At 51.1% G+C, this 216309-nt stretch overlaps 9 protein-coding genes, 1 long non-coding RNA gene and 3 other non-coding genes across 22 annotated transcripts in view; 5 read left to right on the top strand and 8 right to left on the bottom strand.

The window, feature by feature from the left end:
- Positions 1–10998: 10998 nt before the first annotated feature.
- On the bottom strand, positions 10999–22073 carry FBXO22 (F-box protein 22). 2 transcript variants are annotated; one of them, XM_045825046.1, is made up of 7 exons: positions 21557–22056; positions 21300–21438; positions 18450–18537; positions 17622–17717; positions 16002–16166; positions 14076–14241; positions 10999–12011 (listed from the first exon to the last, which is right to left on the bottom strand). In XM_045825046.1, exons 1-7 carry the CDS (start codon positions 21697–21699, stop codon positions 11594–11596), a joined length of 1215 nt encoding a protein of 404 aa, XP_045681002.1. In that variant the 5' UTR covers positions 21700–22056; the 3' UTR covers positions 10999–11593. The 2 variants fall into 2 exon arrangements, with proteins under 2 accessions (XP_045681002.1, XP_045681003.1); XM_045825047.1 differs by lacking the exon at positions 17622–17717 and having other exon boundaries at positions 21557–22073.
- A 1302-nt stretch (positions 22074–23375) lies between these two features.
- Positions 23376–57853, bottom strand: UBE2Q2 (ubiquitin conjugating enzyme E2 Q2). 2 transcript variants are annotated; one of them, XM_045825013.1, is made up of 13 exons: positions 57505–57853; positions 50567–50668; positions 45738–45842; positions 41937–41993; positions 40363–40503; positions 38038–38122; positions 35942–36002; positions 34590–34680; positions 32156–32214; positions 30761–30809; positions 30210–30305; positions 27449–27515; positions 23376–24965 (listed from the first exon to the last, which is right to left on the bottom strand). In XM_045825013.1, exons 1-13 carry the CDS (start codon positions 57676–57678, stop codon positions 24934–24936), a joined length of 1119 nt encoding a protein of 372 aa, XP_045680969.1. In that variant the 5' UTR covers positions 57679–57853; the 3' UTR covers positions 23376–24933. The 2 variants fall into 2 exon arrangements, with proteins under 2 accessions (XP_045680969.1, XP_045680971.1); XM_045825015.1 differs by lacking the exon at positions 27449–27515.
- Positions 57854–64525: 6672 nt separating this feature from the next.
- Positions 64526–68383, bottom strand: LOC123809574. The gene is made up of 3 exons (XR_006784026.1): positions 68202–68383; positions 66079–66163; positions 64526–64730 (listed from the first exon to the last, which is right to left on the bottom strand). It is a non-coding gene; the product is annotated as an uncharacterized LOC123809574 (long non-coding RNA).
- A 5340-nt stretch (positions 68384–73723) lies between these two features.
- LOC123809826 lies at positions 73724–73854 on the top strand. The gene has a single exon (XR_006784115.1). It is a non-coding gene; the product is annotated as a small nucleolar RNA SNORA51 (small nucleolar RNA).
- Positions 73855–86665: 12811 nt separating this feature from the next.
- On the top strand, positions 86666–96110 carry CHRNB4 (cholinergic receptor nicotinic beta 4 subunit). The gene is made up of 6 exons (XM_045824981.1): positions 86666–86818; positions 89837–89985; positions 92155–92199; positions 92301–92410; positions 93109–94099; positions 95326–96110. Exons 1-6 carry the CDS (start codon positions 86764–86766, stop codon positions 95464–95466), a joined length of 1491 nt encoding a protein of 496 aa, XP_045680937.1. The 5' UTR covers positions 86666–86763; the 3' UTR covers positions 95467–96110.
- A 1208-nt stretch (positions 96111–97318) lies between these two features.
- CHRNA3 (cholinergic receptor nicotinic alpha 3 subunit) lies at positions 97319–106783 on the top strand. The gene is made up of 6 exons (XM_045825055.1): positions 97319–97447; positions 98865–99004; positions 99117–99161; positions 100302–100411; positions 102866–103877; positions 105987–106783. The coding sequence occupies exons 1-6, from the start codon at positions 97390–97392 to the stop codon at positions 106113–106115; spliced, it is 1494 nt and encodes a 497-aa protein (XP_045681011.1). The 5' UTR covers positions 97319–97389; the 3' UTR covers positions 106116–106783.
- Positions 106784–107651: 868 nt separating this feature from the next.
- Positions 107652–121138, bottom strand: CHRNA5 (cholinergic receptor nicotinic alpha 5 subunit). Of its 5 annotated transcripts, none has more exons than XM_045825056.1 (6): positions 120907–121138; positions 114938–115089; positions 114075–114119; positions 112783–112892; positions 110391–111222; positions 107652–109262 (listed from the first exon to the last, which is right to left on the bottom strand). In XM_045825056.1, the coding sequence occupies exons 1-6, from the start codon at positions 120998–121000 to the stop codon at positions 109101–109103; spliced, it is 1395 nt and encodes a 464-aa protein (XP_045681012.1). In that variant the 5' UTR covers positions 121001–121138; the 3' UTR covers positions 107652–109100. The 5 variants fall into 5 exon arrangements, with proteins under 5 accessions (XP_045681012.1, XP_045681014.1, XP_045681016.1 ...); XM_045825060.1 differs by having other exon boundaries at positions 109107–109262; positions 111178–111222; XM_045825058.1 differs by lacking the exon at positions 120907–121138 and having other exon boundaries at positions 110391–111217; positions 114938–115032.
- LOC123809853 lies at positions 118905–119051 on the top strand. Its single transcript, XR_006784140.1, has one exon. It is a non-coding gene; the product is annotated as a U4 spliceosomal RNA (small nuclear RNA).
- A 1659-nt stretch (positions 121139–122797) lies between the features above and the next one.
- On the top strand, positions 122798–122903 carry LOC123809858. The gene has a single exon (XR_006784144.1). It is a non-coding gene; the product is annotated as a U6 spliceosomal RNA (small nuclear RNA).
- A 7024-nt stretch (positions 122904–129927) lies between these two features.
- On the bottom strand, positions 129928–136251 carry PSMA4 (proteasome 20S subunit alpha 4). Its single transcript, XM_045824951.1, has 9 exons — positions 136133–136251; positions 134921–134944; positions 134643–134685; positions 134208–134370; positions 133033–133110; positions 132633–132721; positions 132034–132164; positions 131409–131532; positions 129928–130326 (listed from the first exon to the last, which is right to left on the bottom strand). Exons 2-9 carry the CDS (start codon positions 134921–134923, stop codon positions 130172–130174), a joined length of 786 nt encoding a protein of 261 aa, XP_045680907.1. The 5' UTR covers positions 134924–134944; positions 136133–136251; the 3' UTR covers positions 129928–130171.
- A 1506-nt stretch (positions 136252–137757) lies between these two features.
- Positions 137758–145096, bottom strand: HYKK (hydroxylysine kinase). Of its 4 annotated transcripts, none has more exons than XM_045824984.1 (5): positions 144960–145096; positions 142357–142721; positions 140734–140873; positions 139620–139803; positions 137758–138408 (listed from the first exon to the last, which is right to left on the bottom strand). In XM_045824984.1, the coding sequence occupies exons 2-5, from the start codon at positions 142700–142702 to the stop codon at positions 137948–137950; spliced, it is 1131 nt and encodes a 376-aa protein (XP_045680940.1). In that variant the 5' UTR covers positions 142703–142721; positions 144960–145096; the 3' UTR covers positions 137758–137947. The 4 variants fall into 4 exon arrangements, with proteins under 4 accessions (XP_045680940.1, XP_045680942.1, XP_045680939.1 ...); XM_045824986.1 differs by having other exon boundaries at positions 144974–145085; XM_045824983.1 differs by having other exon boundaries at positions 144938–145084.
- A 2986-nt stretch (positions 145097–148082) lies between these two features.
- On the bottom strand, positions 148083–182092 carry IREB2 (iron responsive element binding protein 2). Its single transcript, XM_045824922.1, has 22 exons — positions 181953–182092; positions 180731–180820; positions 172285–172450; positions 170947–171084; positions 169900–170118; positions 167655–167724; positions 167111–167294; positions 166212–166351; positions 164207–164378; positions 162835–162935; positions 162013–162129; positions 160778–160937; positions 159990–160125; positions 158750–158834; positions 158249–158405; positions 157816–157940; positions 154937–155041; positions 154698–154840; positions 153453–153600; positions 153245–153367; positions 151201–151386; positions 148083–150538 (listed from the first exon to the last, which is right to left on the bottom strand). The coding sequence occupies exons 1-22, from the start codon at positions 181969–181971 to the stop codon at positions 150428–150430; spliced, it is 2895 nt and encodes a 964-aa protein (XP_045680878.1). The 5' UTR covers positions 181972–182092; the 3' UTR covers positions 148083–150427.
- A 29863-nt stretch (positions 182093–211955) lies between these two features.
- CRABP1 (cellular retinoic acid binding protein 1) overlaps positions 211956–216309 on the bottom strand; it is a 5968-nt gene continuing 1614 nt past the window's right edge. Inside the window, exons 3-4 of the mRNA XM_045825042.1 lie at positions 215313–215426; positions 211956–212231 (exon numbers count right to left, since the gene is read on the bottom strand). Coding sequence (XP_045680998.1) covers positions 212181–212231; positions 215313–215426 — 165 coding nt within the window. The 3' untranslated portion in view covers positions 211956–212180. The remainder of the gene's footprint in view (positions 212232–215312; positions 215427–216309) is intronic.

Genomic DNA, 216309 nt, shown 5'->3' with positions numbered 1-216309 from the left:
AGGAATTTTCTTCTACGTTTTCTACAAGGAAGAAATGTGAACTGGAGAAAGTGGGGCGAGCCCAAGAAAACTTGGGAGGTAGGATGGCGTTGGGGGAGGGGGGTAGTTTTCGGACAGGTGGTGGCAATATTTCAACTTCACTTGAAAAAGTGTGAGGAGAAAAAAAACAACAACAAAACCCCCTTGGCATCACTTGCCCAAACTGCCACCCCATTTCCCCCCATCTAATAGGACTCTAAAGATTTTATTGAAACCATTGAAAGCTCCCAGTTGCAATGCCAGTTAAACGAGTGGGAACCTTGCAAATAGAGGACTTGTAACACCACTTTGGAACACCTGGGATCTTTGTAGTCTAGTACAATTTTTTGATTCAGGTGCGATGCTACTAAAGGAACTTTTTTTCTCTAATAGCTGTCTATAAAGGTCCTCTACAGAGAAGAGTGTGGAAATTACATGCTAACATCTTTTATATGTGTATTTTAAGTGCTTAAAAAAATCTGACTTCATCAGAAACGTAGGTGCAACCATTTTCTGTGGTAACGGTGAAATAAAAAATCCCCAACCCTGCAGGTCAGCTCGGTGCTGCCCCCTGGCCGTGTCCTAGTTCACCGCCGTATCCCAACTAAACTCTTCCCCCTCTTTGACCACTCCTTGAGAGTGTGGGAAACCCAAGATGACAAGACACCGTCCTACTTTCTCCCAGCTGGTCCTGCTCCTGTTTTCAAATACCCTAAAGCCTATAACATCCAGATGAGGATTAATTAGCCCTCGAGGCAGATCAGTGTTGTAGTGGTGCCCAACCTTTTGGCTTCTCTGGGCCACACACTATATACATTGTGACACGTTATCACAGAAAAAGAATCTCATAATGTTTTAAGTAAATTTACAAGTTTGTGTTGGGCCGCACTCATAGCCATCCTGGGCTGCATGTGGCCCGAGGGCTGCAGGTTGGACGCCCTTGATAGAGGAACTCTGAAGATCTGGGGCCAGCCTCTTGCTCGTTTTGAAAGAATTACTTGGAGACACCTGTGAAAATCAGGTTCTGGAGCCTCACCTTCAGCCATGAAAATCTTATCTACAGGAGCGTCCTGCCATTTTTATTTTTAACTGTGCCAGGTGATTCGTATCAATAGCGAGAAATACCGGAGGTGTAAGTAGAACAGGCTGTGGGTGACTAATGAGAGGGCATTTTGTAGGACACAGGAGCTATAAAGCGGGAGTGGAAGAAATTAACTGTGGGTTTAAGTTTTGTGTTATTTTCTTGCCAGATACACCTGCTTCTGATGTGTCTGCAATTAGCATATCCCACACCAAAATGCCTTTTGAGGTAAGTCCAATTTTCTTTTAGTTTAAAAAACCTGTGTTTTGCCCTGGCGGCTGTGGCTCAGTGGATTGAGTGCCGGCCGGCGAACCCAAGGGTCGCCGGTTCATATTCCCAGTCAGGACACATGCCTGGGTTGTGCGCCAGGTCCCCAGTAGGGGGCGCGCGACAGGCAGTTGATCAATGTATCTCTCTCACACATGGATGTTTCTCTCCTTTCGCCCTCCTTTCCCCTCTCTAAAAGTAAATAAAATCTTTAAATGTTTGGCATATTCTAGATAATTACATGATGAAGAATCTTATACTGCACTGACACAATATTCTAGTTTTAGTCAATATTTTGAAATTATTTATTTTTAAAACTCAGCTTTCCTTAATGCATATATTATAGCTTTGCCAGTTTGCAGGTAGCTATAACGCCATCAACATTAGTCATGTTCAGTGATTATATTCATTTCAAATTCATCTTGGTGTTCTACTGTAACTATTACCTTCTTACAGTTTTATAAGTCCTTCAAATCATTATTTACATAAATGCTATATGGTTTGTCAGAAGTCCTTTTTTTAAGAAATCCTGTGGAACACTCGTCTATTAGCTCCGTGTTAACATTTATTTTTTCCACAAAGTTACACAACACTTTTGAATTAATCAGACATGCAAAGGGAAATAAAGTCTAAAAATGCGATCTATTTCATAAATTTTAAAATTGGATAGTAAAGTGAGAGGACAGCTTAGTACACTTCCTTTTCTAGATAAAACTCAGCTCTATTTGCAACTCTGAACATGTGGACTGAACGGGGCGGGTCCCTTGGCTGGTCCTGACCTCTTTGCACACCTCAGTCTTCGTCTCAGCCTCGCCCACACTGCACACTGTGGCCCAATAAGTCAGATTTTTGACCTGTTGTAAAAGGCAAGGCAGTATTCAAAACCTTTGAAATGATGCCTATGCCCCCCAAAATGTTGTTTGTATAAATGTAAGTTCTCATTGAGGTAAGACCTGTTTGGGAAAAGAAACTCATACAAGGAGCCAATGATTGATTATTCTCTCCCTCCCACCCCCATCCCATCCTGTCCCCCTCCTCCCCGTTACTTGTCTGCATAAGCAATTGCCTTTGGGAGAAGACCTTGATATTACACCTGTGTTAATAGGATGTTGATGTTTCCATTAGTCTTATCTGCCTCAGTTAGGAGTTAAGGTCCCTTTATGAAGAAATTAAGAGTTTGTAATCATAATGTAAGTATAGATCCTTCTTTAAATATGTTTAACTTCGGTAGTGCAGGGAAGAGGGGAGGGTTGGGTGGGTGGGCTGGAATGGGAGTAAGTGGGAGAAAACTGTACTTGAACAATGATTAAAATAAAATAAAAAAAATATGTTTAACTTCTTGGCTTCTGTTATAGCTGGTACCTTTGCACATAAGCATGCCTTACTGTCTACTTTGCTTTGCCAGATGCCAGACATTTTTGAAACAAAGATTAGTAAATGTAATGTACAATCTACAGTAAACTTTAAAGTACCAGTACTTTTATAATAGTGCTATAGAAATGCTAACCTTTCAAGTGCTATGAAATATTTTTTCTATAGCATGTTTTTTGCCATGTTCAATAACCTGAAAAGCTGCAAATTATTGATTCTATTTAAAAATCAGATTAGAAATAGGCTTTATGAAAAAATAAAATCAATTCAGGTCATTTGAATTCATTTACTGACATAGCTTTCATATGTAATTTCACATATACTATTATATTAACAATATTTATTAAAGGTACAACTTAGTTTTCTCCAGAGATTTAAGGTTATGTTACATTGTTTAGACAATGATTTCTATTTAGTGCATTTGTACTGTTTAATGTTGATCTTTTACTTTTATCTGTTCAAGTTTACTGATATGTAAAAAGTATTTAAAAAATACTCTAAGCAAAGAAATTTGTCACTAGCATATGTCTTAGTTTCATTATTTAAAAGAATACTGCTATTAGAATATTTGACATTTTATAATGCCTTCAAAAGAAGATAATTTTCCCTAAATTATTCATTTTAGGTGCTGTTTTTCAAAACCTAAACTTTTGGCCAAGAATGCAACTATTTAAAAGTTAATATGCCAACAGGCAATTTCTTGTAACCTTATGTTTTTGTCAGTATGTCACATAGTAATAGAAAAAAATAATTTTTATTAACACAGCTATATTTCCCCACCTATAATTGTTTTAAAGATCTGATATATTTTTTATTTTAAAAGTAAAAGACTTTCTTTATAACATGAACTTTATTTTAGACATATATTTTATTGCTTTTTATAAACTAACACAGTCTAACTGGTATCAACTTTTCAAATAAGTAAATGAAACCAGAATAAAAATAGATTCAGAGGTAATGATTCAGGGTGTTGATAATATACCAAGTGTTGAGACATGACTGATTATAATCCAGTTAAAATCAAGGAAGTTAATTTCAGCTACAGGAAATTATACTCTAGCCTCGATGGAAGCGCCTAATGATTCTCAGGATTCGATGTAACATTAATTGAGATTTTACTTTTTGGCCAAATTATTCCTGAAAAACTGTAAGCACTGTTTTATGACAAGTTGTTTGATTGTACAGAAGCATGACAGCATGTGAAACAGAAAATATATAAAAGAATTTTGGTGTGGTTTCTTTTTTTCCACTTAAATTCTTTGTGGTTCTGTTTTTCTCTTCACAGTTTTATACTTCGAGTTATAATCTGATGATATCTACTTTAGGTGGAAGGAAAGTTTTAAAATTTTAAATTCTTATGGCAGAGACATCTGGCTCAATAATGATTACATCTTAATAGCTTTTTGATATCTTAGTGGCAAAGAAATGATAATTTTTTAAAAAATTAGCATGCTCTTTTTAAGTGCCTAATTGGAGTAATGCCAAATTCTTTTATGAGATTAGAGGTCATCATCTAGGCAGACACAGGAACCAACGATGTGTAAGTTTAAAGCAGTGCAATCCCCCCTTCAAGGACAAAAAATAAAGTATTCAGCCACTTGCTCTTCTAATCATGAATAGCAGTATAACGGCTCAATGAATTCTACTGTGGCTGCTTCTAAATTTTCTCTATAATGATTTTGGTGACCAGGAAGAAAGGATAGGGGTTTAAAAAAAAGAAAAGTGTAGACAGATGAAGGCAGTAAGGTAGGAGGAGGTACCAAGGACAACAGGAAAAGCAGAGATAAAGGAAGAGAAGGGAAAGGTCAAAAATAGAGAAGGAAGCAGGCTAGAGATAGAGGGGGCAGAGAAAAGCAGTGAGAAATACAGGTTTATTTTAATATTCTGAAAGTTTTGGCTGTATATCAAGCAATAATTTGGGTTTTTAATTTGACATTAGCACTTCAGACATGTCTTTAGTTACTAGCTATTACCTAAAATCCCCCTGCAAGTCAAAACCATTTAGGTTTATTTTATGTTAAAATTGGGAAATATAGGCAAATTCAAAGATAATTTTGGAAATCAGAATTCATTTCAATTTTCTAAGTCTTTTTTCCAATGCAATTTCTGACTGTAATATATTTGAGGCCTAAGAGAAAAGAATGTAAATACACCCTCCATATAGAGAGAGGCGCTCTTCGCCATGCTGCAGGATCTCGGGAAATGAGAAGGGCCACTGTTGATTTTAAAATCCTAATTGACTCGTTTTAATCTGATAGATCTACCATTCCTGAAACGTAGCTTTTAAATCTGTTATAATGAATGGCCATATTCTCAGGACCGATCAATTTTTCCCTCAAAAAGATAGAAGTCTGTACTTACTCCTTATTTGATAAGATTAAGTCCCTCATTTTGAGAAACAATTCTAATTTTTAGGATTGCTGCTTCGGATAAGACACTGCTCCTTTTCCTTGTTTTATTAGAACATTAACCTGTCTCCCTGTATTTCACCTCCATCCATGTTTCAGATCACGAAGAGCCCCGCGGCCCCGGTCACAGGTCCTTCTGCCTGAACCAGGTTGGGGGGGTCTGTTACGTGGTACCTGCGGTGCCCAGCCTGCTTTGTGGGTGAGTGAAAGGGACTGGCAGGACACGGAGATTTTTTTTTCTTATCTGATAAATATTGAACAAAAAAATGTGAGACGAAAAAGTGTGAGAAAACTCTTAATACTTTTATAGAACAAAATTAAGCTCTTAAAACAGTGGCCAATCACAGTCTCACTCAAAGTGTTTATTTTGAAAATTCGTATGGTAGTTTCAAGCCTAGTCAGAATTTAAATAATTCATTTTAGTGAACTCTATGATTTTAGTGGTTTACACAAGACACTCTAAGCGTTTAATCTTACTAGCAAAACAGCTAGAGAATTCACTATTGCAAAAAAAAAAAAAAAAAAGCCCAACATAAGGTCCTTTGCTTTGAGTTTAGACTAGTAAATACAAAACTGTGCTGGTACCAAAATTTACATTTGCTATGTTGAAAGGAAAATGAAGAATTAAGTCTTTCTAATGGTGGCAGCAATATTTCATTGGCAAATAAAAAGTTTTAAAAATTCTAGATTCAATTAGAAATGCTGTTACTTAAACAAATTTAACACGTTAAACAGTAGGAAGAGGAATGATTATTTAATAACCAGGGCTGGAATAACCACTTAGCAATATGGAGAAAAAGTACATTTAGACCCACATCTACACCAGACTTCACAAAATAAATTTCAGAACAATTTAAGTGTGGATATTTACATAACTGTAAACCTGGAACGTTAGAGGAATAGTCTGTAATTTTCTATGGATTTTTGAAGCAAGGAGAAAACTTGAAAAGATGGCAAGGATCAGACCGCACCTGCTCGTTTGTTTTACTGTGACTGGAGCTCCATGAGCATCGTGGAACGTGCCTACGTTCGCAATCTGAAAATTAGTCCTTTTTCTTGATGCCAGTAGGATACCATCTGCGTTCTGTATTAGTTAATGGAACAAAGAATGCCGTTCTTTATCCAAAATTTCCTTCTATAGTTGCATGGACAATTATACGGGAGCTCGTTGTGAGGAGGTTTTCCTCCCAAGCACCAGCACCCAAACGAAACCTGGCCCGCTTGCAGCTTGTGTGGCTCTGGCGGTTCTTCTAGGAACTCTTATCGCTGGAGCCCTCTACTGCCTCTGCAGGTAAGCAACAGAGAGATGTGCTTCTGAAGAGGAAAAAGTAACACATAAAGTAGTTGTTCTACTAAATAATTATATGCCCTTTAGCTCGGGATACTCTTCTGGACAGTGTTTTCAGTTTAGGGTTCTCTCTCTAACAGTTGTGAAATCCGTAAGTCACAGGATCTTAAGCAGTCTCTGCTTGTTGGGACTGTCGTTATTTAGCCTGACTCCTCTAAACTAGCAAACACACATTCACTAAAGCAAATACGCTGCAAACACCTAAATATTTAGGCTAGGTCTATGCAAAGTAAATGTGGAATGTTAAAGAAAAGTAACAACTTATCCAACACTGTAAATAAAATATAACGTGATCAATATCTAGGGTCAACTATCGTTTACTGCGTGCTAGGCATTGTGCTGACCCTAGGGAATAGTGAACAAGACAGACATGTTCCCTGGCTCCATAGGGATTTAAATCAGTTTGCACAGACAAACCAGCAGGCCATTACTATGAGGAGACTAGTAACTCACGAGACAAAAGTAAAAAAGAGTCACGTGAAATAATGCTGCACACTGAAGACTACTTTCATTCATTAGTTCTGGTCCTCAGTTTTTTTTTCTGAAATTCTGTGAAAGTGAATGCAGGATTTATGAGGTTTAGGAGGTGCCTGGTACCATAACTCTCACCACTAATCATCAAACGCACACTAGGCTATCTCAGAGACTTGTGAACGTGGAATCCTGGAGTGAACAGGACAGTTGACTAAAACTCGACCCAAGTCACGTAAGGGCTCCAAATAATGAAAACTGACCTCTTTAGCAACAGCACGAACACATTACACAAAACCATAGCATCTCCGCCGTCTTCAAAGAGAAGACTAAGTGGCATCGCAAGCATGTGAAGTCCCCAGAGGTGCCCTGTTTGCCCGGCAGATTGGTTAACTGATGGGCCGCGTTGTGGGGTAGCCCTGGCTGTGTCAGGCGGTTGTGGAGAAGAAAACCTCCACATGGTCAAGTCGAAAATTTCTCTCCGCTTTTGCACTTACCTAATTTCTGTCCTTTTTACTGTCAGGAAGGGCCACCTCCAGAGGGCCAGTGCTGTCCAACAATAAGTCAGCTGGCAGAGACAAGCTGCCTCTCACCTGGACCAGCTTGTCTCACCCCAGCGTCTCCCTCTGAGCTTTACATATTATACATTTTATGTCTCCACCCATAACCTCTTGCCCCAGGTCTGTGAGTTTGTAGTGACCTTCCAGCTTTTACAAGCGGTGCCCACCCCCTTTTTCCAAGATATGCAAAACAAAGATGAACACTTAGGTCAGTCCTTTAGGTACCCCCTAGATTAGGAAAGACATAAACACTCATTTGCAAATAAAGTCTGCCACTTTAAGAATAAGACCACCGCTGCACTGGGGCAAGGGTCAGTGAAAAGTCACAAAACTTTCCTATGCCCTTAAAACTGGTTTTTCTTCTCGGGTGCCGTAAACCTCTTTTCCAGAGCTCTGCAGAGTTGGTTCCCACTGCGGCCCGCTGGGGTCTGTGTTCCGGAGCGTCCTAGTCCACCGTTTGGCTGGTGTCACTAAGGTATCTGTCATTCTCACATCACGATGAGGCCTCGGAGAGAGTGTTTCAGGCACATGTGTGATGACTGAATTTTGGTTAGTCAGACTGGGCACTGTGTAAATGTTAAGAAAATGGTCTGAAAATACTCATTCTGATCATCTGCACTTAAAATCAATGAACAGATTTCTTTCCAGTTTCCTATAATTATGAATCCTGCCTTGTTTGCAGGCTGTGATGAGTCAACAGAGAACAATAACTTTTACACAACCTGTTTATGAAATGAAAATGTTCCGTGCACTCTTAGAACCAAAATCTTAGATAAGGTTTATTGGCTCCTGCCAACGTTTTCTATTTCCTGGTAGCATATATTCCTATTACCTGCCCCTCAGGTATACTGTAGGGCACAATGGATGTATATAAGACAAAAATAGCATGTCTTGCAATTGCCAATATGAAAAACAACTCAAGGAACACATTCTTTACATAGGGTTTAGTTTTGTTCATTAAACAAGGATCTTATCACTGATGCTTGTTCTGTTCGGTTATTGCAGGGTTTTTATTAAGCAGACCCATGCCCAGTCTCTACAAATGAAATCAAGTCAGTCATCTCAAAATTTCATCTACAAAGTTCCAATCAAGACGATTCAGAGCAGGGGTGTCCAACCTTTTGGCATCTCTGGACCACATGGGAAGAAGAGTTGTCTTTGGCTACATATTAAATACACTGTGATACATAATTACAAAAACATTTCCTAATGTTTTAAGTAAATTTACGATCTTGTGTTGGGCCATGTTCACAGCCATCCTGGGCCACGTGGTTGGACACCCCTGATTTACATACCGTCTTCTCTTTCTATTAAAATGCAACTTACGGTGCTGCCAATGTAAGCTATAGAGTGTGCATGAAGTGATAAAAGTTGAGTTTTGTCAAAAACTTTTATATAGATTTGTAAAAGTTTATTTTACATTCTTTACATGTTCGTTGTGTTAAATTTTCAATGTTAATAAATGACAACACTTGCTATCTGGTCTCTCTTATTAGGTTCGGAAGTTGGTATGTTTGCCATTTGAGGGGACTACAGTGGTAACCTGCTCTGCAGGACCCTCTGCATTAGAGCGGCACACAGACGGTGATTAGTTATTACATCACTGTGCAGAGTGTCCATTCCCGGGTTTGAATCTCAAAGCCTACCTTTCCTTCACTTCCTTGAGTTGCTGCTCACTGATAAGGAGTTTAGTTCTACTTGGATAAAGGGAATGGAAATATATTCCTTTTATAAACAAACTGTAGCTGCAGAAAAATTTTGCTTTGAAAGTGTATCAAGGAAATTAATGTATATACATTTATATATTTTTTTATCCTCACCTGAGGGCATTTTTTATCATTGCTTTTAGAGAGGAAGGGAGAGAGAGAAACATTGACTGACTGCTTCTCGTATGTGCATGGACCGGGGGTCATCCGCGCCCTAACCAGGAACCTAACCCACAAGCTAACGTGTGAAACAAAAGAAAAATCCTCCTGGTTCACTGGTTGGGAGCTGCTACCTTTAACGGCCCTCACTCGGTCTGCAGCTCACCTTCTAGTCCGAGTGGGACAAGGGGTGGACATGACACTACTGAAGTGAGCACACTAATCAAGACAACGCTCCAACCAACATCTTGATTAAATAAGCCATCCTGTCAACCTGATCACCACTCAGGCGGCGGCCACTCAGTGCGCGAAGACACCAGCGGTGCATCTTCTCATTTTGTGCTCTTGTCCATTTTTCTTGTGACCATTTTTCCAAATGGCTACAAATGGCTACATCAGTTGCCACTTCTAGGAATGCACTTGTGTTTCCAGTGGAAACAGTAACTATTCCTTTAATGAACGCTTTTATTTAAGACAAGCCTTCCAAAATTGTAATAGATTATTTCATTGTAACATTGGTTAAATTATGACTTCCCTTCCTGGGCTACCTTTGTTCTCAGCAGGGCAATGGGCCCTCAAGCAACACTGTAGCATTTACTGTCATCCTGTTACAACCCTATGAGCTGCTGCAGGAACTTAACTCCATATCAAGTAGCCTGAAGTGGTGAAATTGGGTTCATCACTTGTCATTTCACCACGGTTCTAAGAACCTATTGACACCGTTAAGTGAGGACTTCCTGTACTGCTCTGATTTCTCCTGGGTCAAGTTCTCCTCCTATTCTGCACCAAGGTCACAGCCTGGTGGCATAATGAATTTGCTATTCCTAACAAGCCCCCCGCAAGGCTTGACTACCAAATAGGATCCCTCTGTTAACCTCAAATGTTATATGAAATGACCCTGCAGAGCCACTTCATGTAAGTGACAAAACACTGTAATCCACGTCATCCCCTGGCTCATATATTTTAAAATTTTCATTTTTAAAATTCACTTTTCTTCTACAATTTAACCAACTTTGGTTAACATCACAGAACCAAAATAATTTACAACGTGTTTTCCTTCTGTGCTATGTAAGCACAGCCAAGGACTCAAATTCTGAGGCATCATCTACTTGACAACGGGTACCAGTGTTACATAATAAAAAGTTAATAGCAACATAGAAATGCCTGCATACTACTGTGCACAGACTAAACATTCTGTGACCATCGGACTATTTTTGGACTTTCTTCAGGAACTAAGATGGAGGGGAACTATAAGACAAAGGAAACTTTGAAGTATTTTTATCATGTGCATAAACAGGAAGAGAAAAATCTTTCCAGGCAAAAATAGGGAGAAGAGTGCTTAAAAATAGAAAAGCAGGAATGTCAGCACATTTGATGTCACTTACCTTACAAGTTTTCTACCTTCCTGTGAGAACCACCGAGAACTACACCGGAGGTGTCTTGCAGTAGCTGCATCGCACCGGGCTAGGGAGCAAATGCTAGCACCGGTTGTCCTGCGACTAAGGCCCAGGCGAAAGTGGCTTAGACAAGACCGGTGTTCATTCCTGTCTCATAACACGGTTGGAGGGAAAAGGAAAATTGTTTTCCTTATAGAAGAATAAAACACTGCTTATTAGTCTTGGCCATTTATTTCACTAAGCAACTGTAGAGAACCAAAACAAAAATAGGTCTTCAATATTTATCAAATAAGTAAAAAGTCAGTAATAATTTCATTACAGCTTGTGAAAAAATTGGTAACATTGTAAAGCGGAGAAAGATTTCTCGAGCCATCTGAATATTTTCCTCCTTTATTAAGGGAGGAAAGTGTCTTCATGATTCTGCTAAAAGATCACCTAACAATGCTGAGGTAGTCACGGAATGCCTGCAGTCGCCATCCTTCTACGAACCCTCCGTCCGCCCTCCTCTGCGGGAGGCGGGTTAAAATCACACGCACAGCAGCTGCGGAACCTGGTGCGACAGCCATGATCGGTTTGCTCGCGCCTCCTGCGAAAGCTCCCAGCCCTCGTTCTGTATGAAGTCACACACGTGGTTGTCCTTCTATTATATTAAAACTACCCCAAAGAAATCTTTAGAGCATCAAAGCTACAAAACAAATACGTGTAAAGCTATTTTTGTTTGAAATACATACATCCCAAGTCTCCGCGCTTCCTGGAAAGGCAGAACCCCAGAGTCCTGTGCTGTGAAAGCCCCTTCCCCGGGCAGCTTTACTTCGGCGACCCGAGGTGAATCAGCGCCATTACTGTTGTGTAGCTGTGAAACAAGTCATCGTCCTTTACCTCGTTACACTTCTTCAAGACAAAGTTCCCAGTGACGATGCGATCGCATCCAATTTCTCCGTTTCCAAAGAAGCCAAACAAAGGAACCCCCGGGAAGAACTTCCTGAACGCGTCAGCCTCCACGTTCCCCTTGGCTCTGTAGTACTGGAAGCCCCTGCCCACGCAGGCGAACATGAAGCCCACGGTGTTGCGCTCGGGGATGCCGGCCGCTTTGAGGCGCTGCATGGCCGCCTCGGCCGTCTTCTCGTCGCTGACGTCCTCGTTGAGGAGCACAGTGGCGCTCTGGATCCGCGGGCCGCTGAACGACAGCCCGACCACCCCGGTGGCGTCGATGTCGAGAGGGTGCCTGGAACAGTCAAGTAGAACAGCGCCGATTTATCATGAAGCCAAAAAAAAAAATTAAATTTTAACAGGTAACACAAAAGGAAAATCCTCCTGATTCACTGGCTGGGAGCTGCTGCCGTTAGCGGCCCTCCCTCGGTCTGCGGCTCACCTTCCAGTGCGAGTGGGACGAGGGGTGGACACGACACTACGGAAAGGAACGCAGAAGGCACGTCGCGTCCATGGGCAAGTAAACCCCTAGTCTTTCAGTCGCAGATACAGGGGGGCAAATGCAGCTCCACGGAGATTTCCAAAACCAATCCTGAGTTCGGAGGGGTACTCCTACCTTGCTCGCTTCCTTAAAAGTAACGTTACAACTTCCCTGGCGTACACAGTGATGTCGGGCACATGAGGCTTGTTGGGGCTGTGTCCCTCTTTCGTGCTTCCCCCCACCGCGGCTATTCAGTCATGGAAGGTGTTCCTAGCTTTATGTTGTTGGCTCCGTAAAGAAATACGATTACATTGCTGCGTCTTGTTTATTGCTTTCAGCCTAAAATTCAGCTTAATCTGAAGGTTAAAACACATTTCCTTTTTTGTTTGTATTTGCCTGATACTTTTCAATGAAATATTTCATTCTTAATAAAAAAAAAAAGCAGTCTCAATACAATGACAAAGCATAATACAGTGAACACCCACAGGGGGAAAACAAGGACCTTACATTTCTGTCATGTTTACCAACATCAGAGGCTATGAATCAGGCAGGAGTCACTGGACTGACAAGAAACTACGACTCAAAAAGCTTAAATGACTAATAGAGTAAGGCCAGCCAGTGGCAAAGCCAGTTCTGAGGGGGAGAAGCCACCTTCCCGAGGCTCCTGTGGCTCCTCTGACTTCACCCCAGTTCCTCTCCGGCACACGACTGCCTGTGTGTTGTGAATCTCTTGTCTTGGAGAATCACTGACCTACCTTTTTGGGGGGGTGGGAGCAGGTACATATCTGAACACCCTTAGGTCGCTGCACTGACTTATGCAAACGGCTTCTCGTGCACGCTGACCCAGGACGAAGACCACACTGACGTGTCCTGTGAGGGACACTCCCCGCGGCAGCTGCTCGAGGCAGAGCACTGCCTGGAGCTCAGTGCACTTGGCCTCCCTCCCTTCCTCCCCGACGACGGTCCAGGGACCCGACTTAGCTCTCTGCTTTCCCTGACCCAACAGTGGAGGCCAAGGGCAGGTAGGGTGCAACGTCACACCTGGGGCGACTGACACGGCCCTGAGAGAGGCTGCGCTCCAACCACACTCCACGTCGCTAACTCTAGAGGCGAAACACTAACTCGAACAGTGAGAAATGAGCACAGGGGTCTGCAGGGCACATCGGGGGGTAGGAGTGTCACCTTCCTGCTTTTGGAGACAGTTGATATTTCTGTTCGTGTAAGTAGCTCAAACTCAAAACACTACATACGTGCATTCAAAATGGGAAGGGAGTTATGACAGAAGAGCAAATATTTTTTTTATCTTTGAAAGCAGAGCCTGAAGTAAACAATTATTGTGTTTGACAAAGCCGTTCAAAAGATCTAGTACAGAATTCCAAATGCACGTGCCCAGTGGCACAGGTGGGCCTGCAGAGGCTCCACAGAAACAAAAGTTTTATGGCCAAACCGGTTTGAGGATGGCCACGGGTAATGTTACTGCCCCTCTAGAAGATTCCAGAAGCACTAAGCACATCAGAGGCTCTGAAAAGCTTGACCCTGAGATCTGCTCTTAGACAGAACTGGAGAGGAAGTGACACGCAGGTCACACAGAGGCAGAGCGGGGCCTTAGTAGACAAGGTTGAGCATTACTTCCGAGAGCGCATGAGTCCCACCGAGAGGAAGTTCTTCAAGGACGACGTGTGTGCATTTTGCTCTCCAGCTGTGAGCAGAATGGTGGTCAGGGAGCCCCTCACCCAGGACCCACCACGACATGGAGTGAACGGTTAGGTTAACCAGTCTGCAAATTTGTTTTTAAGGTTAACCAGTCTGCAAATTTGTTTTTAAAAAGAACCACAGTGACAAAACCCCGAGGATGCGCCCCTCCGCGCACAGACGTACTTTTCGGAGGTCAGCGAGGCCAGGTTGTCCACCTGGCCGCCAGCCACGATGACGTTCATGTCGCTGAAAGTGCCGATGACTCGCTGCAGGTAGTCGCTGGCCCCCACCCGGCAGCAGTTGTAGCCGAACACCAGGACCACTCGGAGCTCGGGGTTGTCTAGGAGGCCTGCAGGGCAACGAGGAGCAGCAAGGAGTCACGGCCTCAAAACGGGAACTTTAAATTTACCCGATTAAAACGTTACCTTCTACATTTTGAAAGTAAAATGTTACTGTTAAAACCTGTACTTTCAGTTCTGTGCAACTTAGTGCTTAAGCTGTCAAATTTTCCCTTTTCTACAAACTTGAACGCAACTCAAAATCTTTGCTACAGCTTTTCCCCAGTAAAAAAAAACTAAACAGCTGTTTGAAAACAGCACAGTCAACACCCCACACACATAAGGAAGAAGCCAGTCACTGAGCAGCACCCGGGGGCCAGGCCACGTCCTCCCAGGGCCTGCCTGGGACTAAAGTGACTCTGCTTCACACAGAAAAGTGAGCGGCAGCGGGAACCCGAGACCCAGGGAAATGGAGAAAAAAGGCACTAATCCGGAGTGGGCTGAATGGTGGTTCCCCCCAAAATACATCCTCATCGAATTCCTGGACTGGGACCTGCTTTGGAAGAGGGGTCCCGGAAGTTATAATCACGGATCTTGATGGGAGATCACGGAATGAAATTAACTGAGAATTTCTGTATCATGAACCCACTGAACGCGGCCACCCTCTTGTCGGCATCAACCTGCCTCTCTTCTTCGTTGCTGCGCTGACTTTGCGGCCGAAACCCCCGCTGCAGCCCTGCACTGCGCTGCCCTGTGCGGGCTCACGCAGCCCTCAGCGGCAGCCGACACAAACGGACGCCACAAACGGACGCCGGGCAGTGTGCCGAGGGCTCCAACCACGTGTCTGGCCTCCACCTCAGACCAACGGTTTCCTAACCACGTAACCGATTCTAAAGCGAGCTGGTCTGCTGAACGTTGTCGGCTCCATCCAGCCAGTCTCCCAACGCCAAGTCTCAGGAGGACACGACAAAGCTGCCCTGGCTTGGCTACCCAGCCACACTCGCGCCTGAAACCCTAGTTGCCGCTACACGTGACACCGGGTTGCTTGGAAAGGCACAGTCGGAGGTTCTCCTGAGAGGAGTTTGCCCCCCGAGGCTGTGAGGGCTTGCACAACCCAGCTACTGCGGATCTTGTGTCTGCACTGCGTGCTCTAAGATACTCAGCTCTCTACTCCCTTTGGACTCTGAGTCCTCATCCACAGGACAGCCCAATAAATTCCACCAGCAACGCTGTCGTGAGGACCAGAAGCAGCCTGTGGTGTGGCGCCCGGCTTAGGCCTCGGGAAATGCTGGCCATTCACAAACGTTCCTTTTGTGGCCACGGGTTTTGATTCTCGCTGGCTTCATGGCCATTTCAAACAACGGGGCCTTATCTCTGCAGGCGAGTTGACCTATGCGTAGACAAAGGGGTCACCACTGCGGATTTTTTATGCCAACCGTGATTTTCAACGAGTTAACGCCAACCATTTCATGTGCAGATTGTGGACAAAAGGCCGTAACACTGCCTTGCTCGCTCGAGTAGCCAGTTCGCGGCTACCGTGTGAGATGAAGCTTCGTCATCACAGCTTAGACACGGAGCCGGTCCTTTCATGCTTCCAAACGACCCCTCATGACCTGCCTGCTTCAGCCACGCTTCCCGAGTGACATGTCCTCATAAACCCTTGCTCGACAGAGTCTGCCTTCGCCTACACCTTCTCTCAAACCTGAAATGCACTGCACTCGCCTTTCACTGCTCGTCTGAACGACTCACAGCTCCAGTTCCGTGAACCTCCTCTGGACTCGGACGCAATCCATCAACAGGGTGGGGATTACGGGAAAGAGCAGGAGCTTACCTGCTTCGGTGAGGCGATGTCTTTCTAGTGTTAAGTTCTTTGGATCCTTAATGAAATGAAAGGGCTGTATTTTTATTCCTTCAATCTGAGGGAAGAGGAGAGCAAAGCCAGATTCTCCAATTTCTATTTCCTGAGGCCGACTGCTACCTGATCCCATTGGTGTCACTAGGAGAAAAGTGAAGCAGTTTGGTGAACAGATGCCACAAAAAATGACGGTTCAAACAACAAAACCGAAGGTTCCTGTCACAGAGCACATGCCACCTCCCGCCTCCCCAGCCAGCCAGCCAGCGTGCTCACAGGCTGCCACCCGAGATTTCAGCTTCCAGGTTTGGGGCAGTACAGTCATGAGGCTCTGCAATGACTCAGAAAGAAATGTATCTATAAACGAAGACCCAACAAGCAAATGGGGCAACATTTTTTAAAACAGTGAATCTTTTAAAAAGGGTATGAGATGAAGGGTATGTGGGTGTTTAATGTACTATTATTCTTTCAACTTTTCTATAGGTTTAAAAGTTCTCTAAATAAAAAGTTGGTGGGGTGGTAAATACTTCTTCTCAGCAGTCCCACTTTAAAAAATTTATCTTGAACATACATATACACACACAACTCACACACACACAAATACTTTTAGCAGAAAAATTTTAGTGACAAATAAAAAGAAATGTCAAAATGTCCTACACTGATATTTAGATTAAAAGTTACATTTATACAATCCAATGTAGCCATTAAGAATGATGTATTTATTGACATGGAAATATATGTGTAATATGTTGTGAATGTTAAAGGAAGGTATCAGAATCAAAATTGTATCTCCCCCAAAATGTACATGAAGTCCTAACCCCCAATGTGGAGAGCTGATGGAAGCACAGAGTCCGATCAAATACCCTTATTCATTTGTAAATACCTGAACTCCTTGGTGCTTCACTGGACAAGACTGAAGTTGAGGTTAAAAGTCTTCCAATGAGGATCAGAAATGACCACTAGGGATTACTACTGAGTGGAACAAAGATAATACCTAACATTTACTCATTGCTGACTGCACACCTGTGTTCTAAGTACCTTCCGTGTGTTAAGTCATTGTACCTCCTGAGGATGGTACTACCGCCCCCATTGCCCAGGTGGGGACCTGGCACCCCTCAGGGGCTGGTCCTGTGCGGTCACACAGACAGCATCGGTGCAGCCAGATCCCAGACCAGGTGGCTGAACCACTGCCCTGTCACTGCCTCAACAGGGCGTCTCTCTCCCCTTAGCTAGAGAAAACAATCAAAACCATAAAAACCAGCAAAAATTCAGAGCAACAAACTGGGAAAATGGCACTATGTATGCGACCAACTTCAGAAGTGGCAGCCAAGCAGAGAAACAGCAGTTCCTGGGGTGGCCCCTGCCCTCACCCAGCAGCAGCAGTGACCGTGAGCATGCTCACTGGCGCTGGTTGGCAGAAGGGCAGAAGACAACCGCTCCCCCCTCGTGAAGGGCTTCTGGGAAGACATGCGGTACAGCTGGTGTGTACAGACAGCCCAGAGATGTGGCACAGTGATCACGGGGATCAACGCCAATGTGTTTTGCACGGCCAAAAATACAAAGGCGAGGCGGGAAATCACGTCGGGGCCTCGCTCTCACCTATAATCCCCGGGGTCACGATCCCCAGGATGTGGCACTGCTCCGGGAACAGCCGCTCCAGGGCCAGCGCCGTGTCCATGGTCGTTCTCTTCCTCGCTGTAAGGACACAGCGCGACAGTGTCAGCTGTCACCCGGGCAAGCGCACAGCTGAGGGTGCGGCGGGAAAGGCAGGCACTGAACAAAGTGTACGTCACTTTACACCGGAACGCTCCATACGGCGGAAGTTTAAAAACTTTGAGGAAAACAACTGGGCTCCTGTTTTCGGCCTGTTTTACATTTTAATCCTAAACTTGACCTGGTAGCACCACCAGCTGGCCTTTCTGCTTTCTTCACATACAGCCTTTGCTCCAGGGATGTCAAACTCTGCTACAGCAGCGAAATTTTAGACTTGCTATCGTGCCTCTCTGGTCAGCTGTGATTAAAGCCGCAAACACAGCCCCCTGGGGTCCAGTTGGAGGATTACCCACTGCCTCAGTCCAATGACTGCAGTGAGCAGGTCCCCATCATCCTCCGCCAAGAAAGGCGAGAATAGCCAGAGATACACATCCTGTTTTAATAATAAAAAGAAGGGCCTGGAGGAGGAAAGTATTTCAAAGTGAGAAAAATACCTTTCTAAAGAAACCGTTTCAATTGTGCTGCAAGGTTCAGGAGCCAACCCCTGAAGAAAAAGGAGCTCTTCAAGCTTCAGAGACAACGCAGCCCTGCGTTCTGCAGAGGGGAGGCCCAGGGCCTCAGAGAGTCACCCTCAGGACGGGGACCGTATTTAACGTCAAACGGATGGTACAGAAGGAAACAAAAACACCCAAAACTTTTTCTTTTGATACTTGCCTCTCTTGTGGCCTCGACACTCTTCCAGGCTAATGAAGGTGTCAGAATCAGCCATGTAAAGAACCGTCTGTGGTAAGATGTGAACATTCTGCAAAGAGAAGAGTAGCTGGAATTAGATCACAGGAATCCACGAGTGCATCTGCGGTCCCTGGGAGTCTGAGGTCCCTGGGAGTCTCTCAGGGTCCACCCAGCGGCTGCCCCGCCCTCCTTCAGGTCAAGGCCAGCCTATTCTGAGTCCCTCCACTTCTCAATGTCTCACTCCCACTCTTTCCTTTTCAGTTCATTTATTTGTTAAACATCTATTCTTTCTTCAAGCCAAACTCATTCCAGACTCACTAAAGAAGTTTATTTTCATAATAATGTAAGCTCTTAAGCAAATAAGTACCAGAAAAAAAAGCCCCTGACTTTACCTGAACAGGCATTGCAGTAACAGAAACAGATCTGGCAACACAGGGAAGGTGCCAATGTTCACAGTACTCATCGCCTTGCCCATCAAATTAAATATTCCTTCACTCCAGCCATGTTCCTACAGGGGACTTTTGCTTATGATCGCTCTCTCTCTCACTCACACACACACACACACACACACACACACACACAATCTGCTGTATATATATTCTCCTGTAGCTCTTTTCCTTTCCCACTTGATTTAATATTCTGTCCCCCAAGACACAGCTTACGTGCCTCCTCTTCCACTAAGCCCTTTCCTTGGCCCCCCAGCACTGGACCTCCTGAGCCGTATGCTTACATCCCAGCAATGCGCCACTGAGGAGCTGGGTGTGTTCAAGCTCATGCTTCCCACTAAACCTCACAGACAGCGGCAAAGCGAAAAAGCGGCTGAATTAAATGAAAAGGGTGAATATATGTTTCCTTCTGAGCTGGTTATTTTCAAAGACATTTGACTATCACGATGGAAATGAGGTAGTTACCATATAACTAAGTCTCGATGTTAATTGCACGGAAAATGCTGATCCATTATATTTTGAGGGTGCATGAAGATGCCTCGTATTAGATTCCATTGAGACAAACTCATGAAAGACACTGTGACACAGTGATGCTGCTGTGGTGGCCTCAGGGCGGGGTAAGACACAGGGATACAGTGTCCCTGGTACACAAGGCATCTTCCCAGAATGCAACGTCGTTGCCAACATTTCAACTTCCACAACACATTCACATGACATGTGGAGTTCCAGACTCTTCTGAAGAACTGGACGTTCTGGCCACAGACCCTGTGCATTCCCCTTGACCGGGGCTGCACAGAGGCAAGCTCCCTCCACTGTCACACGGAGACACCTGGCTGACCAGAGACACCTGCCTAACTTTGGAGCCATTTGAGTTTGTAGTGCCTGCTGCAGACAGGAAAGGAGAGAAATTTTAAAAGATTTAGGCATTCATGCTGACTGCCATAAACCCACACAATGACCCTGGAAAGTGTTCAGGACTTAGGCTCCCTATTCTTAAAGGCTGGAGGTCTGGTGCTGAGGTTTTATAATTCTCTCTTTTCTGGTACCCGCTAAAGAGCAGTTGAATTGCCCTTCCCAGTTCTCACCAGAAGCCTCGGCAATGACAATCCTCTCCAAGAGATGTTCTCATAGCACAGAGGGAAGACAACTAGAACCCGGTTCCATTATTCAGAAAAGTTCCAAATGGCAAGATGTTCCATAAAAATTTTAGTGGACATTTAGAATATTTTTAAATAAAAAAGTTAATAAGAGACTAAGAGGCTACACAGAAGTAAATAAATGAATACAATGAAAAAGGATACTAACATAGTTTCAAAGTATCTCCCCACCAAATATTTACTACAGTAGAAAAGAGTAATTTTACAGCAGCGACACCTGGCTGACACCATATTAGGAAAAAAATCAAAGGTACTATCACCAGAGATGGGCCCAATGGAAACCATATGATGGCTAGTAGGCTGCGACAACAACAGCATTGCTTGGAATATTATGGCCAGAGGTACGTAATCCAAACCTAAAATACATCATACGCTTTACAAACTAACTGGCCTGTGTCAAAGTTGTGGAAGTCAAGGAAAGCTGGAGAAACAGTTCCAGATCAAAGACTTAAGAAATAGGACAAATAAATGCAACATAAAATTGTAAACTGAGTCCTTTTGCTTTGAAGGACGTCACTGGGAAGACTGGCAAAATGTGCATGGAATAGGAGGCTCAGACAGTAGGAAGGCACCAGTGGTAACTCCCCGACTTTACTGTTGGAGTCAGGTGGTGGCCATGCTACCTCCGTGTTTGTGGGTAATTCAAGCTCAAGTCTAGGGAAATGAAAGAGCTCGGGGTTGGCAAATCCCTCTCCAGTGGCTCCTCCCACTGCCCAGTGAGATACCACAGCCTCACTGTCACCTGTGCTAAGGAGGCTGCCTCTCTGACCCCTCAGTTCAAGTTTTCACCTGCCCAGGTGATGCCCATCTTTCAAAAGTGGGGCCCAGAGATACACCACAAAAGAGAACAGCATTAGGGTTTGAAATATTTGGGTTCAAGATTAGTTCTTGGCCTTTTTACGTGACACTAAGCTAAAGAGACCTAGTTGCCTTTCCTGCAAAGCAGTGACAATAAAAGCTTTGACGGAAGCAGGTAAAGGAAAGGTTCTGCATAGTACCTCTTATCACAATAGTAAAAATCTGGATCCATAAAGTGCCCAACATTAGAGGACTGATCAAATACAATCATGGCACATCCTTACAATACACAGGCGTGAAACCTGACATTTCCAGTCTTTCCGGGACATGAGAAAGTGCTCCCTAATCTATACAAATAAAGCCCATGCACGAAACTGGGATCAAAGCAGACCGACCTCTCCAAGGCTGACCCACCCACCCGTCTCACTTGCCTCGAGCTCCCGGGCTGCCACGCGGACCAGGCAGTGCTCCTGCGGGTGGCCGCTGTCCGCCGGGCCCGCCGCGATCCAGGCCACCCCGCGCTGGGCCCGCAGCACCCTGCGCGCGCTCTCCCTCCACAGGCGGCTCACGCTGGGGGCGCGACCACAAAGGGCTGTGAGCGGGAGTCCTTCCCTCCCGGCCACCGCCCGACCCCGCCCACGCTCGCACCCTGCGGGGCAAACCCCGGCCAGCCCGCGCCTCTCCTCACCCGGCCACCCGCAGCAGCGCCTTGGCAGGCAGGAAGGTGAGCACTCGCTCCACCACTTCCGCCAGGTTACTCAGCACGAAGGCGCTCCGTGGGTCTGCTGAGGCGCCGCGATCGGCGCCGCCGCCGCCGTCCACCCGCTCCATTCCTCCCCGCCTGTCCGGGCAGCAGGACCACCGCCCCGGGGGCTTGGGAAGCCGCACCAGCTCCCAGCCAGCGCACTCTGCGCAGGCGCGCACGCCACTTCCGGTGCCTGGGGCTTCTGGCAGCAGACTTCCGGCGTGGGCCCTCGGGTCGTAGCCCTCCCGGAAGCTGTCAGATCCGCAGCCGGTCCCGCACGCTGGGCCTCCCGCGCGCAGCCGCCGCCTCTTTCTCTAGCTCACGAGTCTCTGAAGGCAGCGATAATAGGTGCCCTCCCACGCCTGTTAGTACCGCGCGAGCCCAGCGCTCCAACGGGCGGTGTCTGCGCGCACCCGTCCGCGCGTGGCCCGGCTGGACAACCAACCGCACGCAGTCCCCGCGCCGCCGCAGCGGGGCGTCTGGCGTTCTCCACCCCAGGACTGCGGCGCTCAGCGCTCCGCGCTCCGCGGGCCGCCCCCCACCCCCCCCCCCCGCCCCGCCCCGCCAGAGTCCGAGGCAGACTCAGGCTGGAAACCACGGGCGGGTGCGGGAAAACTAGCACAGCAGACGCGCCTGGCCCCGACCTCCACCGCCGCTGTTCCCCTGCTGGCGAAGCCCTGGCTCCATCCCCAATAACTGGTCTACACGAGTGGGTCTCAAACATTCTGGCCTCAGAACTCCTTACATATTGACGACCCCAAAGACCTTGTTTATGTGGGTTATGTCTGCTAATATGTTCCATAGTAAAAGATTTTAATATTAGGTAATAAATCCATTGCACATTAATAACGTCATAAAAAAATAACTCCCCCAACCCCCCCCAATAGTGAATAGTGCCATGTTTACATTTTGCAAACCTCTAATTTCTGGCTTAATAGAAGGCAGCTGATCGGCTTCCGAGTAGTCTGTGGCAATGTCACGTCACGGGGCCTCTGGAAAACTCCACTGTACGCTTGCGAGAAAATGAGACTGAAAGTGCCAAATAATGTTTTTAGTCTCAGCAAAAGAATTTTGACCTTCAAAATCTCCTAAAAGGGTCTCACGGGGTCCCCAGGGTTCCCCAAATCACATGTTGAGAGCCACTAGTCCCAAATAATCTCGACACTTTCATGCTTTTCACCAGACATTAAGGGTGGCACCAGTGCCACGAACGGAAAAATGAGGGGCAGCACGCTGGGGGGGGGGGGGCAGGGCAAATCAGGGGCTTCTAAAGATTCCCCACGGCCTAAGGAGACACTGGAAGGCAGCACCATTATGTACCTCTGGATGTAGTAGCGTGGCTGCACGTCCAGACGTAACTTCCAATTCAAGAGTGAAACCTACACAGAAAAATCTCAGAGACGCAGTGCCTGGAGCTTTCCCACCTCTGGACTTCTTGTGAGGTAAGTTGACAACTGTGTGAAGGAGGCTACGGGTCCAGAGGGAGCAGAATATTGTACTGGGGGACCTAGGGACAGCCACGAAGAATTTCTATTACAGAATGAGTGTGGGAGAGGGAAAAGGTTGAGGAAGACCTGAGTATGCAATGTCCGTACACACCATTTCTGGGGTCTCTAGCTTTCTCTGGTTTAATCAACCTGCTCTCCTCCCCTCAAGTCTCTCCTCACCCCACCGCACCATATAGAATCCTATTCTAGAAACTCAATAGAACCTACAGACACCTGAAGCTAACAGTATTTCTCATGAGGGGAAAATGACAGAGTTATTTTTTAAATGATTCTTTATTCATAAACTTGATGCAAGTTTACAAAATTTACTGTACATTGCCAAATAAATCTGCAATGAAAAATAAACTCCAAAAAAAAAAAACAAAACCCAAAGCATGCCAAATGTGCAGCTGTCAATCTGTTAGCCATCCGGATATTAAAGAATTCCATAATGTATTCAAGATTTAGCCTTAGGTTTAAGGAACTGTAATGCTTTAAAGAATCCTGCCTTGTCACTTGTCTGAGCAACTGTCAATCAGAACTGTAACCACGTGAACAAGAACTCCAGGAACTCTCTTTCTGCTGTCCTCTCAACCACACCATGCAGAAGTGCCAAGTCTCTCCAATGTGGTTTACAAAGTTAAAAACTGCATCTCAAAGCAAATGCATAAGAAACACTTTTCAACTTTGTAACTGGTTTGTGCAGAAAAGTGTGCTTCTAAATTTCATTTTAAAAGTGCTTAATAACTAGAAGTTACTTTTAAATCAAATGTGGGTATACAAAAATCGATTACCAATCAAAGAGGACTGATTCAGGTAAGGCAATAAAATGGAGGGTATACTGATTTGAGTCAGGTTTTATAAAAAGAACTAACATGTGTAGAGTTCCTATTAGTCTTTAAGTAAAAGCCATTGTTATGATTATAGCAAAAATTTTAAGTCTCCAAATTAGGTGTCTTTTTGTACTTCAGTGTGCAGCTTTTGTTCAAGAAGTCTGTGTGCCAATCACTTTAAAAATTTATTAGTTTACAAATGATTGCAACATCCCGTTAATAAAATGGAAATGTAAAATGACTTAGTATTTTAAATAACTTCAAGATCTATACTGCAGATCTTCAGAAGACATACTGAACCAATAAACAGATTCAGCCCAGCAAGACAGCGGTGCCCCAGTGGAAGTCACTGCTGCAGGCCTTACTTGCTTACTTGGCCCAGCCCTGCTTCACTTTGCCTGAGAAGTACAGTGCAACTCAGGTAAGAGCATATCTTCGGGAAACAGCTCATATCTTCACGTGGCCATAAAAACATTTAACAATTTATTGAGTAGGTTTCCTATCATTATTTTGGCAATATTATAAAGTGGTTTTAATCTGAAAAGGCTACTATGATGTAGAAGACCTTAAATTTTCTAAACCAATATTAAACAGCAAATAGACCTTTATTGGCTCTGAATGGAACAACATACTGCAAGTCCTAGTAACACAGGCGCTCATTATGGAAAAGTTACCCTAAAGTCACAGCTTCAGTTACCTGATGCTGGCTGCCTGCTTAACAGATTTCATTGTTTAAGAAAAAGAGATGATCAGGAGTAGCCAGTGTGTGTATTTATCAGGAAAAATACAGTGAAGCCCCACTGCTCAGTCCAAGAGAATAAAATGAGCAAAATGAGAAGGCTATAACTTATATAGGATGTCAGTTGACAGATTATCCACTAAAATATCTATGAGCTAACGTCTTCAGTACGGCTGTTATGGGGGCACCCAAAGCTTGTCTGCTCGTTGGAAAGATTTTCTTTAAAGCAACATTGGTCCAAACACACGGCAGTCAGTACACTTAGCCATCTTCCTTCGGGGGGGTGTACCAGCCTGAAATAGAATGGAAAAGAAATTAAAATACTTAATTCTTAAACTAACTAGGAGTCAAGGCATTTTGTTAAGGTTAGCTACTTTACCTACTGATAATTTTCATGTTTAAACCTACTGTAAAAATTAAACTCACACTGGTGTTGGTAACACAGCATTTGATGCATTTACAATACAGATGCTCTGGACTGACGGGGGTGGGGAGGGTGGGGCGAGTGGGGGGGTGCTGTCGGGAGCACACCAGCCTACAGGGGGCGGAAGTATTTCAAGCAGTGAGGGCACACTGGGGCACTGGTGGTGCCCTGCCGTCATCCCTGCCTGGGTGGCTGCCGTGCAGCATCACGAAGGAGTTTCGCACCACATACCGCTCGCCCAGGAAAGATTAGGATTCAAATCCAAAATACAGTTTCTATAAATGTGTATAACTTCCACAGCATCATAAAGTAAAAAAACCATAAGTCTAAAAATTGTAAGTGGGAGACTGTCTAAAGTTATTTTCTATGAATAAACTATACTTGAGTTTTCCACACAAGATCTCTATATTAAGAGCATCTCTGGCTGAAGATGAGTGTGGAACATTAGACTACAAGCTGGGTTTCATATTCCATTTAGATTCTGAATTTAAAAGAAAACCTCAGTGAAAACAACCTGTGCCCAAACAAAATCCTGGCATTTCGAGAGAACTCAGAATGCCCTCAGTGCCACACTGGCACCTCGCCAGTGAGGAGGCCACCGCAGCAGGTGCACTGGTGACTGTGCCCAAGACCCGTCAGCAGCAGAAGCCAAACTACAGTCCATCCCTGATTCTGAATCTTTCACATAGCTGACTACACTCACCCACACTTTCCCAAATACAGCACAGTCTGTAACCATTTTTGAATGCTTACTACAGTGTTGCTTTGGAAATCAATCAATCAATTTTTAAAAATAAGAAAAAAGTATGATTCTGCCTTTGCTGGTGTGGTGCAGTGGATTGAGTGCCAGCCTGTGAACTGAAAGGTCGCCAGTTCAGTTTCCGGCCAGGGCACGTGCCTGGGTTTCAGGCCAAGTCCTCGCTGGGGGCGTGCAAGAGGCAATCGATTGATGTATCTCTCACACATTAGTGTTTTTCTATCCTCTGTTTCTCACTTCCTTCTCTTTCTCTAAAAATAAAATCTTTTTAAATTTTAAAAAGAAAAAATATGCTTGTTCCCAGACTCAACCATAATCTAAGCTCTGGGCAACGGCCCTGCAACAGCGCAGGTACATCGTGGTCTGCGGTGCAGCCACATGGCTATGCAGCAGGTCACGGGCATTCTGCCTCTACTGAGTCAGGGGACTGGAGGAGATTGTTGTGAAAATCCAGTCTGAGCCTCAGGTTTGCTCACTCCCCTCTTCAGAAACCTGAGCACTGTTTGGAATGCAGGCATATCCCAGTGTGCTATGCTTCACAGCAAAAAGAGTCCAGAACCAGACCCCAAACGCCCCCAGCTCCGCCTGTGCGGTTCCTTCAGAAGTGAGCGCTCACTGGAAAAGCAACAAGTTTCCTTTGCCGTGAAAATACAAGTGAGCACAAAGCACTGCTGTTAGGTCATAAGCTACTCCATTTCTAGCAAAGTAAAGAATAGTTACAGTCCTGTAAATGCTCCCTTAAAGAAAACTTCTCTGTATTTCCATTAATTTGTTTACTCTGCACCCAAGAAGCCTCACTGTCACCAGCACGACTGCGATCAGGATCTTCCCAGCACTATGCTACGACGTGCTGTGCGTGCTTTTCTCCCCTCACAAGTTTGGCAAGACAGACATCGTGCCCGTTTGAGAGAGGGGAACCTGAGGTGGAGGGGTAACAGGACTTGCTCAGGGCCCCAGAGCTAGTGAGTGACACAAACGTCACTGAAAATAGGTCTGCTGATTCCAAGTCGCCTTTTATCACGTCGCTGTTAGAGACAAAAACTCAAAGCGAGCGTTGTGAACACAAGCAAAATGTGGGGAAGGCTGATGAACCTTATGGAAGATATTTCAGCATTTTTTAAAAAATATGCAAGTCACACACTCCTAAGTGGACACAGAAATCAAAACTTAACTTCAATGGGTAAATATGTACAGCTGTCAAAACCTTTCCATCGTCTATCGTCTGAAGGTGTTTCGGAAACAGCGGGCTCAGGACCCGGGACGGCACGCCCTCAGCATGAACAAGAACGCCCCTTGCAGAGCTGCCTCAACAAGCTAACTGCTCAGTCCCTGTGCTAACACCACACATTTCAAGTGGATAAGCGATTCTTTCACCAATCTGCTCAAAAATCTTCATTCTCACTCAGGGGTCTCAAGCCAAGTGTTGAGGACCCCAAGACTTTGAATGAAGCACAGTGTGCGTATCCTCAAGCTAAATTTTTTGACTGTGGTAACTGTACTGTATAAGAAATTAAAGCAAAAACAAAATAAAACAGGATAAATATCAACAGTAAAACTTCATAAATGGCAATAAATACGTATTGAATTAAACATACCATTTTTCTCGTGTATCTGTACAATGGAATTATAAGATTGTTGGGCTCTTGCTAGATTATATTGATTCTGAAAGAGAATTATACATTTTAAATCAAAACTCTAAGTAGATGAAAATCATGAAAAATAATTTATGGATGTGTTACCACTGTGCTTAAAAGAACACAGGACAGAATTTTATTCCATTTCAAAAAGATTTTTCACTGAATACCCTCATTTCTCATTTGCATTATGCTCTCCCCTTTTAGAAGCACAACAAAACCCCCACTGCACTCCAATGAAAACCCACAGCTTCTCGTTCCGTCGGTGTAAGCCCTGCCCCCCACACAGCGCAGAAAGACGCTTGTCGACCCAGTGTCTGTCCACGTGCGTGCAGTGAGTTACAGGATGCTGCTGGGACCTAAGTGGGACTCAGACTCTTCCTTCTAACGTGTATCCAAAAATCAAGCCCGATAAAATATTACCTTCAGACCAGAAAACATTCAGCTTTTTTACAAGCTAAATTTCGTGTTGACTGAACAGAAAACCAACCTGGCCAGCTGCGTCCTGCCTGTGGCATGCCCTCGGCTCCTGTGAGCTGAGCCCAGGAGCCAACGCCCAGACTGCAGTCTTGCCTGCACAGAGCTGCAAAGCCTCAGCTCCAACAGCCGGACGCTGTCTCCAAATTTCAGGTGTGCTGATGGACAACTTTTCTGTTTTCCAGTACTTAAGTATATTTATATAATTTTAGTAATATTTTGGGGGGACAAACTCTTTCATTTACTTTCAGCCAATAGAGGATAGTAGCTTTTAAAATATTTTAAATACTTTTGAAGTAATAGTAACATGGCAAGAAGAAATTCAAAGAGTACATGTGATTTATAGTAAATAAAGCCTCCCATCTCTCGCCCACTTCACCCCCCAGTATTTCAGTATGCCCTCCGTCAGAAACAAGAGTTCTCAGCACTTCGCTGAGAGCCCTTCCAGAGATGCTCTGACTTTCAAAAGCACGTCTGTGCGAGCCTGCAGCCTCGTCTCTGTCTCTCTCTCACACACACAAATGGTAGCATATTTCTAAACACATTTGGCACCTTACATTTTGAGAGTATTTTAAAAGTTAACACTCAGATTATTCCCTGCTAACTTAAGAATCCTGGAAGGTTAAACTCATATCAAGCAAAGTGTCCATATTCTTAACTGATGAATATTTCTTAATAAAAAAAAGAAAGAGTAAAGTTTAATCAAAACAATTCATTCAAAGAAATTTACCTGCTGAGACAATGCATATTTACATTGTCTTACTTGCATATTTGTTTAATATGTAAACAGTTTTTAGCTGCTTGATAACATTCTGTGCAAAATGGTCATATTTATTTGCTAAGAAAACTACAAATCATGGAAATGTAGAAGGTTAAAGCAATTATTTGGCATTGACTGATTCCAGGAGGACTTATAAGCAAAGGCAGAGTACTGGTACAGAATTATAAAACTGGAAGAGAATTAACATATCCAGACCAGCTGTATTTCAGGTCAAAATACAAAAGCCCAGAGAGGTCAGTTTACACAGCAAGTTATTGGTAAAATGTTCTCTCAATCACTCAAAATGATCACTGTTTTAAACCTTTTCTATTTTCTCTTTCAGGAAAACAATACTGTGAATTTTTTTAAAAAACATGATTAAATTTAACATCAAGTGTTACTTATAAATAAATGCCAGGAAGAAAATGTTAAAGACTAGAAGCATAGCAAAATATCAACAGTATTTCTAGATAGTCAACTTACAGATGACTTAAGATTTTTGTATGTTTTCTACTTTAGAAACTGTACAGTGAGCATAGGAAAATAAAATTTGGTGCCATATTACATAAGCATCCTGTTGTCACATTTAAATCATCTAAGACATACTAGTTAAAAGTAGTTAAGCAATCATAATTCACTAGTGTTCAATAAATAACAGATTTTATACAAAATGGCATTTTGTTCCAGTGTAAAGAAAGGGCTGTTGAAAGAGCTGAAAGTAAAAATCAGTTATTTTATTATTTTATCCCAAATAAATGATTTTTAAAAACAGCCTTTTTAAATTTTTGCTTCCTCTGTGCGTTGGGAGTCTAGTGGACCCATGGTCTGACGTACAACATGGTTGTATACATATTTAGATTTATCATTTTTTGAATTGACATGGAACAAAATATTCGCATAGAACTTTAGAAACAGCCAATTTTTTTTCATGTTAGGTCTGAATGATTTCCATCCCACAAACATTTTTCTGAAACACGGTGACTTCAGAGCCCATCCTTGGCCCACTCGCGTGTCTGCAAGTGACGACAGTGAAACACGGGAAGGTGCTTCCAGCGTGCACCAGACGTGGGGGGCGGGCTCAGCGGTTAAAAGCAGACACTGCCGTGGGGCTGTCTGTCACCAGAGGTGAGGTACCTGAGCCCTGTGGGCTTCCATGTCCTCATCTACACTGTGAGGAGAGAAAGAGTACACCTACTTTTGGGTTATTAAGAGGATTGAAAGAGTTAATACAAGTAAAAAGTTTGGATGAGAGCATAGCACATAAATGCTCACTGGGAATTAACTATTGTAACATGATCTCAATTGGGGGAAACTTCAAAGTGCATATAATGTTTTACTTATTAGTATATACATACCAATAACAATTAAAATTATACGTATATTTATCTGTAGTAAAAATAACAAAGACTAAAAGAACAGGAAAAAGCCTCATGCGATAACAGGAAGTAGATCTTACAGATGGCATGACATTCTTAACAAAAGTACCTTATTTGCTCCAAACTGCACTCTGGCTTTGCCTTTGACTAGGGTGGCGTTGATCTGCATGATGACTGACTCTATCGAGTAGGCACTGCTCCAGCCCTGAGGGAAGACAAAAACCTTCTCTAACACACAGCAGCTCCCGCAGCAGCTTCCTGCCTCCCGCTTGGGAAAGCTTCACAAAGTGGCATAAAACAACTCAACAACAGCAAATGAGTATGAAGACGTTTGTAGTCAAGAAGTAAAAGAAAAATCGAATGATTTCCAAAATCTCACAGTCAAAAAAACCCTACATTTTAAATGCAAACATGAGCAAACTATAACCTTAAATATTACTTACTTCCTATCCTAGGGATAACAAAACCAAGTACAATGTCATTTTATTGCCCTACCCGACATAGCTTTCTCATTAGTAAATGCGGCTGCTATTAAAAGAAAACTTAAAAAAATTTTAAAGTAAGTGCTGTTGCAACAGGGCTTTTCCACTCAGAATCTACTTTACACAAACAAAACACCATGGAGGCTGGAAGCCACGAGAACCACATGAAGAGACTCACCTGTTTTGTGAGAAGCTCCATACATAACGCACCGCCACCCAACACGTACCTTAAAAGAAAACAGGAATCACACAGAATTCTCTAGGTTTCAGCATCCCTTCTTAATGTTCGAAGTACCATTAGTAAGAACACACACATACATGGGAAGACCAGAAGAAAACAGACAAACAGAAACTGCCGTCAGGGCGGCAGGACTGTGTGAGGAACCTGAGCATCCCCGCAGTTCAGGGCCCGCGGGCGCCCCGGAGCCACCCCCGTGGTGCCGGAGGGACGGCCACCTTCCTGCCTCTGTGTGTGTGTCTCCACAACCAGGCGGTAAACTGTGTAAGAACATAAATTCTTAATCGTTTTCTCCTTTCTCACAAGAAAAATGTGAAAAGTCTATGCTGGCCAAGTTTGTATCAGATTTCAAAATGATCTGATAAAAGCATGTCTATACATTTATCCTGAAGTTACACAATTTTTCCAAATCCTTGCCTTAATCATTTGTAGCCACTCTTATTTTTTAATAGTTTGTTTTTACTGTATTTTTCCCATTACCATTTATCCTCCTTACACCCTCTTCCACCTCCAGCTCCCTCCCCATTTTTGTTTCCTTAATTTTTTTATTCATTGATTTTAGGGAAGGGTAAACACCAGTTGGGTGTCCCACGCACTGACCCACTCACCGGCTGACTGCTGTGTGAGCCGGGGGACCGACCCTCAAGCCTGGCATACGGGGACGGTGCTCTGACCGACTGAGCTACTGGCCAGGGTGCCACCCTCATTTTTTAATCTCAGTAAAACCATATCAGCCATAAAGGCGATCAAAGGAAAGAGCGAATATTTTTGGACTTTACTCATAAATGGATTATCTCCCAAAATGGAGCTGGTCAGCTGAGTGCCCCAGAACTCCCCAAGTAGCTCAGTCGCTCCTACTCTGAGGGTCCACAGGACACTTCACAACCAGCCTCGGACAAAGTCCGGTCTTTCCCAGGGTTCAGGGAAAATGCACACGGCCACCATTCAATTCCGCCAGACCGTTACCACCGCCTTTAGAAGGAAGTCGGCAGCCAGCCCACAGGCCTGTGAGGTTGCCTGCAATTTCTCCTAGAGTCTCCTCCAGTCCTAACTGTCTCTGAAGAGTCATTACAATGTATATTTTACATGCGTTTGGTTTCTAATGATGAAATATATACAAACAGGCACCACTAAAAACTGTACCTGGACATAATGAACATAACGGTTCATCCCACTTGTTCTGAAATTGCGGTCCCAGATTAGCAACATCAGCTTCACCTCAGAGCTACTTGGTCAGAAACGCCAGGAAAGCCGAACGCTCCAGGCACCCTGGCACTTAACTAGCCCCCCAAAGACCCTGTAGCTCACTGTCACGGAAAAGTCACGGCAACTCACCCTCCGGAGAGAACGGGTAACACCACTCGAACAAATGGAGGGTCAAACGGAAAGTTATCCTGAAAAGCAGATGAGCATGTTTAATTAATTTTAAGAACATCCTCAATACTATGTTATTTAGAAGATTTTAGTCTATAAAGAACATGTATATTTGTTGTCTGATGATGAGTGAGGGTCATAAGAGTAAAAATAGTACCAAAAATAAAATGGCATGAAAACAAAAGCAAATACAAATGAAGCTAGGATCACGCCCAAACAGAGCAGTGTTTTAGTAAACTTAGGAAATGTACACAAAGGGCCCCTGCCAGCACGGCCGCGCGGAGGAGCAACGAGGTATGTTGGATCAGTCCCCTGGCTGGGAACTAGAAAAGGTGGACAAAGGGTCAATCACTGCAGAGCTAAGATCAAGAAGAAAAAGGAACTCCAGACAGCAGGACCCTTTTTTACCCCTTGGGTTTTCTTTCCGTTACTGGAGAGGAAGGGAACAGGTTGACACGCTGAATGGGGTTCTCAGACTCACTGGGAAGGCGGTAAAACTGGGAGCTCAGGGCCCACCGAGGACAGGCCTCGCCCGGCCCCCACACGGTGGCAGGGCCCCTGGCGGACCGAGAATGAGGCCCCGCTTTACAACATCTCAACCCGCAACCACCTCAGCGACCCTAGGCTGCTGGTGCCCAAGCCCCTGACGGGGCAGATGTGCATCCTCTCTGGGGCGGCGTGTCATCCAAGGCCTCAGCTCAGCTCTCCAGTCTTTTGTATGCAATGCTCACCACTAAACGTGGTCAAAGCAAGAAACAGACACGAAAGCACCAAGGGCCAAGATAACAGAGTTATCAGACATAGATTCTAAAATAACTAATGCTCTGTATGTGCAAGCAAAAAAAACAAAACAAAACAAAACAAAACTGAAAATCCTGGCAGAGAAATACAATTATAAAAATAAACTATACACAAATTCTGGAACTTGGGAATACAGTAACTAAAATTAATAACTTAATGGATGAGTCTAAGCAGAGTGGAGACTCAGCAGGAGAGAAATTCGGTGTACTGAAAAACAGGACAAAAAACATCCAGAATAATGCCCAGAGAGATAAAAAAGGCAGAAAACAAGACACAGAGGAATGTACTGAAAAGGCTTCTCGTATGCAGAACCCAGAAGAGAAGATTGTGTAAGTACCACGCTAGCAGAGCTGGGAAACTGGAGTAATAAAAAAAATACCCAAGAGAATGAGAAAAAGAGCAAGGAGTGAGAAGGACACAGAACGCGTCTGTGAGATGGTGGGTTTCAGCACAGGGATCAGAACACTGACTGCAAACAGACCGAGTGCTCCAATTAAACGGCAAAGATCACCTGACTTGATACAAATATAGGAAGAGAAGATGAGGGACAAGAAAACGCAGCTAATTCCCAGGCTACCAAACACAAGTCTTGAGTCCTGGAAACAGAAGAACAAGAAGTTTTTCTAGTAATGAACCGAAGCACAGGTGGCAGCCGAGGAGGCCGAGGGTCAGAGGTCAGTCTCCCGCCACTTGCCAACAGACGTGGGGCAGGCAGACAGCACATCCCCTCTGTGAAAGGTGTGTCTACAAGTCTAAGAAATTAACCCCAATTTCTATGTTCAAATAAAAGGGGATAAGGAAACAACTAACGCATTTTAAAGAAGCAACTGGAGGGAAAGGGAGCTAGCTAAGCAAGCATTAGTTTCACCCAGTTACTCCCAAAAAACACAACAACAGTTTCAACTGAGGGAAGCAGCAGCATAATTCCAGCAACTTACTTTCACTCCCTAACTCTGACCACCCTTAAATCAGATTCTGCGGAACCTACAAACTGAAAATTCAACCCTGACAGGAGAGGAAAATAGAAAGCACGTTTCCGACGGCTCAAGTCAGCGGGAGGACAATCGTTGCACACGTTTTTCCTCCATCTAAAACAGCAGGTCAGAAAGAAGCTCCACATAATTCAAACACAACTCCTTAGAAACACTTCCTAGGTTTTTTTAAAAACAACAGATTTAAAACCCCCATGGCAATATCTATGATTATTTCACTCAAAGGGCCAATTTTCACCCCATCCCAGGGGGTGATAATGTGTCCACTGAGAATGCCCGCCCTAAACAATGTAATTTAGTTTGACCTGTTTTTGAGCTCCATATACATGACATTGCACAAAATGTGCTTCTGTTGCTCAGCATTGTATTTCTGAGTGGTCTACCTGGTGGCCCGTAGCTCTATTCAGCTTCAGGAAGACCACAGCTCCCCTCCCTGCTGGGGGCTGCTGTGCCCCGGGGCACTCCTAACTACAGGGCGAGCACCTAGAGACTTGGGAGCCACAGGGGCTACACCAAGTGATACCAGATTGTTTGCCAAAGCAACTGCACAAAAATATACATTCCCACTAGAAGCATATGGCATCCCATCACAATTTTCTTACCTTAAAAGAGAAGTTAAGCAAAATATATTCTATGCCTTCTTTTTCTTTTAAGATCTGAAGATCACTGTGCAAAGGACTATCGGGATCAACCCTGAGGATTAAAACAAGAGCCTTAGACAAGGTCTAAAGCTGTTCTATGGAAAAACAAAGTACTGTAGCCTCCAACTCCTTGGGATTAAATGTTCAAACAAAGATCACAGTACTCTAAATCTGGTCTCCTAAGGGGACTCAAAGTTAGCAGTCATTCTAGAGGAAATGATCATATGTACAGAATTTTCTCAGGGATTCAACAAAAGGTTTAATCTCTTTCTCTAACACTGCATTATTAGGAAAGGGGTTCAGGAGATAAATTCACCATGGCCCAGACCAGAAAAGTGAAATCTCTAACAAATGTTCCATATATTGGGTTGGCCAAAAAGTTTGTTGTTGTTATTGTGGTTGTTTTTGGTAAGATGGCTCCAGTAGTGCTTAGTTGTCTTTAACTTCTTTCCAAAAAATTGTGTTACATTGTATTGTTGTCTTCAACCTCATTGGAAACAATTTTTTGTTCCAATAGAAACAATTTTGTTAATATCAGCTTGTATTTAAAAAAAACGTATCAAAATTGGTGAATTTTTGTACAGCCATTTTAATACTGAAGATGGAAAAAAATAAGTAACATATTTAGCATATTATGCTTTATTATTTCAAGAAAGTATGAAAATGCAACTGAAACGTGAGAAAAGATCTGTGCAGTGTATGGAGAAGGTGCTGTGACTGATCAAATGTGTCAGGAGTGGTTTGTGAAGTTTCGTGTTGGAGGTGTCTCCCTGGATAATGCTGCACGGCTGGTCAGGTAGACCAGCTAAAGGTGAGAGCAACCAGACTGAGTCAGTAATCGAGAACAATCGACATTACAGCATGCAGAACATAGCCAGCGTACTCAAAATATTGAAATCAATAAAGTTACTGGTGGAAATGGAAACTGTATCCTTTATTTTATGGAGAAAGCCACACAGACTTTTTGGCCACCCCACGTGTGGAGACTGCAAACAGCTGACCATCACAGGCAGGCTCCCCAGGTCCCTAACCACGCGTCAGTGTCCCAGTCCCCGCCTGTCCCACTGACTCCATGAACACACTTCATCCCACAGCTGGTCCTCCTTTCCTCCTCCCTTTCTCACTGTATGTACCATAAAGCCTAAGAAACAGCTCATTTTGACACCCTGAACTCTATCCAGAAACAGGGTCTAATGTCCTGAGGAACAGCTATGGTGATAAAGGTATCAACTTCAGAAGGAAAATCCCCACAGTGAGAGTCTACCGTTACCACCACTACAAAGGGCGGCTCGACAGAAAAAAATGCCACTTACTTCTGCAGTTTCACGTGCCAGTCATACAAACTGTCGTTGATGAGTTCCACGGAGTAAATCCCTGCAAAGACAGGAGCTGTGTTAGCTACTCTTCCTTTGCTCTTGCACCGATTGCTCTGGTGTAAATGATACACTAAATAGTCCCTCCCCGCCCCCCAAACCTAAAAATACTGCTGTTGCAACACAGAACTAAGCTACATTGTGAGTGTCATAAATATTTTGGGAGGGTGCTGAGTATCTCATGCCCCTCACAGGTAATTAAAGCCATTAATGAAGAAGCTTAATTATCGATTGAGAAACTATTTACCATTAACTGTGAGGGGAAGAAAAAATTATGCGAAATCATGAGCACTTAAGACTTTTTGTTGACAACAGTGTGGTGATTGCTAGGGGGAGAGGGGCCTAAATGTAATGGAAAAATATATTATAAAGATTAAATATAAAAAAAAGACTTTTTGTCTGTGCACATGCAAACATTTCTATAAAAATGGAATCCCTCTACATACACAGTTTTAGCATCTTTCGTCAACTTCTGGGACATATATTTCCAACTTAATATATATAAATCTATTGTCCATTTTCTTACTAATTCTATAGTAATTTATTTTATGGACATAACAAAATTTAACCAATTCTACCCTGTATCTGATTATTTATTTCATACTTTTTGCAACTACAAACAATGCTGTAAAGACAAGTGATTATTTAACTTTTAAAAATAAGCCATTATTCAAATATTTAACTATATGCTATTAGGTTTTTACAGATAAACTTTCAGACTTCTTGTAAGGAAAAGTATTAGTGTACATCAAACCTTCTAATAACTCAGAGACAAGTTTGACTTATCTTGTACTTTATAAAGCAGAGGGGGTTTTTTGCTTGTTTTTTGTTTTTCTTTTAAGTAAGGTCTAACAATGTACATTTAATTACTCTGAGAATTTCTGAATGGATCATAATGCTACATTTCAAACAAATTAAAGTTTGGCTCTTTCCCTTATTTAATACTGTTTAGAATCTCTGTAACAATTTTACTTCAGTTATAGAGATTCCACAATATTAAGTCTTTTTTAAAAAATTTATTGGGGTTACATTGGTTAAAAAAATTATATAGGTGCAAGTTGTACAATTCTATAACATGTAAGCCTTCCTGTCTGGGTAAGAGAGAGCACTCTTAAGTCACACTACGAAATGAGAAAACACACACACAGCTCATTTCAAAGTAGTACCATTAACTATCTCTACAATAAGGGTTGATTGTGTTGTTCTGAAGAAACCATAATAAATAAAAAATCAACTAGGTAATAGATTTTGGTTCAAACAAAATATTTTCATCTTATTTAGTTTTTCAAAGCAGTAAGACCTTCACTTTTTCACGTAAGAGTTAATCTCCATCAGCAAGAAGATATGGTATATCCATAAAAACAATGTTTAAAGATCCAAAAAGCGAGGACAGTGTCCCCCTTATCTACAGGACATGCATTCCGAGGCCCCAGTGGGTGCCTGAGCACGGACGGCACCGAACCCTACATGTGCTGATTCTTCCTGTGTGTACCTACCTGTGATAAAGTTTAATTTATAAGCTAGGCACAGAAACAAAACCCAAGAAGTAAAAATAACACAGAACAATTACAGCACTATGCTGCAACAAGAGTTACATGGGTGCTCCATCTGTCCGTCTCGTCACTCATCTGACAACCAGGACGGCCCCAGGGGAGCAGAGGGCCGGACGCGTGCCTGGCGTGGGCATGCGGGACGAAGGGATGCTACAGGCCCAGGGCTGGACGGAGGGCCGGTACGAGGTTTCATCGCACTGCTCAGATCAGTGTGTACAATTTAAAACTTCCGAATTACTCCTGGAATTTTCCATTGAATACTTTCAGACCACAGGTGGGGGCTACTAGAAGCTCACCCTGTTTTACCCATCAGAAGTCACAGCTTCTGATGACTCTGATCACAGGTGTGTTTCCCGCCCCTCGACTGACGTTCGTAGGTACCTCTGGTTTTGCCCAGTTTTTAGCGTGAGGAATGAAGCTTACTACCGGGAAACCGAAGTGCGCTCGAGGACGACCGAGGCGGCGACACGCAGAGGCGCTCACCTGCTTTGTAGCTCTGCGACCGGTATATGTCCCTGAGCTCCTTCATGAGCCTGTCGGAGGCTTGCACAGACCCGGACACGGCGCCCTGAAACACAGAGCGCGCTCTTTACCTGGCCGCGGAGGCCGGGGGCTCGGGATTTCTGGTACAGGAACCCGAAATAAACGTTACAATGAGACTCTTTACATGGATCACCACTTCACATTTTAACAAGCCAAAAAAGCTAATTAAATTAAATAGAAGATTACGAAATTTCGACAGGACAATAGAATTGGTTCATTTACTATTCTTAGCACCTGGGAAAAAAAAAGCCAAACCTATATGTCTACATTGCCATGGCCTTTGCAATAGCCTAGCACTCTCTATGTGTCTACTTCAAATTCCGCCACTTTTTACTTTAATTTAAGAATCCATTTTTTAGAGCAGTTTCAGCTTCACAGCAAAACTGAGAGGAAGACAGAGGCTTCCCACAGAACCGCCCCGCGGCGCACTGCCTGCCTCGTCCGAGGGCACGCTGCTCACAGCTGGTGCGGCTGCACTGACACACAGCTTTTACCTCGGGGGGCCCTTCTGGCGCTGGGTACCCTCTGGGCCTGAACAAATGGGTGCTGACATGCACCCGCCATCCAGTGCACAGAGTAGTCCCACGGCCCTAAAAATCCTCTGTGCTCCCCCTATTCGTCCTTCCCCCGCCCCAAAAACCCTGTGCCCACTGATCGTGTTACTCTCCCCACAGTTTCGCCTCTGCCAGACCACCACAGAGCCGGGATCCTACAGAAGAAGGTTTTTCACAGTCGGCTTCTTTCCCCGGCAGTAAGCTTCCTCTCTGTCTCCTTACGTCTTGACAGCTCATTTCTCTTCAGAACTGCACAACATTCACGGGCCAACTAAATGATACCTCGGGTGCTCCCAAGTTTTGGGAATTATGAATAAAATTGTTATAAACATCTGCATGTAGGTTTTTGTGCAGACGTAAGTTTTCAGTTCTTTTGGGTAAATACGAAGGAGCACAGCTACTGGATCGTTTGCAAAGACTATGTTCGGTTTTGTAGGAATCTGCCACACGGTGTTCCCAGGAGCCTGCACCCCGCTGTGCCCCCAGCAGCAGGCACCGTCAGTGGCCGGATCTTGGTCTTTCTGGAGGGTGGGAGCGCAGTGCCCCTCACCTGAGTCCCACTCATCACACCATGAGCAGGAACATCACACTGCAGGTCTACTTTGCAAGGTAAGAAACTGAGAAACAGCTTCAGCTCCTCGCAACTGGCTTCAGCTCTTTTCAGTGTTGGAATGTCTCTAAAATGAAGACGCACCGATATCTTGTCCTAAGACTGAGCATGAATGGAACCATTCCTCACAAGAAAAAACATGTAGAATGCCTTTTGATTCAAAAAAATATTCAGATAAAATGCTAAATGTCAGTGGCTGCGCAACTCGTTGTTCGGGGTTACAAAGCCACTGCTTTCTAGATGGGTGACCCCGAATCCTTTACTGAACTGGCTTCACCCCGGGGCCACGTCTGCAGACCAGCAAGGACTCTGCACGCAGTGGCGGCAGGTTCTGCGGGGACGTCTCGGCAGGCTCTGCCAGGCGCAGCTGCGCGGTGACTCGCAGTGGTTTGGACTAACGTACAGACTGGAGCAATGGAGGAAGGGTCCTTGGGTTTCATGGGGTCAATAAATAAGTCTAATTAATACCGGGCACTAAGTAAACAGGAGGTGTTCATACAGACAGCTGGACCCTCACTGGTGTTTGCCTACTCTGAGCATTTTAAAGACACGATCTCATTTCCTCTTCAGAGCGACCATCCAAAGGTTCGCATGGTCCACATTTTAGAGTTGAGGACACCGAAGCCATGCAGGGGTGTCTGCTGCCAAAGTGTTCATTTCACTCCCCATGCTGCTTCGTATCAGAGATATTATGTTAAAAGAAAAAATTACTTTTGGTTCGGCCAGGACAGAGCGGACGGGCAGGGCCACAGAGAGCAGAGACTCACTGAAATACACAGACCCCGTGCGGGGAGGGGAAGCGAGGCAGCACCATAAACAGCTGGAAAGGGGCAGAGGCAGGAGGGGATTCCAGGCTGCAGAAAGCGGAGGAAGAGGGTGGACAGTGGCTATCAACAGGTGACCAACGCACGTACGTACATAAACAAATCAATAAATAAACAACGACACAAGGGCAACCAAACCCACGGCCGAGTCGCCGACAGGGCCAGGAGGCGGAAGGGCGGCCGAGGCTGGCACCCCGGCGGACGTCCCGCACTCGCACCACCGCCCGGGGTTACTTTACTGCGCACGCAAGTCCGGGGTCTGGATGGTCACACATACGTTCAGGTGGTCTTGCCTTTGAGTCTTCCTAATTTTCTCTAGTATTGCCAAGTTTTCTTTTTCGATTCCTTCATCCTCTGACTTCTTCCCACTAATAGGCTCCTCTTCCTTCATCTCATAGTGATCCAAGTCTTCTATATCCTGTGAAAACCAGAAACACAGCAGCTCATTCAAACTTGTGCCAAAAGTTAAATCATCCCTGACTCGAGGGAACAGAAAGGAGTGAACACATGTGTTGGTTGGGAGGTCTTCACATTCCATTTATAACGTTCTGTTTGTATCTTACATTTTGTCTTAAAACTACATTAGAATCTGAGTAAAGCACATTTAATAGCTCTTAGCAAATAAGCCGCCTTTTACATCTGCTATGAAGAGGGGATTTGAAACAGTTTAGCACCAACATATCAAGAACCGTAACTGTTCAGACCGTGTTCTGGGAACTGCACTTGCCGCCTCCGTGTTTTCCGGCAGACCGACTCACTGCGGGGTCTGGACTGGGTCAGTGACCACTGGGACCCAGACCCACCGCTCTTCCCCCTGGGCCTCCACCCCCTCGCCCCCCACTGTGTTCTGTCCTCACCCAGACCCTCCCCTGGTCTGGCCCTCTCCGCCCGTTCTGCCATCGGACGCTCGTCTTCAGAGCTCCCACAGAGGCCCGGAGCCTGAATCTGCTCCTCCTGCCCTCGACCCCCAGCCACATTCCTACCCACTGACCCTCTGCACCTGAGTGTTAACCAGCTCACAACAAAACTCATCATGACCATCTTTTTAAAACAATATTCTCAGCCCACTATTCTCCACGTAAAGCCTTCCTATTAACAATCATACCAAATAGACAAAAGTTTGTCTTAAATTCAACACTTCTGGCCATCTGCCTTTTCTAGCCAACCGACCTTGCTTCCCCTTGACTCCAACACATTGACCCATCTTTCCTCCCGGAAGGACAGCGTCCAGTGCCCCAAACGCACCGATGCCCGGGGCAGTTCTGGGCCCTTTTAACCACATCATATTAGTTGCCTACAAAGTCTTCTTTTCATCCACCCTAAGCTGACTCCTCTGAAGCCTTAAGCACGAGCTTCGAGCCGGAAAACCCCAAAGATCCCGTCAGTGACAAGCAAGGACGCGAGCCTAAGCTCCATGCCTTTGGAATCTGCTCACAAAATTATGTGATGATTTTCCAACCTGGGATAGTTCCATCATTTCTAGTGAGTGGTTCCTGAATGTTTTCTAAGTCTTTTATTCAAACACAGAACTTCTGACACTTAGTAGTTCTTCTCCTTAAAAATAACCAAATATAGTTAAGTAGTGATTACTATGAAATGTAAATATAATTCTAGTGCTAAATGTTAACAGCTCTTATTTTCCAGAAAGTCAAATTTATGACATCAGATAAGCAATTTGCTCAAAAGCATATATTAAAGGTAAGACCAGATTTTAGAAATTATATCAATTCCAAGTACTCTGTGGTTTTCATTATTCCACACTAACGCTGGTTTATAAGAGATTAGAGAAATTAGTAAAGTTTTAAAAAATGAAGATATTTATAAAATGTTGTTCTTATATAAAATACCTACTTCACCCATCTCTTCCTCTTCCTCCTCTTCTGATGTCACTTCTTCTGTTGTCCCATTCTGAAAAGGAAGGAGAATTTGCAGGGTGACACTGAGCCGACAGCACACCCCAAGGTCCTCGGGCACCCGTCGCTGCAGCCCCACTCACCAAGAACTGACTACAACACAAACATTGACTTTTAAATCCAGCTTTGATTTGACAAATATTTATCAGCTTTTTAAAAAGAAACATTTTTGAACAATTCAACTTAATAGATGTATTAGGAATAACAAAGGCAATTAGTCAAATATAAAGTAACTTGAAAAAAATTTAAAGACATTCTAATTTAAAATGAAAAGAACGTTTTACACATACAGCCATGTATATAAGGTCAATGGCTTCTTTCATTGGAAATAAATACCCTAAACCACGATTCCTTAAAATATCTGCCTTTTCAACTTTGAAAAGCCGGAATCATTCCATAAATTCAACTGCCTTACGTTTTAAAAGGTTAAATGTGTCAAAACAAAACAGACACTGCCCCAAACTAAAAACTGTAAAATGACCATTTCACTAGAGAACCGTTTTCACTTTTGACAACATGCTATCTACCAAAGAACACTTCTTTACGGACACAGCTGCCCACTCGTTCACAGTGGGTCTGAGAGGCTTTAGGAAGGGCCCACGTACAGGAAGAGGCCAAGTTCAAAAGTGCAAGTTCCGGGACCAGAGTGTACTTCTCCGGGACACTATACGTAAAGTTAGTAGGATTACCCCCCAGAATTTTCTTGCTGTATTTGTTCCAACTACTGCTGGTCAGGATCACTCTCCTGCACAGGAGGCCTACTCTGGTGGCGTCTTGTGTGGGTGCCAGAATCAGAGAGAAGACAGAAGTTTTAAATGTAACTCAACACAGCAGCAAGATCTTGGAACAGACTCGTCTCTGCCAGCAGCTCCCCGCCCCCCCGCCACAGGCAGGGCACAGGAGCGCCAACCAGGAGAACAGAGTGACGGCTGCTGAGGACATGTGTCAATGACTGACACTGACCAATGGTATGCCGCATCTGCAAATGAGCAAATCGCCAGTATGGCCAGGTATCTGAAGAAAACTAGCAGTCTGAAAGAAAGGCACCAAGTGGAACAAGCAGAACAACTGATGTGAAGCATCATTAATGAAGGCACTAAAATTGAAAGATCTAATTGGAATATTTAGTAGTGATTGAGAAAATGTCTCATCCAAAAGCTATAAAAAGATTACTATGCAAAGAACAAGAGAGTTCTGAGAAATCAAAGACTCCACCCCACCCTCCAAAAAATAAAACTCCATAGAACAGCCAAGAAGCACAATAGACCTGAATGAACAGAACATTCCCCACATATCCTCAGAGGGGAGGAAAAGGAGATGGGGCAGGGGGAGAGACACGGGCATAAGAGTGAAGGGAAAAGATTGGAATAGAGATCGAATACCCATCCAGAAGACAAAGGGAAAGGAGTAAGAGAGACAGATGTTGCCCTGCTACAGAAAGACTTCTGAATGTTCCACAGGAATATCAGAAAGTAAAACCCTGTACTTCAGTTACAGAAAAATCTGTACCAACTTCCAGAGAGAAAAAATAAAATAGAGAGGAAGCCTAAGAATCTGGCAGGCATCAGAGTTTTCATCTGTGACAACAGGTGCTGGAAGGTAAAAGTGTAAAGCGTGCAGGAGGGACTCAGGTGTGAACTTACATGGAAGCCGTGTCTGGGTGTGTTCTCGTGGGCCCCCAGCCCTGGCAGAGAACTGCGCAGAGTCAGATGGATGACAAAAACAGACCCTGAGGATTCGAGGCACACTCTCCATCCACAGCCCACAAACCCCTGTACCATGTGCACAGTGTGACTTAATGTGAAGCTCCAAGCAGGCAACCCCAAACCACACTGTTCAGGGAGGCGTATACGGGCGACAAAACCCAAGACGGTGGGTCAGGGGGCCCCACACACGGGAAGGAGTGGCATGAGGCTTCTGCTTCTTCACCTCAGTGGCAGCCACAGGTGTCGCTATTTGTTACATCAAACTTATGTTCATGTTTTCAGTGCACATGGCTAAAAACTGTCCCCTGTGAAATATAACAAATATACAAGCAGAAGATGGAATCCAACTGCTTAGGAAACGCATCTGTGTGGACGATCAGCGCCCTGACACGAGAAGCCCATGCGATGGGCCCCAGCAGCGCGAGAGGACGGTGCACACCCACACGTTGGCTGAAAGGCGAGTAAAGCACAGCGATCTGAGCTGCTGGACGAGGGAATCACGAAGACCGGAGCAAACCGTGAGAAAGACAGAAACGGGTTAGATTAAAAAACAAAAGGGCTGATTCTTTAAAAAAATAATAAAATAAGCCAATATAATAAAACAGACAAGCCTCTGCAATCCAGATGAGGGAAGCCACTTTAGAAATGAAAAGGGGATTGTCACCATTATAACCACAGAGGAAGGTGCAGAAGTGAATACACATCTTTACAACAGCTTCAAAGCACGGCGGAAGCGATCATCTTCTCCAAATCTAAAATCACTAAAACAGACTGAAGAAATGGAAAATTCAAACTCATACACAGAAGAGCAAAACAGATCTGGCTCAGGTATTTATTTAAACCAGGGTTTCTCAACCTTGGAACTATGTGGGGCCACACAGTTCTTTGCTGTGCGGGCTATCCTGAGATTGCAGGATGTTTAGTAACATCCCCTCTGTCCACAAAATGCCACGAGCACCCCACTCAGCCAACTGTGACAACTACAAATACCTCCAGACGTGTCCATATGTCCCCTGGGAGGCAAACTTGCTCCCACAGTTGATCTAAACTCTCCCAGAGCTTAGACACAAACAAAAAGCTCCTTAGGTCATTTTGTGAGACTGTGTAACCCTGACAGTGAGATGAAACAAGAGCGTAAAAGGAAACCAAAAGACAAAACGGTGTTACAGCCTCACTTGAAGCAGAGAATCCCAAAACCAGAATGTATCCACAGTGTGCGCCCCCCTCACCCGCAAATATGCAGGTGTGGAGGGTTCGTTACGGGAATGCAAGGATGGTTCACAATCAGGAAACTTCCTCCCGTAAGCCACGAGCTCTGCTATATCCCCACATGGAATTCCACGCACTGTCACAGAAGTCACACTGATGGTGGTTTGGCCACAGTTTTTTAGACTCTAGAACTCAGAAAACATACGACCCTGTCACGCTTTCTCGGGCTTTTACTTGCAGATGTAACCAGGGTGAAATGTGAAAGGTGAGCCAAGAAAGATGGCGTAAGGTCAGAAAACAGCAGATCAGAGGGGACAAGAAAAATTTCAAGATGACAGCTGTGCAGCCAGCTCGGGGAGCAGCGCCCCAAGACTGCTGCGGCGCAACCCAAGGCCTCGCGAGAGAGGGCAAGCTCACAGAAGTGGGAGAGGATGTACAGGATCACCACGAGGAAGGCATTCTTACAACCCCGATAACTGCTTAATACCGCACCTCCTGCGTGGAGGAGGTCACGTTCGGGTGAAGCTGCCTTACAAAGCACAGCCGGTGCTGAGGAGGCAGCACAGGTACGGAGCCAGGAGCATTAGCAACAGGAGGAGGGGGTGGGAGGGGGCAATTTTGTCTCTGTCATAGTACATACCAGCAGCTGCAAGAAATGAAAAGGTTATTTTTAGTACCTACAACAAAACCAAAAGAATTCAACAGCAAAAACTAACTTCTAAATAAGTTGTATAATAAATGAAAGAAAAAAAAGCATCCTAGGTGTTACTTTTGCTTGAGACAATTCATTTTAGCTCTTGATCATCAGAGAAATTTTACTTTACCTGACCCGTGGGGAGGGGTTGATCTAGCATCTCAACATCCAGGTGCTTAGGAAGGTTATATAATCTGCAGAGTTCACATATCAACCACTTCAATTGCTGACGAAGCTACAAAACACATTTCGGTAAATAAGCATTATGTCAAAGAGCCCTTCGGAAACAATAATAACACTACAACTACTGTAACCAGTCCAGTAGGAAATGGGAAAAGTTTCTTACTGCTCAATTACAGCCTACAGATAAACTAGCAGTGTTTAAAGAGGCAGGGTTAGGAGCTGCAAGTGCACGAAAGTCACTATGGCTTCAGTGCGGCCCTACAGCTGACTCCCTGCAAAACAACACCAGCAAAAAGGCAGAAGAAGGGGAGGCAGCACAGGTAACCGGGAGGCAACCAGACGCTGTCCAGTTTTCAGTTGCTAACTTTGTGTCATGGAAACTGGTCACTTCAGGCAAGTACATTGATATGTTACTGAGCCTACAAAACACAGAGGCGTTCTGGCTGCACGTGGGTTGTAACATTATAGACTCCACAGTCGTCGTGTACGGGCACAGAGGCAGTGCGGCCTGGCAGCAGAGCCGTGGCATCGAGGTGGCCTGGGGCACAGAACCTGACTGCCTCGGTCTGAGTCCCCCATTTGTAAAAGCAGAAAATCAAACCACCTCATCACAGTAAAGATTAAGTGAAATCTGTGAAAACGCTTGGAACTTAGTAGCCTCTTAAGTGTCCACCTAAAACTGCAAAAAATCACTGTTCAAGTGTCCATTTTTATATCCATATTATTTTGTGAGCATATTTACTTTAAGCAAGGTAACTTATGTGCATTGTTTTTCATTCATTGTTTAAAAAACATTTTCAAAGTATAAGTTTAGCAGCTACGGGTTAAGAAGAGTGGTCCACACTCACTAGATCTGACCAGTAGCTAGTCAGGCACAACTTACTCCCCTTGATCAGGAGGATCCCCTTGATGTGTCTGACCAAGAAAAGAGATGGAGAAAAAGAAGCAGCTTTATGAAGGACTAAGAAAATAGACACAAGATTAGAAAGGGTTAAACAAAGCAAAGAATAAGTCTTTCCAAAGTGGACAATGGAACAAGTGGGATTGAGAAAAGCTGAGCTAAAAATGAGGATAAAAAGTATCCCCAAGCTTGAAAGGCCACAAAGCCCCACAGTGGATCTGTCGCCCACCCGGTGCACTCCGGTTTGCACTAAGTGCACAGTAAGGATGTGGCCTGGACACCAACATACCACCAGGCCCGGGGGCAGGAAGAGCTGCAGGAGCGTCCTGGGGCAGGCAGCCTGGGGTAGAGTCACACTCAATGGGAAAAACAGGTACTTCTACCAGTAATTTGCACTTTATGCTTCCCACCAAAGTGCCTGAGGGGTGTGTCAGAAACTAAGATCGTGGGGAAAAACTGAAGAAACAATCAGAAGGTAGCCAGACAGGTCTCAGAAACTTCCTAGTTAGCTGGGGCAGGGGCGGGGTGGAGGCAAGAAACACTGGGATAAAAAGGACTCTCAGCTCATTCCCAGGCCCCAGGTTCCAGCACACAGACCAGTGTCCTTATCTCCTCCTGTCCTACTCCCAGTCCCAAAGAGAACGCTGAGGGGAGTATGACCGCGTGGTGGTCTGCAGGGGCAGGCGAGGTTACAGGCAGCTGGGATCACGCTGAGCAGCAGCCATGGCACAGCCCAGAGAGGGTCGCTGAGTCTACGTGATACCAGACACATGAGGGTTGGACGCTCAGGAGAAAGACTTTAGCCGGAGGCACGGATTTAGGAATGCCAGGAACGCAGGTGATGGTTTCAGTGCCAGGAGTTTGAGAGATGACGCAAAGAAGCACAGAGTGAGAGAAGGCCAGACCAAGGCAGGTAGAAGGAGGTACAGACAGGAGACCTGACCCTTTGGTTATCAGGTCCCGAAGGACAGAATGTGACTTGAATTTTCTACCCACACTGATCATAGAGCCTGGCACAGAAACCAGCTGATTAAAAAAAATTCCCGTGTTCTACTGCTAGCATTCATTTCCCATACTCACCTGGGGGAAAAGGTGCGTCTAAAGCAGCACAGACACAGATTTTCCTCAATATTGAATACGAAAGCAGCCAGATTACAGACACTCTCCTACACCTCGCTTTTCCACTTAGAGTATCTTGGAAGGTTGTATGTGCTCTTGTGAAAAGGCTGGCTGCAGTATTTTTAACTATAACATAATATTCTACTGTAAAACTACACGTGGTAGCTTTCGTTTAACCAGCTCTTTATCGGGGGGCATCAAGTCAGACGTGCTGGATGGAGGAATGTTTCAACAAGGGAACGAGCACCAGCACCCATCGCTACAGACAGGCCGGCATTAGGGCTGCAAACAGAGCCACTGGATTTAGCAGCTACAGCTAAACACTTTTAGTGCAACAATGAAGGCAGAATCCAGAAGCTAATGAATTAAGTGAAGTGAGGGTGAGGACAGAGTATTCTGTCAGTAAACTAGGTGATGAGACAACTGGAGGAGACGTAAGAAAGAATGGAGGGCAAGTTTTGGTGGGGGGTGGGTGGGGTAGGGGGAGGCAGTTCTTTTAAGTAAATATTTACTTTTTTTTATAAAATTAGGCCCAATTTTATACCCTGTGTCATTTCATTTTATGGGTATTTTTTAAATAGATTTTATTTGCTTTGGCTGGTGTGGCTCAATGGATTGAGCACCAGCCTGCGAACCAAAGGGTCACTGGTTCAATTCCCAGTCAGGGCACATGCCTGGGTTTTGGGCCAGGTCCCCAGTAGGAGGTGTGTGAGGCAACCACACATTGATGTTTCTCTCCCTCTCTTGCTCCTTCCCTTCCCCTCTCTAAAAACAAATTTTAAAAATTTGTTTATCTATTTTTAGAGAGGGGAAGGGAAGGTAAAAGAGAAGGACAGAAACATCGATGGGTTACTTCTTGTAGGTGCTCCAGCTGAGGACCACAAGGCAGGCATGTGCCCCAAATGGGAACTGAACCAGCGACCTTTAGCTTTGCAGGATGACACCCAGCCATCTGAGCCACATTGGCCAGGGCTGTGAGCATTTTTTTGATGGGATATTTCAGACACTGGAAAACAACCCCACTCATTTATACCATCACAAAACTTATACTTTAGATCTTTAGAAAAGGAGGCAGCCGGGAGGGCGCCGTCGTTCCTTCCCTGTCCTGTCACCCTCTGCTGGAGATGAACACACTTCCTCTGACTTCACATTTTTACCTCTAACCTTCGTCACTCTCAGACTAGCCTTTCCTTTGAAAATGCTCTTTAAACTGGTGTTCTTCTGTTCTCAATTTTAGGAACAAGTATGTTTAAAACACTTATAACATATTTTGACAGAAATCTGAGATAAGACTCTGACCTCCCCAAATGGTCAATTCTCCCAGTACAATTAACAGAATAATCCGTCCTCTCCTTCTTTAGCACTTTACCTCCACTGAACTTACACTAAGTTCTCAATCGCACGGCTCTTTCTAAACCCCCACCACCTTTGCCCACACCATCCAGCGCCAGCACTGGGTGCTGCATCTCCTATCTAGTTGAACAAATCTCCCTCCATTGCTTTTTCCCAACTTCATTATTATTTTTTATTATTTACTCTTCAAAACAAATGTTAGATTCATTTTCTCAAGTTTCAAAATTATGACTGTTTGATTTTTCTACTGGAATTGCATTCAATTTATAAATTAACATGGAGCTCTGGAGAGAATTAACGGATTTAAAATACGAAGTCTGCCCACCTAGGACCACACTGAGTCATTCACTTGGCACATCTCTGTGATGTTCTTGATACACTTAAGTTTATTCCTAGTATTTCATTTTTTAAATTTAATTGTAATGGTCAACAAAATATTTTTCTACTGTATTTTCTAGTTGAGTATAGCTGATTTGGGGGGAAATACTGATTTATATATAATAGCACTTTTAACCAGTCATCTTAAAAATTGTTTTTCAGTTGATTCCTTTGAATTTTTTAAGGTAAATAATCACATCACCTGCAAATAATGACTAATATTTTTCTATAAGGACTTTATGACATCATGGGAAAATGCAATGATAATGTTAACTTTAAAAAATGATAAAAGTATGTAAAACATGATCTCTATTCTTTAAACACATATATAAAAGTATGTGTATTTTACTAGCAAAGAAAAAATACTGAAAGAAAAAATACATCATGTCAACAACAGTTACAGCAAGCTGACATATTATGGAAGATTGTTCTTTTCTCATTTTTAAAATTTTACTAGTTCTCTCACAGAGGTTACTGATTAGTTTTATAATCAAAGAAAATTATTTTTAAATGGAAAGTTACATTCTCTTATACATGTGTATGGGTGTTACATAATTTATAAGCGTGAAAACTTCCTGTGCATACTTTTGGCTCTCTCTGCAGTTCCAACTCCCGAGAGAAACAGTGATTCCCTAATGGACGCGTGGACGTCATGTTGCCATTATCGGCCCTCATGTCTACCTTTCGCCCTTTTCCCTTTTCCCACTCCCCTCCCTGGCCAGTGGTCCCTACCAAAAATGCTTGCTTGATTAATGGCTAGAATTCATGGAGAAAGAGAACACCTAATTCCTGATGCAAATTAAGACTATTCCTCATGGGGAATAAAAAAAGAGAAACCAGGAAGTAAGCAGTAGATTGTGAAGTACTAAAACAAAAACAAATTAAAAAACCTGGTCTCTAATTGCTCTAAGATTATCAAATAATCATTAATCAGGCTTTTTACATCATATTACCTCTTAACATTTAAGTTCTATCATGCAACATTCATGAGGGAAACCAGAAAGGAGAATGGCTTATTTTCTCACCGAACTGTTGTTCTTAGTATCTTCCAGACGTTCCAGAACTGAGGTCAGATTTGGGTCATCAGAGTCCACAAACCATATCGGTGAAGACGATGGGTAAGATTCCTGTTACAGAGACACCTAGTTAAACACCCTTGAAACAGATGAACCTGCTATGCAATTAAACCACACTGCGCAACGGTAAGACAACCACGGATTCAAGTACAATATGCCAGGGGGAAGAAGGGCAACATACTAAAATCCACATATGGAAAAACAAATTTCCTCTTATGGATTTCTTTTAAAGACTTTATTTATTTTTAGAGAAGGGAAGGGAGAGAGAAAAAGGCCCCTATCTGGGGACCTGGCCCACAACTCAGGCAGGTGCCCTGACCAGGAATTGATCTGGCAACCCTTTGCTTCACAGTCTGGCACTCAATCCACTGAGCCACACCAGCCAGGGCTGGATTTAAAACAAAACAAAACAAAACACAGTTTAATGGAATCTTGCCTGCTCCATGTTATATAACATATAAGTCTAAAAACAAACAAAAAAATGATTTTACCCAGTAAGCAGTATGATTTAAAACAAACAGAAGATAACACACTGCAAGAGTTATGTTTTACCAAAAGCAGAAGAAAATGGAATTCGAGCACCAAGAAAGATGGGCCGCCTTCTGTCATGGCCTGAATTCTCAGCTATAACGTTTTTAAAGGATTTAAAATCTGGAATCATAATAAATCTTTTAAAAAGCAAAAACAAATTTTGAAAAACAACCTTGAAATACAATCTATAGATTCAAGCTTTACTACATTTGCCTTTTTTAATATAAAAAGCTACATTTCTAAACTGTGTAGATGACATCTATGATTTTTTTTAAAAAATCAAGCAAAGGACCATATGTCTAAACCCATGAATTCAAATTCTTACAAATGCTAAAAATGACGTTAAAAAGTCTATTCACTATCCTCATTGCTTTCTGAGTAGCGTAAATACAGCAGTTACTTAAGATTTACTTCAGATTTTTCTCCATTACAAAATTGGCCCTAAAATCAATCCTTTAAATTATTTTTTTCTAGTAATTTTCCACCCCTTCTTAGATTCTAGGGAGGAATGTAGTTTCTAAAGGAACAGACTTCTTAAGTGAGGTTAAGATTACTTCTTTTTTTTATTTTTTATTTTTTTAAAAGATTTTATTTATTTATTTTTAGACTGAGTGGAAGGGAGAGAGAAAGAGAGGGAGAGAAACATCAATGCGTGGTTGTCTCTCACACGCCTCGTTCTAGGGACCTGGCCAGCAACCCAGGCATGTTCCCTGACTGGGAATCCAACTAGTGACCCTTTGGTTCGTAGGTCGGCACTCAATCCACTTAGCCACACCAACCAGGGCAGATTACTTCTTTTTAAAAATATATTATTTATTTTTTTAAAGAGAAGGGGAAGGTGGGAGAAAGGGAGAGAAACATCACTATCACATTGCCCAGTTGCACAGCCCCCAACTACGGGCCTGGGTCCATAACCCAGGCATGTGCCTTGACTGGGAATCAAACCAGTGACCTTTGGGTTTGCAGGACAACACCCAATGCACTGAGCTACACCAGTCTGGGCAAGATTACTTCTAAAATATATCTGGTGTTAGAAAGCAGAAGGAACAGTGACATGGCTCACCGTATGGCTCCTTTTAGCTTTCACTTGTCGTAGCGGTGGGGTTTGAGACAGGCAGTCTCCTTGAACAGCCACTGCCTGTGTGCCACAGCTCAGAGGCCAGTGGTGTACCTGAACACTGTGTGGACCGCCTCTAAAATGCTCCCAATGGCCTTGCCTGGGTAGCTCAGCTGGTCAGAGCATATTCCGGATTTCCCAAGGCTGTGAGCTTCATCCCCATCAGGGCACATTACAAGAGTCAACCAATGAATGCATATAAGCAGAATAAGTGAATTCAATGAATTCAATAAGTAGAACAAAACAAATCAATGTGTCTGTCTCTGTCTCTCCCCCTTTCCTCTCTCTTTGTCTAAAATCACTACTATAGAAAATTAAAATATGAAATAAAAGCTTGAAGGGTGAGTTGTCTGTGACCACCATCAGAAAAGCTACCATAAGTGGGCAAATTTCAACAAGTTCACCACCACTACCATTTGGAACCACAGAATGGTGTGTTGTCCTAATGCGAGGTGTCGCAACTCAAGGCCAATCGAACAAATGTCTTTGCCTGCCAGTGCTTAGGAAAAGGAGTTTCTGTCTCGTTCAAAAATCCACCATGTGACCAGTGTGTGGCTCTACACTCTGTAAGGCAGCCGCCAGCCAACTGCCCACCAGAATGCCCAGTTTTTGGTACTTTCCCAAATGACTGAACACGGCCATCTCTGAGGATTTCATCACTTTTTGAAAATTTGTGTACATACTTCTTGTTATAAGAAGGATTATAACAGTTATAATTTCTTCTGGAGGCCAATTAAGGGACACATTCCTTTCACAATTTGCTGTTCAATAAATGTGGAGTGGAAAATGAAATAAACTCACGGAATTACCATCCAGTACCTTAATAAAATTCTAACCTTCTGATAACATTAAAAGAAAGTTACAAAAAGTCAGAAAAAAGGAAATTGCTCCCTGATAATTAACCACTTTACAAGTAAACAACTAAGTATCTAACATGACCAAAGCCCACAGAAGCAGAATGGGAACCCTAACATGAGGGAAAAAAAATTTAAAAAAAACAAAATGCACACATACCCCTGAGATCAGAAAAATGCTTAAGCATTCCGAGCAGCAAATTACAGCTAATCAGAACATTCCACATGCCCTGACCGGTGTGGCTCAGTGGGCTGGGTGTCATCATGCAAAGGAAAAGGTCACCAGTTCCATTCCCGGGCAGGGTACATACCTGGTGTGGCCAGGTCTCTGCTTGGGGGTATGTGAGAGGCAACAGACTGATGTTTCTCTTACACGTGGACATTTCTCTCCCTTTCCTTCTTTCTCCCTTGCCCTCTCTCTAAAAATAAATAAAATTTAAAAAAAAACAAAAACCTTCTATGTGAAGGAGGCAAAAGACAATGGCTAAAGAGGATTCCAATCACCTAATGTTCAGGGACCAGTGGGTGGTCCCTGAACATTAGGTGATTGGTTCAGAGTCTACTATCTTCCAGAATGATCTTTTAGAAGGCAGCAGAGAACACAGTTTACAAGGGCCTTGACAAAAGGGGCTCCTGCTTTACCACTCTGGCTCTCAAGTAATGCTTTACATTCAGCAGTGACTGTCTCAATTCAACTGCCCACCCCTCAGCTAGCTGACATTTATCTAACACTATCCTTTTCCAGGTCTAAGGAAGTTTAACAAAACAAAAAATCAAGTTACTATGGGACACACCATTCATAACCTGGAAACCTAAGTCTCCTCTTCATATGTCTGTTCCTTTCAAGGAAGGGCACAGAGAAGGGGATGAGGGAGGATAGATAACAACTTGGAATTTGACTCTATATTATGAATTGGTCAGATGAATGAAAACAATGACTCCTCTGGCTTGAAAGTACCACTTAGGTGCTTACTGTGACAGTTCTGATATTTCCAAGTGATTGTCTCAGAATTTAATTTGGAAAGGCAATCTGTCCCAGGAGGACAGACCAAAGAAAAGGTCTTGGGCTCTTTAGTCAAGTTTCATTCATTATTTCCTTTGCATAACCTCAGCTAGGCACCTTTTCATCAGTGTCAAGACCAGAAACACAGAAAATTAAGAAATTGACAGCACTGATTTATTTCCCATGAAAAGCTACCTGTGTCTTGACCAAGAATCAAACCAGCACTCATCACTTTTACATTTACAGAGAACATTACCATTGGTACAGAGCTTTCTTATATATGCTTTCACATGAGGCAAAAAGATTATCTATTACATAGAAAAACAGAATTGGTTTGCTTAAAGTCTCAACTACTTTGGTTAAGGTCCCTGCTACTAAGTAAAGAATAAATATTTTTCTCTCCCATAAACTCAGAGCTCTAACATTTTTTAATTTAGTATCTTCCTGCTGGGAGGGAGGGGGGCTTTTGGCCAATGATGAATAGAAATTTAATTAAACAAAAAAGTTCCACTACAAGTAGCCTGGCAAATAGCCACATATGCAGAAAGAGTAAGGATTTATGATACACAAATAATAAAGTATGAGGGTTTATTAGTTTACTAGCTAATTTACTTCTTGGTGGGGGGGGTTCACTGTAACACAGCAATTTCCTACCAAAAAGTCCATAAAAGGAGTAACGAAGTTGCCAAATGTTTCAAAAGGCCTAAAATGTTATGTTAAATGTTTCAAAAGGCCTAAAAGAAAACCGTGCATGAGCTCCCAATAAGGCCGCACAGGTTATTAAAACAAGCTGTTTTGCCTGCAGGTTCGCTCACAACAACAGGACGCGAGCACTGACTGGCAACCAGAGCTCTTCACTGAACATGGAAAACCAGTACCTAGGTTTTCATGACAATCTTTCTATCACAAGTTCATTTTTTCATTACTAAAAAGACTCCTTGAAGTTGCAAATAGCACTCTTGGCCCTTCATATTTAAGACTAGGACAAATTTATTTTTTAAAAAATGTAGCTCAATTCCTTTAGCCTAGAGAGCAAAACATCAACGTTTTGTTTTTCACTTCTTAAAACTGTCTTTTGTATGAACTTGAAGTCAAATTACAGATTTCCTATCAAGCCCTCAGTGACCCCTTAAATACTTCTGCACTGTCCACAACACTATCTTGATGTTGTTTGTACACACTTTGGACAAACTTCTGACAGTTAACTTACACGATAGTCACGACTTTTGTTCAATAGAATACAGCTAGAACAGTTGAGTTCTACTCAACTCAATAGAACAAATATTTACTGAGCATTTACTGAGTGAAAGATGAAACGCATAATTTATAGGATATTCTCTCCTGCCATCATAAAAAAAGATGAAAGACAAACATCCAAAACAATAACAACAGAACATACGGAAACATAAGCAAAGCAGTAAATAGTAAGGACGATAAAAGGGGAGGAGGGGAGACAAACACAGCGTGAACTGAATATGACCAGAGGCCCTGGAGTGATGGTCAGACGGGCGAAGACGACTGGGGTGGAGTGTACGGGCACCTTCCCACAGCACAAACTGCTGGTGCGGAAGCCTGAAAGAAGAAGGGGCACAGCACCTTTGGATGATTATCTGGAAAGCACGGCACACAGGTGTGTAAGGAACAGCCAGTGAGGTACCATTCACTCCAACATGACAGAAACTGCGAGAGGATGCTCCTTGGTAAGACAGAGCCTAGCATCGCAATCCGAGCAGTGTCTCCTGGTGGCACCGCTATGCTGGTGCCCGCCAAATCCCCTCGTCACTGGGTGTCTAACTCACTTCCCGCTGCGCTTCCTAATCCAGGTCATCATCGCTCAGCATCTCTGTGCGCGGCAGCCTCCCTCCAGCCTGGTTGTCAATGGGGCCCTGCTGGCACTAGAGGTGGGATGAGTCTTTGTCGTGGCAGACTGCCTGAAAATTACACGTCATCTGGCATCCCTGTACCCGCGGCACTAACTGCCAGCCCCGCAGCACCGCCACCGGGATGGCCAAACCACGCACACCTTCCCGAAGGCACCCGGTGCGGAGCCCCACTCCTCGTCCTGGATGGCAGACACAGTCCCCTGAGTTGTGGGCGTGTCGAGCGGCCGGCTCCCCACGGCCGCCGAGTCCACTCTCCCACCGTGCTGCGCACCAGCCCCGCCGTTTCCTGGCCGTGCCCCAGATTCCACCGTCCGAGAATAATCACCGCGGAGGTCGGGCTCCTGGCTCTCGCCCACTGCCTGTGCTCACTCCTGCTTCCTGCTTCCCATTGTTGGAAAATTTTCCCCTCCGCGCTGGGCTTCTCACGTCTCCATCCCGACGTCTCTCCACTTCTGAGCAACCCACCCCGTCTCGAGCGTCGGTGTCTTCCTCCGCCGAGTTTCCTCTGCGCGCAGTGCTCTCCGGCTCCCTTCGAAATTCTACTGCACTCACCTGTGACAGCGCGGCCACTGCCCGGCTCGCCGCCTCTGCAGCGCCCCCAGCCCAGCGCAGCCCACAGTGAGCGCCCCCTGGGGCTTCCCTGGCACGGCAGAACGGGGTCACACCTCGCTGCAGAAACCGGAGCCCCAGGAAGACGGAGCTCTGAGAGAGCGGGGACTGCGCTGCCCCGATCCTGCATGGCTATAGTACCCACGGCACTTAGATGCTCAATAAACCACTCCGTCCTCCGCCAGCAGAGCGCTTGCCCGAACTGGTTTTTCCGGAAATACACAGCTGCTCCTCCGGAGAGCACTCAGAAACCCATTTTCATGGCAATCGTGGCCGCTTCCAGGCCTCGGCCAACTCCCGAGCGGCCGCGGACTTCCTCACGCAGGAACGCGGAGCGGCCGCGGGGCCTGGGTCAGGGCCGCGGTCCGAGGGGCACGTCCGCCCCACGGGTGGTCCCCCGGCCCGGGGCTCCCAGGAGCCTCCCACGTCCCTGAGAGGCAGCGGGAGGGTCCCTGCGGCCCCGTGACAGGAAGTGGACGGTCCCCACTCAGGGCACCTGCGCGGCCGGCTGCACGGCGCCCGATCTCCCTCAGACGCCCCGGGTTCGGGTCAGCTCCTCCCGACACGCGGACGTGAAGAGGCGCCGGCGGGTGCGCGGCCTGACACCCTGAGTCGGACAACTCCGGGGCCTCTCCCGGTCCCCGGTCCTCACCGCCCGTCCCCGCCACCCGCACAGCCGAGCACGGCCATGGCGACCCCGGCGCGCCGCCGCCGTCCCCTCAACTCCCCGCACCCCCCTCACCCCGCGGCGACCCGGCTGCGAAGGAGCAGCGGCCCAGCTCCGGGGCGCCCAGCCTCGCGTGGCGGCGGCCGGCCCCGGCCGGGCGTCTTTGTCCGGGCCACCCCGTCCCAGGTCCCCCGGCCCGGCCCGGCCCGGCCCGGCGCCGCACCGTGATGTTGCAGTGCAGCGTGAGCGCCGCCGAGGCCGCGCCGCTCGGGGGCCGCACCAGGAACTGGCAGTGCAGCTCGTCCAGCTTCCAGCTGACGATGCGGAACCGCTCGTGGTTCTTGTCGAAGATGGACGCCAGGAACTTCAGCTCAGCCTTGAGCCCCGAAACCGACATCCTCCCCTCATCTCCGGCCGGGAGCCAGGCCCGCGCCGCCGTCACGGCCGGAAGAAGCTGAGGGCGGCCGGCCGGGCAGCGGCCCTTTGTAACCGACGCGGCCGGCAGGAGGCGGCAGCCCGAGGCCGAAGTGGGCTACACGACACCGCCCCGCCACCGGCAGAGGCCGCCCGCCCCGCCCTCCGCCCCGCCCTTGGCCCCGCCCCTGCCGCAAAGCCTCGCCCCGCAAGGCCCGCCCCCGCCGCAAGCCACGCCTCCGCTGCCAGCGCCCCCACGGGGTCCTGCCTCGCGCTCTACCCTGGGCGACGGCTGGTTGGTGTCGGGTCACGCTCCGCTCATCCGGGGCCCCGGCTCGCTCCGCATTCACTCTCTCCCTCCTATGGAGCCTTTGCCCTGGATCGCACGCCGGCAATAGCGCTCTCACCTCCGTGCGGCCGCCGCGCTGACCGTGCCCTTTAAAGTACCATGCGGCCACCCTGAACCACATCGGCACCTATCGCTATCTGACCTTTTTCCCCCGCTCATTTGTTCATTGTCTCTGCCCAACACCAAGGTCTTATTCAGAGCCGCAACCCCAAGACCTAGAACAAGGCCTTTACTATGTCGGCACCCAACGTGACTGAATGGACGCTCCTGTCTGGAATCCCAGCACCGACGCCGCCCCTGGCACATGCTAGGGCCTCTGCAAATGGATTGGTGCAAGGGAAGGGCCTCTTGCTGGGTTTAATGCTCTGCGGTGCCATTTTGAAATTCTCAACGATTTTTCAACAGGGGACCCTGCGCTTTCCCTTCACACTGGTCCTGACTAGAGTTACCTAGCCGTCCCTGCCCCTAAACATCTCTGATTCAGGATCTCCCTCCCAGTGGTCTCTAGTCTACTGGTCCCTTAGCTGACAAAACACAGAACACAGGAGATACGAAGTCCACTGATTGAGGAACATTTCAAATGCATTTATTTGTTTTTACCTCTCAGATATCGCCTTCTAGTGCTTCTTAGCCTTTCAGGGAGTCACGGACCCCTTTGAGAATCTAATAAAAGCTATGATCTGTCTTCCCTGGGTAAATACTTCCCCATGCAATGTGTATTTATGGGGGTTCATGGGCCTGGTACTGGAGATACCACCTCGAACTGGGACTGAGAGGAGAGGGGGTTCCAGCCCCAAGCTCTCAGAAATAACTGGGATACTGCATTGGCATTATGGCGGAGGCAGGCACAGGAGAGGCTGGCTGCTTTTGCCTTCACTCCCACTTTGGGACCCTAAGAGGCATGGAAGTCACAGACAAGGATCGGAAACAAAGGGGAACAACCTGTTCAAAATTTGGTGTGATTGACAAATAAAATGCCTTGAACCAGTTATTTGATCTAAGCCTTCTTTTATCTCTAAATTACTAGGAAAAAATCAAGAGCTTTATAAATTACAAATGCTTTTACTAGTTATATCTCAGAAATAAATAAATAAATAAATAAATATTTCACAATCATTTTTTAGTATCTGCTGTGAGTCAAGCCCTAAGAGGGCCAGAAAAATAAATAGAGTCCTTGAATTTAAGAAATTTAAAGTCAAGGAACTTCTGGCCAAGATGGAGGCGTAGGTAGACACACTGTGCCTCCTCGCACAACCAAAATAAGGGCAACAACAATTTAGAAACAAAAAACAACCAATACCGACAGAAAATTGAACTGTATGGAAGTCCGACAACCAAGGAGTTAAAGAAGACATATTCATCCAGACCAGTAGGAGGGGCAGAGTTGGGCAGCCGGGCGGAGAGGGGTCATAGCAAAGCGGTGACTGGTAGACCCTGGGCATTCAAGGCGGCGGCTGGCAGACCCAGCGAAGCGGCAGATTGTGGAGGGGTGCGGCACACAAGGCAGCTGGCGGACTGGATGGTCTCACATTCTCGCGCAAATGAACCACGCGAAACTGGGGAGCGAGGCAGGCCACGCAACCCAGGGTCCCAGCATGAGGAAATAAAGCCTCAAAACACCAATTGAAAACACCTGTGGGGGTTGAGGTGCCGAGAGGAACTCCCAGCCTCACAGGAGAGTTCCTTGGAGACACCCACGGGGTCCTAGAATGTACACAAACCCACCCATACAGGAGTCAGCACCAGAAGGGCCCTATTTGCTTGGGGAAAGCAGGGGGAGTGACTGAAATCCAGCAGAGAGCAGAGCAAGCGCCATTATTCCCTCTCTGTCCGTTGCCCCACATACAGCATCATAACCCAGCGACTGGGTTGCCCCGCCCAGGTGACACCTAAGGCTCCACCCCTCAGTACGTAATAGGAGCGCATCAAGACAAAGAAAATGACCCAAACGAAAGAATAGGTCAAAGCTCCGGAAAAAATACAACTAAGCGACAAAGAGATAGCCATCCTATCAGATGCACAGTTCAAAACATTGGTGATCAGGATGCTCACAGAATTGGTTGAATTTGGTCGCAAATTAGATGAAAAAATGAAGGCTATGCTAAGTGAAATAAAGGAAAATATACAGGGAACCAATAGTGATGGGAAGGAAACTATGACTCAAATCAATGGAATGGACCAGAAGGAAGAAAGAAACATCCAATCAGGAAAGAATGAAGAAACGAGAATTCAAAAAAATGAGGAGAGGCTTAGGAACCTCCAGGACATCTTTAAATGTTCCAACATCTGAATTATAGGAGTACCAGAGGAGAAGAGGAAGAGCACCAAGTGGAAAAGGTATTTGAACAAATAATAAAGGAGAACGTCCCCAATCTGGCAAAGGAAATAGACTTCCAGGAAGTCCAGGAAGCTCAGAGAGTCCCAAAGAAGCTAGACCCAAGGAGGAACACACCAAGGCACATGATAGTTACATTACCCAAGATTAAAGATAAGGAGAGAATCTTGAAAGCAGCAAGACAAAAGAAGAGAGTTACCTACAAAGGAGTTCCCATCAGACTGTCAGCTGATTTCTCAAAAGAGACCTTTCAGGCAAGAAAGGGCTGGAAAGAAGTATTCCAAGTCATGAAAGGCAAGAACCTACATCCAAGATTGCTCTATCCAGCAAAGCTTTCATTTAGAATGGAAGGGCAGATAAAGTGCTTCTCAGATAAGGTCAGCTTAAAGGAGTTCATCATCACCAAGCCCTTATTTTATGAAATGTTAAAGGGACTTATCTAAGAAAAAGAAGGTAAAAAACATGTACAGTAAAATGACAGCAAACGCACAATTATGAACAACCACACCTAAAACAAAAACAAACTAAGCAAACAAGTAGAACAGGAACAGAACCACAGAAATGGAGATCACATGGAGGGTTAGCACCAGGAGAGTGGGAGGAGGAGAGAGGGGTAAAGGTACAGAGAATAAGTAGCATAGATGGTAGGTAGAAAATAGAAAGGGGGAGGGTAAGAATAGTATGACAAATGTAGAAGCTAAAGAACTTATAAGTATGACACATGGACATGAACTAAAGGAGGGGGGAATGTGGGTGGGAGCGGGTATGCAGGGTGGAGGGGAGTGAAGGGGGGGAAATGGGACAAGTGTAATAGCATAATCAATAAAATACACTTTTTAAAAGAGAAGCTTAAAGTCTAGCATTGGAAACAAAATACTGTTTCCTGGTTCTTTAGGCTGCAAATAACAGAACATAGCTTAGAAGATAAGGAAGTGTATTACTTCTCATCCCAGAAAGCCCACACAGGGAAGGCTCCAGGACTGGCCGACTAGAGAGCTTCAATAAAGTCCTCCAGAATCTTCCCATCTCCTTTGTTAGGAGGAGCGCTGTTAGCCACGGCTGCTCCTGTGGGTCACATCCAAACATGGCTGTATTGACAATCAAAAGGACTATTTCTTCCATGTCTCCTTCCAAGACACGAGGACCTGTCCAAAAATCCCCCCAACAGACTTCCCTTCCATGTAATTGTCCAGAAAAGTCTCACATGCCCACCCCTCAACCCATCACACATCAATGGACAGGACCCGTCATCCGGGAAAGAAGAGGCATCGGGAAGTCAACCACAGTGTCTGCTACGGACACATCAGATAACGTGTGACAAGGTGCTTAAAGGACTGACCTACTACCTAGCACAGGAGGAAGAAATCAATTCCAGAAATTACCCGCACAAAAGTACGGCCCTGTTCAGAGGCCGTCCAAGATCCTGGCTGGTTACACAGTCCAGCAGGGGCCATGAAGAAGACACAACTGAGGTGTTACTGGGGACCTGATGCTGGAGCCCTGAGACACCATGCCCGGGGCTATAGTTTCATTCAGTGGGAGTGACCACTTCTAAGAAGATTAATCTGGCACTAGTGCACAAAATGGATTACAGTGGGTTTAAAACTGTTAAGTCACCACCAAAAAGAGGCAGGAAATCCAGATTCTAGGTTGAGCCTGCTATTAATTCAAGGGGCCAAGTCGCATGAAGCTTGAATAGTGAGACATACTGGTGTGGGAGAAGTGGCCATGGGTGTGGAAAGGACTGTACCGGTTCTAGGGATATATCCGACATGTAACTGCTAGATCTTAGAGCTGATGCAGGGACGGACAGAGACAGAGACAGATAAACAGAGACAGAGAGAGACCTCATACTGAGTGAATGACCTTGACTTCAGCCAGACCAGGTTGGCGAGGGGCAAGACAGATAAATTCAGAAAGCAAGGGAGCACTGGTGAAAACTGGCCGAAAACTTTGACCTTGGAGTCCGGCCAGGTCACGCGTGAATGACCATGAGAATAACACAGGTGAGAGTCTACAAGCCTGCATGAAGAGAGAGCAACTTCAGCATGAAAGAAGGAGTGGAAGAAATCACAACTGGCGTGAACATAGAATTTTGAACTTCAGGAACTTGAATGTAGACTAATTGCGAAGGAGAGAATATTTCACACTATCCCGCTCCAACATCTCCTGGAAGGCTGCTCTCAAAGGTCATCTCTTTCACGAAGACTTCCCTCTTGAATGGAACCTCTCCTTTCCTCCAGCTGCCCGGTACCTCACCTGTTCCAGCACTTATTTCCTTGGTTTTGCCTTGGTTATGACTAGGTGATTTCCTACTTATCTCCTCTTCTACATTACAAACTCCTTGTCTCAGTTGCATTCCTGTCTATAGCAGGAAGCCCACCCTTAGGACACAGACAGCACCAGTGACCACTGAGTGAACACCACGTACCAGTGTGAGCGCCCTCCCTGTTAAAGGGACCGCAAGGAAATTGTGAGAGGGCTGAGACAGTCTCGCCAAAACCTCAGAAAAGCCGAGAGGACCGCTCCCTGTCTGAGGTGTGTCCACGTGGGCATGGGGCCACCTACGCCCAGATGACCACAGGGCTCCCCACGAGGCACAGGAAGTGGAGCCCATCCTGCTGAAGCCACCAAGTGACTCATTATTCTGCTGCAGCCAACTCAGCCAGAAACTGTCCTAAGGTGAAATTTTCACAAGTTTGGACCCTGGCTTATAATCAACCCCCTATCCTTGATTTTCGTTTCAGTGACCAGCTAAATCATTTCTCTGTTGCCTTGGTATCGGACTTCCAGACCAAGGTGTGAACACCTGGAAATCATATGAATTTGTGGTCAAAAGGCTCAGAAGCCAATTCCGGCTTCCCTGGTCACTCTCCATGGAACACGTGGCCAGTCGCACCCCTGAGTCTTGATTTCTCTGCGCGTTACACAATGTTCATACTTCCATCATTCAAACACTTACTTGGTTTCAACTACGTGCCAGGCGGTTTGCTAGCTCCAAAAGGAATAAAGTGTCGAGGGACGTGGAGGTGCGAAGGCAATGTGAACACCACAAAGACCAGAAAGCGTGGAAGTAGGAAGGCAAGCCGCACTTTTATTTTGGAATGGGAGGGTGGAATGGGGGAGGGAGGAATACTTTGTCTCCATTGAGAGGAAAGTGTTGGCATTTGGGGGTCGTGGTGGTGCGAGAGAGGGACTTGTTCTTTTCTTGTTCTGGCTTCCTGCTCCTGACAGCGTCCTGGTGGCAGCAGCAATTTCATGTGCAGTATTCAATCCCCCTGAGGCCCAGCCTCGCAGCGCACCCTGAGAGGTCAGCCCAGCTGCCCCAAATGCCGGTACCCTTTCCTCCTTCCCACCAGCCTGTCTCCCTCACGCAGCCCCTACCACCCTGCAGGCCGAAGGGAACTATGGTCTGTGGCCCCAGCACCCAAAGCAGAGTATAGGAGGGTAAGTTTGAAACTGAGAAACAACAGCCTAAGAACCAGCACAGAATTTGAAAATAAAGGTGTTCTGTGTTCTCAGGTGCCTGTGACGGAATAGACGCTGTGGTTATTCCCTTTGTATCTTCTCTCAGACTCTTTTCTTTTCCTAGGTGACCTCCTCCAGGCTTCAAGCACAGTCTCTGTGATATTACCCCACCTTTCTGTTTGCAAGGCACACCGGCCTTCTGCACGGCAGGCCTGTACACCCAACTATAACTTCTCCCCTTGTGTCCCAGGCCTGTTGCATTTAACGTGTCCAAACTCACTCTTTCCCCAGAGCCAGCTCCTCCTCCACCTCCCCTGGTTCCACAAATGCTCCACGACCCTCTCCCTCACTTTTTACTCCCATTTCATACCACGTTCTGTGGGCCTGCCTCATAGGTGTCCTTGGGTCTGCCTCACTTCTGTCCACACCACTCTGCCCGCCCTGGTCCGAGACGCTGCCTCCTCCCCGCTGAGCCATTGCAACAGCCTCCAAAGCAGGGCCATCCAAACTTTAGGTGTCTCGGCCACACTGGAAGAAGAGGGGTTGTCTTGGGCCACACACGGAATACATTGTGACACGTAATCACAAAAACATCTCATAATGTTTTCAGTAAATTTATGATTTTGTGTTGAGCCACATTCATCGCCATCCTGAGCCACCTGTGGTCTGGGGGCTACAGGCTGGACATTCCCACTCCAATTCCTTGCATCCGCTTTTGCTCCTTTCCAGTGCTGTCTTCTCTGTGATCTTTTAAAATATGATCATAACATTTGTATGTTTAAAACCCTTCACTGGGTTCCCAGGGCTCCAAGGATCACATCTAACATCGAGGCTGTGGCTTACAGGGCTCTGAGTGATCCTTCTCCTTTCTGATCATGGAAACCTAGTGAGAAGACGAGATCGGGCATGTTCAGGGTGATATGTCTGTAGACACAGCAAGTGATAAGAAAGTCACTTTAGCCCTGGCTGGCATATCTCAGTGGATTGAGCGTGGGCTGCAAACCAAAGCATTGCAGGTTTGATTCCCAGTCAGGGCACATGCCTGGGTTGCAGGCCACGGCCCCCAGCAACTCCACATTGATCTCTCTCTCTCTCTTTCTCCCTCCCTTCCCTCTCTAAAAACAAATAAATAAAATCTTTTTAAAGAAGTGACTTTAAGAGGCCGCACAGCAGAGCTGAAAATCACATTGGGCTAACAGCCACCAGCTGGGGTTCTAACACGGATTTCATCATTTCCAAAATAGTGCCTGTCACGGAGCTTCAGTGTCTTGCTCCTTAGCACAGGGAGACAATGTCCAACATGTCCTCAGTGTCCAAGTACAGGGAGTCCTACCGTCGGCGCTGACTCCTGTTCTAGCAGAAAGAGCAACGCCTGCCCCAGGCTCCCGGACTCGCCCTGCCCGCATCCTGCCAGCCTCCCCACCTCTGGTGCGATTGCAGAGTAAACACCCTGTCGTCACCGCCAAACCAGCAGCTGACAGGTCTGCTCGGGAGGTTAAGAAATACGAGAAGTGAAGATGTGCTACGCTTCTAGCGCAGACAGGAGCCGGGTCCTCCGGAAGCTCCTTCCCTTCCGGGCCTTCGGAATCAGGGAGTCAATGCCATGCAAGCGCCCAAAGCCGTGGACACCACAGGACGGGGCTGTGCGTGGACGGGGGCTGCTAGCCCTTGGCCCATCCCCCACGGGGGGGGATGGGTCTGGGCCCAATCCGATGTGGGTATGTCAGGGATTCTGGGAATTCTCGTCAAGCAAAATCACTTCTCTACAACAGGAAGGCCTGAATCGCACACACAGACCAGCTCTCTGGTTTCCCCACCCTGCTCCCGGACCCCAAGCCTTCCCTTCTCCCCACTGCACGCCAGGGGCCAGTGCTTCCCCTGCAGGAGGAGTGCCCTCTCCGACCAGAAAGGCCCAGCTGCGCCCCGCCCCGGGCTGCCCTCACTGGCAAGCCCTGCCGCGTGGGGTCTGCTGGGCTTCTGGGGGCAGCACAAGGACACCCAGAACTGAGAGACGTTTGTCCCTAGGGATGCTGCAGCCCCATTGGGTCGTTATACTGCCCGTGGGCATCATGCCAGCAAGGACTCTCCTCCCACACGTAGGAAGCTGAGGAGGAAATGTGTGAAAAAGATCACCCTGCAAACAAAAATATCGCATTTCCACAAAACCTGAGCTATAATAGGCATCCTCAGAGAGTCATGCTTAGTTGGTCAAACCTCCAGTACTGACTGACCTGCCAGCTCGCTCAGCCTGGGGTAGACCATTAACACTGTGCACTTTGGTTCCGGCTGGTGTAGCTCAGTGGATTGAGCGCTGGCCTGCAAACAAAAGGGTCACAGGTTCAAGTCCCAGTGAAGGCGCATGTGTGGGTTGCGGGCCAGGTCCCCGGTGGGGGGCATACGAGAGGCAACCACATATTGATGTTTCTCTCCCTCTGTTTCCTCCCCTTCCCCTCTCTCTAAAAATAAACAAATAAAATCTAAAAAAAAAGAAGACTGTGTGCTTTGTTTAAGCAAAGAGCTAGTCCACATCCAGGGCTTCAAGCACTGGATGTGGTTTGGGGGCTTTGGGGGCTGTTTCCTTCCAGAGTCGTTGCCTTTTCCGAACTCACACAAAGGCCCTGTGCAAGCTAGTGCTGGCTCTAGCGTCACAGGCCAGATCCGGAGAGGAGTGGCCGTCTCAGGAAGAGACACAGTTCGTGTTGTGCCTTTGGCCTTCTCCTTTTCTGAACGCCCTGCAAAACGTTGTCTTATTCATCCAGCACAGTATTTGCTCGTTTACTTAGTACAGATGTATCGCCCATTGTTTCTGTGCTGGGCAAAGTGCTACCTCGGGTTGTAACAGAAAACATTTCCCAGGAGATAACACTATCATTAGGACAGTGAAAGGAGGAGGCTTCTTAAGAAAGTAATAATTCATAAAGGTGCCATGATGGAGAAGCATAGGAATGGCGAAGTGACCCAGAGCAGCCAGGCTGATACCACTCCTGGGCCTGAAGAGAAGAGGGAGGGCAAGATCGCTGGGATGTGGAGTGAGAGGGAATGACGTGGACGAGTTACTCAAAGTGCGAGGTCCCTCTCTCTGCAGGTCTGCCACCGTTACCATCTGGGAGGAGATGCGGGTGGTACTTGGAAGATTTTATAGCAATTTGACGTGACCGTCACATCAAGGGGTGTGGTTAGTGTCTGCAAATGAAGTTGGAAGTTTAGGTTTTGAATGGAAGTAGGTCCTGTTGAAGCAGTGGGAATGACAGGAAAACATCTGGGGAACTAATTCAGGTTAAGAAGCTCTCGCACCAAATTGTACGTCAACCTGCTTCTTGCTTCACTGAGAAAGTCATGCTCTCTTCCTCCTACTGAGGAAGGAAGGAAGGAAGGAAGGAAGGAAGGAAGGAAGGAAGGAAGGAAGGAAGAGGGGGGGAGGGAGGGGAGAAAGTCAGCCAGCTAAACTTTCATACGCTATGTGACAAGTAAAAAGTATGAATTCCTTAAAGGCTAGTGATGTATTCAATTGAGATTATTTTTCTCTCTTCTGAGAGAATACAGAAGCTGATCATAAACAAGTAGAATGATACACTGAAGCATGATGGTTGTCATCTACGGGGAAAGTTCTATCGGGAATGTTTGAACTACAGCATGAAGTCTCAGTGTTTCTGCAAAATAAGACAGCAGTCTGGGCTCTGGCTGGGTAGGTCAGCTGGTTAGAGCATCATCCTGACACACAAAGGTTGTGGGTTCGATCCCCGGTCAGGGCACATACAAGAATCAACCAATGAAAGCATCAATAAGTGGAACAACGAATCGATGTTTCTCTCTCTCTTTCTCTCTCTCAAATCAATAAAGAAAAATAATTTAAAAACAAAAAGCAGAAGACAGTAAGCACTGAGGAGGATGTGGAGGAACTGGAACCCTTCTATACTGCTGGTGGGAAAGCAAACTGGTACACAGAGGATCTCAGCGCCACAGCCCGGGCTAAGGTCTCAGGCTGTGTGAACTCCTTCCTGGATGAGGAAACTGAGGCACGGAGGTTGGGGAGTACCTGGAGCTCACAGCACTAATAAGTAGAACGAGCTGGGGCTTGGACCCAACAGTCTGGCTCCAGCATCTGTGCTCAGAAGCACGGTTCCAGGCCCCAGCAAGCCAGAGGAGGGACCCTGGGGGGCTGGGGGGACAGCCAGCCCCTGCCTTCCCACTGCTCCCTCTCCAGAGAGACCAGGCATCAGGAAACCGTGGTCACTCCCCTCTTCAAACTGGCTAGTCCTCAAGCCTTGCCTGTCCTTGCCCACACTCCTAAGATGCCCAAACCAATCATTGTGTTGGGTGACCCTCCTCACGTCCAGTTTGCATCTTGGCTTACCATGTGGTGGCAAGATCACGAGAGCTGGCAGACCCAGGGTCAAGTCCAAGCCTGATCCTGCTAGTGACCTTTGGATTTTTGCACAATCCGATACCCCTGTGTTGCCTTTGCCACCTCGTTGCCTCCATCCTGGACATCGCGACGGTTGATAACTGTGGGATGTTCGTGCTGCTCCCTGACTGAGGCCCTTTGCTTTCCTAGCCCATCACTGCTGCCCATGGGGCCTTCCTCGTCTGCAGACCCAGGCTGGTTCTCAGTGCCTGTCCGTGGTGTGTGTGCACACGCGCACGCACACCTCCCAAGGGAACGGGGCCCTGCAGAGTTCAGGCTGATTATTAGCTCATGGCCTGTCAGCAAAATATGTTAACAAAAGAAAGCAATTTGCTGTTATGTGTCTTGCGGTGACGTCACGGTGCTCATGTTTTCCAGAGTTCATTAGTTTTTATGTGTCCTCAGTTAATATCTAGCTCAATGGCTTTTGTGAGTGGAATGCCCCCAAACAGAAAGTCACCCTCTTAAAATATAATTGAACATGTGTGCCCGTTAATTTTGTGTTGCTGACACTGGATGTTACAATGGCTCAGGGCCAGGACCCTGGAGCTGGACTGCCTGGGTGGAAGTCCTGACTCTGCCACTTTGCTAGCCGTAAAATACTTAACAGCTTTAAGCCTCGGTTTCTTTTCTCTCCTTTCTTTTTTTTTAATCCTCACCCAAGGGTATGTTTATTGATTTTAGAGACGGAGGAAGGGACAGGGAGAGAGAGACAGAAACAGAGAGAGAGACATCAATCAGTTGCCTCCCATATGCGCCCCCACCAGGGATCGAACCTGCGACCTTCTGGTGTGCGGGATGACGCACCAACAAACTCAGCCACTCGGCCACGGCAAGCCTTAGTTTCTGGATCTGAAAAGTAGAAATCACTAGGTGAGGTGGTCTGTGTGAAAACTTACTGCGCTGCCTCGCTCAGGGCGCGCCCTCGGTCATTATTAGCCACGGTAACTATAGTGCCGTGTGCTTGTGCACTGAGGGTGCGGGGGAGCGCCTAAGCCCTGCTCCGGAGCACCCTCGGGGCGAGTGTGTGCACCCTGGGGCTCAGCTCAGGGCCCTCAGTCTGGTGAGGCCCTCGACCCCAGCGGCCCAGGCAGCATCAGTGGAGCCGTCACTTCTGCTGAGCTACGACAGTGACGTTCTGCCCTGAGTTTGGGCCACCACCAGCTGCCTAGAGCTGTCTGCGTCAAGAAGACCAGCAGCTTCCACTGGCTGGCCCGAGCGATCCAGTTTGGAGGAGAATGAGAAATGGCGGTGAGAGAAAAGGATAATACGCAGCCAGGGTAGGGGGTCACCGAAAATCAGGAAGAGGAAAGAGGAGCCAGGGTCCTGTTAGGACAAAGCCACTCACCCTCTGCCTGCACACAGCTCTGGGGAAGGGAAACTAGGCCGGGCCCCAGGCCGCAGATCTGAAGGCGGAGAATGTGGAAGAGAGTGGAGCAGCGCCCACCAGGCTGGGAGAAGGGGCTGGGGGACATGGCTGCCATCCCCTGCTCCCTGAGACTGGGGAGGAGATTATGCCCAGATCAGGAGGCCACAGGTCAGGACTCTGCCCACCCACTCCCCTTCTCCCCAGGGCCCTTTTGATCGCCAACAATAGATCAGCTCTTCGGAAAGGCAGGCAGACTCACAACGGTGTGGCCAGGGCAGGCCTCACTGCCCTTGACCATGACTGAGGGCGATGCCTGGCCCTGAAGCGCGCCCCCTTAGGCACAGCTTGTTTGGGGAGGCGCCCCAGCAGCTGCTTTATGAGCATGTGGAAAGAAAGTGAGTTCCTGACAGCTTTACTAACTTCCTTCCCCTCTAAAACGAAGGGGCTGTGAGTTCTGCTCGCTCCATGAAAGGTGGACCTCTGCTTGAGTTGTGAGAACATCGGGAGGAAGACTTGTGGGGAGGAAAGCTGGCCAAAGCCTGCAGAGACCTCCCTCTTCCTGGAGCCACAGCTTTGGGGTCTGGGCTGAGCTGCTCTCCAGCCACGGGGCTGCCAGGAAGCTGCCGGAGGAGGCAAAGGCGGGGCTTCCTCGCCTGGGAATGGGGGGGTTCACGTGAGTCACCAACCACGAGGCACGCTGACCGGTGAGGGTCAGAGGTAAATACCACTGACATGCTTAGTACGGTATGAGGCACAGGGTAGGTGGATGCCAGCCCAATGAACTTCAGAGTGTTATAGGGGATGGTCCAGCCCAAGGACAGAAGCATTTGATAAGACGCCTATGCTGCTATGTCTTAGAGGTCGAACCTTCTCCTTCTGCACCCCAAACCCTTTTTGGGGGCCCTTCAACCTCCTCACTCATGTCTGGAGTGGGAGGGGTCGCCCTGGGGCTGAGCGGCTCCAGGCACCTGACACTGCAGCAGCCCTGGTTGCTGCAAGAACCCACTGTTCCTTGTGCGGGCCACACAGAGGCCGCTGGCCTCACATGACTCCAGGAAGCCAGAAAGAACGGAAACCATTCCCATTGCACAACACTCTATCCCTCTGCCGTCCAGCCCGTGGGCAGCAGGCTCTGCTGCTGGGTGCAGGGCTGTTAGGAACCCTCCTGGACACAGCCCCCATTTCCATGGGCAGGAACTCCTCTTGGGTGTCAGCAGAGGGTTGCAAGGCATGTGAATACTCAGCCGTGTCAGGCAGAGCCAAACTCCCCCAAAGGGCCATCCCCACCTGCAGTCCTGGCGAGTGCAGCACAGACACCTCAGGAATCGGCACCCTCCCCCGTGGTCACACGGCAGACAAAAGAATGAACTCCAGCCACAAACCAGATTCCATCGCAACTGAAAAAAGCCAATCTCAGAAGTGCATATACTTTATATAACTTGGAAAACAGCTACGAAGGAAATATGTATGTAAACTCTAGATTGACATAAGGGTAAAACAAAACTATATCAAAAACGACTCAAAGGGGGTCCCCGCCAGGTTGCTTGGTTGGTTAGGGCATCATCCCAATACACCAAGGTTTCGGGTTCAATCCCCCCTGGTCAGGGCACATACAAGAAGCAACTAATGAATGTGTCAATAAGGGGGACAAATCAATGTTTCTCTCTCTCTGTGTGTCTCTCTGTCTCTCTCTTTGTCTCTCTCTCAAAGTCAGTAAATAATTTTTTTTTAAAGATGTTACTTACTTATCTTCAGAGAGAGGGGAAGGGAGGGGGAAAGACAAGGAGAGAAACATCAATGTGAGAAACATCAGTTGGTTGCCTCTTGCATGTCCCCTACTGAGGACCTGGCCTGCAACCCAGGCATGTGCCCTGACTGGGAATCGAACCAGAGACCTTTGGGTTCACAGGCCAGCACTCCATCCACTGAGCCACACCAGCCAGGGCTAAAAATGGGGCAGATATTTGCGTACCAATGCTCAGCATTATTCACAAGAGCCAAAAGGCGGAAGCCCCCCAACTGCCTATCGGTGGGTAGATGGATAACAAGGTGTGGTCTTCACAGACGACAGACCTTATTCAGCCTTAAAAAGGAACGAAATCGGACACAGGCTACAACAGGGACAAACCTCGAGGACGTGATGCTAACCAAACAGGCCGGCCGTGAGAAGACCAATACCGTAGGACAATCCCGCCTGTGGACAGGGCCTCGAGTGGTGGAGATCCCAGAGACACACAGCAGAGGGGCGGCGGCCAGGGGCTGGTGGAGGCAGAGCAGGGCGTTAGCGTTCGATGGGGACAGAGTTTCCATTTTGCAAGAGACAAAAAGAGCTCTGGACGCTGGTTGAGCAACAGCGTGAATACACTTCATACGACCAAGCTCTCCACCTAGAAGTGGCTGAGAAGGTGAGGTTCACGCTGCGTGCATTTCACCCCCATTAAACAAACAGGCAGAAAGGAAGTCCTCAAGGGAACCAGGGAGAGGGGAGTGTGGACGGGCGGGGGTGGGGGGGCTACCTGGGGTGGGGGAAGTGACGGTTTCCCGCCTCCACTGCCCGGGACCCACAGGCCCCCGTGAGCTGACAGAGCCTGTTGCTCAAACAGCCTGCACAAATAGCAAGCTGCACCCGTGTTCCTGGGAGACAGCCCGTGTTGTGTAGAGTGAGAGAGTCGCTGAGACACTCCCACCCAAAGGAAAGACGCTCGCCGCTTGTGCCTGCCACGCAGCCTTCTTCCGGGGCCGTATTGGATTCCCACGGGGAGCGCTGTGTGCTCTGCAAACACTGCTCAAGTCAGAGACCCCAGAACAAGACCCTCGGGTTCAAACGGCAGCTGAGGGCCCACGAGCCAGTCACAGGCCCACTCCGCTCCTGTATCACTTACTTCTCAACCCATTTATGAGGCTGGAGATAAGGTACATAAAGTGCCTACTCTGTGCCTGGTGCATAGTAGGAGCTTAGTAAGTTTACGCTCCCTTCCTTCCCCACTTTCCAACTGGATTTGGTCACCATGGGGGAAAATAGGCATGGGGGTGATGATACCAGGAAGGCTCCAGCCACATGCTCCACAATCCTACCCATTCAAGTCTGAATTGGGCCTCAGTTTCCGGTTTACTAAGCAAGGCAAGACTGAGGTGGGCAGGAAGAGAGGAGCTTGGTTTTGTTGGCCTTGGCTGGGTCCACGTGGCTCCGTAACTCGGGCTTCACTACCTGGTTACAGCCCACCCCCCACCTCCAGAACATCCAGCTTCAGGTACTCTGTAGGTCTTTGGCCAAGTTCAAGGCTGTCAGGAAAAGGGAGAGGCATTTCCCCAGATCGCCTGTAGGTGGCACCAGAGCCACGTGGAGCTGAGCTCGCTTTTCCTGGTCCCAGCTCAGCCTGGCAGGGCGCCTATCCAAGCCTGTGGGGAGGGTCCTCTGGCTGATGTCTTCTCTTTGGTGGGATAATCATGTGACTTTTCAGTCAAATCCAGACCCTTCCAGATGCTCTCCAGAGAGTGACGGGGCACTGTTAATACTCACGCCAGGACAACATGCACAAACTCACCTGTCCCTGGTACACCAGAACCAATTGTCACCTTACCCTCAGGTCATTTTTCTTCATCATTTCCATCCTTCCCTTTAATGTTTTTAGAACACATACACTGTTCTCTGTCCTCGAGCACTGCTGTCTTTGAAGCTGACACGGTAATGGGATGTTTTAGACCTCGTGACTTCTCCTTCACTGAAGCCTGGACCAAGTCTGTGAGCTCCCACTGCGGCGTCGGGGGTCAGCTGGGGGACGCCATCCCGTGACGAAAGAGTTCAAGATGCCAGGTGTAGAACAGCAACCTGATCTCAACTCTGTGCCCCTCAGAGCCAGCTTTACTAACCCTACCCCTGGAACCTGGCTCTGAGTGCTCTTGTGCTGTGTCTCTTTGAACTGAAGCCCAAACCAAACCAGCCAGGTCTCCTCCTCGCACCTCCTTCAGCCCGCCTTCTCCCTGTGGCACTTTTCCCTCACAATGCTGATGGAAAATGGAGGGACCTTGAAACTCTTCCTTACGTCATCAGCTTAGGGATGCTTGCCACTTGGACAACATAGTAGGATAGTTGTAATGTTGAGATCTCCCGGTGCTTACCATGGGCTGTGTTCTTACGCCGCCTCCACAGGAAGCAGAGGCAGAGTAAACCACCCCATACACACCTCAGCCCAGGCCCGTTGCCTGGTATGGACTGTAAATGGCAGGACATGAAGGGGGGAAAAAAGGAAAAAAAGGAAAAGAAAAAAAATAAAATGTTGAAATAACAAGAGTAACCCCTAATAGAGCAGTTGCTATTGTTCAAAGTGCTTTATATATTATTGAATCCTTAAAACAACCCTGAGGTATAGATACTACTATTGTCACCCCACTTCTCAGATGGGGAAATTGAGGCGCAGACGGGACAAATAGCTGGCCCAAGGTGGTGGAGGCAGGACTTGACCCGGACTGCTTCCTGTCACCTCAGTTCTCACCACACCACCCAGGACAGCGTGACACTGTGTGGCATTGAAGTATCTCCTTCTATCGGCTCGGTGGCCTTTCCTGAATAATTTAAATCTTATAAATTTGCCTCAAAGAGTACAACTAAACTAAAGCAGAAGATCAGATATAGAATGGGTGGCATTCATGAATAAATTATAAGACTCTCTGGCTTTAAATAATAATTATTTGCTTATCTTGTGACTCTTGCCGGGCTATAATGTGCCGGGGAGATGGGCTCAGTGACAGGCACAATGTGTCATCCAACCTCATCACGCTTTCCGTCATCGTGTGGGAGGCCGGACACAAGCGCGAGGAGTCTTAATGGGCTGAGACAGAGTCAGACGCCCCTCCCAGCACAGTGGGTTCCAGACGGGTGGGTTTTCCCCTCAGTTCTGCTGCACAGGGTCCTGTGAGCTTTCACCATGAGCAAAGGGAGGTGCTCAACGGTTTTCTCATAAAAATTGCCAGGGTTATAGATTAAATTAAGTGCCAGTTTGCAGCCCTGGCCAGGTAGCTCAGTTGATTAGAGCATCGTCGAAATACACCAAGGTTGTAGGTTCAATCCCCAGTGAGGGTACGTAGAAGAAATAACCAATGAATGCATCAGGAAGTGGAACAACAAACTGATGTTCCTCTCTTTGTCCTCTCTTTCTTTTTCTCTCTCTCTAAAAATCAATCAATCAATCAATCAATCAAATCTTCAAGAGATGGGTGGGCTGACTCTTCCACTGGGACCTGCCCCGGGGGGTGGGGAGGGGTCCTTGCAGCCTCTGACTCCTGCCCCACTGCGCTCCACACTGCAACTCCGGGACTGGGGTGGAGGGGGGGCGGTCACAGCCCCTGTGAACACCTGCCTGCACTCTGGGCCCTCCCCAGCCATCGCTGACACCAGATCCACCCCCAAATGTCCCTCTGTCACAGAACCCTCACCTCCCAAGAAACGTCTCCAACTCCAGTGCCTGCTGCCAGAGCTCATAGATCGGCTTCCTAGGGAAGGGCCTGGCACGTGGGAAACACTACATACCTGTTAACTGGACAGATGGACGGACAGATGAAGCAGGGCCTTCCTAGGGTGGAGCCAGGGCACGCATCTGGCTGCTGAGGACCAGAGGGCCTGGGCCAAACCCTCCTCGTCACTCAGAAGGTCCCGGGGGCCGGGGGTGAGGGAGCAGGAGACAGAGAATTGAGGGGAGGCCATCCGGACCTGGGGGGTCTGAGGGCCTTGGCTGGCAGTGGGCAGGAGGGAGAAGAGAGTTAAAAGCAGGAACCAGCCCTGGGCTGAATGAGTCATCACAACACTGAATCGCAGGAGCTGGAGTTACATGGCCCAGTGGAAAGAGTGGGAATAGTCTTGGTTGTTAAGAAGTGCTTTAGCCACGAAGACATTGGGAGACAAATAAATGTGAATGCCTAGTCCAGCTTCGCTCCCCCCCCCCAAAAAAAGGGCCCCATGCTCCAGCTGTGGATGTTGTAGGGGGCTTCTCCCCACCCCACCCCCAGACCCGGCCCCAGAGGACCCCCACCCAGAAGAGGCAAGGTGCCAGGTGCCCCAGGAGCAGTTCTGCTGTTTAACTCGTTATGCTGGCCTATCCTCCCCACCTCACCTCTTCTCACAAGGGCCCTGGGCTCACCCCCTCTCACTGCAAACCTGCACTCAGCCAGCACCAGCTGTGGGGCCGAAAGCACTGGCCAGACCCACGGACAGCTGAGCAACGAGGGCAACTGAATGGACCCCCTCAGAGTGAAATGAGGACAGTGACACGTGTCTGTCCCTTGCTGGCCCTCAGAGAATCCAGTAAACAGCGAAATGGAAGCGCACGGCTCTGTGGGAGACGGAGGTCAGCCCTTCCCTTTCGCATCCTGAGTTTGGCGTCTAAAGGCTGGGGGGAAGCTTCTCGAGCAGCCCAGGAGCTACCAGCCCCTCCTGCCCAGCAGATCGAGGTTTACATCTGACCGCGTCCCCAGCATCGCCAGCCGGCGTGGAAAACAAGCCAAGGAAAGCGCAGCTGTGCTTCCCAACTCCTGGAGGCGTGAAGCCGTCCAGCATGGCGCCAGAGACGGGGCCGTAGCAGCCCAGTGGGGTCACCTGCCGGTCAGGCCCCTTGAGCTGTCTCTCCTCTGGGAGAGGAGAGGATAATAGTTCCTTCGGTCCAAATGTCAAGTTGGGATTAATTTATATAAGTGGCAAGTCTGCTCTGTAAGCAGAAAGGAGGGTGTTCATCACCATCGCAGAGAAGCTGTCTGCGTGCCAAGGTGCTGACCTCGTCCACAAAGCTCAAAATCCACTTTCCCTTGCAGAGCCCCGAGGGGCCCCTGCCTCCACAGACCTGGCCAGCGGCAGTTCCAGTTCGGCCAGGGGGCGCCGCACCTCCCGAAGCCTTCCCCACACTCTGCCTGCGAGCATCGGAGGCTGCAGCTCGCGGCCTGTCCTCCTGATGCCCGCTTCCCCTTTGCGTTCCGTCAACACGTCCGGGAAGTGTGACCCAGTCTGTAGTTCCAAAAACATAACCAGAAAAACGGTCCCAGAAGGATCCCAAAGAGAGAAGAACATGAGGATGTTGCCCCAGAGCCAACTTAGCAGTTGACCTTGATTTGCAGAAAAGACTCTAAAGGCCAGTTTCATGGTTGGAACTCCGACTTCCTCAGCTACTAACAGGGTGGCCTCAGGAAGTCACTTCATCGCTGTCTTCAGCATTTTCATCTGCCAAATGGGGCTGCCAGTCTCTGCCTAGTCATGTGACTGACAGGCAGGCACATAACTGATGCCTGCCCCTGTCAGTTAGAACCATTTGGTCCCCGGATTGGTTTAAACAGGAGAAATGTGAAAGCTCACAAAATGGCAAAATTTGGCACCCTGCAGGCTTCAGACAGAGTTTGATCAGGGCGCTGGCTCTGTCTCTGTATAACTGCCTCCTTTCTACCCAATTTCCTTCATGGTTACAAAATGATTGCAGCCGTTCCAGGCCTCACACCTACCCTCTGCAGCATCCAGAGGAAGAAAAGTCCTTTTTCTTTGACCATGCAACAAAAGCACTCAGTCCCCACGGATTATGACGCTTCAGGCCACATCCCCACTTCTGAACCTGTGACTGTGGCTGGGCTGTGCCCTCACTGGCTGAGGCCCAGGTGGCCAAGGGTTGAGGTGACACACTCAGTACCTGAGCTCCTCCCACGGTGGAGACTCACCATGGAGGATCCTGCTTCTTTGTATTTGTGTCCCCGAAGCTGATACAATGTGCGACATACCAGGAGATGCTCAGGAAGAGCTTGTGGAATGGATGACCACCGAACGAGGTTTATGAAATCTGAGCGGGGGCTGGGGGGGGGGCGGAGATTGTGTGGTTAGAACATCCACCCTTCTCTGAACCAGCTGCCCAGTTGGTGGTAATTCCCCAGATTTCTCACCAGTGAATCCCCAAATGACAAAGGCTGGCCTTCACCTTTCCCCAGAGACGCTGGCGAAGCCTGAATGACCCCCTGCCGGGACCTGAGGGGGCATCTGTACACAGCGCCCTCTAGCAGGGAGCAGGCACATCAAAAATCCAGTTCCATTTTCAATCCTTGGACGCAATAAAGAATATTTGATTTATCTGTGAAATAGTTTTCGTTGGTTTAATGGGAATGAGGAGGAAATTGAGGGAAGGGCTTTCTAAAATCTGAGGGGGTGGAGGAGGGACATTCTCTGTAGCTGCAGCGGCCCCTGGTGGGGTCCCTCCTGAACAGCAGGGCCCCACCATGCAGGGACGACCCCCTGCAGTCCTGGGCCAGGGTGAGCGCCCAGCACCAAGGCTAGGGAATGGAGCTGAGCCAGGTCACATGGCAAGACAGGGGGATGGGAGCCCGCTCAACAGTGCCCTGAGCTCTGTCGGGGTCCCTCAAACCCACCACATCCAAAATATGCACTCAGCACCTTGCTGCTCCCCGGTTCCCCATGCCCAGTCAGTTACAGCTCCTCCGGCCCCCCAGTCCTATCTGCCAAGGTCGCCAACACCTACTGGCTCCACCTTCGCTGCAGTTCAACCTCCCCTCCTCTCATTCCTCAGCCCTCGGCCCTGAACCGCTCCCTGGGGTTCCCGTCTCAGGTCCCACCTCCGTGGGCACAGACCAGACCCTGCTCTCCGCCGCCTCAAACGTCTTCAGCAGCTCCCCGCTGCACAGAGTGAAGTCCCCCACACTTGACAGGACACCCAAGGAAGGCCCTGGCCTGTCAGTCTGCTCTCACTGGCCGAGAGCAGCGAGCCTCACTCCCTGGAGAACCACGGGGGGGCGCTCAGGCTCACTCCCAGGTGGGCTTCAGTGCTGCCGCCTGGTGGGAGGCGTGGGGAGTGTCTCCTGCTGCTGCCGCCGCCGCCGCCGGGCAGGGAGGGGACGCAGCCGCCAGCACGCACCGAGCACTTACATCCGCTTTGCACCAGGCCCCGGTTCTTCGGGAATTCACAGGAAGGATCTCATTTAATCGTCACAGCTCAGAGAGGCGGCGTTAGCCCCGCTGCACAGCCAAGACCCACAAGAGCTGGTCCATCCATCCTGCACTCGCCAGCTCCGAGTCCAGCGCACTTTCTGCTGCACTTTCCTCGGCCAGGGGCACCCCCCACCCCCACCACGAACCCTCGGGAAACACACTTCTGCTCTATGTAAAAGGCCCTTGAGTCCAGAGCCCTGGCACAGAACACTCCGCCGGCGATCACCAGTGCAGGCCGGTCCTCACAGCCACGGCTGACCCTCCCCGCGCCTGGCGCCCCTGCTAAATCAGGACCCCCAGGCCCAGCGGCAAGCAGGTCTTCGTGATTTCCTGAATGTCACGGAACACATCTGTCACCCCCCACAGCACCCCCTGAGCTTCCCACACCCCGCCCTGGGTGCGCCCAGGGAGGCGCTGCGCCATATGGCCAGGGAGCCCGTTGTGAAGGCCCATTTCAGCTAACTGGCTTCCAAGATGAAAAGCGATTAGGCAGAGGCCCCAGCGAGTCGCAGCCCTGGAAGTACACCCTGCAGACAGCTCCCTCGTCTCTCCACACCCCCCGGAACTCGGCTCTTTGTAAAGGCCTCCCCCCCCCCCGCCCCCGCCTCCACAGCCCAGGCCACTGCGTCTGCAGGCAGAAGGACAGCTCAGTGACACATTTACATCCAGACACAGATGACTGGCAGGAGCAAGATTGGAGACACGGACTCCTGTTTTTCTCTCCTCCCTGTCCTTCCCCAATATAAGGGCGTCCTCCCTGAGCTCTCCGAGCTGCTCCGGCAAAGTAAGCGAACCAAGGAGGGACTGTGGGGGCCTTCGATTTGTGGCCCTGTCAGACGCAGGTGCTGGGTGACCTGGGGACCTATGACTTGTGATTGGCACCTGGGGTGGGCACAGCCTGAACCTGGGGATCTGACGCTGTGCCCAGGTAGAAAGAGTCAGAGATGAGCTGAGGTGCAGGACACTCGGCTGGTGTCTCAGATGCTGGGAGAAACCCCCACACCTTTGGTGAACATGGGGAGCACCCTCTGTGAAGATGAAGGAGACACATGGGGGGAAAGGACAGGAGGGGGGACGCCTGAGTTTCCCCCTCACACCTCTGAGGGGTCCCCACTGCCCCAGGCCCTCTGCTTTCTGCCCCTCAGTCCAGGCTCCACCCCAGGGGTCACAGGGTCCTTGCTGTGTCTTTCCCTCCTGTTTCTCCTGCGGTCCCCTGTCATTGGATTTAGGGGCCACCCAGATAACCTATGAGAGTCTTAGTCACAGATACCAAGACCCCTCCCTTTTCCAAACAAGGTCACATTTGAAGATTTTAGGGGCGAAAAATGGACACACGTTTCTGGAAGGCACCATTCACCCCCCACCCCCACACACACATCTGTCACTGGGTGGCCCGCCCCCAGACTACCAGCCAGGCCCTGGTACCTGTTCACTCTTTGTGGCAATAAGAGCAGCGTCAGGGGACACTTACTGAGGACCAAGCACCAAGGACCGTGATGTGCCCTTAGCATTTGGTACCCCATGTCACTGTCACCCAGCCCGGTGAGGTTGGTGCTGTTGTCTCCACAGGACAGAGGAGGCAACTGAGGGTCAGAAAGATGCTCTTTCTCTGTATCTCAGTCTCTGTTTTTCCTACTAGTTGACGACAGCCAGAGAAAGAAGAATGTGTGTGTGCGTGTGAGAGAGAGAGAGAGAGAGAGCACATCAAATCCACTGCTAGAGAAGCTGACACCTGTACAGGAACCAGAGCCCTGGACCCTGGATGCCCTGACACTAAGCTGCATCCACCACAGTGGTCAGCGTTCTCAGTGCCCAGATGGCTGGCCGGAGCCAGAGCCAGGCCCAGGACTCGCTGGGGCGGGCCGTGCGAGGCCCAAGCCCCACACAGGACCCGCCCTCTCCAGGGCCCCGGCTCAGGCCTTCCACGCCTTGTTTCTGGGAAGCCAGATTGAATTAGCCGCTGCGCCCATCTGCCCAGTCCTGGGCCTAATACCATCTGGCAGCTCATGGACTCATGGCCAGAAATCCAATTTGCCACAGCTTAATTGAGCCCTGGACTCCCGGGGGCACTGGCCCTCGGGCCCTCCTGCCCAGCCAGCAGCAGATTTTCCGGTGATTAGGAGAAGGAGGAAGAAACAGCGGGAGCCAAGTTAATTTCAATTACCCTCATTCTCTCCGCAGCGCAGCACACACCCCTCGCTGAGAGCCCCTGTGCGTCAGCTGCAGTGGACACTGATAGGCATTAATATCTGGAGCACTCAGGGTGCGCCCGGCACCCTGCATTTACCTGCCCGCTCTGTTCAGAGAGCAGACTGCCCCCCCCACCCGTTGGCCCTCTGCATTCAGGAGCCCTGCCAGACAGGCTGTCCGTGCCCACGCTGCCTCAGACCTGCGTCTCCCTCTGTGGGAGCAAAGCCTGGGCGGCTGCAAGGCTCCTCACTCTGATGGAAACCACCCCTGTGGTCCCCACTCCACCCAATGCCCCTGGGAGCTGGGCCACAGATCACAGAGTGCATCCTGCTGGCTCTAAAGGTCAGCTGGGGAGTTCAAGCAGGGAAGCACCACGCTCAGATCTGTGTGCTTGGAAGGTCACTCTGGCTGTGCAGGGACGGGTGGGGGGCTGGAGGCAGCAGGGCCATGGTGAACGGGGCACAGACGGAGTCCCATGTGAGGGGCAGGTGACAGAGGAAGGGATCGCATCAGAGTGGAAAGAACCTTGGAGAAGCTTCTAGCCAGAGAGCTGTGGCCTGCGTGTGCGTCCCTGTGTGTATGTGGAGGGTGGGGTGGGAGAACAGACTCCATGAGGCTTTGAGGGCCCACGAGCAATAAGAAGTAGACATGAAAGGGCGTCCCTAGGGAGATGGGAGATGCTTTCCATTCCTTCTGGACACCAGGACCAAGAAACACGGCCCAAGTTAAAGCTCACCGGCTACCTGCTCCCGCTCTGAATCCGGCCCCACTGTGCGTGCCGCCAGGGGGCGCTGTGAGCCCTCACTCCCAACCCCCAGAAACGGCTGGGGACCAGCCCTGGAGAGGGATGCACCGGCCTCCGGTCCTGGGAGCCTGGGTGCGGGCCTGGGAGACAACGCAGCAGGAGACGCCGAGAGAGGTGTTCACACTTGGCTCCAGGTGGACGCAGGCAGTTTCTTTCGCCGGCACAACCGCCGCTGCGACGCATGCAGTTCAGTGCTCTCGGTATGCAGGTCGGATTCGGCCTGCAGGACCAGTTTTTGGAATTCCTGGTGCAAACACAGGGGAACTGTTTAGGCGTTTTCCCTACTAAGCAGCTGTACTAATTTACAGCCCAGCAGCAGCAGCACGTGAGGGTCTGTGCATCCAAACTCACGTCTGTCCGCTGTCATTTTTAAAATATTCCTCTGGTCCTGGCCAGGTGGCTCAGTAGGTTGCAGCATCCTCCCGATAGGCCAAACGTTTGTGGTTCGTCCCCAGTCAGGGTGCCTGCGGTGGTGGCTAGACAGGGCAACCGATCGATATTTCTCTTTCTGTCCCTCTCAAATCAATGAAAATAGCCTTCGGTGCAGATTTAAAAAAATAATAAAAATATCCTTCTGATCTGTGCTGGTTCAGCAAAAACGGGCTTCGGTTTCATTTCTTTTATTACTGTCATTGTTACCCATGGTTTCAAATGTTTCCTGCTTGTTTGTCCTTATTTTTAAACCACTTGTCTGTGAGCCCATCGTTGCCGTACCGATGTCTTTCTCCCGTTGATTTGTAACGACGGTGATCCTTCCTCAGACACATACTGAACTCTCCTAATTTATCACCTGCTCTTCAATTGTGTTTATAGTGTTTTCATGTGCGAACCTCTGTGCTGCCCCATCTTCAACCAGGGTGTCTGCGCTGGTATTAAGCTTAGAGAGACCTCCTCCTTGTGAACAGGGCATCCACATTTTGCTCTGGTTCATCATCTCTTTGCATTATTTATTACATTTTAACTCTGACCTCATTTGGAATTTATGTGCGTATGTGGTTTGGGAAAGATGAAATCCTTCCTTTTCTCAGCCCCATTTATTCATTTCCTGTCTGCTTTGAAAGGCCATGTTTGTCAAATTCTCAACACCGGTGCACCGGGGATTTCTGCGTTTTCCACCACGCCACTTGCTGCGCCTTTGATGAGGATCAGCCCTCCATGTCATTCTTTCCTTTCTTTCGGGACTTGGCTGTTCTCTGCCACTCACTGATGATGCTTACAATGAATTTATCAAGTACACTGTCACTTTCCTCCCCCAAAACAATTCCTTTGGGGTTTTGATGGGAACTTACGAATTCACTCGAGGACATTATAAATTCATCCCTGGCTGAGGGGCACAGTGCTCCCTGACTCCGATGCCCACCTAGAGGGTGTTCACAATGCACCGAAGGCAAAGGCCGCCAGTCCGAGGGTTCCTGGCCTCGCTGCTAGGCCCAGCCTCTCCCTCCCCTGCCCACCGGCCTTGAAAGGCCCATTAGGAAGAGGCCATCCCTCTGACTTCATTCCCCCTGTGCCCTGTGGGCCAGGCCAGAAGGTGTAGGAGGTAGAAGGAGCCACTCCTCAGCTGTCCCCGCAGGTTGGCCACCAGCTTGCAGAACCTCCAGTCCCTGGTCCTCCCATGCTAGCATGGGGCTGTGGGGGGCTGGAGGGAGCATGTCTGCCAGCACCCAGGGGTCCTGATAAGGACAGGACAGGATAAGGGTGCAGATGTCCTGATGCTCGGCTAACTCTCCATACACTGCTGATGGGACAGAGAGATTCCGAGAGGCTTCCAGAGACAATTCACGAGAGCAGAAGAGAAAGACAAGGACAGGCTGGAATAAACTGGGGGATGGGCTGCTTTCCCCCCAAAAGAAGGCACACACACCACAGCCACCCAGGCTCAATGCCCCCCACCATGTCTATCCTCTCTGCCCCCACCACCCATTCCCACCCCCATGGCGCTGCCAAGTGTGTCAGGGAACCAGCAGAATCCACATCAGAAAGTAGAAGCTGGGGCCCACTCGGCCCTGATGTCACACTCTGATTTCCTCAGAGTACCCAGTGATTTGAGACTACGTATGAGACCCGGGACACCTGACCTCAGGGTCACCAGGGGTCAAAACTGAAAAACAGAAGATGCAGAGAGCACTGTGGAACCCTGAGTCGGTTACAAGGGGCTCAGCAAGGTAAGTGAGGCAGACGCAGGTACTGTGTGAGATCGCTGATGTGAGCACCTAAAGAAGCGACACCTGCAACAGAGAGGGCAAATGCTGGTTACGGGCCGGGGGTCAGGGGGTGGGCAGGAATGACTGTGGAAGAAAAGCCCAGCAGGGGCAGAACTTGGCAGAAGGACACCCAGCAGTGGCCTGCCCTGCCACCCCACCCCCAGTGCCGCTGGAGAAATAGGCTTCAGAGGAACCTGACTCAGCCTTCCCACCAGAACCACAGCCTTTGCCCAGATGCCAAAGGTCACCAGAGGGGCCAGGCAGAGCCAGATACAAAAAAAAAAAAAATCACATACTGACTAAGGAAATCTTTCAAGAGCTGAGACCATAAAGACTGGAGAAGTCAGGATGGGCTTCCTGGAGGAGATGCTGGAGCTGAGCTCTGAATGCCCAGTGAGCTCTGACAAGCCGAAAGGTTGGAGGGGCTGCTCAGGACAGAATGGGGCAGACACTCTGGAGTTAAACCAGGAGGTAGAAAAGCCTCATTTGCTGCCTGCCTCAGAACCTAAGACACAAACCGATACCCTTAGTCATGACACTGATGATTGAAGAAGGAAAAATCAGGATTACCCTGTGGAAGGATCCTATTAAGCCTATACCTCTCTGCTATAGAGGCAACAGGAGAAAAAAGAGGGGAGGGCAATGTCCCATCTACTGTCTTTTTACTTGTGAGAAATCCACAGCTCAGGAAGGTGGGTAGCTTACCCTCCACAGACACTATATGGCCGAAGTAGGATTTGAACCCAAGTTGATAAAACAAAGACTCTTGCACCTCCCCCTGCCCACTCCCCAAGCCACAGCCACTCCTGAGCACCCGGCTGCCCACACAGCCTCATTCGTGGTCAGGGCAGCTCCACAGTGAGGAAAAGGAGAAAGGAGCTTCTCCAAAGTCACCTCGCCCCAAGGGACAGGGGCGGAGCCCATGTCTGTCAGCCCCACTGCCTTAACTGCCGCTTACACTCTGAGAGACACAGAGCCCAAGGATGGAGGGACCACGGAGAAAACCCCTTCCCACCTGCCGTGTAGCAGAAGACGACTCTTTGAGCAAGGTGACGTGCTGGCAGCAGCCACCAAGCAGCACCAACCTGGCAGGCGAGGCCTCAGACAGGCCTGGGTGGGGCCCACCACAGTGGAGGGGGCCCCTGCCGTCCGTTGTCTGAAACCCCTCAGGTCTGCACTCGTAAGGTCTCTGGTCTGAGTCAGCCCTGACCCAGGTTCCCGAGCCCCAGCTGCAGAGCCACCAGCACTGCCAGCTCCGAGGCCTCAGCTGCTGTGTGCCCCGACACTGATGAGCACTTGGGGAGCCGGCTGCGCCCGCAGCAGAGGGAGCAGGTGCAGGAGAGGGAGCGGAGAGTGGTGGGGTCAGGGAGCAAGGGCCACGGGGACCCAACAGAGGCCAGACAGGGATGGAACTGGCAGCTCTACCTCCCTCCTCCCCCCTTCAGTTTTCACTCCTATAAAATGGGGGCCATAAAGTCTGGGGAGGACAAACTGGGAATTAGTTGTGAAGTAGGTACTGTAGCACCTAGTAGGGCCGGCACACTGTGGCTTCCTCCCCACCTGCCAGCGACATGAGGATCAAGAGCCCACCCTGACCTGGAGCCCTTTCAGGCTGCTGTGGGGCAGACCGACTGTTGTAACGAACAGTTCTGCCAAGAGAGACGTCTCACGGAAGCTGCGGAAGAAGAGGGAAGGCTTCCTGGAGGAGGAGGGAGCCCCCTGGAAGGAGCTCAGGGAAGCACCCAGCAAAGGGGGCTCCTCCCAGCCTCACAGCCTTCTCTTGCCCCCTCCTTCAGCTCCCCTAGGTCACCGCCCCACCCCCCCAGCCCAGCCAGGCCTGCCCACTCCACCTCCAAGCCCACAGCCTCCAGTGACATATTTCAAACGTGCAAAGATGAGCTAAATTATTCAATCACCCCCAGATCTCCTGCGGCTCCCCACTGTGTCAGAGCCCAGCAGCTTATCCCAGCTGACCGTGCCTCCTCCACGGTGGACTTCAGCCTCCACCTCTCAGCACTGCCCACTTGGGGTTCCTTCACTGTGTCTTTGTCTCCAAGCCAGTCCCCCACCCTCGCCAGCCTGGCCCCCACCCTCCACTAAGCTTAACAATTGCAGCCTTTTTCTCAAGACTCAGCTCGGGGATCACGGTCTCTCTCTCTCTCTCTCTCTCTTCTGCGCTTTTCTCGCAGGCAGCCTCACATCACAGCAAGATCTCCACCCGACAGAGAGGGTCTCGGAGCCGGGAACCACTTGCTTAAAATAATAGAAACAATGTTTTGTTGTTTAGGTGGAGTTGAAATTCACACAGCATAACATCGAGCGTCTTAAAGTGCACGCCCGCCGCCGCCGTCCAGTCGCCAACCACGTCCCCACGCCCGAGGAGCCGCTCACTCGCTCGCTCCGTGAGCAGCAAGTCCCCACCAACAAAACACTGTAACGCAGAGATGAAACACCGGAGACATAAAATATGTTTATGACCTTTTTATTTAGCACAACGGCGTTATTCCCCCCTAAATCTCGACTCCCCTGCATTTCCAAGGAGCTCCAGAATGGCATTTTTAAAGGGACTGATTTGCATTTTCAGCCCCAACTCTCTTCCCCTTGAATTGCACCCTCCCAGGCGCCACCCTTGTCCTAACCTCCCGACCCTGTGTCCACAGACTCGGGCCTCAGTCTCCCCAACTGCACGGAAGACACAGGTACTGTCCTGCCACCTGGGGAGTAGGTTCGCAGGTACCATGGCCACCACTGGGCCGGTGACCCAGCCTCCCGGCGGGTCTAGAAGCACAAGCCCCGCCCCCAGCCCTGACTGGGCGGAGCCACAGCCCAGCGTGTGCAGCTGGACGGGCTCCCGCGGGGTCCTGGCGCCCGCCGCGCCGACACCCGCCCTGGCCACACCTGCTCTGTCACGGACTGGCAGCCACCTGCGCCCAGCGGTCCGCCACCAGCCCGCGTGCCGCCTCCCGGGCCCGCCCGCCATGAGGGGCGCGCACCCCCTGGTCCTTTTCTCCCTGGCTGCCCTTTGCGGGCGCGGTGAGTTCTGCGGGGAAGGAGGGAGGGCGCCGGGTCCAGAGCCCAGACCAGCCACAGGTGGGAGGGGTGTGGCCGAGAGTGTCCTGGCCGCGTGGCCTGTGTCCTGGGGCGACAGGTCAGGGCTCTCCAAGAAGGGCTGTGGACACCTACGGACATGGGCTCCTCGGCTCTGGGTGTCCCAGGTTCGTCCCTGCGCGCGTGGACTCCCGGAGCAAGCCCGCAGCTCGGCCATGCTGGGAGGGGGCTGGCCCAGCCTGCCAGCCCGGGCATGTGTGCAGTTTGGGGGCATCTCCTCGGAAACACCACCGTCCCTGGTCACCCACCCCGGGCGGGACTGGACAGCCAGCTTGGCTGAGGGCCACGCGGGAACCTGCAGGTCCTGACACCCACTCAGCCTTCCCAGGCAGAGTCCCGAGTTTCCAGGCCTCAGGTTCCTCGCCTGAGCGCCAGGGACGCTTTCGGCTCCTGCTCTGTGGCCCAGGATTGTCCTCTGAGCCCCGGTCAGCCCGGAGCCCCAGGCTCCCGTCTTCCCCATCAGGGGGCGTTGCAGGAGCGACAGAGAAGCACGGGGGGCACTCGGTGTGTCCTGGCTCCTGCGCCACTTGCTGGCGACCCCGTGCCATTGGGTTCCCCTGGGCCTCAGGTTCCCAGTCTGTTCCGTGGGGTCATAACTCCAGCGACAGATGTGGCCGCGCTGAGGTGTCAGTCAGCCGCAGTGTGTGTGAAACGTGGTGGTGGGGGGGGGGGCGGGCGACTGTGGGCAACAGAATCCCCCAGCGCAGGGTCCTGGCTTCCAGAGCTGACTGTATAGACACGCAGCCTGGGGTCTGCATTTACCTGGCATCCAGGTGATTCTCACACGATAGGAGAGACTGCTGATCATAAAGGTGAGCTTTTCGTAACCGGTAAAACCCTCCAACTTTTAAAAAAAAATCTGTACCTGCCTTTTAACAGATGCAGGTCTCCTGCTGTCAGCCTCAGTTCAGGACACTCCCCGCCCACGGCAGCCCCTGCCTTTGCACCGCTCCCTTGCCAAGAAGATTCTGTGGCCACTCCCTTCTGTAATGTGGTTTCAAGTTAGGGCTTCTCTCCCCACTTTCCCAACACAGATTTTCAGACCACCGATGATGCCCTTTGGCACTGAACGCACGCTCACACTGGTTCGCACTCCAGCTGCGGTCCTGGAGTCTTAACCCTCTTCCCAGGGGAGGCCCACCCTGGACGAGGCAGAGGGTCCACTCCCCACCAGACAACGGGGAGTGACTGACCCCTGGTGGCCGGCTCTAGGTTTCACAGTGTCAGCCCCAGGCTGAGATGCGAGAGTGCGCCCCAGAAGCTTCTGCCCACCGCTGCGGGTTCTGGGCCACCCTGTCATCTTAGGGTGAGGGGCCTGTCCTCCGTCTCTTGGAACTGGCAGTTGTCACAGTGCACAAAACTGCAGATTGGAAAGTCTAAACATATGTTGTCCTGAGCTCTCTTCTGGGGGTGGGAGCACATTCCAGCCCCCAGCAGCCCCCACACTCACATGCAAGTCCAGACACAGGTGCCTGAGCACACACTCTGCTCTGAACACCACAGGCCCCTGCAGGCGCAGCCTCCTTCCAGGGAATTAGCAGGGCAGGAGAGAAGGCCCAGGGTCCATGGGGGGACCTGAGTCCGAAAGAGGCTCCTGGAGCTGGCTCCGCCTCTGCCTTGGTCTGTGCCTCCCCACTATGGTCTTTTTCTCCAGCTGAGAAACAGAGTTGGGGTGAATGATCTAAGGCTTTTGGAGCCTGTAATTCAGGAGCCCACAACTGGTCCTCATGATGGGGAAGGCTCCCTTGGGGCCAGCTGAACGCCTGACAGGCAGGACAGGCCCAGCAATGGACAACCCGTGCACCCCGGGAGGGCTCAGCCAGAGGCCTGCAGAGCAGCCCTGGCCTCTCAGGAACTGGGGTGGAGACGCCTCCGGGGCTGCAGAGATGTGGGATCCACCCTTCCCCAGGACTGCAGGGCTGGGGCCAGGAGCTGAAGGTTCAGACCCCAGAGGTATCCCAGATGTGCCAGATGGGCGTGGGCAGGTCATAGCCCTCTTTCTGAAATGACCGGTCAGCTGATACATATATATCCTGAAGAGGGGCACTGGGAGGGACCCAGCTGTAGGCTGGGGCCGCAGACCGGCTTCCAGGGCATTCAAGCAGCTGCCATCTGAGAGGGGTTCGGGGTACTGAGAGGCAGGCCTCAGAATCTAGGCCAAGCAACAGCCAACAGTCTGGACAGCCTGAGGCAGTGTGGGGGAGGGACGGAAGAGCAGGTGCGCTGGGAGCATCTTCCGCAGGGCGCTAAATGTGGTGTGTGCTCTACATAGGCAGCAATTTGGAAAGTGCATGGAGCAGGCAGGGTGGCCTGAGGTCCACCCAGCACCCACCCAGAATCTGCCTCACACACGCTCCTGCTGTGAGCCCCCTGGCCCCAACCAGACACAGGAGTTGGGTGCGACCAGTGAGCTGGCCCTTCCGTCCCAGGCCTGGTGAGCTGGCCGCCCCCTCCCGGCACCCCCACCTCCTCAGCCTCCCTCATTCCCTACGCTCTGCCACCTGCTCTCTGACCCCCACATCACTTTCTCTGCACACTCTTGTCTCTTTCCCTACTCCTGGACTGTCCTGCTCAGGGGTCCTTGACCTTCCTCTGAGTGTCCCTCTTTCCAAAGTGCCACCCCACCCACAACACATTCTCTCCCTGAAGAGTCCAGACAGGGCAGGCGGTGAGGGAGGACCAGAGCTGGAGGACAGACGGAGAGACTCGGAAGGTGGTGTAGATGGAACGAGGCGGCCAGTAGAAGCCTAGAGTGTGGGGAGCCACTCACTGCGAGAGGAACAGGAGGAGGGCGAGTTGGGATGCGGGAGGACAGCTGGGCCCTGTCCTGGATGTTGAATTGGGAGTCCCCGAGGACCCCGTGCAGCTGGCCCTTGGAGCACGTGCCTCCACGCAGCAGGCGTCCCTGGAACGGGGCCAGCAGTTCTGACTGTGTGTCCCCAGGGGACTGCCGAGTGGCCAACACCGAGGAGAAGCTCATGGATGACCTTCTGAACAAGACCCGCTATAGCAACCTGATCCGCCCGGCCACCAACTCCTCGCAGCTCATCTCCATCCAGCTGCAGCTCTCGCTGGCACAGCTCATCAGCGTGGTGAGTGCAGGGAGGAGGGCCCGGGCTCTCGGTGCCCTGGTCACGTCTTGGGGAAAGGGGTGGCCATTCAGTGTACAGGGCCAGGAGTCAGGGGGGCTGGGCTTTCCCTCTGACATTGCCTGGACTTGTGGATGGGGTCCCTCGCTCTCCACCTGACCTTGTCCCTGTGCATACATTGACAGTGAAGGGGAGTGAGAGATGGCACTGAGGCGCACAAGAACTTTCTGGGTGACAGAAATGTTCTACATCTTGGAAGGAACCTTGTTATGTGGGTAACACCCTTGTTAAAACTGATAAAACTACATGGAAGATCTCTGCATTTCACTGAATGGCAATGATACCTCAAATTTAAAATATTATTAAAAAGGTTTATTTCTTTATTTTTAAAGAAACTGGAAGAGAGGAAGAGAAACATCAATATGTAGTTGCCTCTCATGTGCCTCCTACTGGGGACCTGGCCCACAACCCAGGCACATGCCCTGTCTAGGAATTGAACTGGTGACCTTTTGATTTGCCAGCTGGCACTCAATCTACTGAGCCACAGCAGCCAGGGCTTAAAATATTTTTTTAAAGACAAATGAAGGTTTTCCACTCTCAGTGTTGGCAGAGTAGCTTGTTGCAGACTAACCTTTCCATAAGAACAGTTAGGAAAGCTGCCCCCTCCTCTGAAAAAAACTTTGTTTGAAGGTCTTGGAGGGCTTGGCCAGGACCTGGGGGACCAGCTCCAGGAGCTGACCCTGGGCTGTCTGGTGCTCTTCCCCATGTTTGGTGATTGGTGAATGGGAACAGGGCTAAGGGCTGAGCAGGAAGTGCTGCCTAAGAGGCCATGAGGCCCAGCGAATGCTCGGCACCCCCACGGGACTGGGGGCACACTGGCGTCTGAGCTTCTCTACGGAGAAAGGGCTTTGAAAGGACCTTGAAAGGACCACCCCTAACAGTGAAACAGAAATAGACCAGCCCTCACAAACATTGAGCCTGCTTTTTCAACCAGCTCAGCCACTAGACTAAAGTGACAACGACCCTTCCTCGAACTGCCTGCCATAAAGCCGAAGTCAGCACTCCACAGAGACAGACACAGCCACGCACCGAGTGACAATGTCTCACTCATTTACACACCACATATATGAAAGTGGCCCCACAAGGTCAAAAGGGAGCTGAAAAATTCCAACAGCGTGGTACATCGTAGCTGTCAAAATGCCATATTGCTACGCATCACAGTTGCCTGCAGTATTCGGTACAGTACTGTGCTCTGCAGGGGGCAGCCCAGGAGCAGTAGGCTCGACTGCACAGCCCAGGCGTGTAGCCACCTGTGCCAGCCAGGTGTGTGGGGGCAACTCTGTGATGTTCGCACAACGATGACATCACCTAATGACGCATTTCCCTGAGTGTATCCCTACTGGTAAATGACGCCTGACTATAAAGTCAAATAAAAATTTGCTAGGCACCCCAATAACACAATACAAAATAAGGAAAGACCAAAAGAAGAAAAAAAAACATGATGAAACAAACAAACATTAAAAGACAACCAGATGATGTAGTCAGACAAACTTTTTGAAAAACTACCATTAAGGTGGTCAGCTTTATGTTATGTACATTTTACCACTATTAAAAATAGATTAAAAATACATAAATTTTCTGAAAAAATAGCTATTGATAACTGTTCCTGAAAATGACAGTGATGGAGAATCAAAAGCCCATTGTGAGATGGATTTGATAACAGACTGGTCACAGCAGAAGAGAAGGTGAAGGGCCAGGAAGGGAAGCTAGTGCAAAATATCTAGACAAATGACAGAAAAATGATGGAGAATAAAGAAGACAAACCTTTGAGCCGTCCCACAGAGGTGGGGTTGATAGTTAGCCCCTGGGCTCTGGAGCTCAGAGTCTTTTTTGTTTTCCTTAGAGAGAGGGGAAGGGAAGGAGAAAGACAAGGAGAGAAACAACAATATGTGGTTGCCTCTTGCATACCCGCTACTGGGAACCTGGCCTGTAACCCAGGCATGTGCCCTGACTGGGATTTGAACCAGCGACCCTTTGGCTCTCAGGCCAGTGCTCAAAGTACTGAGTCACACCAGCCAGGGCTCAGGGCCTTCTCCGTGATGACATGATAACGTGGTTCTGCATGGGAAGGCTCCTCCCACCCCGTGAACTCATACCCCTCTCCCTCCCCAGAATGAGAGAGAGCAGATCATGACCACCAACGTCTGGCTGAAGCAGGTAAGCTTCCCGAGAGTCCCCAGCCCAGGAGGCCTTTCCTGCAGGGCTGCCTGTCGGTGGCTCTGGGACTACACGTGACAGGGCCCTGCCTGCCCGCTCAGGAATGGACCGACAACCGCCTGGCCTGGAACAGCTCCCGCTACGAGGGCGTGAACATCCTGCGGATCCCTGCGAAGCGCATCTGGCTGCCTGACATCGTGCTGTACAACAAGTGAGTGGTGGCGGGGCAGGGGTGGAACGGGCCAGGCTGGGCCAGGTCCTGCCTCTAGGGTCCTCCAGTCCTAAGTCCAGCCCTGGGCTTCCTGTGTGCCTCACCCCGATGATCTGGCCGTGATGCTGGAGAGGGAGTTAGAGATGAGCAGAGCCAGTGTGCTCAGCTGCGGATAGGGAACAGGAGGCCCGGAGATGCACTCAGGCACTGGTGGGTGCAGGACCAGCACCCTAACCCGAAGACTTGTACTCTGTCTGGGCTCTGTTATGTGTAAACACCTTCAGCAGCAGAGGGAGCTAAAGAGACTCTCTGGGGTTGTAGTTACACCAGCAGAAGCATGAATGAGTATGAGCGTGGGGTCTAGGGACAGAGACCCAAGCTCAAATCTCAGTTGTCCGGCTGACTGGCTTCCTGACCTGGAAGAAGTCACTTAACGTCTCTGACCCTCAGTTTTCCCAGGCGCACAATGGGATAATAACAAAACCTCCCTCCCTGGATTGCTGTGCAGACTTAGTGAGCTGGTTTGGGTGAAGCTTTCCTTTAGTTGCCAGTGACGCAGGCTTCCCAGGGAGGGCACGGCGTGGGGCAGGGGGCGCCTAGTGAGAGTCATCCTGCAGGGTCTTTGGTGAGTCCTAGTGACAGGCCTGGCCTCGTCTGGGGATTTCACGCTGTTCCCCCCGGGCCCTGCTGCGCTCCAGTGCTGACGGGACCTACGAGGTGTCTCTCTACACCAACGTGGTGGTCCGCTCCAACGGCAGCATCATGTGGCTGCCCCCGGCCATCTGCAAGAGCGCCTGCAAGATCGAGGTGAAGCACTTCCCCTTCGACCAGCAGAACTGCAGCCTCAAGTTCCGCTCCTGGACCTACGACCACACGGAGATCGACATGGTGCTGAAGTCGCCCACGGCCAGCATGGACGACTTTACCCCCAGCGGCGAGTGGGACATAGTGGCCCTCCCGGGGCGGAGAACGGTGAACCCGCAGGACCCCAGCTATGTGGACGTGACGTACGACTTCATCATCAGGCGCAAGCCGCTCTTCTACACCATCAACGTCATCATCCCCTGTGTGCTCATCACCTCCCTGTCCATCCTCGTCTTCTACCTGCCCTCCGACTGCGGCGAGAAGATGACGCTGTGCATCTCCGTGCTGCTGGCACTCACCGTCTTCCTGCTGCTCATCTCCAAGATCGTGCCGCCCACCTCCCTGGACGTGCCGCTCATCGGCAAGTACCTCATGTTCACCATGGTGCTGGTCACCTTCTCCATTGTCACCAGCGTGTGCGTGCTCAACGTGCACCACCGTTCGCCCAGCACCCACACCATGGCACCCTGGGTCAGGCGCTGCTTCCTGCACCAGCTGCCCACCTTCCTCTTCATGAAGCGCCCTGACAGCAAACCTCTAAGGTCCCCCCAGCCCAGTCAGTCTCACCTGCCCCAGTCTGAGGTCACTGCCGCCGCCACCTCAGCCACGGGCCCTGCCAGCTCCTCCAACTTCTACGGGAGCTCCATGTACTTTGTGAGTCCTTCCTCTGCAGCTCCCAAGTCCCCATCCGGCTCCGACTTGCTGAGGACCCCCAGGGATTTCCGCCTGAGGCCTACTGGGAGGTTCCAGCAGGACGTGCAGGAAGCATTGGAAGGTGTCAGCTTCATCGCCCAGCACATGAAGAGTGATGATCAGGACCAGAGTGTAAGTTGCCAGCCCAGCCATGTCCGCTGCCCAGTGGGTGGAGCTCGGGTGCCCGTGTCCCCGTTTCCACAGTTAATTCCTGTGGGCCAAGGGCTTGCAAGCTCTTTGTTGGAATAAGGAATCCAACGTGGAAATGAGTTCTAGGACAGCTCCACACATCGGGGGACAGGAAGGAAGGGCCAGTGCTCCTCTTCATTTGTTCTGGGCTCCCCAGAGGCAGAGGGGGGTTACATGAGAAGGGGGTCTCAGCACAGTGAGGAAGGAGGGACAGTGACATGAGCAAGGACAGGAAAGCAACCTGGGTGTCGGTGGGCAGGACACTGCCAGGGCCTCCTGAGGGTGCATGGGAAGGAAGTGCAGAGGCATCCCTCGGAGTGGGGTTGGCATCAGCCCCCCAGCTCCCACCCCTGTGGTTATAGCAGCTGGCTGTGCAGCAGGCACCCTGGGTGCTAGAGGAGCCCCGGCAGGGAAGACAGAGATGCAGGTGCCTGAAGTGGGAGGCATCAGTGGGCTGGAAATGACATCTGTAGCTTTTAGGGACACCGGTGGCCAGGGCACTGACGGCATCTGCTCCCACCTTCGTCAGGCATGCCAAGGGGCCATACAAACACTATGGCTTCCAGGAGTATAGACATCAATGAAAACAGTATTGCCTCCATGGTAACAAATCAGCCGGTAGGGTCACTCCAAATGCAGATGTTTAAAAGGAGGTCATGTTCACATTTAGAGGACAGAGCGATGGGTGCCAGAGTGTAGCTGTCTCACTTGAAAGGACAAGTCTGTCACTGAACGTCAAATGTGATGGTCACAGTAAGATGTGTCCACACACACACACGTCCACCCCAGGCAGCACGGTGTCTCAGTCTTGTGAACGTTCTCATCTCAACACTATTGGAGCCAGGCCTCCGAGCAGGTGTTTCCCCCTCAGCTCACAGCTGCGTGGGGAAAAGAGGGCATCTGCTCCTCCTTACCTTTCTGCGGTTTCTCTCTGAGGCCCCATCCTCAAGGGAAGCCCTGGAGTCCATTAGGTAGCACTCGAGGAAGAGCAGGCTGGAAATGCTCCAGAATTACACTGTGGAGAAGAAAAAAGAGAACTGGTAACAAACAGAATATAGGACACAAGCTCTTCTTCTGAGTGCAGCCCTGGCAAGATAGTGAGGGCCCAACTTGGGGAGCAGCGGGGAACCCGGCCCTCGACTGTATGACCCGCCTCTGTCTGCCCACAGGTCGTGGAGGACTGGAAATACGTGGCTGTGGTGGTGGACCGGCTGTTCCTGTGGGTGTTCGTGGTTGTGTGCGTGCTGGGCACTGTGGGCCTTTTCCTGCCTCCCTTCTTCCAGACCCACACACCATCTGGGGGACCCTAGGCTGCCTGCAGGTCCCGGTTGTGGGGTGAGATGATGTGAGCAGCGGAGTGGGCAGTTTGCCGTTTCCTTCCGGGTCACAGCTGCTGAGAGCTTACATGGATACGACACCATCACCCGTCAACCCATCCAACTGCCACGGCCTGGGAAGGACAAGGATTGGGGCCTGGACTGGCCTCCTCAAAGGCCTCGCAGGAAGCCAGGAAACTGCAGCTGGAGGGGCTTTGGGCAGACTAATTCTGGCCAGTCCCTCTTCTTTCCCCGCATCCGGATAAGGACAGGCTTCACAGCAGCACCTACTACGTGCCAGTCATCTTACCTCACACTCTGTCTCCCTCCACTCCCTCTGGTCCCCCAGGCTCACTGGCCTTCAATCTCTCACACATTCCAGCATCCTCCCAGCTCTAAGCCTGTGCATTTACAGCACCTTCTACCTGACACCTCCCTGCCCCCATGGGCACGGAACCTGCCACCTTCCTCAAGGGCTCCTCAGTTCCTCAGTTTCTGATCTGCTGGCATGTTTATGGTCCACATCTACCCACTAGGGTGAGAGCTCTGTGAGAGCAGGGACCTGGTCCTTCCTGTTCGCTGCAGCGCCCCCAGGGCCCAGGACACAACTCGGCACAATAAACGTATGTTGGATGAGTGAAGGGCTTCTGTTCCTCCTTCAAGCCATCCCCGGTTCTCCACACAGAAGCGATGGCCCCGTCCTCCTCCTCCTCCCTCACAGCCCAGGTCCCATCTGTTTTGCCTCATCCCTGGGTCAGGTGTGCCTCCCTCACAGCTTCTCTGACTGGCCGTATTTTGCTGTGTATAATGCATAATATTTTGCCCAAATCTTTGAGGGAAAAATAAGGATGTGCATTATACATGGCAAAATACAGTGCTATCTTTTGTCCAGTGCCTGATGCACAATATGCACTCAAAATACTTATGGATTGGAGGACAACTTTTTAAAAATTATACAGTTTTATACAAAAATTCTCCTCTTGGCCAGAAAAATACATTTTAGTCAGAACATACGAAATCCACACCCAAATAACTCCCTCGTGCTGCTCCCCATGGTCCTGGCTCCCTCCACACCCGGCCCCTGGCACCCTCTCATCCTTCTCTGTCACTGTAGTTGAGTCTATTCAAGAGCCATTTAAAGCCCCAGCCAGGTAGCTGGTCGGTTAGAGCGTGGTCCCCACAGACCAAGGTTGTGGATTCCAATCTGGTCAGGGCACATGCAAGAAGCGACCAATGAATGCATAAATAAGCAGAACAGCACATTGATGTTTGTCTCTCCCCTTCTCTTTCTCTAAAAATTAATTTTTTAAAAAAACCTATTTCCTCACGGAACCGCAACAATTACCAGTTCCTGATGGATATTGCCTGAGCTGGCTCCAATTTCCTCCTCCCCCACTCTCAAAAAGCAAATACCATGATCGCGCCTACAATATTTAACAATTACTTCATCGCGTCCAAATCATGAGGTCTCGTCCTGAAGTGTGTTAGAGGCTCTCAGGTGGACCAGCGACCAGAGGCGGGAACACACGCGGGACGCGCCAGAACAGACTCCGAGGTGGCGCCGCCCTCCGGCGCCCCCGGCAGCCCTCAGGACTCGCGGGGCGGAGCCGTGCCCTGGCCCCACCCCCCACCTCCCACCCGTCCCGCCCCTTACACGCAGCCCTCCTCTGATTGGGCGGCGCGGGCACACCCTGACACTAGACCCAGCACAGTGCCCCCCACCCCAGAGCCCGCGCGGACGCCCGAGCGCACTGGGTGCTCGGTCCACGGGAGGCCAGGAAGAACCCCAACCCCGCCCTACCCACCCTGTTTGGCTCAAGTAGCCGCTGAACGGGGAGCCCACCGGCCGAGTCTGCCTCCATCACCCCGTGTCCGCTCCCCATCTCTCGGAGACTCCGAGAAGCCCACCTAACGGCCATGGGCACACCCTCACACCGGGTGCACCCACTTCTGGGGCTGCTGCTGCTGATACCAGGTATGCGCAAGGGGGGAGACCGAGAGGCTGAGTCCCGAGAGGGGACGCGGGGTCCGAGGGGCCAGAGCGCGACCCCTCCGCGCACCGCCTCCTGAGGCCTCTGCTCCGAGGACAGTCCGTAGACGCACGCCTGGGGCGTCGGCTCCATTGTCTGCCTCCCAAGTGGGGAAACTGATGCCAGAGAGGTAAAGACTTGAAGACCCCCTGGGAAAAGAGGGCAATCGTTTTGGGCTGCGGGGCCAAGCGTGTGCGCCAGCCTGCCCTACAGTTGTCTCTCCACGCTCCACAACGGGCGAGCCGCCCCCTCCTCGGCCGGGTTAGGGAGAAGGGGCTCTGACCTGTCATCAGGAGTCACTGCCCTGGGAGGGCTGGTTGTGTCAAGCGGTGAGGGTTTGGCAGGGTTACAGGGGGACCTGCTGGGAGAAGCCACGTGGCTGTGCGCTTTGATCTGCCTCCTGGGTGCTGACACCCCCACTACTGAGAGAGCCTTGCATTCCCTGCAGCTCCTGCCTGTGGCCCCTTTTTTTATTTTGGGGAGCGGGAAGGGAGCAAGCACATCCCATTTTAAGACCTGAGGAAGTTGGGACTTCACCAGAGACTCCCCTCACCCCCTCCCAAGATTGCAAGTGGGAATCAGCAGATAGCTGACTCAAGATGCCTGGGGTGGAAAGGGGTCTCCACCCCAGAGAGATTAGGGCGCCTGATAAGGATCTGAAGAGCATCAGGAGGAACCCCGGGTCACACTCTGAGATTGATGGAGCCGGGTAGGCACCCAGCTTCCAAGAGGGTGGGCAGCCACACCCTGGCAGGGTCCTGGGTGGGATGAAGGAAAGCCCCAGGCCTGGTTGCAGTCTCCTATTTGGAGACTGGGAGGCAAAACACCTGTCCTGGGGGTGGCCCTGGGTGGCCCTGGGTGGCCCCGCCCCTGGAGTGGATTGGTCATCTGCATCATGGAGGCAGCGAATGGCTGTGCCTGTGTAGGCTACATGCCTGCCCACTGTAACAGTGAAGACAGGAGAGTTCCTCAGTCCGCACCTTATGCTAGCATGGGGCTGAGCCCTCGCTCATGACATCCCTGGGATGTGGGCACGTTTATAGTCATTGTTTTTACAGATAAAGAAGCTGAATTTCAAAGAGGCTAAGACACTTGCCTAGCTAAGCTCACACGGGATTTGCACCAGATCGCTCCAAATGCCGAGCCAGGCTTGTCCCCAGTGTGCTTCTCACTGAGTGTGTGTGACCTGATGGGATCCCTGTCCCGCCTGGGCCTCAGTCTCCCAGGCTGTAACTGGAAGGAGCGAAACCAATCGGAAAGTCTAGAGTTCCACGGAGCTCCCAGAGGGTGGAGAGGAAGCTGTATGTAGCGAGTGGGTGTCCCTGGGGAGGGGACAGGGTCTGACCAGGCTACTCTCCCCAGTGGCCAGCAGCTCCGAGGCCGAGCACCGTCTGTTTGAGCGGCTGTTTGAAGATTACAACGAGATCATCCGGCCTGTGGCCAACGTGTCTGACCCTGTCATCATCCAGTTTGAAGTGTCCATGTCTCAGCTGGTGAAAGTGGTAAGTGCCAGGGCCACAAACTGTGGCTATGGGGAATGGGGCTTCTGGAAGAGGCTTTCCTAGAGTTCAGTTTTTTTGTACTTTATGCATTTACTTCAATCTACCTCCCCAGGATGAAGTAAACCAGATCATGGAGACCAACCTGTGGCTCAAGCAAGTAAGTAACTAGGGCCTGAGCCCTGCTGCCCCCTGGTGGTGACTGCTCTATTTGCTGCCGGGAATCAAGAAGGACCCAAAGCCCAAGCTGGAGACTTCATTTCTGTGGACCCAGACTGGGGTCCACTGACCCGCTTGGGCTTGGGTCCCAAGGTTCCCCCTGGAAGGACTGCAGGGCCCAGTCCCTCTAGTCACAGAGGACAGACTGCAGCTTGGAGGGAGAAACCTTCTCCACCGTCACACAATAAAATGGGACAGACCTGAGCCTGGAGCCCTGGCCCTCAACTCTAGGGTGGGGTGTGAGACCACCTCCTCCCCTTTCTCTTACCGAAGACTCATCCTTAAGTCAGAATCAGACGCTGGAGTCATCGTTGCTAGGGTGGGGTCAGGGGCTCTGGATTTTCCTGTTCAGATTGAGGCCAAAGAAATAGTTTTCCACGTGTCCTCCCCAGGGAGTCCCTCCAAGGCCTGGACAAATGAATTACCGGCCTGATGGTGACCCTGCACCAGCTCAGCCAACTGAGTGCTCAGCTCACAAGCCTTCTTCCAGGAGGCTGGAAAGCCAGGTGGGCACAGAGCCCGCTTGGTACTGCACAGCACACAATCCCCCAGGCTGCAGCTTCATCTCTCCCCTCAGAGACTTAGGATGCAGGTCTCCCAGCCTCTGCACCCAAACCCTACTTGTGTCCCGATGAGATCATGGCTCCTTTCCCAAAACCCTTCAGAGGTCAACCCAGTCAATCTGGAGGTAGAAGAGGGCTCTGTGATTAGCACCCTGTTTGGGGGCTTGATAGGAAACATGTCTGGGGAAGCTCCTGGAGAAACGTTTCAGAGATATAAACTGCATGAGCTTCAGGCACAAACCTGGACCTGGCACTACAGGTGGCCAGACTGGTTCTCATGGGACTGATGTGGGGGCTGCCTTGCCCACAGTCACGCAGCAGTGGCCCCAGGAAAGCCAGGACTCGGGCTGCACACAGCCCTGTGCCTCCCCAACTCGCACCCACACAAGACTCCAGGCCTGTGGGGTCTGCAGCACAGAGACAGCTCCGTGGCATGCAGCAAGGGTGGGAATTCACCAAGATGGGTGGTGTCAAGAGAACAAAGCCACACTGGTTTTTCTGCTGCCTCCTCCCCCCAGATCTGGAATGACTACAAGCTGAAGTGGAACCCCGCTGACTACGACGGGGCGGAGTTTCTGCGTGTCCCCGCACAGAAGATCTGGAAGCCTGACATCGTGCTCTACAACAAGTAAGGGCGGCAGCTTCACCCTTGTGGGCGTCCCGGCCTCCTTTGGACTTTTTCCCACAGGGCTTCACTCAGTGGTTCATACCACAGGCATTTATGGAGCACCAACTGCACGCCAGCTGCTGGAGATGCAGTGGTGCACAGAACAGACACAACCCCTGGCTCCAGGGAAGACAGGCCTGAGTTATAATATCCACATGTGCAAGTGCAGACCAGAGCAACGGCCACAAGGAAGGGAAACACATGGCAGGGCGGGAGGGGAACCCTGCCCTGTGGCCCTTCCTAGGACTGACCTTCCCTGTACATCAGGTCCCAGTGGGCCCCATGAGGTGAGACCTCAGGAAGGTGGTGTTCTTCTGCGCACCTGGTGATTCTGCCCCTCCCTGCATGACCCTCTCCACCACCTCCCCACCCACTCCAGGAGCCTCTGAGGTTCCTCTTCAGCCATCTGAACCTGCACACCACGGTGCCTCTCTGTTTTACAAAGTTGACACTCCCCACACTTAGCTCTGTTATTAGGCAACATAAATTTTAACTGATATTTTATAGTATGTGCTAGTCCTTGGGTATTAGAAAACATTTTTTCACCTGTGCTTTATCTCTAGTTATAAAGTTTTAGCCATTAAGCATTTTTCAGTATAAAACTTCATATAGATTTAGTCTAATCTGATTTTAATGAAGAAAAGCATTCTGTGATTAGGTTTTTATGCTCTATTAGTACAATTAGTATTAGGAATGCAGAATCTATGTTTTTAGCTGAATCCCACTTCTGGTCACTGGCTAAATGAAGGGGGATCTTTAACCACCTCAGAGATGGTCCATATTTTATTTACTGTTTTCCAAAAAAAACAGCTTTCATGAATATGATTCTTTCATGTGATTTGTATTTGTCAGTTGGTCCCTGGAGAGTGGGGACACGAGAAACTTGGCTAGTTTGCAGAGTGTGAGCTTTCCCATCCAAAGGCCCTAAGGTAGTAGGCAGGGTGTGACAAAGTTTTGCTGACCTCAGTTAACAACATGGGCAACATTTTTAATCTCATGACTTAAGTATTACAACTGTTTTCTTCCTGGAAATCTTGGGTGAACTGCAAACTTCAGGAACTATGTTTGTAACAATACTGAGAGACACGGTGAGGTGCTTGAAATTGAACTTGGGAGAAGCAGATATCATAAGGAATTTCCTTAGAATCTGAAACTGAAAATTATAGTGAGAGAAATTCATCCAACCCCTCTCTGATAGTCAGAATTTCAGGGTTGGTCCTCTGTTGATCATTTCTCTTCATTTCAACCCTAGAAACACCTTTGACCTTCTTATGCCAAAGTTTCTCCTATGAACTTTGATTTTTCTAAAATTCAATCTCTAACAGAATCCTCAGAAAATGCTCACAATTTACCCTAAGTCCCCACAATTTCTTAACTCATTGCAGCCTTTTTAGATAATACTTTTAGGTGACTTACCTGGATAGAACATCCTTGGCTTGTTTTTCCTCCCATGAAAATCATGAAAATGCTGTTATGTCCTGGTACAAAGTGTCACTGTCAAAATCTGATGCCAGTCTAATGTTCTTGTTTTTGTAAAATTGGGTGAGTTTTGGGAAAGGGGACACTGTTAGTAAGTGTTCAGGGGCCCCAGATGCAAACCAGGACTGCTCTAGACAAACTGGGATGTACAGTCAGCTTACTTGTAAGTGGGCTGTTCTTTCCGCTTGTCTAACCAAGAGATACCTTCCCTTTGTTTTACTCTACCATGCACTTAAGAAGCCTTCTTTTATTCTAGAAGGAACAAGAAACATGGGGAGACAGTGGGGCAAGGTAGGGAAACAGAAGGTGTGAAGGAACCTCTTACACTGAGTTTGAAAGATGGATCAGCTTACATGGTTATTTTAAAGCAGCGCTAGGAGAAGTGGGGAGTGTGGTGAGTGGTAGAGATGGGGTCTGGGAACAAACCCACCTGACAGGGTTCAGTTCAAGGGGCTCCCAAGTGGTGTCACACACATGGTATGCACACGTGGGGTGCCCGATGGAGACTGAATGAGGAGGCACTGATGAGGTCCAAACCACAGGAGTAGAAGGTGGCAAATATTCCCAAAGGTCACCTGCCTTTAGGATGACAACTTTCATCCTGTTTCTTTACTTACAGGGAAAATTTTCTGGCATTTGGGGTGTCTCAATAAAAAGTATTGTATGTGGTGGGATGAACCAGCAACATCCTCAGGTGATGAGTGTGTCAGATTATGTGTGTGTGCGTGTGTGTGTGCGTGTGTGTGTAGGGGGGCAGGTCCTGGGCCTCAGTGTTTGCATTGGTACGTGGGGTGGTGAAACAGGTGACTTTTCACCACACTCAGAGCCCTCACATTCCAGTGTATGCATTGTTGCTTAGCATTTACCTGCTGGCGCGTGACAGCTGGACCAGAAACCACATTGCAATGACCATGTGCCTCCTCATTGTCTCTGCAGTGCAGTTGGGGATTTCCAGGTGGACGACAAGACCAAAGCTCTGCTCAAGTACACAGGGGAAGTGACTTGGATACCTCCAGCCATCTTCAAGAGCTCATGCAAAATCGATGTGACCTACTTCCCATTTGATTACCAGAACTGCACCATGAAGTTCGGGTCCTGGTCCTATGACAAGGCGAAAATCGACCTGGTCCTCATCGGCTCCTCCATGAACCTCAAGGACTACTGGGAGAGCGGCGAATGGGCCATCATCCGAGCCCCAGGCTACAAGCATGACATCAAGTACAACTGCTGTGAGGAGATCTACCCGGACATCACGTACTCGCTGTACATCCGGCGCCTGCCACTCTTCTACACCATCAACCTCATCATCCCCTGCCTGCTCATCTCCTTCCTCACCGTGCTCGTCTTCTACCTGCCCTCTGACTGTGGCGAGAAGGTGACTCTCTGCATCTCGGTCCTCCTTTCCTTGACCGTCTTCCTCCTGGTGATCACTGAGACCATCCCCTCCACCTCACTGGTCATCCCCCTGATTGGCGAGTATCTTCTGTTCACCATGATCTTTGTCACCTTGTCCATCGTCATCACCGTCTTCGTGCTCAATGTGCACTACAGGACCCCCACCACACACACGATGCCCACATGGGTGAAGACCATATTCTTGACCTTGCTTCCCAGGGTCATGTTCATGACCAGGCCAGCAGGCAATGAGGGTGACACACCGAGGCCAAGACCAGTCCACAGCGCTGAGCTCTCCAGCCTGAACTGCTTCAGCCGCACAGGGTCCAAGGGCTGCAAGGAAGGCCAGCCCTGCCCGGACGGTCTGTGTGGGTACTGCCACCACCGCAAGACAAAGATCTCCAACTTCACCGCCAACCTCACGAGAAGCTCCAGCACCGAATCTGTCGACGCTGTGCTCTCACTTTCTGCTCTGTCACCAGAAATCAAAGAAGCCATCCAAAGTGTCAAGTACATTGCTGAAAATATGAAAGCACAAAATGAAGCCAAAGAGGTAAGATATCACATCAGTCATTCATTCACTCAACAAGGCCACGGCATGGGGCTGGCGTAGGGAATTAGACTCTGGAGTCAACAGCCTGTGCCCAGACCAGCTCCTCCGTGACCAGTTCCATGTTGTCTCCGCTCTCTGAGTCTGTCTTCTTATCTGTCAGATGGGATGACAAAGCTCATGAGTGTATGGTGCCCTGAATTAGCCACTGGGCTGCCAGCACTCTGGGCCAGGAGAGGGAGTCAGGAGCTTATGCTAGCTTACCATTTTGCCTAAATTCATGTACCTGTTATTCATCGTTAGTTCCAAAGTTTCCAGAGAATGGCCACTGTCATTGCACCTTAAAGACTGTGACAGTTAAATGCAACAGTAGTTGTGACCCAGGTTTTTGCAGCATTGCTTGTATTCATGTGGGAGACCCAAGTGCCATCTGTCTTTACCAGACTAAACCCTGTACTTGCTGTCAGAGGGAGATTTTCCCTCGCATAATGAACATTGTTAAATACGCATTATCGTAAACTGATATTACTCATTAAGAATCCTATGTCAGGCACATCTGTTCATTTAATCCTTATAACATCCCTATGTGGTAGGTACCATTCTTGTGCCCATTTTATAGATGAGGAAACTGAGGCTAAGAAAGGTCACATAACTTACCCAGAACTCATGACTAACAAGGAGTGGAGCTGGGATTGTGATCAGTCTGTCTCCAATCCTCTGCTTCCCCATCCCCTCTCCCAGGCCTGAAGATGTTCACCCAGCAAAGACTGGGAGGAAATCGCAGGGCCTACTGTGTACTGGAAGCACTTACAAACCAGAATCTGAGGAATTCAAATATATTACCTTGTGGCAAATACAGTGTCATTCCAATTTTACTTGTGACTTCTTAGTATCATCAAGGGGACATGTTTATCCCAGCTCATCATGGTGAAACCCATCCTGTCTCCCAGCCCCATTTTGGTCACTTAATTAAATTACTGCATCCATGGTACCTCTTTGTCATGCAATTATTTCTTTCAAATCAGTTGATTCATGGGTTCTCTCTTCTCAATTCAATTACGGTTCCACTGCTGTCCAAGTTGTCTGGGAGGACAATGAATGTATAGTCCCCTTCTCATTTCCAGCATCAGTCGAAGACTTATTGTACACAATAAGCCCTGCTCTTTCTTCTGTCTTTTACTTTGCTATCAGCAACTATTCCTCATTTTCAGCCTGTTCTATAACCTTACAGAACCCCATAATATGGACTGGTAGCCTGGTTATTTTGGGCATTGCCAGGGTAGGGGGGGCAGAGGGACAGAGGGAGAATAATTATGGAATTGCCCTGATACACTGATCTCATTTTTGGCTGTTGAAAGGAAATTATATCTAAAACTGGGTAAGAACTCATACTTTGAAACAATGGTAAATGATGCTGGATAGTATTCGCTATTCCAACAAAGGTCCAGGATCCTCCACAGAGGTGGAAGGCAACTAACTGACTTTACTAACTATAAATTGGAATTCAGCCCTGATGGGTGTAGCTCAATCGATTGAGCACCAGCTTGTAAAGTGAAAGGTCTCCGGTTCGATTCCCAGCCAGGGCACATACCTAGGTTGTGGGCCAGGTCCCCAGTTGGGGGCATGGTTGGGGGCATGGTTGGGGGCATGCGAGAGGCAACCAACCTATGTTTCTATTACACATTGATGTTTCTCTCCCTCTCTTTCTCCCTTCCTTCACGTCTCTCTAAAAATAAATAAATAAAATAATTTTAAAAAATTGGAATTCTAGTTAGAAAAAATAGGTTCCATACATATTAAGAAATTTCTGATTTAAAGCAACACAAGGAGGAAGAGGGTTGAAGGGGACTAAATGGTAATGGAAAAATACAATAAATATTTAATTAAAAAATAAAGCTACATGACAAGTAGTTTTATTTCTCTAGTGCCTAAAGAGAGATGGGAATGGCACATTTCCTCAGACTACATTGATGGGAAGAACAGTTCCTTGCATTTCAGTGGGAACAGCTGCAATGTATTTATTAAACATTCAGGAGTGAAAATGCATTCACGCTGTCTTCTCCTTCCTGCTTTGTTTTTTCCTCTTTCGTGATTTTTGTTCTCATTTTTCAGATTCAAGACGACTGGAAATATGTAGCCATGGTGATCGACCGTATTTTCCTGTGGGTGTTCATCCTGGTCTGCATTTTAGGGACAGCCGGGCTGTTTCTACAGCCCTTGATGGCCAGGGACGACGCCTAAGCACTGACCCTGGGGCACACTGGGTGGGAGCTCTTTGTCTTTAAATTGCAGTGAAACACACTTAACCTGAAATTTACCATCTGAGGCATTTTTACTTTCACAGTTCAGTGACATTTTCATTACTGTGCAACCATCATCGCTACCCATTCCCATAACTCTTTGCATCTTGTAAAACTGAAACTATATACCCATTAAACAATAACTCCTTATTTCCCCTCCCCCAGCCTCTGGAAACCACCATTCTACTTTCTGTCTCTGAGTTTGACTAATAGATATTTCATACATGTGGAATCATATAGTATTTTTCTTCTTGTGACTGGCTTGTTTCACTTAGCATAATATCCTTAGGGTGCATCCACGTTGTAGCATAATGCAGGATTTCCTTCCTTTTTAAGACTTAATTGTATTCCATTGTCTGTAGAGACACATTTTTCTATTCGTTTATCTACCGATGGATACTTGAGTTGTTCCCCTCCTATTGTGGATAATCTGCTGTGAACATGGGTGTACAAATATCTCTTTAAGATCCTGCTTTCACTTCTTCTGGGTGTATGATGATGCTATCTTTAACTTCTCGAGGATACTATTTCCACCATGGCTGTAGCATTTCACATTCCCACCAACAGTGCACAACAGTTCCATTTTCTTCACATCCTTGCAAACACTTTTCTGGGTTTTTTTGATAGTAGCCATCCTGATGGGGGTGAGGTGGTATCTCATTGTACTTTTAATTTGTATTCCCCTAACTAGTAATGTTGAGCATCTTTTCATGTGCTTATTGGCAATTCATAGATCTTCTTTGGAGAAATGTCTGTTTTAGTCCTTTGCTCATTTTTTAATCAGGTTGTTTGTTTGTTTGTTTGTTTGTTTTTTCTGTTGTTACATTTGAGGTCCATATATATTCTATATATTAATCCCTTATTAGATATGTGATTTGCAAGTGTTTTCTTCCATTCTGTGGGTTACCTCCTTACTCTGTTGATAAGATTCATCTCTGGTTATGATCATCTTGAAAAAATCTGGCTCATTGGTAGCAGTTTGAATCAAGACACTAGTAATTGCAGCATGAGGGTCCTTCTGCTCTGGTAGCAGAAGCTGCAGAATAAATTTGCCACGATACGTTTCATGCCAAGATCCTGCATCTAAATCTCGGACACACTAGTTCTTAGAATCCCCAGGTCAGCTTCTGGTTCTCACACTGTCAGTCGCCAATCTCTGTCAATTGCAAGCCTGTACACATTCAACATTCTCAGGTGTTCTGCTTGTTGCAGGCCTTCCAGAACGTGAACCACTTTCAACAGATTCATGACCATCTTTGAAGCATTTGTGCCACAGTTTTATTTGTGCTACACTCATTGCATCCTCCCTGGAAGCCTCCTGAATCATCCAAATAGTTCCCACGGAGGAACGTTCAAGCTTAACACAAAATCTGATGCAGATTCATTGCTCTATTTGCTCAGTCATTTTGAATGCAACAGCCACATAGTATACATGTTTATTCAATGGCATCTACTATCCCCACTGACTAGTATAGTGAAGTTGTCATTGTTCACACATGCACATTCCAGTCCACTCTCTCTTTGCTTACCAGGTTACATCAATGTAGCGCAAACGTTCTTGATGGCTGGACTATTCCTAGACAGGCCTGGTGGGACTTTTTCTGGACAGACGTCATACATGCTGAATAGCTAACAGGCAATGTAAATGAATGAATGAAACCTGACTTTCACTTATTAAATGGAATTAAATGCCTACCTACAAGAAAAGACAGATTCAAGCATTCACTTGAACTCAGGTGGATAACATACTATAAACAAATAAGGCATTTGTCCTCTCAAGAGCTAAAAGTTCTAGACCAAGTACAAAAGTTCCATTGGTGTATTCTTCTTGGTCATAGCTAATTCAGAAACATTTAGAGATGAAATTTAACTTGCTTACCTGTGATCCATGATACTATACTGCATAAGTAGCAACAGGCTAAGACTACACTACTGTTAACAGTCCTTGCAACTCTCAGATTCTACTATTGTAAATGTTGGAATTAAAGAGATAAAATGGAAACTTCACAGGTATGTAAAATGTTAGATGTGCTCATACTGAATTAGACTACCATCTTTAATTTTAGAAGATAATTTTCTCACGGAACAATTTAGCAGTATCCATTAACATGTTTTTAAAATGGGATTCACTTAATTACTATGGACTCTTCTAAGATGAAGGATGAAGAGATGTTACCACAATTTGTATAGAAGATGGTTCTACTAATTGTGGAAAATGTGGACAGAGGATTGAAATTAACGTTAAAGATATGCCACTGCATGTCCACGGGAGCAGTCTGCTGTATGATTTCACAACAAAGTGAGCTGTGAAAATAACATAAAAATTATTCAGTTTAAGCATCTGAAGAATAAAGTAGGACTTAAAGGAGTTCCCAATTGCCATTTTTTACTTTTTTTTAATTCTGGTTATAGAAATCAGCATCATAGTCAATCATTATCCTACTAAGTAGTCAGCTTATCTAATATAGCAATATAACATTGTACTACAGACTGAATGTTCCCCAGTAGATGTGGGACAGAAGGAATTTAGAAATGTGTACCTTTACCAAACGCAGGAAAAGTTTTGAAGTCCATCTTCAAAAACAACAGGCATTTTCCAGTGCATTAAAATATGAACTTCGCTGTTGATTACAAATATTACAAATTACAAAGTATTATTAGCCAGGATAAAAACATTAGAGCTTTACTAGTATAGGTCAGATAATATTTTCCTGCTATTTTTAGAAGACCAAATGGTACTCAGTTAGTTGTTACTTTACTCATGCAGATGGGCCATCTATTAAGATAAACTGATATGAGCAACTGTTATTCTGTTAAAGCTTGCATGAAATTTGAAACACAATTGACATTTTCAGAAGTCTACAGGTGCCATAAGGTGTATATGCCTTTTGGTATCTGAATTCCTACCACAACCCCTAGGGAAGCATCACTTAATTGCATTTCCAATTTGAACAGGAATTGTTATATTTGCCCATTTATAAATCACAGGAACAAAAAGCCCAAGAGAGCCAACAACTGAAACCAGAAGAAAAGTCCACAGAAATAGCCGATCCAGAACCTGGGCTATGAACTTCCAATCTTCAACAACCTGTTGCAAAAACAAAAAACAAACAAACAAAAAAACACATTAACCACATAATTTAACACTGTGTAATTATTGTAAGATATAACACACTGAATTAAGGCCAAATCAGTTTGTGACGCCCACTGCTGCCTGGAAACTGGAAGTGACCCTGAGCTTGGAGCTCAGGGACAAATCCCACCCTCACCATTAGAACAGGGCCCCTGCGAGCTCTCCCAGGCTCACCACAGTGTCATTTACACATCAGTGTGTAATATTTTACAAGTGGCTATTTTGATAACTTTTAATAAAACTTTGAATATTATATTACTTGATTACTTTGTCATAAACAAAATAATCTCTTCTGTTCTTAATACATGCAGTTATTTCTGTTCCTGATTCTTACCCAGCTGTTTTACTTATTTTAATTTTTAAAGGAAACCCAGCCTGATGTTAACTTCATGCCAAATTAAAAGTCGACTCAGAATAATACCTCCTCAATTTAATCTTCCCCACCCCTCACTTGCTTGGTTTAGTTTCAGATTTCCTAGGGCCATTTTAGTCCAAGGTCACAAGAACAAGATCTGCTGCCGGGCAGCTCACACCGTCCCCGTTTTTACAGCCTAAACAGGCAGCTGGCTCAGCAGGTGTGAGTGGCCGAGGAAGAGCAGACGAGACCAGCCTCAAAGCATGTGACAGGATTATCATTCCTTAGAATATTAGAACAGTCAGCACAACACTAAGTTTTCTTTTAAAAATATTTTATTTATTTTTAGAGAGGGGGAGGAGGGAGAAAAAGAGGTAGAGAAACATCAATGTGTGGTTGCCTCTTGCACGCCCCCTACTGGGGACCTGGCCTGAAACCCAGGCATGTGTCCTGAGTGGGAATCAAACAGGCAACCTTTTGGTTCACAGGCCTGAACTCAATCCACTGAGCCACACCAGCCAGGGCTAAATTTTCTTTTAAATCATCCGAGATGCCCCATGGGATCTGAGAAATGGGATGTGTACAGGTGCCCCATTCTGTGGATATTTTAACTGGCACAGATTGTAGTAAGGGTCTCTTATAGAATGTATGCCAACATTTCTGGTCCTCGATCTATGCTTAGTCTAGAAGGGTCATGACCTGCATTTGTAATACCACATATCACAGACCTCATGGACATCGTTCTCCTTCATGACATGTCGTGTAATATATCGAATAGAATCAAGTGCAGCTTCCAATGTGTTTCTGGAAGATTTTGGTCCAATACTCCTCTCAGTCTCCTCCTTCTGGGTGAAGTACCTATCTACATGACTTCTCATGCAGAGCAGTTTTGGAAGCTTGTGGAGAAATATCTTGCGGACCCACGGAGCCATAGCAGTGTGTGTTGAGGGAGAACGATGATGAATATTGATGGCAAAGACCGTCACCATAATTGACAGAGTCACAAAAATCATGGTAAACACCAGATACTCCCCAATCAGAGGTATTACTTTTGAAGAGGAGGGTATGATCTCTTCAATAACCAGAAGGAAGACAGTCAGAGAGACAAGTACTGAAGTGCAGAGGCAAATCTTCTCACCTTCGTTTGAAGGAAGATAGAAGACAAGTACAGTTAAAAACGAGAGCCCAATACAGGGGATAATGAGGAACAAGGTATAAAAGAGAGGCAGACGCTTAATCACAAACGAGTAAGTGACATACGGGTACCAGCAACAGCTGTCGGTTCTGTTCCCTTTGCTTCCCGTTGCACTTACAATCTCCCACTCTCCATTATCAAAAAAATCCCTCTTGTCTACTTCTTGGTCTTCTAGAATTATGTCCACCTGTGACCCATCATAAGTCCAAGAACCAAACTTCATGGAACAGTTCTGGAGATCGAATGGGAAAAATGTGACATCTATGGTACAGGAACTTTTGTAGTTCGCTGGTGGGGTCCAGGTAACAGTGCCATCGTACCTGACAACGGTTTTCGTGCTGGCCCCTTCAAAACGCCCATCTGCACTGAAACACACACACAAGATAACAATGTGGGAACTAAACAACACAAGCGCATATCTTACCAGCCTAATATAAAAGACAGCCTGTATTGCAGTATGAAATACTCCTTAAATTGTTACACTGGAGATATGCATGCTTGTGCAGGGACTCTGCTTTAAGAACATCTTAAACATCTATGCCAGGACTGACAGACAGATCTACAACTCACAGAATCCCACCATTTTCATGGTTGAAAAGATTTCACTTTACACACAAAATAGAATCAGGCTATTTAAACAACGGACATGCCCGGAGCCAGAACCTGAATGCTGGACTCCCAGCACAGCGCCCTTCCATCCAGGACAAACGCCGGAAGCTGGCATGTTGATGGTAAAGCACAGGAGCACCAAGCTGGCCACAACGCTGACAAACAGCGATGCCTCCCGTGCTGGGCTGCGCAATTCATATTCTGGAAAAAGTAGCAGGAAACTGCCCACCAACATAAGATTTCTTTGAAATATTCTGTATCTTAAAATTCATGTGACTTTTACAAAGCACTCTGTAATATATCTATGTTTAATGTGAAAATGTTTGCAATTACTTAAAGTAAAAGGGTGCTCCAGGAAGCTGAACCATGCTACCTTACACTTGGTTTGCTCTTTACATATTGAGAAGTGTGGAAGTAAAAGTTTTAAAAAACTAAAGATATTTTTGCACAGCATGTACTTTGTCTTTGTGCCAAATGCCTTCTTGCAAATAATACAAAGTACTTGAGGATAAGCACAAATTCCCAGGTGTGCCCTGGAGTGGTCCTAGAAAAAAATGAGACTGGCACCCAGAGGTACCCTCTCCGCAAGTTAAAAACTGTCCTCAAACACATCGAGGGAGGGTGCCTGTGAAACTGTGTTAACATTCCTCACCATGGGATAATTACAATCACTATTTAAGCAAAACTAAAAGGATGCACATTTAAACGTAAAGTATGACCTGGACTATTAGAAAAACATATGAAAAGAGCTGGGAGGCAGTCTGCCAGTCTGCCAGAGCCTGGTACATAAGAGGGTAAGCGGGGCTGTCAGACCTCCTTCGTGAGAACTCGCCCTGCCACCCTCAGCCTGTGTGATCTCGGACAAGGTATGACCATCCTTGGCATCTGTTTCCTCACCTGTCAAATAGATGTAATGGCAGCTTGGGAAGGTCCTGACACACTTGCACAAGCTGCACACACAGCGCTGAGCTCGCCACCAGGCACAGTGAGCTCAGTGCACTTGTGATTCCAGGAAGCGCTAGAAGACAGGACCAATTACCGCCTCTCCTCCTGCCTCCTTACACTGTTCTAGACTCCCCTGACGTTCTACAGATTTTAGAAATCAGAGCACACTTTTATGATCAGAAAAGAACGGACACATACAGAGAAAAGAGAAGACCCACAGAACCTATCTGAAACTAAAGAATTGAAGTAAAATCAAGTCATTTGACTTTATAGCTAAATGATTTTCAAAAGGAAGAAAACATCACTAGTGCCTAGTAGACATATAAGTGTTTCCTTTTGAAACATGAAATGGCATTTTGAACATAACTTACTTATCAAACAACACGATGTCTGGGGTCCAGAGAGAGTCTGAAGGGACTCGTATGACTCTGATCCCTCCGTAGTCATTGGGGTCCCACCTGAGCTTTACATCTCTCCATTCCTTTGGGACAAACAGAACAGCCTCAGTTTCAATGACATTCATAATCAGAAGTACTGAAAACTGTACTACTTTTGCCAAGTGCAGAAATTTTAGACATGAGATCACGTCTTCTCTGCACAGAGAAGGCCTACCTCATATTCGTGCACTGGCACCTTCCTGTCTCTTTGTCCAGTGGCTTCATGCGGGGTCCCCATGAGACACAGTGAGGCCCAGGCTGAGCGGCTCATGGCTCCACCCAGCACCCTCCTCCAACCACTAGCCGTGCCCCAGAGTGGCAGCCACGGGCATCTGTGGTCCAGGGTCAAGGGAAACATTGTTTTTTCCAGATCAGCCCAACTCGACCACACAAAGAGCTGCTGCATTTATCACACGTTCCACATATTGAAACACCCTGTCCAACCTCCACACAGTAACAACGATGTGATCACATCAAATGGAGACTTGCACCCCGAGAAAACACACGTGCCTTTTAGGAGTTAGGGGTTAGGGAACATATGCATGATGGTCCAGAAAGAAAAAAAAGAAGTCCTTTACATAAAAGGGACCAGGTACATGGAAATAATCCATCATTGCCCATTCGCATGTTTGTAAAGGCCAAAGGCTTTGAGTGGCCAGCCTGCCAGTGTCCCCTTGACCTCGCCTCCTGCCCTCCTCCCCAGGGCTCTCTCACCGCTAGCCACATAAGCCTCCTTGCTGCTCCATAAACACACAAAGGCAAACACAAAGGCAAACGCCAGCCTCAGGGCCTTTGCACTTGTGAGTCCCCCTGCCTGACACCCCTCCCCCAGACAGTCTCGTGGTTTCTTCTGATCCTGCAAGCCTTTGTTCAAACCTTACCTTCTCACTGGTCCCTTCCCAGGCCATCCTATTGAAAAATACAGACCCCGGAGTATATTTCCCTAAGCTTATCAGCCTCTGAGGTACTAGACAACTTATTTATTTTCCCCCCACTGGAATGAAGTTGTGTGAGGACAGAACTTTTGTCTGTTTTATTCACTGCTCTTTCCCTAGAGTCTGGCACTAAAATATCAACTGAGTAAATACAAGAGCTCCATGCACCTCGCCCATCTGCATCCTGCTGGTCCACCAAGATTGGAGCCTCATGCATGTCCCTTTGTGCTGCAGACCCTGAAATCATAGTGGCTCCTCACTAGTTTGGTGGCCTTTGAATTGTATACATACCTGTTTCAGCCAGACATTTGTTGTCATTAACTGATTTTTCTCATCCTAGAAAACAAAAATCTAAATAAGGTTGATTACTCCAATTACACAAACAATAATTTTTTAAAAATGGATTTTTTCATTTTATATAAACACTCCTCCCAATACAGTTCCTGCATTCTGTTAATCAGTCCAGCTCTCCAGAAAAGCAGGGTCTTTTTTCTAGGCTAATTTCACAGTATTCCTTTCAGCATACTCTGTATCTCAGATAAACTGCCCCAAAATGTACCACGGCCTTTTTTAGATTTAATATTCATCATCTCAACCACCACATGCCCTCAAATCTAAGACACAATGATCTCTGATAAATAAGCAGTGTTACCTCATGTGCCTAGCACTAAGAGAGAACCCGGCTGACAATGACTTGTGAACTGCCGCTGATTGTAAGACACACCTTGATTTCAGAGGAGCTAAAATGGAGGAGAGTGTGCATCTTAGCAACATAAGTGTTTCAGTGCATTCCTGAGTGACTGCAACGTCATTATTTGCCTCCATGGAGGTACAGATCTGAATCTCTGTGAAGCTGCTATGTAGGAATCATGCTGAGGCCACGGCCTGGGGGCAGCATCGTGAAGCTTGTACACCCTACATTTCTAGAGTGCCTGGGGTCCCTACAGTCGGTGGGGGGAGAAGACGGAAGTGTAAATAGCTTAGCAGACTGCAGGGCACCCATCCCCTGTCCTGTCCCAACAGCAAGTGAATGACCCAGAAGGAAGAAGGAGGCCTGGGAAGGCTGCATGGCCATCCTGTACACCGAGGTTCCACAGAGCTACCACACCTACACAGGACTGTAAAATTGAACACACAATGACATGCACACCTACCACATCCACCAGCTGAGATATTGCAAGGCCAAACTTTATTCTTATTTTGTCATTCAGGTGTTCCACAGGACGAACCCATCTTTCATAGTCTTGGAATAAATCCTTAAACAAGCTATCTTCATGTTTTGCAACAAAGAATGGTTCAGCTAATCCTGTATAACAAATGTTTAAAAGTTAGTGTACTGGCTTCTTTCCTACAAATACTTCAACTTAAAAAAAAGTCATCATCATTAGTGAACCAAACTATTATTTAGGCTATTATTATAATACTTTTAAAATGAAATATTAATACAATTGTTTGTGATCAATAAGGAACACTCCAGTTCAGATACATTTCTTAGTTAAATTAGATTACTCACATGGAAACATGCAGAGTTCTGTAAGAAGCATCAGAGTTTGTATCTATATCTATACACACACACACATATATATGCAGAGTTATGTAAAATCTAAGTAACAAAAGCCTTTAAATTATCAAGGTTAGGGGGTTACTTGACATAAAATTTCAAACCTAGAAAACAGATACATGACAGTAAAGTTCATTTATCAACTGTAAATGTAAACTAAACATGCTTTAATTTACATTATTTAACATACAAATATATATTGACTACATTATTCAGATTTGTCCTACCTTTGTTTGCTGTACACTTTTATAAAATGAGCTTAAAGCCCAGGAATTTTTTTTTAAGACAGAATTTTAAAAGTTTTAGATGCCATAGGCAAAGACTGGTTATACTTGTGGTTACATCTCCAGTCCAACAGAAAACACCGATTTTACCTCCCAAATGTTTCAGTATGGTGATGAAGAAAGGACAAAGGACTGCACAGCTAAAAACCTTGATTTGAATCTTGGCACCTCTAATTAGCTGTTAACCTGCACATGCCACAATTTTCTAATCTACATAAATAAGGTTATCTAGTAGCAAAATGTCAATAATTCTGAAAAGTATATGGCAAGAACTCTTCATTATACTTGAACATTTTGTGTATGTTTGAATTTTTTCAGTCTAGAACATTAATAAAAAGGACAACTTCTGCTTTGCTGCTTCACTATTATGCAGATAAAATGAAATAAATTATCTTACAAAGTAGGGTAGTATCTAGGTAGTGTACAGCATTCTTTTAATGTCTTCTCCGTTAAATTCAGTATGTAATTGCAGAGATAGCTCAGGGTTTTTAGAACAAATTCTAGGAAGATAAGACAAGACGGTGTCCCCTATTGGCATTCCCCTATGAAACATCATATTTCCTTATCAAGAAGTGTTGAAAAAAGTGGGATGACTGTTGCGGAGCGACCGCCCTGTGCGTTCCAGGGTGTTTGGCAGCATCCCTGGCTTCTATCCACTACATACAGTCCCCCTGAAATGTGACAATCAGAAAACATCTCCAGACATTGCCAAATGTCACGAGGGCAGGGGAGGGAACAAACCTGCCCCTGGCTGAGAACTGCTGGTATCCCATTCTAATCATGAAAGTAAAGTGTGGTCACTGTGAAGATTCTGACCAGAAGCACAGGAAGAAGAGCACTTCTCCCTCCGGCCTCCTGGCCCCCTTCCTCTGAGAGTAACCACTGCTGAGTGTGATGTGTAGACACTTTCAAATGCACACATAGAGGAAAAACAAAGGTTTTCTTTTCAATTTCTAGGACTTGCTGTTTTCATCAATACCCTGTATCAGTGTACGTCTACCCATCTCCAGTCTTTCTTCCTAAGTTGCACAGTGGTCTGGGTTATGGGTTTTTTCTAATTTATGTAAGCTTTCACCACTGAGGGGCATTAATATAGTCCTAAGTTTGGGGTTGTTTTAACAATGCCTCAATGGGAAAATGCCCTGGTTAACATCTTGTACAGCTATTGTCCACTATATGAGAATGTATGGCACTGACTCTTAGAAGTGGAACTGCTGAGTCAAGGATATATCCATTTTACCTCTTGCTAGTTACTGCCCAAAACCTTCCCTTTCTTCTTCACCATCTGTAATAAGAATAAAGTAAAAATATCTAATAAGTTTCATCAGGGTGGTATAATGTTACATATACCCAGCACATAAATAAGGCACTCCTGGAGCAGTTAATTCTCCCTTCCAAGTCTCCTTGTACCTTTTTTTAAGTTAACAAAAAAATGACTTGTATTCCCTTTTTAAAAAGTCCTTTTGTAGCAGCCCTCGGAGGGCTATTTTAAGCATCAGAAAGATACAGCAGTGAACATAATCAACTGTTTTGTAACTGAGTAGAAATGTGCACTACATCCAACATTTTCAATGTGACAAATAACTATGCTTACCAATCATTATTTTAAGAATTATAGATGAAATGCAGAGAGTTTTTTTCCACTCTGGGATTTTCATTATTTTTCTATTGATTTTTATCACAGAATTATAGAATAAAGTTTCTCTGTGGTGAACATGCTTTAGGAAACCTACTTAAAGTAGGTTTCTTGCCCTGACTCAGAACACTTGCAGTGAGAAAGTGACTCCAAGCAGTTAAATTTAGGTCCAGTCAATACTTCTCAAGGAGAGGCGACAATTTGCACACTTTTTAGAAAAAGTGTGAGCATCATCAGATTAAGCAAGTGCTGAGTTCACTACCATAGCTTGATATCATAAACTTCTCCATAGGCAATAAATATGTATTAGGAGTTTGCAGGTTTTCAGTATTATGAACTGAAACACCTGAATGCACATGAAATTGCCTCGGTTCCTATGACCTACCTGACCTTGATGAGACTTGCAAAGTTCCCCCCTAGCACCATCCAGTGAGTGAACACTGAAGGCTGGATGGAAACTTGGAAACGTGATGATAGGTGCTATTTGTCAGGACAGTGGAATGCTGTTTATTACTTTTATTGGTCTAATGCTGTTTGAGCTTTATTATAAACTCTCTGTTTCCACAATTGCTGTCATCAGATCCTCTTGACGATCCACCCAGTTGATGTGAATAGGAAACTTCTTTACAACTGTGCTATCAAAGTGTGTGGCTCCAACCCACAACAAGCGCCTTATTAGGTGCTTTGTCAGGCAGAGTCTCAAGCCCCACGTCCAGCCTACCTAGCACCTGCTCTCTCACCACAGCCCCAGGGGACACTGGTGCCCCAACAGCTTGAGAAGCCCTGGTCCACAAGACTTGAAGAAGTGATTCTCAAGGTGGAAAAGATGGGGGGCGCTAAGAGGGGAGCAATTTTGTTCCCTAAGTCACATTAGACAATAACTGGAGACATTTTTTGGTGGGTGCCACTGGCATCTTATACATGGAGGCCAGGGATGCTGCCACACAGCCTACAAAGCCCAGGAAAGTGTTCTGTAACAAAGAGCTATCCAGCCCCAGAAGTTGAGAAACCCTGACACAGAGGAAAAGAAGTAAAAATAAATCAAAAGTTCAGCTATGGCCAAGTAGCTCAGTTAGTACAGCATCGTCCCAATACACCAAGATTGCATGTTCAGTCCCTGGTCAGGGCACACACAGGAATCAGCCAATGAATGCATGAACAAGTAAAACAACAAATCGATGTTTATTTCTCTCTCTGTCTCTCTCTCTCTCAATATCAATGAATTTTTTAAAAATTTAGTCACAAAGCAGAAGAGAACCATTTAAAAAAATCTGTTCTATCCCTGGCTGGTGTGGGTCAGTGGATTGACTACCAGCCTGCAAACCAAAAGGGCGCGGGTCAGAGTCTCATGAGGACATGTGCCTGGGTTGTGAGCCGGGTCCCCCAATGGAGATGTGTGAGAGGCAACCACACATTGATGTTTCTCTCCCTCTCTTTCTTCCTCCCTTCCCCTCTCTCTAAAAATAATAAATTCTTCAGAAATAAAAAAGAAAATATTTGATAAATAAAAATAAAGTTTCAATCATTTAAAATTTCAGAGAACTAAAAGTTAAGAAGTAGAACTGACTTGTGACTCCCTAATTTCCATATGTCACTCCCCCAATCACAGCCAGATCTGTTTAAAAGACCTGCATTATTATAGCTTTGTGCAGTGGCAGTATCGTAGCAAATGAGGTTTGTCCAAGGCACCATTATTGCTAATTGAATGAATGAATAAATAAATAAATGACCTGTATTATCTTAATGTAACGGCTTATTATCTATTCTTTATGACAGGCAAAAGTGCCTCCTGATCCACCTTTCACAGCCAAACGGCTGCTGGCAGATTAGACATTCCCTTTTCCTGAAGACTGGTTCACAAAAAAACCATAAGGAAGAGCTATTATTAAGACTCTAAGTTGAGTATGAAGAAAATGTAAACGTAAAAGCAATCATGGTTGAAAGACCTAAGAACCATCTCCCAGTACCCTCTCATTTTCAAGAGGGAGACACAAAGGAGCGGCAAGGTCAAGCAACTCACCCAGGAAAACATAATGACAGGCCTCCGGACTGCAGCCACCCTCCTCCATTCAAAGGGAATGTCACAGGAAAGCCTATGGCATTTAGCAGCACTGTGTCATCCACCACCTATTCGACATCACTTTGTTCTTTACCTGGTGGCTGACTAAGAGCAGGGAGCCTTTGCCGACCCCTCATTTCACAGCTGAGGACACTACAGCCCATTCATTCATCCACAAACATTGATGGACTCCTACAGTAGGTGACACCTTCCAGGTACAAAGACAAGCAGGATAAACGGCTGTTCTGAAGGAGCTCGCATTGGACCAAGGGAAAGGCCACACGACTGTAATGTAATGTGAAGGTTATTACAAGAGGGGGTCACTAAGCAGGGTGGGGGCAGAAAGGAGGAGGTGATCACCTCTCACTAGAACACTGGACACACACATGAACAGATAGCTATTCACACTCTTTAACGCTCAGCCGTGTCTCATATTAAGAGAGATGGGAAAAGCTCCCCTTTCACCAAAAGGGGTAGAGAACTACCCCTTTTGCTGTGCTGGAATGTCAGGCACAGCACCTGGAAATTCATACATGTTACTGAATCCTGAAAACAACGCAGAGGTAGGTCGTATCGTCCCCACTTTTCCTAAAAGAAGGAAGCTTGTCCAAGTCACGTGGGGAGCCATAAAGTGAGCCCAGCTTTGTCTAGCTGCGGAGTCACATTCCTTTTTCTCTGTTAAACTACGACTCTCCCTGCACAGGACTTTCTTTATTTGCTTAAAATGCCTTCCACATTACCTCCTGTTCAGTCTACACGAAGCAATGCAATCCGCAATACATAATTCTACTCAAGATTCTTGCTTTCTGGAATCAGAAACCAACGTTTAAAAACCTTAAGGGAGGAAAGACCAGAAAGAGTTCTTTACAAAAAAAAATCAGTGTGAGAGAGAAACAAGGAAAGAGTTCTTATACTCAAATGTTTCCTCTTTTCAAGAACTTCACATATAAAAACAGAGTTACTGCTGTGGCGGGTGTGGCTCAGTTGGTTGGAGCATCATCTTGTAGAGCGAAGGTCGCCGGTTCGATTCCGGGTCAGGGCGGCTCGATCGTGTATGACAGGCAACTGATCTCTCTCTCCCCCTCCCTCCTCCCTCCCTCCCTCTCCCCCTAAAAGCAATGAAAACAAACAAACAAACAGAAATACCGTTGTCGTCAGTTTTGCCTCCCCTGGTCTACGTTGAGCTCCCACCTCAGGGGCCCCACGCACGCCAAGCTGACATGTGACGGAGTCCTCAGCCCCCTCTGTCCCCGTGGGAAACGCGCCACCCGGGGAAGGCTGGGACACGGCTCTGCGCCGCGCACCCGCGACTTCCTCACTCGCTTCTGGGCAAAAGGGCGGGTTTCCAAGCGCAACCGGGCGCGTCCCTGACTGACTGACTGACTGACAAAGTTGTCCCCTCGCAGCCCCGCGAGGCCTGTCAGGGGACACGCAAAGCGGCCTTTCCCTTCATTTCAGTCACCGTCTGGGCATTCCAGCGGACCCCCGCCCCCTCACGCCAGGCCCCCAGGGAAAAGCGCAGCCGTCCGTCCGCCCCGCCGGCCAGGTTCTCCGGCGCCCACAGCCCCGCCGCGCAGGCTCACCTCCGGGCGCGCTGCCCGGACCCCGGCGCCCGGAGACCAGCGGGACAAGGAGCAGGAGGCGCAGGACCGCGGGCCGGGACCCCCGCGCTGCCATCGTCCCCGGAGCTGCCTCACGACCGGCCGGGCGGGAAAGCAGACTGAGGATGGAGCCACGAGCGGATCCAGTCGGCGGCGTCTGGTACCTGGAGCGTAAGGAGCGGAGCGGTGAGGAGCCAGGCTGGCGAGGAGCTGCCACGGTCGCCCCGCCCAAGCCCCGCCAAGCCCCGCCCCTCCTCATTGGCCCCGCCCCATCCCGCACTGACCGCTTCTAGATATGCTTCTTCACAAATACTTGTAGGTACAAAAATAGGCGGTGGGGAGGGGCAGGGGTAGTTAAGAATAGCATAGGAGCCCTGGCTGGTGTGGCTCAGTGGATTGAGCACCGCACTGCGAAGCAAAGGGTAGCTAGTTCGATTCCCAGTCAAGGCACCTGCCTGGGTTGCAGGCCCAGTCCCCAGTAGGGGGCGCAGGAGAGGCAACCACACATTGATCTTTCCTCTTTCTCCCTCCCTTCCCCCTCTCTAAAAATAAATAAGATTTTTAAAAAAAAGAATTGTATAGGAAATGCAGAAGCCAAAGTGGGACAACTGTAATGGGATACCTGTAATAGCATAATCAATAATCAATATACTAAAAAAAAAAGGTATGCTTCCTCAGCTCCGCCCTGTTTTCAGCTAGCTCTGTCCCACCCTCTCTGGCTCCACCCCGTTTACTCAGCCGCATCTCAGCTCCCTGTAGTTGGACCCCTGCTCTGCCCCTGCCCTGCAGGTGCCAAGTGCAACCCTGGAGTTAGGAGGTTCGGAAGCCAGTGTCACAGGCAGGTCCCATGTGCCTTCCGGCAACCTTTGTGGGCCCTAGCACACCTAGGAAAAATGCCTGCAGTGAGAGTGGACAGACGCACAGATAGAAAACCATGACGTCACCCACCACCAATGATCTCTCCCAGCAGCCTGTGGCCTCCTGGGGCTCTGGGAGGCAAGCGACCCTGCAGGAGGCCTGGTCTCAGGTCAGCCCTCCGTCTGGGCCAGTTTCTCCGTCTTTATACCAAGTAGGTAAACGGGAGGACTGACCCTCATTCAGGGAAACAGTCCCCTTCACGCTGCCACCAATTAACATCTGTAACTACCAGTGACTCCATCTGCCCCAGACACTTGTGACCCCACTGCTGACTGATGCTAACAGCGCCAGGCTCGTCACACACCCTGCTACACCCTCCGTTTCATCCCTTCTGTCCATAATTGATTAGCAAACTTCATTTGGCTGTAGAGATTCAGGCAAATTACCTTTAAGCCTTGGTAGCAGAGCGTGTCACTGGTTCTTCACAGAGAGTTTTATGGAGGTGACACCCCTGAGATTCCCTGTGAGCAGAAGTTTCACTCTGAGTTCTGCTTTGTAAAACCTAAACCTGGTTGCAGAGAATCCTAACAGTAAATTCGGGTTGATTTTTTCCCCCTGGGTCCAAGTATAACCAGGAAAATAGAAACAAAATCCACTGAAATTAGTCTGTGTAACTGGATTTAAAGAAAGGAGCCACAGAAAAGGGATGTAACGTGAAGACTATGTTTGTCACTCACGACACCTCTACACAGGAAAAAAAATAGTACTTACTGTCCCTTCATTGCAAGTTTCTATTTTTCTATAAATAATTTATGGGGCACACAGACACTTATGCAACTCCTCCTGACAGCGATTGCGCTTCTACAGCTAGGAGACCTGGAACCGAGTGGCTGAACAACTGCTGAAAGTCACAGTACCTGGCAGCGGGAAAACTACAATTAAATGGTTGTCAGTTCAGCCACAGCAAGCAGAACTGGACTCCTCGACCTCCCTAGAGAGCTCTGTCAATAAGCATGAGCTCATGCTTCCACAGCCCATGCACTAAAATGGGAACAATACAGAGATTAGTGTGGCCCCCGAGCAAGGATGACACACAAATTGGTGAAGCGTAAAAAAAAAAAAATAACCACAAGAACCACGATTAGTATTTACATAACCTGAAAGAAACACCAGTTGTTATTTTTTAAGTGAAAGTCAAAGTGTATAATTTGTTGGGCACATTAAGATCCAAGTGAATAATTACAGAATGTAATGGGTGCGTCTTGGATGACTCTTCCTAGGATACACCGATTACTCTCAGTTGCTGAGCTCGTGTGATGGTTGCGGCTGGCTGGGCACATAGGCGCTTCTCGCTGCCAGGAGACACTGGCTGGGCACAGGACACAGACAACCGCTGCTGTTGCTGGGGCCACCACCTATGGAAGTCCCCTAAAGCAGCAACTGCCCACCAACTCTCAGATTTGACCAAAAGACTGTCATATGGTCTTTGTGGTGCATCAGCAACCACCCTCTCCTCTGAAGATTGTTTTCGTTACACGTTCCTGTCTTCGCACATTCCACTCCTTCTCCCCTCCCCCGAATACGCAAACCCTTTCTTCGGCCCCATCTCAAATGCCACTTGCACACTAGCCACGGCTTTCTCCACACTCCCAGGACATTTTCACTCCTGTCACAGCACTATATTGGGTCCTCCACACCCTCTGCCTGTTACTCTGCCCCTGCTCCGTCCCTCACCGCGCTTGTCACAATTTGTAATTAGCTACCCCTTCTGTGTGTCTAATTCCCTCTACAAAAAATGATCTCCGGCAGCTGTGTCTGTTCTTCCCGGGCGTGTGCCTGGTATATGGAGCATGCAGTCGATGCTCAGATGGATTGGTGGATGAGTAAATGAATGTTAAATAGCTTGCCCAAGACCTCCAAGCTAGTGAGCTAGAAAACGGTGAGCAGAAATGCAAACCCGAGTGTCCCGCCTTCAAAAACTAAACTTAACCTCTCTCTGCAGGCCCATCCCTAGTCTGCAAAGTGCTGCCTTCAAACCCGCAGGGCCCAGGTGTTCCATGGGTGGCGGTCGTTACCATGCGTGTGGCAGTTACTCTCTGAGGTGCTTTTGCAATTACAAAGGCTAAATAAATAGCAGAAATCAAAAGTAAACATTGTCATCTGCAAGTGGTGTGACCTAATGAGTTGTCTTTCATATCAACATAGATGTTGACTCTTATTTTTTATAACGGGGTCAGCTGAGCTAAATTTGGAGCTGGGCAGAGTCTCCAAATCTTCCATTCAGCATTTCCATTATGGCTTGGCGATAAATTCTGCTGTGAGCCTTTAAGATGAAACCAAACTGAAACGTTCAAGATAAAAATGCATGTTGTCGATTTTACTGCTCAAATTAAATGCATTTTCACAGATTAAAAGGGGGAAAAAACACAAGTATTGATAGACTATTAAAATTCAGTCCTTTGAAAGGAATGATAAAAAAGTAAAAGATCTCTTTCAGGGACTATTTCTACAGCTGCCGTGAAATGTAAAAGTGCAGACATATTTTAAAGTAGAGAGCTTTAGGAGAAAAATAATTGGCTGTATTTTATTAGGTTGTAATAACTAGGTAGTGGTGTATAAAATCATCCCACAAAAATATACACCATTTATAAAACTGAGCTGTCTCAGTAGAATTTAATAACAGCATACATACCACAATGTCAGAGACCTAATTACCAACAGGAAAACACAAGTAAATGGGAAGCATTAATTCACTACAGAGCAGAGTAATATTATAATGTATCCTGGACAAATACCAGCTCCTGTTACAAATAAATATTTTGTTTTCCAGCTTAAGAAAGTTCAGTACAATATCCCATGTTCCCTAAGTGTTGAAAACATTTACATCTGAGAGTGACAAATCATAAAAGAATTTTTAAAGACAAATATAACTGCACTGTATACTTCTAATTTGCAAAAAGGATCTCAAATCTCAAAACACACACACACACACAAAATGGTACCTGTGTACGTGGCATGGATCTGTTAACCAGTTTCACTGTGGGGATCCTTTCAGAAACTTTACAAATATCAAGTTATACATCAAAACACACAATTTTTATGTCAATGATATCCCACAGCTGCAAACAAATGATGTCTGAAGTAAAACAAAGACAAATATGAACTTCTTTAGATAAGCCCCATCAGCAGACTTCCAATTACTTAATATGTAGAAGCTCAACATTTGTATACTAACTGAACACGATTTAGTAGAAATCTATAAATAGTTATTGCATTAAGTGATCTTCATAGGCGACATACTATTGTGAATTTTAAAAAGAAACTTCTGCCCTCATTTTGTCATCTGCAAGACACAATTGCAAATGTTTGATTCTGTGAAAAAGGTAGAATTTATACCAAAAAATAAGTACCAAAAGCAAGTCATATTGCAGGTATAGATCCAAACACTCCAGAAATTTGTGGCTTAGAGAACAGCCATCTTAGAGTTTAACTGATTATCAGTTTAATTGTTCCCAGATTATTCCCACTTTTATCAGGAAATATTATAAAATTCCAGTTCTCAGAAGCACACAAGAGAAATCACAATTAAATTCATGTCACTTTCATTTGTAATTTATAAACTGCAATATAACGTGGTTAGGGAAGCAAAGTTCCAATGAAACCAAGATGGAGCTGCCTCCCTAGTAAGTTTGGGAGTCTGTTCTAATTATTCACTCCATTAATTTGTTTAGCCAGGGGTCACTTTCCCATCATTTCCTGTGGAAACTAATTCACATCAAGTTTTCTATATGGATAAGGAGACAGACCAGATGAGCAATCTTTCAGTAATCCTGAAAGCTCCCTCTAAAGGTGAAAGTAATGGATGGCATTGATTGTTCCAGGGAATTGATTATCTTTAATCTGATTCTAAGCTGCCTGGTCCCAGTGTCTCAATATTGGAAATCATTTGGTAATTTCCAGTTCCACAGCTGTCTCACTTGAGATGCAATCTTTGCTTAATCTTCCATAACATGCCTAATTAATTTTTGATGTTTTTAATTTGTTCAAAATGAAAGAATATTTGAAGTCTCCGGCATGGCAGAGGGTGTTTGGATTCTTGGTTACCGTTGATCTTCTCCGTCACCGGTGAGCCGGAGGAGGAAGGCTGTGCGCTTCACATGCGCATCTGCTCTCCCCATGCTCCGCGGCAAACACAGAGGGTTCTTGGAACACTGGGACCTGCTCAGCCTTTGATCTCTGAAGTCAGATAAACACTAACTCTGCCACTTCATAGCTCACTCAGCAAATATTTCAGAATCAACTGTACAAGTCCTCCAACAACACAGCGAACAAGAGAATGTCTCTGATTTCATGGAACTTACTGCCGAGGGAGGAAGGCAGAAAATACCGAGGTAATTTCAGAATTTGACAGAAATTCTTGAGGAAATAAACAGAAAATGATGAAGTGGGGGATTCTACTTTAGACTGCGTGGTCAGAAAATGCCTTCCTGAGGGGGTGACCTGAGCTAGGACGGGAGACAGAGGCAGTGCCAGTCACATGCAGTGCAGAGGGGACAGCGTTCCAGAGAGAGAGGACGACAGTGAGGGGCGGGCAATGAAGTGTGTCTGAGAAAACAAGTTTCACGAACAGTCTGACATACCTGTGCAGCATTTCCCCAGCTTTTCTGGCGTCAGGAAAACTGAGTCCCCAGCCTATAACTTCGCACAATGTGAGGATGAAGCGTTTGCTGCAGATGAGTTTCTGGCGCAGGACATGTCGAGCCTTATTTCTCTTCTGCTGTCCAGGACCTTCCGACGATGGTGACACCTCCGCTTCTACGCCCTCCTGTCACATCCTGGGCACGCTGCCTCAGTGGGCAGAGGAAAACAGACTGGGAGCCATTTCTACATGGGGGTGATTAACAATAGCCTCACTACACATGCAAGTGACTGCAGACAAGTATGTTCTGTTGCAGAAGCAGACGGTAGAGCTTACTGCAGGTAGGAGATCTTGCTTTTGCAGACTTTACAAAAAGCACGTGAGCACAGAACACGTTGTTAGGGTCCCTTCCCAGGCCTTCAAAGTGAGGGCTCCTGAAGCTTAAGCTTCGCTCACTTCACAGCGAGCCTGTGAACTTCTCTGATGGGAAACCGAGGACATGGTTGTCATGTGCTTGGAGTTATGCATCTGGGTCACCCTAGCAGGCAGGGAGGGGGGCTGCAGGGGCAAGTGTGGGAGGCCACCCCACAGCCCGGGAAGGGACCCCAGTCAGGACTTGCACTGGACAGCGGCCCTGGAGCTTTTACGAGCCTTGATCTTCTGAAAACTGCATCAGAGGAAGTTGCCTCTATGTCACCCTGCACGTAGTGGGCCCTCGATAACTGAGTGCTGTGATTATAATAAATATTCCACAAGGTTATTGCGAGAATTAGCACTGACAAATGGAAAGCAACTGACACTACTGTTACCACATGATCACTGCTGTTCTGTTGTATAGAGAAACAGGGTTTTCTAAGGTCGCAAACTGCTTTCGCAAAGAGAAGGAAAAAAAACATTTTAAATTCTCCTTTAACACTATTTTAAGTAGCTTGTCTGTAATTTGCCCAATCCACTGGCGCGCTGCTTCAGCATCGGAAGTGGGCCAGGGAGGCAACAGTGCTGGCTCCAGGCAGCAGAGAGGAGGCGCTTTTTATCTAGTTTATTGTGTATTTTCCAATGAGAGCTTGTACCGCTTTTCTGGCCAGAAAAATTTCTTAGATTGCTCAGGACTCAGAAGACAACTGCTCCTGGACTCTCCCATTGCTGGTAGGGAAGAGCTCTGTAAGAAGGATTTCTCAGAGAATATTTTTGTATAAAGCTGTCGGGCATGGAATTGAACTCTGAGCCTGCCCTGGTACTGGGTGTCAAGGACTCAGAGAACAGGTTTTTCCTGCCAAAAGGAAAGAAGTGAAAACCCTCTCCAACCATAAGACCTACTCAGAGACCACTAATGAATTCATATACATTTACTCAAATAGTAAATCCAGTTCCCTTTTTTATGGGGTGTTGTAGGAGATACTGAGAGAAGGTGACTCCTTTTAAAATCTCTATCAATAATATGAATGTAGGGTAGTGAAGACAGATAAAAATAAAACAAGGTATGACCTAGCGATTCCCATTCTCAGTGTACAGCTCAGAGGAATGAAAACGCCCCTAATGTTCGTCAGCTGATGAGTAAACAAACGTGATGCTGAAGGAGCATTATTCAGTAACAGAAGGAAATGCATTCGTGCCATCATTTCCCGAGTCTAGTAAACAGACACAAATTACTGACCGCCACACTGTGGACGGGCCTTGGAAACACAATGCGCCCTGAGGGAGAGATGCCAGCTGTAGAGGACCACAGCTGTGCGACCCTAGTTATGTAAAGTGTCCAGTGCAGGCAAGTTGGTAGGGACAGGAAGTAGATTGATCAGCGGCGACCTGGGGCTGGGGGACAACTCCGGGGGGATGGTAGTGTGGCAGGGCTGCGTCTTCGGACGATGAAAATGCTCCAAAATTGAGTGTGGTGATGGGTGCAGAATTGAAATGGGTAAATTGTATGGTATATAAATTATCTCAATACAGTTGTTACAAAAAAAAAGAACCAAGAAAATAACTTATTTCATGTAATTCTGAATTCATTCAAGGACAATTCTTAGTCTTAACAATGAAATAAAGTGTACATGATTAATTGTAAGCTCTAAGACAGAGAAAATACTTGTTAGAGAAGCTTAATAATTTAGGCACAGAGAGTGCTCTTGGCGAAGAGTTTGATATTAATGAATTACCAAAGTATATTAAATGTCTTTAAACAGAAGCACACACACAACAAGGTTATGTATTGATTGGGTGAGGAAAGTGCCATGACCAGAGGACCAGGAAGCTAACCCAGTGTTCCCCGTGGGGGCGGCAGCCAGCATCTGCTGAGCGTGCTCATGGAGACCTGACACAACACAGTGTCCACAAATAACAAGACTCAACTGTGCAAAGAAAACCAGGAGATTCAAAAGCCACTGTGTCAAAGGGGCTTGGAAACACCTTGGCCTGAACACCACGGAAAACTACAAGGAACTGCTGCTCCCTCCTGCCCTTGAGGGGCCTGCTATGCCTCAGGGCACTGGTTCCCATCCCAGCCTTTCCCTCAGCTACCTGCGCAGATTTGAAGGAATGCTGAGGCCAGGGTCCCACCCCAGAGGCTGACGTCATCAGCAGGGAGCACAGCCTGTGTACAGGCGTAAAAGCACTCAAAGTGATTCTGACATGCGGCAAATGGTGTCTCAATTGTTCATGCAGAGCTCGTCAAACAGATGGCTGGGCTCTACCCCAAGATCTGCATCTATTCCGTGGGTCTGGGATGGGGCGCCAGGATTTGCACGGCCAGTGGATTCCGGGTGGCACTGCAAGTGGGTGCACTGCCCCACAGCACCATGATCAGAGGACTCCACAGAAGTGACAGCAACCTAAGTGGGGCTCCCTTCAGCCGAGACCCTACTACTCTCCTCTGTGCACCACCGCCCACGCACTGGCTACAGGCTCCTCAGCAGTGTTCCCCACACCCATGCGGTCTGGCGTGGCTCAGTCCACAAGCTCTTTCTCAGACCCATCCGTGGGGACAGACGAGTCATCCAGCCCGCCTGAGGGATGTGCCCACCGGGAGGAGAGGGACAGAACACCAGACTGAGAAACACGGGAACGAGGAAAGATAAACTGGGGTTCTCTCTCGGGGGTAGAGGGGGAGGGAGACATGAGATCTGAACGGGACACAGGGGACTGCAAAGGTACTGACTACCCCGTCCCTGAGGGCACAGTGGGCACTGCAGTGGTTAGCGTGACCACAGATGTACATGCGTGTGCAGACACAAACCTGAAGTCCAGCAGGACTATCCATCAACACCAAAGGCAGGCAGCACCTGCAAGGGGAGTGTGGTTCCTGCTTCAGAGGCCTAGGGCCACGGGCTCTCCACCACGGTGGGGACAGCAAAGGAAACCTTCAGGGCACGATTCCCATCTTCCCGACTGTGATGCTCACATCTCCAGCAGTGTCAGCACCTTAGGTGACTATCCGCAGTAAGTACCGCAGGGAAGATCAGACCCGTTAACCTGCTGTGCAACAGTTAGTGCCACAGACAAATTCCCTTCACCACTTCGATTTTTTCCAAGTTTTATTCCCAAAAAAGAGGGAGGGGGATTAAAAGGTCCAAGAAGAGCAATCACCATCCAACTGGACAGAGATGGAGGGCCCAGTCAGATGCTCCGCCCACTTTCCCACCATCCCGGGGTGGGGGGGTGGGGGGGGTGGGGGGGAGCCAACTCTCTCTCAGCACCGAGGGGGGCGGCTTCCAGGCTGAAATGGGCCCAAAAAAGCTACAAAATCCCTGATTTTGTCCTCTATTTGTCCTTTTCTTTCTGTTCTTTTTCTTTCTTCTCACGCTCAGCCTTAGCTTCTTCCTCCTCGTGTTTTTTGATCAGCTGTTCCACTTCCTTCTGCTTGAGGACTCTGATGACCGTCTTTCCATTCTCTCTGGTCAGCGTGGCGATTTCCACTAGGAGCAAACACACACACACACGTCTGTGTCACAGGCAGGACTCGGCCCACATACCAGCAGGTGGTCAGTCTAACCCCCCATTGTTTCCGCCTGCGCTCACCACTCCTCCGTGTCTTATACTCAATGTGATTCACGGATACTTTCATTAACATTTGTACTGAAATTGCCTTCCTTCTCTTCACCCATTCCAACCTCCTGAGCTGCCATTTTGTCACTTTCTTGGAAAAAGTAAAACCAGCCAACTGCTCGAGCCGACCGGCTGTAAGCCATGCTGAGCAGAAGGACCCGCAACTTCCCTGAAGGAGGATCTCCAGGCTCAGCCAGAATCTGTGACCAGTAATTACACTTATTTTTCATGTACTTTTGAAATCTCTTTTCAAGACAAAGGCATGAACGGCAGCTTCCATGACTATGGATAAGAAGAACACACTGACACTGGGAGTGGAAGGGCTTCTCTGAGCAGGGTGAGTGGAGCAGACTGATCATGGGCGGAGCACACAACAGGGCAACCTGCAAGTGGCGATGCGTGTGTCCTCAGGGTTACCGGGGCGAAGTCACCTAAACTACCTCAATGTGCTCGTTTACAATTTCTGGAAAACGTTATTTAGAAGTATTGTTTTATATGGTTACATAACTTAAGCTAAATAAAGCACTTAAAATTGCAAATAAGGGCTTAATATATGAGATCAGTGGACTCACTAGAACAGAGATACCACAACACACGCCCACGTCACACCCCAGGTAGAGCACACATGAACACAAATGTAAGTGCACACGTGCTCATCCCATGTAGAGATGATTATTAACTGAAAGCAGCACCGTTCACACCTCCAACCGTGACCAGTGAGAACATTCGGGCTCCAGTCCTTCAGCTTGGAATGTCGCGTGGGCTTGTGGCTCCACAACCTACCCCCCTGACCTCAGTCAGGTCACTTAGCCTCTCCACGCCCCAGTGTCCTCATGGAGGAAGGTGTAAGGCCCCCTCCCTCAGAAGGCTGCAGGTGCAGTGACGTATGGTGACACGTTAAGGTCTAACACGGGTCACAAAGTAACAAATTAGAGGATGGGACGTAAATTACCTTTTTCAGCAGAGAGTTTGCTCACGTCCATGGTCTTATTGAGGACTTTGACAGCTAACGCAAGTGCTGACTTTAGGGTCATTTCCCCTTCTTTGTAGTCTTGTTTCAGCATCGACACAGCTGCCTACGGAACAGGAAGAAGCAATGGAGAGATATCCTTTAAATGTCTGCATTTTCAGGAAGAGGGACTGGGCAGGAGACTGACGCCTGAACCGTTACTGGCATATAACCACATTAACAACTTCCACAGGCGGGACAGAGACACGGGAGGGGGCAGAATAGGGTGCGGACGCTCTGTGAGTGGGGTCTCTAACCCTAACCCTCCAACCTCCAAGGACCCATGACAGAATCTGGGGGCGGGGGGGTTATGAACTACAATGTGAAAAAAATGGTATCTTATTTTTATCTTATTTTCTTAATGAAAATTTGCATCTCCTTTAATTACAAATTCAGCCAATAAACCCCAGGAATATTAGCAGAACCTGAGACATCACTACCAACAGCAATCACAGATACAAAAGTTGTTGCAGCTATCTGAAAATCCTGCTTACGTTAATCACTATTTCAAAAGTACAGTGATTATTACAGCTTTTGCTAGATTTCATAGCAACACAAAAATACTCACAGCACTGTTATTTCCGATGCATGTGGCTTTCCATCCCCCATAATTTCCGCTAGGGTCGCTTTGATAGAGCTGAAAGCCGTAATGCTTATCCCAGCCAATGTACAGCAGCGAGACACCAAAGGGACGTTTCCCTTTAGCCAAGAAAGAGAACAAACACATCGACAATCTAAGTTTACCCTCGCTACAGTTACTTGAGCTCCCTGAATGTAGCTGAAATCCCTTTCTGTGAAGCTACACATTCATGAACTGCTCTGTTCTGGCCGCCAGAGATAGGGCCCATCCAAATGCCCACTGTGGTTTCCAGGACACGGACACAGCCAGGAGACAGAATGCAGATGCAGAAGACCAGTGCTGAGTTTCATTATTATGCAAAAAGCAACATGTTCCCAGATTTGAAAATGCTATTTTGGCTTCTCGATAATCTATTAATAAAACATATGATAACCTACATCATGGAAACGAGTTACTTCATGAAGCAAAAATATGTCAACAGTACTTGCTTACTTAATTTTCAACTTCTTTGTACCATCTCAAAAGTAATATATGTTACTTGGAGAACGTTTTCCCTTTCTAGAATACAATTTGTCCCAACACCATACCTCCGAACTGTGTGTAGGCCTGCTTGATGTCACACAGCGCTGTGACCAGCTGCTCACAAGGAATTGGCTCCTGATACTGCAGTAAGTACCTAGGAAGAGGAAATCGGCACGGTAATGGTATTCTGTAAAACACGTATGTGCTCTGAGCAAACTGCCCCCTGAACATAAATCTGCGCCATGGGGACAACGGAGCAGTCACCTGTGATCTGAAAGGGGAGCAGGGGCAGGGGGGTGTCAGCACCCTAACGGTCTTATGGCAGATAACAGTTTACAAGTTTGGATTAAAAAATAATAGTAACTTTAAATTAATAGGTTTGTAATGACTTTAATCTTTGCAAAAACAACTTCTTAGAAATATCAAACTGAGGTACACCCTCAGTTCCGCTCCTTTGGACTGTACCTTTGGGCGATGAGCCTCAACTCGTTAGTGAGCACGTTAGCATCAGAAGTTATGCCAGCCACACTGCAAGCCATGTCCCTGGAGAAAGAGAAATGTGCCAATGTGCATCCGGGAGGGTCCTGCACAAGTGCTCCGAGCGCCAAGTAAACTTCTGTTAGAAGTTTACCGAGCTTCCTCAAACCTGCGGTTTCTGTGTACGGAAGTTTTATCTTTATGGGAGAAACCTGATGTGATCTACCGTGAGAGATGGACAGTGCCCCTTCAGTCTTCAACAGGTGGATCTGGCACCCCTGTGCCGGACAGGGCAAGAATGAACACTGTGAAGCTAAAGCAATTCCTGAGAAGATTCAGGAACCAAGAAAAATGCTTTGCCAGGCAGGAAAAAATCTACCCCATGCTCTTGGGTAGTCAGTGTCCTCACCTCCTAAGGCCTGGCTCGACAGATGGGGTGAGGGACTCAGGGCTGGGCTCAGATAAAGGGCGCAGTTCCTTGCTCTCCTCCCATTCCTAGGGCTGCCCTGGCTCCCCTCCAGCTGCCACCCTCTGCTGCTACACTTCAGCACGCCTGCGAGGGGCCGAGTGGGCCCAGCAGTGACTCTGGAGGCATGACACTTCCTTGAACAAGCATATCAAAAGGACCTACAACCAGCACCAAGCTGGCCCACCACTCAAGGGACAGTCTCTAGTGGGCAAATCCAGCTCTGGCTCACTGCCAAGTCCTGCACACCCAACCATCCCAAACTAACAGAGCTCGTCTAAGCTGTCCCCAGACCTCCAGGGTAAGATTCAGTGTCATCAACACGACTCCTGAGTAGCCACTTGGGACAATTCTGAGGGCCCGCTACGTGTCAGACATGGCGCTACTGGTTCTCACTCATTTTACTCTATTTTGTTACACTGCCGCAACCACTTGAGGAGGCACCGAGGCCCAGAGCGGTGAAACAATGGGTGCAAGGTCGCACAGACTGAACCAGAATCTGTGCAACGACCACGCCTCCAATCTCACTGTCACAAAATACTGTTTCTCCACTAAGTGCCTGGCCCCAAACTTCAAAAAAGTAACACGTGGTCCTAAGTCTCACGGAGATTTCAGAATCGCCCTCCCAAAATATGTGAGGTCCTATGTATGTGAGCACGTGGGACATTTAAACTCTCTGCCCTAAGAGCTCACTTACTCATTGAGTTTATAAATTTTTTCAGAAAAAAAGACTTCATCAAGAAGCTTGTGGATGTTGCGTCGCTCTGCTGCAAGCAAAACACCGTCGTTTGCTAAGATTCCTAAACAGGTGCCCGCATGTCCGATCGCCTCCATGGCATACTCCACTTGGTACAAGCGCCCTGCAAAACACCAGCGGTGAGAAGGCAAGGCTCGCCTCAGGCTGTTTGCACCCGGGCCAGGAACTCGCGCAGGGACACTCGTAGGCCACACACACACACAAATCCCACTATCATTCTCCTGTGCCACATGCATGTGATTAACCTGGTCACTGCCATTACGTGTCAAAGCACAGAGATCATGAACTACTGTTAAAACAAGTGTCTTTATGTCCCCCCCAAAGTCAAACACATAAAAAAATTTTTTGAGGTAGATTATACAATCTCTATTTTACCTTCTGGAGAAAATATAGTGGTCCTGGAGTCATATCTTCGAGACTGCAATGGAAAACATACGGGTGATTCCTGTCCACTGAAAGCAGCCCCTGCAAGCCCCCAGATCACTTCAGAAAACACACCCTGGCACCCAAAGCCCCATGCAAAGGAGGGAGCGGGGAAGGCAGAGACACCATGCCACCCACTGCTCCCACTAGGACCTTCTCAGGCAGGGCTCCAAGCTGAGCACAACAACACCTTCATCGGGCAACAGCTCACTGACATGTGCATAACTCACCATGTTTCCTGGACTTCACAGCTCCTGGGAAAAGAAAACAGGACCCTCCTTAAAATGAAACTTACAATTTAAAAAGCATTCCCATGACTTTAAAAGAATCTGTCTCGTTCACTCCCTTCATTCAGCTAAGTTAACCGTGCAGCTACTGAGTGCAGCAGGCACCATGCTGGACGCTGGAATACCAGGGTGGGTAAGACCATCCCTGTGCCCAGGAGCTTACAGTCTGGCGCTCCCGTGAAGGAGGTCAACAGACAGATGCTTACAAAGCCATGGGGAAACTGAGGCACCAAGGATGGAGTGGAATGAGCAATGGAGAAAAATCAAAAAAGTACTTTTTTGAAAAACCCAACACAGAAAATGAGTCCAAATTAGACATGGTAGAGGCAGAAAGAGAGATGAGAACTTTCAGGTCCAAGAGGAAGAACTGTGGACGGGGAAGGGAGGGGGACCCCGGACAGAGGAGAAAGCTTGAGCGAAAAACACAAACGGGACAGCTCGTGGGCCAGAGGCAACTTGCTGAAGCTAAGAGAATATGAAGAAACTACAAAGCTAAGAGTATCCCAACCACGGAGAGCCTAGAAGGACACGTTAAGAAGAGTTCAGGCTTTCTTCCAGAGTGCTTGTGTCCTGCACTGAGGAAGGGACGCGGCGGCAACCTCCGCAGCATCATCTCTGATCCCGCCGAAGACACCTGGGGCTCGGCCTCCAGGACCCATTTCACAAGTGCCAGGTCACCAGGCACTAAGTCTGCAGGACTCGCGCACCCAGATGAGAACTCTGAGTTTCCTCCCTTAGGGAAGGGGGCTGAGCCGGGGGCTGGCGGGTCAAGTCCTCCGGGCCTACGGGGCACTTTGGAACGCCCACTCCGGCAGGCACTGACGGAGGCCGTGACCCGCGAGGAGGCCGCCGGGCTCTTCTCTTCCCCACACCCCTAGTCTGGGGAAGCCAGCACCTCCCCGGCGCTCACTTTCCTGTGCGGGTGACGCTCTGGCCTGAAGCCTTGCTCGAGGCCGCCCGCCGCCCCCGGTCTTGTCCCCGGCGCCGGCTCCGCGCAGGGCCTACGGCGGCCGGCAGGGGCCAGTCCGTTCCCCAGAAGCACAGTCATTGCTCGGCGGCTCCAGGACGGACCCGCTCCGCCGCAGCGCCTACGACCCTCGCTCGCCCGCGCAGGCAGCGGCCAAAGTTCCGTGGTGACCAGAAATATAGACTCACCGGAGAAGAGACACTGTAATTAGGGTCTACACGGAGGGTTTCACACCACACGAGGAAACCTAACACCGCTACACAAGCGTCTACCGCCAATATGGCCACCGCGCGTGCGCATAACTACCGAGTGTCACCGGGGGTGGGGCTGAGGATGCGGAAATCCTTCGGGGGCGGGGCCAAGAACCCGGAACTCTTCCAGGGGAGGGACCGAAGACGCAAAAAATACTTTGGGGGAGGGACCGAGGACAAGGAAGTCCTTCTAGAGCGGGGACCAGGGTGCGGAAGTCTTTCGGGGGTGGGAACTAGGACACAGAAGTCCTTCAGGGGCAGGTCCGAAGGTGTGGAAGTCCTTCTGGGGAGGGTCCAAGGGTGCGGAAGTCCTTTGGGGGGCGGGGCTGAGGGTGCGGAAGTCCTTCTGGGGCTGGACCTAAGATACGAAAGGCCTTCTGGGGCGGGGGCCAGGCTGTGGACGTCCTTTGGAGTGGGAACTAGGACACGGAAGTTCCCCTGAGGCGGGTCCGAGGGTATGAAAGGCTTTTGTGAGCGTGGAAGTCCTTGTGGGGCGGGACCTAGGGCCCGGAAGTCCTTCTGGGGCGTGTCTGAGGGGGCAGAAGTCCTTCGGGCGCAGGACTACGACGTAGAAGTTCTTTGTGGGCGGGGAGGTCCTTCGGGGGCTGGGCCAAGCGTGCGGAAATCCTTTGGGGGCGGGACGAGGGCTCAGGTGTTCTTTAGGGTCGGGGCTGAGGACTCAATGGTCGTTAGGGGACTGGGCTGCTGCTTCACGGGAGGGGGGAGGGGGGGTGGCGATGGTCCCGGTGAGGTCCTCAGCCTGAGGAGGCGTCGCCATAGGGTGAAGGGGGCGCAGGAAGACCCCAGTGAAGGAGAAAGTGGAGTTACATACGGCTAATCCTGCTCTGCATCCGTTGCCTAGGACTGGACCCGCATGCCCCGACCCCAATATTGCTCTCTGCTCCTTAGCCGCCTCCCCTGCCTTTCACTTCGTCAGAGGGTCTCCACCAACCTAGTTAAAGCAATATGAACCATCACCATACACACACATGTCATTTCTCTTCTTTACTGACATTATTTGAATGTGTTCATTATCCATCTCTCCTTTTGGCTTCAGCCCCTATGTAAACTACTCATGTTTTAGGTGTTTTGGAAAGCTAGAAGGCTGACTAGATCTGGAATAGACAAGCGATTATCTGATTCAAAATATTCTCTGTGTTTTATACATAAGGTAAATGAGAACCACAGGAAGACACCGCTGCTCACATAGTATTTCTTAGTATTTTTTTAAAGTCCTGAAGAATCAGGATGTTGTGTTTTTTTTTAAGATTCTATTTACTTATTTTCGGAGAGGGAAGGGAGGGAGAAAGAGAGAGAGAAACACCAATGTGCGGTTGCTGGGGGGGTACATGGCCTGCAACCCAGGCATGTGCCCTGACTGGGAATCGAACCTGCGACACTTTGGTTCGCAGCCTGCGCTCAATCCACTGAGCTAAGTCAGCCAGGGCGTATTTCTTAATTTAAAAAATCATCATGGGAGGGTGAGTGGGGGAAGGTAGAAGAGGGTTTAGGAGACTTGGAGTGGCAAACATACAATATACACATGATGTATTACAGACTTGTACACCTGAAACCAATATAATTTTATTAACCAATGTCACTTCAATACATTCATTAAAAAGTGAAAATTAAAAATAATCATGAGATTGTCTTAAGACCTTAGTGTCTTCACATGCATTGATCTCTTTCCTTGTAAACTTAGATTTGGTCCTATTGGAGTAATTACCCAAGTTCACGTGAACTGTTCTGCAGTCACATGGAGAGCCCAGATTCATAGGACTTGGCAGTGTCAAACCAGATTTCTTCTACAGCTTTCTGGCCCAGGTCACACATTCGCTGCAGGTGCTTCCACCCACTTTTGGCAGTAATCATGAGATATTCCTTGTTCTCTGGCTGCAGCTGGCAAGAGTACGCAGCTAAGACAAGGGACTGACAAAAACGACTGCACACAAGAAGAAACAAAGCACCCCTCTCTACCGGCGTCAGAGGGATGACACTTTCAAACCCTGCAAGCACATGACCACCCACTTGGATAGGAGTCTTGCTTTCAATCATCATGTACATGATGGTGATCGCCACTTCGAACACATAGTAGCCATAGCTCATGTCATCAAAGTCTAAAATCCCAGACACCTTATATGCAGCATCTCCAAAGACTGACTTGCTGGACTCTACTAGAATGTTATGGTCATTAAGATCTCCATGATTGATACCTGAAAGGAGAAAAAAAAGAAGCTATGCAAAAACAGTCACTGAGTACCCCAGTTCATTCTCTTTCCACTCCTCTTTCTCAGGCATGGCCATTCAAATAACTTGATGAGTAGTCAAAGATTAAAAAAAAAAAAAATAGCCAAGTCCTCTTTTTCTGGAAGTAAAACAATTTCCTCTGAAAAGGACAAAAGCTGTTCATTTTGGTGGTGTTTTTGCTTTTGCTTCTCATCAACACAAGGCCAAGGCCAAGAGATGGAAGATGTAGTTGCTGCAAATGCCTGATTTTGACTACTAGAAGGGTAAAGGGCAAAGGAGAACCACCCAACCAGAAATTTAAAAAAATACATATATTCATATTACAAGAAGCAAAGGGTCTTAGAATGGACCAGTCATGTCTTTATTTTAACCTAGGAATTCCAAAAAATTTTTCTGATGACAAAGTAGTTCTGAATTTCTTGTCTTTCTATTGCTGGAATAGATGGTGATATTGTAATTTTACTTAAACAACAGCATATAAGTCAGAAAAGTGATAAGTGTAATTAAAATATATTTTAAGGTCCTTGAATTGTTTTGAATAAATTAGAGTTTCATTAAGTTACATTGCACATCAGAATTTCTAGGGAACCCACTCACAGAAGAGAAAAAGAGTATCTAGCTTTGAAACTGCTGGAAAGGGAAAAATAATTAGAAAAATAAGTAGCTCAAAAATACTACTTTACATAATGAATATATATGTAGTGATGATATTAAAATATGTATGCAAATTTAGTAGGGAGGGCAGAGGGGGATCGTAAAGTTTAGAGAGGGCTTCAGATGTAGCCATTTTTTAAAAAAATAAAAGTCTTATTCCTTTTTTTTAAATCCTCATCAAGGATATTTTTTATTACTGACTTTAGAGAGAGAAGAAGGGAGAGAGAAACTTCGATTGCTTACCTCCCATACATGCCCCAACTGGGGATCAAACCCACAACCTAGGTATGAGCCCTGACTGGGGATTGAACCCCCAACCTTTTGGTGTATGGGGACAATGCTCCAACCCACTGAACCACCTGGCCAGGGCAAGAGCATTATTCTTTAAAAGCAACAGGAGCAAATAGGGCAAAATTGTAAGATTTGATAAAGCTAACTTGCAACTTCACACTTTTCCCAATGATTTAAAATTTGACAATTTAAATACCAACAAAAATATTCACTTGACTGGGGGAATACTCACATTCTCGAAAATGCTTTAGTTTGGTCCTCACTTCATCCTTGAACAGTTGAATGACCTGTTCCACAATCGCACGGTTCTGGTCCGGGCCCAAGGCATCCAGGTATTTCTCCAGAAGAGGAACGTTTTTCAGATTCCAGATGAAGTTCTCTCGATAAAGACATTTTAACTTTGGGTGGTGGAATTTCTAAATCAAAAGCAAGAAACTGTGAGACCCTTGGCAGTCAGAGCAGCCAGGGCTGAGCTGCATTAGGAAACCACACCCAGCAAGGGGCAGGCCTGGGGAGCCTGCAGAGCCACGGTTCCCTCCTGGGCCCTGACTTGCCCCTGCAGACACCTGCATAGGGTGCGCTGCACAGGCTGTCCCACTTTGAGAGCACATTCCCACCTCACTCTTTCCTCTTCATCGTGTGAAGACAGCCGTTCTCCCCTGAGGGTCGGCCGGGGCCCTTGCTGCCTCTGCCTGCATCTCCTTCTGCTCACTCCCCTCTGACCACAGTGGCCTCCCTGCTGTTCAGAGAATGAACCAGACCCGGGTCCCACCTCCGGCCTTTGCATTTGCGGCTTCCTCCTCCTGAGATGCTCCCCCATGTATCTACATCCCAGCAGCCAGCGCCTTCATTCCCACCAGGTGTTCGTGCAAGTCGCTGTCTGTGGGAGGGCTCCCTGAACTCCGTCTGCATTTTAAGCCCTCTGCCCAATGCTTTGTAACCCTATTCTGGGCTTGGGTTTTCTCTTTAAGCACCTAGCACGTACTGCTGTCCCAGATTCACACTGCTTCACGCAGTGCTACAGCCAAGGACGTCTTCCTGGATGGAAGCCGCAGGTTTTCATTTATGAGTGCAGACTGCTTTCTGTGAGCAGCACAAAGAACATCATGAATTTCTACAAATGTAGGTAATCTTGGCAACAGCCCAGTAAAGTCATTACGCACCTGGGCTCCAAGAAGCCTTTTGGTCTTCAAGTCACATACTAGGGTCCCATTTCCTTTCTGATACTTCAGGAGGGCACCATACGTAAAAACAGAGCCCAACCCCGGGTTTATTTTAAAACTCAAAGAAATCAAGCCCAGACAAATAAAAAATCCTCATACACAAAATGAAACGCCAAGTCTCACCTCCAGGGTCTTATCCAGTTTGGCAGCCAGCTTTCCAATTTCATACAGTAGCTGGGGGCTGATGGGAACCTCAGCGATGGGCCTTCCCGGGAGGTAAGTCAGCAGCCTCACCAAGTAGCTTTTGGTTTCGGAACCACTATCTAGCCGGATAGAAGGAGGTATACCATCAAGTCATCTCGGAAAAAATTATTATTCTGCCTTTGAACAGTAATTATTATGGCCAAGAATAATAGAAATTATAAAACAAGAGGAAAAAAATGTGCTAACCTAAAAACGCTCAGTGGGATTCTATGAGGCAAGGCCGAGGACGAAGCAAGGAGGTAGAACAGACAAACCTCAGGACACGGGATCAGCCATTCACATCAGAACGACATTAAAGCCCCAAGTCTGCCAGCCTCGGCTCTAAACACAAACGACCTCTTCTGGTGAGTGAATGCCTAGGAACACTTTGTTGTAAGTTCACAACTGAGGAAAGGGTGATGAAAAGAAATGACTATTTCAGAATCACAGGTTCTGCAGGAGCAAACTGAGGGGCAGCCTGCTTGCAACACAGGGCAAAGCTATGCCTCGGGGACCGGAAAACCTCAGCTGTTTGGGGAAAAGTACGTTAGGAAAGGATGGGTGGACAATTAGGAAAGAAAGAGTCAAAATGTCAAACCTTGAAAATTCCTAGGAATTGCCCTGGCCGGGTAGCTCAGTTGGTTAGAGCATCATCCCAATACATCAAGGTTGTGGGTTCAATCCCCGGTCAGGGCACATACGAGAATCAACCAGCGATGCATCAGTAAGGGTAACAACAAATCCATGTTTCTTTCTCTCTCTCCTTCCCTCTCTTCTTCTTGCTCTAAAATCAATCAGTACATAATTTTTTTTTAATTCCTAGGAATTGATTTCAGGCTGCTGCCTGGGGAACTCAATTAGGTACATCTTAGCATTTTAGTATTTAAAGGGGAAAGAGACCAGTTCCTCCAGATTGGGACTTGTAGCCTTAGGAATGTAAGTGGCTGCCCAAGTCTCATACACAGTAATGACAGAACTGGGATCTAAAATTTCTGATTTCTAGTTCTGCATTTTTTCTATTACACCACAGCAGCAAAAATATACAGCTGACCTGATGAATAAAAGTACTTAATTAGCCCTGGCTGGTGTGGCTCAGTGGACTGAGTGCCAGCCTGCAAATGAAAGGGTCGCTGGTTCAATTCCCAGTCAAGGTACATGCCTGGGTTGTGGGCTAGGTCCCCGGTGAGAGGTGGCACATGAGAAGCAACCAGACATTGATGTTTCCCTCCCTCTCTTTCTCCCACCCTTTCCCTCTCTAAAAAATAAATAAAGTATTTTTTTCAAAAAAGGAGTTATTTTTCTGCTCAAAAAAAACCCCAAAACCCAACAAAAAAAGTTCCCAATTTCCACATGTCTCCTCTTACCTCTCTCTCAGGTTACACCAGATCCTGGCTCTAACCACATCTGAATCAGAGCCCGAGTCACCCCTTTGGTGATGCTGTGGCTTCTCCCAACTGCTAGAAAATAACTGTCTACACTTGGAACAACAAACCTGTCCTTGATATTTCTACTTGCAGCCAACATTCGTCACTGGCGATGACCTGCGAGTGGGTGGTCCCTTACCTACAGACATAAGAGAGGTTATGTTGGCTCCTTTGGTGCGACACACAGAGGCTGTTGGAAATCCAGCCGCCTGCAGGAACATGATGATGTGACTCTGCACCTCGATCAGGTCTGGGGTTCTGCTGGACTCCGCATTGGTTATTTTGAGGACATATTCAGTGGGCCTGTCTGTAGTGTCTGTGGTTCTCAAAACGCACACATGAAAGTTTTGGTCATCATAGCTAGGAAGGGGCTGGATCTTGGAAACTTTGAACCCAAACACCGACTCCACAACTGCCTGGGCTTGGGCCTCGCTGAAAGTGGGTTTGGCAAAGGCCTGCGGTTGCTGGTTGTCTGCACTTGACATTACGTCTGGGGGAAACAATCTAGAAAGGGGATATAATGAACAAATTATTTAAATGATTTTCCTTAAGACAGACCAATGCATCTCAATATTGATTCTGTACTTGTAAAGATTAATTTTCACTCATAAAGTTAAAACACGAGATCAGTAAAGGAGAAAAAAGAAGTAGATGTTTTGCAGGTGAATAAAAATCTTTGTACTGTAAATTATTTCTAAACCCACCTCACACACTGAAGGTATGTTTCCAGGGACAGAATGTAGACCAGGAAAGCACTTTGGTATCACCTAGTTTGAGTCCTCCCCAGCTCCACCCCCATCAACTTTACTTATAGGGCAAATTTAGGTCCTGAGAGGTTAAGTGCCTTGGCCCAAAAGTACATACGAAGTCACAGTGAGAATTCAGCTGTCTACATTCCTAATCCATGATGACGTCCTTCTGACTATAGTACCACTAGTTCGGGATGAAATGTAATTTCAAATACAGTGATTTTACTTTTCTACCCACAAGTTTCATTACATTATAAGAATCATCATCTAGCTCATCACTCATATTTTCAAACATAAAAGGGTTGACTGATGTGAGGTACTCACTTCTGTTTACTCCCTGACCAGAGCATTTGCTTTTCGAATCAAATTAGGTCTCTCTGATTGTGTTCACTACAGATGTGTGTGACCAAAGCCTGCACGGGGTCTCAAAACAATTTCTGCTTCTGCAGCTTCTGGGAACCGGTATATCCTGCCACACCGAAATCAGGCTTAAGACTTTACATGGGATTTTAACATTCCTCCTATAGATTTGTAAACTGGGGTAAGGCCAGTATTCAAAGTGTAATGTGAGCCAAAGCTTTAACTCCAAGACGAAATCCTGGCATAACTTCTCAATTCCTAAAGTCTTAAGGAAAAGTTTTTTTAAAATAAAATGTTACGAATGGCAGAATCATTGTGAATTTGCTATGAATTATAAGTCCTTAAAATTGGAAGGGACCTTAGAGGCAGTTGGTGAAGGCCAATCTCCATTCCATTCCATTCTACGAAACATCACTAGAATCCTTGAACGGGACTCACAAAGCTTCTGCTTGAACAGCCCTGTTTTCTACATCAGTGTAAAGCAGTGTTGGCAGCTCTCGCCAGCAAAAGACAGCTGGTGCAATAAAAATTGTTGTACTTGTTAAGTGTATTTTATCACAATACAACAAGGAGGGGGGAAGTTGCTACACTGGGAGAAATAAAACATATTTTTATATTTTGAAACATATTTTAGTCCCAGCTCTGCTACCTAGCCTCTTACAGGGGGTTGGACCTGGTCATCTCTAAAAGCCCTTGTACCTCTAATAGTCTATACTTCCAAACTTCTGAGTTTGAACTTACATTTTTTGCTCTCTATACAAGGACCCCAAGTTATGGAACTAATGGCACAGACCAAGTCAGTTCCCCAGAGTAAATAAATACAACGGAAAGATGCCCTGTGTGTGTGGAGGAGGCGAGGAAGGGAATCCGAATCTTGCAGGTAGTTGGTCTGTTCCCTGCCAACAGGGTTTTCCTTAGCTGAGGAGAAAGGCCAGTGCTTGCCAACTCCAAGTCTCATGCCAGAACCTTTGCTTCACCACCAGGGGGGAGTGGGCCTTAAACTCCGCACTCCGTGCAAGGAACACCAGACAGGTTCTTTCCTCTGGCTCACTCCCCACACGTTACAAAGTCCAGTAAGTTCTATCTAGGCATCAGCTCCAAATTTACCCTTCCGCTCCTGCGGTTCCTCTGCCGTGTCCCCCTGAGGCTGGGGCAGGTGTTATGCAGGCAGATGTCGTACCCCCGCACCTGGCCCAGGTGGGACTAAAGAAAGAAGGGCTGCCTTCTCTCCAGGGGCCAGCGAGACGTTACCCCAAAGGGGGTCCGGAAACGGGCAGGAAAAGCAGCATGGTTTTCAAGGACAACAGCAATGCACTACCGGGCGCTCCGCGGGACTTCCCGCAGAGTGGGGGGAGTGGCGGGAGAGCAGGCTGCAGGGGTTGCTGACCGTGAAGCTGGAGTCACACACTCCTGGCTCACAGCGCTTGGGGGCACGAGGCCCAGTGGGCCTCGGACACCTGGCCCCGCCCAGGTGCCGCACCGTCCCCAGTGTGGGGTCTCCGCGCTCCAGTTCCGAAGGAGTCAGCGGGGAGTGCCAGCTGTCACACACCTGACTGTCTGAGCGGAGCCCGAGGCACCGACCCCCCCGCCCCACCCCCGGACCCGGCACACCTCTGCTCCCGCACCCGCTCACCCTACACGACCCACAGTCCAGAGGCGGCTTCCACTGTCCAGCAGTCTGGGCTGAGGTCTGACGCTCCCGTGAGGAGGTCTCCCGTGGCTGGATCTCTCGCGGTATGGTCACGCCTGACTGCCGCACTTCGACCCGCCCCTGCTCCGAGCCCGCGACCCCTGACTTCTGATTGGCTCCACGGGAAACCACCATTGCCAATCAGCGCAGACTACGGGAAAGTGAGGCCCCGCCCCGGCCTGCCTCAGTGGCCGCAAAGAAAAATTCAGAGAGCGGGCTTGTAATTGGCTCTCTGCAATCTGGCCCCGCCTTCTCTCGGTGCTCACCCAAGTCAGAACCTGGTTATCTTTCCGCAGAACTGGGCTTCTTGTCCCTGATTGGCTGTTCTGGATTCTGCCCCGCCCCTTGGCGAGCCCCTGACCAGCAGGCTTCCGGCTATTGGGCAGCACCTCGCAGTCAGCCCAGTCCCTGTAAGACACTTCGTGGACTGTTTCTCTCGGCATCGTAGGTTCTCTCGGCATCGTACGTGCCTGGGCACAACTCGCGCCTTTTCCTTCCTCGCCTTCCTACAGGCAGCACGCATCCCAGAGGCTACCCTCGCACCCAGGCCCCAGGAACCGCAGTTCCGATTGGAGGTCCCGACGGTGGGGCATGTTACCTTCATTGTCAAGCGCTCTAGGCTCTGATAGTACCCCTGGGTGCACGTCTACAGCCCGCAGGATTCCTTTCTATTGAGGAGGGGTCTAGACCGCCGCCCGCCCACTCACAACTGCAACTAAGTCCCTATTTTTTGTAGATGCACATTACCCGCCCCGCCCCCACCCCATGCTTTTATTCTTTTCCCCCTCTATCAGGCTATATAGCACTCTCGGGTTATCTAGTCACCTTGACTGAGTTGGATGTTTCCCAAACCGCTTTTCCCCATTTAGATTTGGTTCTTATCTATTGCACTTCTAATCTCCAAGTAGCACTCGTCCTTTTACAGCCCCAGAGCAACATGTTTCATACCTTTAGGCTATCAAGTGTACTTTTATTTTTCTGTAACCAGAGTTTGACTCCTGTTGGCCCCCTTAGGCTCTTCTGCATGCTATCCCCTCAGGCAGCTCCTGAATTCTCTCCCCACTCTCAATGTTTGGTTTTTCCTATTCTGGGGGTGAGAGGATGAGAATGAAGATTGAATCTGGACACTGGTGAGACTGAAGACACAGGGCTACTCACAACTGCCTCCTTGGCATGGCTCTTTCCACTCACTGCACTTTCTGCAGAAACACTACTTTGTAACCTGCTCTTCCACTTTACATGAGAATTTCCGTGTCCTTAAGAATATCCTCTTACATAAAACTTTTGTGCACTTTTAATGCTGCCTTTAAAGATAGTGTCCTATTACTGGATCTATTGTAAATCGTTTTTCCTCAGTGATGGCAATATTGTGATGAGAAGAGTCCCACCAATCTGACAACACCTATGCTGTCACAATAATTTTTTCATCACTTGGCCACCGAGACACTCAGTGGCTCTTATAACTCAGGGATCAGCCCTGACTGGTGTGGCTCAGTGCATGGAGCGCAGGCTGCAAACCAAAGGGTTGCTAGTTTGATTCCCAGTCAGGGCACAAGCCTGAGTTGTGGGCCAGGTCCCCAGTGGGGGCCACATGAGGGGCAACCACACATTGATGTTTCTCTCCCTCTCCTTCTCCCTCCCTTCCCTTCTATAAAAATAAAATCTTTAAAAAAAAACCCTCAGGGATCAAAAACTGGAGTGAAACAAAATGAAGAATTTGCATAGTGAGATTATAGGCATGATTTTATATTATGAAACACAGTAGCCCCATAGTTTTACAATGCTTCCTTTAGCTATATGTGGCAAATTGTTTAAAATGCTCAAAATTCAGTGACAACTGTCATCATAAAAGCACATTTTGTGGGGACTACGCACAGACAGTTGTAACAGGTGTGCCATTTTCGAGGTGCACTAAACACACACCTTACAGTCTAAGAGAAAAACTTATCGGTCAAACCAAAATGAGTAAGCTTAAGCTAAGCCAGTTTGCAGTTAAAAAGCAAAGCTGGCATCAGGCGAAAACTGTAAACCATCATAGTGCAGCCCTGAGGGTGCACTATCTTCCCTCAAAAACTGGATGGTCACACTCTCTGCATACGGAATTCACCTGATGCTGGAAAACCTCTCGGGATACTGAATTCGAATCTTAGAAAACTTTATGTATCGATTTTGGCGAATGCCAAATTTTCCTGAACTTTAATCACCCCTTTAGACTGCTATGAAGAGTGGGAGAAAACAGCTGACCTTATTAACAAGACATGACTTTAGAGCAGAGGCCCATGGTCCTGGCCCCCAGGTCTGGAGGACGCTTCGTGGGGACACTGACGAACAGACAGTGCAGGGGGACAGTGCAGTGGGCAGCACTGCCCGCTGGTCCGCAAGCACAGAGGCTTCTGAAAACAGAACGCCCCCTGCGTCGTCAGGAAAAGGCCATTTCCTCCTGTAATGCACAATGTATAGCCTGAGACCCCCAATTCTGCCCTAAATGTCCACAGTCAACCATCTATTCTGTGGAGGTTATAAGCAGTGCAATGTGTGGAGGGTGGATTTACTCATTCAACAGGTGTTTAATGCTTAGGTGTGCCCAAGTGCTTTAAGAGGCGGAGACAAAATTGGGAGAATCAGAATCTGCAGGTGGAAACTACCAGGAAGCAGATGGAGCTAGAAGTCCAGTCCATCTTCCACTCAAACTTCAGTCACCAGGGCGGGCGGTGTGACACGGGAGATGGTCTCCACCTGTGGGGTAGTCATGGAAAGGTGGCCCAGGCGGGCGGTGTTCGCACAAAGGACCCTGCTTTGGGTGAGAGCAGTCAACGCTGAGATGAAACTCCACGAGCCTAAGACTTGCTGCGCCCCCCACTTCGGGCTCTCGGCTTCCCACCCCGGAGTGGAAGGAACTGCCAGGTGTGGGGGGGGCGGGGAGTGGCCTCGGTCGGCACTCACGACTCCTGTCCGAACACTCAGGGAATGCGTCTGAAGAGAAATTTCTGGATGCCATCCTATTTCTTTGTATGTTTTGTTGTTTTCTTTTTAATCACCACAAAATATTTTATAAGGAGTCAAATGTGATAATACAATTTTCTTTATTAAAAATAATTTACAGCATCAATAACATATACACAATTGTCATCAACTGAACTTTGCCTCCAATATATTTCTATACAATACTTAACATTGTTGAACTTAAAACTGTTACACTGTTTTGTTGGCTTTAAATAATTGACTGTAGTTAAGTGGGATACACGGTTTCATAGACACGTTGTCGCGTGCAGCGTTGACAGAAACGTCGGCGCTGTCGCGCATCTGGAGAAGGCCACTGAAAAGCCCAAGTCCATCTCCTCCCCCCATTTTTATCACTCCAAATCAAACCAACCACCTTCTCCTAAACCGCAGGGCAAAACAGAGTTGTCCTATAATTCAACCACAGGAAAATGTCAGTTCCTTTCTCCCCACCCTGCTCCTCCCCACTGAGAGGGCGATGCACACGGCACTGGCTGTGTGTGAGTGACTATGACTGGTTCAGGTCTCAGTGGAGTCCCCCTGTAGTACCCCTGGCCTGTGTGCACCAGAGAAACACAGCGATCTGGCCACAGGGACCGTGATACCCTCGTTCAGATGAGATCTCACCCCGGACATCTGCTGATAAAACAAGGAATAACGGCAACTGTCAGCCTAGGAACTTTAGGTCAAATAATGGCCACTTGGTGGCTGGATGCCATTCTCACTTATTTCATTCTGTAGGAGTCACGGAACCCAAAGCACGGAACCTGGCGGGGGGCGGGGGCAGCACCACACGCTGCAACGGGACAGCCCCCGTTTCCCTTTCCTGTGGGGCCAGTGTACTTCCTTTCCACAATGTCTGCTGTTGTTCTCCGTAAACACAACATCACCCAGACACAGTTAACACAGGAAATGAGTAAAACAATAAAAACCAACAGATGCCACATGTTTGCAAACATGGTGGTAGGGCATACACGGGACACACACCCACAATTCCCCTCCCCACCAAGAGCCACGCTTGCAAGCTTTTTGGTTCACTGTATGTGAGCAACAGGTTAGGAGACCCTCGGTCTGTCCTTGAAGGACAAGATTTGCTTGTACTACGGCTGGGGCGGGCAGGCCAGAAATTTCAGTGTTTAATTCATAGCTAGTTGATCGCCTTCGTCTCCCGTACCAGTGTCTTTTGAGGACACCGTGCCCCTGCCCACAGGCTGTAGAGTATAATATGCTTGAAAATAATACAGATGACCCCACCCTGGAATAATAATTTCTTCAAAGCACATCCCAGGGATTCAATTTGGAAACTCCCCACCCCTAACTCATGTTTTCATGTAAATTAAGAACACATGCACTGACAAATACACAGAATAAAAATCAAGAGCACAATTTGATTCAAAAGTACCACAGAAAGTATTTATATAAAATTTAAATAAAGGGAAACTGTCCAACTCTAGCCCATCTAACTGTCCAAACATGTGTTTGCAGGATACTGTGAACAGGCTGTGTGACTGATCACACGCAAAGGTCTCAGCAGTCTTCACCCACTGATTTTTCTTTTCCAACTCCAAATGCAGGGGAAATTTTGGTTAATGACACCTAAAATATTAGGCCACAGGAAGTGACAGTAGCACATAAAGTGAGCAAAATAATCTAATTCACTTAAGATGATATCAGCTGAGTCCAGCCAGAGGTCTCCGCAGCCAGTAACTGAGCCGCCCAGGGCTGCGAACGCAGCAGGGCCGCCACGCCAACCTGCGGGGAGCTGCCCGTCAGGTCCTGGCTCCCACGTGGGGGCCACCTGGCTGGACCTCGAGCGCAGGGGCTGTGTCTGCGGCGGGCTCCACCCCTTGCAGTGACACGGGGACTGAGGGCACCCCGGCTCCTGTCACAAACTGAGAAAGCCAAGTACACCAGCAGGAATCTGAAAAGGATCTAACATCTCAGGAAGTCCACTTACAAGTCAGGTTCCGACCTCCACAATGTTGGAGTCTCATCTGGCCTCTCGTGTTTTAATCTCCTAGTCTTAAACCAACAAACAGTCGTGCACAGTTTCATAGATGCGAAACTAGAACAGCTTCAGGAAGGTTGCTCATAAAAGGATCTTCAACACAAGCTCAAATTCTGCCTTTATGTACAAAACAGTCTGATAAACACCCCTCACACTTACCAGTCTCTTCCACAACACACTTCACACGTCGGCTGTAGCAATGTTAATAGCACCATTCGTATATTATTTAAAATCAAGAAGATTTCATTTCTGTCACGATGTGATTCATAATCAATTACATCCAGGGACGAGGGAAGGGAGTGTCCAGGACTGTCTGCAGCTCCACGGGGAAGACTCCGGTGTCCGGCACAAAAGGCCTGGTCTGCGGTTGCCAGTCTGGAAAGGTCTCCACGGTGATCAGGTACTATGAGAATTTTCGTGCCACAAAGTTTAATAATCCTCCGTGTTTGTACAATGTTATTTCCACTTCGTTTTCGAATGAAGCAATCACGCTGAACGTTTTTCCCGTGCTCGTCTGCAAACAAACATCATCTCCTGAGCGGTAAAGCCTTCCAAGGGCCACTCAGTGGTCAAGACCGCTTGTCCTCACAGGCAAAGACTGTCCCTGCCACAGGTTCTGTCTGGGAAGCTTCCTCCTGCCTGCAGACCCCAAGAGACCCAGCCACAGGCCTCACCGCTCAGGAGGCAAAGGTATTTCCACCCTGGATTCTACATGGTGGGCACTGCACCATCCAGCACACGAAGGCAGATCACTGAGGGTCTGCCTCAGCAGCAGGAGAGTTGACCGCACCGCTCACCTCCATGTCACATTAAACACTCAAGCGCGGAGTGCCTGCCACCCTCTTCCTCGTGCCCAAGCTGTGAAGTCTGTGCTGCTCCAGCCTGGGGAGCCCGGCCCTGCCTGCCCGCTGGAGCGGCCTGCACGCCTGGGTTCCGGCCCGATCGGGACCGAGGGCTGACAGCAGGGTGACCGCAAGGGCCCAGGGCTGCTTCTCCCCGACGGAGTGCCCACCGCCTCCTGCTCTGGCCCCGGGACTGTGCCAACAGGGAGCACGGCCACCGCACACTCGTTCAGGTCCCAGCCGGCACCAGTGTGCATGCCAGTCGCTGCGGTCAGTCCCCCCGTCCATCTGCACACACGGCACACAATCGCGTGTCTGAGAATCGTACAGGTACCTTCACGTTCAAAGTGGCGCCGGGAGACAGCTCTTCCGGAAACGTCAGAGAAAACGTCTCTCTGCCAGACAGGCCCAGGGAATCCGCGTTTTCTCCCGGGAGGAACTGCAGTGGAGCGATGCCAATTCCGATCAGGTGGTCTTTGTGAATTTTTTCATAACTTTCGGCCAACACAGCTTTCACGCCCTGTAACAGACATGAGTTTATTTCCTTCAATCATCTAGAAAAGTTGCTTTCTAAGCACTTTAAAGAAAAAAAATCTACTTTTGGCCCTTCTATAGAAACTTTTAACCTAATGCTCCACACTAAAGGCTGGTGCTGCATCGCAGCATTCACAGAAGCCTCTCGCACACTTTCTGCACTCAAGGTGGCTGCCTCACGGCACCTACACGGCTCAGCCCTGCCAGGCCCCACACACCCCGAGAGCTCGGCCAACGGGTGGCTGCCGGGACCCCAGAGAGGACTCAGGGTTTCTGCTGAATGGGGCGGACGGAACGTCAGCACAGCCTCTCGAACGGCACTAGAGCGAAGGAACGGACCCCGGAGAAACAAAGGGCCGGAGCGGGTGCCCCTGGGACGCGCAGGGCGGGAGACGGTGCTGCGACTGCGGAACGAGGATCTGAAAGCAGAGGCCGCCACCAAGCAGGTCTGCGTCCGTCTGCACTGCGGAACCGGCACCCCGGGCACCCCAGGCGCGGCCGGGGTCCGTGAACAGCCGGGACGGCCCTGGCCGGGCCGCGGCTGCGGCTCGTTCTCCGGGGAAGAGGAGTCCCAGGCACTGGGCCCGCGTCTCCAGCCGAAACAAATTCCTGCCGCCCAGCAGCCTTTGTCAGACACGTCTCCCAACCCCACCTTCTTCCTCACGGCCCACCCGAAATTTCCAAATCAAACCTGTGCATGCACCACACGCACGCCTGTGCTATACGCGCTGAAAGAATTAGGGTTTCTAAACACCAAGAACGGACTGTCACCCCCAGGGAGTGCCGCCTGCCTAGTAAGAGTGGGTGCTCCAGAGCGGGGACACCTCGGGAAACAAGGGCAGTGCTGACGCCTGAGTCCTGAACCAGCCTCAGTCCCTGGAGGATCGGATGGGCCTCAGAGGACGCGCACACACTCAGACACGCGCACACTCGGACACGCGCACACTCGGACACACGGGCGGCTCCGAGTGAAGAACGCAGCCCCCTGCGCCACCGGCTGCGCAGCCGTCTCTGGCGAGGCTGGCCAGCCAGGCCCACGCCCAGCCCTCCCATCGGGTTCACATGCAACTGAACGAACAAAGGTCACCAGACACATGAGCCAAGCCGAGAATGTAAAAAACAAAGACTAAAAATATTTCAGAAAAAAGAAAACCTACAGCTATAACTAACCATCACAATGCTTATACTCAGGATCGCAGAAAAACGAGTGAATCTGGCTTCTCCCTACAGCTCCTTGGACTATCTACGCTTTCAGGGGCAGTTCAGTCTCAAGAAGGACAAAGTGCGTACGAATGTGACAGCGGTGGGGTTGTGCCCGGCCAGCCTTTCACAGCCCCCTGCAGGAGGGGCACTCGAGAGTCCCAGCTGGCAGAACACCTGCCCGGGCCTGTCCCGCCAGCGGAGCCGTCTCAGGAGACCTGTCTTCCGGGCAGGAGGCCAGGCACCTTCTCCTCTCTGGAGAAAACAAGCAAAACTCAGCCCACACCTCTGAGTCTGTTTGCGCCGACTGAGCAAATCCAAGAAAATGAAAAGAAAAGGGGCACGTAAAACTACCACGGGGCACAAATTATCATCAGAAAGGAGTAGCTTAAGACAGAATCTCCTTTTCCTCTACCATATGGGTTTCTTGAAATCAGGTAAGACTGGTGTAGTACAATCAAATTCAGAGTACTGATGCAACTAGGTTAGTACAAAATGTGTACCATCACTTTTTAAAACCTACAAATATTATGAGTTCTAAATAAGCATAAAAACCCAAGTGAATAAAATATACTTTGGTAGGATGTTGCTGACAAATATTTACAACTCTGAAGTTTAAGAAGGTAAGATTTAAGAATCGATACCAGCAGATACGGTCCTTTAGCAGCCCAGTCTCTGGAATTTCCTGACCCATACTTCTTTCCTGCTAAAATAATCAGTGGGATGCGTTCTTTCTGGTACAGCTCTGCAGCCTCAAACACATCTAGCTGTGGATTTTAACAAACACAAAAACTGTTAGTAGAAATTCCGATTTAGTTAGCACTCGTCGAAGAGCTTTGCACACATCCTTACCGTCTGTCCCGACGGAAAATGAATTGTCTTGGGAGCTGGTTTTCCAATAAACTTATTAAAGAGCTTGATGTTTGCGAACGTGCCTCTGGTCATCACAGCGTCGTTGCCTCTCCGGGCTCCGTAGGAGTTGAACTCACGAGGGGTAAGGCTGCGAGGAAGTCGAGAAAGCCAGCTGTCACTTCGGGCAGGAAACCACCCCATGCTGACAACCTGGGAGACTCGCTTTCTGCGCCCCCTCCCCAGGGCAGCACCGCGGGGAGCACAGAGCGGGGCGCGCCTGGGCCTGCGCGCCGGCCTGCACGCCCGGTCACCAATGCTGTTGCGTCTACTGTCACCCCCCAGGCTCCTTTACGCAACCTCAGACGCCACTTTTCTTTCAAGTCACAGGAAGTTTATCTAGAGAGCCACGGAGGCAGAAGTCAGCTGTGGAAGGGACGGGCTCAGGTGAGAGAAGCATGAGGGCAACCGCCGTGGGGCAGCAGGACAGGGGTGGGCCGGGGGCACTGCGTTTCAGCTGCACGCACGTCAGCGTGTTTCTCTCAAGGAGGTGGACTCCTAAAACACTACCTTAAGAAAGCGAAACAGAAATCACAGTTTCTTAGTATTGGATAGCCAGTCAGCATCCAGATGTCCCTGGCTTTCTCCAGGGCTCTCTGGTGTGGGTTTGTTCAAGTCAGGACCCGAACACGGGCCATCAGCTCACCCAGTTGTTCTCAAGTCTCCTCTACCCGCTGCGCTAACCCCTCGCACTCCCGCGCACCGCTCCTCGCGTCTGCGCTGCGCCGACCCATCGCTACGCTGTTGCTTCACATGCTGTCCCGTCCCCCGTGTTCTTAGAACCAGGTGTCAGATCGAGTGACTAGACAGAATCGGTCTTAGGGTTTGATACCGGCCAAGCCTGGTCTCATGGAGGTCCACTCTACAGTCCACAAAACACATTTAACTTTCACACCGCAACAACAGGAAGGTGGCTAGCACCAAACCATCGGCCTTTATCTGGTAGGTCAAACCAAGCTGACCTTTCGACAAAGTGGCACTGAAAAGAAAAACCGTTTCCCATCACTTCTCTACTTAGACTACAAGGGCTCTCTCTACGTGGAACAGCCATTTCAATCTCTGAAGCTACAAGCAAAGGCAGGGACAGTGGGTACTGCGTAAGCCCACGGCGCTGCCCCCCAGGACAGCAGGCACTCGCGGGGCACAGACGCGAGAGGAAGGAGGAAGGGCCCCCGCGCCCGCACGCACCCTCTGCTCGTCAGGTACTTGGCGGCCGCGCTGCTCCTGGAGATGCTGCCCGCGGGGGAGATGTGGTCGGTGGTGACGGCGTCTCCCAGGTGCAGCAGCACGTGGGCGTTTTCGATGGGCGGGGGGGCAACTGGCTCTTTGGTCTGAAAGGTCAAAGGAAGGCGAAGGCAGTGAGCTTCCTGGGAGACCTGCTGGTTCAGAACAGCCTTTACCAGGTGTGGCAATAAAACCGTACTTACTAGCTTGTCAAAAAACGAGGGACATCTGATGTAGGTGGACTTTGAGTCCCACGGAAACAAGACTGAATCTGGGGCTTCTAAGGAATTCCACCGTTTATCTCCCGTCTGCAAGTGTGGTTTTGGTTGAGAAAGAAGCAAAAGAAAGGTAAAATGAGTCAGGAGGCGCGTGGAAACCACCACGGGAATAAAACAGTGCTCAGGTCGGAGTGGAAAAAGAGGCCACACCCATTTCCAAAGACAGGTGAGGCAGCGCACTCTAAGGAATCGTGGCGTCTTTAGGAGCAGATTCGCTCATCGAATGCCAGCACATTTTCAGGAACCCTAAAAGTTAAGTTTCAGTATATACTGAGCAAAAAAGACTTCACAGAATTTAAAAAAACCCACTAGAGAATTTATGACGACCCAGACACACTGTTAAAGAGACAGCAGGTGTGCGGCGGGGCGTGCTGTCCATCTCCAGGGCGTGCTGTCCATCTCCAGGGCGAGGACAGTGGAGGGAAGCCTCTGCTCCTCCAGTCCGTCCGCCCAGTACGCCCGCCCCACGTCCCTGCTGCTCTGCACCCGAGGGCCCGGCCCTCACCACCGTGGGGCCTCTGCACCACCACCGTCTCCCTGCTCCCGCCCTTCCCACCTGCTGTCTCCGCCCCGTACAAGCCACACAGAGACACAGCAACCCTTCCAGGACCTCCTCTGTGCAGGCCTTCCAGCGGGCCCCCTCTCCCTCCATCAAAGCCTCCATTTTCATGCCGGCCCGAGGCTCCCTGTCGGCCCTGGTCCCCGCCTCTTCGACATCAGTTCCCACAGCCACCCCTGCCCCCTGGGCGGCAGCCACACAGTCCTCCTCACCAGTCCCCCCTGCACCAGTCCCCCCTGCACCAGTCCCTTCTCACCAGTCCCCCCTGCACGAGTCCCTTCTCACCAGTCCCCCCTGCACCAGTCCCCCCTGCACCAGTCCCCTTCTCACCAGTCCCCCCTGCACCAGTCCCCCCTGCACCAGTCCCTTCTCACCAGTCCCCCCTGCACGAGTCCCTTCTCACCAGTACCCTCCTGCACCAGTCCCCTTCTCACCAGTCCCCCCTGCACCAGTCCCTTCTCACCAGTCCCCCCTGCACCAGTTCCTCCTCACCAGTCCCCCCTGCACCAGTCCCCTCCTGCACCAGTCCCCCCCTGCACCAGTTCCTCCTCACCAGTCCCCCCCTGCACCAGTCCCCTCCTGCACCAGTCCCCTTCTCACCAGTTCCCCCCTGCACCAGTTCCTCCTCACCAGTCCCCCCTGCACCAGTCCCCTTCTCACCAGTTCCCCCCTGCACCAGTTCCTCCTCACCAGTCCCCTCCTGCACCAGTCCCCTTCTCACCAGTTCCCCCCTGCACCAGTTCCTCCTCACCAGTCCCCCCCCCCTGCACCAGTCCCCTCCTGCACCAGTCCCCCCCCCCTGCACCAGTTCCTCCTCACCAGTCCCCCCTTGCACCTGTCCCCCCTGCACCAGTCCCTTCTCACCAGTCCCCCCTGCACGAGTCCCTTCTCACCAGTACCCCCTGCACCAGTCCCCTCCTGCACCAGTCCCCTTCTCACCAGTCCCCCCTGCACCAGTTCCTCCTCACCAGTCCCCCCTGCACCAGTCCCCTCCTGCACCAGTCCCCTTCTCACCAGTCCCCCCCGCACCAGTCCCCCCTGCACCAGTTCCTCCTCACCAGTCCCCCCTGCACCAGTTCCTCCTCACCAGTCTCCCCTGCACCAGTTCCTCCTCACCAGTCCCCCCCCCCTGTACCAGTCCCCTCCTGCACCAGTCCCCCCCCCCGCACCAGTCCCCCCGCACCAGTCCCCCCTGCACCAGTCCCCCCTGCACCAGTTCCTCTCACCAGTCCCCCCTGCACCAGTCCCCTCCTGCACCAGTCCCCCCTGCACCAGTTCCCTTCTCACCAGTCCCCCCTGCAGCCCTGACTCCCGCTGCCTGGTCCGAACATGACTAACCTGTTCGCCTTCTGCAAACCTAGCTCAAGGGCCGCGTTTTTAACCCCACCATATAAAACCACAAATTACTCGCCAAATTCTGCACAATTGGTTCGCTTTACCCCGTCTATATTCTTCCACAACATGTACCACTATTTAATATACTGTATAATTTACCTAATTATTCTAGGGACTGTTCACTGTCTGTCTCTCCCCAAAGAAATTGTGTTTTGTTCACAGATACACAGCCAAATACTAGGTGCCCACAATTTTAAAAAAGATTTTACTTATTTATTTTTAGAGAGAAGAGAAAGGAGGAAGAAAAGAGGGAGAAAACGATCAGTGTGTGTCTGCCCCTCCCACGCCCCCTACTGGGGACCTGGCCCGAAACCCAGGCCTGTGCCCTGACTGGGAATCAAACCAGCGACAGTTTGGTTCACAGGCCAGCACTCAGTCCACTGAGCCACACCAGCCAGGGCCTCAAATATTTGTTAAGGAAATGCTCTTTGTCCTCACATCTCTGGAATGCATTTAATAAAGCGATGTCATTGGCCACCTCTGAGGAAGAGAAGCAGATGGCTGGGGATGGGGTGGGAAGGGTATTTCATTGTTTGCTCTCATTTCTTTTGATTTTGGCGCCATTTAACTGAGAGTGACGAGGGCGGTTCCTCTGAAGTGCGCCCAAGCTGGAGCTGGCCGATGTGAGTGCTTGCTGTGCCCTCCCGTGAGCACCAGCAAGCCCAACTCCGGTACTCTAAGCTACCCTCCTCTCAGGTGCCAGACTCCAGATACAACACAACCATCACTCATTCAGAACTTTGTGTTCAAAATAACGGAACTTATATTTGTACTCTACTCAGAAAGCAAAACGTATGAAATTAACACCGCCACTTTACTCAACTATTTAAGAGACAAATGAGATTCTGACCTCTATTTTCTCTTTTAATGCTTTAAACAGGGATAATATAACCTGCTCTTCCTCTATCTGATGGACCTCTTCTCGACTAGGCCAAATGTCACGCAGGTAAATATTCTTGCCGGTGGGGTCAGTACCTGGTTAAAAAGATTAAATAAGAAGACTCAGTATAAAAAATAACTCCCTTGTGATATTCACATTTTCAAAGAAGCCAAGGAAATTATTCAACTACGGAGTGCTTCAGGCTTAAGCAGCTGGAAGAAGGAGTCACTTGTGCGTTCTATATCCTTGCGGTGACACAAAGATCAGTAACTACGCTCTAGGGCACAACCTCCTGACACAATTCAAAGAACAGTGGTCTAAGAAGCATTTCAAATGCAACAACCGTGTCACCAACACCACACCTGTGCCAGGTGCGCAAGCTCGCGTGCGAGGGAAACGCTACCTAGAGGCTCCGTCTGGAAGTCGATGTCCACGGTGCCGGCGATGGCGCAGGCCACCACCAGGGGCGGCGAGGCGAGGTAGCTGGCACGGACGCAGTCGCAGAGACGCCCTTCAAAGTTCCTGTTTCCAGATAAGACTCCGCAAGTGACCAAGTCACCCTGAAAAAAAAAAAACCCACAAATACGTTCAATTCAACAGATGACACTCTTGGAATCGTCATAAAGCAACCTGAAACATGACATTTCTCACAGCAAAAGAACCAAAAAGCCTATTATCAATTCTGAGGCACAGACTATTAATTCTGGAAGTAAGCTAAAATAACGCCTTACGTTTTTAAAGAATTACTTCGAGAACCTAAAAAGACTCTCCTAATTACTTTGAGACGGATGGGTTACTCTTCCCAAGAGGGGCAAGGACTACAGAAGTAGGGGCACACCAACATACGTGTTCTGTCCTTCAACGGGAGGGCCCGTGGGGATGCCCCCCCGCGCCACGCACGCACCTGTTTCACTGCGTTCAGAACGGCCTCCGACAAGGGCGCCGTGTTCCCCACGCACGTGGAGCAGCCGTAGCCAACTACCTCGAACCTGCGTGTGAGAAACAGACGTCACCGGACAGCACATCGCGGCCCGAGTGTGGAAGGGCAGACCTACTCTCCCGTCCCCACCCCTGTGCAGCCAGACGGCCCGACAGAGCCAGGACGCACAGACCTCCTTCGCCAGCACGGTGACGTCCCAGCGCTGGACCGGCCCTCAGGCGTGCCGCCGACCGCACCCCAGCCCCCGAAGGCCTCAGGTGCAGCGGCTGCTCCCGAGGGGCACTGAACCACACCTGAGGCAGAGTCTACCTGCCACGCTACACAAGGAAATCCCTCAGATACGCCTCACTAGAAACAGGACGTGACCACTGAAAAAACTGATACTGTGTCCCCTTCCAAAGGGGCTGAAACTGCCCAGTGCCCAGAGGACCCGCTCTGCCCCGACGAGGCCTGGGGGGGCCCGTGGCTGCGTGACCTGCTTGGAGGCAAGTTCTCCCCTCCCCCCAGCGAGCCCAGGACAGTCCCTGGCCAGGGTGCCAAGGCCATAGATCTACAGAGTCACACATATACTTCACAAAATTACTTTCTGCTGCTCTTCTAAACCCAAAGAAACACACACAACTGATCAGGCTCACAGGGGAACTGATGGTTTACACGAGCCAGTCCGTCCAGAGGCACACACCGAGAACACGGCCGGCAGCGCAGACTTCTTAGGGGACACGAGGACTGTGGATGCCACCTTCTCCAGAGCTCAGGTGTATGCTCAGGTGTGCGCTCAACACACCGACTGACCTCGTGAAGCCTCCACGAAGACGAGTTGCTCAGTCAACACAAGCGGTGAAATTTCACCATCTTCTGGAAGCTGACCTGCACGACTCAGGGCCAGTACAGGCCCCCCGGCCCCGTAGCTTGCACTGTCCGCCCCGTTCCCCGGCCGTGCCTGTCTGCCGGTCCTTCCTCCCTGAAACTGGAGCTCACACCTCCTCCTCCTCCGGCCGACACACCGCGCTCCGCACCGAACGTGCCTGAACATTTGCTGAGGACAGGGCCTCCACAACCACACGGCAACAGCGAGGCAACCGCTGAAGCGGGCACACTCTTCTCCACCTTCCCTCTGCACGGGGAAGGCCCTGACCCGGGGGGGCTTCGCTCCCCACCCCCCCCAGCCCCAGTGCCAGTGTGAGGGGCGGCGACGGTCACTTACCCGAGCTTGCTCAGGTACGGCAGCACCCCGCTGGAGCCGAGGTAATGAGTAACCATCCCGCTGCCCGGCGATAGACTGGTTCTTATATACGGCTTAACACGCAGGCCGGCTTCAACGGCTTTTTTAGCCAAAAGGCCTGCACAGGAGACAAACAACAATCACTGAGTGGTGCCGCTCCCTCATGTCACAGGAGGAAGCAAGAGAGGGTTCATCGAACAGGTGGACCTCCAACCCACATTAGGGCCAAAGTCCAAATTCACAAATTTGCTGTCATTCTGTCCATTTTTGATGTGCTCCATTTAACAGAAAATCCTGCAGCAGGTCCAGCGGCCTCCACACTCTACGTGAAGGCGGAGCCCACAGCCCAGCACGGTGCCCGCACGGCACAAACGGAAGCGTTCTCCACGCACAGCAGCTCGGCGGGCAGGAGCGAGGCCGCGGCAGTCTCCCCTCTGTGCCCGCCCCCAGGGCTCCCGCTCGGCCACGGGGGCTCCCAGCGCGTCGTCAGGAGACTCGCTGACAACACTGTGCTCTGTTAACAGAAGCAACCGTGACCTAAAACCAACAGGCGTGTGAGCTATACCACAGTAATAACACACCTTCTGTGCAATAAAATAACCGGTAACAACCTTAGGCCCCTTGAGGCCTGACTCCAGTCGCAGAAAGCCCTCGGCGTCAAACACAGACCCCAGCACCGCGCACCGTCCCTGCACCCGAAGGTGGGGTGGGCCCGGCGGAGTGCACGCGCCTCAGGAGGAGAGGGCGTGCGGCCCGGCAGCGACACCCACCTGCAGCGAGCATGACCGACGGGTTGCAGTTGTTGGTGCAGCTGGTGACGGCCGCGATGACCACGGACCCGTGCGACAGCCGGTAGTCGCCGCCTTCGTAGTGCAGGGTGACGGCGTCGTTCTGCCTTTCGGCCGCGATCTGGAAGCCTCTGAACCCGACCTGTGGAAATGCGCCCACACGAGCATGAACTCAGCGTTCCGCCCTCGTGGAGAAAAGTGCCCAACGGGAAACAGCCCGCCAGAAAGCACTGCGGACGGCTGCCGTGCCGCGTGCGGGGCTGCAGGGCCGCGCCCAGCAGCAGCGGGGGCTCCGCCGAGCCTGAGCGTGCAGTCACGGCAGCCGCCTGCCGGCCCCCGCGGCTCTGGCCCACCGAGAGCCGGCCGAGCTCCCTGGGCCCCGCTCTCGCCTGCCCTGCGGTTCTCCACTCACTCCCACTCACGCCCCTTCTCAAGAGGCCCGGCAAAGTTGTTAGGAGCAATGGCCCCGAAGACATGCTTCCAAACGACGACGGGGGGCGGGGGTAAGGTCGACAGCACTGGCGATTGTTGGAGCAAGGCACGTGGGAATTCGTTACACTGTCACTGCACAAACCTCACGTTTTCCGCAGTAAGAAAAGTAAGATACTACAGAAGCAAAAGCTCTCTGTAAAGAGCGCCAGCGACAGTTCTCCGAACAGAGCCCGAGTGGCCAGTGTGAAGCCAGGATTCTCAGACAGACCGGCAGTGCTTCCGGCCCAGCCGGCACGCCAGGAAAGCCTCGAGCGGCCGTTTTTGCCCGCTGGGCTGCAAGAACCTGACTGTGCAGTCGGGGGCCCCGCCCTGTATTCCCGAGACTGTCGCACACCAAAGAAGACAACAGCCAATACAACAGCCGACCCGTGTGAATGAATCAAAATGACTTCTTTTTGTCAGATCAGCAAAAAACATATTTCCGGTGCACCGCAGAATTTCAGTATTTACACTTTGGGTGCCGTGACACGGAGAGGGCGGAGACCCGCCGGTCCAGGCACTGCCGTCCAGCGGAAACTTCCGTGACGACACAAGGGCTGCACGGGGAGCAGCTGAGCGGCACTCGAGACCCACTCACTCACACTGTCCTCTAAGGGACAGGATCAACTTCCGATCCTTAGCGTGGACCTGGGAACAAGCTCACCACCGGGGCCGCAGCTCGGCCAGGGGAGGCTGGTGCTCAGGCCACACCCAGCGTGCGCACCGGGGCGGCGGGGGGCACCCACCTTCTCACTCAAACAAGCTCGGAAATCGCTCTTCATCTCTGTCACAGCGACTCTGTCCTGCGGCCTCTTGGGGCCGCTGACGGACGCCACGATTGAGTTCAGGTTAATCTGGATCACCTAGGAGACGAGAGAAAAGGGGAAGAAAACAGTTGGGGTCGCAAGGACAGACTCCAACTGGAGCACTGCTTCCTGAGGCAGAACGAGTGCATTCATGTGTTTGGACGCAACCTGTTTTCATGCTGAGACACAGGCACCGAAGACAAGGCTCTGAAACCCTGCGGACAGCAGCCCGGCGGATGAGCCCAAGGCCTCCGCACCACCCGCTGCGCCGGCCCCACAGACCCTCCCGCCCCGCTGTCCGGCCCCGCCAGCGTGAGCACCGTCTTCGCGGCATCTGCCGACCACGCACAGGAGGCCTGTGCCAGCTGCGCAGTCCGTGCCGCCCCGTGACGGTGCGGGCGGGCTCGGTAAATAAACCTTTCTTCCCTGTCTGCTTCGCTGCAATGAAAATCGATGAAAAACTAGTGGGTGAAATCAAAGGGTCACAAACAGCAGCTCTTAAGAACAGTAACAACTGCAGCTATCACTCACTGAGCTCTCACTGCGTGCCTGAAACTGTTCCAACACATTTGTACTTAATCTCCTGACAATCCTCCGTGGCGGATGTCATCTTCGTATTTTAGAGATGAGGAAGCAGAGGCAGAAAGGATAAGTAATTTGCCCAAGGTCACACAGCTGACAAATCTCAGAGCTAGGACTGAGATGCAGGTAGGGAGGCTCCAGAATTCACCCCCGGTATTAGGTGGGTCACTGTGTACATACCTGGGAGTATTCGGGTTCTCCTGAATTACTCTGGTCATTTCGAAACAATTTCACAGCTTTAAGGTATGTTTCCATCGATCTGAGTTTGGCTTTGTCAAAACCTAAAAATAAAAAGATATACAACAAAAACCCAGTAAGGAATTCTGAAATCTTTTGGGGTAAGGATATTGAATTCCAAAGATGAGCAAAAAACAAATATTACAAATTACTAACTACTGAGAATCCATTTCATTCCAAATTAGCATTCGATATTATTCTCAAAAGTAGAAAAAATTTCACCGTTCGTGAAAAACTCTTACTTTATGAACATAGCAGCTCCTTCTTCAAAAGTTAATAAATCACAGACAAGATCGCTAATACTAAGCCAGTTCTACGAAATTCACACAGAAACACCGTCCACACAAACAAAACCAGTACCGACACTGACCCAAGCGCTCCCCACCTCGAAGGGCTAACCCTCCACTTCCCTGAGCGACACCAACAGTCGGAATGAAAGAGTCAAGTACGTGGACGTTACAGTTTCTCTCAGAGCAGAGACCTTCCAGAAGCTGAACGACCTCGGGTGGCAACACGGGAGCCCCCCATAACACCTGGGAAACCTCGCAGGGCCTGACGGGGCGTAAAGGACGGGGCCGGCCGAGCTTTCCAAGCTGCCCCCCAAGCTGCCCCGGCCACACCCCCCGCGAGCTGCGAGAGCTCCTCACAGCTGACGGCTGCACCCCTCCGCAGGGGTGGCCCGAGCACCGGCGTCTCTGGCTGGCGCGCAGGGCTCTCAGGTCGCACGGAGAAGCGGCAGGGACGGCCACCCCCAAGTGCACCCTTGATGAGAGCAATGACCTCCTGAAAACGGGAACTGCGTCAACTGAAAGGAGGCCCTGCTCGTGCCACAGGGGCCTCACGCGACACGAACATGGTCTAGTGTCCAGGTGGTTTCTGCCTGAGGTCACACAGCCAGCGGAAGGGCGCCACAGCTCCCGGTCACTCAGGCCACAGAGCGGTCTGGAGCAATGACCTGCACTGCCCTCCACAAAACCACACGCTCATCCTTCCGGCACAGCTCTGGGTCTCAGCCTCTTCCCTCGGGCGGCCCCTCCACTCCTGGGTGTGGGGGGCAGCAGCAGACATTCAAGCACCTGCCCACCCTGCACCCCAGGTCCCTGAGCAGGGCAGGGCAGAGATCAGTGGTTTGAATAATTCCTTTAAACTGCTTGTAAGTGGGTCCGAGCAGAGTAGGGTTTGAGGTCACGACACCATCTAAAGCCACCTGCTACAGTTCACTTGAAAGCCACTGCCCCAAAACAAGAGAAGTTCATGAACACCAGACAGCACACTGGAAACGGAACGTATCTATCCTGACGATTTATCGGCTCACCTGCATGTTCTAAATGCTTTAATGTCACATTGTCGACAGGGAAGAAGCTGAGGAGAGCACCATACTCCGGACACATGTTTGCTATTGTCGTCCGGTCCACTACAGACAGCTGGGAAACTCCACTTCCGAAAAACTCCACGAACTTGCCGGCCACGCCCGCTTGCCGGAGGTGCTGCGTACGGGGACACAGAAGCGCGCACAGGGTTAGCGCCGCTGCCAGGGCCTCTCTGCAGGCCGCACCCAGAGCTGCAACAGTGCGGCAGAGGGCCCGCGGCCGGCTCCCTCGGGCTGCAGGTGTTTCGGGGCAGCAGCCAGCGAGGAGGGAGGCCCAGTGCCCGTCAGTCAGCGCACAGCGGGGTGTGGAGACGCCCACAGCGGCTGGGAGTCAGGATGGGACGCTGCTGAGACGGGGCCCAGCAGACTCCACGGTGCGCCTGTTCGCCGGCAGCCCCCCCCCACCTCAGCCAGACACACAGCAACGGTGCTTCCAGCACGGAGGGCACCCTGGACAGTTTAATGACGTGTGAACACACTGATCAAGCTGCGTATGTAAGTAACTGCACACCAGCTATGAAACTTCTACAAATCCAACTGCTGGTCCAGATATTTGCAGCAGTGTTAATTGCAGGTAAATTACACTTTGATTCGATTTAACACGATTTAACACAAGGCCTCAACCTCAACTCCTTCTGAAGTCATTCTCAGCCACCGAGCAGCCGACACAGCTGCTCCCCTCGTCTGTGGAGTGGGGCCGGCCTGCGGTGGGGCCCAGAGTGAACAGCCCGCACCAAGGAGTGGGAGTGGGGCTGTGGACCAGAAGCTTTTTTTTTTTAAGAGAAACAAGTCTCTTCATATTCGTGGTTGTTTTATTAAAGGAACACAAAACGTATTACATACACAAGCTGCTGCTTCCCCACACTAACGAGGTGCCGCGACACATGTCTGGAGGAGCAGATGACGAACCCTGAGTGAGCACCGTGACTAGAGTGGGACCTCAGGCAAACAGAACCTTCAATAACGCATGCATAATAAATGCAGTTTTTGTGTCAATGTGTCAAAATGCCAAAAGTAGATACAGCATTATTTTTAAAACGCAGCCTGAGGGGTCTAAAAAGCAGCACTAATTTTCAGGATGTCTGAAGGGAAAAATTGATTTCTCTAAAAACAGTGGGACACTCCTTTTCCTTTAGGAATAACGCTGTGATTCTCAATCTAACTCTGTGATCTCTGCCCCACACATCAAATCAATCACGTCTGTGAGACGTCAGATGTTCCTCTCAAGGGGGGGGGGATCGATACTCCACGCCGAGAGGGAGACCACCACCTTCTCTCCCCGTGGAGCACCCTGAGGGCCTCGGACCGTCTGCCACAAAGCGCTGCCGCTGTGCGGACCCCGTGGGAGCCCCCGAGAACCCGCCTGGGGCCAGGGGCCTGGTCAGGGAAGCGCAGTAAGAGCACGCCAGCGGTGCAGGCGGGGGCTGCAGAGCGCAGAGCGCCGCTCGCTGACCGGGAAACCCTGGAGCACGTGTCCTCACAGGCCGGCCGGCATCGCGGGGCAGGAGGGACGGCCCGTGGAACAGCTCGGCGCCGTCCCGCTGCCCCAGGGCTGCCCGGGCGGGCGGTCCCTCGCGGAGCAATGGCTCCCCACGGGCGGGCCGCTCAGATACAAAGGAGACCAGACTTCCCTGCGGCGGGCGGAGCCCAGAAGCTCCCTCCCGGAAGGCGCGGGAGGCGGGCAGCGCCTGGCTGCCTGGGTTCGAGAGCCGGCCACGGCTTCTTGCACAGCCCCTGGGCCTCTCTGCGGTCCCTCCTTCCTGGGTCTGTTCCTCAGAACTCGGAGGGGACGGGTCAGCAACGACAGTGCCGACCTCTAGGCTCGTGACGAGGAGCAGCGAGCCGGCACGCCAAGTGGGCAGGGACGCCCAGACGGGCTGGCGTGGGTGGGCCCTCTGCCCTCGGGAAGACGCGTGCACTGAGTGGCGTGGCTGGCACAACCGGAACGTACCTTTGTAATGCCAAGGACAACATCTATGGACGTGACAAAAGGGTTTGATGAGCCAGTCAACTCACATCCAACCACCTCCGGCAGCGTCAGAGAAACGGGCAGCCCAAGCATGACCGCTTCTGTCTCGATGCCTCCGACCCCTGCGGGAAGACAGACGCAGTGACTGGCAGGGGACCCCCGACGGCAGCCCGGGCAGCCTGCAGACGTCCGGGCGGTCCAGGACCACCCGTCTCCCAGAGCCGCCTCCCTGCCCCTCCTGCAGACACGGACCCCGCACCCCCTCGGCAGGAGGACTCCCCTCTCACGGCCGAGCCCCCTGCACTCTGCCCCCGTGTTAGGCTCGGGGACACCCAGTGCTCACTGCCGTGCTGCGCCGGGCACTGACGGTGGAAGGGGACCCAGGCCCGGCCGGGCTCAGGAAGCTCAGCCAACTGGCGAAGACCGGGGAAAAGGAAGCCGACCCCCCCCGCCCCCGCCCACGACACCTGGAAGGGAGGGAGCGCGTCCTGCCCCGCGCAGCAGCCTGGGCCACGCCGCCACGGGGAGCACACGAGCTCGAGAGCATGCGACTGTCTGTGACGTGCGGGCGGGCGCCCAGGGGGCGCCAGGTGGTGAAGGACCTTGTGTAAAACACAGAGGAGCCCGGGTGCGTGACAAGGGCCGGCGGGGAAGCCATGGGGGGACTTCAGCCGAGAGTCACCGCGCCACCTGCACAGGTGCCAGGCAGGTCTCACACATTTGCGCCCACAGCACACCGGCCACCAGCACCTGAGCTGAGACGACTTCTGTCGCTGCCTTACAGGTGGAAATGCCGAAGGCTCCAAGACCCGTTGGCTGTTCCGGCACAGTGACCCTGACACCCTCTGCCCACGGGAAGGGCACGCAGGCGCTGTACTCACCCCACCCCAGGACCCCCAGGCCGTTCACCATGGTCATGTGGGAGTCCGTGCCCACCACGCTGTCGGGGAAGAGGAGGCCGCCTTCCTCAGCAACCACGCGAGACAAGGACTCCAGGTTGACCTGGTGAGGCATCCCAGTGCCGGGAGGGATCAGGGCCACGTTCCGGAACACCCTGGAACTCCACTAGGTTTTGTATAAATTTAAGAAGTCAAAGTGTTAGTACACGATGTGAAAACAAAGTCAAGTCAAAGCAAAACGTCCCACGAATCCAGATAAATGGTAGTTTCCAGTGGGGTCCCCAGGACTCGGGGGTGGGAAGGGGGCGCCCCCCCAGCCTCCGGAACCGGGGCCCGTCCCTGTGTTCTCTCGTGCGCTGGGGCGCCACGCGAGTCCTCGAAGGATCAGCAGGGTCCACCGCCCCGCAGTGTTCAAGACCGACTGGTCTCGGGCACAGATGCCCCACGTGCATCTGACCTCTATCGTGAAACATTTATCGATGTTTTATAAACGTCAACGTGAAACTGTCTCCCAAACCATCGGTACCTTGAAAAACTGAAGCCTCTCTCGATTTCTGCCAAATTCCACTTCCTGATTCTTTAACACTGTTTCAGGTCTGGAAGGAGGAAGAGCTCGTTAAATACGTTACAGGAAAGAACTACTTTGTTTTGAAGTCTTCGCTCTTAAACACACACACACTTTTCCAGCCCCTGGGACGGCGACCTGCTGGACCTCTCAGGACACGGAGGTGCAGCTGTGAGCTCACCCCCCCGCCCCCCCCCGCTGTGCAGTGGCACAGCCACGCCCACACCGCACCCACCGGGCGACCTGGCTGAACCGTGTTAAAAACAAGATGGTCAGCACTGCTGGACTTCCCCCTCCAAGAAGGGGACGGGGAGGCTGACGCCGCCCACGCGGCCCCTGTGCCAGGGACGCCGGGAGAGGGGCGGACGCGGGGGTCCCCGCGGAGCACTGACAGACGTGCGACGTCCCTTCTCAGTTTAAAAAGAGCTTTTCAGCCAAAACCTGGTGTTCCTCTCGCCCCAAAGGGAAGGTCTGTTTTATCTGTAAGTAGCACTTCGCTCGGATTATAAATAAATACGCAAACTGCTTGACGCAGACAGGAAAACAACACGCCTCTCAACAGTAAACACGGTCCCACTTTTAGGGAGCTATTTTTATCTGGTGGGTGTTTCTAAAACACTATTACTAACGGTTTTAAGTTGCTTATTTTACCTGCCAGCTCAGCTGGCAATTAAGTGTTGACTGAATGTCAATACAACTTAAATTATGCATGTCCTCCAGGGTCCAGATAATTACAGTGCTTCGACTGCCAATGTGTTTTTAAAACTCAGATTACATCAATAAATCATTGCTGAGTGGCCACCTGAAGCCACAGCACACCTCGGGGAGCTTCTCGGGCCTCAGGGGACACAGCTCTCTGAAGCCCCGCCGCCCTGCCCCGCGCCTGCAGCGCCTACGGCTGCGAAGCGCAGACAAGCCTGCACTCGCTGGCTCCCGGCTTCCCAGGAGGCAGGGAGTCCGCGCACCGAGCGCACGCCCTCCGCCCCCGCCCTCGGTCTGTGGGAGTCTGCAACGGACGCTGCACGGACACGGACAGCACGCGAAGACCCACTGTGTTCACACAGCCGGCGGCGGCCGTGTGACCTGTGACTGCCATGCCCTCAGAGCCAGAACGAACCGGAAGTGTCACACCAACTCGGGTTTCAGAACCAGTGACACACCGTCTCAGCCCTGCACACGCTGCCAGTGAGGAAACGACAGCCAAAAAAATCAACGAGTTTTGAATCAACACATCCTCCTCCTCAGGAACTGAATCCTGTATCAAAAGCAGGTTCGTCTCCTCGGACGCCAGCGTGCCGGGACGGTCAGGACGACGAGGCCGCGGGGCGGGGAGTGACCACGTGAAACCGCCCCGGTCTGACCACAGCGGACCCGCCGACGGCACCGCGGGCCCCCTCTCAGGAGGGGGGACCACGAGGTCACCGCAACCTCAGGCTCCACGGGAACACTGAGGCAAAAACGCCAGCGCTGCACAGATCTGGAAAAATCTGGTTCAGGGGCAAATGAACTCGTGTCATCACTTAACCCCCGGGATGAAACGCGTGTGGATGGTGTTCTCGGCTCTTCTGAAACTCCAGTGTGTCTGACTCTACCTTTACAAAGTTTCAGTCGCTTTTATTAAACTTTGACAGTCTGCACGCTGGGCGACACGCAACGTGACTCTCGAGAACGAGACGCGACGGCACACACGCGTGCGGCTCAGAGAACCCTCCCCCCAGCGCGAAGGCCGCCGGCCAGGGCGTCTGACCGGCTCCTGCAGCCGGGTCCTCTCCGGGGCGGGCCGCGCCTCTCCCCCGGAAGGGCCCCGTGAGGTAAGAGCCACCGGCAAGTGCGGTGTTCCCGGACGGACAGACAGACGGCCGGCCGGTGCAGCGAGGATGCCGAAGCGGCCTCTGAGCAGGGAGACCAGCAGAACGACCCACAGGGGCCCCACGAAAGGAGTGAGTAGTGCTGAGCACGTGAGCGGCACCGACTCGCTACGCTAAAGATTCAAAGTTTTCGATGCGAACCCTTTTCTGCCTCCATTCGCCACGGACACGAAGGCGTGCACAGGCAGGCCTCCCGGCCGCCCTCCCGAGGCGCAGACCGAGACGCAGGGAGACCCAGGCGGCGTGTCCGCCAGCCCGGCCGGCCAGCAGGGCCGGGTAGGGAGCGGGCGCACCCCCCCCCCCCACAGAAAGCCAGCGGCACAAGGACAGTCTCGTACTCAGGCACTGGCTGCAGATGGAAAGGACACAGGGCGGGCGTGTTCTCGATCTGCGCAGAGGGCCTCCCCGAGCCGCGGCCCAGCTCCGCGGAGTCGCAGGGGCCTCGGCAGGCGGCCTGGCCTCGGCACGGCGGCTTCCTGGGCTGCGCTCTCAGGGGAGAGAGCTTCCCCGCTCGCTGCAGGTCGCCGCCTCCAGGGTTCGGAGCGTTCTGTATTGCACTGTCATTCAAAAAAAGGAGACACAAGCAGTCAGACGTGGCAGAAACTTGGCTCTTCACAAACCACACAGCAGCAATGCTCTCTCTGCAAACAGCGAAACGCTGTCATGTCATGCAACTCCAGTTTCAGAAACAAACCTCAGGTCCCCCAACCCCGAAAAAAGAAAAACAGATTTTAAACTCGTGGATATGAAAATATAATTCTAAGTGCCCCCAAAATCATCTTCACGCACTTCGGTGACAGGTCGAGCGACTGCGCAAGCACTGCAGTAGACCGTGCCACCTAACGGCCGAAGAGCGGGGGAGAGTCACGGTCTTCACCTCCAGGGCAAACGGGCTCGTGGCTCGTCGCAGCCTCCGCCCCAGACTCTGGGGTCGCACACAACCTCTTCCCGGGTCCGACCGCGGTCCCGGGGCCCCTGACACTGAGCTCCGTGTGCTCCGCCACCTGCTGACGAGACGCTCCCCCACCCACAGCCGCCCCCCCCCCCGCCGCCCCCCGGCAGGGGCGCCCCGACACTCTCTTCAGGGCCGTGGGTGCGGGCGGCACTCAGAGCGCCTCTCCCAAAGAGCAGGCCCTGGCCCCACTGCACGTGTCTATCAAAAATGGCAGCAGAAACACACAAACATGAAGTGGTTTTAACTTCAGACTGAACAACAAAAAAAATACGCCAATACAAAAACTTTTCACCAGTTTCCCTCATTATCAGCCCGCGCTAAATGGAGGGTCCTGGCCAGAACTCCCTCCACGTCCTCCCACACGCACTCGGCCAGCGGGCTGGCCGTCAGCCGGCATGCACGGCTGACGTCACAGCACGTGGGAAAGTACCATTTACTGAAGTCGATCTGCAAAGAGTGGTCCACCATGAGGTCTGTGGGACAGGCCGGGTGGACGGTCTTAGGGTCGCCTCCCAGAGTCTTCACCGCCTCCCTCATAGCAGCAAAATCCACCATCGCGGGTATCCCACTGAGGAGGAGAAAGTGGTCAAATGACGGCGCCACCGCTCTTCTACTCCGGCTCACAAGTGTCAGTGTGCACCTATGCACTCCCACACTTAAAGGAACCGTTTTACTTCACACCCACGTTTGGTAACGCGCCTGCTCTCCAAAGTCAGCTGCGCCCTGGTTTACCGGGAAAGGACAGTGGGCATCAGCGGAGAACCTGAGTGCTCGGGGGCGGGTGTGCCAGAAGCAGCACCGGAGGCGCCTCTCGGAGGCAGAAGAGAACTGGGGGACCGGCCTTCTCCTGCCTTCAGGGGCACGATACCCGTCCCCAGCCCCTTCCACCCTGGTGCCTCCTGGCTACTCCAGAGTGACCCACTGTAGGGATGAGTATCTCCGGCCAGCCCTGTCACGAGCGTTCACCAAAGGCCGCCCCTGTGCTGGACACCCAGGGCACGGGCAGTGCCGCCCTCAGGGGCTGTGCAGGGAGGTGCACTCGCGATTGCAGAGCGGCAGCACGCAGCCTGCGGAGTGGTGGCCCAGAAGCTAGACCCCGTGGGGGTGAGGGGACGCTCCCCTCTGCCTGGCCGACGCCCGCACCAGCGTGGCTGAAGGTTAGCTCTCCTCGTGACTCACCCAACAGCCAGGCCAGGCAAAGTCTCTCGAGAAGACTTTGGGTTTCACTCTAAGTGTGAGGAAACCCAACTGGCCTACAAGTGGGGGGGCGGGGGGAGCAGGGCTGCCGTGCAGGGGAGAGCGAGCGAGAGAGGCGAGGTCGGGGCGGCAGGGCGAGGGGGCGTGCCGGCAGGGAGGCCTGGCAGGGCGAGGGGGCACACTGGGCTGCGCACAACGGAGAGAGGCATCAGGAGTGACCGCCAGCTTCTGCCCGAAACCAGCGGGGACCACAGTGCCACTCGCCCTGACGGAGGCGGCCTGGCGAGGAAGGGGTGAGGTGGGCAGGCCACCCAGTTAAGAGTCCAAGTCCCAAAACCATGTTAGCCAGGTGGACACGAGCATGCAGTTAAACTAAAGTAGTTTCGAATAAAAGGTACGAGAAACAAGGACCTAATTTTTAATGAACCACTTCACATTAGAAACGGCAACTTTTTAAAAAAATTTATAAACTAATCTTCAAAACGAAAGAAAAACAGTGGAGCCAACCATCGGGGGACTTTAAAAAGGGAACCTCCGGAGACGCGCCCGCGAGCAGGCGGCCGGCACTCACGTGAAGTCCTGGAGCAGGACGCGGGCGGGGAAGAAGGGCACTTCGACGCGGCTGCGCTGGCTCTTCCAGTCCAGGATGTTCACGACATCCTCCCTCCTCAGCAAGAAGCCGTCACAGTGTCTCACAGCAGCTTCCAGCAGGACCCGGATGGAGTAAGGCAGGACGTCTGGGGAGGAGAAGGTCTCACTGTTACCGAGGAAGGTCAGGACGACGTAGCACAGAGACCACGACAGCGACCAGTCACAGACACAGACGCAGCGTCTGCCCAACCTAACCCACGCCAGTCTGGTGACCACAGCAGAGCGGCAGCCGGGGTTTCTAGGAACCCGCCGTCCTCGACGACCGCCGGGGCCCTGGAGGGCCGAGACGGGAGCCCCAAGGCGCGGCTGTGCCAACCTGTATTAAAATTCTGCAGCACACCCAAAAAGACGTATTTTTGCCGACTTGACAAAAAATGCAGGTGTAATTCTGACTCGTTCGCACAGGACGGCTGTTGTGGTGGCTGTTCTCACGCTCTCCAGGTGACCACCTGCGGGAAACGCGGTCAGTGCGCCCGACGGAACCGCCAGGGTTGGCGTGCTCCACAAACTCTGGCGGCACCGCGCCCGATAGTCACTGCTTTAAGGCAAATATTGCCTAAACTGTGTTGTAAAACTCCAGCAGATTTAAAAACCTCCATAGAAAAGATTAAGGGTTAAAGGTAAATCAGGGTGCGCAGGTGAGCGAAGTTCACTTCATGGAGGCGTCCCTTTCGCTCTTGACGACCGTGTCAGAATGCCACCGAGAGGCAGGTTTCCGCATTCTCAATTTTTCAGTCACAATGAAGTCCCACACCAGGGAGACTGAGTCAGCCTGGGCCTGGCTGAGTGGGTGCCACCCGCCCAACGGGGGCCCTGTGGCTGCACACGGGGGTGAAGCCCTCCACATCCTGCCCGGGCGGCCTCCAGAGCCACACCAGCAAGAGGACAAGCGGCGCACAGTGGTGCTACAGCACGCTGCGTTTTCAGTAAGACGGGACCTTACAAAGTGTAACACATCATTTATTATTACACGGTGAGTACACCACTTTAAATACATCATTAAGTATTGAACACACACTCCTCCCCCCAGAAACAACAACGGAAGGATATAGTAAAAATCTTGGCCTATATGCCACACTATTTCGGCTGTGCCCACCTAGCAGGATGTACCCCAGGAACAAAGGACTAGACACAAGGGACCGGCGGCACGTGGCGGCCGGCTGACAGCACAGGCCGGGCACCGCTGCACTGCTGCCTCCCTGCCTCTGCACTCCGAGATGCCGGCACAGGCTGACCGTGAGCGAAGCTGTGAGCAAGGAGAGTAAAGACCTTGATCAGAGACACCAGCCTCAAGGCCTGTGTTTGCCATTTACTTACTATAAGGCATGACCTTTGGAAAGTGACTCAAGATGCCGCACCTTCTCCAGTGCAGGGGGACGGCAGCCAGCCCACAGAATGTGCAAGTGCTCTCCCCTCACCACTCGCCTCCACGCCACAGCCCTCCGGCGCAGCAGGGCCAAGAGCAGGCACCTCAACGTTCATGTCTGCCCTCACCTCAGTCAGAAACATAATGAAGTCCTCAAACCTAAAAGAATCGTACGGGTAAAATTTTTCAACAGGGTATTTGGAAATAATGATCCGAGAAGCAAATACACAAGGTTAACTTTGTATCTGGTTAGCTACTCTGGAAAAACAATTCAAGAATGTGTTTTGTGAAGAGCATCTTCGTAAAAAGCGTTCATCGAAGCGTCCATCGGATTTCCATCAAACTCGGGCCCGCGCCCACCGCCAGTTCTCTGTCCCCCCGAAGCCCACCCCAGCAGCAGGGAAGACACGGAGACGCCCGGTCCACACAGACAGGCGGGGACAAGCAGAACGAACAGCACGCTGGGAACGGCGCCTGGATGACTGGTAAGGGGTGGGCCAAACAGAGAAAGGCAACCAGAAACGGGGACCAGGAACCAGGGTGCCCGGGGTTTCCAGAGAGGAGAGGGCAAAGCTAGACAGCCAGAGAGCGACGCCTGCAACATTCTAAGTGAAAATATTTCCAGCCTGGAAACTGATAACCGAGCAAACGGCCAATCCCAGGCAGCCGCCGCAGAACACGCTGTGTAAGACGAGCAGGAGAATGGAGACTGGAACCCAGGCCACCGGGCCCCAGCCCAGCCCCAGAGCCGGGGCTCCTCCAGGACCCGGAGCGCAGGCAGGCCAGGTGAGGCAGCGACCCAGTCCAGATGGGACGCTGCCAAGAGGAGGGAGACAGGAATTGATAGATTACCAGATTGTACCAGGAGGGTTTCTTTCTTTCAGAGGTGAATTATTGATAAGGACATAGAAAACTAAGCAAACAAAAAAGATAGTCACTAATTCAAGGAAAAAATACAAAGTTGTAAGAGAAATGAGATGCAATCACCCACCACACGGACTGGCTGAAAACAGTAACTCCTCGTGGCAGGAGCACTGGAAAATGACCCAAAGACTGCAGGGACTGCACCAGGAGGAGGACTCGGGGCACACGCACGCACGAGAAACGAAAAGCGCCACGTCCTCACTTTCCGCAGAAGACGGTTACGTCTAAAACCGAAAACTCAAGGAACAGCTGTACAAACTAGGCTGTTTGATAACAGAGAGGAAATTATCAAAAGAAATAGGCAACAGAACTGAAAACAGTATTCTCTGCAATGTAAAAATAAGGGGTGGGCAAGACTATTCCAGTTATAATGTCAGTGGCTTTTAACTCTATCATTTGAAAAATAAACTATTAAATTAAAATGCAATTCCAAGAAAAAAAGTGGATCACCAACGTTACCAAAATTCCGTGTTTCGGAAGCACAAACAAAGCCGTCAACTCCCGCAGGCAAGGGTGCAGCTCTGTGAGAACCCCACTCACATGGAGGGACTGACTTCTCCTTCCTCCCCACTCGTGACTCCACCCTGCAGGCTGGCAGCACGTGAGCCGGTGGAGTGTGGCCGAGACAACCCCCAGGACTGGCTGCCCCCCCCCAGGCTGCGCTACAGAGGCACCCTTACTCGGAGGGGCCGGCAGCCTGTCAGGGAGACCCTCCAGCACCAGAGGTGAGGGAAGGCCTCGGCCCAGCAGCGAGGACCTGGTGAGCCTGGCCAGGCCACCTGCGAGGCCGCGCCTTCCACCCAGTCTGGCCTGCGGGTGAGGGCAGCCTGACACCTGCCCTCCCGGTGCCCACCGCCCCACTGCGGGCCTTGTCCCTGCCTGCCCAGCAACCCAGACCAGCCCCCCTCTCTGCCATCCAGTGGGCTGAGCCCCGCCCACATCCGTCCTTTGGTGGGTGTTCCGTCCTCCTCAGCCTCAGCACCAGGTCGGGTCCTCACATCGTACAACCCCAGTCCCCTCACCTATGGTGACACGTCCTCGGGTCCCCATGGGTGCCTGCGTCCGCGGAGAGCACCGAACCCTGGATGGGCCAGGTTTTCCCGATGTACACACTTGGCGACGAAGGTTCATTTGTAAACCAGGCAATTCCAGACAGAAGACCCATTCTCACCGCAGATCTCAGCAACCTCGACGCACGACTGTTTCCTTCCATAGCGTCACACGAAGGGATGACTCCAGGGCTTCCCTTCGGCGTGTCTGAACTGCCAGCACCTCCACGCCTGTGCTTGCAGACCGACACGAAGTGAGGTGACAGTCGATCTGATGACCAGACTGACTACTCAGCGACGATCCGGTGGGAGCGCAGAGGGTGTGGAGACGCTGACCAGAGGAAGGGTCCACGTGCCAGGAGGCGCGGAGCGAGATTGTGCAAACACTCATCCCGCTGCTCAGAATAATGCACAGCCTGAAGCTTAGGAATTCTTCTGTCTGGAATTTCCCATTTCACGTTTTGCAACCGCAACTGACTGCGGTAACAAACTGCACAAGCAGGGGGACGGCCGTACTCTCTGGTCAGTGGGTGGCCATTCACATTAAGTTCCCCTGCTGTGATGGAACGGAGGCCCCTCGACCACAGCTCCACACGCACACAGCTTCCCCTCGCGCCCCCGCCAGCCTGCACACTTCGTCAGCACAAAGGTGCCGCCTTGGCCCTCCTCCACCTGCCAGAACCACCAGCGCCAGCGCCGTGACTGACCGAGGCACCCGGCGCAGTGGGGAGGTCCCTGCACCAGGCAGAAGGCTGGGCTGGATTAATTCTGCCACTCCTAACCAGGAACTGCTAGAATTCCAAGAATCTAGAAAGCTAATCCCCTAACAATAGATAATCAAAAAGGCATGTAGGAACCAGGACCAGCTGGTAACTTAAAACTAAAGGAGTTCAATAATTTGTGTTACTGCGTCTGAACCCAGCTGATCACAGCCAGCACCCCTGGGTGCAGGGCTAGGTGAGGAAGAGCGGCCGGGGGCTGAGGCCCTGCACTTGGGGGGAGGTGGCCGGAAGGCAGGCCCAGACTCAGGACCAAGACCTGTCCTTCAAGACTAAAGGCTGCTGCTGAGGTCAGGGCCAGGGCTGCCAGGGCAGAGGTCACAGACGCTGGCCTGGTGACACGTTCTTCGTCTGCACAGCACCCTGACACTGAACTGCCAGCGGTGGAAAACAAGATGATTTTCGCGTGCCGGAGAGTTCAACAACACTGACCTCACATCTCTGCAGCGATGAGCAGCAGCCACCCCTGCACTATGCCCCAGTCCCCACCAGGGCCGTTTCCTGGTGTGTGCGTCCCCTCAGTCCTGGTCAGCACAGGCCTCAACCCCAGGAGCAGGTTTTACAGGCCGAGGCCCCAGAATCGGGGTCTCGTTCACCGCTGCCCCCAGAACTCAGGAGGTAAAGGCGCCTGGGGGTGGGGCCCTGCCCGGAGACCCCAGAGCAAGTCCCACAGGATGGAAGCAGTGAGTGGTCAGGAGGTGCAGGCGGTCTTACCAGAGCCCTCCACAATCTGGGACGGAGAACGGTACCGGCCTACAATCAGAAGACAGAAGACAGAGACCAAATTCCTCACGTAAAAGGTATGTGACTTTATGGAAATTACTCAAGATTCTTGGACTCACTTTCCTCATCTGTACAAAGTGAAGATAAGCCTATCTTCCCTGCCTATCACAAAGCAATGCAGTGAGGACAGAGAGATCTGTGGAAATTCTAGGAGATGAAGAAATCTCCCACAGGGGTATCAGTGTTAATAGTGGCAGGCCAGCAGGGTTCAGATAAATGGAACCAGACAGAGCACTGGGCCTGAGGGGCTGGGGGGCACCCAGACTCTAGGCGGGGGACCTGGAGAACAGACACACTCGGTCCTGGAAGGCCCGGCACAGGGCGAGCTCAGAACACACCCACCTCCAGTGCCAGGCTGGGCACCACTGAGCTCCAATGAGGAACTCCAGCCTTTAAAAAAATTATATATGCACGTGTGTGTGTGGCCACAGAGAGAGTCTAGGAAGGCAGAAAAGAGAAAACAGACTCCTGTGGGAGGTTTTCTCCCGTTCACTGACACACACAGGAAACGGGAAGAGCCCCCGTCGGTACTGCTGCCACAGGTGCGGACGCTCTTCTCACGCGTCCCGGCGAGCTCGCAGCCCGGCACTGCTTGCTCACGTGGTCCCTGTCCACACTGCCACCAGGGAAGGCACAGGACCCAGGGTCCCGCCACCCCCCTGGCTACAGCAGCAAAGCAGGACCGTGCCCTGGGCAGGTGGGGGCGCAGGGCCTGGTGAGCTCGCGCGCACGCACGCGCACACACACACAGGGACTGCCAGCCCCGACACCCAGGTCCCTGCAATCAATCAGCACACAGAGCCAGAACGGTGCTGGAGCCACAGGCTGGGCTGAGCTGCTGCACAGGGCTGCGGATAAAGGTAGTAGGCAGAGGCTCCTGTGCAATGAGGCAGAGGGACAGAAGGGGTGAGAGGCAGGGGGGATCTGAAGCACCAACAGAAAAAATAGGCCCACGACCTGTTGTTTTAAGACACAGCCACATTTCATTGGCCTGGGAGCTTTGGGCCCTGCAACGGATCTCTCTTCACTCGACCTAGTGGGTGTCTCTTCTTTCCTACCAAAAGGCCCGATCTACAACAGAAATTGTCAGCAAAGGCCAAGACTGGACCAGCCGACCCCTGCACAGCACGCAGAGGGCTGGTGCGTGCACGGCAGCACACGGAGCAGATTTGTGTGACCAGGTCACAGACCGTGCGTCAACACCACACACCGCTTCGCTGCTCGCCCGACTCCCAGCCCTCGCCCGAGCCCACAGGAGAGACAAGATGCGAAACTCAGACTCGTGTCCATGTTCCAGCAGGACAGCAGGACCAGCAATGGACACCCGACCAGCCCAGGTCAACCAGGCCCACACAGCAGATGAACAGGTCACGCAGACGAGCAGTCTGAACTGGCTGGTGTGCCCTCGTCGCGTACAAGGGATGGCAGGCGCTGACCGTGCGGGGTTATCCAGAGTGAGTGAGTACAGGGCTGATATTCAAACAGAAACCAGGCAGCCTTCCAGCGATAAGAGGAACAGACTCTGGCTCAGAAATTCTGGTTCCCACGAGGCCTGACTGTGCCTCCCTCCTGTCTTTGCACTTCAGAAAGCTGCCATCAACATCTTCTCACCAGGGCGCTGAGTGAAGTGACTTTTGGTTCCTTATATTCAAGAGTGAAGACTGAAACAGACAACATACACACAGCAGGACTAGAAGAAGATTAGCGTGTGCTGAGGGAACAGCGCACTCTCAACCCCAATGACTGGGTACCACTGAGCCTGCATCGGAACTGAAGCACAGGGCCCAGCAGCCTTGCCCACGAACGGGAAGAAGTCGGTAACGGCCCCAGCCTGCAGAGACCACTAACTAACCCCGACGCAGTGCACAGGCTGCCCTGCGCAGCAGCGAGAAGTGAGGCAGTCCCCTTTCTAACAACTCACGCCCCCAACTCAGAGGCCAAGGGGCACCTGTGTCCAGGGGCACGGAAAGGTGTCCGCGGTGTCAGGCACAAAGGCTGCGTCCGACGCTGACTGCGTTTCTGTCACAGCAGCACATGCACGCAGCTGCAAGGGTGCTCAGCGAGCTGCACTGTCAGGACTGCACTGCTGACGCTGCGCTCATCTTTCTGTGACTCTCAACCGCAATCTGACTTCTTGTAACCCATAAAACTCTCCTAAAAACTAAGTACAGGTCCCTCCCGATGGGGAAAGCCAAGTCCTAGCTCTATTATGGGACTAAGCAGGCTCGTGGTCAAAAAAGCAGGCAGTGAGGACAGAAACAGGAAGGGCGAGGGAGAGGACCCGAGCGGACGGAGGGCTGAGATAAAGCCGCCTGGGGGCCCCCCCACCCCCTTGGGGAACCACTAGGTTGCGAGGCTTCACCACAGCTGGGTGTCTCTGCACTGTGTCCCTCTAACTCGACACCACCGCCTGTGCTCCCATCATGCCCATCGGCCTCATTCCCTGGCTGCTGACCTGCCCCGTGGCCCTCTGGGCGACATCAACTCAAGGCCCAGTTCCTCCAGAGAAGTCTCTCTTCCCAGGTGACAGGGATTTCGCCCTTCCTTGGAAAGAGGTATATTTTCACATTTAAAGACCTTCTCAAAAGAATCACTCAGAATCTCTAAGGTTGTAGTAGGCACACTGGAGTGCCAGACAGGTGGCTCCAGATCCCTAAGGAGATGGTCACAGTGGTGAACTGTTTGCTTCTCTGGACTATTCAAGCCCAACAAAATCTACAGGAAAAAAAAAAAATCACTCCCCCCCACCCCCCCGCAACCTAACTGCAATACATTTGGCATGTACCTCTTGAAGTAGTTTTCAAGTCTGACAGTTGGGTCAGCTTTAGCTCAAGTGGTTACTCTGCCATGGCAGACACTCGGAGTCTGACCATAACAACCACTCTTCCCAGCTCCCTTCACCAGCCTGGCTGAAAAGGTCACTCAACTGTCAATAAAGTCAGGTCTCCCACCCAATACCCTGGGTCCAGCCAAGTTCACTCTTCGGAAACCTCAGTGAGAGGGCTGACCCCGAGCAGGTGCCTGCAAGGCCTGCCAGAAGTGCTGGCGTCCAGGCCAGGCCAGTCATGCCCGGCCCTAGTGGACAACTCCAGCCAGCGGGCCCCACAGCGGATTCCTAGTCAAAGCATGGCAGACAAAGTTCTATGGGTGTTATTACTTAAAAAATTAAAATTTATGATTAATTGCAGTAGAATGTCATCAGTCCATTTTTTAAAAATTGCATTAGTAGTTTCTTCGGGTGAAGAATCGCTGCTGAATTAACTTAAACTTTTGAATGAGAAAGCACAGACTCACATCCTTCCCAAACAGAAGTCATCCCAGCAGGAGCTTTTAAAACATTACAGATGAGTGTAGTTGTACCTGTTACACCGCGGGAACAGATCCAAAACTTCTTCAGCTCAACCTGACAAATGCGTTTCTATTACCAGAAACTAAACAAACCCAAGAAAACTTAGGCAACATTACCATACTTGGTGCCTCCAAGTTTAGGTACATTGAAGAACTTCTTGCGTGAACTGTCATTCAATGTTTCAATAAGGTACTCAAAGGTGTGTCCTGGGGAGAAAAAGTTACAGTCATTAAATACAGTTACAAAGCACCTTATTCAAAGTGCAAATACCTGGAAATCAACTTTGTCCAACAGAATTTTCTGTGAGGATAAAAATGTTCTGTTATTTGCCTGGTTCAATCAGCCACATGTGATTGTTCATCTCTTGAAATGTGCTACAGTAACTGAGGAACTGAATTTTTATTTCATTTTAATTAATTTTGATCTAAATAGTCACATGTGGCTAGTGTCCACTGCACTGGACAATCCAGTTCTCGACCATGACTCTTATTGAGTAAAACCTGGTAACAAAACCATTGCTGAAACATGTTAACAAAGAACATCTCTGGAAATGGCAATGATTTAAATAATGTATAGGCATGCTTAGGGAAGACCTGCCCTAAATATTTCATAAGAACAGACACAGCAATTTGAGAACGCTACAGTTATGTTAGAGTAACTGATTTTTTTTTAAATCGAAAGACAAGAATTTGACAGAGCACTCAACAACGTGGACAACCAAACCCAACCAAACACCTAACAGGTAAACACCTCAATGGGTGTTGATAGGATAAAAGGCCAGATTCTCCCTAAATGAGACGTGTCTTCCAGGTTTTGCACCAACTGAGGCTGAACCACGCAGTCTTGGACCTCGGGGTCCCGACGAGCTCCGGAGGGGCGGAGGGGCCTCGAAGGAAGGCACCTGCCCGTCCTTTGTGCGGGCCCTCGGCCCGAGAGGGAGAGGCCCACAGCAGAGACCGTAGCGCCTTCCGCTCCATCCGGACGGAGCAGAGTCGGGGACGCAGAGGCGGCCCGGTGCTGCGGTACGTGGTCCGGGGCTGTCCCACCCGTGCCCGACCTCGTTCGCCTCCCTCTCAGCTCCTGGGGCGAGGAGGCGGGGACACCCGCCCCCGCCCTGCTGTCTAACCAGCGGGACTCCGGGACCCTCAAGAGGGCAGGAGCCGGGGGCCCCAGGCGGCGGTGGGCCGGGCGCGGAGCGGACCCGGAGGCCAGGCCCCAAGAGCGACCCGAGCCGGAGGCCCGCGCGCCGGCCGGGTGACTCCAGGAGCGACACGTAGGGACCCGGCGCCGGACCGCGCTCCTGCAGCTGCCAGACCCCAGGTGGCAGACGGCACTGACCTGCACTTGGCTCGTCCATCTCCGGAGACCATATTAGCCCGCGGGGACGCGCCGCGAGGAGGGAGGAAAGATTGGTCAGGGAAGGGGAGGAAGGCGGCCGACAGGGACGGGAGGAAGGAAGGGAGCAGTCTCGCGCAAACACCGCGAGAGCCGCAGCGACCGTCCGATTCTCTGCTCGCGATATTTGCGCCCAGATCTCGCGAGATCTCCGGATAAGGAAACAAAGGAAGAGCGGGGGCGGGGCTAGGGGGAAAAAGGCGTGTTCTCGCGCGATCCTCACGCTGGGAGACTGGTGTATGGATGTGCTTAGCGTAGACTGTTTCTCGATCCGTTATTTAGTGCGGCCTCGCGCGTCCAGTTGGGGCTGAGGTCTGCGGGGTGTGTGGGACGGGGGCGAGACTCCTCGCCTTCCTCGGTGATGGTCCGGGTGCGCCCGTGCAGCCTGTCCATCTCCCCTTCCTGCCCTTTCCCTGTGGCGGTCCCCAGGCTTCCGTCTCCTTGGCCTTATCTCCAGCGGCAGCCCGGTCCTTTCTCCATTCGCGGTGCCCCCTCCTAGAGGAATGCCCTTCCGTCGGCTCTGTGACTGCAGACCCCGGTTAGCTGTACCTGCCCCTAAGGCTAAGGGCGCGCCGCCTCAGTTTCCTAGGCAGGCCTCTTACCCTGCCTGGCTTAGTGCGCTGGGTACTGGTGCACCTCGGCCTGTGGCCTCTCCCGGTTTCCCCGGCCCTGCAGCCCCGAATTCTTCACCACGTTGCTCCTAAGAACAGGAAAATCCCGTAACCACAGTGCGGTCATCAAAATCAGGAAGCATAACATTGCTACACTACTATCTAATTTATAGTCCATATTCAAATTTTACTAGTTGCCCCAATATTGTCCTTTGTAGGCACTTCCCCTCAATCCAGGATCTAATTCAGGGTCTATCACTGCGTTGGCTATTTTGCCTCTTTAGTCTCCTATAATCTGGAAGAATTTATCTGCTCTCTGTTTTCTTTTATGACATCGCCATTTTTGGAGATTACCGACCCATTGATTTGCAACCTGTCCTTTACCTAGGGTCGGCCTGATTATTTCTTGGTGATTAAATTCAGACTGTGCTTTTGGCAGAATGCTACCTCAACGAAGTGTCCTTTTTAGTATCATGTCCAGTGCCTGGGGATTTCAGTTAGTTCCCTTTTGGTAACTGAGCTGTCTCTTCAGTCTAAGATCAGATCAGGGTTTCAGGCTCGAGTCTGTGGGGCTCTAGAGCCCACATTCTTACGGGTCCACAGCTTTGTCTGAGGTGTCACTAGGTGTGGGGTGGAGGTGTCCACACCTTCCTAAATCTCAGCATGGCCTGTTGATAACAGCCCTGAGTGCTGCCATGTTCTTCCACTCTACTTTTTTTTTGTAATCCCACCCAAGGATGTTTATTGATTTGGGAGAGAGGAAGGAAGAAACAGAGAGAAAAAACACCCATGGGTTGCCTCCCATATGCACCCTGACCAGTGATCAAATCCATAACCTAGGCATGTGCCCTGACTGGGAATCGAACCTACAACGCTTTGGTGCATGAGGACACTCCAGCCAAGTAACCTACCCAGCCAGGGCCAGTCTACATTTTAATTCTACACAAGGCAACCCTATTTGATTTTTTGATAGTTCCCAAATAAATGTCATCTTTTTTAAAAAAAAGATTTTATTTATTTATTTTAGAGAGGGAAGGGAGGAAGAGAGAGAGAGAGAGAGAGAAACATCAATGTACGGTTGCTGAGGGTCATGGCCTGCAACCCAAGCATGTACCCTGACTGGGAATCGAACCTGCAACACTTTGGTTCACAGCCCGCACTCAATCCACTGAGCTACACCAGCCAGGGCAGAATGCCATATCTTAAAAAAAAAAAAATCAAAACCATGATAAACAAGGACACCCGCCACTCCATGGGAGCCACAGCCAAGCCTGGCTGCAGGTGAAGTGCGAACAGCTGGCTGCCGGCCCTTGGCACATGAAGTCAAGGGGAACTATTGTCCACCCACAGCCCTGTAACTGAGCATTCTGCCCATCTATCTGGTCACGCGGAAGGCAGTTAGGAGGTTTTTCCTCTTGTTTATCTATTTATTTATTTTACTTAAGTCTACGGTTTTTATAAGTAAGATTTTTATTTATTTACTTTTAGAGAGACGGGAAGGAAAAGAGAAAGAGAGGGAGAGAAACACTGATGTGCAAGAGATACATCAATTGGTTGCCTCTCTCACACCCCCAGCTGGGGACCTGGCCAGCAACCCAGGCATGTGCCCTGCCTGGGAATCAAATCCTCAACCTTTCAGTTCACAGGCCAGCACTTCAGCCAAGGTAGGAGGTTTTTCCTCTTAGCAGCTAACAGCACACGATATTTTGAAGGTTTTTAGAAACCCCCTGAAATCCCAGTTTTTTTGCCAGCAGGTTAGATTAAAGAAGGTCAGCGCATGGTTGTAAAGCAGGAGGCTACCCATGGAACTGTGTGTGCGTGTGATAAGGCAGAAAGAACGAGAAAACACTCTTATTTCTCAGACCCACGCATCCTTTCCTAAAGGAAAAAGAATGCCCACGAGGTGGCAGCCGAGCGGGCCTGGGAAGCCAGGTTCCAGTCCCACATCCCTTCTGGGACTGTCAGCAGTTGCCTGGTCGGCGTGAGTGGAACTCTTGAGGACCACCCATCTGTTCTCGGCTCTTCCGGGCTGTTCTGCCTCAGAGCTCAGGTTTATGCCCAGAAACTTTGCGGTGAAGTTCAGAGGTACAGCTTGGACCGCTATTGGAAAAGTAGCCTCTGGGGGGCAGCCGCGCGAGGCAGCGTCCCTCTGTTCCTCCGAGTGACGTAAATAGAGAAGGGGTGTGGGACCCTGGCACCGCCAGCTAATGGAACACTAAAGGAACGACGTCCCCAATTGGACCCTCTAATGTGGCAATAAAAATAATCGAGACACGCAGATGTCCTTTTCAAAATGCTGCCATATCCCACCAGGCTCGCTCAGTTCCCCAGGAGTGCGCCCCCTTCAGGACGCTGTGCAACTCCTCTGGGAATGGACTTCAGGCAGCTACTGGACAGAAGGGTCAGGCTTAAGGGTCAGCACTGGCTTTGGAGGCCCTTCTTCTAAAGCCCATAATGTTAAAATCTGCCCTTCCGTCCTCAAATCACAGGTTCCCTGGGCCTTCTGAAAACTTCGTCTCCCACGATGAGGTACATGGCCTTGATCTGACCGAGCACTGGGCTGGGCTCAATGTACCAGCCACGGGCTCTGCGCAAATGGAAGCCCGCCCGCGGCAGGCTCTGCTCCGGACGCCACAGGGGTCCTTTCTGATCTGCAGGGGCTGGACCACCCGCCACGACATTTTCGAGACTCCCTCGCAGGTCGGGACCCGGTTGATTTCTCGTTGGTCAAATGCACCCATCTGAGACTGTGATTCAGAGCTGAACTGTGTGCAGAAAGCAGCAGGCCATGGGCACGCGTCTGCTGGCACAGAACCTGGTGGAGGTCGCCCTTGGTAGCCCAGTTCTGCAGGGGGGTTTGTGACCCGTTCCCATAAGCTTAGCCTAGACAGAATCCCAGGGATTCGTCAAGTTCTCCTCACCTCTCTGCATCAGCCAGGCCTGGATTGCAGGGGATGGGATCCGGTCTGGCTCATTTGGGCTCATTTACGCAGAAAATGACTCTCTATGGGGCATGAAAGGGCTTTACGGAGTTAATGGGGAGCTGAGGATGCTCCATCTAGGTTGAGGCTGTTTAAAACGCTCCTACAGGCCCCAAGGGAGCTGCCCCATCCCCACCCCCACCCACCATCTGTGCTGCACAGCGATGCCCCTATGACCCAGAGGCCCCTCTGACTATCAAGTCATCGCAATCCGGTGGCCAACACAGTCAGAAACCACAGGCCCTGGGGCAGCTCCAGGGTCTCACTGTGTCTGTTGCGGTGGTTACCAGGGACACCACATGCCAGCTCCTTGCTACTCCTAACCTTAGCGACCAGACACTGGAGTTTCTGCAGGGGTCACTGAGATTCAGCGGACCCAGCAGAGCTGTGGCTGCCCCCTTGCCTGCACCTCAGGGCGAGCCGACCGACCCGGGCTGCCAGCGGGTCCAGGAACACGGAGGTCAGCTTCTCAGCCTCCGAGAGGAATCGACACTTTTCTGCCAACACTAACTGGACTAACTAGATGCCAAGAACCAAGAACCCGGCCAGCACAAGTTCTGTGTGTGGTGACAGGCCGCTCGCAGCTTCCAGAAGGTTGCCTGCTCAACCTGGGACAGTCTGACTAGGAAAAAGTTTTTTGTTTTTGTTTTTCACATTGAGCTGAAACCAGTCCCCACTCTGCTTTCTGGGACCATTTACCTGCCCTCCAAAGACCTAAGGACAGTGACGACGGTGTTCCCCCAACTGTGCTCAGGGGAAGTGAAAGTGCTGGCCTTCCAATGACAGAGGGGGCTCAGCCAGTGTTCAGAAACACGCCCCACTGCGGTTCCTACTTCCTCCCCCCATTCCTCAGCACCCCACACACTCCTGGCACAACTCATGCGCCCCGTCCTACCGTGCATAACAGCCACAGCAGCCACCAAGGTACAGTGTCCTACTTGTGAGACCACTGGTCCCACACTTCCCTGCAGGAACCAAGTCCCTGGGCTGGGACAGCCGAGAAGGCCTGGGATTGAAGAGATGGCAGGACATCCCTGAGAGGACGGTATCTTCCTGGCCACGAAGCAAATCCACTGTCATTGGCAACTCCCAGGCTCCTGAGAGGCCAAGAAACCAATTAATTCAAAACGCATTTGTGCAGTACGCTAAATTGGCCACCAGAGGGAGTTTAGCTATAACGGGGTCTTCCACAAGACCAATCGTTCCAGCAGCCTGCCTTCAGAGGGTGTTCGCGCCTCCTCACCTCCCAGCTGCTCCGCGCACCTTGCACCCCGCGGGTCTCATCAGTGAGCAGGCAGGTGGCCACTCCCCTCATCCCACTTTTTGAGGAAGGGCACCGGGAGGTCAAGCGACTTTTTCTTTTTTTCACTTCATGCTAATCACAACCTTCTGTAACTGTTATTTGCAAGTTCATGGGCTCTTTTTAAAAGCTTGTCAGTGACTGTAAAAGCCGAATTCACCCGCTGGCCGCTTTGACACGCTGGGGAAGCCGGAGAGTCACCCAGGAAAAGGGGCCGTTTCCTCCTCCTTCTGGTACTTACGCCTGCACGTCGAAGAATGTGCTCAAATACATGAGTTTATTGATTCATAATCCTTTCTGGCTTCCTATGTGGAGTGAGTGTTATGGATTATGCAGACCCGAGAACGAGACCCCCAAGAAATAAACAGTCCAGCTGGGAGGGGCTGTCGGCGTGGGGCAGAGGGAGACAGAGCCACTCCGGCTGGGGCCTGTGGAAAAGCTGACAACAGATGACAAAGGACAGGAAAACCAAACGACACAAAGCACTGGGCTCCTTTCCGGGGCAGATCCTCGGGCCGGCCGAGGGTTCTGGATGCCCTGGTCCTTGCCCCGCTCCGGCTCTGTTCCCCAGCCTTGGCACCGAAGGGGTGCCGCCCAGTTCTCCTCCAGTAAATTCCGTGTGGCTTGGGCTAGCCTGAGCCCCTGGCTGATGAAGAGTTCTTCCTGGGCAGAAGAAACGAGTGAGCAAAGTTCTGGGAAAAGGGAAGACCAGACCTTTCACAGAGCTGGGACAGACGGTTTGCAAGGACAGGGGTGTGAGCCTCCAACACTTTTTATACTGGATCCCAACCCCATGTTTACAAGTACCAGACACACATTTGAAAATAGTGCCGCTGCCAACGCAAAATGTCTCCACAGGCTCAGCTGGTTGGGAGTCGTGCGGCAAAGCGAAAGGTCGGGGGTTCGATTCCCGGTCAGGTCACATGCCTGCTTGGCGGGTTCAGTGCCCAGTCGGGTCGCGTTTCTCTCACATAGATGTTTCTCCCCTTTTCTTCCTCCCTTCCCCCTCTCTAAAAATAAAATAGATCTTTAAAAAAAACAATACAATGAAACATTTCCACAGCAGGAAACCGCGTACAAAGAACATCTCTGTACTATCTTTGCCACTGTCTCCATTTTAACATAAGAGGTTTTTGGAACAGCACAGCCAACGTGACTAGTGAGGCAGCGTCTGCATTTTCTCCTGCTGAGCTAAGGTGTGTGGTCGGCAGGGAAAGGGGGCCAGACCCGGAGGAGTGAGCTAAACCAAACCCACCCTGGAGAGGAAGTGGGGAAAAATCCAGGAGGCTGAGGCGGGATCAAGTCAAGCTGGGGACCAAGGGGAAGGGAGGGAGGCCCGGCAGGCAGAAGGACCTGCAGCTTCAGGGGAAGGTGTGAGCAATTGCCTCCTGGACCCAGGTTGGCCTGCAGTTTGCTCCTACAAGCTGCTGGGCTGTGACGGAGGGTGTGTTGGCTTCCAGAACAAAGGGCCCGGGAAGAGGGGAAGGGACTGAGATAGGAAGCACGGTGATGGATAAAGGGGAGAAGAGAAAACCTTGGCTTGCTGGAGAGGGAGAGAAACATCAATGTGAGGTTGGCTCTCACGCGCCCCCTACTGGGGACCTGGCCCACAACCCAGGCACGTGCCCTGACTGGGAATTGAACCGGCGACCCTTTGGTTCTCAGGCCAGTGCTCAATCCACTGAGCCACACCAGCCAGGGCAGCTGTCAGGATTTTTTTTTTTAATTTTTGCTCATCGAAGGGTAGTTTTCCAAAGGTCAGCATCATTGAGGAATAACTTCCTTGTGACCACACGGCAGTTCTGACTCAGACTCTCCCTGTTCACAAGTGAGGCTCCACCTCAGTGCCTGGGCCCCAGGGATGGGGACAGTGTAGGGTCCCTCGCCTAGAAAGGGTCCTGCTGCTTGGCGTCGCACCTCCGTCACTGATCCCCATCCAAGTCCCTCCCACACAGCCATCGCCAGGGACTCCACAGGTTTAAGCCCCGGAATGCACAAACACCACGTGCATCACCCTGCTTCCCGCTGTGGAGGGTGCTTGTTATCTCCCTGCAGGGGCAAGGATGCAGAGGAGACACAGTGAGCCTGGTCAGCCTGCGTCCACAGGCCCCTCACCCTCCTCGGCCTCCCCTGTTGGAGCAGGACCCAGACCTCCAGGACGTGCATCCCAGCCCCGCCGTCAGCTGCTGTGAGACACGGGGGAGCTCTCCCCTCTTGGCCTCTGTGCCGTGCAGGGTGCACAGAGGCTGACTTCCACCTGGGAGACAGGTCCGGAAACAGCCCAGCACCGGCGAGACGCCAATCCTTCATCACTCATCAGAGGCAGCGAGAGGCTCCGGGAAAGCCACCGCCCCCACCCCCCACCCCCGGTCCCTGCGCCATGTGGCACTCGTGGATCCAGCCCCAAGCCCTGGGGGAAGGGGAGGGCAGAGGCCCATATTTCAAGCGTTTACCCAACACATGCAAGGCAGCCCAGCGGCCCTGTCAGAAGGGTTTCCTGGCCCCAGGAATGAATTACGGAGGCAGGTGGAAGTAGTTATCTCTGCTGAGAGAAACAGGGCACCGGAACTTGCTCGGAGGCCCTGAAAAATGACGGGAATGAAAACCAGATTCCACAGTTGGTGATGAGAGAGAGCGCACAAGCTGCCATTTCCCTGTGGGACCCGGGCCGGCTGGGGGCGCGCCTGGTAGGGTGGGAGAAGGAAGCACAGGCCGTCCAGCGGCTCGCTCCAGGTCACTGGAGCTTTAGGACTTAAATGCACACGATCCCCGGTTCCTAGCACAGTCTCGTCCCCTCCCTGAGACCCGCACGGTCACACCTTGAGAAAGGTCGCAGGAGGCCGGGTTTAAGTCTCCATGGTGCTGACACAATCCACCAGCCAGCCGGGCCTCGTAATTGCGCTTTTATAATTTTTACACTAACGGTCTTGCTGCACAGATGACGACCTTTGGGTGTCTGGCTAAAACGTCTCTGTGTTTGTCCTACCATTCGCTGGAATCCGCAGAGACAGAACTTCACTAGGAAGGGTTATCCATGAAAAGTCCCCAAGTTGTAGTTCAGCCGGAAACACGGGATTCTGACCCAGAGGTGGTCAAAGGTCTCCATCGCAGCCCCTCGCAGCTGCCCCGGCCCATGGACTTGGTCCCCGTACAAAAGCTGGGGACCAGCGGGGAGAGACCGCACTGCACACACAGTGGCTGCTGGGGCTGCATGCGCCGTAGGGTGGGGTGCGCAAGCTGGGCTGGGAGTGTCCAGGGTGCTGAGACTTGGGGGGAGGAAGTAGGAACCCCAGTGGGACGAGGTTCTGGACGCTGGCTCAGCCCCCTCTGTCCCTCCCCACGCCCTCGGCTGCCACCCCCCAGAAAGAAAAGATATCGGCTTTGACTGAACCAGGAGACAAAGGTTGAACCCCAAAGTCTTTAACTTTTTAAAATATGTATTTATTTGTCTATTAAATCCTCACCTGAGGATATGTTTATTGATTTTAGAGACAGAGGAAGTGGGAGAGAGAGAGAGAAAGAGAAACATCAACCAGTTGCCTCCCCGGAACATGCCCCAAAAAGGGATCAAACCCTCAACCTAGGTATGTGCCCTGACCAGGGTTATAACCTGTGACCTTTCCATCCACAGGACAACGCTCCAACCCAGTGAGCTGTGCTGGCCAGGGCCCAGCTTTTTCTTTCTTTCTTTTCTTTCCTTTCTTTTTCTTTTTCTTTCTTTCTTTCTTTTCTTTCTTTCTTTCTCTCTCTTTCTCTCTCTCTCTCTTTCTTTCTTTTTATGTTTATGGATGTATATGCACCTATGATCAATATGTAGACTGAATTTCCTCATTGAACATTTAAACAGAACTGAAATCTCTTCTACAGCCATTTTCTGCTCCCACTCGACACTATACTTTGAGGTCTACCCACACGTGTTGCTTTAATTCAACCCTGTAACCTGCTGTGAAATGCTCCATTATCTGACTGACCGGTCTCTGACCGAAGCAGTCTCTTGTGGGTGGACATCCGGGCCGTTCCCAGTTCTGCGAGATGATGACCAACATCCTGTGGCGCAATCCCTGCGGGGTGTCTCCCGTGAGCGGGCGAGGCCAGCCCGGGGGCGCACGTAGGGACCACATCCCACGTCCCATTTCACCTGCTGCTGCCGTGTTGTTGCGCATGGGGGCCCCCACATCGCCCTATGGTCTTACTCCCACGGGACAAAGCGGTTCCCAATACGTGCCATTTTGTAACACGCTGATCAGAGGAGTCCCTTCCTTCCCCGGAGTGGGGGGGGTGGGGGTGGGGGGGCGGACCGAGCGGGTGCGTGCGCGCCCACCGTCCACCACGTGTGTCTCCTCGGGAGCGGCTGGGACTCACTCGGTCAGGGAGCGCAGTCGCGCTTCAGCGCAAACAGCATACTGAGGTTTAAAAGTTGAAGAATTGCTTAACAACGAGCTCACAGCACTTCTCGTCAGCCAGCCAAACACAGACCGCTCTGAAAACACAGCAGTCCGCGCACTGGCTGCAGCGATGAAAGAACTTTCCCAGAGGACTTTGCGAGCGGCCTCAAGCACGGGGGGGTCCACCCCCGCCCCCGATGGGTCCCCCTGTGGGCGTGTCTCGGTGAAAGAACACCGCTGAGCCTGGAGGGCGGCCTTCCCACAAGACTGCGCTTGCCCACGGGCACGTAGGACACGAGGGGCCCAGAGCAAGAGCTCTGGGACCTGCTCCCAAATCCTCCCCTCCCCCCACTTGTCCAGGTTGGCAGGGCTGCCGGCAGGGGGCCTCCATCCCACCGGGGAGAAGCCAGGGTGCGGCAGGCGGTGGGGCCACCCCCTGTCCCGGTCGTGCACCTGCTCCCTCCGGAGTCCCCGCTTTCAGGAAGTGCGGAAAACACGGGAAGCCAAGGAGTGCGATCTGGTCCCACTCCTGCCCACAGCTCCGGTCCCTTGGCTGGTACCCTCAGGGTGGCCGTAAGGAGCAGCCCCGGTCAGGGCTTTGAGAACTATCACGCCCCCTAGGTGACAGGTTGGCTAACATATAGGGGGTGTCAACTAAATGCCGGCACTCGCCGAGGATGTCACAGGTAGTATTTCATTTACTATTCCCGGTAGTCTCATAAAGTGAGGACTCTAATGGTTCCCCTGGTGCAAACGAGGAAACTGAGGCACGGAGCGTTGAGGAAACTCACCCAGGGTCGCACAGATAACAAACCCCGGAGCTGTGACCTCAGCCCTGATGGTCCCCAACCCTCCAACATCAGGAACACTGACCTCTCCGGCCCCTCTGGACTCCAGCCTGGGATTCAGTGACCACGAAGGAGAGGAGCAGCCATTGAGGGTGTCATGTCCATGAGAAAGGACACGACACCCCCGAATCATGGACAGGCAGGCCCCGGTTCTGGTCCAGGTATCAGTTCAGCACAGCAGGGCCCTGGGAGCCACCAGGTGCGGCGCAGAGGACAGGTGGGGGACGCTGGCAGAGTTGCAATGTGACTTTGCAGGGCAGGGGGTCGGCACCTGGCCTACCTAGGCCTGTGAGATCATTTCCTCTCTGATAGTCCTTAAAGCAGGCCTGTGAGGGAGGTGGGCAGAAAGGTCGTCCTCCCCCAGGTGAGGCTGCTGAGGCCCAGGACGCGTGAGACTCAGCGATGCCATCTGGGCAGCTCCTGGGGGCTGGTCCCTGCAGGAGCCGCCTGTGCCCCAGACTCTGCAGGGAAAACGCAGACAGAACTTCACCTGGGGAAGGCTGCTCTCCAGGCCGACCTGTTTCTGAGGGCGGCAACCACGGAGGGTCCCTCGGGCCCCTCTGGAACCGGCGGACTCCCGCAGGACCGCTCCCAGCCAGCTCCCCAGAGAGGATCTGAAACCAGCCTTGTGGTGTGACGGGAAGGAAACACTCACAAGCGCTTGTAACCCGGCGCGTCTCCAACCGTAAGGCGCCCACGGATCCTGGGGGATCTTGTTAAAAATGCAGCATGTGAATCTGGGTGAAGCTGAGACTCCGGCATAACAAGCTCTCCATCGATGAACCTGCTGACCGAGGACCACACTGGGAGTAACACAGACACAAGGCGAGTGCCAGCGTTTAATTGACACCCGATACACGCTCGCCAACCTGTCCCCCGTGGCTGGTGATGCGTTTCTAGGTCCTGGCGTGCGCGGGGAGAGCCTGGAGCCAGAGGCCTGGGCTCCTCACCGCCGCCTTTGCAGCTGATACTGGGAAAGCCCCTTAACTTGCAGTCTCGAAGTGTCCGTCTGCAGAAGAGTCCATGCTTATTAGTGTTTAGTCAACACCTAAATATTAGTAAGAACCTAAGATAGTGTAAGAATACCTACCTAATGAAATTACGAAATGAAAAGATTAAATGAAGAAAAAAAAAAACCTACCAGCTACATAGTCCAGAGCAGGGTGCACAGAAACATCCATTAATTTTTTTCTTTTATCCTTACAGGAGCACATGCTTATTGATCTTAGAGAGAAGGGAAGGGAGGGAGAGACACAGCCAAGGGAAGGGAGAGGCTGGCACACACTCGAGCACCAAGAAGCCAGCAAAGAGGTGGGGAGGGAAGGGGTTCTTTCAGGTGTCGTCAGGGGGAAAAGGCTTCCTTATTCTGCCTCAGCATCTGAGTCTGGCTCCTCTCCTGGGATCCACCAGGATTTGGTGGTCTCCCGGGAAAGAACGAGAAGCCCGGGTCCCCGGGGCAGGGGGGAGGCCAGGGCCGGGGTCCAGCCTCCGGGGGGTCTCAGCAGCTCTGTATTCTCGGGAGCCTCCCTGCAGGTTTCTCTGTCCCTCAAATCAGCTCCACCCCGCGGAGGGCGGGAGCCTGCCCATCTCCTGCGGAATATGAACGGTGCCCGTCGGCTGTTTGTCCTGCTGCCTTTAAGTCTGTGTCCCGCGCGGCGCCCAGGTTGGACCTGTTTGCAGGCTGGGCAAAGCCATTCCTCACCTCGGTGACATTTCCTGGGGACTAGCCTGCATTCGTCACGAGGGACTGAGGGCGGCCCTCGCCTGCGTGGGAACTGCTTGACCCGCTTCCCCATTACCGTCGGTGCCTGTGTGTCTGTCCTGCAGGCCCACCCACCCTCAGACCAGGGCTGGCGCCCGGTGTTCCCCCCCCCCCCCGCCCCGACACACTGCAAGTGCCTGTGAACCAACCCCGAGAAGCTCGCCAAACTGTGCAGTCCGTGACTGAGGACCTTCGGCCCCAGAGATGCGATTCTCTCTCTCTCTTCCTCGCTCTCGCTCCCCAAGCCCGTCCCAACACAGAGACACAGGGAGCAGAGACAAGTCCTGCGTCCACGGCCCTGGGTCACCTTCCGGAGCCCAGCATGCTGTCAGATCATCTGTCAAGTAAGAACACGGAACCTACCGCCTCCTAGGGACGGTCCAGGGAGTCAGAGTCTGAGACACTCAGGGGCAAGCATGTAGCGCTCCCACCGGTCGGCCCAGCCCAACCACAGCCCCCCGCCCCAGGGGCCTGGACTCCAAATGGCTCAGCTCTCCAGACGAGGAAAGAGCGGGAGAGCCCCGGCTAGTGTGGCTCGGCTGCGTGGGTGTCGTCCCATCGGCCAAAAGGGTCACAGGTTCGATTCCCAGTCGGGGCACATGCCTAGGTTGCAGGCCGGGTCCTCAGCAGGGGGCGCGTGAGAGGCAACCACACACTGTTTCCTTCCCTCTCTTTCTCCCTCCCTTCCCCTCTCTAAAAATAAATAAATAAAATCTTAAAAATAATAATAAAATAGGAACTCAGTGAACACATCCAGGCTGGCAGATGGGGCCTCGCTGGGGTCTCTCTGGGCACACCTCCACCCTTGGCCCCTGGTCAAAGCCACAGTCCCTCTAACCCCAGGGCCGCCCTTCCGAGCCCCACCTCCGCCCCTGAAGCCGCAAGCCCTGCCCTTGGAGCTGTGCTGGTGTGGAGTCTGTGTGACGTGCGCTTCCCGGGGCCGGAGGGTGCCGCAGCCAGAGGTTCCAGAACCTGTAGGTGGTCCCTCCTCAAGGCTCGTAATTACTTCCCGATTCCAGAGGCTCATTATGCTGGATGCCGCCCCATCTCAGCTGTCAGCGGGTGGCGCCTAGATTGCGCTGGGGGAGATGAGGACAGAGCTAGAAGGTCTGCTTGCATCCTCTCCCAAGGATGGGGGGGGGTGAGGGCCCTGCCCTCTGGGCGCACCTGCCAGCCACCGGGGGTGGGGGCTGTGGAGCACAAAGACGGATTCGGCTGGAAAGAACTATTGCACAGCTTGTCCACAAATCCCGTGTTGAGCTTGAAACAGGGCTGACCACCTCCTACTGGGGGTGGGGGGGTGGGGTTGCTGTGAGGAGTTATCATTGCAGCAGATGCTGCCCGAATGAGCAATCTAGAGAGAACCTGGTGAGAGTCCTGTCCGTTCGTCCTCGTACGTCCTGGGCCCAGCAGCCTGTCGCCGAGCCCCCCCCCCCTCAGAGGACTCAGGGAGGATGAGTGTGTATTTTGGAGGGGACATGGGAGGACCGAGGCCACCGGGAGTGGGGTGACTCCGTCACGGCCCCATCAAGAGAGGAATAAACGCTGGTCCCACCCAGCACTTGTTCTAAAGCACCTCCCGTGCACTAACCCATAAGATTCCGCTTCTGTTAGCCCCGTCTCACAGAGGAGGAAACTTGAGGGTGGAAGAGGTCAGAGGACTGGCCCAGTAGAAGGCCCAGCTCCAGATCCGTTGCCCTGACTCCTCCGCGGTTCTGCCCCGACCAGCGGCGGACGGTGGCCACGAGGACCCTCGAGGATCAGATTCCGCACCCCGCCCCTCCGTGCTCTGCCAGCCTCCCCAGAGCCTGGGCCCGACCCCAACAAAGCAGGGAGGGGAATCCCACACGGACCGAGATTCGGTTTCTACCACCTGCTAGGGCGCGGCCCGTCAGGGGGATCTGGTTCCGTCACAGATGCGAGAAGACCTCATGGACGGAGATGCCTCCCTGTTACCGTAAGCACCCCAGGTGAGAACAAAGACACACCTAGCTCGGCTTCCTCCTCCTATGGGGGGGAGGGGCTTCCAGACCCTGGGCTTGGGTCTCTCCCGGTGGGTGGGGGGGAGGCTGCCGGGGCTGCTGGCGGCGCCTGTCACCACGTCCGCTCACCCAATTAGGCCTGCCGGTCCTTGCTCATCTGGAAAGAATGAAGGCGGCCTAGCCCTCCGGTCACTAATGCAAACCACTTGTGCAGCCGCAGGAAACAGACGCGATCCCGGGGACATCCCAGCTCCCCTCACAAGAAAGAGGCCGCCCGCTGGTCTGTCCGGAGAGGGCAGGCACGCTGCAGGGAGGGGCGTTTCCGGTCAGGCCAGACGCGGCTTCCCGTGACCGCCCGGGGCCTCTCGGGGAGGCCGGGTCCCGGCCGTCCTCGGTTCCCTGCTCACGGGCTCTGTGGGAGGGAGGGAGGGAGGCCGGTGACTTCAGAGATCCCAGCTGGACCAGCCGGACACCCTCTCGCCTTCTCACAGGCGTGGCCCAGGACACAGCCGTAGATCTGATGCACCAAACAAACCCAGACAGGAAACGCCCGCAGTTACCAACAGGCGTCCCTGGGGCGCCAGCTCCTCAAGGCAGCGGTGTTCACAGTTGGTTTGACCTCCGCACCCCCGCACGGCCCCGGGGGGGCAGAGACCTGGTTTCACATCCGCTGTCTTCCCACTCTGTCCCCCGCGTGGGAACCCTGACTCGCGGCCATCTGGCCACCCCGACCCGTTTTTCGTTCCTTGCGGACCCCCCAGCACTCTGCCGCCCCAGGACCCTTGCATGTGCTGGTCCGGGAGGCCAGGGCTCTCTCCTCCCTGGTCTGCACAGTTAACCTCTATAACTTGAGTGCTCAGCTCAGGCATCACCTCCTCCGCCGGGAAGGCCGCCGCCCTGTCCTTGGCCGGTGCCCAACGTACGTTCTTTCTCCCTTACACGTTATAACTCTGCTCGTGGCGCCTGTCCCAGTCGTCATTCTACTTTTTCACATGGGTCTGTGATCAGTGTCTCTGTCTCTCTCCACACCGTCAACTCCACGCAGACGGGGACCGTCTCACCAGGATGGCCTCGCCCGGTGCCCGCCACCCAGCAAGTGCGCAGCGGGGAGGCCCACTCGGTACCAACGCCCCTGAAACACCATATTTTCCTCCTTGCACAGAGCAGTGGACAGGATTGGAAAGGGCCAGAGGCAGGCTTTGCGTCCAGTTCCAACTCAGGCACCAGCCTTCCCTCCACCTGCTGGGTGGTCAGAGACTCAGGCTGGTACCAGGGACGGACGGCGTCGGCCTTGCCTGTGAGTTTATGGGCGAGAGGCTGTGCTTCCAACACCAGTTGCAATGCACTTGCCCGAGACATGAGGCTGTGCAGGTTCAGCTCCAGGCCAGCACCTCGCTGCTTAGCTGGGGGGCACCGTCCCCAGCCAGACAGCGAAGTGGCCCCGGCCTCTGTCACTTCCAGCCCTGCTGGGTCACGAACTCTGAGGGAAGCAGGGGCTGCCTGGGCCCAGGCCCGGGGTCTCTCCCAGGGCGTGACTGCTGCAGCCAGCGGGCCACATGCTCACCAACTGAGCTCTGGGAAATCGCCCCCGGGGCCCTGGCTTACAGAAAGCTCCGGTCCACATGAAAGGCATTCTTGGAAAATGTCTCCACCCTCCCTCCCGCCCTCCCTCCCTCCCCTGCTGGAGAAGTGTGTGCTGAGAGCCCTGGCAGCACTGGCTGGCCAGGACCAGTCTGAGAGGCGGCGGCCCCAGCCTGTGCAGATCCGCTCAGCCCCGTGGCCGTTTCTCTCATGTCCACTTGACTCGAGGGACAAAGATGCTCCGAGAAGTGGACACAACGGACAAAGGACCTCAGGTTCCCTGTGCCTTCCCCTGGAAAGCTGCCTCCACATTCCAGACCTGAGTACAGGGGGGAGGGGGGGAGGGGGGAGGGGGCTGTGGGGACCACGTCGTAACCGCCCCCCTGCCCTGCACTGAATCCCTGTTTCGTGTCTCCCACACTTCTTGGGAACTTCCCAGAAATGACAGCCATGCTCAGGACTGGCCAGGAGGCACCTACAGCAGAATGCCCTCCCCTCGAGTCTTCCGGGGCTGCTGCCTCCTTGTTACTATCCCCCAGGACTCCGTTCAAATGGCGCCTGCTCCAGGAAGGCCTCCCGGACCACCACCACACCTCTGGATTTGTTTTATGTTCTTGACTTCCCTTCTCAGTTCTGAAGAGGAGGAAAAATGCAGCGTGAGCCCGAGCGGCTCCTCTGGGCAGAACAATACATTTTGCGGACGCATTTGCCCCCAAGGAGATCTGTGTCTGCCCTTGGCCATGCCAGGGGGTCAGGGACCAGTAACGTCACGCTTTGGGGGTTACGGTCCCAACAGCTTCAGCTCTGTGGCAAGCAGCCGTGTCTCAGGGAACCTCCCGTGGCCATGGAAACGCTCTCTATCTGCACTGTCCACTACGGCACCCCTGGCCACAGCTGGCTGTGCGCACTGGAACTGTGGCTACTCCTCCTGAAGAACTGAAGCCTTCATTTCCTTTCGTTCTAATGCATTCCAAGTTAAACAGCTACCTGTGGCTAGTGGCCGGCCCGGCGAGGGGCAATGCGGCGCTCGAGGTCTGCCGCGCGCAGTGTGGCCTCCTGACCGGCCACGTCCGCGTCCCCTCCGCGCGTATCCGGACGGAGCCCGGCGGCAGGCCGACTGCCTCGGACTCGCGCGTTAGTTAGTTAACGAGGTCCCGGGCGGTGCTGTGCGCACGAGCGAGCGTCTGGGAAGCCTTCCTCTGGAGCGCGGCCAAGACAAGGGGGGACGGAGGGAAAGAAAGGACGAAGGGAAGACAAAAGGCTCCTGGGCAGAGAGAGCAAGGACCCGTGTCCGATCACCGTTCGCGCGGAGCCCGCTCAGCACCCGCGCGGGGCGTCTGGACGTCCGTCCACTTCGGACGCGGTCCTACCTGCCTCGGCCGCAGGATCTGCTTTCCCCGCTGCGGCCCAGAGGGCGTGGCTGCCACCCCGGACGCGGACGCACGCTGCCGCCGCTCGCGGAACCGGCGCAAAGAGCCAGGTCACCGCCTACGGGCGGCCAGGCCTCGGTCTCGGGCCCGGGGTTCTGCAGCCGGGGTGGGGGGGGCGGGGGGGCGGCGGCTCCCGCCCGCCCAGGATTTCCCTGCGCAGTCCCTGGGAACCTCTGGAATAATGAAACACGTGCTCTGCGCCGACGAGATTTAATGTTCGAGCTCCATCGTAAAACGGCTTATTTATGGGCAGATTTTACCTCTCCCTGCAGGGGGATAAGTTAGCGTGTGAGTCCTTGCCACTTCTCGTGGCCTCCCCTTGACACCTCAGGGGACGCGTGGGGAGCGGGGGCAGGCGAGGGGTGGGGGGCGGGAGGCTGCGTATTCATAAACCCGGGGAACTGCAGCCCTCACCGAGGACACAATTATTCTGCTGGGTTTGCAGGTTCAAGACTGGGGAGGAGGGAGCTGAGTAGCACTCACTCACTTCCTGACCACTGCCAAATCTGTCAGTGCGGAGGCACTGAGGGAAAGAGCAGGCTGTGCCAGAGGCCGGGACCCTGCTGGGGTGCTTTTATTTTATTATTATTTTTTAAAGATTTAATTTTTTTATTTAGACAGAGGGAAAGGAGGGAGGGAGAGAGGGAGAGAAACATCAATGGGTGGTTGCCTCTCACACCCCCCCTACTGGGGACCTGGCCTGCAACCCAGGCGTGTGTCCTGACTGGGAATCGAACCGGCGACCATTTGGTTCGAAAGCTGGGGCTCAATCCACCGAGCCACACCAGCCAGGGCTCCCACTGGTCTTTCCTGACGCATCAGGGCCAGAAGCAGAGGACGCGACGCCCTGGCCCACAGCGGGGACAGGCCGCTCACCCGTTGCAGGGCTCGGGAAAACAATTCTGTACCTTGTTTGGGGACAGCTGGAAACCCACTCTCCCTGGGCTGCCTGGCCTTTGGCTCGGCTTTCTCAGCCCGGTCCCGGGAAGGGCAGAGATCAGAAGGGCCCCCACACCCTCGCCACACCCAGAGATTTGCAGCCGGAACACCCACTAGAGCAGGATCTGCGGGCAGAATGTAGGTGTCCGGGGCGCAGACAGGTCGCAACAGCAAAGGGCATCTTCCTTTCCCCTCACCTCTGCATGGAGCTCAGCGTCTCCTTCCGCCACGAATGCCGGGCACAAACCCCAGAGGCGGGAGCGGCACCTGGGCCTCTCTGTCCCAGCAGAAATGCCCCGTGTCCTCCTGTCGCACCACCGTGGCCGCCGGTGTCTGGACACCCAGTCTACACGCCTCCCTGCTTCAAAATTAGGGGCGTCGTGAGATGCACGGCCGGGTCTTCCTTGGTGGGCTCGTGCTTATCACCGGATCAGCTCTCAGACTCCTTCGATCACCACGTGTCAATGTCATTCTTGCGTTTGAGGCCCTAAGTGTGTTATTTCAGGTCTTCATTCTGAGCCGGGGGCTGAGGCACCAGGAGGGTGAAAACAGCACGGGTCTGGTGCAGCCACGGGGACCTTGCAGGGGGCAGAGGCTGCAGGGCACGCGGTGGTCAGGGTGTCAACGTGCAGGTCCCGGGGCCGTTGGCCCTGTCCACGGGCTGAGAAGCCTCTGGGCAGACTGCTGGAAGCTGGAGTGTCGCGTTCAGAGGGTGTAGGAGAAAGTCCCGTTGGGAGAGGGCGGATGCAGTGACCTGGCATCTCAGTGGACCCTGGGTGCCGCCCTGAAGCTGAAATGACCTTCAGAGTTGTCCCGGGCAGAGTAAGGAGCCCAGCCTTTATGTCTCCATGTGGACCAGGTGGGAGGAGATGTGCTGGCCCCTCTGAAGGGGCAGTGACTGTGGGGACCTCGGCTTCTCTCTCCCCGGGCAGCTGACCGCCGAGGGCCCCTTGCCCGCCTCTGGGGAGGAAGTTGCTCACTCCCTCATGGAGCTGGGGGTGGCTCCGCCCAGGCCAGAGGTGGCTGAGTCCCTGGATGGAATCGTCTCTGTCATTTCTACAGCACTGCCAGGGACTCTGATGACTGCCGTTTTGGGAGCCCTTGGTCCCAGGCGGTAAGACAGGAAGAAGCTCCAAGACCACAGTGTCGGTGGGACGAGCCACAGTTATCAGACAGGGCGTGGCAGAGCGGGGAGGCTGCTGGCCTGGCCTTTGGCCTCGCCAGGCACGGGGATGCCCTCCTCAGCCAGAGGGACACCACCCCTGGGCGTGGGGCCCCGGCAGCCCAGGTGCCCCCGTGCCTGTCCTTCTGCTCAGGTGCTGCCGGGTGCGAGCTGGCGCAGCTTCTCCACGGGCAAAGCCAGCGGCATCCATCAGCTGTGGATGTGCCTACTCCACACTTCCGCCCCCAGGTGCGAGTCCCGCGGAGAAACCTCCTGGCGGGCGAAGTAGCTTGCACACGAGGATATTCACTGAGAAGTTATTGACCATAGCACAGCCCTGGGACTGGCTGAATAAATTGTAGCACGTACAAAGGACTCCTACGTGGTCACTAAGAAAAAAAAGGCAGCTTATCTATGTCGACGTGAAAGAACCCACAACCCTATAAGGTGTATCAGAAGAAAAAATAAATCAAAAAAGGAAGTATAACATGTCACAGTTAAGTGGGGGAAATGTAAGGGAGTCCACCACAGTGTTCGGCCCACCCAACGACCGTGAAAAAGAGGAAGTCCGTCTGTCCGGCGGGAACGGCAGAAGCCACTGGAGGTGTTTCGCACGGAACCGAACTCAGGAGGTTGGTTGGAGGAGTGACGTGGGCAGTGAAGCGGTCCCCACACCGCCAAGGCGGGCAAGCCGCTGGGCAGGGGAAGGGACGAAGCCACGGGCTGTCACAGGCAGGCGCTGAGGGGGCAGGAGGGGCTCCAGGGGGTCTGGAACCCTGGCAGACCTACCCCCCATCCACAGGGAACACGCAGGAGCCTCGGGAGGGGCCGCCGAGACAGAGGGAGGGAAACAGGCCTTTCCTCCCCTGCCCTTCACCTCCCCCCAGGGGCCTCGCCTTGGCCGAACCCACGGGGGCCAGCTGCCCCCAGGCCCTTGGGAGCCAGTGGCCGGGGAGGGTCAGCCTCCTGGGGCTGGTGGGCACCGTGTGTGCTGCTGAAATGGAGAACCCCTGGGGTCCCGTAAGGAGTGACTGGGAGGGAGACCTCGTCAGTATTAGGTGCCCCGAGGTGCTTCTGAATTTTGAGCGTGAACATATATTGCCTCCTTGAAACAAGATGCCTGCTTGGCATTCCTGTTCCGTGCGTCAGAAAGGGCAAAGCTGTTCTCTGTTCATTGCAAAACATCCTCCTGGAGGAAAATGCCCACAAGGTCCCCCCCTCACCCCCCGCCAAACCTCCCGTAATTACACCCCCAGAGACAGCTCAGCATTTCTCCCGTTCACCTTTCACGAGTGTCCTCTTCGAGCATCCGCTGGCGGCCCCTCCCGGAGCGGAGGCGGGTGCGGGCTGCGTGCAGGGCGAGGGCCCGGCCCTCTCGGCACCAGCTGGCCTGCTGGATGGGCTCGCACCACATCTGCAGCCACTTAGGGAACTGGCGACGGAAGGCCTCTCCGCTCGCAGCCCGGCCGCCTGCCTGCTGCCAGGGCGCCAGGCTCTCCGCCGCCCTGCAGGGTGCTGCCCCCCCCCCCCCGCCCCGAGGCTCTCTCGCCCCCCAACCCCAGGAAACAGCCCACGCTGGCTGCCACCAGCCGGCGCTCCGGTGCCTGCAGGGAGGGGTGCGGGCCCCTGGGCTGCTGTCGGCCCCGCCCTGGGCCGACGTGCTCTGTGTCCAGTGTTCCACACGGATGAGCGAGGAACACGCCCAAGGTCACCTGCGCCCCTCGGAAGTTGCCCTGGGAACGCGGTAAAGCGGCAGCTGAGCGCAGGACACAGGAGTCACTTGCCCGAGGTCAGAGGAGAACCTGGACCGAGGGCACTGCGAGGACACGGGCGAGGGCCGCTCCGTGCCGCCTCCTGGTCCCGCAGGGCTCTCACGCCGGTCGGAAAGCACTTCCTGACACTCTCTCTCCGTGTCTCAGTGTCCTGGGCTGCGCAGTGGGAGCACTCACACACTTGGACAGGTTGTGACGAGGTTACATTTGTCAAAGCTTCTGGCAGGAAACAGGTCTCAACAACGTGCGGCCCCTTCTTCCTCCTCTGTAAGGGTCCTGGTCCTGAACCGTCATCACGGCTACCTGGGGCTCAGGCGGGAACGCCCACCTCTCCGCGGGAGCCCCGGAGGCCTGGCCGCCCCCTCTGCCGCCCCAGACCCGGGTCCAGATTTGCTAGACGTGCCGCCTCCTCTCCCCACCCACCCGGGGCCGCGAGTGCGGGTTGGGTTGGCTTCCCCTGTTATTAACATTTCCATGCCTGCTCTCCCAACCTGGGTCTGGACCGGTTTCCTAAGACGAGAAGAAGTGGAAGCACTCTCAGCGGGGGCCTGCCGCTCCTCGTGGGTGGGGCCGTCGGGCTCGCTGACAGAGGAGCTTCTGTCAGCGCCTCTGGGGCTGCGCTCGGCTCCCGCACACCTGCCGGCACCACGGCCACGGCGCTATAAATAAACCGCCAGGTCCACCACCGAACGGGGCAGGTGCGGCCTTGTTTCCAGGCCGAGTCTCCAGGGCCCGGGGCCCAGGCCTGGCCCCTGGCCCCAGAGCTCTGCTGTCTGGATGCAGAGGCCTCTGCACCCTCGCTCTGGCCTCGGCCCCTCCCCGGTCTCCATGCCTGGCACGGGGGGCGGGGGGGGGGGCTGTCATTCACCTCAGTCTCATCCCGTGTCTGTCATCTGCGAAGGTTCAGCAAGTTCACCCCCTGGGCATGGAAGTCTGGGGACGAAGGAGACACAGCGCTGGCCCCATCGCCCCAGGATGTCAGTCACAGCCCAGCCCGGCGAGGCCGGGGCTCTGTACGGGGAGGATGCAGAAGCAGCTGTGAAAAGAACGGTAAGGCCGGGAGCACCGGGGTTTGCCCGAGGACTGAGGATGGCATTCCAGTTGTCTCCCGCTCTGGAGCACACCGCCCGCCCCGGAACTCCCGACAGCCACGTGGGCTGCGGGTTCAGTGGGTCGGGAGTTCGGGCAGGGTCTGGTGGGGCTGCATCGTCCCTGCCTGGGGTGCCTGGCACCTCCGCTGGGGGACTCTCGTGGATGGAGCCTCAGGGGTCTGGGCTGGGCAGGCTCAGCCAGGGCTGCCGACCAGACGGCCTACATGTGGCTTGTCGCCCGGCGGTCTCGGGAGCGGGGTGGTCTCGGGCTCATCGCGACCCTCATCGGGGTCACGTGATGTCTCCGGGGTTCCTGAGGGGGTGATCCCAGTGAACAGGGCGGGAGCACCACGACCTTCCATGACTCGGCGTCATGGAAGCAGACGGAAGACCCGACACACACTGTCGGCTGAGGTAGTCAAGGCGTCAGATCACAGAAGGCGCCTCCTGTTGGCAGGCGAGGCCGAACCTCGCCGCCCTGCTCGGAAGCCACCGCGGAAGGACCTCTGCGAGGGGTGCCCCTTGCACTGGACCGTGAGGGCAGAGGAGGAGTTCACTGGGCAGACAAAGTGGGGAGGTTCCGGGTTGAGGGATGAGCACAGGCAAAGGCCCAGCGGCACAAGGTGGCGTCACCTGAGATAAATCCCACCGGATTTCCTGGGGACTCTCCGCAGACGCCCTTCCCGCCAGCCCGCCAGCCCCTGCGGGGCCACCCAGACAGCCAGGGCCCTGCTGCGCCCCGAGCTCAGTCAGACGCCAGGCCCCCCACCAGGGAGGGCTTTCCCTGATGAGGGGTTCAGCTAGCAGCCCACACCCCAGCACCCTGGGGCCCCGGCTCGCGGCCCCTCCATGAGCACGCAGGGGGACGCCACCTGGAAGAGGTTCGGACGGAGTCCAGCCGGGCCCCGTGTTCTCATCTCCAGCTCTTGGTCTGGAAACCCCCGCGGCCTGGCCAGAACTCTCTGGGTGTGGTTTTTCAAAGCCCTAACGGCTCTGCGTGTCCGCTGGCTTCAGTCCCAGCCATTCTTTCCGTAATGGTTAGTTCTTTTGATTGCAGGCGTAAAAACACAGGCTGGATTAAACCAAAAAAAAAAAAAAAAAAAGAGGAAATGATCGGTTTCTGCAACTAGGCTGTTCCGGGAGCAAGCCCCGGAGACGAAACACTATCGGAATTCTCCCCCTCTCTCCGATCCTCAGCTGCGTCTTTTTCCCACGTTGGCTCCCTTTTCGAGCAGAGCCTCCCCAAGCACAGAAGAACCTGGCAGGTCCACTGCTCTGGGCTTCACCGACACCCAGAGCCCGCAGACCAGCCGGCTGCAGCCCTGCAGTGGGTCTGACTGGCCCTGCTCGGACCCCCCAGGGTGAAGGGGCAGCCTCGCGGGACCCCCACAGAAGCACCTCCCTTCAAGAACCTGGGGTTCTGTACCCAGAAGGGCAAGGAACACGCGAAGGGCACACGGGTCTCGGCGGCCACAGTCCCGGGGGCACTCGAAGTGCACGCACCGCACGCAGCGGCCGGAGCCTTGGGTGTCCGCCCGGAGCGGGCTCCTTCTTCTGATTCACACGAGGCGGGCGGGGGAGGGCCCACGGACTCCCACTGGGCTTGGCAAGGCCGGTCACACTTTCCTCGCCCCAGGGCTGCAGCGCCCGCCGCCTGGAAAACCCTCCTCATCTTCGCCCCCCCCCCCCCAGTTCAGATGCCCGCTCCCCTCCCTCGAAGTGGCTGAGTCGTGAGTCACTCACACACCCACGGGACTCTGCCCCTCAGTCTGGTGCTCCCAGGGCAGTGGGGACCCTTTGTCCATCTCCACCCTGGCCTAAGACAGGCTCCCGGAGGACAGGGGTGTGTCCAAGCTGCCCTCCCTGTCTCCCAGGGGAAGATGCACGGGCAGGTGGGCCCCATCCGGGACGGGAGCAGGCAAGGTCAGAGGTCACGAGGGGCAGTTGGCCTGATTCGTGTGACTGTCTGCCTCCCCTCGGTCAGCGTCTGGGGATGTTGCCCGTAGGAAGGGGCCGTGCGTGGAGCACCCACGGGGCCTCTGGGAAAGAGAGGGCGCCGGGCGCCCCCGGGGTTCCCGGAGGACTGCCGGGCCGCGGCTCCTCCGGGGCTCAGCCCTCCGCTCCTGATGAAAACCAGATCCAGGAACTCGGAGTCTGACGTGAAACTGGATCCACATCGCCGTGGGCAAAGGAAATGCGCTGTGTGAGAGGGACGGGCTGGCCGCCGGCCCGCAGGGCTGGGCAGGGAGGCCGAGCTTCCCCTCGGAAAGGCCCCCAGGAGCCCCGAGACACAGAAGCCCCTGGGGACCAAGGGAGCCACCTGCCTCTCCCTCCCGTTCTCCCCGCATCCTTCTCTTTGTCTGCTCCTCTCCTCCGGTGAGAAGACCTGCCTTGGATCCCCTTGCCAACCTTCATTCTTTTGGGGCGAGGTGAGCTAACCTCTCAGAGCCTCAGTTTTGTCATCTATACAATGGGGGTGAAAGCAGTACCTGCTTGGTTGGCTCATTACAGGACTGACAACGGCGCTGGGTGGAAAACACTCCGTGCAAGACCCAGAACACAGTAGGCCCTCATTAAATGTCCCTGCTGTTCGGCTCCCTCCTTCCCTCCTTCCCGTGAAACCATTCACACAGTCTCCGATGGTCTCAGTAAGGAATGTATCTCCTGTCCCTAGTGGCTGGTGTGGTGGAGGAAGCCCTGGCTCCTGCGGTCAGGTGGCTGGGGTCGTAGTGCCGGCTCTGCAGCCTCCTCCACGGCCTGAACCTCGGGGACAAACGGGGACACCAGTAACACCTGCCCTGCCTGTGCCCCAGATGGCCGAGACTCTCTCCTGGGGACTTGTGTGAACTAGTGCAGAGCTGGGCTCCTCGGGCATCAGGGCTTATGCTTCCGGCACTGTGCCTCCCTCCTGCCTGTCTTCTTGGGTCCTGCTGGCTCCTTCTCTTTCTCCAAAGCCAGAGTCTAGTCTAGCCTGGGCAGGGAGAGATCTCTGTGGCCGTGGGTTCAGTTGAGTTATTAGGAATCACTTGGGGAGCACAGACATTAACATTCCTGGCTCCAACCCAAGCCCAGAGAAGCAGAATCTCTGACTTCTCAAATAAAATTTTGTTTTAAATGACAGAAGTAATACACGCTCACTCTCAACGATGCCAACAATACAGAAATAACGAGAGTAAAAACAGCCAGGCCTCAGAGGTAACCGTTATTAACAGCTTGCTGCGTGTCCTCCGGGGTTTTGTGTTTTTCCTGGAACAAGCTGACCATGTAATTTTAATCATTACTCTTTTTTTTTTAAGAAATGTAAAATCGCTTGCACATCTTTCTGCGTTAGTATACATGCGTCTCCCTCGTTCCGTTTAACGCTGCAGAGAATTCCATGAAGTGGCCGGTCGAGATCGAGGTAACCGTTTCCTTGTTGGGCATTTTGGGTGCTTGCCGACGATTCATACGCAGCCAACCCAGCCTCTGCCCACCCCTGGCAACCTCAGCCCCGCACACGTGGGCACCCGAGGGCCCAGGGCTGGGTGCAAGCAGGCCAGGGCCACGGAGCCAGGGCTGGCAACTCTGGTCTCCTGGCGTGTTCTCTGCATCAGAATGGCATGACCCCACTCACTGTTTTTTAAAAGGTGGTCAGAGAGGACTTCACACTTTTCTGAACCTATTTCTGAGAGCAGGGACGAGGGAAAAAAAAACAACAACCCCTAATGTTCATTTCAGTCCATGTGTTTCTGAGAACTGGATTCCTTTCCCAAAGTTTGTCATAGTTTTCACTTTTCATTATGTTCTTTGTCAGAGTTTACGACTCCATATATTTTTCCTACACACCGTTTCAGAAGCCAACATTTTTTATGCTGGAATCCCGAACTCGCGCTCGCCCTGAGGATGATTGCTCTGAGACCTTGATCGAATTCCCCCTCAGGGACCCATAACCCCTCCCGGTCCTCCGCCTTAACTGATGAACTTTCTTCCCTTGTGGAAACAAATGGAATTATAAAATTGTGACTGTCATCTATTCTTTTTTATTGAGTACGTCTCTCGACGTCTGCAGGAAACTTTCCCAGAAAGATAAATTACCCACTTGTAATAAATACAACACATAACGTTTGCAGAATCCTTGTGAGAATTTGCTCTCTGCCCAGAAATCATGCTCACTCCTTCTCCCAAAGCAAAGAACACGAAGCCCGCCTCCCACAAGGGAAGAGGTGTGATTGGAAGTGACCGCTGCCCATCAATTCACATCCTCTTCAAAGCACTAGCCCTCGGAGCCTAGTGCTGAGCTGCAGACAAAGACTTCCCAGTTCCTCCTCCACCTTCTTCCCCTGCCGCATGGGCTGGGTTGGAACCAGTCAGGTTTCTGAGCAGACAGGAAGAGACGGGGTTCTCAGACAGCTGACCGGAGTGCTGGAGACACGTGAATGTTGTTCAGCGTTGTCTTCGGCAGAAGAAGAAGGGACAAAGGACCACAGAGTAACTCTTGGCTGCGACCTGCCTCCGGGGCTCTAACCATCTAAAGCAGACCCTCCCCCAACGGCCAGACCACCAGTTTCTTTGGAGAAATGGCTGATGCCTGGTTCGGGAACAGGAAATGCACAAAACAAGCCTGGAGCTGGACTCATGGGCCACATGGCCAGGAAGTTCTCAAAGACGATGAGGGTCCTCCCCAAAGACTCGAGAGTCCGTTTAAGGAGGCCCTCTCTGGCCAAGGGCGGGCCACTTCCAACATCCATAAGGATAGTAACTGCAACGAATTAAAACACATCAAATATATTTCCATCCACAAATTCACAGGGGCAATCAAAAAAGAAAAAAAAAAAAGGAGCAACAAACCAAACCCCTAAAACAACCCACAAAAATGCGCTGGTCCTTTGTGAAGGATGCCAGGACCACCAGCTCCTCACTTCGGAACCAGTAAGTACAGGGGAAGAATCAAACACTCCTGCCGCCTTTCCCGCATCCACGGCAGGCCAGGCCGACCACCTAGGAGACGGGGGAAGGGCGTTTTCATGGGAGTGCCCCGGCTCGGAGAGGAAGACGGAATGGGAGGACATTCCCTCTTAAGCCTCCAGCGAACCGCGGGTCCAGCAGGGACCTCCGGCGGCCGCAAATACCCCGAAAGAGGGGCGGTGGGAACTGAGTCCTCTCGGGGGAGGGCAGCGCACCCCTCTGCAGCGTTTCCGTCCAAAACGTCACGTCGGACGAGCTTTGAGGTCTCACCACCATCGCACAAGAACTACAGGGCACAGAAAGGACGATGGACGTGTCACCGTCGAAACCCGGACCGCGGGAGCTTCACAGGACAGCCAGCTCGTCCAAGCAGCAGACGACACAGAACTCGAGGAGGTGGAGGGGAAGTCCCAGGCCAGCAGGTTCGGGGGCCAGGGTGGGTCACGTGACTCGGGCCCTGCCAATCATCGTGCCCTAACTCAGTTGTGATTGGCCCAGACGTGGTCACCTGACCCAAACCGGCTGCCTAAGGAGCCAGAATGGAACCCGAGGAGGAGGGAGAGCCTTCGGGTTCTGAGTCGGAGTCCGGGCCGCCAGGCCGGGTTCTGCCCCTCGGTCTCCAGTCCTGAGAGCCTCCCCCCAGCGTTCCTCCCCACGGGGGTGGGGGAGGGGGCATTGCGGGGGGTCAGCACATTCCTTTATGCAAGAAAAACAGCTCTATTCTCCTTTGAATTTTTGTCAGAGTTTATTTGAGGCAAACTGATGACATATGCCGGGGCGCAAGCTCTCAAATGTCCCTCCCCCGCCCAAACTGCTTTATTAAAGTATAACTCACATAGCATACAATTCACCCCTTTAACATGTACAGTTCGGTGGTTTTTAGTGTGTTCAGAGTTATCCAACTCCCACCCCATCAATTTTAGAGCATTTCATCACCCCGAAAGAAACCCTGCACCAGTCCTCGCCGCTCCCCCCCACCCCCGTCTTCCCCCAGCGCCCCCAGCCCGAGGCAGCCACCAGTGTCCTTCCGTGTGGGGGTTTGTCTGCCCCGGCCGCTCGGTGTAAATGGGAGCGTGTGCAACGCGTGGTCCTCTGAGACTGGCTTGTCCCCCTTGGAGCGATGTTTTCCAGGTTCACCCCTAGCGGTGTGGCCAGCAGTCCAGGCTGGTGCTGGCCGACACCCACGCCCCTGTTTTCTGACGCACCTGGTGAGGCCACATCGGGGCGGATGAATCCCAGGCCGCAGAGCCCAGCGTTTCTGCTGCAAACTGGGGAGGAGCTACCGGGCAGGGGAGGAAGGCGTTTGGAGCGGTGTTTTTGCGACATTGTCGACGGGGGGTGGGTTTTCACCCCACACGCACGTGGCACATCCTAGGCCACACGTAACGTGTGCACACACCTCACAGCAGCGATCCCCAGACCCGGCTCCGTGGAACCCTGGGGTCCCACGGGAGGGGGGTTCCAGGAGGGAAGGAGAAGCACTGTGATTTGTTTTGTTTCTTTCCTGGAAAATGAAGAAGAAACAAGGATTTGAGGGAACCAGGCTATAGCCGATGTTGTGAGTAGGAGGGAGCCACCCATTCTGGATACCAATCCCTGTCCTCCCCCACCCCAGAGACCCACCACAGCCCCCCTCCTCCAAGAAGCCACCCGGCAAGGCCTGTGGCACCCACTCTCTGCCCCAGGAGACGACGTCTGTGGGGCACTGAGTGTGCACTTGCTGTTTCTGGTGAGCGATCAGCCCCAGACAGGAGAAAAAACCAGGATCAGAATGGCATGCTGGCCATGCCCACAGGTCCTGGGGGCCCTGGGGTGCAGCCAGGCACTGGAGCTGCGTTCTTGAGGTCGTCTGGGAGGTTTGCGGCACCAGCAGAGGTGCCTTGGGGCCCCCGGACAAAGGGTGGCCCAGTGCGAGGCCCTGAGGACTCTGACCCAGAACCCAGGCCTGCCCTCCGGTGTCAGGGCCTGGTGGCTGTGGGGCTGTGGAAGGGGGGCGTGGACAGAGCCCTTGGCGCTTTCTGGGGAGGAGTCACCACAGAGGCCCCAAGGAGCAGGCTGCAGGGGGTGAGCTGCATCCCGATGGGGCAGGAGATCCCTCCCCCCTGGAGTTCCAGTGTGAGCAGCGGAAGCTCTGAGCGTGGGCGCCGGCAGCCTGCTCCGTCTGAGCAGGTGCCCCCGCAACCACCCTGTGAACAGAGCTGTGTGCGCCCTGGGCTGTGGAGGTGTGAGGCGTCGGTGAACCTGCCCTCATTTCTTTCCGGTGCCAGGGCCTCAGGGGTCTGCCCATCAGTGAGCTCTTTGAGGATCCCCCTCTTCAGGCCTCGCCCGTGTCGGAGTGCCGCTGCTCGGAGGTTCTGCCAGGAGAGACGCCCAAGAAGCCAGGTAGCACCTGAGTGCGGCAGAGCATCCCCTGGGGAGGCAGAGGGTGTGGCTCCACAAACAAGGGGGACGCCACCGGGCCAGCTGTCCCTGTGGGAATGTGGGGCTGGGGACGCCAGATCCCCCAATTTGTCTAGAAAGAGAAAACCCAGATTTTCATGTGCAATCTCCTGTTTTTCAAAAGTAAAAGCGAGCAGCTGTGGCTCGTCCATTTGCATGTTCAGATCCATTCTCTGCCCGGCTATGTCCCGGCAGGGAGTCTCTGGATAGCACCCTCCTCCACCCCTCCCCCACACACTCTCCTGCCCTCTGGAGTCCAGCTGGGTTTGACCAGTGGGCACAACAGGGGGATCCCTAACCCCCAGCTTCCAGGCAAAACCAAAGAGGTCCCCACCCACCCTGCACTGGAGCCGTGGCCTCAGGCTACAGCTCTGAGGTCCTCTGTCCCTCTGCCTTCAGGCCAGGGTGGGGGCTCTGCTGCTACTTGTCCCTGCCCCCCTCCCATGCTTGTGGGCCTTCTTCGCCCTGTCCACGTGAGCAGTCCCTTTATTCTGAGCTCTCGTCACTTCACCCTTTTGGACATGCCCCCCCTTTCCTGCTGGGAACCAGCAACACATCAACGAATGCAAAGAACACACCCTCGGATGCTGAGGCGGGATCCCAGCCCGCAGCCCCTGGGAAGCTCCGGGCATGGCCCAGGCCAGCGAGGGCTGGGGGCAGGGCAGGCACAGCCCAGGGCCCAAGCAGAGAGACACTGCGAACAACAGAGACGCCTTGAGATGTGTCCAACCAGTTTAATGAAGAAACCGTGCAGATGCCAAACTAGGGGGCCAGGGACACGGCCCGGAGGCCTCGGGGCAGCTCTACCAGACAGGCGTGGGGAAATGGGGCGCCTAATGCCGACAGCGGGGGCGGGGACGTCCACTGGCACCTCAGACCTAAGACATTCCTGGGGGTGGGGGGACATGCACCGCACCCCCAGAGCAGGAGCAAGACGGCCGCCGTCACTCCCGGACATAAATTCTCGTGCAGACCACGTCATCGGCGCCGAACGTCTGCAGGAAGGAAGGAACATGTTTAAAGCATATCGCTAATAAGGCTACTTACTGCCCCGTTAAAAACTCTTTGAAACAGACATTCAATTTCCTGTGCCATGTGCTCACGCTAAGTGCTAAGGGCTTTTTTTTCCTTCTTTTTTTCCTCCCTTGAGCTCTGCGTTGGCAGAGAGGCAACCGGGGGTATAGAATTATGTTCTATGCAGTTTTCCTTTGCTCCTGGAACCGGTGAATGCTGACATCAGCAATCCACATTTCCGGGCTTTGGTTTTGAAATTAAATGGAAAGGGAGAGAGTCGTGTTGGGCATTCCTGGAGCGCTGTCTGTCTCTTTTCAGACGACTTCGAGAGAGAGCCCCGGGGTCCAGCGCTGACCAGCAGATGGGAGGGGCGGGAGAGGGGACAGAAGTGCCTCCCAGGAAGCAGCCGTCCAGCTGGGGCGACAGCCTGAGAGGCTGCGGCCCTAACACTCAGTCACCTGCACCCTCAAAAACAGTCTCAGCTGCAAGCGCGCGGCATCGGCCCTAAACCACGGCTGGGCACGTCTCCGCTCCTGAGAATTTGTGGGCGGAATTGAACGGGATGGTCCCAGAGGCTCCTTCCCGCTCAAATCTATGGCTCTTTGTCTGTGGGCTTGCTGCAGGGAGGACTCGCGCCACGGCACACCCAGGGGACGGTTTTCTTCCGGCCCCTGAAGTCACTCGCCCGTGAGTCAGCTGAGTCGACTCTCCCACACCGGCAGTTGCTCCCAGGGATGGGACAGGGAAACCAAGATGCTTTTTAAACATCAAAGCCCCCCAAAAACAAGGCTTCCCCAGGCTGTGGCCCTGACACGGGTGTCTGTGTGCCGAGGGATGGTTTCCTGCCAGAGGGTCTGAGGCTCCGGCGAGGTTAGAAGCCCTGGATCTGCTTGGACCCTCAGGTCCTCGCTGGGGTCCCTGGGCTGGTGGTGACGTGCTGTCACAGAGCACGTGCTAGGACGTCCAGCCAATGCACGCGTTTCAGGGGAACACTCGTCCTCGTCGGTGGTAACTAAGGAAGCAAATCCTCATCACCGCTTCCCTTCTGGGGAGGGAGCTCCTGCTCGCAGGGGCGCCTGCTCCGGACACCCTTCTGTCCTGCTCCGTCCTCTCTGCATTAGCCAGGCAAGTGGACCATTCTGTGTGCGGGGTCGGGGGTGGGGGAGGGGAGCGGGGGCGGGGGCTCCCACCGACGTTCGCCTCTCAGAACCCAAGTCCTCCGAGTGGATTGTCACGGGAACGCCGGCGTTCGGGGACTGGACTCGACCTGCGCTGAACAAACTGGACCTGGCGCCTCACTCCGGCCGACAAACGGCTCCAGGACACGAGGAGGAGGCGCTGTGTTTCCCGTCACATTTGAAATGTCCTCCTCAGCCTGGGCACTGTGCTGAGAGGCTCCCAAAAGAAACGGAAGAATGTTCCAGAGTGGCCCGAGGGCTGGCACTCAGTTTTCAAAAGAGCTCGGGAAGCCTTGTGTTGCTGGCCCCGGGGGACAGCTTATGTCAACGTAGCTAGAATTAATTTGCCTCTGATTATTCGAGCCAGCATCTCCCTCCATTTGGACGTGTTAATGAGGATAACCCTCGAAATAAAAGCCCGCGTTTCATACCCCACACTCCGGGAATTAACGCTGCCTTTGCTGCGCTGTGCGCGTCTGCTGAGCCCGGGAGGCTGCGCGTGCGCGGTGGCGCCGTCGCAGGGCTTGGAGGCGGCCGGATCCCCCTGGCGGAACCGATCCGGAGCGCTCTGGCTGCTGCGCCACTACAGAGGTTCATCGGGTCAGCTGCTCGCAGAGCGACCTGAGCCGACTCAGCCTCAGCCACCCTCGAAAATTCTAGAACTGCCTCCCTCTTTGCTAACTCTGGCACCGGTGAACCCATGCGTGTCCTCTTCTCCTAAATGTCCTTGTCCCTAATTGCTGCCCCCCCCCACCCCCAACCGCGTCAGGTACTTGCTCCCTGGAAACAGCATTATCCAGGCTGCAGGCTAACCAGCAGGAGAAAGGAGAAAGCCTGGGAGATCGTCACAGGACAGGGGGAGAGACCAGCGAGCTTGCGCTACAGTCACAGAGACAGCTCAGTTTTGGACTTCCGGCAGAATAAGTACGGAACCCCAGGGCGGAGGGGGACCTCGGGGACCAGACTTTGGCCCAATCCCTCCCCTCGAAGCCTGGGAAGGGAAGGGCCACGCCCACCCAGGTCGGGCAGTGAGTCCTTCCCCATATTTCAGGGTGGCGCTGAGGGGGGCAAGCCGTCCTAGAGGGCAGGTGTGAACAGACACGCCTGTGGAGGACAGAGGCTGTCGCCTCCTGGTGACCCACAATGGCCTCCGTTTTCTAGTCTGGGGGACCGAAGGTGGCTGCCAGGAAAGTGGGGTGTGTTCTGATCACAGAGGGAGAGTGACGTGGGGTGTCCTGCCCTCCCTGCCCTACCCCCACAAGGAAGGGGGTGGAGGCGTGTGGTTAATCTATGGGGGTTTCTAAGTTTGCCTCCTCGGGTAACTTGTGTGAGGCCAGGGCTGCTTACAGTGTTTTAATCTGAATACTTTCAGGGTAGAGACCACCCAGCCCAGTTTTCAGGCCCCCTCCCTGAGTGTCTGGCCCACACAGACACTTCCCAAGTTCGCAGGACTTTGCTGGGCTCCGAAGGCCATTGGAATTTGTGAGTCCGGGAGTGGGGAGAGGGCGGGGGTTGAAAATGTTCTCTGGGGCTCCCAGAGCTGATGTGAGGAAATTTCTGAAATCTTTCCCAGGCAGAGGGTCGGGGAGTGAGAAGGGGAAAAAAGTGAACCCTGAGACCTCACGGGGCCTGGGCTGCAAGAGGCACTGGGGCGAGGAGGCTGGCTCAGAGCAAGTCGCCGCAGGGAGGGATCCCTCCGGGGGGTCACAGTCTAGCCCCCTGCTGGGCCCCACTGAACAATGATGTCTCCTGACCCGAACCGACACCTCGGGCTTTCTGCCAGCGTTTTACCCCGGGGCCGGCCAAGCCTCTCCCCGCGTGGGCAAGAGAGGACACGCCCACAGCGGCGCCCGGCCCGGGGACCAGGGGGTCAGCGGCCCTCACCAGGATCAGCTCGTCGTTGGCCAGCTCTCGGGTCCAGTAGGTTTTGGGGCCGTCGCCCTCGAGGAGAGTCTGCGTGCAGTGGATCTTGTTCTCATTCTCCCAAGTGGCCAAACTCTGTGGGCAGGAAGACCGTTAGTGACATGAATCACGGTCGTGGCAGCCGGAGTGCGGACAACAATGAGTGCCAGAGAACAACCGCTGTGCAGAGAAGCAACACATGGTCCCTGCCGGCGGGGCTCGGACCCCCTGCCGCGCCTCTGAGCCCAGCTTCGGGGCGCTGGGGGCGGATCGCCGGGGCGCGCACATCCCTGATATCGCACGGACGCAAGGCAGCAACGCTCAGGCAGCCTTTACATCTCCGGGAATAAAACTCAGAGCGTGCAATGACCCATTTATAGACTACCCTTCAAGCAATTTGGACTTGAAAGGCAAGAACTCTCAGGTCAGAGCTACAAAATTTTATAACAGCGTAGACACCGTGTGTGTGTGTGTGTGTGTGTGTGTACCCACATCTGCAAGGAAATCGGGGGCTCTGGTGCCTATGTGGATTTGAAGGTAACGCCAGCCTGCTGCGAGAAACCTGGGGGGGGCGGGTCTCTGGCCCTGAGAATAAAAACGCTGCCTCTTTCTAGGTGGTGTCCCTCTAGGGAAAAAAAAAAGTGAAAACCACACCAAACAACCCTCTGGAGGGTCCTCATGCTGATGGAGGAGGGAAGCAAAATGAGGAGCTTGCTGCCACCCCCCCAGTGTCCGCCCAAAGCAGAGAGACACACGGGGTGGTGGGGTGGGGGCCTTGGCATTTTTATCAGGATCGGGGTCTCTGGCAGTATCCAGCATCCCTGTCCCCAGCTCGAGCTCTGCCTGTCACCAGGCTGCCCCTCTAGCAACACTGCTGCTCCTCTGTTTTCATGATCCGTGTGGTAACAGGGGCTCAGATGCCGCCCCCCCCCCCAGCTCCAAGCCTGGACATCATGTTCAGGCCGGGCTGGCTCTCGGG

Source organism: Phyllostomus hastatus, unplaced genomic scaffold, assembly GCF_019186645.2.
Source record: "Phyllostomus hastatus isolate PE091 unplaced genomic scaffold, TTU_PhHast_1.1 phas_scaffold_555, whole genome shotgun sequence".
Lineage (NCBI taxonomy): Eukaryota > Metazoa > Chordata > Mammalia > Chiroptera > Phyllostomidae > Phyllostomus > Phyllostomus hastatus.
Note: the sequence above shows the minus strand (reverse complement) of the source record. Positions and strands in the feature narration are given on the sequence as shown.

What these genes read in the sequence shown, in the direction of transcription:
- FBXO22 (XM_045825046.1), bottom strand. Translation starts at nt 21,699, where the DNA reads ATGGAGCGGGTGGACGGCGGCGGCGGCGCCGATCGCGGCGCCTCAGCA. An exon ending in GCGCTGCTGCGGGTGGCCGG is followed by an intron (nt 21,439 to 21,556) that starts GTGAGGAGAGGC and finishes TCGCGCCCCCAG; the next exon opens with CGTGAGCCGCCTGTGGAGGG. An exon ending in GTGTCGAGGCCACAAGAGAG is followed by an intron (nt 17,718 to 18,449) that starts GCAAGTATCAAA and finishes GTGTCCTTACAG; the next exon opens with CGAGGAAGAGAACGACCATG.
- UBE2Q2 (XM_045825013.1), bottom strand. Translation starts at nt 57,678, where the DNA reads ATGTCGGTTTCGGGGCTCAAGGCTGAGCTGAAGTTCCTGGCGTCCATC. An exon ending in TTACCCGTTCTCTCCGGAGG is followed by an intron (nt 30,810 to 32,155) that starts GTGAGTTGCCGT and finishes TTTTCTTTTAAG; the next exon opens with GTACGTGTTGGGTGGCGGTG. An exon ending in TGCAGTTTGGAGCAAATAAG is followed by an intron (nt 27,516 to 30,209) that starts GTACTTTTGTTA and finishes ATTCTCTTTCAG; the next exon opens with AATCAATATAATCTAGCAAG.
- CHRNB4 (XM_045824981.1), top strand. Translation starts at nt 86,764, where the DNA reads ATGAGGGGCGCGCACCCCCTGGTCCTTTTCTCCCTGGCTGCCCTTTGC. An exon ending in TGGCACAGCTCATCAGCGTG is followed by an intron (nt 89,986 to 92,154) that starts GTGAGTGCAGGG and finishes CTCCCTCCCCAG; the next exon opens with AATGAGAGAGAGCAGATCAT. An exon ending in GTGATGATCAGGACCAGAGT is followed by an intron (nt 94,100 to 95,325) that starts GTAAGTTGCCAG and finishes GTCTGCCCACAG; the next exon opens with GTCGTGGAGGACTGGAAATA.
- CHRNA3 (XM_045825055.1), top strand. Translation starts at nt 97,390, where the DNA reads ATGGGCACACCCTCACACCGGGTGCACCCACTTCTGGGGCTGCTGCTG. An exon ending in TGTCTCAGCTGGTGAAAGTG is followed by an intron (nt 99,005 to 99,116) that starts GTAAGTGCCAGG and finishes CTACCTCCCCAG; the next exon opens with GATGAAGTAAACCAGATCAT. An exon ending in CACAAAATGAAGCCAAAGAG is followed by an intron (nt 103,878 to 105,986) that starts GTAAGATATCAC and finishes CTCATTTTTCAG; the next exon opens with ATTCAAGACGACTGGAAATA.
- CHRNA5 (XM_045825056.1), bottom strand. Translation starts at nt 121,000, where the DNA reads ATGGCAGCGCGGGGGTCCCGGCCCGCGGTCCTGCGCCTCCTGCTCCTT. An exon ending in TCCGGGCAGCGCGCCCGGAG is followed by an intron (nt 115,090 to 120,906) that starts GTGAGCCTGCGC and finishes TTTGTTATACAG; the next exon opens with GATTAGCTGAACCATTCTTT. An exon ending in AGGAGAACGATGTCCATGAG is followed by an intron (nt 109,263 to 110,390) that starts GTCTGTGATATG and finishes TTTTTGCAACAG; the next exon opens with GTTGTTGAAGATTGGAAGTT.
- PSMA4 (XM_045824951.1), bottom strand. An exon ending in TTGAGGCTCATCGCCCAAAG is followed by an intron (nt 132,722 to 133,032) that starts GTACAGTCCAAA and finishes TCCTCTTCCTAG; the next exon opens with GTACTTACTGCAGTATCAGG. An exon ending in CAAACTCTCTGCTGAAAAAG is followed by an intron (nt 130,327 to 131,408) that starts GTAATTTACGTC and finishes GTTTGCTCCTAG; the next exon opens with TGGAAATCGCCACGCTGACC.
- HYKK (XM_045824984.1), bottom strand. Translation starts at nt 142,702, where the DNA reads ATGTCAAGTGCAGACAACCAGCAACCGCAGGCCTTTGCCAAACCCACT. An exon ending in AACCTCTCTTATGTCTGTAG is followed by an intron (nt 140,874 to 142,356) that starts GTAAGGGACCAC and finishes CTATCCGGCTAG; the next exon opens with ATAGTGGTTCCGAAACCAAA. An exon ending in AACTGGATAAGACCCTGGAG is followed by an intron (nt 139,804 to 140,733) that starts GTGAGACTTGGC and finishes CTTTTGATTTAG; the next exon opens with AAATTCCACCACCCAAAGTT.
- IREB2 (XM_045824922.1), bottom strand. An exon ending in AAAGCATTTAGAACATGCAG is followed by an intron (nt 162,936 to 164,206) that starts GTGAGCCGATAA and finishes TTTTATTTTTAG; the next exon opens with GTTTTGACAAAGCCAAACTC. An exon ending in CTAAAGGACCGTATCTGCTG is followed by an intron (nt 151,387 to 153,244) that starts GTATCGATTCTT and finishes TGTCTGTTACAG; the next exon opens with GGCGTGAAAGCTGTGTTGGC.